Below are 268464 nucleotides of genomic sequence, written 5' to 3' on the forward strand. Positions count from 1 at the left end.
ATAACACCAAATTTAACACATCTGCTCCCCATTCAGACCTGAGTTATTTTTGAAGGGACAGCAAATTTACACTGTTATACAAGCTGTACACTCACTACTTTACATTGTAGCAAAGTGTTATTTCTTCAGTGTTGTCACATGAAAAGATATAATAAAACATTTACAAAAATGTGAGGGGTGTACTAATCCATGTGCCCGGCCCCTAATCTACATGCAGGGCGCTGGACACATGGATTTCAATGTTTTTTTTAAGCACATGATTAGAGCCTGAGACCCGGGGCTGGAAGGAGAAGCAGCGACCGACGGGACACAGAAGTGACGAAGGGGGGAAGCCTCAACCTGGATGGAGTAAGTGTCGATCGGCAAGCCAGCGAATGGGGGGGGGGGGTTATGTGGGGTGCGATGGTGGGCTGGAGCTACTGGGGGGGGGGTAGATGTCTCAGGTTTGTTGGCCGCCCCCCGACCAACTGATGGAGCTACAGTCGCCACTGGCTTTACTGTATTACTACTGAAAACTGTCAGAGGATGCAGGAATGCGAAAGACTGCAGGCAGCTGGAGATTGTCAGACTGTGAACATGGTATAGAAGCTGTTAGAGACTGAGGACATTCCAAGGAACATATTTATTTCCTATGATAGCCAGTACCATCCAGTGGTCATACTTCATTATGGCCACTAGATGGCGATAATCATAAGTGGCCATAATGCAGTATTTTTCACATTCACACATCGGAAATACAGAGAATATAGCCTGAGAACTTTCGGTTTTGCCCTAGAACAAATTTACATGCAGTTTGAGGGGTGAACAGCTATCCAAATTTTCTATAAATACACCTAAGAGTCCAATGCTGAGAACTTGATGCAGGAATCACTTGCTTTGTCCACATCCACAAGGCTGGAAAATGTTTCACTGTTTGCTATTGTTCTCTGCTGACCTGCAGCTGGCACCGTGCGAAACTCCTTGTGGGTAACTCACCTACGCTGAACTGAACTGGCGATCTCCTATAAAAAAACAGACTGCTAATTAGGGAAAAAATTATTTCCCTACCAGCAAAACAGGAGACATACATTAGTAGGTTTCTTTATGAGAACAATGGGAGTAAAATACATGAAAACCCAGTTTACTTGACAGAGGAACCTCAAGTAATATTTATATAGGTCAAAATCATTTGCTCTGTGCAAGAGGAGACAGGAACTATCGCTGGGATTTTCCTTCTTGCCATGATATGCTTCTCTGGTTCTTTGAAGTGCTCATTATATTTAGATAGCTACCCCTAGGTGAGCTGAGCATCATACACGATTTTTGTTTTGCTTTCTTGTAAATCTCCAGCAATGCATAGCCACTCTGAGCCATCGTTCACATTGACTGCTGCTTTGAAATTGTGCAACTTTATCTAAAATCCCACATGAGTGCGACTTCAGGTGCGACTTGGAAGACATCTGTGCGGCTTCATGCACAGATGTCTATGAAAGTCGCACCTAAAAATGACCAAAAGTTGTGCAGGAACTACTTTTTTAAATCTGGTTCCCGCAAAAGCGCTGCGTTTGCAATCTGCATTTAGGGCGCTGTTAACAATGTATTGGCATCTGCAACAGATCGCAAAGTCAGTGCGTTTTGAACACGGTGCTGAAAATGCATTCAAAACGCCCCTTTCTTGCACCACGTTTTGATGAGAACCAGCCCTAACAAACATACACAATATGATCAATTCAGCAAGTGTTTTATGTGTAGGGCTTACTTTCAACATGCCCTGTTAATATATAGGATGTCTATTTTACATTCAGAAATTCTGCACATAAAAATTAAAAAAACTTCCAAAAAAGTCTACAATGATCCCAACTTAAATCTGTGTTTTTCTCATTCTACTGCTACTTTACATGGATGTAATTAATAAAAATGAATATAAACGATGGATCTTGGTACCAGAAGCGTTCAAAAAGATGCAGCTTAAAGGATATCTAAAGGTTAGTTTAATAATAAAAAAAAAATTTCATACTTACCTCCTCTGGTTGGTTTTGCACAGAGTGGCCCCTGATCTTCCTCTTTTGGGGCTCCGCCGCGGCGTCTCCTCCTCTTCTTGAGTGCCTAGTTGGAGAACCACTCTCCCTCGGGGCACTCGTGCGGGTGCACTCCCGTGTCCTGCTGCTGCGTCTATTGACACAGACAGCAGGACTAGGCTCCGCCCCCGGCTCCCACGTCATTAGATTGATTAACAGCAGTGGGAGCCAATGGCTGTGCTGCTATCAATCTATCCAATCAGGACCCAAGACACCGGCTGGAGCTGGCGTGCTTGTCCCCGTCGCTGGAAAGACCGTGTTCAGGTAAGTAAAAGGGGGGCTCTGGGGGGAAGCTGCATCACAGGAGGTTTATCACCTTAATGCATAGAATGCATTAAGTAGAAAAACAACCAGGAGGGTTTACGACCCCTTTAACCGCTTCAATACTGGGCATCTTTACCAATTTTCATCTTTTAGGGCTGTCGCATTTTGAATGACAATTGCGCGGCCATGCAACACTTCACAGAAATTTTAATCATTTGTTTCACACAAAGCTTTCTTTTGGTGGTGTTTAATCACCACTGGGTTTTTTTATTTTTTGCTAAATAAACAAAAATGTGTTTTTCTTCGTTTATGTTATGAAATAATCTTTCTTCATAAGTTTAGGCCAAACTGTATACTGCTACATTTCTTTGGTGAAAAAAAAACAAATCTGTGTTTAGTATTTAGTCTGCAGGAACATTATAGAGCCCTGATGTACTGATGGCCTATCTCATTTCTTAAGGCCCAAAAATCGGTGGGAAAGGTGCACATATCCCCCAAATGACCCATTTCTGGAAAGTAGTCAGTCCAAGGTATTTAGTAAGAGGCATGGCACATTTTTTGAAGTTGTAATTTTTAGTCACAATTTTTTGTAAAAATTAAGAAATTAAAAAAAAATAAGCTTTTTTCACAATTGTGTTACATACTATCACCAGTGCAGTACAGCATCATCATACAACTGGTGTGGCAGTGATCAGAGGCACTGACTGGTGACAGTATGTAAAAAAAAAAGACATTCTCAATATTTTTTTTTCAATTTTGTTATAACATTTTTTTGTTTTTGGGATTTTTTTTTAACGCACTGTGACCAGTACTACTCTGGGGAAGTGATCAGGATTTATTTTTTACAAACTATGATTGCTTATTCCAGTGAAGTTCACTGGTATAAGCAACCATTTTTACTGAATGAAACTGATTTATTCAGTTTGTATTGTTGTGATTAGCTGCGATTGGCCACAGCTAATAACATGGTACAGATGGTCTGTGATTGGCCCTGTCTGTGCCATGTGATCACTGTGACCAATCACAGCTAGCAACATAAATTTACACAACCGGGTTGATTTACTAAAGGCAAATATACTGTGCACTGCAAGTGCACTGGCTCCAGATCTTAGTAAATGAGGTAAAGCTTCACTTTGCAAAGAATACTCATGCAATCACATGCAAGGAAAATACAAAAACAGAATTTTTGCTTGCACATGATTGGATGATAGAAATCAGCAGAGCTTCATCTAATTTTAAAGCATCCCCTCGGATCTAGAGCATCTAAAATTGCAGTGCACAGTATATTTGCCTTTAGTAAATCAACCTTCCCATGTCAATGCATATTGTGGTGTTTAGATCCGTATTCTAAAGCAAAGTCCAAAACCTGTGTATCGCCATGCTCCCATTGAGTAGGTGCTATGTGTTAAATTTTAGTTGCCTGAGCTGTAGTTTTGCTTAGAAGGATTATGCTAAATTGTTGGTTCTGTTTCAGTTCAGCTGAGTTGCACAATTTTCCCCTTGACGGTGGGTGTTACCACAGGTCAAAGTTGGAAAGGCAGCAGGCTGGATGCATTGGGTATCTCTTTCCTAGAAGCAGCTCAGGGGGCGTGGTCTACCTGCTGTGCATTCAGGATAGGGGTACTTCAGGGACAGACGCCGTTTTGGCGGAGTCTTCCGATCCTGACCCGACCCTCCTGACCTCAGGGATGTGTTAGCTGTTTCGTAGCCTCGGGGGGCGGCTGGTCCGAGGCCTCGCAACTGAGAGTAGGCCCAGGGGTTTCTGGGGCCTACTAATCCAGGGATGGTCCTTCGCTACCTTACCTACGGGAGGAAGCTGAACCAGTGGGATTCAATTGAAGGACGTATACTGGCAAATTTACCTCACTGTGCTGCCGGCCTGGCTGAAAGATTCTTGGCACTGTGAGTTGTGTACTTTATTAAAACTGTACAAAGTGTGCGAGTGGTTACACGATCTTTGTGGCAGAAGATCGTGGGACGGCCTGACAACACTTATAAAGTCTGTGGCAGAGACTTTGACGCGCTTCACACCAGCTGCTAGGTCAGTGAGAGTATGCCTATCTGGTGGTTGCTGAAATCCAGCGTGGAACTGAATTAATCCTCTGGATCCAAGTTGTACCTGTGATCCGCAAAGCAAAGGTACCTGAGTCTTTCTCCATCCCTCTACCCCTCTGTTAGAGAACTTTGTTCAATAAAAACCTTGAAAGAGACTTTGGGCCAGATTCACAGCTGAAATACGACGCCGGCGTATTTTCAAATTTGCCGCGTCGTATCTTTAGTTTGAATCCTCAAACCAAAATACGACGGCTTCTGGCTTCGATCCGACAGGCGTACGGCTTCGTACGCCTTCGGATCGTAGGTGTTAGACTTCAGCGCCCGCTGGGTGGAGTTTGCGTCGTTTTCCGCGTCGGGTATGCTAATTAGCTGTTTACAGCAATCCACGAAGGGACACGCGTTCGTCGCACTCTCTTACGTCGTCGCTAGTCGGCTTTTCCCGCCGTATAGTTACGGCTGCTATTTCATGGCTTATATTTAGACTTGCCATGTTAAAGTATGGCCGTCGTTCCCACGTGAAATTTTTTTGCGTAAGTCGTCTGTGAATAGGAAAGGACGTAACGCACGTCGCCGTTCAAAAAATTACGTCGGTGCGATGTCATTTCGCGCAAAGCACGGCGGGAAATTTCAAAACGGAGCATGCGCAGTACGTTCGGCGCGGGAACGCGCCTAATTTAAATGATACACACCCCATTTGAATTAGGCGGGCTTGCGCCGGACGGATTTACGCTACGCCGCCGCAAGTTTACAGGCAAGTGCTTTGTGAATCAAGCACTTGCCCGTAAAACTTGCGGCGGTGTAACGTAAATGTTATACGTTACGCCGCCGCGGATTTACGCAATTCTACCTGAATCTGGCCCTTTGTGTTTGGTGCAGACATTTTTGTGGACAACTCTTCCAGGAGAACCCCTGAAACGAGCGTATGGAACAGTAAGGTAACGGCAGGCCCAAATCTAAACCAGCAGCTGCTTCGGGGGTAGTGCTACGCCTGCTTTCCAGCAGGAGTGTATTGGAGCAAACTTTGCCCATACATGCCTAAGTTCATGGATACATACAGGTGTACACATCAGTGGTGCTCCATTTTTTGGGGGGTGGCTTTGGTGGCTTCCCCCTGCGTCTTCTCCTCCTCTGCGGCTTCCTCTTCAGTGGCCAATACGGTTGCTTCTCCTCTCGGCCAATCGGGACCCGCTTCCTGGTTGACCGAAAGGAGAAGCAGGAAGACAATAGCGAATTAATATGAACACAACTGGGTGGGCTAAGGGCGCAGTGCTCCGCGCCCTAAGCCCACCCTTTTTTGAAGCCAGTTAGAGCATCAGGCTCTAATCATGTGCTTTAAAAAAAAAAACATGAAAGTAAGGGGTGACGGTTTTTAGGCCCCCCCCCCCCCGAACTCATGGGGCTGTGGCAGCAGAGCATTTAGAGGTTCCCCTTCTGCCCTCTAAGTCAGCTAGGCAGGTGGGTGGAGTCAGGATATAATTAGGGCTAATCAGCTGCTAGTAAGGTTAATTAGGTCAGCTGACCATTTTTGGTCAGCTGATTTTTAGGGATCATTCTAGAAGGTCAGTCACATGACCGGATGGAATTTTCTGGAAGGGTCTGAACCCCTATATAAGACAGTTTCAATGGCTCTGTTCTGACAGTCCTCAGAGACCTCCTGCCTGTGAGCTCTCCTCCCTCCCTTCCTGTCGCGGCGTAGAATTATTATGTGGTATGGTCACCTTTCATGATTAGAAAGGGGGACGGTTAATAAAATAGTTTGATATTGTGACAACATGAGCCATGTTGTTTTTTAACTGGTATGTTTGAATGAGTTTTTTGATATTATCTACTATAACACTTAAAGTTATTCATTTACTTGTTATGTATTAAACTTTATACCAATAATAAAGAGGCCGCGTCCATTTTATCTCCACCTTTTTTGTTATTGTTTTATTCTGTGCTACTTTGCTGCCTGCAGTCCCATTGAAATCCACGTGTCCGGCGCCCTGCATGTAGATTAGGGGCTGGGTACATGGATTAAGGGGGCAGCGCCCCTGCATCCCTAATGGAGCCGTCGCCACTGGTACCCATTTATGCGCGTAAATAAATTCTAGCAGCTAGACGAAATAATTATCATGAACTTATGTTCCTATTGTTCTTCTAAACATTGTAGGTGCATAAATATTACACGCAGTTACCTGACCACTTCCCAGCAAGCCTATTGTCAAATGACGGCTGGGTGGGACATTGGTCTTTCAGGTGGACGTCATATGACGTTCTCTGAGAACGCACCTCCTGCGTGCCCCACAGGCGGCGCTGCAGCCCAATCTGTCACTGGCTGTGTCCTCAGGACCATGTGATCGCTGTGACCAATCACAGCAGATCACATGACAATTGTAGACAATAGATGGCTTCCTTTCATGCCATTCAGTCACGATTATTGTTAGTGGCTATAACAGCAAAAATCGCATGTAAAATCTGACAGGCTGGTTGTACCCAAGTTCATTATTCGATCAACTTAGGTGGTTTGAGTCGTCTATGTCCTGCTAAAATGTGATACCATAAGGCCCTTTCACATGGGTTCCCTCAGCAGAGGGTCATAAACTGATCCCACATGCATGTCCATTCAAGTTTTCTTCTCCATCTTGTGGACCCATACAATCCCTATTGGCGGCCAAATGTAAAAACATGTCTGCCCACATCTGGGCAATTAAAGCATACCTGGATACAAACTTCTTGTGTTGGGTCCGACAAACCTGCATGGATCCGAAATTTCGTTAATCTGGTCCATGCCTGTAAGATAGGGGCTTTAAAAACTAAAGGCAAAACTTAGTAGGGGAGGGTTATAACCCCTGTTGGGTCTTTTTTGTCATCTGTGTCCCATTTTGGAGATTTCCCTACACTTCCTGTGCCACAGCCAAAACATGGAGGAAATATCTCCAAAGTGAGGGAAGTCCATGGTTGTCACCCGCATACATACACACCCCTTGCATACATGTAGTTGTGAGAAAGCCCCAGCTGCAGATTATTGTTCTTTAGGCTGGGCGACACCTAGGCGACAAAACGCCCGACGCTCGATACGCTGGAGGGGCGAATTTCCATTGCTGTCTATGAGATGGTTCACATCTCACGCCGAACGCCGAAACGCCGTACGCCTGCCGCCTGAAAACAAGTCCCGGACCCTTTTTTTCAGGCGGCATTGGCGTTCGGCCATAGACAGCAATGGAAATGAATTGTGAAAAAAAAAAAAAAAGTTACACAAATCGCGGCAAAATACGCCGCATACGCGGTGTTACAATGTGAATGCAGCCTTACAGGTGAAAGCTTCCTGGCAGGCTCACACATGTGGGTTTGGATCCTGAACATACTACAGCTCATCATTACTTATCATCATATCTTCTAATTATTGTTTGAAAAAGGGATCAGTTGGAAAAAACTGGGCGTGGCCAACATTGTACGATCAGATTGCATATAATGGGCTGGATTCACGTAGATCGGCGCATTATTACGGTAGCGTTTCGTATTTACGCTACACCGCCGTAAGTCAGAGAGGCAAAGCCTGTATTCACAAAGCACTTGCCTCCTAAGTTACGGCGGCGTAGCGTAAATGGGGCCGGCAGGGGGGGTGTGTTTTATGTAAATAGGTGGTGACCCGACGTGATTGACGTTTTTTACGAACGGCGCATGCGCCGTCCGTGTACATATCCCAGTGTGCATTGCTCCAAAGTACGCCGCAAGGACGTATTGGTTTCGACGTGAACGTAAATTACGTCCAGCCCCATTCACGGACGACTTACGCAAACGACGTAAAATTTTCAAATTTTGACGCGGGAACGACGGCCATACTTAACATTGGCTACACCACCTAGGGGGCAGCTTTATCTTTACGCGGCGTATCTCTTACGGAAATGGCGTATCTTTACTGCGACGGGCAAGCGTACGTTCGTGAATCGGCGTATCTAGTCATTTACATATTCTACGCCAAAATCAACGGAAGCGCCACCTAGCGGCCAGCGGAAAAAATTGCACCCTAAGATTCGATGGCGCAGGCCGTCGTATCTTAGCTAGGTTTAAGTGTATCTCAATTTGAGCATACACTTAAACTTACGACGGGCTTAGATTCCGAGTTACGTTGGCGTATCTACTGATACGCCGGCGTAACTCTATGTGAATCCAGCCCAATCTGTTCAGATCCATCAACAGCAATGTAGTGCAAGAGTCTGCGTGATTGTATAACAGTACTGTTTGGACCCCAAGTGGTCACTACATAATTGGACCTGGTGGAGCCTTGAGCGCCACCTGCCAATTTTGTTTGGGTCACAGTAAATACATTTTTTACACATTTCATATACATGTGTGTCAGACTAGCCAGACTCAGGCTGCATCCACACCTGTGCATTTCCTAAACGTTTGTCAAAACTTGCAATTTCGCATTTCGAAAATGCGCTGCTTGTGGTGGGTCATGCTTGTGGTGGCAATAATTGTTAATGGCACCCCAGAAATGGGTAGTAGACTAGCCAAAACGTGCACTAAAAAAATATGAGGGATAGGGCAGCCCATTCAATTGAACGGGCTGCCTTAGGCGAGATGCACATTAGCGCACAAGAAATGCACAAAAAAAGTGCACGTTCTTGCTATGCCCTGGTGTGAATGGGAGTCTCACCCTAGCAAAGGTCTGCCTGCCCCCTCCAGCGGCGCCTCCATTATTCTGCATGTACAGAGAAGCTTCTGCACATGAGCAAAGACGGGAAAGATTTCAGATTTCGCTGTTGCCAGCCTTTATGCATGCATGTGGGAAAACCCACGCATGCATAAAGGCTGGCAACACGGAAATCTGAAATCTTTCCCGTCTTTGCTCATGTGCAGAAGCTTCTCTGCGCAGATGTGCCACAGATCTCTTTTTGGGACCCGAACCCGGCACATCTGTGCACATGCAGGGAGTGGAAATAACTTCTTGCCTATGCGAAAAAAATGGAAGTGCTGTTTGGCACCATAAATAACTTATATTATAAAATTCAGGTAGAATCGCCCTACGCTGCGGCGGCGTAACGTATTACATTTACGTTACATTTACATTACACCTGCGTCGCAAGTTTTCAGTGTAAGTGCTTGATTCACAAAGCACTTGCCTGTAAACTTGCGGCGGCGTAGCGTAAATACGCCCGGCGCAAGCCCGCCTAATTCAAATGGGGCGGGGACGATTTAAATTAGGCGCGTTCCCGCGCCGAACGTACTGCGCATGCTCCGTCCCTAAAATTTCCTGACGTGCATTGCGCTAAATGACGTCACAAGAACGTCATTGGTTTCGACGTTAACGTAAATGGCATCCAGCGCCATTCACGGACGACTTACGCAAACGACATGAAATTTCAAATTTCGACGCGGGAACGACGGCGATACTTAACATTGGCTAGACCACCTAGAGGGCAGGTTTAGTTTTGCGCCGCGTATCTCTACGGAAACTACGTAAATTTACAGCAACGGGAAAATCGTACGTTCGTGAATCGGCGTAACTAGTCATTTGCATATTCTACGCCGACCGCAAAAGCAGCACAAGAAGTCATTTAGGGCTGCTTCACAACAGAACGCAGTATTGAAAAAAGCGCATTCCATAAAGTGTTTCACTGCGTTCAAAATGCATTGCCTTTGTGATCCGCTGTGGGGGCCAATACATTAGTAATGCCACCCCAAACACATTGCATTTGCAGGCAGCAGATCACAATTGCACCACGTGATTTGGTGTGGTGCGTTTTTCAAAAGTAGTACACGCACTACTTCTTGTGCGTTTTGGTGTGATTCAAGTGAACGGGCTGCAGATTTTCACTGACGGGGAATGCACAGGAATCGGGGAAGGAATGAGGACTGTGTTCCTGTGCAATTCTATTATGATCCGGCCCCTAGGGCTCATTCGCACGCGCAGACAAAAATGCTCCATTTAGATGCGTTCAGCAGATAGACACAGCTGTGTCTGCCTATGAGAATGTGCGCTGCGTTTAGTCGCACACACAAAAAGTAGGACATGGCTGCAGACTTTATGGGCGTAGATCTGCAGATTTTACTCACCTATGTGCAAAACGTGAGTACTTTAGGGGCGTATTTTAGGCCCCATGTGCACCCAGGTGTAGTGGAAATGCACGTTTCTGCAACAAAAAAATAGATTTCTTAACCCCTTAACGACTGTGCTATAGCCGAATGATGACTACAGCGTGGTCGCACATTGCCAGGAGGGCGTCATATGACGCCCTCCCATACTTACACTTCCTGCGTGCATCTGCGGTGAACAATGATCAATGCGTCCTTTGGACACAGCTGGTCACAGATCAGGATAAAGCGCCAATCACTACGGCTCGTTACCATGTGACCAGCTGTGTCCAATCACAGCTGATCACAGTGACAACAGGATTTGCCATTTATCTGCAATCTTCTCCTCATGCTGACAGCGTGTGAAGAGAGGACAGCTGTTAACCGGCAAAGGAGAAATCTATGCTGATAATCAGGGCACTCATTATCTTGATGATCAATGCAGCCCCAACAGTGCTGAAAATCAGTGGCCACCAGTGATGCCTGTCAGTGCTCATCAGTGCCCATCAATGAGGCCTGTCAGTGCCCATCAGTGATGCCTGTCAGTGCCCATCAGTGATGCCTGTCAGTGCCCATCAATGATGCCTGTCAGTGCCCATCAATGATGCCTGTTAGTGCCCATCAATGATGCCTGTTAGTGCTCATCAATGATGCCTGTCAGTGCTCATCAGTGATGCCTGTCAGTGCTCATCAGTGCCCATCAATTATGCCTGTCAGTGCTCATCAGTGCCCATCAATGATGCCTGTCAGTTCTCATCAGTGATGCCTGTCAGTGCTCATCAGTGCCCATCAATGATGCCTGTCAGTGCTCATTAATGATGCCTGGCAGTGCTCATCAGTGCCCATCAGTGATGCATGTCAGTGCTCATCAGTGCCCATCAATGATGCCTGTCAGTCCTCATCAATGATGCCTGTCAGTGCTGCAAATCAGTGACAATCAGTGATGACTGTCAGTGCCCACCAGTGCTGCAAATCAGTGACAGTGATGCCTGTTAGTGTTCATCAGTGCTGATAATCAGTAATACATGTCAGTGCCCACCGGTGCTGCAAATCAGTGCCCATCAGTGCTACAAATCAGTACTCATTAGTGATGCCTGTCAGTACTTATCAGTGTTGCCAATCAGTGATGCATGTCAGTGCCCATTGGTGCTGCCAATCAGTGATGCCTGTCAATGCCCATTAGTGCTGCCAATCAGTGCCCATCAGTGATGCCTGTCAGTGCCCACCAGTGTTGCCTGTCAGTGCTGCAAATTAGTGACAATCAATGATGCCTGTCAGTGCGCATCAGTGCTGCCAATCAGTGATACCTGTCAGTGCTGCAAATCAGTACTCATTCATGATGCCTGTCAGTACTCATCAGTGCTGCCAATCAGTGATGCCTGTCAGTGCTCATTGGTGCTGCAAATCAGTGCCAGTCAGTGATGCATGTCAGTGCCTATTAGTGCTGCCAATCAGTGATGCATGTCAGTGCACATCAGTGCTGCCTGTCAGTTCCCACCAGTGCTGCCAATCAGTGATGCCTGTCAGTGCCCACCAGTGTCCATTAGTGTTGCCAATCAGTGCCCACCAGTGTCCATTAGTGCTGGCAATCAGTGCCCACCAGTGTCCATTAGTGCTGGCAATCAGTGCCCACCAGTGCTGCCTGTCAGTGCTGCAAATCAGTACCCACCAGTGATGCCTGTCAGTGCCCATTAGTGCTGCCAATCAGTGTCCTCCAGTGATGCCTGTTAAGGCCCATTAGTGCTGCCAATCAGTGCCCACCAATGCTGCGTGTCAGTGCCCATTAGTGCTGCCAATCAGTGCTCATCAGTGTTACAAATCAGTGCCCACCAGTAATGCCTGTCAGTGCCCACCAGTGCTGCCAATCAGTAATGCCTGTCAATACCCATTATTGCTGCCAATCAGTTTCCTCCAGTAATGTCTGTCAGTGCCCATCAGTGATGCCTGTCAGTGCCACCTATCAGTGCCATCAGTGCCTCCTTGGTGCAGTCTATCAGTGCCCATCAATGCTGCCTCATCAGCGCACATCAGTGAAGGAGAAAAATTGCTTGTTTACAAAAATGTATAAAAGACAAACTATATTTTTTAATGGTCTTTTTTGTGTTCGTTTAGCAAAAAAAAAAAAAAACTTTAGTGACAAAAGAAAGCTCTCTGTCTCAAGAAATGGGTAGCAATCACCCATCTTGTTCTGAAAATACACGTTGCAAAGCGTACTTGGCTTGATGCCATGATGTTGTTTGGGGCGGAGAGGGGTTCATCTGAATGTATGGTGCCCCAATAAAAGCAATGCGGGGGCGCCACTCACATGTGATCGGGTCGTACACAAGATCTTTCTTTCACGTCTAAACGCAGCATTGTTTTCTGCCCGTGTGAATGGGGCATAGAAAAGTGATGGCACAAAAATGCCAAGTAGTCCATGGAGTCTGCCCATTTTTGTGAATGAAGGCTGCTTTAGAAGATTGTATGGTGTATGTCCTGCCTGGTTGGATGGATTGGGGAGATCTGGTCGATGTAAAGTTGATCGCACATATATGGAGAAGGGGAGAAACTAGAATAAATCGCCCCTCCTCCACCCTCAGGTGCCCTTCTCCCTCCGTGTCCCCGGAGATTGTTGCTTTGATCTTTGTCCTTCCCCCGGTGTCACTCCCATCCCCCGCCCCGCCCCCCCCGTACACATCACATTACAGGACACTTCGCCTGTAACAATCCGGAGAGAAGTTGTTGATCTCCGTCCCTCCCTCTCTTCCCGGCCGGCCCCGCCCCCTGGCTTGGGAGTGGATACAGAGGGGGACACAACGATTGGGTGGGCGGGGTCAGAGCGCTCGTGTGGGCGGGGACAACCCCTTTTGGAAAAAAAATAAAAAAAAAAAGAAGAAGAAGAAGAAGGGAAAAGAGTCACGTGTGTGAGATGAAAGGGATGCCGCCTGGCAGAGCGCAGAGAGAGGAGAGAGCCATGGAAGTGACAATGATCGGGCTGTGAGAGAAGAGCGGGCCGGGCGGGGGAGGGGGGGAGAGCCGTACGTGTCCTGAGATGACGAGCTCCCAGCGGAGGAGATGAACGAGCCGAGGATCCCGGGGAGCCTGGCCCTGGGCTGGCTGGGGCTTCTACTGGCTCTGGCCCCCGGGGGCTCCCTGGCTAAGGAGACCGCCTTTGTGGAAGTGGTTCTCTTCGAGTCCAGTCCCAATGGAGATTATAAGACACACACCACGGAGCTACAGGGGAGGTTCTCCCGGGCCGGGGCCACCATCAGCGCCGAGGGGGAGATCGTGCAGGTAAGAGCTGGAGACAGACAAGTGTGTGTGCTATCCTGTCATGGCCTGCAGGGGGCGCACTACTGGACAGCATGGGGCTCCCGGTCTCTTCATTCATCACCACACATTGTTTACACCACACAATAACCCTTCACCACCCACCACAGGGGCCCTCAGACCTTCACCACACATTGTTTACACCTTACATTCACCACCCACCACAGGGGCCCCCAACCCTTCACCACCCGCCACAGGGGCCCTCAACCCTTCACCACCCGCCACAGGGCCCCTCAACCTTTCACCACACATTGTTTACACCTCACATTAACCCTTCACCACCCACCACAGGGGCCCTCAACCCTTCACCACCCGCCACAGGGGCCCTCAGACCTTCACCACACATTTACACCTCACATTAACCCTTCACCACCCACCACAGGGGCCCTCAACCCTTCACCACCCGCCACAGGGGCCCTCAGACCTTCACCACACATTGTTTACACCACACATTAACCCTTCACCACCCGCCACAGGGGCCCTCAGACCTTCACCACACATTGTTTACACCTCACATTAACCCTTCACCACCCGCCACAGGGGCCCTCAACCCTTCACCACACATTGTTTACACCACACATTTACCCTTCACCACCCGCCACGGGGCCCTCAACCCTTCACCACCTGCCACGGGGGCCCTCAACCCTTCACCACCCGCCACAGGGGCCCTCAACCCTTCACCACACATTGTTTACACCTCACATTAACCCTTCACCACCCACCATGGGGCCCCTCAACCCTTCACCATCCGCCACGGGGGGCCCTCAACCCTTCACCATCCGCCACGGGGGGCCCTCAACCCTTCACCATCCGCCACGGGGGGCCCTCAACCCTTCACCATCCGCCACGGGGGGCCCTCAACCCTTCACCATCCGCCACGGGGGGCCCTCAACCCTTCACCACCCGCCACAGGGGCCCTCAGACCTTCACCACCCGCCACAGGGGCCCTCAGACCTTCACCACACATTGTTTACACCACACATTAACCCTTCACCACCCACCACAGGGGCCCTCAGACCTTCACCACACATTGTTTACACCTCACATTAACCCTTCACCACCCGCCACAGGGGCCCTCAACCCTTCACCACACATTGTTTACACCACACATTAACCCTTCACCACCCGCCACAGGGGCCCTCAACCCTTCACCACACATTGTTTACACCACACATTTACCATTCACCACCCGCCACGGGGCCCTCAACCCTTCACCACCCGCCACGGGGCCCTCAACCCTTCACCACCTGCCACGGGGGCCCTCAACCCTTCACCACCCGCCACAGGGGCCCTCAACCCTTCACCACACATTGTTTACACCTCACATTAACCCTTCACCACCCACCATGGGGCCCCTCAACCCTTCACCATCCGCCACGGGGGGCCCTCAACCCTTCACCATCCGCCACGGGGGGCCCTCAACCCTTCACCATCCGCCACGGGGGGCCCTCAACCCTTCACCATCCGCCACGGGGGGCCCTCAACCCTTCACCATCCGCCACGGGGGGCCCTCAACCCTTCACCATCCGCCACGGGGGGCCCTCAACCCTTCACCATCCGCCACAGGGACCCCCCAACTCACTCCATTCATCCTGCACATTGTTTACTCCTCACATTAACCCTCCACCACCCCCAACCCTTCACTACAGGGACCCCCAACCTCCTTCATCTGACACATTTACACCTCACATTAACCCTTCACCACCCACCACAGAGACCCCAACTCTTCACCACAGGGACCCCCCAACCCTTCACCACCCACCACAGGGACCCCCAACTCCCTCCATCTCACACATTGTTTACAGCTCACATTAACCCTTCACCACCCACAACAGGGACCCCCAACCCTTCACTACAGGGACCCCCCAACCCTTCACCACCCACCACAGGGACCCCCAACTCCCTCCATCTCACACATTGTTTACAGCTCACATTAACCCTTCACCACCCACAACAGGGATCCCCAACCTCCATCTGACACATTGTTTACACCTCACATTAACCCTTTGCCACCCACCACAGGGACCCCCAACCCTTCTGAAATAATAAAGGGTCCCCCACTGTCTAGAAGGTATTGAGGGGTACATGTGTTTTTATGTGACGCATACACTGTGATAAATGGTGTTCCCCACTCCGTTTTATGATTACAGCACAAAAGATAAAATTTGTTATCAATTGCAGATTGGCCATCCTCTGCATTAATTTTACTGTGTTTTAAAACCCAAAAATATTGCAGCACATCGCTCCTTGGATGTGGAGCTAAGGTCACCCTACACTGCCTTTCAGATTTGCCACCAACTATGTAGTGAAAGGGTAAATCTGATTGGTAGGGGGAGTTTAGGCGTGTCCTAGGAAGCTGTCACTGTTCTGAGCCAATCACCTGCAGCCAGGGCATTCCCCGCCCCAAATCTGCATGTGTATAAAGGGCGGGGAAGGCCTGGGCTGCAGTGATTGGTCCAGCACAATGACAGCTTCCTGACATGGTTCAGACTGGGATCCAAACACCCCACTACTGACTGAATGTCCTCCTATGGCATCGGTTTGGTAAGGCTGGGTTCACACTAGTGCAATGCCAGATATCGCATGTGATTTGCACCACAATGCTGTGCACGTCGCATGCGATGTCTGCAATGCAAATTCAGCCATACTGATTGTATGGCTGGAATCCCATTGTATTCACAACAAAATAGAGCAGGACCCCTTTTTTTTTTTTTTTTTTGTCTGGAATCGGATCGCATAGGTGTTCTCAGACCCATGCGTTCCAATTTCTCAGTTCGCACTGCGTTCTGCAAATCAATTTGGGGGTGCCACAAACTTTACAGTAACACCCACATCGGTTTGCAGAGGGCAGTGTGAACTGTCTGCGGGTGAAATGCGGGAACCCGGACAAGAATTGCTCTGGTTCCCGCATCGTACCAGTGAAGGGACAGAAGGACATTGTAGAGTGTATGGCCAGCTTTAGATTTCTTTATTTTTTTCCCAGGCCCCCCCCCCCCCTTTTTTTTTTTTTTTTTTTTTTTATATTATTATTTAATAATAATACTTGTATAGCGCCATCATTTGTGTAAGTGATTCTAGCAGTAATATACTTCTGTCATTGGGTGACAACCGTACTGAGGAGCATTGTCATCCTAGAACTACTCCCTTCTCCATTACCGGGGGAGGTGTTTTATAGTTCATAGAGATAGCAGGGAGCCATGCTAACTGATAACAGTCCAGAGGGGGAAGCGATCAGCTGCAGATTTACACTTGTTGAACAAATATAATAAAACCCTTTCAGTAAATATTTAAACATAAGAAAAGGAAGCAAAGAAGAGCCATGTTATTATTGTTTACATCCACTTTAACGGCCCATTCAGACAATGTGCAGCGACTGGGTGTGAAAAAACCGCCAATCAACACCGGTCACCGTAGGGGCACCCTTGTTTTCTATGTGTTTCGTTCAGACCAACATGCTGCTGTGATGTAAACATGCTGCTGTAAAGTAACATTTCATTCAAGTCATGAAAAATACACAGCATGTGCATCACATGCTGTGTATTTTTCATGACTTGAATGAAATGTTACTTTAAAAAAGCGATGCCTTACAACACGAGGCACCGCTTCCCGCCGCCGGCACACAGCGCCACCGTTTCAACACTCAGGCATGTGAGAGTTGACCCTCAAGCACGCCATAGACGAGTCCAAAAAGCGAAGGTTCGTTCGATCAAAAAATTAAAATGACGCATACGATTGTGCCATCATTTTTTCATTTGTCGAAACAAAATCCAGCATGTTTGATCAGACACTTTCGCTTGCAACACGAAAGTCACATGTCGCACACTAATGATGAAAAATTCTTTGGTCTTTCGTTTTTTTCCATTCGCTTTTCGACCCGTCTATGGCCTGTCTCAGGGTTTTTCCTCTTTTCACCCAGTAATCCTGCCAGCAACACGCTTCCTGTCCTGGAGTGACAACACTTGCTTATTGCACCTATGGAGGAGAATTGTTGTCACCCTAAGCTGCTCTCCTGGTTTGGACTACAAAGTACCCGCCCCTCCTCATTTCCATAAGGTTTGGATGGGAAACATTGCGCCTTCAGTAAAGGATTCTGGATTTTTATCAGAATTAACTGATAGTTTTTCTGTAAATGTTCCTAGCCTGAAGAGTGGAAACGAGTGCGGCCATCACACCTAAGAAATGATAATCTAGCATTTTTAGGCTCCAATCACACTTGTACGACTCCAAAGTTGTGCCGACTTTGGTGCACCTTGGATACAACTTTGGCTTTAACCAAAGATAATGGACAACTGTTGCAGTTGCACACAAGTTGCATTGTATAACATTCAGGTAGAACTTTTAATGCAACTTCTGAGCGTTAACATTGAAGTCTATGGCCCTCAAGTTGCATGAAAGTCGGATCAAAGTAGTACATTAACTTCTTTGAAGTTGCTGCAACTTTAAGTCACACATATATGTATGGTTATCATTGAAAACTTGGGGAATTTACTTTATATGCAATTTTGATGTTCAAAGTTGCATTACTAGTTGCACAAGTGTGAATGGAGCCTTATTGTTGGGTTTTGATATATTTTGGAGGAATTGGTCAAATAAGGAGGATATTTAATCCATGGTTTGTACTCCGATGTTCATCCTGGATAAGAGAAATGCCAATTGAATAGGTTTTGTCTAGACTAGATCTATGGAGGGGTTGCTCCATAGAACACTGGGCCAGTCTGTAGCCTGGGATAAAGAAATCTGGGCTAATCTAGAACCTGGGATAAAGAATGCTGGGCTATTCCAGTGCCTGGGATGAGGAAAGCTGGGCTAGAGCCTGGGATGAGGAAAGCTGGGCTCGTCTAGAGCCTGGGATGAGGAAAGCTGGGCTCGTCTAGAGCCTGGGATGAGGAAAGCTGGGCTCGTCTAGAGCCTGGGATGAGGAAAGCTGGGCTCGTCTAGAGCCTGGGATGAGGAAAGCTGGGCTCGTCTAGAGCCTGGGATGAGGAAAGCTGGGCTCGTCTAGAGCCTGGGATGAGGAAAGCTGGGCTCGTCTAGAGCCTGGGATGGGGAAAGCTGGGCTCGTCTAGAGCCCGGGATGGGGAAAGCTGGGCTCGTCTAGAGCCCGGGATGGGGAAAGCTGGGCTCGTCTAGAGCCCGGGATGGGGAAAGCTGGGCTCGTCTAGAAGAGCCCGGGATGGGGAAAGCTGGGCTCGTCTAGAAGAGCCCGGGATGGGGAAAGCTGGGCTCGTCTAGAAGAGCCCGGGATGGGGAAAGCTGGGCTCGTCTAGAAGAGCCCGGGATGGGGAAAGCTGGGCTCGTCTAGAAGAGCCCGGGATGGGGAAAGCTGGGCTCGTCTAGAAGAGCCCGGGATGGGGAAAGCTGGGCTCGTCTAGAAGAGCCCGGGATGGGGAAAGCTGGGCTCGTCTAGAAGAGCCCGGGATGGGGAAAGCTGGGCTCGTCTAGAAGAGCCCGGGATGGGGAAAGCTGGGCTCGTCTAGAAGAGCCCGGGATGGGGAAAGCTGGGCTCGTCTAGAAGAGCCCGGGATGGGGAAAGCTGGGCTCGTCTAGAAGAGCCCGGGATGGGGAAAGCTGGGCTCGTCTAGAAGAGCCCGGGATGGGGAAAGCTGGGCTCGTCTAGAAGAGCCCGGGATGGGGAAAGCTGGGCTCGTCTAGAAGAGCCCGGGATGGGGAAAGCTGGGCTCGTCTAGAAGAGCCCGGGATGGGGAAAGCTGGGCTCGTCTAGAAGAGCCCGGGATGGGGAAAGCTGGGCTCGTCTAGAAGAGCCCGGGATGGGGAAAGCTGGGCTCGTCTAGAAGAGCCCGGGATGGGGAAAGCTGGGCTCGTCTAGAAGAGCCCGGGATGGGGAAAGCTGGGCTCGTCTAGAAGAGCCCGGGATGGGGAAAGCTGGGCTCGTCTAGAAGAGCCCGGGATGGGGAAAGCTGGGCTCGTCTAGAAGAGCCCGGGATGGGGAAAGCTGGGCTCGTCTAGAAGAGCCCGGGATGGGAAAAGCTGGGCTCGTCTAGAAGAGCCCGGGATGGGGAAAGCTGGGCTCGTCTAGAGCCTGGGATAATCTTTAACAGAGAGGAGTTGGGCTGCTGGTATGCTTTGCCCAGAAGATTGGTTGTAATTAACTCCTTCCTTCCTGCAGGAAAGAGCAGAGTTGAGAATGTTTTCAAGGTCAGCAGTTTAACCTTATATGAAAGCCAGCACACAACTGCTTTCTGATATTTTTTTATGGTGACTTGGGTGATTGACTGCTGTAATATAAAGGCCTGGATTTTTCCTCTGTGTGCTACACATTTTTGTGCCACGTGCTGTGCAGTGTTCAGTAGCCCCGCATGTAAAAATGCTTTGATGTTGCGCGAGTCTTCCATAATTAAAGTGCAAGCTCTGCAGGTCACCGGCACTTGCTCTAGGGGTATGTAAACACAGTTCAAGCACGATGTGTTGCATGTCCACCCGGAGCTAGACTTGACATCCTGTTCCTAATCATTTGCATGAATTTAGATGTTTGTTTTATAAAGTCGAAGGGATGTTTGACTTTAATATTAAGCTTCTCAAGGCTTTGCGTGAGTAACGGCTTCATCGTTTAATGAAAGAATGTTAATAAAAAGTGTTCTCTATGGTCGTGTTTGATGTGCAGTAACTCATAGTAATAATTGGGAGTCATTTATTGTTTTGTAATGCAGTTATTGTTCTGTACCATCATATTGTATGTTACTGTATGGTGATTTTCAGACCCTGTTTACCCCTGCATGATATGAAGTTTCACCAGACGCACTTTAATGGGCAATAGTTGGATTTCCAATATATTCAATGGTGTCTGTTCTCACATCATTGCTGGAAAACATACGTAAACTTCTTTTGGGGCAGACTTGCATATTTTGGCCCAAATACATTTCGGAGTGTGCCAAAAAAACGCGGATAAGATGTGTGTGTGCACATTTTCTTGCCTAAGATCTTACTTTCCATTGACTTAAAATTTAAATGGTGCTCAAGCTTGAAGTATGAGCAAAAACGCCTGTACAAATGCTAAGAAAAAAACGCTGAAAATGATCAAAGATGCTCAGCTCTTGTGTGAATAAGCTTCAGTGTTTTGGTGCAAATTTACTTTACATATTTACTTTATCAACTCAGGAATTGTAGGGTATGTAGACGGGGTGGAAATCCAAGGGCCTAGAGCAGGGGTGTCAAACTCAATTTGGCCGCATCAGCATTATGATTGCCCTCAAAAGGGCCGGCTGTATCTGTAACATTAGAAGTCCAGCACATCCCCTCCCCTTACATCAGATGTTAAGAGCCTTCCCACCATCAGAAGTTGAGTGCCCCACTCTCCCTTACATCACAGTACACCCCCCTTTCCTTATGCTGCTGCTGGGAAGAAGCTGGGTGCATTTCTTAAAAGCAGAAACTAAGGGTCTTGAGGAGGAACAGAGCAGGGCAAGGGCCACATGAAATGACCTGGAGGGCCAGGTTCGGCCCGCGGGCCTTGTGTTTGACACCTGTGGCCTAAAGCATTGGTTGGCCTGTGAGGAAAGACCTAATGGTTTTCAATGTATGTATCAGGTCCCATACCCTCCCAACACCTCCCAAAACACTGAAGGAGAAACAAATTTGATAGATGGAAATCTCTTATTATTTATTATTATTATTATTATTATTATTATTATTATTATTATAATAATAATACACAATTATTCTCTATGAAGATGGTTCACATCTCTTATAAATTGCGTGAAGCCAAATGCCCGAAGCTCAAAGTTATTTTCGAATCGGACAGATTGGTGTGTTTTTTTTTTTTGAAGCGTTTCCTGTTCCATAGAAATGCATTGAAACACTTAATGCGTTTTTTGAGTGTTTTAGTGCATTTTTTTTTTCTTCTCAAATTCAACAATTTAAATAAAAAAAATACATAAAAAAATAAATAAACCCTATGGCCTCTTTCATACGTGAAGACTATTCATTTCATCAGTTCAGTCCAGAAAAATGAATGAAGTTTACATCAGTTACTCATCCATTTTTATTTTTTCACATCCACTACTAATGTAAAAACGAACTGTTTGTCCGTTTTTTTTTTTTTTTTTCATCCATTTTTTCACCCGTTCCGTTCTTTTATAACAGAACAAAAATAGGGGTTTTGATCCATTTGAAAAAAAAAACTGATGTTGACAGATGTATATGTAAATAGATTATCATCTGTTTACATCCATTTTTCCATAGAGATGCATTGATGTCCATTTTTTTTTCATCCGTCAACGGATGGATGACAAACGGACAAAGTCTGCATGTGGGAAAGTAAAATAAACCTAATATTAACCCCTAATCCCAATATTAACTTCTGATAATATTCCCTAACCCTAATATGAACGCCTAACAAAATAAATAACCCCTTCCAAAGTCAGGAGCAAACAAGTAATAGAAATAAAAGTTCATACGAGGCTCATGTAACAGGGCAGTGACTTTTCAGTACAGTAGCAATTGGTACCCATAATATGAATACCATATATTCATGTTGGTTCATTGGGTAGCAAGACTTTGTACGAAGATGCCACTGCTTCATTATAAAATCCTGAAAATGCGCGCATTGGTAAAAGAAACAAATCTGCCATGTAAAAGAACTCTGGTTACATTCCTCTGCCCAGCGTAACATAAACATTTGTGCATCCAGGCGAAGAACATCTGCCCCCTTCACTCAGAACTGGCACAAGGTATATTATTTATATAGGAAGATCTTGGCATTGAAAGGAGGTCTTTAACATAAAAATGGCTGGTGCCTCCAAGGAGACGAATCTACTTGCCCACAGGCTATTCATTCAACGTGTCATTCATTCAGATTGACTGGCTGTTAGCGTTCTAAGACTGAACGTTTGTCATCCATGATCTAGAAAAATAAACATCAAATATGGTCTGGATTGTAATTGATACTCCTTAATGCTTGACACTTTGATTGTTATTATGGCTTTAAAACATGTACTCTAAGTTCAGGAATCTCGTGTTGTGATCCAGGCGCCCTGTTCCATATCAATTAACTGATGAACTATTCGATTACATCCTTCTGGTTTATGTGCTGCATCAAAATGTAATGGTTTTCTATGAAGCGTTCTTCACAAATAGTGCTACTTTAGCTTTTATGTTGTGTCTTTTAAAAGTCGCAGAATAAGCAGCAATATTTCAGATTTGCATACAGCCGATATCATGGCTTGATTTTTTTTTTTTTTTTTGGAGTGCGAGATGACAATAGTGTAAAGACCTGATGTGATTGTGTGAGGAGCTATTGTGTGTGTGTGTACACAGTGGTGGAGTCTGCTTTGTGTTAAAGATTCTTCTTGTAACCTATGCCCATGTACCCTTCCTCATGCTAATCTAGTAGGAACTAAAATATAGCTCTTGGGTTTGGTTCTTGTAATTGATTGTTTCCCAGATCTGCCCTATAAGGGAAAGAAATGGGAACTAATAAAGTACAGTTTTCGCATATGTGGCTGAAGATGATTTGTAATGATGATGTTTTTGGTTTGTATGCTGGTTATTGACCCTTTTCACCCATGTTATTGCAATGGTTGGGAAATATGTATGCTGCCATTACTGAGAAATGCCTTGTAAAATGCTAGTTGCTTGGCTAATTGCATGAAATGCATCTGAATTCCATTTGCTTGCTAAATAATAAAGATAACTTGGCATGCTGACAACCATCATTTGTATGGTCACTGGTGTCAATCCTTTGTGAGTCCCTGACTTGGAACATGTATGCAGATTAGAAAGAGGGGTCTAGAACTCCTGATTTTAACTTTAGCATTTTTGAAAGCATAGATCGGCAATGACAACCTTCATATTGCCATTATTCATTTACTTCCGTGGACCTTTAGTCATTTATTTTATTTTATTTTATTTTTTAACTTTTCATCTATTAAATCTTTTGCTCATGTTTTAACTTTGGATAGTAAAACTTTTTTTTTTCTGAAAGTAAATACCTTATACATCACCCTTCTTTTTTTCTTGTCTGGTCATTAGCCCAGGCTTATGACATCATGCACAGCTCTGTCTCTCACTCTTGTGAGCGTTTGGCCCTCTTATGACTCACCCCCCCCCCCCCCTGCAGAGCTGGAGGTGTGCCTCTGTGTGTCTGTGTAAATCCAGGAAGTGAACAGGCAGCATCCTCAGCTGCCCACAGTTAACATGGATGCAGCCAAACTCAGTGGAGGGAGATTTCTGCAGCTTATTTGCAAGTTCAGAATCACGGTATATATAAAATATGCAAAGTGGTTGGCGGAAGGCTTCAGAATGGCAAATGTGGTTTTATTACAAATTCATGTGAGCAGACTGCAGTTTTGCTTTTAGTTCCAAAACATTCAGTGATGGCAAACGTTTACTACAATGAAATGAATTGGGTAAAGAGAAAAGTGTAGTATTCCACAACGACCAATCAGAATGCACCATTTACTAATCTGACTGAAGTAAAGTGGGGAGTAGCTTGCTCTCCTCCATCCTCTCCCTCCTATTTACAAAAGGCAGTAAAAGGGCTTATGTCCATGTACAGTATAGTATGCACTCAATACTTGGTCGGGGCTCCTTTTGCATGAATTACTACATTAATGCGGCGTTGCATGGAGGCGATCAGCCTGTGGCACTGCTCAGGTGTTATGGAAGCCCAGGTTGCTTTGATAGTGGCCTTCAGCTCTTTTGCATTGTTGGGTCTGGTGTCTCATATTCCTCTTGGCAATACCACACAGATTCTCTATGGCAGGGATATGCAATTAGCGGACCCTCGGATGTTGCAGAACTACATGTCCCATGAGGCATAGTAAGACTCTGACAGCCACAAGCATGACACCCAGAGGCAGAAGCATGATGGGACTTGTAGTTTTGCAACAGCTGGAGGTCCGCTAATTGCATATCTCTGCTCTATGGGGTTTGGGTCAGGTGAGTTTGCTGGCCAGTCAAGCAGTGATACCATGGTCATTAAACCAGGTATTGGTACTTTTGGCAGAGTGGGCAGGTGCCAAGCTCTGCTGGAAAATGAAATCAGTATCTCCATAAAGCTGGTCAGCTGATGGAAGCATGAAGTGCTCTAGATTTTCCTGGTAGATGGCTGTGCTGACTTTGGACTTGATAAAACACAGTGGACCAACACCAGCAGATGACATGGCTCTCCAAATCGGCACTGACTGTGGAAACATCACGCTGGACCTCGTGCAACTTGGATTCTGTGCCTCTCCACTCTTCCTCCAGACTCTGGGACCTCAAATTACAAATAAAACGCAAGACTTACTATCATCGACAAAGAGGCATTTGGACAACTGAGCAACCTTCCAGTCCCTTTTCTCCTTAGCCTAGGTAAGACGCTTCTGACATTGTCTCTGGTTCAGGAGTGGCTTGCCAAAAGGAATGTGACGGTTGTAGCTCATGTCCTGGATACGTGTGTGTGGTGGCTCTTAAAGCACTGACACCAGTGGTAGTCCACTCCTTGTGAATCTCTAACCAAATTCGTGCATGACCTTTTGCTTTCACAATCCTCTGAAGACTGCAGTTATCCCTGTTGCTTGTGCACCTTTTTTCTACGCCACGTTTTTCCTTTCCACTCAACTTCCCATTTAATATGCTTGGATACAGCACTCTGTGAACAACCAGCTTCTTTAGCAATGACCTTTTATGACTTCCCATCCTTGTGAAGGGTGTTAATGACTGTCTTCTGGACAACTGTCAAGCCAGCAGTCTTCCCCATGATTGTTAACTTACTGAATCAGAGAGACATTTTTAAAGGCTCAAGAAACCTTTTACAGTTGTTTTGAGTTAATTAGCTGATTAGTGTGTGTGACACCCATGAGTTTACAATATTGAGCTTTTTCACAGTATTCTATTTTTCTGAGATACAGAATTTGGGGTTTTCGCTAGCTGTTGTCTCTTATCAAAATTAAAGGAAAGGAATGCTTGAAATACAGTAATACCTTGGATTACACGCATAATTTTGTTTCAGAAGAATGCTTGTAATCCAAAGCACTCATATATCAAAGCGAGTTTCCCCATAGGAAATAATGGAAACTTAGATAATCCGTTCCACAGCCACTGCTTGTCTGTGCAGTACCGCATGTGGCCAGAGGTGTGGGTGCACTGGAGACACTCAGGAACCAAGCGTCTAATCTTGTCACTGGCGCCCCTGCACCTCTGACCAAATGTCGGACTGCACACCCCAGCAGCTTGAATTCTGCTATTTGCGAGACAACGTTTGCAAAGCGAGTCAGTATTTTCTTTTAAGAATGGCTTGTATTGTGAAACGCTCGTAAACCACGTTACTCGCACTCCGCGGTTCGCTCTGTGTAATAAATCGATATATGAGTTTTAACTTTTTGAATTATATTACTGAAATAATGTACTTGTATTCCCCAGAAGAGGCTCATGTACTTCTTTGAGCTTCAAGGAACACTCCTCGGATGTGAATGGACATTGAGTATAATGGAAATGCTAGTGTCTAGTGTTGAAGATGGTGAAATGTCAAATTGCTTAGGTGTAAACGGTTGTGTGGGCAGAGATGAGCAGATCCTTCATTTATGCCTTAGGCCCCATGCACAGCGTTCATAACAAAGACATTGTAGACCCTCCCAAAGCTTTGAAACGCAAAAACTTTTGCGTCTGAACCCAAAATTTTGCGTCTGCAAAAAAAGAGCCTAAACCTAACTGCTTTAAAACGCAAAAAAACGTGAATGTGTGCATGGACACATAGGATAACATTAAATGTGTTCAGGGGCAGTTGAAAAAAATGCCCAAATGCCTCTGAACTCGAGTTTACCAGCGTCTCGTGTGCATGGGGCCTTAGTGGCCACAATCCAGAAATGCTGGTTTATAGTACGGATATAGCATTAGAGAGCCACACAATTGTTTTCCTCTTTATTAGCCCTCAGGTAGTAGTAGTGCTTTGGGAGCCACATGATGGGATAACCATTCGGGATATTGGAGTAGGCCTCAGGATGGAACATGTCTTAAAGGAGAATTGTTTGTTGCACTGCTTACCTCAGAAAACTGAAGGGCAATCAATGTGTTCTTCCAGATCCTTTCAGTCATATGACCAGTGGATGATCAGGAGAGGGAATGCTCAGTATAAAAATGATTTCTGTGTTGCGTTCTTTGAGGTGGGGGTTCAGCGCCGTGTACTACAAGGAATGCCAGATCGTTTTGTAGTTGTTCTTATTGCCATTCTACCAAAAGCAAAAACCACCTAAAGCTATTAATAATACAAGAATCTCAGATATTCCGTTTCCCTGAGGATGAAACTTTTCTAAGAAAATGAAATACGCTTTATTGTGTTTAAAGTGTTTCTTCAAGTTATGCACCAGCTTTGTTTATAAAAAAAAGTCAGTTTGCTTCAGTTAGTTATTGGGGGACATACTAATGAGGAAATTCATCTTTAATACTACAAGTTATTGGACTTATAATACCTCCCGAGTCCTCTTTTAGTACACTGTCAATAAGAAAAAAAAAATCTTGGTTTGCTTTTACACTTTTCGCCTTTTTTTTTCAGTTTGACTTTGCCATGTTTGTTTCTCTTAGGCCCCTTTCACACTGGGGCGGGGGCGGCGGTAAAGCTATTTTTAGCGGTGGTTACCGCCAATTTCTGGCGCTATTCGGCCGATAGCGGGGCAGGTTTACCCCCCCCCGCTAGTGGCTGAGACAGGGTTAAATACCACCGCAAAGCGTCTCTGCAGAGGCGCATTGCCGGCGTTATAGCCGCAATGTCCCATTGATTTCAATGGGCAGAAGTGGTATACACACCGCTCTTTCACCGCTCCAAAGATGCGGCTAGCAGGACTTTTTTTTACCGTCCTGCTAGCGCACTGCTGGGCTTTCACACTGGAGACACAGCGGCTGTTTCAGGTCGGGTTGCAGGCACTATTTTTAGCACAATAGCGCCTGCAAAACAACCCAGTGTGAAAGGGATTTGTTTGAGCTTGGAGTAGGGGGAGAAGGCTTGAGATTCTTGGGAGAATTGAGGCTTATCATTCGTCATTATTCTATACAGCTCCTCAATATCTCGACAATATATATTTGTTTATTACAGGTACTTGTATAGCGCTATTGGCACATATTGTACATTCACATCAGTCCCTGCCCTCAAAGTGTTTACAATCTAAGGTCCCTATCTCGCATGCATGGTTGCTCGCATACATATACTATGGCCATTTTAACCTACCAGCATGTCTTTGGAGTGTGGGAGGAAACCGGAGTACCTGGAGGAAACCAACACAGGAACAGGGAGAACATGCAAACTCCAGGCAGGTAGTGCCCTGGTTGGGATTCAAACTGACGACCCTAGTTCTGCTAGGCGGAAGTGCTTACCACTATATCCAGTGAATGTAAAAAATAAACTTTTTTGCTAATGCCTACGATAAAATAAACACGTGAAACCGTCCACTTTTACTTCTTCCGTGTTCTACTTCTGTCAGATTCTAGATACTTGAATCACTTGTACTCCCCCACACCTGTCTCCATATCCTCTCACTTTTTAATTTGACCTGTAAAGAAAATCAGTCAAAATGTGCCTTCCCCTTTAATGGGTCATATGCCACATGGATCTTCCAGATGGTCACAGATCTTGCTTTTCCCCTGATCTCTATTGGCTCCTCCTGATCAGCTTATGGATTGGGGTTCACCTTGCTTTGTGCACTGGTCAAAATCATTTGGTGGAGGGGGGATTATGATATGGGGTTGTTTCTCAGGGGTTGGGCTTGGCCTCTTAGTTCCAGTGAAAGGAACACTTAAAGGGGTTGTAAAGGCACATTTTTTTCCCCTAAATAGCTTCCTTTACCTTAGTGCAGTCCTCCTTCACTTACCTCACCCTTCCATTTTGCTTTTAAATGTCCTTTTTCTTCTGAGAAATCCTCACGTCCTGTTCTTCTGTCTGTAACTCCACACAGTAATGCAAGGCTTTCTCCCTGGTGTGGAGTGTCATGCTCGCCCCCTCCTTTGGACTACCGGAGAGTCAGGACGCTCTCTACGTTGCAGATGGAGAAAGGAGCTGTGTGTTAGTGGGTGTCCTGACTCTCCTGTAGTCCAAGGGAGGGGGCGAGCACGACACTTCACACCAGGGAGAAAGCCTTGCATTACTGTGTGGAGTTACAGACAGAAGAACAGGAAGTGAGGATTTCTCAGAAGAAATAAGGACATTTTAAAGCAAAATGGAAGGATGAGGTAAGTGAAGGAGGACTGCACTAAGGTAAAGGAAGCTATTTAGGAAATCATAAAATTTACCTTTACAACCCCCTTAAGGCATCGGCATACCAAGACATTTTGGACAATTTCATGTTCCCAACTTTGTGGGAAGAGTTTGGAGAAGGTCCCTTCCTGTTCCAACCTGACTGCGCTCCAGTGCACAAAGCAAGGCCCATAAAGACATGGATGAGCGAGTTTGGGGTGGAGGAACTTGACTGCCTGACCTCAACTCGATGAAACGTCTTTGGTATAAATTAGAGAGGAGACTGTGAGCCAGGCCTTCTTGTCCAACATCAGTGCCTGACCTCACAAAAGCACTTCTGGTTGAATGAACAAATCTTTCCCATAGACACACTCCTAAAAGAGTTGAAGCTATTATAGCTACAAAGGATGGACCAACTAAATAATGCTCCCTACAGACTAACACGCCTTTAAAGTTCATGTAAAGGCAGGCGTCCCAATACTTTTGGTAATATAGTGTATGTTTTCTGTTGTCACTGAAATTATTACCTCTGTATTTGCAGCCCAAATATTTTTTTTTTTTTGCAGGGAGGGGTGAGAAACTCCACTGGATTTTTATTGCATTGGGGAAATTTTATCTCACTTCCTGTCTTGATTACCTCTCACTCTCTCAATCCCCAACAAAAAGCCAAGGTCCCAATCCTTGCTTCTCCAATTGATTAAATGTTTTAAGAGAAAAGTATGGCCCGGATTCACAAAGCACTTACGCCAACGTATCTCGAGATACGCCGTGTAAGTGTAACTATGCGCCGTCGTATCTGTGCGCCGTGCCCACAAAACTAGATACGCCTGAAAATAGGCTTCCTACGACCGACGTAACTTGCCTACGCCGTCGTATCGTGGGCGCATATTTACGCCGGGCGCATTTGCCGCTCCCATAGATTTTCTATGCAAATGAGGGAGATACGCCGATTCACAAACGTAGTTGCGCCCGGCACATCATATACGCGGTTTGCGTAAGTCGTACATGCGGCGTAAAGTTATTCCCCATATAGGAGGCGCAACACATGCAAAGGTATGGACCAGGGAACACAAGCCGTCGTATCTTTTGTTGTTTACGTTGTACGTGAATATGACTAGGTGTAGGTTACGTATCTTAGGCAGTTGTTTTGACCTGATTCTGAGCATGCGCACTGGGATGCGGCCATGGGATGGCGCATGCGCCGTTTATTTTAAGTACTTCTATGGCGCTTGACCCATCATTTGCATGGGGTCACGCCTCATTAGCATGGCTCACGCCCACTTCCACCTACACTGGCTTACGCCGAGGAAACCCAGCGTATCTTTAACAGCGAGTGGGAGCAAATGCTTTGTGAATCCAGTGCTTGCCTCTGTGCGCTGCGCCGGCGTAGCGTAAAAGATACGCTACGGCGGCATAAATATGCGCCGATGTCTGTGAATCCGGGCCGTAGTGTTTTCGCCCTTCTTTATAGTTGATTCTTCTGTCCCAACAAGAATGTTGGGGCTGGTTTACACTTGACTCAAAACAAGGCTTCGAACAGGCTTTGTTAAAGCTCTCTGAACACCAGTCAAAGTTCCTGTCACTAAATAAAAGGGTAAGCTTACAGTCCTGTTTACGCGTGCTTTGATGAGGCTTCGGTGGGGCTTCATTCGGTCTTCAAGCAAGCTTTGCCATAGACTTCTATGGAGGCTTTGAAGCATCACTGAAGCTATATAGGGTATCATTTTTGAAGCAAAGCAGGTGTAAACAGGACTGTAAGCTTACCATTTTATTTTGTGACAGGAGCTTTGACTAGAGTTCAGAGAGCTTTAACAAAGCCTGTCTGAAGCCTTGTTGAAGCCGAAGCAAGTGTAAATGAACCCTTAAAGGATATGTCCAGCCTAACACTTAAATCGCTACATCCACGATATAAGGCTAACATTTTTTGAAGCAGGTCCAGTCTCCAGCGGTGGAAGTTTTGCAGAGGGCACAGCTGACAACGGCTGTGAAATGAATGGGGAGTGACATCCCCCATAGACTTACTATGGGTCTTCCATTGTTGGCTGTGTCCTCTGCACTAAGGATGTTTACATGGTACACGTGCAGAGCCCGCCAGGAAGTCTGCACGGCGCTGCGCTAATCACAGCCAGGGAGACATTGTCCTGATGCTCGGCTGCAGAGATCGGGAAATGTCTCCCTGGCTGTGATTAGCACAGCGCCGTGCACACTTCCTGGCGGGCTCTGCACGTGAACCATGCGAACACGCTGGAGCTCATCCTTACTCTGCACCCGTCTCCACAGCGAAGCCGTGGCTGACAGCTCAGCGTAGGATTGGGTTGGATTGTCTCCCAAAAAGGTATGTATAGGGATTTCTAATTTACAGGGTTAGATAGGTTAGTGTTAGATTGGGGGTGTCTGTAGAGATTTTAGTGTTGGGGTGCACTTATCCTTTAACATAACAGTGTTAACATTTGAGTGTAGCTCTGCTTGGAGAGTAAACTACCTTTTAGCCAGTCCCAATGGTGGATAAAAGCATTCAGTAGTTAAAATAACAGTGGTGTATGTTGCTAGTCTAATGAGTAAAAAGATTGATTTTTGGGGGAGGGGCTTAATTCGACTTTAATACAGTATAAGTACCAGACTCCTGAACCTTGGGAAATTTTTATTTTTCTTTTCTGGTTACACCAGACTTGCTCACTGGAGTAATCCTTCACACTGGGATAAGTATTAATGCTTTCCTTAGTTGTAGTTTTGGAGCAGGTAATATGAGCATTGTGATACTTCAAGTAGTCTCTTTCAAGACTAAAATCCCTCTTGGAGTTCTGGTAAGCGTCCATTTTGGATGGTTTATGATGTAGTCGTTGGCACACTCGGAGACCAGTCAACCTTCTCGCTACCCTCCACCACCTCTGGCACCTTTTGCCATGTGTATGCTTTCTGTGCTTTGTGCCAACTGTTTGCTCTCTTAACTCTAATCTTGACTGAGCTCTTATTAATACAAAATTAGCAACTTAAACAAGCCATTTAAAACTGTTTTATCCTGCCGAGCCGAGAGATAGTGTCAGGAGTTGGCAAAATGAAGAAGTATTTTATTCTCTGTGGAGCTTTCCTAACACTTATCTAAACTCCCTTTCAAGTCCTTCAGCAATTTCTTGCTTTTTTTTCAAATTGCCAGGCGTAATGCACAGAAAATTGACTGAGATTATTCTTTAATATATTTGCATTTGGAGAGCCAGTTTGTTTTTCCTGCTTTTCCAGATTTGTGAAGGCAGCCAGTTGACTGTGGACGGTGTAATGCTGGTGGTACGGATTGCTGATGAACACCAGTGGTGTTCATTATTCTGTCATAATTAACATTAGGGTTGTTCAAAATGATACTGCTTGCCAAGTGTGAAGCAGACTGATCCGGATCAAATCCTGACCTGCAATCTGGTTTCCTCATATTTTGCAATTACAATTTATAGATTGCATTTTCATTAATTCCAACTAATCCAGTCCAGGTTTGGCTGCCATACAATGTAGTTCGTTTTTCTGTCACTAAATGTAACAATATAACACCTACTCCCATTTTAGAGAGGAGCTTTTTCTTGTATGTTTGGAGTGTTACTAAACCCACAACAGTAAAATCCTTCTGAATATGCAGTAAAGCATGCTAATCATCTGCATTGTGTAAAAGGGCTTCTTCCACAGTCCCCAATTTAATCTGCTATTACAGAGCCTTGTGGGCACTCTGCCCATGACTAAGCTCTGGGGGGCGGAGCAAAACACTTTGAAGGGGCCTGGCGGAAACCCAGGCAGATGTTGTCTTTCTCATACCACCATAGCACTCTGTGGATGTGCAACACCAGAGATCTTTCCTTTCTTCCTTCCAGGGGCACTCTGCACATGCTCAGTTTGGAGAGTCTTGGGAGGGTGCATGTGATCAGCACAGGGCCAATCTGCAGAGGTTTTGCAGCCTCATAGGACAGTCAGAGGAGAATGAAAACTCCTAGAAGCCGTAACCAGACACTGATAGAAGTCATAAGACTGCTATATACTGCTTCACGTTATTTATGCTATATACTGCTGATGAGAAAAGGTATTTAGCAATTTTATATTTACTAAAATTGTGTCTTGTGGGAGACCAGATATAATGAATGTGGGTTTAGTAACACCTTAAATGATAATATCCATGCAAAAATAATTTAGTTCTATACACCTTGGATTTATGTGTTAGATATTCCAATAGTGTGATAAACTCTATGATATGGTTCAATGAATGAATGAATGAATGAATGAATGACTTGTATGACTTGTATAGCGCTACACATGCGAACTGAATCGCCTCTGGGCGCTTTTTCCAGCCAGTGTCTGCTTGGCTGGTGCGATCATTTTACCCCGTAGGATCGTGACACGCTTGGGACACACAGTCATACACACAGATATACATATATATATCTCTCCTCTGTCCTTTTTACCTGGGTAATTTTGGGTGTATTTGTCCACCTTTTGCATGTGCTGTCAGCTCCTATTGTATACTCTCATTGTGTAGAAAATTCCAAAGGGAGAGAGGGAACCGCTCAACAGACCCAAAAACTGTATCGTGGGTGGACTTGCTCCTTAAATATTCAAGAAGACTTTGCGTCATTGCTTAAGTGCTAGTGGATGTGAAATACAAGTGCTTTTATGTATTTATCTTTTCAATAAAATGTTATATAGCCTTTGTGGTGCTGCGTGCCATAATCTACTGTTCAGTTTATTTTAGTTTAGGCAAGGGAATGATTAGACCCTCTGCCTTGTATTTATTGCTGTCTATGTCCCCCACCAGGGATATTCACTCTCCCCTGTTTTTATCCTGATGACCATTATCCTCAAAGTAAGGGGAAATCCTTTTATTTGGAGTTTTTATAGGAGCTGAAATGAAGGCAAGTCTTTTAAATGGAGACCAGGGATTTTTGGATTTTACTCTGACCCCACGTGAGCTAACCCATTGGGAAGCGGTCTCGGCACAAAGCCAATAACAAAGCGGCCAAGGCATTCCTCACCCCCCAGCTGCATGCATACACGCCCACTGTATAAATGGGAATGCCTTGGCCAATTGTGATTGGCTGTGTGCAGTGACCGCTTCCCGGTAGGACAATTCAAGTGGGTTCAGACTAGGCTCTTAGTATAACAAAGAAAATATTGCGCATACCAAGATAAACAAAATGTGTAACAGCTGCGTCTCAAGATGTCATACAACATCAAACAAATACATGGAAAAAAAGGGGGAGTCACGCTAGAAAAAAATAATAATAAGTTGATAAAATACCAATGTGATATGAAAATAAATTGATAAGAATACCAATGTAATGTGAACAACAATAAATTAATAAGTGAAAACTTATATGGCATATACTGAAATCCTCATAGCAGTGTCAATGCATCAAAGTAGTCCACAGTGTAGTATATGAAAAAAGGAAATGGGCTGAAGACATGAACACAGTCCCAAATAAAGTGATGAAGGAGCAGTGAGTCCCAAAGGTGCTAGACAAATCCACAGCGTAGTGATTGGTAACGGACAGGAGACCTCCACCCACGAGTAACACTGACTCTTACCGCAAATAAATTTTAAAACCGCATGAAAAATAGATATCCACTCTCCACAGCGGGAACAGGTTCAATCATCCGTCCAATAGTGAAACCTCAGTAACGAATAGTCCTCTCTAGTACCAGCCCAATGCAATGCTCCAAAATATATGAAAAAAACAAGGAGAGCACATGGCATAATACTGTATGGAGGTTTATTAAATAAAAACAGATTGTGCACTTATATCAATCCAGATAAAAAACGAGCATAGCCGGCCGGCCTGTAATGGAGCGTGTGCCCGGGATATCCGGGTCCTCACACGTGTAACGTGGTGACGCCAGAGCGCCGCCTCCCGACGTTTCGTCTCAACAGGGACTTGTTCACGGGGGCTCTGAGCTCATACAAGTGTTTTGGTTACAACTGTTGTAAAGATCTCACTTTGGGAAGATTTGCTGTGTCTTCATTTTGTGTCTTTAGAGCTGGTTCGCACAAGATGCAAGTCCAGTGTGTATTTTTTTTTTTTTATTCTGCATCAAAAATGCATGGACAATGTTCCACATGGATTCCAATGGCCATAGGTCACACCCGTGCAGTCAACAAAAGTAGAACATGTTGCATCCAAAATGCACTGGAACGTTTTCATCCTCAATTGAGGGGAAAAATGCACTGGATACAAGAAAAGCTCACCGGAACCCATCAGAAATGCATGTGGAACACATTGTGGGATGAACTGGCCCTCAGGGTGGGGAGTAAAGGGAGTTCTCAGCAGGACGCAGACATCAAAAAATAACCAGATATGTTTTTTAACCCTTTTATGCGCTTTAAAAAAAAATAAAAAATCTTTGGCATTACATACAGTACAATGTTTATAATGTCCAAGCATGGAAGCTATTGTTTATATTGACTCAAAATACTCGCTGAAATGATTGAGAATTGTGATCCATGCATAGTTCTAATCTTTTGTTCAGTCTTTTCCCATTATTTCTTCCCTTAGTTGCCATCACCGGTAAGTTCTGCATGCTGGAGAAACCGTGCTGTAATTTGCAGATCCTCCAAGCAGTGCTGCTATGTTTTTTTTGTTATATCACAAAGCACACGGCCAAAGGGTGCATGGGGCAGCTCAAGGGCCCTTTCACATAGGCTTTCCGATCAGGTCCACCTGTCAGTTTTTCAGGTGGACCTGATCGGACACTCTATTCACCTCTATGGAGCGGTGACATGTCCGCTGGCATGCCCCTTCCCAATCAGTTGTTTGATGTCTAGCATTGCTGGGCAGTATTAAGGTCTCCACCATTGTTATGTGGTTTTCTTCTGAATGACAGAGCCTGCTTTTGTGTCGTAACATGGTTGTGTTGTGTAGTCGATCTTTGCGACCTGAGTGCAACAAATTTGGATTCCCTAGAACAGTTGGTACTTGCTCTCAAAGTGGCGCAGGTCTCCGATTTTATTAGTAGGATCCAACGAGCTTGGTAACTTTATTCTCACAGCTGTTTGCAGGTGCCAAGTGGAGAGACCCCCACCAATTCGCACATGGAGGGTATGTGGAGAGCTTTTAAGCGTTCTGTAATACTGGCTGTTTCATATTTACTTATTCATGAAAACCCAGAGTTGAACTCACTTAAAAGCGGAGATTACGGCATGCTTGGTTTGCTTCCACCATGGCATGGTATAAAGGGCTTCTTTTTTTCTTAGATCTCTTTACTGTCCTGGTTACACTGATGTTTCACTTATCTTTTCTACCATGTGATGTTTTTCATAGATGGAGACACTGCATTTACTAAAGATACTTACGGTAATTTTGTAAGGTCATGGACATTCTGACTGAATCAAAAGTACAGCTTACCAAAAATAAAACGTGCAGTCTAACCATTAGAGGGTAACTGTTGGATATGCAAGCATTCCCAACCAGTCAGGGGTTCCTTGAGCTTTGGCTGATCACCAATCTGATCGAAGCTCTAACAAGCAGAGCCCTCTGATTTCTCCTTTATTGTAACTGTACTGTCTGCCCTCACGTTGTAAAGCGATGCGCAAAGTGTTGGAGCTATATAAATCCTGTATTATAATAATCTGATGGTGTCTGCATAGTTCCAGGGCCAGCATCACTTGGCAGGGCCAGCTGCAGGACACCAGTTACCCTTTTAGATTTCTGTATGGCCGGCCATACACAGAGCAAATTTCTTTCCTGCAACCACAGGTTCCGGCTGAACCGGCCGAGATTCAAACTGTGTTTGGCCTGCCTAAGGGTGGCATTCTGGCCATCACTGGAAGGGGTACATTTTCTCATGGACCCCCCTATGAACTGGTTTTAACAGGGGTTCACTCAGAACTAAATTATTTTAAGGGTTCCTCTGAAGTGAAAGAGGGCGGAGAAAGGCTGTTATAGAGGATCTTGGACATGCATACTATTGATGTCCAATCCCCCAACATCACCTTTGTGTAACTGAATCGTGGGGAATGGCTCAATAATTCCAATTCAGGAGAATTTCTGTTCTGAAAAACAATAGGCAGAAGTAGTACTCATAGGTGTTCTAGGTCTGTGAATACCTTGATATTGATGTCAAGGGTCCCTTTGTGGTGTGTTTTCTAAATGTTCAGTTGTTCTATGCTACTAAAACCGGCATAGATGGTTCGAATCTCAGCCGGTTCAACAGGGACCGGCCGAGATTTGAGCCATCAATGGGTAGGCTGAATGTACCCAAATCGATTCATCAGTTGACTTGGGTACAGCCAGCATGTCCGCTTTTTGGCATGCAATTCTTGCCAGTGGCTATAGCTGCTGGCAGAAATCACTGTGTTCTCCCAGGGGGCGGGCGGGCAGGTGGCCATACATAATGGCTCAGTGGAAGGGATTCCCCCATCAACACAGTGGTTGCAGGAAAGAAAATCGCAGCATCTATGGCTTGTTTACTATCTTCACTTACATTGTTACAGCTCTGCTCAAACGCTGCATGCATCCTTCTGCCTGCGGCCTTCTATTGTGTCTTGTCTTGCTTTGCTGATTACATGGAGCATTATCACAAATAGAACTACTGCCATTAGCAACCTCTCTGATATTTTAGCATTCATCTACTAATTAAAGGGGTTGTAAAGGTAAAATTATTTTTTCCTAAATAGCTTCCTTTACCTTAGTGCAGTCCTCCTTCACTTACCTCATCCTTCAATTTTGCTTTTAAATGTCCTTATTTCTCCTGAGAAATCCTCACTTCCTGTTCTTCTGTCTGTAACTCCACACAGTAATGCAAGGCTTTCTCCCTGGTGTGGAGTGTCGTGCTCGACCCTCTCCCCTGGAATACAGGAGAGTCAGGACACTCACTAACACACAGCTCCTTTCTCTATCTGCAACGTAGAGAGCGTCCTGACTCTCCTGTATTCCAGGGCTGGGGTCAAGCACGACACTCCACACCAGGGAGAAAGCCTTGCATTACTGTGTGGAGTTACAGACAGAAGAACAGGAAGTGAGGATTTCTCAGAAGAAATAAGAACATTTAAAAGCAAAATCAAAGGATGAGGTAAGTGAAGGAGGACTGCACTAAGGTAAAGGAAGCTGTTTAGGATTTTTTTTCTTTTTCCTTTACAACCCCTTTTAAGGTTGGTGTATATGGTTGCTTGGTTTTCGCCCCAGACATGCATCATATAGAGCAGTGTTTCTTGCTGTGTAGGGCTTTTTTTTTGTTTTGTTTACTTGGTATGTCCTAAGCCAGGACATTCTGACGCCAGTCTATCCTAACCTTCAACTGTACAAGGAAAATAAAAATATATATATTTTAATGGACTGTAACTTATTTCTTTGCTCCCATTTTTATAAAAGGGCATTGTAATTAAATAAGAACAGGGAAAAAAAGACCATATTTGTTGTCAGCTGTAAGATATATTACCCAAATGCTCTTCTTGCATCATTCTAAATGGAACCATCCATGCATGCAGTTGTTCCCAGCTGTCTTTAACAGCACAGATTGCAAGCTGACTGTCCCCATTGGAGCCAATTAGCGTTATTTCTTTCCATCATGTCTCTTTGTTCCATACACAAGTAACCAACATAATGAGTCCTTGGGGAGAAATTTAGTGTTGCCTGAATCATTGCAATATAATGTTCCAGGTTTGAGACTTGGAAACGCATTACGAGATCTAAAGCTGCGTCTTTGCTGTGCATCCAGAATTAAGATGATTATTGTTGCAGCAAATAGCCCTGAAATTTCACCACCAATCAAAAGCAATGTGTGACAACAGGCATAGGTGTGATTCTGTACATGATGTACTAGTGGAGATGCTGCTCTTTATTTAGGAGAATTTGGGAAAACTAAATTTATAATACCATTTTTTTTTTTTTTTTATTATCGCTTTATTAAGATTTCTTAAAGCAATCAATTGAGTTGGGTGGTCAAATGTATGGGTTTTGTCATATAAGCTGGCTCTACCCAAAATTTGGACGACATGCCCTTAGACTCGTCTAAAATAAACATTTAGGCTTGATGTACACGAAACGTTTTACAACCCCCCTCCTGAACGATCTAACTGTAACTGACGTTCAAAAAACGTTTTATGCCACGTTTAGCTGTGTTTGCATTTTTAGAAGTGTTTTTTTCACCCAAATGGTCAAATTTAAAACTGCCTGTAAACTAAACGTGAGTTACTGAATTTATACGCAATTACAGGCTTTTGGACATCCATCCTGAATGCTAATTTTTATAATTATTATTATTTTGTTGTTGTTTTTTGCTTTCCAAAAATGCTTTTAATCTCTACTGCCTAGAAACAACTAAAGACCCTGTGTACATGGAGGAGAGTTCAGGAGCAGCTGAAAAAATGGCCAACTGCTCCTAAATGTCCGTTTACCAGCAGCGCTGCAGCAGTGTACATGAGGCCTAATAATGTCTTTTTGAAAGACGCTACTTTTTAACTATACCTGCCAACAAACCAAAAAAAGAGAAATTATGTCCTTCCTTCTTCCCTTTTTTGTGTGAAATTCTCTTGCAGCAGAATATAATCACAAATCCCAGTCATAGCCAGAGAGAAACAAACTTAAACCGGCTATAGATGGATGCTGTGTTCTTTCCTGCAACCGAAAATCGCTCGTGAGAACAGTGATTATTGCTGACCGCTATAGCCGCTGGCAATAATAATAAAAATTCCAAGATGCTGGCTGTACCCAGGTTAATCAAACGGCCTGCCCATACGTGATTTTAATCTCAGCCAGTTCCTGCTGAACCACCTGAGATTCAAACTGTCCGAGTGTATGTTCACACTGAACGCGGATTTGAAATCGTGCGGATTCGGCTGAACTCGCACAATTTCAAACCTGCATTTCAGTGCGCGTTCAGGGACAATTTAAAAGACATCTGTGTGGGTTCATGCCCAGATGTCTATTAAAATTGCATTTGAAGTCACCAAAAGTAGTGCAGGAACTACTTTTGGATATCGGGGCTGTGTTGCAAAGTCAGTGTCTCACTGATTTGGGACAGTGCTTTTGCAATAGGCTGTGATTTGGCATGTCAAATCGCACCTATGTGAACGCGGGCACAGACATAGATCTTTACAATGTGTGTTTTTTGAAGTGTGGTGCTGATGAACCCTTCCTACCATACTGACCTAGACACTAATTTTAATTATTTTTGCATGCTAGTCTCATTTAAAAAATAAAAGGTTACTAAGGTTCCAAAAATCTTGTACCACAGAATACAAATTCGGATGTAATGTATTTGTATCGTAACAAATATATAAATAAAGAGTGCTGCACTGCTGTAATATTGTATTTTGTATGGAATTTCAGACGACAACTGTACCGATTAAAAAAAAAAAAAAAAAAAAAAAAATTGAACAATCTGGTATGAAATGATAACAATTTTCGTGCTTGTCCCATTGGATAATTTTGCATGCATTGTCGTCACATTTCGAAAGCTGATTATCGTACGATCGCTTCGACAGCGGTATTTTTCTTATGATTTTCTGATCGTGTGTACAACCTTTACTCACAAGTGTCATATAGATACACCCCTGCCTAGAAGACAGAGTTGGCATGTCGGATTCATTTTTTCCCATCTTGTACAGACCTCTATAATATAAGAGATCTGTTCAGTTTTCATTATTGTCTATTGGTACATAGCAATTTTCCCTAGATGGAGACCACATTTTGTCAAAGCATATTTTTAAATAAACAGTGTTTTCTATTTACGGAAGTTAAAAATGGGACTTAAGTACAGCTTGTAGTTTTTGTGACTGGATTGGAGGAGATGGGTCGGCATTTGTAGCTCAGACAGTGTTTTCCACCTCTGGGGCGTCTAGTTTCCTTGGATGCCTTCTGGTTCCCCTTTGTGTGAAGCAGTGCCAGCCGCCTACATGGGTCCAAAAGTGTGACTTGTGTTCTTCCTTCATATGTTTTCATAGACTTTTACACTTGAGGAATTCTAGATTTGAAATAACTGTGTGGGTGAATGGTACTACTACCTCACTAGACTTCATGGAAGGCAGTTATATATTATGGATTTGTATTTTTTGGGATTCACAGTATAATGCTAATGCAGCTTTTTTGCTTGTATATGGAATTTTCTGATTATAAAATGCAGAGCTGAATTTAAAAAAATGTAGCGTTTTATTTCTCTAGCAGTATGAAAGAATTGCCCATGCCCTAAAAGAACTTCATGTCTAATGTGCTCAACACCTCACCAAAAAATTAAATGGCTGAACTCGCACAGTTTCTAACCCGCATTCAGTGTGAACCTAGGCTTCATCCTATGAGGAAAACGTGTCAATCTTAAGTAAATGTGTGGGAGCCTTGATTGAAAACCTTTATTAAAAAGATCTCTGAAACAGGACTATGACTAAGGCCCCTTTCACATTGACGTTTTTCAGGCGGAATAGTGCTGCTATACCGCCTGAAAAAATCGTGCCCTGCGGTCTTCAGTGTGAAAGCTCGAAGGCTTTCACACTGAAGCGTTGCGCTAGCAGGACCGCTCCAAAAGTCTTGCTAGCCACATCTGTGGAGCGGTATAGGAGCGGGGTGTTTACCGCTCCTTCCGATTGAAATCGATGGGAAACCGCGGTAATACTGCCAGCAATGCGCCTCTGCAGAGGCGCATTGCGGGCTGTATTAACCCCTTTTCGGCCGCTAGCAGAGGTTAAAACCGTAACGCTAGCGGCCGAATATTTTGGTAAATACGGCGGTATAGTGGTGCTAAATATCGCGCCGCTATACCGCCACTGCCCCGTGTGAAAGGGGCATTAGGATGAGACTACTATGTCATTCACTACGGCTAGGTTCACCTTTTAGAATGCGGTACGGGAAACCCCACCGCGTTTCCTGCACAGTGTTCAGAACGCACTGCAGTTGCAATCTGCAGTGGGTGGCAATATTAATAACACCCCAAACGCAGGTTGCAAGGGCAGTTTGTTTGCCTGCATTGTATCGCATAGTACAAAAGTTCTATGTGATCCGGTTGCAGTGCGTTTCCAAAAGTAGTACATGCACTACTTTTGGTTGCTTAAAGAGGAGTTCCACCCAAATTTGGAACTTCCTCTTATCCCACTCCTCTCCCCCTTACATGCCACATTTGGCATGTAATTTTTTTGGGGGGGGGGAGTGGGGGCTTCAGCACGAGTGGGACTTCCTGTCCCACTTCCTCCTTCCTGTAGGCGACTAAGCTTAGTCGCCTTCAGGAAGTGGCTGCTGTAGGCGATCGCCTAGGACACGTCACAGGTCCTAGGCGATCTCCTGGCCAATTACAGGGCGCGGTGCCGGGCCGCGCCGCTCGCGCATGCGCAGTGCCGCGCCGCTCGCGCATGCGCAGTGGGTGCCCGGCCGTGAAGCCGAAAGCTGTCACGGCCGGGTGCCCACACTGAAGATGAAGACGCCGGCCGGGGAGGGGGGGAGAGGAGCGGAGCGGAGCCCCGGCCGGCGCGTCGCTGGAGCGCTGGAGCAGGTAAGTGCCTGTTTATTAAAAGCCAGCAGCTACACTTTTTGTTGCTGCTGACTTTTAATAAACATACAAATGGCTGGAACTCCCCTTTAAAAGTGATTTAAAGCAGAGATCCGGCTTAAAAAAAAAAAAAAAATTAAAAGTCAGCAGCTCCAAACACTGTAGCTGCTGACTTTTAATAAGGACACTTACCTGTCCAGGGTGCCCGCGATGTTGGCAGCCGAAGCCAAGCAATCGCTCGGGTCTTGGCTACCCCGCCGCCATCCTCGGTGGGGGAATCAGGAAGTCAAGCGTAGCGGCTTCACTGCCTGATTCCCTACTGCGCATGCGCGAGCCACGCAGTGCTATGTGAATGGGCGGATGTCTCCTGGGACACACACAAGGTCCCAGAAGACACCACTCCCCATATCCAGGAGGCGGCACGAGGAGGACAAGAAAGAAGACCCACTGCGGACGAGGAAGTGGCAGATTAGGACGATCTGCCTAGTAACAGACACTTCTGGCAAGTATAAAAAATAAAAAAATAAATTTTTTCAATTTTATTTTTTTTTGTTACCTTTTTGGCGTTTTTTTTTATTTAAGGGTGGACCTCCGCTTTAAGCCCATTCAAAATGAATGGGCTTGAATCACACTGCACGGGATGGCATGTGAATTGCACAGGAATGCGCAATGCATTCCTGTGCAATACATAGTGTGAACGAGGGCTAACAAGGGAGATGAAGAGCACAGACAGTCATGATCTCTTTTTTTATTTTAAAGAGCATTTGAAATTCAAGACGGCAACTCCATGTCTAGTCTCATTATAACTTATTTTGCTTATTACTTCCTTAATGGTGCACCCCCCAGCCCCCTTCAGGGTGTCTCAGGTTGCAATGTTGCCTGTCGGTTCAGGGATCAGAGGTTCTTGCATGTTGAATCTGGCAGTGCCAGAGGCCGCTTTCTATCTTTTGTGACAGCATTTTTAATTTAACAGCGCCGCCTTTGATGTTCTTCAAATATTTATAGGCAGGTTTAGATAACCCCAGCAGGGATTTTATTTATTTCATTATTTTTTATTGTCTGTCGCCTGGCTGCTACGGTTTAACTTTGTCATCTTTGGGTTTCATGGCTACAGACACAGAATGATTCTTTATGTAAGCGGAGGTTCCTGGCGCTTGTAAAGAAATAAACACATGGAAATAAGACGTATGGAAACGGTGACTCTCGCTGTCATTCATCCCTTCATGCTGGGGATCTGTGCAGCCAAACTCTGTGGAGATTGAGGTTTTTCATCAGAGGGGGGGGGGGGGGGGGTCCAACCAGGTGTGCAATGTTTGGTCTGCTTGTTGAATTTGCGGCAATCTACTGGTTGGCAAACTACATACCAATCGATTAGGCTTTTCAACAGCACAAGAAAAAAATGAAAAAAAAAATGCCATATTGATATAGAATGTTGAAAGACGTGGAACCAATTTTTTTTATACAACAGTAAGGCCTCATGCAGTGTGAAATTCGGGTGTATTTCGGCACCCAGGAAGCACATGTATGCATACAGCTCATTGCCAGGAGCCTGTCAAAACCAATGACAGGCTGAAATATGTTGAAGCTACATGCCGTCCTGAGTGGCACTTGTGTACAGTGCCGTATGCAAGTCCGCAGAGAACATCCACATTTGGGGCACACGTCCCTGTAAGCAAATGCTGCTCATAACCGTGTACAGACGCTGTATATTTCAGATAGTCATTAATGTTGACAGGCTGCTGGCAGTGCGCTGTATGCACCACCCGTGCCTCCTGGGCACTGAAATGCAGCTGTGTTATTTTTTTATTTTTTTAAACACTGTACAGGCCAAAGTGCCTATATGCGTGACACATTCTTCTAACTGTGTATCTGCAATATTTTTTTTTTTTTTCACTTGATATTAATTTAGTAAATGTAAAGCCAATCATAATCTCACGTTAACTTGAAAATGTTAATAACAACAAGTTGTTGTTAATAGTAGTAATAATAATATTATTAATAATATTTATACATAGTTGTAAACCACAAAAAAAAAAATCCCTTCAAGACAATGTTGTAATGTTCTAGTATGCATTGCACCATAGCTGCACAATTTAATAATAATAAAAAAAAATATCTAAATTTTGAATACCCGACACGATCCTAATCCAGCATTTCCACGATTCACGTTCCCTGCTCACAGCTGACAAAAAAAAAGCAGCCACAATGTTTATCAACATAGCGCTGAAAGAGAGATAAAAAGAAACAATGGGGTTTATTTACCTAAACTGGAGAGTGCAAAATCAGGCTCACTTCTGCATAGAAAGCGTTCAGCTTCAAACCTCAGCTTGTTTATTTAAGCTTTGGCAAAAAAACCTGGAAGCTGATTGGTTTCTATGCAGAAGTGAGCCTAATTTTGCACTCTTCAGCTTTAGTAAATCCCATTGTATCTATCTGTTCATTTACAGATCAAAGGTATGAACTTGTTGAGTACAAGTTAAAATCAGTATTTTTTTTGCTGGGAAAAAATACACGTCAATTAATAAAAACAACAAAAAAAATAAACGGTAAAGTTAGCCCAATTGTTTTGCATAATGTGAAAGATGATGTTACACCAAGAATTATGAGAAAATTGTGATCTTTATTCTAAGCAAATAAATCGTGATTCTCATTTTATCCAGAATTGTGAAGCTCTACATTGGCTGCTAGCACATTATGAGAATGAAGCCCTCCAGTGCCGCAATGTCACTGCTGAGATGGCTGACATCATCATCTTTTCCCGGTTTTCCTTTCGGTTTCGCAGCCTCTAGGTACATGAGTGGCCGGGGCATGATGATGTCACTCCTGCGTTTGCGCGCACAGGAGACAATGTTTCCAGCACATGCTGTGAAGGCCGGGCACTGTAAGCCGCACCTTTCAGAGAGCATGCGCCGCTGATGGCAAGTTAAAGAGATATACACAGTACCTACAGGTAAGCTTTATTGTAGGCTTGTCCTGTAGGTACAAGTGGTTGTACAGAGTTTACTACCACTTTAAAGAGGAGTTCCACCCAAATTTGGAACTTCCTCTTAACCCACTCCTCTCCCCCTTACATGCCACATTTGGCATGTAATTTTTTTGGGGGGGGGAGTGGGGGCTTCAGCAAGAGTGGAACTTCCTGTCCCACTTCCTCCTTCCTGTAGGCGACTAAGCTTAATCGCCTTCAGGAAGGGGCTGCTGTAGGCGATCGCCTAGGACACGTCACAGGTCCTAGGCGATTTACTGGCCAATTACACGGCGCCGGGCCGTGCCGCTCGTGCATGCGCAGTGGGTGCCCGGCCGTGAAGCCGAAAGCTGTCACGGCCGGGTGCCCACACTGAGAATGAAGACGCCGGCCGGGGAGGGGGGGGGGGGGTAGAGGAGCGGAGCCCCGGCCGGCGCGTCGCTGGAGCAGGTAAGTGTCTGTTTATTAAAAGCCAGCAGCTACACTTTTTGTTGCTGCTGCCTTTTAATAAACATACAAATGGCTGGAACTCCCCTTTTAAAGGGGATGTGCCATGAAAAAAAAATACTGCAGCTGCTGACTTTTAATATTAGGACACTTACCTGTCCTGGAGTCCAGCACCGTCCGCAACAGAGGACGAGCGATCGCTCGTCACTCTGCTGCTCCCCCCGCCATCCTCGGTGAGGGAACCAGGAAGTGAAGCCCTCCGGCTTCACTACCCGGTTCCCTACGGCGCATGCGCGAGTTGCGCTGCGCCGCTGATTGGCTCCCGCTGTGCTCTGGGAGCCGAGTGTTCCCAGAGCACAACGGGGGGGGGGGGGAGGATGGGAGGTGACGTCATGCCTGCAGTTTTCCCGAAACTGTGGCCGGAAATGGGTGCAAATACCTGTCTTTAGACAGGTAACTGCACCCCCCTCCCCCCTGAAAGGTGTCAAATGTGACACTGGAGGGGGGGGAGGGTTCCGATCAGCGTGAGTTCCACTTTAGGGTGGAGCTCCGCTTTAAGGTCTACGACTTTTGTTAGATTGCCCAGTAAACCTGCCATGAAGGTTTTTGTTAATTTCCTGTTATAGGATGTCAAGTGTTTCAACACACATTACACAAGTATAGTCCACCATTGTTGCATCGCTGGAGATCATATACGCAGGAAGTGGCTTTATTGAGGCAGAACTGTGATGCAAAAACACATTAAAAAAAGTGTGTGTTTGTTTTTTTAGATGGATAGATAGAGAGCTATCCTATCTATCTATCTATCATACACGTGTGTGTGTGTGTGTGTGTGTGTGTATATGCATTTGCAGTGTAGCCAAAGTAAGTCGGATGCAGCCTTTGCTACATTTTGCCTTTCTGCTGTCGTGTCTAAATGTGAAAGGCAGCATTTGACAGCATCTTCATGAACCACTAAAGTTGAACTTTAAGCCCTGGTTCACACTGGGTACGATTTGGAACGATTTGAGATGCGATTTGACATGTCAAATCGCATCTCAAATCTGCAGCAATTGTCGGCAATGGCACTGTCCTAATCAGTGCGACGCCGCATCTGCGATTTCAAAAAGTAGTTCCTGTACTACTTTTTGCGATTTTGGGCCGCGATTTGCATTAAATTGCGGCCGAAATCGCGTCAAAATCGCAGCCGCGAAATCTTGAATTCGCAGCAGTGTGAACCTAGGCTTAGATAAACAAATATTACCTACATTCAAGAGGCATGTATATTCTTGCTTGACTCTTAAGACCCAGTTCACACTGGTGCGACATGGGATCTGACTTGTGAGAGCGCAAGTCGCATGACATGTCAATAAATGTTTCCCTATGAGAGCTGTCCTGACTGATCCGACACAAGTCTCTTTGACTTTAGAAAAGGTTCCTGCACTACTTTGGTCTGACTGATAGGACTTTCCGGAGTGTAAAGTCACATTAAGTCAGACTAAAGTTGCATGGCAAAGTTGGATCTGAAGTCACGTGACTTTCATGTCGGAGCAGTGTGAACCCGGCCTAAGCAGCCCATACACAAAGCAAATATATTTCCTGCTACCACTTGATTCCCCCATCAGATGGTGTTGTCAGGGGCATCCCTCCTGCAGAGCCATTGTATTGTCCTGGCAGGCAGGGTGATTTCTGCTAGCTATAACGGCTGCTAACGACGGTCGCAAGCAAAATCTGTCAGGCTGGTTGTATCCAAGTTGATGGTTTTAAACACCTTGGTACATTCAGCCTTGGCCACACATGGTTCGTATCTTGTCCGTTTCCTGCTGAACCGACCGAGATTCCGTCTACAGTATGGCCGGCCTTGGCATGCTTTGTCTATTTCTGATAGATCTGTGTAGTAATCCACCTGAAACTTTGCCTTTTTTATTGAAGGAGCTTCCTGTCAAAGCCCCCTCCCCTGTAGGTTTCTGCAGGCTGCCTGTAGTTGTTGGAGCTGCTAGGTTGCTACCTCCCCTACAGTTGTGCTCTCTTCACAGACTATGTACAACATGGGTCTCAAACTTGTGGCCCTCCAGCTGTTGTGGAATTACAAGTCCCATCATGCCTCTGCCTGAGGGAGTCATGCTTGTAACTGTCAGCCTTGCAATGCCTCATGGGAGTTTCGCAACAGCTGGAGGGCCGCAAGTTTGAGACCCCTGATGTACACAATAATGATGTATTTGCTACTTTTACAAGGCAACAACTGGATTTGCAAAGGCATTTGGTGCACACAAAATAAATATATTAAAGTGTGTCCAGAATTCAATTTTAATTTGCACTGCTGAAAATATTGGGATCGTATTGGGATCTCTATGCTGTAGGTACGTTAGTGTTTCTCATGTCGCTGAGTGCATCTTAATCTAACATAAAGTCAGATTTAGCGATTTTATTATACGACGAGTGCATCATCCTGTACTGTAAACTTGTCTCAGACTGAATCCAGTCATAAATGTGCGCGTGTGGCATCTTCCCACTGAACAGCAAGCCTGGGCTTAAATTCATTAGGTTTTAGTGGAGAGGTAGAGCTTGGGAACCTAGTTTTCGGATAAAAGTAGATTAAATAAAGGCGACTATACAATTACATTGCAGTAGCCCAGCAATAGGGTGAAGCTTGCATTCAGTTTAATACCCAGGAGCCAACAAGGTATAGCGGCTGTACTTGGAATGCTGGCGCCAAACTGTGTTTGAACTTTTTGAACAAGTTGGTGTCTGGCTCCTCTTTGCTATAAAATATATTAAAGGTTTGTAATAATTTATATAGCAGATTATTATTTTTTTTTCTTTGTAGTTCTAAGCACATTATTGAAAATTGTCCTGAATGTCTCCTCACAACCCACAGTCTTTGAAGGGCTTTTCCAGGAATGTCTTTGTATATTTATGTTTCTTGTTAATATATCACAGGATTCATATTTGGATGTAATTTACTGCAATCAAACATAACCTTGAATCTGTCGGTTGTATTCATGCGCAATTTGCCATCTGCACCACCTATACTGCTTGTCCATCCATCAGCAGGTGCAGGCGACCATCTCTTTACTACGGTAGGGTTTAAGGCTCCATTCACACCTAGGCGTTTTAACGCCTGAAGCGTGACGCTACAATACGCCGGAGGGTCGAAATGACATTAGTCTCTATGGAGACTGTTCACATCTCAACGCCGAACGCTGAAACGACGATCGCCTGAAGCTCAAACAAGTCCCGAAACCTCGCGTATCGGGCGGTTTGGGCGTATTTGAGCGTTTCCATTTCCCATAGAAAGTAATGGAAACGCTCGATTCAAGCGACTTGCGCGACAACGGGCGTTTGCTACGGGCGTTTCGTCGCTTTAAACAATAGAACTTGTCGCCCATGCAGAAGATTAAAAAAAAAACCAACATAGCAACAAGTGATGAAAAGATGATCATTTTTCCTATTGGCTAAAATAAAAAACGTCGGACAACGCTGTATGCAAACGCGCAAATAAGCATGAATACGCGCGACAAAAACGCCATAAAAAAACGCCCAAAAAAACGACCGAACGACCGACGCTCAGGTGTGAATGCAGCCTAAAGGTTTCTATGAACACTTGGTCATTTGGTTGGTTGACCACAGTAGCTTCTGTGTGCCTACAGAATTGTGTTCCAGTGCTAGATCTTTAAAGTGAATGTAAACCCCCAAATTTTTTGTTTTGATGTCACAATGTAGAGAATACGATTTCCTATCATCTGTGCCCAGTCTTGCCACACAGTTAATCCAGCTCTGGGCAATCCACTTTTATTGTTCAGTGAAAATGAACAGACTTCCAGATAAAACCCTGTCTAAATAAAAAGTACTTTCCGTCCCCTTGCTTCGAGTTACAGGGTTTTTACATATCTCGTGCACTAGCTTGGACACATGCACATTCCTGGATGTTTATCATAATATGAGGGATGATCCACAGTTCATTGTGAGAGGAAATGTATGTCACTCGAAGCAAGGGGACGGAAAGGACTTTTTATTTAGACATGTTTTTATCTGGAAGTCTGAACAATAAAAGAGGATTGCTCAGAGCTGGATTAACTCCGTGTGGCAAGACTGGGCACAGATGATAGGAAATCTTATTCTCTACATTGTGACATCAATTTAAAGCCCAAATCTGAGATGGGGGGGGGGACCCCTTTTAGTGGGCCCCCAAAGTGCAGGGGTTAAAGGATCATTAACTCTGGGGGTGGGTTGTATTACTTACCATATTCCTCACGCTAGCAGGCTACTTTTACACTCCCCTTCTTCCCAATGTTTTGGGTCATGAGCCGTCTCCCAGAGACCTCACCTACAATGCAGGGATATTCATCTATGACCGCAAAGAACCGCAGAGGGCAGGTTGAAGGAACCTCCAAGAGCAAAATTTAAAGTATAACTAAAAGCAGAACTTTAAGTTTTGGATTGTCGAGAGGATATAGAGAACCTCTGGTTTTTATTGGCACCTCTGCCTCATATCATTAAAATGTTTACCATTTGCATCAAAAGTAAAAGAAAATCCCACATTTTGGGTTGTCCCCAGAACAATGAATTCAAGAAATTTACAGGGATTTCCTCACTTCCTATATCAAAACAGGAAGTGAAGGTAAATTTCGCCCCCGACCCCATGGGATGAATTAAAAATAACTCAAGGATTAAAACCCTGCTTTGTTTTATTCCAAAGAGGAGTTTTGCTATATGGTTTTACTATAAGGCACACCTTATTCCTCAACCCATAGGCACAAATTGGCATTTACCCCTGCAGTTGGGGGGTGGAGTTGAGCTTTAACTAATCGGTACAATGTCAATGTTTAGTCTATTTATGAAATCGTTTTTTTGGTTCTAAAGATGGATTTTTCATCTGGTGATTTTTAAATATTATTTTTGCCCATTGATCAGAAAAAGTTTCCTTGTCCCCAATATGGTTGCCACAATTGGTGCATATCAGGCTAAACCTATACTAAAAAAAAAAAAACTCGCCATGCGGAGGTCACCAACTGGATACCAGAAAAAAACACAGTCCTAGAACCTGAGATATAGACAGGTGAAATTCTTGCAAATCTTGGCTTTCTTCATAAAATATTTTACTTCTGCCCTGATTGTCTGTGTGGTGTGGTAATAATATTATCCTGCATTAGCCAAGTCTACCTTTTACGTAACGTTTTACCAACGTTACCATGTTGGAACTAGGAAATTAGCCATCCTTGTGAGATAGATAGAGATATATATATATATATATATATATATATATATATATATATATATATATATATATATATATATATAATTAAGGGGAAACTGTTTCGGTTTTAGGTCAGTTTTAACATTTTCAATATTGGATTTAATGTATTTTAAGGATTGTATAACTTTTTTAAAATTGGTTTTATATCTTGGTCTTTTATTTTTTTATGTTTGTGTGTGTGTGTGTGATAGATATAGATATATATTAGTTTTTGTTTTACAAATAACCATTTCATATGTGACAAGGATTCCCAGAGCACCATGGGCAATCTGAAGAGACAGGACAGCAGACTTAACTGGGCCTCTGTGTTTGCACACTAATTGAGACCGCATCTAATAGGAAATGAGTCTCGTGACTCATTGACCTCTCTGCACAACAGGCTTTTTTTTCCAGCAATGTTTTTTTGTATCTACTACAGAAATGCCAAAATTATGCCAAAAAAATTCAATGGTGTCCTGTGTCTAGTGCACACTTCCTGTGTGACTGGATGTCTGTATATTGGAACTACAGAATGATGAGCTGTTTTTTGTTGTAGAGATGGAAGAGTATTTTGGGAAGAAAATACTGTGAGGGCTGTGTGTGTGTGTGTGTGTGTGTGTGTGTGTTGTCAGTCCACAACAGGAGCTGAGTGCATTGCTGGCAGATCACCAGGTACATGGGGAAATGTACTGCAAATATATTCTCTGTATTTAGCCCTGACCTACATTTTTAAGGTATTTTGTGTCATGACCATAATGAATAAAAAAATAAAAAAATCTTTTAGAGATCGTGATCTGCTCGGGCTGTCAGAGCCGGCGTTTCTAGGTTATGATTTTCAGTGCTTGTGGGAGGCTCACAACCAGGCTGAGGGACATTTTACTTGAAGTTTCTTGCCAAGGCTATTGGACAGAACAGCTTTTTGATGGGGGGGGGAATACTTTTTCTTGTCTTGTTCTTTCCAATAAATACTTAAAACGGGCCTCGAAATCTTGAAATGTGATAACCATTCTTAAAAGCAGTTGTGTAACTTTAGCCATTCTTCTTGGCAAATGTGTACTTTTATTCTCGTTTTTGGGAGCGAGATACTTCAAGGATCTGCTGCAGTCTTCTTCATCAAAGTTCTCCCAAGAAAAAGTAACGGTCGGCTGCCAACCTTGTTGGAACATGTCTTTAAAAAATTCTGTCGCCAGATATTTCCCATAAGATTATATATGCATTTATTGTATTTTATTTATGCATGGTATTTACCTGTAAAAGCCTCCCTTGTGTAGACATCCGAAAGCCCTGGGCTGATGCTGATCATAACATGCCTCTAGCATTTGGACAGCTGTGCCCATTCAATGTAAACATAGATCTTTCCCCGCCAAGGAAGCCTAGGGGCAGTATATAGCCTCATAGACACAAATGACTGTGCGCTGCTGTACACGAATGGTGCTATAGTAAACACGAATACAGCGCAAGGACATAACAAAAAAAGAGTCCTTTTTTTTTTTTTTTTTTTTTTTTATATATATATATGTTGACATGAATAGTGGTGGTGGCCAGTAGGCTCCCTATGAACGGCTGTGTGCAGCTTTACATGCACAGTGCTATTGTAAACATAAAGGTGTGAAAAAATATATAATGATAATTTTCTGTGTATGCCATTGTTAACACAAGTGGTGGTGGCCAATAGGATCCCTGTATACAGCCAGTTGTGATCCTAAATGTAAACTTTATACAAAGGTTATGTGCATACAACAAGCAAGATCCTTAAAGAGAAAGTAAACCCTGGTGGGTATTTCTTCCTTTCTTCTTCCCTGCAAAGTTAAGGCATAATGTGCTAGCACATTTATATGAAACTTGCCTGCAAACTCCCCCCCTCCCCCCCCCCCCCCCGGGCCACGGATTCCGGCTGTGTGACTGGCCAGAGCCACGTGATGTAATTCCCACGCATTCACGCAGGAGCTGCTAGTCACGGCGCATGGTCCTAAAGAAACGGAACGGGCGACCATTTCTTCAGAGCGCATGCGCCGATGACCTCATCGAAGCAGTATACAGTAAATATCCCCTTAACGGTTTAGGAGATATTTACAGTACCTACCTTATTTTAGGCTTGCCTATAATTGCAACTTGCCTTTTAACTACTTGCTGACTAGCTGTACTGCAGCAGGTTGGCACGGCTGCGCAAATCGATGTCATCGTATGTTGCCGTTTTAAGAAGCTATAGGGGGCCCGCAACGCCGGAGTCGATGCGGGTGGCCGCGATATGTGCCGACCACCCGCGAGCGCTCCTCAGAGCCAGAACGGGATCTGTCAATGTAAACAGACAGATCCCTGTTCTGATGGGAGTAGAGAGATCTGCTGTTCCTAGTGATCAGGAACGGCGATCTCTCTCCCCTCCTCTAGTCCATACACTGCCCCCGCAGTTAGAAACACTACCCTAGGGAACACTTAACCCCTTGATCACCCCCTAGTGTTAACCCCTTCCCTACCAGTGATGTTTATACAGTAATTGGTGGCTATTTTTTAGCTCTGATCACTGTATGAAAGTGTCAAAAGTGTCACATCTGTCCGTCGCAATGACGCAGTTCCCCACAAAATCTCAGATCTCCGCCATTACGCGTAAAACAATTAATAAATAAAAAAAATGACATCTATTCCCCTATTTTGTAGACGCTATAACTTTTACGCAAGTCTATCGATATACGCTTATTGCATTTTTTCTTTACAAAAAATATGTAGAAGAATACATCTGGGCCTTAACTGATGAATTTTAGTTTTCATTTATTTTTGGATATTTATCATAGCAAAAAGTAAATATTGGTTTCTCAAAATTTTCTTTTTGTCATTTTATAGCACAAAAATAGGGAACTGCAGAGGTGATCAAATACCACCACAAGAAAGCGCTATTTGTGAGAAATAAATTGCATAAATTTTGTTTAGGTACAACGTCGCACGACCGCACAATTGCCAGTTAAAGCAAAAAAATGGCCTAAGGGGGCAAATCCTTCTGGCCCTCAAGTGGTTAACCTCCATGTCTATAAACATTGTCAAAGTTCACAACCCAGGCTTTGAAATCTTGGCTTTTTTTCTATTAGAGCAGATTTTGACAGCCTGCCAGCCTTCTGACGTATATGCGCCAAAAATCCAACTTCCGAGTCTTTGTTGTGATCTTTGAGGATTTTGAGCATGAATAACTTCACATTCAAAGCATCTAGAAAAGTCAAGGTTGACTTGTTTTAAAGCAATCTTACTGATTTTATTAAGAATATGTGAATGGTTTAATGTTCATAGTCTGGGTATCTGTGTACTCAAAACGTTGAAGCCTTTTAAACTGTAGGCAACTAGGCGTTTCACTAGATTGGAAGTAGGGATGATTGCAGGAACTTGGTTGCCTGAGGTATGAGTTCTCTCAGTATCTTTTACAATGCTCTTTCCAACATGTCTGACTGCCATGTCCTGCTTTTCATGGCTATCAAAGCACTTGTTCGCTCTCGTAAATGAGTGCCTGGGGCTGCTGCCTGTACACTGCATACTGTGAGAAAGGCAACACCCTGAGCAAAGCCCCCGCTCCAGATTGGATTGCACCAGCCTGGGAAGCCAAAGCATCCTTTCTAGTGGAGTTGAGTTACCCCCCCTTGAAAGCAAAGCTGGGTAAATTGACTCCAGTCACAGACACCATGTGGTTAAAAAAATTGAATGTGTGTGTGTCAGATTATTTTTTATATATTTATGTATATATATATTTTTAAATGTATGTTTGCACAAAGCTGGCAGGCTTCCCAAGATCTGTAATCCTAAAATCGCAAGATTCCCAAACAGCTTCTTTACGTGAGTGTTAGAAACCTTGGCTACAACATCAGACACATCAAGCGTAAAATACCATGCCAGGATTTCAGCTACTAAAAAGAAAACCATAATTCATCAAAACATGTAGAGCTGATTTGTGTGTGTGTGTGTTGTGTTTTTTTTTTTTTTTTCTTTGATTGATTAAGTTTCTCTTGCATGATTCTGGCTAAAATGAGAATCACAATTTTTTATTTTTTTTTGCTTGGAAGATAGATCACATTTCTTGTGGCGTAACATCATAAACATAAACCTAAATTGGGCAAACTTTATGTGAATTTCCCCCCAAAAAAATAGCATTTGAAAGACCGCTGGGCAGATACAGTGTGACATAAAATATTGCAGCAATTGCCGTTTTATTCCCTAGGGCAGTGATGGCGAACCTTGGCATCCCGGATGTTTTATAACTATATTTCCCATGATACTCATCTACACTGCGGAGTTCATGAGCATCATGGGAAATGTAGTTCCAAAACATCTGGGGTGTCAAGGTTCACCATCACTGCCCTAGGGTCTCTGCTAAAATATATATAATGTTTGGGAGTTCCAAGTAATTTTCTAGCAAAAAAATATTGATTTGAACTTAAAGGGGTTGTAAAGGTAAAACATTTTTTCCCTAAATCGCTTCCTTTACCTTTATTGCAGTCCTCCTTCACTTACCTCATCCTTCGATTTTGCTTTTAAATGTTCTTATTTCTTCTGAGAAATGCTCACTTCCTGTTCTTCTGTCTGTAACTCCACACAGTAATGCAAGGCTTTCTCCCTGTTGTGGGGGGAGGGGGCGAGCAGGAGTGTCTACTTTGCAGATAGAGAAAGGAGCTGTGCGTTAGTGGGTGTCCTGACACTCCTGCTCACCCCCTCCCCCCTCAAGAGGCTTTCTCCACACCAGGGAGAAAGGCTTGCATTACTGTGTGTAGTTAAAGACAGAAGAACAGGAAGTGAGGATTTCTCAGAAGAAATAAGGACATTTAAAAGCAAAATGGAAGGATGATGTAAGTGAAGGAGGACTGCACTAAGGTAAAGGAAGCTATTTAGGGATTTTTTTTTTTACCTTTACAACCCCTTTAAGAAACAAGTGTCAGAAAAAGGTTTGGACTTTAAGTGGGTAAACTTGCTGCATTTACTACACACAGGTTTGGTCTAAGAAGGAAGTTGGTTACAATGTTTCATGTTGTTACAAACTTGACAGAATGCCCACTTTTTATTTTTTTTCTTTACACACACACACACACACACACACACACACACACACACACACACACACACACACACACACACTCCTGTTAAAAACTTGGCAGACTGCCAGGATATTTTCATTTGACAGCTGAGTGAGCAGATAAAGTCTCCACTTGTTATATGAAAGAATCGGCAAACTCTGCATTGGAGATCGTCAGGGGGGTTGAATCGAGATCACGATTTTTTAACAATTGTGCAGCTCTAATGCCTTTTATGTATGATGTAATAGCTGTCAAGTGCACCAAAACATATATTTGGATTTTAAATGGTTATGTATAAAAAAGTAAAAAAAAAACTCCTAATGGATTCTTGGAAGCGTATTGTCTCTGTTTTGTCTGAGTTTCTGAGTCGGGTTTGCTTTACTCAAGGTATTGCCCGTGACTGCACTGTTGTAATGTTATTTTTTATATATGTGCTTCTGTTTTTACATCGAAATTCGTTCCATAAATTTTTTTTTTTGGGGGGGGGGGGGGGAATCTCCTCTAATAGATTGTAACCACGTTCGGTTTGTATAAGCTTCCAGAAACTGCACATTCATTTATTAGCTTTGTATTGCACGTTTTTTGTTAGCCATAATTTTATTTAAAATATTACTATTTATTTGACTAATGATTGACCAGGTGGAGCCACTTAACTTCACCTTTTCCATGATTCCATGCTGCTCTGTCTAAGCCACTGCAAAATACCCTTTGCTTCCCATTAGGGGAGGAACATGGGACTTCCTCCTGAGATGCAGTGCTTGGGTGTGGCAGGTAGTGGCCAGGACCAGCACTCTAATGGGAGTTCTACATCAGCCTTGTGTAAGCTATCGTTCCATTTTCTTGGGACTATGCACATTTACTTTTAGGTCAGCCATCAGCAAGAACCTTTTGATCAACTTTGGTACAACCAGGCTGCCAGATTTACGTTATTAGCAATAATCACTGTCTTCTCCCAGTGGGAATGGGTTCTTGGCAGATCATGCAACCTGTGGTTGCAGGAAGTAAATTTTGCACTGTCTTTGGCCTGAGTTAGACTTTAAGTCTACGTTGTGGGCAGAGCCATAACTGGTGGGTTATAGGACTTGGATTAAAGCGGTGTTCCGGTTGAAATTAGAAATTTTGGATAAAAATACCCCTTCATTACTCATGCTAAGACCCCTTTCACATTGAGGAGTTTTTCAGGCGGTACAGCGCTAAAAATAGCGCTGCTATACCGCCTGAAAAACTCCTTCACTGCAGACTCAATGTGAAAGCCCGAGGGCTTTCACACTGAGGCGATGCGCTGGCGGGAGACCAAAAAATCTCCTGTCAGCAGCATCTTTGGAGCGGTGAGAGGAGCGGCATGTATACCGCTCCTTCACCGCTCCTTCCCATTGAAAACAATGGGAAACCGCGGCAATACCGCACCGCTAGCGGCTGATTCCCGGCGGTATAGCGCCGCTATTTTTAGTGGCGTTATACCGCCACCGCGGCTCCCACCCCAGTCTGAAAGGGGCCTTGGTGTTTAGTAAACCTGCAGCATTGATTTCTTACTTTTGGAAGTCCCAGCAGACCGCAGCCATCTTCTGTGGGCTTCTGAAGCCGCACAGTGTCTCTTCCTGTATTCGGTGCATGCTGGATACCTAGAATACACCTGCTGATATTGCGCATGTGCAGTGCGGCACGAGCAGTATAGGTCTGGTTTCCATAGAAAATATTGCAATGCTACGATTCTGCGATGACGATTATTACCTCCTGGGAGTGATGACACACATCCCATGAGACAATGCAAAGCCTGAAATGACATGCAGGGCTGCAGCAGCACAGGAGGAAGTGGGAAAACTAAAAGTCCTAAAACACAGTAAGAGTATGCCCATTCGTTACAAGTGTACAGTTTAATGCTGGATGGTAAGGAGTACAAAATGTGGATGGAACTCCGCTTTTAAACTCCTTTTTAGGTTTCTTGGACTTCAGACTGAGTACTTGCATAAATTTTGAGCATTCTTCTAATTTATATACCTACATTTTCTGCATGTTTCATGATCTGTGAATAGCCAGCAAATTCCTTCACCTTGGATGCACCACATCAAAAATCAGCCGAGGCAGAGCTAAAAGTTGAGGAAAGCTCCAGTGATGTGCCGTCAGAGGGTGACTAGTCCTAGTTCTCATTCTTGTTGAAAGATCTGGCATTGTGTAATGAAGTTCATACATGTACTTCTAGATATGTATCTGTGTGTGTGTGTGTGTGTGTGTGTGTGTGTGTGTGTTATCATTATATTGTTGGCTTAAAGACTTTTCTTGAATATGATTATTGTGATCATAGGGTTCAGTGAGGTTTGGGCGTCCCTGTGGCTCATGTTTCCATTGCACATAATTATTTGTTACAAGTTGCTTGAGTGACATGTTTTGTCTGTGGTCTGGACATGGCCTGCAAACCAAATTTTGTGATGCTGTAACTTTTTTTTTTTGTTAATCTGTGAAATCGTCGTCTTGAGGACAGGATGTGACATTGGATTTTTTTTTTTTTTTTCTTCTGATTTTCCAAATTGACTTTTATTACATTTTTAGACAGTGTAGATGGTGTATCTGGGAATGTCGGTACACTTCAGTGTACTAAAAAAAAACAGCATGCCGCAACCCACAAAGTGTTCACATTAGTGCGAGGTTGACTTGTATGTGTGATTTGGAGTACCATTTAAAATGAATGACCGCACATTACAACATACATCTCTACCCATGTGTTAACGTGCAGTGTTCACTGGTCCAAGAAACACTGTCCGAATTCCACAGTTCGCATTGCGATCTGTGAACCAATATGGGGGTGTCAATAACATTGTATCAATGGCCCCAGCGGTTCGCAGAGGGCAGTGTGAACTGCCTACAGGAGAGATGCGACGTGGGAACCAGCACTGGAATCGTGTGAACCCAGGCTTAGGTTGCAAAATCTAACAGATTCCTCCATCTACACTACACTGTGCATATGGACTGATCTCCCATTGCAGTTTTTTTATTTTAACACAGCTGCATCTGATTGCAGTCACTGTTCAGCTGGCAATTCTTTTTTTTTTTTTTTTTTTTTTCAATCAAGGGATGTTGGGTGGGAGGTGGCGGACAGGGCCACCCGCTGAATGCGTTTTTGGCCAGTTCCTCTAGAACCAGCTGGAATTTGAAGAGTGTATGGTCCACTTTAGGCTTGGGAAATCGCCATGCTCCTTCCACTCGGTAATGCCCCCCGACTTGTAGTGTTGATAATGAAGGAGGTGTAACATTGGCCATGCTCCTTCCACTCGGTAATGCCCCCCGACTTGTAGTGTGGATAATGAAGGAGGTGTAACATTGGCCATGCTCCTTCCACTCGGTAATGCCCCCCGACTTGTAGTGTGGATAATGAAGGAGGTGTGACATTGGCCATGCTCCTTCCACTCGGTAATGCCCCCCGACTTGTAGTGTGGATAATGAAGGAGGTGTAACCTTGGCCATGCTCCTTCCACTCGGTAATGCCCCCCGACTTGTAGTGTGGATAATGAAGGAGGTGTAACCTTGGCCATGATCCTTCCACTCGGTAATGCCCCCCGACTTGTAGTGTGGATAATGAAGGAGGTGTGACATTGGCCACGCTCCTTCCACTCGGTAATGCCCCCCGACTTGTAGTGTGGATAATGAAGGAGGTGTGACATTGGCCACACTGTTTATTTCTGCAGGTGCTTCTGTACAAAGTGGCCTCAGCCTTCTGCAGGGGCTGTATGTAGTGGAGTCTTTTTGTTTTTTCAGGTTAGACAGCAATTTATAATGAGACCTCTGAACTAAAAATAATATTTTTGTAATGACTACAGTTTGGCTTGAACTTGGTCTGTAATCTACACAACTTTTTTTGCAGGCATTGTTGGATATGTTTAGCGGAAGGTCCATTGGAAACCTAGTAGTATTGTTTGCTCACCTCCTTTCCCAGCCTGGTAAATGCAAACATGCCATTTGAAGCACAAGAAAAATCCTGTCTTTACTCGCACTAAATGTGTTCCATACAACCTTTTGTGCTGAAAATGCAAAAAAAAAGGCCTTTTAATACACTTTAGTATTGGCCAATCTATCAAATGTAATAGATGGAACACTGGTAGCATTTAGAAGTGGACTTGCATAATAAGGCAGTACAATCAACATTAACCAGCGGCGTTCCCATTGGATTTCACTTTCATGAAGTCAGATTGGTAAAAGGGAATTTTAATTGTTTGATCATTGCTCTTTACTAATTCATTCAGCCTGTTGTAGTCCGAACCAAGTGTTTCTGTTAAAAAGGTGTTTGGCCTAAACAAACTGTACTTAACACCTGCTGGAAGAAAAATTAAGGGTTTTGCTGCAGCACCTACCATTACAAACTGTATTAAATGGAGCCTTCTTCACGTGGCTGCTCAGGCCTCTAACCTTCCACAATATAATCGGGATATCCACCATAATACCGTATAAAAATCCATAAACAACCATGGTACTGGAAAAAAAATAAGAGCCAACCTGAGCCAAAGACACGAGCGCCTGCTGGTAATTTTATAGACTGACTCCATCGTGAATGAGAACAGGAAGCGCACGTAAGGATCTTCCATGCAGACACGTGGCACAACATTCTTAGGACTTCTCCGGAAGAAGGAAAGAAATGAACAGAAAAGGCACAATGGTGTCACAACACTGTACACAAGAGTAGAGAGCCTCTAGACGCCATCCCTTGCCCGCGTGTAGTGAGGCCCATCCTTCGATCTGTGGGTACCTCCTCGAGGCCTCTCTCTGTAGTCCTCTTCTTATAGAAGATTCTGTTGAAACCAAGCATCACCCGGAAGGTTTCACAACTTTGAGATGAGCCATGGTATTCATGTATCCTCTTCTTACGGCTGGTGCGGAAGAGCCTCTGCTTCTTCTTTTTGCGGTTCATATTGCGTTGGATCCCTTGAGTTGTATCACTGGAATCTTAGGAGGGACCTGTATTGATTGGTACCAAGCTGAGCTAGTTAAACTGCCGGGGGAAGGATCATGAGGGGAGAAAAAAGGGGAGCTCTGTGACGCAGCTCTGCTCACATGCCTGGTCAGGTCAAGCCATGCCCCCACCTACCATTTATTACTGCTATACCCCACATACACGACTTCACCAACTTGCTGCCATTCTTTTTTCAGGTTGAATGATGCCCAGCTTCGTTCAACTACTTTCTGTGAGCACAGGCTTTCAATAACCTACCCCTTAAGGCCTGTACACATGATCTGACTTTTTGACAACAAACCTCCGACAGACCTGTTTTTGCAGACAATCTGACCGTGTGTTCCATCGGACACATTTTTTCACTTTTCGCTGTGAGAACAGACAAACTTTCCGGCAACAAATGTCCGCTGGAGCAAATCCGATAGTGTGTACACAAGTCCATCGGACTTAAGTCCAAAGTACAAACACGCATGCTTAGAACCAATGCTAAAGATCAGACAACAATAGCAGAAGTTGCTCAAAGGGTGGCAATAAAGAGTAGAAAAACCACATGGTATGTCTATTCCACTACATTCGTGTTTGTTGGCTAAAAAAGTCCTACCGTGTATGCATACCAAGTTCATGGACAATGCCCTTCGGATGTAAAATCCATGGAAGTCCGATCGTGTGTATGAGGCTTTAGGGTTGCCTTATTGTGTTGCTGGGTTGGCAGTAGCATGCTACTTGGAATAGAGTATGGATATGTGCACAGTTCTGTCCAGCAGTGATGCCTGCCCAGTGCTAGAGAAGAGGAACCCCACTAACATGATCAGGTATGTGTATTGGAAATTGGGGAACAGTTGGCGGTGTGCAGAGAACCTGAAAGCATGGAGTTTAAACTAACTACATGACATAATACCTCTCTGTAGGCAAAAAAAGCAACACACATTAGGCTTCATTCACAAACCCTAATCATGTGATGGTGCGTTAGCTTTGTGAATTAAGCCTATTGACATATTTATTTTAGAAACGCATGGTGCAGTACAGTAACCCATAGCATGCTTACTTCCATTATAGTGAAATTAGATAAAATTTACTGTCTGTACCATTTATGGGGGTATCCATGCCTCTGACAGACAGGCCATGTAGAATGTCATTTGTGGTAGTCCTCCAGAGTTACTGCTGCAGAAACATATTAGGTTGACTTTTTGGAGCTTCTGTCGGGTGTTTTATTGCTGTGTCCCCAATTGGGAGCTTTCATGTTGCCTCTTTGCCTGGTGTCCTATTGTGCCACAGAGAAATCTCCTTAAAATAAAGCTCTACTGGAGTAAATGTGGGGGCAGCCATTGCTGACGGTTCCCCAAGCTTTCCTGAGGAATTGTTTGAGTCATTGACTCTAAATAATGCAGATCAGGAATGTCAGAGTGACGTCAGAACTCATCTTGTCTCACTTATTCAGATCTACGCTTGGAGAAATATTGAAGCCATTAGATCCTCATGGTGGCTCTTTTTAATGGAGACCTAATTATTGTTCTTAACTAGGACACAGAAGTCCCCTCAAAAAATCTGTGTTCTAACTTTGCCACACTGAGACCCCTTTCACACGGGACATTTTCCATTCCAATCAGTAGAGGATCAGCTTACAGATCGATTGCTGATCTGAGCAGAGCTGGCGGATGACACATCCAAGTCCACTCAGTCTCTGCAGAGCGGACATGGACAGATCCCTCTCCGCTCTGAATGGTCAGAAGTAAATGAACTCTGCCCTCTGTGTACACCTGACTGCCCTCCGATCTACCCTGCCTAAACAGAAGAGGACGATGCCCTTAATAGGGTCCATTCACACCCACCGGACCATAGGGATGAAAGGACCATCTGATCACGTACACTTGAAAAAGGGCCTTGTGAAGTGGGCCTGAGAGTCGGTTCACACAGGGGCGACCTGTCAGGCGACTCAGCCGCCTGACAAGTCGCGGCCCTCTGTATTCAATGGAACCGTTCTAATAGGAGCGACGCAAGCCGCTCCAACTTAGAAAAAGGTTCCTGTACGACTTTTGGGGGCGACTTGCATTGACTTCAATACAGAAGTCATTTTACAAGTTGCCTCTCAAGTCGCCTAGAGATCGCCTTGCCGAGTCGCCCCCCAAAGTCGTACGGCCTGTGTGTGTGAATCGGCTCTAACATGACAGTTAGCTGAAATTCTGCTAAGCTACTCTGTTGCTAGAAGGAAAACTTCAAAATAAGGTCTCTCTGTAAAGAAAAAAAAAAAAAAATTCCCTGTGCACCGCTTGCTCCACTGATGTTCTTGGGGCTGCATAGAACACAGTTGGGTGTTGCGGTATACTCTGGTGTCCCTTACCTTACTCGAGTATATGCCGAGTTTTTCAGCACATTTTTTTTTTGTGTGCTGAAAATGTCCCCCTCGGCTTATACTCGAGTCACCTTTATGCGCCTGGCTTTGAGGACCCGGTATCGGCCGTCCGTAGGTCCCCTGGACCCCAATCTTAACACACATATAACACTACTCTTCCTCTACAAGTGTGTAAAGTTTGTTGTCCAGGGGACTATATATATATATATATATATATATATAAACATTTTTTTTTTTTTTTTTTTTTTTTTTTCAAAGCCGGGCACCCCTTCCATAGACTTCCATGTTAAACGTCAGTCATGGACACAGTGAGGCATGCACATGGACACAGTGAGGCATGCAGATGGACACCCTAGGCTTATACTCGAGTCAATACGTTTTCCCAGTTTTTTGTGGTAAAATTGGGTGCCTCGGCTTATATGCGGGTCGGCTTATACTCGAGTATATACGGTACTCTGTCCGGGGGGGGGGGGCTGAGTGGTTTTGGAAGAAACAAAATAAAGAACTTTAAAACCATATTCTGAGGTTCCATTATACATTCAAACTTTTGAAGTTTTTTATTTTTATTTTGATTGGCTAGCTCTGGAATCTACTTGACTAATCATACTGTCACTGTCCTTCCCTTTTTTGCATGCAATCAGAATTTGACTATGAGGTTCCTAAAGGGTTAACCTATATAAATGGTTAATGGAAGCGGGTGGCGGTGCATAAACCTGCGCAGCCAAAGCCGTAATGATCCTTTGGAAAACCCACACCTTTCCTCCAGGCTGATTGAAATGCTAAGATCAAAGCGCACAGACTCGCACACACATCCTTCAAAGCAATGCACGATTGATACTGAAAACGGAAAAGCTGTTGGTGATGTAATATAGCTTTTTATTTCACCCCCTCTGCCTCCCTCCCTCTTCTTCTTCCTTTTTTTTTTCTTCTCTCTCTCTCTCTCTCTCTCTCTCTCTCTCTCAACAAAGGCCGCCCTTGTTTATTTAGAGAAGCAAAGTGTGCTGAGAGGTGGGGAGGGAAGGAGAAAAGATACCCAGGTATTTTAAACTGCAGCATGATTTTGGGGAACGCTGCCAGATATTGGAAACCGGCTGCCACCCAGGTTGATTTGGTGCTTGTCCCCTCAGATCCTGCTGCTTCTTGCCTTTTTGTACTTCTTAAAAAGTAACCTTTTAGTTGCGGTGGAAAGCGGCAAACGCATTACGGAAGAAGGTGTTCAGACTGATGTGGTTACAGCTCTTTTCATATTTGGCTTTTATGATCTTACTTTTTGTGGATCAGTTACATTGTAATTTGAGAGATGGTTTAAAGCTGGAAAATGTATATGGTTGATGTTGGAAGAATAAAGAAATGTAATACTAATACTTTTACCAGAGGCAATACCATTCAGAGATATGAACTGGATATTTGTTGGGTGTATATGTAACAATATCATCATTTTTCAGGTATTTGAATACCAGTGACTGCCTTGTTGAGCAATTGGAAAAATTGGGGGTTAAATGAGGTCTGTGGCTTCTGATATTGGCATTGGCTTTAACATGACCTGATGGTAAAAGATCATGTTAAGGCCAAAGCATGTGTGTGTGTGTGAGTGTGTGTGTAAAAATATTCACTAACAAAGAAAAAAAAAAAAAGTTTTATTTATCATTTTATAGACGTGCCAAAAAAATGCAGGAAAATAGTTAAATGGAGGAGACTAGGGAGTTAATTGTTAATAAAAGGGATGAAGAAATGTCCCTCTGATCTGCAGATGAAGAAACGGAAAGATACAAAAAGAAACAATTTTTCTTTTTTTTTTGTGTGTGTTTCAGTAGCTGAGCAATGTTGTCAAACGGCTTTTTTTTATGTTATGAAAGCATTTGTAACCCTAAAAAAAGAAAAAAAAATGGAGTTATTTTAGAGTCAAATACGGATCCTGTTACTTTAAAGCATGTTATATAACACAGTGCTTGTGCTATGTAATTCAGCCTCTGTATCGCCTGAAATGCCTGCCTGGTTCTGCACACTCCCCCTTAAACTGACCACGGTTTATCATTATCGTGGTCAGTTTACGTGCCTCCGTCATCAAAACCTCTCCTCTGTCCTCTCTCCCTCATCCCCCTCCTCCCTGGCCTTACCAGTGTACCCCCCCCCCCCCCCCCGCTGCTGAAATAACTTTAGAAAATACACACACAATCCCTTCTCTGTTAGAAAGAATCCTATGCTGTAGTGTATGTTCTTTGTAAAAAATATGCCCATTGCTACCTTATTTCAGAGCGTTGCTCGGCGCTCACGTGACTCCTCAATGCTTTCTCTCCACCCCGGCTGATGTCTCGGCTCTTTCCTCCTCTCCTTTCCTCCTCCCAACTAACATCAGCAGGAGATTCTCGGCCCCTCCCGCTGTAGCTGTCAGATCAGAAGAGGGAGCAGTGAGCAGTGAGGAGTGACGTGAGCGGTGCTCTAAATTAAGTAATGTGCACATTTTTTCAAAGAACATACACTTCAGCATAGAACGTTTTCTAACAGAGGGAATTGTGTGTAGTTTACAAAGTGGCTTTTGTAATTTTCTGTAAATGCAATATGGCCACCTGGAGATGTTCTGTACACAGTGTGTACGAAACGCCCCCATAAGCGTAATTTTCTGCTTGTGTGATTGGCTTACTGTTTTTCCTAGAAGTCTGCATGATATAGGTCAGATTTCTGGCATCCCCTGCAACAATTTTTTTTGGGTGAGATACTCCCAGTAGGAAATCACGTCTAAAGGGATGCAGACCCTGCAATTTTACTCTTTAGAACCCTGTTGGTGCAGCAGCTGATTGATAATTAGGAAACCGCTCCCATTGGATTCACTTACCACATGGACACAGACAACAAACAGGGATTTCCTCAGAATAACAAAAGGTAGGAATCTGCAACAAAGTTTGTTAAAATCCTTGCCATGTACATATATCACCCAAAGGGATTTCTTTTTTTTTTTTTTTTTTAATCCACAATAGTGGAGTTGCTCTAAGATTTCTCTGGCATATATGCTTTTTTGAGTACATTTAAACATTACTAAGCCCTGATAAGGGTATTGAGGGGACGTTGGCCTCTTGGCCACTGAAATGTTTTGGCTGTCCTGTGAATCCTAAAAGCTTTTTTGAGCTCCTATCTTAATTTGGTAGCCCTGGTTGCATGTGAGCCACCTAACCAGACCCACTGAGCGTTACAAATCATTGATTCTCCTTCCCTTTTACTGCTCTGTATCAGTAAGTATTGAAGTCCCAGCTCCTGTTTGGATGCATCCCCTGGGACCTTTATAGTCTGATACTTGACATCTCAAAGGATGGCAGAAGATTAGATAACAGATGAAGTGTGTTCTGTGTGTGGACACATCTCTGAGAGTCATAGATCTCCGGTCACCTGACCTCTCCATACGGATGTGAGGATGTCAGACGATCCATATTGACTAATGTTAATTGTTTTAAATGTGTTGCCATTTTTAACGTGTCACTTTGCAAAAAGTAGGCTAATAAATTAGAACTTGGGTGAGTGTTGTGTTTCGGGAGCCTATGGTAGGCAGAATAGTTGTCCCTTATCACCATTGCAATGGTGGCACAGCTTGGTCAGGAACAAACCACCAGCCTGCTCAGTGGACAGTGAAGGAGAAGCAGTACACTGATAATGTTGGCACTTGTCTGTCAGCATGGGTGCGCTGTTTTACGCGTCTGATTGGCTTCTAGTTCTGCTGGCTCACTAGAATTGACAATTTTTCTATGAATACTGTAGTTACTGTTTTGTTTTTTTCCATCTGCCTGGGATTCACATTTGAACCATTTCCCTAAATGATGCATATTATACCTAAGAGGTAATCTTTTAATTATGATTCAGTAAATTAATATGCAAAATGTGTTCAACTGCTGCAGTTAACATCAGTACTGCATTAGGCCCTGCGTCACTGGGGCATTTTTTGTGTTTTTTTTTTTTTTTTTTTTTGCGTATTTTGGGCGAGTGGCACTATTCATTTGCTAAAAAGCTTATGTACTACATTTTGGACATGAGCCAAGCGCATTTTGCATTGCACAATTTTGTGCATTTTGTCGTGTGAAAAATGTGCGCCTGCTGCTTGCGTTTGAGGTGCCATTGGGAAATAATGTCACTGCAAGCGTGTTTCGCTTTTTAGTGTGCTTCTGCCCACTTTTCTGCTTTGCCCAAGTTTGAATGGGGTCTTTAAGTTGATATTAACAAACCCAAGTTTTCAGTTTCAAGCTTGCAATGTATTTATTACATCTGGAGCATAGTGTTGCTTTTCGTATGGTTAAAAAAAACGAATGGTTCAATATCCTTTAGCCCAGGTTCACACTGAGCTGCGGGAGTGAAGCCCTGCAAGTTCAGCTGAACTCGCACGATTTCACTCCTGCTGGCAGTCCCGATTTTGCCCGCGATTTCAGAGACATCTGTGCAGGTTTCTATAAAATGTAAATATGTAAATCGTGGCCCGAAATCGCATAAAGTAGTACAGGAACTACTTTTTGAAATCGGTGCAGCGCCGCAGATACGGCGTCGCACCAATTAGGACGGTGCCATTGCCGGCAAGTGCCGCCAATTTGAGATGAGATTTGACATCTCAAATCGTACCAGTGTGAACCAGGCCTTAATGTCATTCTTTTGTTTGATTGACTGTTTCTCAATTGTAGTGCATTGATTAGGGTTGTGGGATTATGCTGAACTGTTGCAGGCAAGACTTGCCTATACATGTTGCATTTAATTAACTTGTAATAAGGTGATAATTTTCTGTATTAAACTGTATTTGCTGTCACAACGTTTTTAATTAAGCTGTAACCTGATTTGAGGAAATGATGAAGCAAATAACCAAGTTAAGCTAAGTCAAATATTGACATACTTATTAAATGTTAAAATTGAACCTTTAGCCCCTCATCGTGCTTTGTTGTTCTGCACTCCCTGAAAATCCCAAATTAAAGCATATCAGAACTGCATAATGAAGTTTTCATACTGTGGACATGCATTTTAACATTGATTTAGAGAGCTTGGTCTGCTCTACTCCCCCAGTTGTGGTGTTTTCTTGATCTGAACGAATAACCCCCATGACTCCGCACAACGTTGACATGGCCATTTTGGAAAAGCACATCGTAGGAAAAAATCATTGGGCATAGCTTTGGAGAAAACACCTTCAACTCCAGTCTGTCTTGATTCAAGACTGACTAATGCAGGCTTTAAGTACTATGTGAATGCCCACACACTTCACACATGCATCCTTGGTGGTCAAGGTTTCTAAGCTGTCAGACAACTTCCGGTCCTTGCGATCGGAAGCCATCAAGATGGACTTTGTATCATATTTCCGCTGGCAGCAAAGCACAGTGATCAGGTGTTTGAGAAGTCCGTCCCACTTCCTGGTGTTAAGACCCAGTAAAAGGGTCTCTGGGAGGGGGGGGGGGGCAGGAAGGGGTTGAAGGGAACCTGTATCCAGAGTAGACTATGCACATTAATGAATTTACTCAGAAAAGGCCATAGAGTTGCACTTTAAAACCCTTATTTATCTTTGTATCTATAGTCGTTGTGGAGAAATTCACCTTCACCTTCAGGCTGGGTTCACACTATTACAAATTGGATGTAGGTCTCCCCGCATTCCATTTGCATGACAGGAGACTGTGACCGACTCTCAATGGAGCCGGCTCACACATCTCCGAGGCTTCTGCGAAGTGGATTGCACAGAAGTCCTGTGAATCTTTGGCTCCATTTCAGGTCCGAATTCAGGCATAAATTCAGGCCTGATTCGTCCCTGACACTGAGAACGGGAATGTGCCGGACCCCTGCGCCGCATAAGTATTAAGTGTGAACCCATCAAAGTCTGCAGCAAATCACTAAAACCTCAACCCTTTCCCAAATAATTTCTATATAGGGCAGTATTATGACGGCCAGACAATTTCTCTCGGGTCCCTGAGGGGGAACATACCTTGTGTGTGTGTGTGTGTGTGTGTGTGGCCATCAGGGTGAAAAGGGAGCCAACTTTCTAAAAGTGATAGAGCAATAGAATCACCTTTTCTGTAGTAGAGTAGGGAATTCTTTAAACTGTGTCTGGTTTTTGAAAGGAACATGCAGATTATGATTAAAAGATGAGCAGTTATTTTCAGTAAAAACCAAATGTGAAAAGGATTAGTGGATCTTGGGATACTGGCAGCGGAAGTCGCGGTACATATAAATCTCAAGTTTTCCTGTAAATGTCAATCTTGGCCCCTGACGCCTACCCAAGCCTCCCTAAGAAAAGTTTAGATTTGCAGATAACTTAAGCTGCCTGAAATCCTTGATTTATTGCTCTATTTGTTTTAACTGAATGACCTATAATTCCACTTTTTTTTTCATTTGTGAATTGCCTTTAATTCTATCTGTCCTTTCTTGGATGAAAGAAAGGTTGTCCGGGTTGCCACTTGACCTGTCCCACATATTAAGCTCCGATTAATTTGCAGGGCCTTGGAGTGTCACTGCAAGTGTAGGACACAGCTTCACCTTGAATTACTGGGCTCTTTTGATGTTCCTTCCCAACTTCCTGAGTCGTCTCAATGCCTCTTTGATGGATTATTGCATTTTGCCTTTTCAAAGCTCAGGTATTGTGTGTCTGGTTAACAGTAAAACAAAGACTGCACATTCCTATCCAGTCCTTTGCTTAGTGACCCTGGGAAGAGACCTATAAAATGTTAGGTTCTGAATGGGTTAAAAGGATAGTCTGCCTGCTTGTTCAGTGCATCTCCTTTATGTATATTACAAGCAGTAATGTAAAAATATGTTGCAGATGGTAATTGGACCTGGATTCGCACCGCATGTGGTGTTGTAGGCTGACATGCTTTTAATGCACTTGTGTTAATCTGCGTTTTTTTTTTTTTTTTGTTTTTTTTTCGCATTGTGTTAAGTGTGGTACACACTATGAGAAAATTGGAAGAAAGATTCCATATGATTCACAATCGTTCAATTTTCATATAGTGTGTGTACACACAACTTTTCACAAAATTTCCTCCGAAGGGACAAACCTCAAAATGTACATGAACAGAATGAACGATTTTTGCTTAAGGTGTACTGTTTTTGTATGAGAAAAATCTGAGACTAAAGACTGCGCATGATCAGAAACCATAAACAAGCAGCATTAGGGTCGCTGGTTCAAATCCCAACCACGACAATACCTGCTTTAGTTTGCATGTTCTCCCTGTGTGGGTTTCCTCTGGGTACTCCAGTTTCCTCCCACACTCTAACGAGGTAGGTTTCTTGGATCCTGTCTAAATTGGCCCTAGTATGTGTATGTTTGTTTGAATGTGAGTTCGGCTCCATTCACACATCAAAGTCGCATGACAAGTCCTTTCCAAGGTTTTCCAATTATAACCATTCATATATGTGCGACTTAAAGTTGCAGTGACTTCAGAGTAGTCCATGCACTACTTTGGTCTGACTTTTCAAGCATCTTGGGGGGGGGGGGGGCATAGACTTCAATGTTAACCCTCAAAAGTTGCATGAACGTGGTACATGAATGTTATGCAATGCAACAATTGTCAAAGCCAAAGTCGTATCCAAGTTCTATCCATCCAAAGTTGCACGCCAAAGTCGGTGCAACATTGGAGTTGTACAAGTGTGAATGGAGCCTTAAGCCTAGTACAAGGGCCAAATATTGGGTAACATCAGCTGGTTCAATAGAAACTGGCCAACATTCAGCCCGTATGTATGGCAGCTGGTCTGTCAGAAGATGGCTGTTCGCTTTTTATCTGACAGGGCGGTTAAAGCGGTTGTAAACCCATCGATGTAACACTTAAAAAAACTGTTAACATTCCCGGCATGCCGGGAATGCTAACTGCACATTGGTTGTGCTCTCAACCAAACTGTCAAACCATCCAATGGCTGGTGTCATAACTGATCACATGTGCAGCTTAATGGCAGTTGAAGATTGAACAAAGGCCAAGATGGCAGCTTCCTTGGCTGAAAAAGATAGGAGGGTTTACAACCGCTTTAAGCAAAAGCCGATTTTGTTAGAGTGACTTCTGTTAAACCGTAGACGCCCTACATGGATGTTTTTCGGCCGGTCCCTGCTGAACCAGCCGAATTTTCATGTATGGCAATCTTTACTTTCTACAGCTTTCATAAAATCATGTGTAGGCCAGATGAATACATTCAACCTGAGGTCAAGGGTGGTTTCGTTTTTGAACCTCCTCGGCACAAATTGATTGGCCTTAACATTAAAGAAAATCTATGAAGTGTGGGGGATGTCATTGCAGACGTCTCTGAAAATGTCTTGTCTTGCTGTTATTCTGACCTGCCAGCCTAAGTACTCTTCAATTCGCTGAACTGAAACAAGTGCAGATCGGGAAAGTCAGCATCTCAGGATGGGAGCCAGGCAAATTAGATTTGCACAAGGAGAGGCCAGAAACGGCCTTGGTCTTGTCAAACTTTCTGTTATGAACAAGATTTCTTGGGTTGCACTTTTAGCATTGTCCTTTTTATTTACACATTCTACATCTTTGAGCCCTGTTGATACCCAGAGTATGTCTTAATTACTCGAATTCTTGCTTGTCTGATGCTGTCCACATTAATCGCCATGTTGTTTAATAGTGTTATGCAGTCTGTCTATAGAAGGGTAGATATCTGCCAATAGTTGATCAAATCTCTGATGGTGACAATAGTGCACACCGTACATTGATCCCTTTTTGGCTTCTAATGGAGCAGAAGAAAGGATTGGGGCTAGGAAAGCAATCCTCCTAAGAAGCAGGAACATCTTCCTATGTGATGATGAACCTCCCCACCTGCCCAAGGTGCTAATTGCCCCCCACTCAGTAGGTGAAATATGACCCTGTTGTCTAAAGCAGTGCTTATATTTGGGTTTCTGATGGTTATTAGCTTATTTACCTTAAAATAGACCCTGTCAAGAGATGTACTGGGGCTACAATTGCTGGTCTCTATCAAAAAATGCTTTCTGCCTGATAGTATCTGCCAGCAGTAAAAAACACATTTAAAAAGGCGCTGAGAACTTTGAAGCCTGTATGCGCAGTCAGATGAAGGAAAGTTCCAAACAAGCTCAATTGCTCTGATGAGGTGGTCCAAAGAGCAAGTCTTCTCTCTGTGGACACCAGACAGTTGCTCAAACCACAGAAATACAGAAAAGACTAAACCAAAAAATGGAAGAAAGAGTCCAAGATGATTTTGTAACTGTTAGTAAATAAAATTCCTATAAAAACGGCCAATGCATTTAAACAACACAGCTTCTCCTTAATCAGTGCTCAACACAGGATAAAGCTTGTATGGACCTCACAGCTCTATATCTAGTATCCTATGCCCCTCATGGTGTGACGACATAACAGTTGCTGGACAGCAATGGAGCCACGGACCTTGAACATGCTTGCTATAAATTATTTTATGAAAAGTCTTAATTCCTTATTTCTATACTTTGGTCCAGGTCAGTTATAAAGCATTGAAGCCAATGTATCGCCAAAAAAATTTAATCTATGCCCTACATCATTCTCTCATGACGGGTATGCAAGGTATACTGACACTACTGATTTTACAGTAATTAGAAGAGTGTGTGTGTGTGTATATATATATATATATATATATATATATATATATATATATATATATATATATATATATATATATATATATATATATATATATATATATAACATTTTTTATTTATTTATAAAATAATTCACAAAATTCTTTCTGTTGATAAAAAAGAAAACATTAAGGGGTGCCACATTCTCCTTAAAGCGGGGGTTCACCCTATTAAAAAAAAAAAAAACATTTTTTTTTTATTATACCATTACATTCGACATCGTAGCGCGAGCTACAGTATGCCGGTCTTACATTTTTTATCCCCGTACTCACTGTGCTATGGATCATTGAAGATTCCGGGGAATGGGCGTTCCTATGGTGAGAGAAGGTGATTGACGGCCGGCCCTGGCACGTCACGCTCCTCCGGAAATAGCCGAAATAGGCTTGGCTCTTCACGGCGCCTGCGCATAGCCTGTGCGCAGGCGCCGTGAAGAGCCGAGACCTACTCCGGCTGTCTTCGGGGAGCGTGACGCGCCAGAGCCGGCCGTCAATCATCCTCCCTCTCCATAGGCACGCCCATTCCCCGCGGGAGTCGGAAACTTCAATGATCGATAGCACAGTGAGTACGGGGATTAAAAATTTAAGACCGGCATACCGTAGCTCGCGCTACGATGCCGAATGTAATGGTATAATGATGTTAAGGAGGGTGAACCACCGCTTTAACCTCTTTGCGCTGACTGCCCCCCAGCCCTTTAAGAATTATAAAAACCGTGAGGTTGAGTCTGTCATTTAGGTCATGTGACTACTGCGATTTGTCACATAATTGGAAGGCTCCTCCCGTTGGGGGTGAGTGGGTGTAGGGCCCTCCCAAATGAATTCATTAGGTTCTCTATAGTTTTAGGCTCCTACCTTTGACCCTATGGTACTGTCGCATAGTCTTGAAAGGTGATGTCAGCTAATGTTCATGAAAAGATGAGATTACTAATAGTCGTTATGCTTTTTGTTCAAACTACATTCTACACATCAATGTTGTCCTAATTCTTATGTACGCAATGGATTTATCCGTGTGAATGTTGTTGATGATCCTGTTCTGCATGACTATGTATTGTAAAATCTTCAATAAAGTTTTTGAAAAAAAAAAAAATTGGAAAGCTCTTGATCGTAAGTATGTATTGGGAGCTTAGCGATTCCCCCATCGACTACTGTGCTGGGAGCATGCAGGGAGTGCCTTTTAACGGGGGTCACCACGTAAATGCATACAGCCGGTGTCAACGGGTTAAAGAACTAAGCAAACATCAAGATAAAATATTTTTCATTCTCCCATGAACCACTAGGTCCCTGGTGCCCAACCTTTGGCCCAAGGGCCACGTGCAGCCCTTGGACTTCAGCAGTCTGTAGTGGGAACATTGATAAGGGTAATGGCATTGATCTCCACTAGCTACATGTAGCAAGTTCCCAGCTTAGTGTTGTCTCCTGCAGCAATATCCCCAGCCAAAAATGTAACATGTCCACACATTGACCCTCAATGCTTCCGGGGTGTGCAGTTTCTGACAGTCCTCCTTTACATTTATTGAACATTACGTGGGGCCCTTTGGTTTGCAAGCTGACAATGGCTGAATTAGGGGCTTTGCCTCATGCATCCATGAGGGAGGGCCTCATTCCCAATATCAAGAAATAATAATTTGTATCTGGCTGAGGGGGTAATTACATTTGCCTATTGGCATCCTTCCCCCCATTTCAGAAGTGGTTATTAGATATAAATATTTGTTCTCCTATGCATATTGCATGGTCTTCTGAAGCAGTTGTGTATATGAGATTACAAGATAAGCTATGGAGTGTAGAAGGCTGGGAAATACTTGTGGAGGGCTGTGATTAAATGAACGTTCTTGTGTATTCTGTATATCATACATGATTTAGTCTCACAGCAGGGGAATGTTTGGCAGAAGTAAAGACTGAGGTAGCTGTCAGCAGGCTTTTTACCCCAGAGTCCACCTCACAGGTGGAGAGAATCACATATCCAGGGAAATGGCTTTTCTGTCTCCTGAGTGCAGCGTTTGCTAACAAGTCTGAGTTTGGTGTCTCCTGCCCTGAGTGAGGAGACCTGCCGGCTGCAGCCCCGCTGTCCTTTGAAAGCTGAGATCTTTAAAGTGCAGCCAAATGCTTAGTGAGTGAGGAATGATGTGCAATGGAAAGATTGTGTCTTACTTCCTGCTAACATGCTCTGCATACTATACCTCATCTATTATACCTTCTTCAAAGCAGCGGCTCAGATCCTGCGCTGTGGTGCCATCTCCCCTTTCACTAGGCCCCACAGCGGGTATTAGTGTGCCTCAGAGTCCAGCATCATTTCTGGATTTCTCCTAGAGAAACCTACATTCCTTGCCACCGAACAGTTTGCTGTTTAGAGAGGCACCCGAGCTTTCAAAGTCAGCTTGAGATTAAAATAAGTGTGATGTGGTGCGCTGGAAAAACACGCAGCCGGATAAAGGATGTTCTGGCTGGAGTATAAAGCAGACTGTTTTTATTGCTTGTCTTGGGCTCTGAACACTGCTTTACTGAAAAGAAGAAATCTATGGCTATTTTTCTAAAACACCCTCGCACCAGCATAGAATAGGATTTCTGCTCCAGCTTATGACAGACCTCATTGGTGTACTTTATCTTGGTTGTCAAAATGTCACTGTTCACCTAAAAAAAATAATAATATATATATTATCTCAATCGTCTCTTTAAGCTGGATTCCGCTGTGTCTCGGCTTTAATCATTTCTTTCGCTTTGGATTCTTTAAATAAACTGCTGTATTTGGAAGTGTCTCAGGATGGGCAACCCATGGCTGTCTGGATTCACTTTTTGTAAAGTAGTATTTTACAGTTACTCCCCTCAAGCTGGCCATATAAAGAATACATTTTGCCAATTCCTGCTGAACTGGCAAAAATTCATTCCATCAGTAGCCCAACCAACTTTTGTCAAAGGATTCGAGCAGTGCCTGCATCCATTAAGATGCATCGGTAGCCGGCACTGCGGATTCGTCCACCCACCTGGTTTAGAGTGGAAGAGGGGATCCAAATGATTTCTCTCAGTTCACAGAGCTAAATTGCTGAAAGCTTAACGTGGATGGTCAGCTTTAAAGTAACCCATAGGGCAAAATACTTGAAGCCAACTTTGGGCAGATATAAAAGACACACATTATTGCCTGATTTAAAGCAAAGGTCCCGCCAAAAAAAAAACATTAAAAGCCAGCAGCTACAAATACGGCAGCTGCTGACTTTTAAGAAATGGACACTTGCCTGTCCAGCGCAAATGCGATGTCGGCAGCAGAAGACGAGCAATTGCTTGTCTCTCTGCTGCCCCCGCTGCCATCCTCGGTGAGGGAATCAGGAAGTGAAGCCTTTGCAGCTTCACTGCCCGGTTCTCTACTGCACATGTGCGAGTAGCGCAGCGCCTTCCCAGTGATCCCCGCTGTCTCCTGGGGCCAGTGTGTTTCCCAGAAGGCAGCAGGGGGGGGGGACAAGACAGGAAGTGGAGTGACTCCCGTGGGAGTCTCTCTCGGGAAGTGGGTGCAAATACCTGTTTATACAGGTATCTGCACCCCCCTCCCCCCTGAAAGGTGCCAAATGTGACACCGGAGGGGAGGGGGGGGGGGGTTCCGAAAAGCGGAAGTTCCATTTATGGCTGGAACTCCGCTTTAGCCCAGGTTCACACTGAGTACGATTTGTTACGATTTGAGATGCGATTTCACATGTCAAATCGCATCTCAAATCGGCGGCATTTGCCGGCAACTGTCGGCAATGGCACCGTCCTAATCAGTTCCTGTACTACTTTTTGTGATTTCGGGACATGATTTACATTGAACCCTGCACAGATGTCTCTTAAATCGCGGCAAAACCGCAGCCGCGGTAAAATCGCGATTTTTACCGCGGTTTTTGAATTCGCAGTAATGTGAACCTAGCCTTAAAGCGGGGGTTCACCCTGTTAAAAAAAAAAAAAAAAATGTTTTTTTTTATTAGACTATTTTTTTTCATTACTTTCGGCATCGTAGCGCGAGCTACGGTATGCCGGTCTTAAATTTTTAATCCCCGTACTCACTGTGCTATCGATGATTGAAGAATCCGGGGAATGGGCGTTCCTATGGTGAGAGAAGGTGATTGACGGCCGGCCCTGGCACGTCACGCTTCTCCGGAAATAGCCGAAATAGGCTTGGCTATTCACGGCGCCTGCGCATAGCCCGTGCGCAGGCGCTGTGAATAGCCGAGACCTACTCCGGCTGTCTTCGGGGAGCGTGACGTGCCAGATCCAGCCGTCAATCATCCTCCCTCTCCATAGGCACGCCCATTCCCCGCGGGAGTCAGATTCTTCAATCATCGATAGCACAGTGAGTACGGGGATTAAAAATTTAAGACCGGCATACCGTAGCTCGCGCTACGATGCCGAAAGTAATGGAATAATGAGGTGAAGGAGGGTGAACCACCGCTTTAATTCTATCAAAAAAATATTAAAGCCGTTTTAGTACCATATTTTGACCTCATATCAGCTTCTATACAACAGGGTAGAAGTGGGAGGGTAAGAAGCAGCACAAAGTATCAATAAGTTCATGTGCTGACAAGAAACCTGCTGATAGGAGGAAAAAGGAGATGTGAGCTCATCACAGTGCTGCTTCTCTGATCCCTGTCCAGTTACAAGCTGGGGCGGGTTGAGGATGGCCTGAGCTCCGAGAAAGTGGCTTGAATGATGCTTGCCATCAGACTGAGAACATCTAATGGCAGAAATCTCTAGTTTGAAGGTGAATATTGCAGCAGAAGCTTTTGCTCTCTTTTTAGTGGACTACACATTTTTATCTTGTTTTGGGGGCTGGTGTATTCATAACATACCCTGAATATGGGTGCAACATGTTATAAAAGATGAACCTAACCTTTAAGTCCTATGGCTGGCGCCATACTTTTCTGCCTGTGCCTGCCATAAATACTAACCCGCCATAGGGCTGGATCAGGCTCCAGCACACACATGCATTAGGCACAGGGCTTGTCTGGTACTTTATTCATGTAAAAACTATGTGGTACCAGGTCAGGGCTGCACAGAGAAGATTTCTGAAGCAGGTAAGTATTTTCCTATTTTGGAAAGGGTAATAAGAGTACAGCTTTACTAAAGTTAAAGTTCCTCTTTAAGGCCTTCATCCAGTCCTGCCACTACCCAGAAGCATTGCTGTTTCCCGGACAGGCCTACCTCTGGGTGTGATATGGCAGGAATGGACTTGCACATTGAAGTAGTAGTGTTTCTAAAAGTCTTGCGATTTACCTACTGTAACTGATAATCGCCATTCTTCCAAATTAGCTGTTTACTTTGCTGATGATTTACTGCACAGACCAGTTGTAGGCCTCTGAGGAACCCATTTTCCTAAAAGTGGGGAACAGGTTGGGTAGAAAAGGGATTCATTAGTCTGGTTTCATCTGAAATCTCTGTGGCGAGCCACTCCATCTTGACCCCCTTTTTTCTTTTTCTCCAGTAGGCCCAGTAATCCGCCTTGCTGTGGCTTGTCATGCTTTTCTCCTTGGGGGGTAAAGCATTGCAATAGTAAGTGTCTGGCAGAGACCTCCGCTTATGGAGACCTTGTCAGAACTTCCTCAAGGTCGTGTGTTCATTAAGAGCAACTGGCATACATGCCATTCCAATACACAAACATATACACACGCACGCACATCACAGCCGCCGGCCTGACATTCTTCAACATCAGAGCTCTGGCTGCAGTATAAATGCAGTCTGCTGCTGATTCAGGTTGTACAATCTCTTGGCTCCTCTTTTACCTGTATGGAGCATGTTTACTTCCAAGGCAGAACAGCTTTATTGTTCTTTTTCCACTATGTGTAAGAATAATGCATATGTGCGTCCGTCACCTTTTCTTGCCTCTGTGAATATCAGTCAACTCCCGTTAATTGCGGCGGGAGCACTGGGTTATACCTGTCTGATCTTCCACCACATTCCGTTCAGTTGGGATCACCTGAGGTCTATCAACATACACTTATTATGAATTTTGGAAAACCTTTGTTACTTGTTACCATTTAATTCCCACCTTGGCGGTTGCCGTGCTATAAAAAGGACTTGAGGCTGAATGTACTAATTTGCAGGAGTTATTTTAACTACATTTTATCAATTTTACCCAATACTTTTTTTTTTATTTTTTATATCAAATTATATGCAAGATATCAGTGGAGGAAAAGACTGTGCTGGAGGACCAAACTGGTGACATTTATGAACCTGTGGTCACGGAGACACTCATCCATTTGCCGAATGAGGCTTGTCACCATACAGGTGTTTGCAAGTAAAAAAACAAGCCTAATCGAAATCTTAATTTTTGTTGTGATTTTTAGGATCCCAATTCTGGATTGGGCAGTGGGTTTGTAACGATGAGGAACAGTGAGGTAGGCTGCAGTGACTTCCCATGTCCAGAAAGCTTTGTCTTTTAATGTTTAGATTCTGTCAATTAAAGCGGTTGTAAACCTGTAAATTCGAACAAAGCATATCTCTGTATAGTGTGTACTTGTCTCAATTAAGAGCACTAAGTGTCATTTCTGATTGCTGCTTCATTCCTCCTGTTATCACCATGAATCACTTCTGACAAGTTTTTTCTTGACACCAAGAGAAAAATGGAGACACAGGAGGGATCTCTAGCAGATGTATAGCCTCAGCTCTGATCCTGTGAGACGGGGGCGTGTCTCTTCCCTCCAATCGGCTCTCGGCGCTCTCCACACTGAGATCTGCAGTGTCATTTTAGCTCTCTGCCCACTTTCCTTCTGAATTCACACTTTGGATGTAGAGAAGAATGCAAATAAACAGATACAACTTATGTAGGAGGATTTGCTTTATGTCTTTGCATCCCCTGAGGCTAGTCACTTCATATGCAAGGGTTTACAACCTCTTTTTAATGTGCACCAATCTGCAGCCTAGTGGAAGTTTATGAAATCCCCATGGATTTATTGTATGTTGACAACTAATTTTGGTCGGCAGTGTGTATTCCATGGATGGGGGATGAGTATCTGTGGATTGGTGGCATTGAAGTAAATGTAATGAACAATGCTTTCCTGCCAGTGAAGTAGATCTAATACAGCTTCCCCCGATGGTGTGGCAACAGTGCTGCACTGCTCCTGAACTCAGCAGAACTGCCAGTCTCATGTGAGCCGTGCCTGCTTGGGTGTGAAGGATGAAAAATGTTGCGGCACCCAGACACTGGAAATTGCAGCAACCACTTCCCGCAATGGGAACAAACCTGCACTCGTGGTTCCTGTGCAGGCTGCAATTTAAAAACATGTAGCAATGACTTTTTCCCAGTATTTTCAGGAGGCATGGCAGCCCAGTCAAATGAATGGCTGCGGTGCAAGCACAAAATGCAGATCGCAGAGCAGCTAAAGTGTGACCCTAGCCTTAGACTGTCCTAATAGGAGCTTTAAGCTGTGCTGTAAACTGGAGTGAGAACACTTGTTTGGTGGTAGGAGTAGTTGGACAGCAAGATCGCCCAAGTCCAAGCAAAAATTGTGGTAAGGACATCTTGCTTCCGCACCCCCCACCCTCCCGATGTCTCAGCTCTCAAACATCATTGTAGGCAGCAGAAGATGCTTCATAACTCAGTGATTGGGCTAGATCTTCATTTTAAAGATTCAGGCCTGGATTCACAGACATATTTATGCCGCTGTAGCGTATCTTCTTTACGCTACGCCGACGCAGCGCAGAGAGGCAAGCACTGGATTCACAAATCTAGTGCTGCCAAATCTGCGCTGGGTTTCCAAGTCGTAAGTCGGCGCAAGTGGAAGTGGGCGTGAGCCATGCAAATGATGGGCTGAGCGACAGACAGATACGAATCGCCAACTGCGCATGCGTCGGGACGTGGACGCATCCTTCTGCACATGCTCAGAATCACGTTGGAACAACTGCCTAAGATACGACGGATCACTGCCTACGGCTTGAACGTAACCTACGCCCAGCCATATTCACGTCCAACGTAAACAATGGAAAAATACAACGGCTTGTGTTCCCTGGTCCATACCTTTGCATGGGTTGTGCCTCATATATGGGGAATAACTTTAAGCCGGATGTACGACTTGCGCAAACTGCGTATATTATGCGCCGGGCGCAAGTACGTTCGTGAATCGGCGTATCTCCCTCATTTGCATATGTGCATAGAAAATCAATGGGAGTGGCAAATGCGCCCACGATACGACGGCGTAGGCAAGTTACGTCGGTCGTAGGAAGCCTATTTTTAGGCGTATCTTAGTATGTGGGTCGGCGCATAGATACGACGACGCACATTTGTACTTGCGTCGGCGTATCTTGAGATACGTCGGCGCAAGTGCTTTGTGAATCCGGGCCTTGGTCTTTAAAATTGTCTGTTGATTGATTGAAAATGGATATTAAAGTGGTTGTAAACCCTCAATGTTATTCACCATTAAGGTGAAAAACCTTCTGCGATGCAGCAGCCCCCCAAAGCTCCTCTTTTTTTTTTTTTTTTTTTTTTTTACTTTCCTGAACCCAGTCTTTCCAGCGACGTGGGCGAGCACACCAGCTCCAGGTCCTGATTGGATAGATTGATAGCAGCGCAGCCGTTGGCTTCCGCTGCTGTCAATCAAATCCAATGACGCCAGAAATGGGGGACTGAGTCCTGCTGTCTGTGTCAATGGACACAGCAGCAGGACACGGGAGCGCACCCGCACGAGTGCCCCGAGGAAGTGCGGCTTTCCAATGGGGTACTCGAGAAGAGGAGGATTGGGGCCAATCAGTGCAAAACCAACTGTATGACATGTTTGTTTAAAAACACACAAAAAAAACGAAGCTTTGCATAGTCTTTAAAAGGAGTTCTACACAAAACTATTGGTTATATTTGGTTAGGCATGAGGGGGGGCATCCACATGGCATTACTAGTGTGTGTATATTGATTAAAGTTTCTCTGGCGAACTCCTTCTCCGCTGTTAACTGTGTGCACTGGAAGGGTGGGATTGGGGGTTGGTAGGATCTTCACAATGCTGGATTAAAGTGATAGTAGAGTCACTTTTTTAATTTTTACCTATAGGTAAGCCTAAAATAAGGCATACCTATAGGTACAGTAAATATCTCCTAAACATGCACGGTTTAGAGAATATTTACGTCGCTGGCGCATGTGCATTGGGCTCTGAATGGACCGTGCCATATATTCAGAACTCTGTGCCGAGGCTGCAACTCCCATGCATGTGTGGGATTGACATTGAGGCTCGGCCATTCATACTGCTGAAGCTCGCCAACCCGGAAGGATGACTGGGTGAAGATGGAAGTGCCTACAGTGGTGACAGCGCACCGATGGAGGGTTTCGTTTTCAGGCAAGACTGATATAATGCATGCATACCAGCACATTGTGACTTAAACTGCCCAGGGGCCCATTTTTTTTGGGGGGGGGGGGGGTTACTACTGCTTTAAGCCATCAGACTAGTATAGGTAAATGCATCCCCTGGCTTTCTGGCCCTTTCACCTTCTAACTAAGGCCTCATGCACACTGGACACTTTTACAGTTGCTCTTTTTGGCTTCGGATGTTTTTTTCTGCCACATACTAAATGGCCCAGCATGTTGGTCTGTGTCCATGCACACGTAGGCTGTTGGCAGTTTTTGGCAGGGGCGTTTCCTGGCTGGAATACTGGGTTTTGAGAGGAGCTTTTCACTTTGAAAAACGTGGCTATTCGGCATCTATCTGCATTTTTGAGCCATAAGGTTTTGTGGGAGTATAAATTTGTTAAACGCTGAAAAACGCTTCTGCAAAAACACTGAAAACTCATTCTACAGCCAATACGACGGCCTTTATATAACGTCCAATGTGCATGAGGCCTTAAAATGAAATCCATCGTTTTCAGCAGAGCCTCTAACTGCCGCTTCATCACACTTATGCGCCGTGGCACAAATTTAAAGCGGTACATGGTGCGAATTTACTGCGTATTTGTGAGGAGTGGTCACAGCTGCGATTTTTATTTCTATAAAATCTAGGCAAAAATTTTTTTTGCAGTGATGTGATCACTGGACTGCGATTTTAGTCCAGTCCTATAGAAGGTTATGGAGCTGAAATTCGCACCGCACTAAACTTGCAGAGGACTATATATATATATATATATATATATATATATATATATATATATATATATATATATATATATATATATATATATATATATATATATATATATATATAATTTTTTTTTTTTTTTACTTCTAATTTGCACCACGAATGTGAACAGCTTTCATTGGAAATAATGCTTTTTTACATGAAATGCAAATCTATGCTTTTTGGATCGCATCTGATTCTCGTAGAATTCGCAGAAGTGTGAACCGCCGCTCATTCTGCATTATTTTAAATCAAGGCTTAGCAGTCAAATGAATGCACTTAAGTCTCATTGATGGTTAATTTCATAAAGAAACATAACCCAGTGAGTGTTGTAAAGTAAACCATGCTGGAAAGTCCTGAGCTCTCCGGTTTGGGGTGTGATTGGAGCCATCAGATGTCTCTTGTGTATGGAATGTTGAGTGGAATAGATGAATTTGTCACAGTGCAGTAGATCATTATGAATTAGTGATTTGTACTTGCAAACATGAAAGGAATTGGAATATCCCCCCTCCTCTGTGTTTTACTGACTACATCTCAGAACACAAGCAGTCAATCTTTCAGAAAGGAGGTGGCTGAGCAGTCCCCCAGCCCCCTTCCCTCCTGTGTACCATGGCTCAGCCGTGCCCCAGAGCTGGCCATAGCAGCTGCAGAGCTGGGAGGGCGAGCATGCTTTCTGCCTATGCAACTGCTCCCCTGGCAACCAGCTCTTTGAAGATGACCCCCTTGCGGTTTGCTTGTTGTCTCCCTTGTGTAGAATTATTGATTGTAGTTTGGGGGAAGGGATGTTTGGACTTTCTTCTAAGTTTTCCCAGCTCTCTTTGCATTATTAGAAGTCTGTTGATGTCAAGGTGTGTGTATATTTGTATTCATCCTAAAAATGTCATGTGTCCTTCCGTGTGTTCTACAGCTATGGAAGCTACACACAGATGCAGGTGTCCACCTCGTGTAATGCACTTGCTGGCAAGCAATGGGAAGATCCTTTGACTGACCAAGTGAAGTGTCTCATTTGTGCATATTCAGCGACACAGATGCTCATAATGTATATTTTATATCTTTAATCAGATTGGAAAAATTAGGAATTGGTCGGTTTGTTTTTTGCCATTGCGCTTTTGCGTTGCTAGTTTAATTCTGACTGATCACCAAGAATTTTTGGCGTTGTTTTGCCCAGGAATGGGACACAAGTCTGCCATAGATGGTTCGAATCTCGGCTGGTTCAGCGGGGAGTGGATGAGATTCAAACTATCTTTTGGGCAGGCTGAATGAACCCAAGTCGATCTGTGGCTGCAGGAAAGAAAATCGCATCATCCAAGGTCTGCCTAATGTATCTAAACCCAAAATGTATATTGTTTTGGTTAGGGTACGAAAGGATTAGGACTCTTGTCCAGATGTCTATTGTTGTCTGTGTCCCGGCTAGATTCCCTTTCTCATTTGTTCTGGTGACCATTGTTGTCACAAGAACATGGATTGAGAAGAAACTGTCTGACAGAAGATTTATCTCACTTTTTTTTTTTTTAAGTTTCCTAAATGCACTTGAAAAGCTTCCCAATGGGATACAGATCACAGATAAAAAAAACAAAACAAAAATAAAATGGTTTATTCCTTGATTCATGAAACCTAACCCATTCTCAGAATGGCCATAGAAGGGCTCTCCATCAGAGCTACAAAGATATCTAAAAAGTATGTACAGATAATGGCGATATGATTTTCTTATGAAATAAATACCGCTTTAAAATCGATCGTACTATAATCTGATCGTTACTACACGGCTTTCGAGAGCTAGTCATGAAAGGTTCATGTGAAAATATCCGAAGAGACAAACACCAAAAAAATTCTCGTATGATTTTCATTTATCAGAAAAAAATAGGAAGACCAAAACCACCCATGCTCGGAAACAAAAGGATGCAATACAATACATAACATCACTTCCGAAGTTGTCTTCTTTGGAATTTTTTTTACTTTAATAACCTAATTTTTGATGTGAGGCTAGCATGCAAAATAAAATGGCCGATCATTTGTCTGATGGTCTCATCGCGTGTCCAAGGTTTTATAATGAACTACTTGTTTGCCTTATTTTGGTCTGTTAAATATAGCATTGAAAGTTCCTGCACACATTAAAGTGTTCTCTCTAATGGTATTATCAGTCCTGCAGTGTCCTAGGGCACATGTGTCCAAACACAAACTGCGGGCTGATTTATGTGGCACACTCTGCTTTGCTTCGCCCCCACTCTGCTTTGCTTCGCCCCCACTCTCCTTTGCTTCGCCCCCACTCTCCTTTGCTTCGCCCCCACTCTCCTTTGCTTCCCCCCCAACTCTCCTTTGCTTCGCCCTCACTCTGTAGGCAGCAATGAGGAGAACAAAACTCCTCCTACAGATCCTTCACCTCTGTGCAGTCGCAGCACCCCCTTGTCCCCGCCCCCACCTTGTCTCAGCAGTTGGGAGCAGAGTGGAGAACAGAACTCCTCCTACAGATACTGCGCCTCTGTACAGCCGCAGCACCCCCTTGTCTCTGCCTTCCCTGGTCTCAGCAAACTTTAGCAGCTCTCCAGCTCTCCTCCTTTCCTCCTCCAGACAATGCAGTTTCTGCTTCCCTGCTCCACCTTCAGCTTCTTTCTGTCAACAGCACAAGATAAAGGCGGGTGGAGGACTTGACTTCTGATGGTGGAGAAACTCTTGACATCTGATGTAAAGGAGGTTGTGGTTCTCTGGACATCTAGTTCGGCCTTTTGAGGGTAACTATAATGCTGATGCGGCCCATGATGAAATTGGGTTTGACACTTCTGTCCTAGGGTGACTACTTCCCTTACTGGACTGTATGTATGGAGAAATACATAGTTTTCCCTAGGACAGAAAGTTAGGACCACAGAACACCTTTCCCTTTGTTATGGAGATGAGTAAAGAGACAGGTGTTCTATAGTGCCTTTGGGAGACAATGTCCTTCTCCATTGATAAAGTACAGTGAGTGCATGCGGTCACTCTAGGAAAGGTTGTATGTTGCTGATCACCTGTCAAAATAAAGGAAAAAAATAAAAAAATAAAGTTCCTGTACCCCCCACCTGTAAGGACTGTTATGCCCCGTAGACACTATCGGGCTTTTGCCCGGCCAAACTCACATCGGAATTCCATCAGATTTCCATCGGAGTAAAAGAGAACATGTTCTCTATCTAAACTCCGATGGAATTCCTCGGAATATCCGATGGAAAAACTCCGATGGGGCATACACAAGTCAGTCAGACTTTTTTCCATCGGAAATTCCGATTGTGTGTACGGGGCATTATGCTGCATTATATCTGATTTTTGTTGTTAGATTTAGATATACCTGAATTGCTTGTTTTCAGTTTCAGCTCCTATCATAGTACTTCCTATTTGGTGGATTTGCCCAATTTTTTTCCAACAAACTGCTATGAGTGTTTATGGCCACTAGAGGTACCTGGTATAGCCCCCTCCAGAAATACAGTAACAACTTTATTGGTGCAAGTGATGCTCGAAATTAGGGATGTAGCTTGCTAAAATTTGGGTAAGTTGTATACACCATTAGTAGCAAGTTTTAAACCCAATGAATATGGTGCTTTGTGAGTAGAAAGCAGCCGCATATTGAATAGCATCAGATGCGAGACATGGCAGGTACGCGATATTGAGATGGCCAAACAGTCATCTCCTGTACACACGACTGGTTTTCCTGACACGCCAAAACCCAACGTTTTTCCCGACGCAATTCCTCTCAAGCCTGCCTTGCATACACACGTTCAGTCAAAAAAACGCTCGATCAAAGCGCGGTGACGTGCAACACGTACAACGGCACTATAAAGGGGACGTTCAATTCAAATGGCGCCACCCTTTGGGCTGTTTTTGCTGATCCTCGTGTTAGTAAAAGTTTGGTGAGAGACGATTCGCGCTTTCTTTAGTCTTCGTGCTTTTCAGTCCGTTACAGCGTGACGAATGTGCTATCTCCATTATGAACACTAGTTTTACCAGAACGAGCGCTCCCGTCTCATACTTGATTCTGAGCATGTGCGTTTTTTTCAGCTCGGAAAAGCATACACACGAGCGATTTTCGCGATGACAAAAAGACTGACGGGAAACACGACGGGGAAAAAATAGAGCAGGTTCCAATTTTTTTGCGGACAGTTTTCTCGTCGGGAAAACTTCTATGGAGCATACACACGACCGGTTTTCCCGACCAATCTAAAAAATGGCAGTTTTCTCATCGGGAAAAAACGGTCGTGTGCACGAGCTATAACGGATCTAACTTGGTGGAGCCAAATTTTTACAGATTTGATCAGACTTGGGGCCACACTAAAAAATCCTTGAAGTTTAGCAGCAGGAAAAAGGTCAATAGAATTAATAAATAAATAAATTAGCCCTGCTTTTTTGTTTTCTGGCAAAACCCATATAGGGAGATCGGCATTGAGCTGGGTCTAAAACTGCATACTTGATAACAGTAATTGGCCCGTGTTTGTGCATTTATAGTGGGATTTGTATTGCATTAATTGTGGAACAATATAGTGTATAAGTACAAGAGCTAAAACAACCGAATTCTGTAAATAGCAAGTAGCCATATTGTAGCAGTTTTAATCTACAGTAGTTTTGAAATGAATATTGGCATTAGGTAGTTCTGGGTGTTTCTGCTTTCTTAAAGCTAGAAAAAAACAGCACAATTTGTTGTGTGGGGATGTTCGTTCACACATGCAACAGATTTGTGGCTAAGACATGGAGCCTACATTATCTCTGGTGCATAGCCAAGTGTCGCATAATAAATATAGTACAAAAATGGGTAAGTGCACATCACTTACCGTATATATTATTTACCATATGATTCCATTCAAATAGACATTTCATTCACTCTTACCACGGCCTTTTTAGTATGCAAAGTGTGCAACACGTACAGTAAATGTATTTATTCATACGAGTTATGCAGAATTTATATCCGCAGTGGAACATTTATAACCTAAGCTGATGATAAAAATTAGCAAACTGTTGATGGATTGCACTGGTTAGGGCAAAATGGTAGGCAAACTTTTTTTTTTTATTAAACTCTGTGGTGTTCACAACCAAAAATGTTTACTAATTGTAGGATCGCTGCCCTTTATTTGCTATATACAGTTTAGTTCATGGCAGAGAGTAAAGTGTTTGATCTATCCATTTTATATATATATATATATATATATATATATATATATATATATATATATATATATATATATATATATATATATATATATATATATATATATATATATAAAAAAAATATTATTACTGTATATACACTCCCTGACTGCTATATTGGGTACATCTCCACTTGTACCATGTTGGACCCCCTTTTGCCTTCAGAACTGCCTCTTAATTCTTTGTGGCATAGATTCAACAAGGTGTTGGAAACATTCCTCAGAGATTTTGGTCCATATTGACATAAAAGCATCACGTACCGTATTTATCTACATATAACGCGCCCTGGCGTATAGCGCGCACCCCCAACCTGGAAGGAAGTTCTTGAAAAAAAAAAGGAAATACTTATAGTTTGGATGCCCCTCGTCGGTGTCTTGCCCGGCGTCCATCCGTGGCCTTGTCCGATCCGGCGGCCATCGTGGTGTCCTCCCTGCTGTGTTTTTCAGCCGATCCCCGCTTCCCGCGCTTTGTTTGAACCACTCCGCCGACATATACCAAGCGCAGTACACTCGGGTATACTGGGGCAGGCTCGGCTCCTCTCGCGCAAAGGAAGTACAGGGCGTGACCGCGAGCGGAGCCGAGCCTGCCCGAGTATACCCAAGTGTACTGCGCTCGGTATATGTCGGCGGAGTGGTTCAAACACAGCGCGGGAAGCGAGTATCAGCGTATATCGCGCACCCACGATTTTGCCCTGATTTTAAGGGCAAAAAAGTGCGCGGTATACGCCGATAAATACGGTAGTTGCTGTAGATTTGTCGGCTGCACTTCCCAAAGGTGCTCTATTGGATTGAGATCTGGTGACTGTGGAGGCCATTGGAGTAAAGTGAATGCATTTTCATGTACAAGAACCCAGTGGTGAGATGATTTGAGCTTTGTGACATGGTGCATTATCCTGCTGGAAGGAGCCATCAGAAGATGGGGACACTGTAGTCATGAAGGCATGGACATGGTCAGCAACATTACTCGGGTAGGCCGTTAAATGATGCTCAATTGGTATGAAGGGGCCCAAAGTGTGCCAAGAAAATATCCCCCTCACCATTACACCACCACCAGCCTGAACCGTTGATACAAGGCAGGATGGATCCATCCTTTTATGTTGTTTATGCCATATTCTGACCCTACCATCTGAATGTCGCAGCTGAATTCGAGACTCATCAGAGCAGGCAACATTTTTTCCAATCTTTTGATCAATTTTGGTGAGCCTGTGCGAATTTTGTGGCATCTGGTGTGGTCTTCTGCTGCTGTGGCCCATCTGCTTCAAGGTTCAATGTGTTGTGTTGTGCTTTTATGAGCTGTATTCTGCATACCTTGGGTGTAAGGAGTGGTTATTTGAGTTACTGTTGCCTTTTCTATCATCTCGAACCAGCCTTCCCATTCTCCTCTGACATCAATGCATTTTCGTCCACACAACTGCTGCTCACTGGATATTTTTTCTTTTTCGGACCATTCTCTGTAAATCCTAGAGATGGCTGTGCCCATCCCAGTAGATCAGCAGCTTTTTTTTTTTCTGTGTTTGTTTTTTATTTAATGGATATGTAATAATAAAATTGGATTTTATATAAGGTTGTTTCGAGGATTGTATTTTTCTTGCACCTGAAAAGTCCCAGATTGGAATGTTTTGGAGATTGGTACCACAAGAAACGATTCCTCCACTGTTCTTATATCTTACATTGCCTTCTGGGGAAAGTATAGAATTTAAAAAAAGAAAAATGACCTACACTTTTATGCCTCGTACACACCATCACTTTATGTGATGAAAAAAAACGACATTTTCTTTGAAGTAAAAAACAACGTTTTTGAAACTTCAATTTTCAAAGACGAAGTTGCCTACACACCATCGTTTTCTCACAATGTTCTAGCAAAGCGAGGTTACGTTCACCACGTTTTTCCATTGAAGCTCGCTTCATAACTAGCTTCTGGGCATGCGCGGGTGTAAAAACGTTGTTTTAAACGTCGTTTTTTGCTACACACTGTCAATTTCTGTGAAGTAAAAAAACGACGTTTTGAAAAATGACACATAAAATTGAAGCATGAAATCGACCCAGCGGGACAACGTAAAACTTGCGTTTAGGAGCTCTTGCCGTTTTATTATTTTTTTGCCAAAGCTCCTAAACTCCCACTCCATAAAAGCCTGTGTGTCCATGTACACATAGGCTTATGGCAAAGTTTAGGAGCTGCTGCAGTTGGGTGAAGTTCAACCTCCCTCGACCTTCCTCTCTTTAAAGAGGAAGTAAACCGTCAGAATTTTTTTTTTTTTCTTAAAACACCTGCAAGAGAAAGGCATTATGAGCTAGTATGCACAGCATACTAGCTCATTATGTGGCACTTACCTGAAATCGAAGTCCTCCTCGGTCCCGTCCACCGCCACCGTCCCCCGGAGCTTATTCCTGTTTTCGCCACTCCAGCGATGTGATTGGCCGGAGCGGCGATGACATCACTCCCGCGCAGGACAGCAGATCCCAGTGCATGCGCAGGAATGCGGCATTAACCCTGTTATGCCATTCACAAAGAAATGGCACGCTTAGTGTGCCTGTGCCATTATTCTAGGCTTACCTGTAGGTGCAAGTTGTTATTGCGAAAGAATCTTGTGTTCAGAATAGGAATGATATGACCCTCGGCTGCGGGAAACCGCAAAACGCTGCAATTTCCCATGGTAAATGGCGGCCAAGTGTACATGAAGCTTTCTTTAATCTGCACGATACAAAACTGTTTTTTTTTTTTGGCTAAATCTAAAGTTTGAAGTAAGTTAATCAATGCAGTTCATTCAATTCTGATATTTCTACTCTGATGGATGCTCCATGACATCATATACATGATTTCTATTACACGTTCATCACATTCCTTTTAACTTCGCTCCCTTCCCCATGTAGAGAGCACTGCTGTTGTATTGTACACAATGGTAGTGGCTGTGGCTGGACCTGGGAACTTGTGCTCCATAGTCTTGAAATAAGCATTTAAAGCCTTTCTTTTTTTTTTTTTTAATCCAGTACTTTTTTTTATTGTTTTCCAACCGTATACATGACAGGAAATATAAATTCATATTTTACACACAGTGCATTTTATGTGCATACAAAAAGATCTATAATAAACACTAAAAATCTCCATCCATACCATTTAAAGCCTTTCTAAATGGAATTAAACATGTTATACATACCTGCTCTGTGTAATGGTATTGCACAGAGTGGCCCCATACCACCTCTTCTGGGATTCCTCACCAGCAATCTTTGCTTGTGCTCGTCTGTGTGTGCCTGCTATGGGGGCAGAAGTGCGGGTTCACTCCTGAGCCATGCTGTGTGTGTCTATAGACACACAGTGTGGCTAGGCCCTGCCCCTCGCTCTCTGCTTACAGGATTTGACTGACCGCAGCAGAAGGCAATGGCTCCCGCTGCTGCTCGATCCACCTGTGAGAAGAGAAAAACGGGGAAGAACAACTGCGGATGGGCACAATGCTGGATCAATACAGGACGTATGTAAGTGTTTAGAGGGGGGCACAGTCAGATGCAAAATGGTGTTTTATCTTAATGCATTAAGGTAAAAAATGTTTTAGCTTTAGAACCACTTTAAGGGATGAGTTCACATTTTATAACCTGTTACACCCTGAATACAGGTTGCTGATGCAGCAGCCCTGTCACCCCTGATCCCCCGTTGTGACAGCGGGCCGGGGATTTTCTCCCCACACCCGCTGGCACAAAAAAAAAAAAAAGCGACTGCAGGAAATAAAGTTAAATGACCTAATATATAAGTAAAAAAAATAAAAATGTACTAATGTACCTCAGAGGAGAAAATACGTTTTAACCGCTTGCCGACCAGCCGCCGCACTTTTACGGCGGCAGGTCGGCTTGGCTGCGCAAAATCACGTAATATTACGTGATTTTGCATTTCAGTCACTAGTGGCGCGAGTGCGCCGCCCCTGGTGCAGCACGCGTGCCCGGTGGGCGCGATCGCTCATTACAGAGCGAGAACTGGGAGCTGTGTGTGTAAACACACAGCTTCCGGTCCTGTCAGGAGGGAGAAATGACTGTTCGTCTGTTCATACAATGTATGAACAGCGATCTGTCATTTCCCCTAGTCAGTCCCACCCCCCTTCAGTTGGAACACACCCAGGGAACATAATTAACCCCTTCCTCGCCCCCTAGTGTTAACCCCTTCCCTGCCAGTGACATTTTTACAGTAATCCATGCATTTTTATAGCACTGATCGCTATAAAAATGCCAATGGTCCGAAGTGTCCGCCATAATGTCGCAGTACCGATTTAAAAATCGCTGATCACCGCCATTACTAGTAAAAAAAAAAAAGTATATATATTAATAAAAATGACATAAAACTATCCCCTATTTTGTAGACGCTATAACTTTTGCGCAAACCAATAAACGCTAATTGCAATTTTTGTTTCCGTAAAAAATGTAGAAGAATACGTATCGGCCTAAACTAAGGAAAAATATAGTTTTTTTTTTAAATATATTTTTGGGGGATATTTATTTATAACAAAAAGTAAAAAATATTTTTTTTTTTTTTTCAAAATTGTCGCTCTAATTTTGTTTATAGCGCAAAAAATAAAAACTGCAGAGGTGATCAAATACCACCAAAAGAAAGCTCTATTTGTGGGAATCGAGATTGCGATCTTTTTGCGCTTATTCGTCCAGCTCTAGTATAAAATCTGTATTTACATTTTATGCTGTAGCTTTTATTCTGAAAACTTGCACATTGACCATTTCTAAGGTGTGTTATAAACCAAAATAACTATTTGCCAGCTATTGGTCTGATTTTTTTATTTTTTTTTATAATTTATCATCTTTGATATTTATCCAATGCTTTTAAATCAGGGTGGATTTGCTTTAAATCACAATTTAGATCATTATTTAAATCACTAGAAAAAAAAAGCTTGATTTAAATCAACGCTATTTAAATCATTTTTTTTTTAAAGAGCAACTGTCATCTCTGTCCCACTTTGGCTCTTCCTCTGACCCGCTGTTATTCAGACGGTCCCATTCACTTTAATGAGATGGCTAGTGATGCGTCAGTGACCAACAAGGTGAGGTGATGTGGCAGCAGCAGGTGAGCAGATGCCAGCTAACAGGCACTGCCATGATGGATTTGAAATGACAGGTGCTCTTTAAATGTAAGGACTTATTCTTGCTGGTAGTTAGAACCTGTAATATGTGCAAACAAAATGAAGGGTTCCTATTTAGAATAATAAGCGGTCAGGTTTGTAAAACAGCGATATCAGAACCGATTCAATCATACAGTTTGTAGTGTACATACTACATAGATTTTGTAAAAGAATGGGATAAAGGAATATTCCTGAACTTTGTTTTAGCTCATTGTTACTGTGAAATCGTGTAAATGCATCAATGCAGTACAGTTATCTCAGCTTGCAGAGCTTGGATTTATTGAATGAGTTTACTAAAATGTAAATCTTTCAGAATATACAGCCCCGTGCTACGTAACTAAGCTCCATTTCATGCTGAATAAACTTAATTATTAATGCATCGTAAATAGAAAATTACTGTAGATTTATTTTTACTCAAAGCATTTTATTAAAATGTAATAAAAATCTAAAGAAATCGATTTGAAATAAAAACAAATCATTTTTTTTATTTGCCCGGTTTTAAATACAGATCTACTTGCTAATCAGAGGGATTTTACCTTTGCGTCTGCCATACTTTTATTTTATTTTTTTCACTTACTAGTGCTTTACTTATTCAGTAAAGCAGTGCAGGGAGCGCTAATTCATATCACATGACTATATTTCAGTTTTACAGAGTGGAAGGTAAATTCTGAGTGGTTAGTATTTTGGTTTCTGCACCAACATCGCTCATTGGCTTTTTGATGATCACTGCCATAAAATTAATGCAATGACTTTTTATCTGTTGTACAGGCACTTTAGCTCTAAAAAAGCGACTGTAAAGCGCCTGAAAGAAGCCTCATCTGCAATCCCAATATGAAAGCCTGAGTGCTTTCAGAGCCCTTTCACACTACCAGCGGCATGAAAAACGCTGGTAAAGCTTCGCTGAGACCCCTTTCACACTGGGGCGTTTTTCAGACGCTTTGGCGTTAAACGCACCTCAATGGGAAGAAGCTGCTTGCAAGAATTTTTTTGACGCCGTGCCAGCAAAGCGCCTCAGTGTGAAAGCACTCATGCTTTCACATTGTGATTGCAGATGAGGCGCTTTACAGGTGCTTTTTTTAACGCTAAGACCCCTTTCACACTGGGCCTTTTTTCAGGCGCTTTAGTGTGAAAGCACTCGGGCTTTCATATTGGGATTGCAGATGAGGCTTCTTTCAGGCGCTTTACAGGCGCTTTATTTAACGCTAAAGCACCTGAAAAACGCCCCAGTGTGAAAGGGGTCTAAAATCTACTGTATTTATCGCGGTATAATGCGCTCCCGCGTATACCGCGCACCCCTAAACTTGCCCCGAATCCTGTGGAAAAAGTTTTTTTTGTACTTACAGTTTTGGTGTCTTGCGCGGCCTTGTCGGGTCCGGCGTTCTTCTGCGGCTTCGGGTGTCCTCTCCGTCGGGTCCAGCGTTCTTCTGCGGCTTCGGGTGTCCTCTTCGTCGGGTCCGTCTGCGGCTTCGGGTGTCCTCTTCGTCGGGTCCGGCGTCCTCGCGTCCTCCCCGCTCGTTTCCCGCGCCGAGTTTGAATACTGCGCCGACATATACCGAGCGCAGTACACTCGTGTATCGTCGGGCAGGCTCGGCAACTCTCGCGCTGACGTCCTGTACGCTCAGGACGTCAGCGCGAGAGGCGCCGAGACTGCCCGAAGATACACAAGTGTTCTGCGCTCGGTATATGCCGGCGCAGTATTCAAACTCGTGGCGGGAAAGCGGGTATCGGCGTATACCGCGCACCCACGATTTTGCCCTGATTTTCGGTATGCGCAGATAAATACGGTAGTTCTGAATAGGTGCTAGACTTGCCCCTCTTGTCACCTTTTTGGGTTCCAGGACGAAGAACCCCAAATAAGCGCTACCTCTCCCGACCAGAAAATTCACTCCTTTAGCTGCAGGAGGAATTGCATATCTGCAGCTGTATTTTTCACAATGTAAAATAAATGAAAGGGAGTAAAGCTAGCCACACACAGCTCACATTCCTGTGGAGTTGAGGGTGGTCCTGTTGGGTACCCCCTTGCTCTACCAATATTTCATAACTGAAGGAGCTGGAGCCAGGTGGAAAATGATCCAACCCAGTGCCGTCACTATTCAGCTATTCAGGTGATTGCAGTTGCTGCCCTCAGTGGATAGGGAATCCATTGACTTCTCTTGTGAGCTGAATGAGAGAAATCTAATGGTGTATGGCTAGCCTAAAGCTCATAATGTGGACATCAATCTACAGGTGTGAAGTTCTATAATCTAAACACTGTTTTCTATCGTTTTTGGAATAAAAGAAAAAGTTTGAGTCCACTGATTAATTGCTTGCTTTAACAAGAGAGACGATGTCCTGCGTGTCAATGGAAAGAAAAAATGAAATGACAGGTAAATGGCTATAGTATGATTTAAGGTGAACTTTAATAATGGCTTCTGGAACCCGGGGGCTTCAGGTGGTTGTATTTCAAATTGTTAACTTTATGGAAGAAGGTAGCAAAGCAGAGGCAAGAACAATGGCAAGTTTTGTTCCTTAAGGGAAAGTAGCTTCAGAAATGTGAAGTGGATGCTGGCTGGTAGAACAGCTGATCACTAAGGGCAGCTTAACCAGCTGTGCAAGATGGCAGGGGACTGGCATGGGATCATGGGTCCTAGTGAATGGTGCCATTTTTAGTGCCAGAAGGAGCACGTGCAGTGTTTGGATATGTTTGTAGGGAACCCAACCACAGAAATGATATTGCCGCAGACCCTTGCTGATGAAAAGATAGGCTGCAATGTCAGTTTTGCAAGGACTGATTCATTATTGGTCACTGGTGCAAAATTAACACTTAATCCCAAGACCCTTCTTCTATGCTCCAGCATGAATGATGCATAACATGTTATAGCACAGGTCTTTATTATGTAGACCAAATGAAGAAAAAAGTCCTTTACTGAAAAACTGTAAAACATATGTTTAAAGTGTCACTAAACCCACATCATAAAAAAACTCTCAATCGGTGGTGTATTACATGCTGTTCATACTCACTCAGTATGGGATTTGTTGTCCTGTATTCTGCAAAAAACCTGGTTGATCCTGCTGCTCTCTGTCTCCACCTTCTGTCTACAGGTATGTCCCCAATGCAGCTGTGGTGGCAATTCTGCACATGCTCAGTTTTGAATTTGTTTCTATGCAAGCATTTCCTCCCTATCACATGTGAGCAGCTCATGTGACTATACAGCTGCGACCAAAAGTTTTGAGAATGACACAAATATTAGCTTTCACAAAATCTGCTGCCTCCTTTTTTCTGTTGGCAATTTGCATATACTCCAGAATGTTATGAAGCGTGATCCGCTGAATTGCAATTAATTGCAAAGTCCCTCTTTTGCCATGAAAATTGAATCCCATAAAAAACGTTTCTACTGTATTTGTGAAGAAGGCTTCAGGGCGCCCAAGGAAGTCCAGCAATCGCAAGGACCGTCTCCTACAGTTAATTCAGTTGCGGGATTGGGGCACCACCAGTGCAAAGCTTGCTCAGGAATGACGGCAGGCAGGTGTGAGTGCATCCGCACACATAGTGAGGTGAAATCCTTTGGAGGATGGCCTGGTGTCAAGAAGGGCAGAAAATAAGCCACTTCTCTCCAAGAAAAACATCAGGGATAGACTGATATTCTACAAAAGGTCCAGGGATTGGACTGCTGAGGACTGGGGGTAAAGTAATTTTCTCTGACGAATCCCCTTTCCGAATGTTTTGGGCATCCGTAAAAAACCTTGTCCGGGGAAGAAAATGGGAGCACTACCGTCGGTCCTGTGTCATGTCAACAGTAAAACCTGCAAATATTGACTCTTTGCAAAAATGTAATGTAATTGTCAAAAGTAGTTGACGGTTATAAAATGCTTGTAATTATACTTCAGTATACCATAGTAATATCTGACAAAAAGATCCAAAAACACTGAAGCAGCAGCAGCATTTTTTTTCAAACGTGGGTGTATACACAGTGGTAAATGACGGCTAACTCTCTCCGTCCTCCTCCTCCATGCCCACTAACCCAACTAAAAACAATGTGGGTGGTATACTGTATCTTGATTGATGGAAGCTTCACCTCCCTCTTATTCTAAGACAGTCTGGGAGATTGACTGGTAGAAATCCACCCATACCATGTTATTTCCACAAAATACATCACAGATTTCCTTTCAAATATATGTTTGTATGCCAATTTTAAAAACGTTATCAGTTCCCTTCAGCACAGCCTTATTGTGCCCCACATTGCAGCCTCACTGTTCCCCCCCCCCCCGATTGCGGAGTCATTTGCCCCCCCCCCCCCCCGATTGCAGAGTCGTTGTGCCCCCCCTCCCAGCGGCCAGATCATGCCAGATGAAGAGGAGAGCTGAGGATTGCAGAACGGTATAGCCCGCTGTTAGAACTTACATTTCCACCGCTCTGCTCGCTCACACAGCTCCGCCTCCTCCTGACCCCACACCTGTGATAGACAACACATCCCAGCATTGGACCCGTATTCTGTCTATTACAGGTGTGGGGTCAGGAGGAGGCAGAGCTGTGTGAACGAGCGGAGGAAATGTAAGTTCTAACAGCGGGCTATACCGCTTTGCAATCCGCGGCTCCCCTCTTCAGCCATGTTCTCTGCCATCGGTAGAATCGCTCCCGACCCCACCCGCTGTAGTGCTCGCCCCCCCCCCACTCCCAGGCAGCCCAGCTTCTTGCCAGACCTCATTTTTCACTCGCAAAATGCGAGTAAGCGAGTGCAAAGTGTGTGTGTGTGTGTGTGTGTGTGTGTATGTATGTGTGTGTATATATGTGTGTATGTGTATACTGCCATCACCCACATACAGAAATAAAAGGTATAATAAATATAAATTTTGTTTTTAAAATCACTTTAATTTTACAAGTTTACTTTTGAAGTCGAATATGAGTGGCGATTGCCCCTGTTGCCTAATATTAAGTGTTTGCTTCCCTGAAGAGTCTTGGTAGACCCTTCCCCAGCACACAAACACAACATTCCCCCTCCTTCCCAACAACAAACCTCAGTACATCCTCATTGATTTCATTTCTAAAGCGCAGAGGAATGCATGGAGTGATGTGCAGAGGCTTTTGCCAAGCTGAGAGAGGTTGGGAACATAACTTGGTTTCTGTTGCTTCATGCCCCGTAGCAGTAAGGAATTTGAGCCCGAACAAAAGAAAACTGTAAAATGCTGTGTGTGTGTTTTATTCCATTAACCCTTGCCAGGCCGAATCCCCGGTTGCAGCCGGATTTATGGGGTTATGTCAAAGCACAGATAGATTAAATGATCTCGTTTGATCTGTTGCGCATTAATCAGGCCCTGCATAATTAACAATTTAGTGGCTGCCATCATGCTCTGACCACATCCTGCACTGAAACCGTGCATTTGAACAAGAGGCCGGTGAGGTTTTGAAAGCTATGAATTATCATTTCATTTATGAAGAACTCTCTGTTCTTGACTTGAATGAAAGGCTTTGCACAAACCTGTAATTCTCTAGAAACAGTAGAGATGCTGGAAGTCTGAATTATATAGAATTATGCAAACAGTTATCATGGAAAATACTATAAGAATAAGAGGAATGGAAAAATCTGAAGTGTGCAAGGAATATCCTGCAGCTTTCTTTGTAGACTTGTAAGACTTTTGCCCTTGTGCAAAGAAAATTTTACATTGGGGCACAATTTGCTGGTGACAAACTTTTACACGGAAACTCGAAAACTTGCTGTGGTGCCAGATCTGACTTGTCAAAGGCATTATTGAATCTCCGGATGGATAGCTTGTGTTGCCTATAGCAATGATAATTCTCTTTCATCCTCCCTATGCAGGAAAAAAAATCTTGTTGCTGGGGCCATCAGTCTATTTGTGACACTTGCAGTCATGAGGCAAATTTCGGGTCTGTTTTACAGTCTATTCCTGGCACTTATGGATGTTGTCAGTTTCCAGGGTTTGTGGGTGGCAATACTTTTTTGGACCACCACAGGAGCTTTAGTTATGCACTGTGACCCACTTTATCTGCTTTGGGATAATTGAGAAAGGCAAGATCTCAAATATTCAGGCCGTGACGCATGTTGCTATCTTCGGGCTTATATAAGAAAGGCCACGGTTTTGCTTAGTGGAGTCTGTGTAAGTTGTAAAGATATGATGCTGTCTAAAAATGTGTTTCTATATTAATTTAGGTAACCGCAAATTGGCTCACAGTTGCCAAAACATAAAGCAATTTTTAGGGATGAGTTTCTGCTCGACCTCTATATGTGAGCTCTTCGTGTACTATACTGATTCTGAAAGGACCACAAAGTACTATATACCCCAACATATGTGTGAGCTTGTCCTGTACTATACCAGTTTGAATGGACCACAAAATACTAGGGTTGTCCCGATACCACTTTTTTAAGACCGAGTACAAGTACCGATACTTTTTTTCAAGTACTCGCCGACACCGAATACCGATACTTTTTTTTTTTTTATCTCATGTGACCGCAGCACATGTGTCGGTAGTTTTTTTTTTTTTTTTTTTTTTTTTTTATCTTGAACAATTTTTTTTTTCATTTTTTTTTTTAATGCTTTCTTTTTTTAAGGGGGGGGGGGGGTGGGTCTTTTTTTCAGCTCTGTTGGGGGGCTTTGGTGAGATATCGGGGGTTTTAACAGACCTCTGACATCTCCCCTTTGAGACAGAGAAAGGGACTAGGGACACATGTTCCCCAGTCCCTTTCTCAGCAGCATCAGCTGCGCTGAAAATGAATGGAGTGAAGACGGCGTCTTCTCTTCATTCATAAACTGAAACATTGTAATCGCAGTTTACGATGTTTCAGTTATGTGAATGGACCGAGTCAGTGATCACTGACTCTGTCCATTCGGAGCAGTAAGGAGCTGGATTTACCGGCTCCTACCCTGCTCTCCATCCTGACCGTTCCAGGGGGTGGAGTAGGAGCGCGGAAGGTGAGAGATACACGGCGGGGATACACGCCGGAATACACTATGCCTGTGCCTGTAACTTCCCTATGCACTGATCACCCCTGACAGTACAAGTATCGGGTGAAGCATCGGAAGCATTTGCCCGAGTACAAGTACTCGGGCCAATGCTTGGTATCGGTCCCGATACCGATACTAGTATCGGTATCGGGACAACCCTACAAAATACGATATACCCCCACATGATATGTGAGCTTGTCCTGCTCAAAACCAGTTTGAATGGACCACAATGTACTATATACCCCAACATGATATGTGAGCTTGTCCTGCTCTATACCAGTTTGAATTGACCACTAAATATTCTATACCCAGACAATATATGTGAACTCATGTTTCATACTGGTTTGCATGGACCACAAAATACTATATACTTAAACCGTATGTGTGAGCTGGTCATTCACTATACCAGTTCAAATAGACCACAAATTATTATATACCCCAACATATGTGAGCTCGTCATGCTCTATACTGGTTTGAATGGACCACAAAATTATTATATACCCAAACAATATATGTGAACTTGTCGTGCTTTATACTAGTTTGAATGGACAACAAAATACTGTATTTCCAAACATGTGAGCTCGTCCTTCTCTTTTTTTTCTTTCTTTTTTTTATACCAGTTTAAAAAGGACCACAAAATACTATGGGCCAGATTCACATATAACTGCGGCAGCGTAACATATCGTCTATACGTTACACCGCCGCAAGTTTTCAGTGCAAGTGCCTGATTCACCAAGCACTTGCGTGTAAACTTACGGCGGTGTAACGTAAAGGCGTCCGGCGCAAGCCCGCCTAATTTAAATGGGGCGTGTAACATTTAAATTGGGCGTGCTCCCACGCCGGACGTACTGTGCATGCTCCGTTTTGAAATTCCCGCCGTGCTTTGCGCGAAGTGACGTAATTTTTTTGAACGGCGACGTGCGTAACGCACTTTCATATTCCTGGACGTCTTACGCAAGAAAAAAAAAATTGAAATTCGACGCGGGAACGACGGCCATACTTTAACATGGCTCGTCTAAATTTAAGCCATGTTAAAGCAGCCGTAACTTTGCGACGGGGAAAAAACGACTAGCGACGACGTAACGAACGCGAAAACCTTCGTGGATCGCCGTAAAAGCTCATCTGCATACACGACGCAAACTCCACCCAGCGGCGGCCGAAGTATTGCAGCCTAAGATCCGAAGGCGTATGAAGCCGTAAGCCTGTCGGATCTTAGCCAAAAGCCGTCGTATCTTGTTTGTGAATCACAAATTAAGATACGACGCGGCAAATTTGAAAATACGCCGGAGTATCAGCAGATACTCCGGCGTATTTCTTCTGTGAATCTGGCCCAATATACCCAAACAATACATGTAAGCACGTCATGCTTTATACCGTTTTCAATGGACTGCAAAATACTATATTTCCAAACACATGTGAGCTTGTTGTGCACGATTCCGGCTTGAAAACACTATATACAGAAAGAACTATTTACAAACTTGGTCTTTGATATTTTAAACTCGGTTTGGCTAGGATCACACTATCGCGTGTCAGGAACGCGTGCATAATCGTGCTCATCTGTAGCCGACACACGCGAGGGGTTGCCATTAATTTTTAATGGCACCCCCATGCATTAGCAGTCCGCTGTGAGCTTTTCATGCACTCTTTTAGCTTGAAAAGACCACAAAACACTAAATATCTAAAGAACTATTTCTGAACTTTTGTATTTGATATTTTAAACCCAAAGTTAGGCTAGGGTCACACTATTGTGTGTCAGGACCACGCACATAATCATGCTGCTCTGTAGCCAACACATGTGAGGGCATTGCCAATTATTCCTCAATGACAACCCCACGCATTGGCAAACTGCATTATGTGGTTCTGTGCAATGCGTCTTTTAACATGGGGCTAGGACTTTTTTTTTCTGCGGGTAGGACAGCCCTTTGAAATGAATGGGGCACCCTATACACAGAACATGGGTCACACAGATCTGAAGGGGAACTAAACAAGTAATTGAAGCACGTGCAATATACATCTTAAAGGAAGCTACAATATTTGCATTGACCACATATAGTTTTGAGCCAGTCTGTTTGGCAGTACCAGTATTTTTAAAGATTTACCATCTACCATTGCAAAGAAATGGGTCATTTGTAATTAACCATATGAAGTAGCATTTTTATAATTTAAACATTGTGAGGTTGGTTATGCATGTGTTGTATTTTAATACATAAAGGGAAATTAGAGGATCTATGAATGGCGAAAAAAGTTGTGATACCCATTTCAGAAGTAAAATGTCCACTAAAAGGTTTTTGTAATCTGTCATTTGATTTAAATGGCCTATTTATACCCAGGTGATGTCTTGAAACCTGCTTGGGTTTCTGCTTTTTATTATTATTATTATTATTATTATTATTATTATTATTTCTGTTTGTTGTCTTGGGATTCATTGTCTTGCAGACTTCTTTTTCTGCAGTGGAGGGGGAGGGGGGGGGGGTCTCGTGTGTTAATGAATTTGTTTTGGGTGGACTGACCCTGGAGCAAAACGGTATACTCACTGAGCCTCCCACCACCGTAACCGTGAAGAAATCGATTGCGGTTGTCCCCGTCACCTTTTGTACAAACGTTTTTAAGGCAAATGAATGTTCTATTAAATTTCAGGTCCTAATCTTGTGTTTTGATGGCCTTGGTTTAGTGTGTTTTCTTTTAAATAAGAAACTGTGTTGTAGTGAAGGGCTAACTGGTTCAGATTTGTGTATTTATCCCTTTCCTGCAACTCCAAGTCCAAATGTTAAATGCCTTTTGCCCTAATAACGTGTAGCGCTACCCCCACTGGAGCCGCTGATTTGTTATTGGGATCGGCATAGTAGTTTTTTAGCATAGGTCACCAGTTGACAGCAAAACGTACCTGTCAACATTCCGGTCACCAGATCCCTGATTGGTTTGTTCAGGCTCTGTTGGACAACCTGCCTCCGGGTTCCCCTCAAGCCGACCCCCCCAATCGAACGGCACCCAGCCTGGGATCTTCTCAATAGAACCGGGGACCCAGTAGGTCACTGGAGTCCCCTTTTACCTCCGGATGAGGGTTTGTGTAGCCTGCAATTCTGGCCTGGTGGGCCGCGCTGGCGGGGTCCATGGATGCGCGCACCCTGAAGGTGGATGCCGCACCTGGAACCGGGACCCCGCAAAACTTGCCTAGCACATGACACCTGTCACAGATATACCCCTCCCCAGCATGCCTTGCGAGGGAGAAACTTCTCTAATTGGCTGCTGGGGAAAGTTGCTCTGCCAGAACCCCTCTAGTGCCAACTGCTGGCCAGGGATGGTATTGCATCCCTGGAGCACAGACTGACCCAGTGGACGTTTCTGGAGTGACAGAAGTCCCAATTTAGCAAATTGTGAATGGGAGCAAAATAACTCTCCCATTCCCCACTAACTTTAGCGTAGTGCCCATACTGAAAGTAGTGCCCATACTGATTAAGTCACTGCTCTCCGCTCTGCTCCTCCAGTGTTTTACAGGCTTGCTTAGACTGGCTCTGGTTCTCGGCTGTGTACTGAGACACAGCCAGCTGTGTTTCAGGGAGTTTGATGGGTTCCAACAATATTGTCGGGATTTTTCCATATCCTGGAGTGGGTCTTCCACTCTCCTGGTACCCACAAAAGAAGTATGGCCAAAAAAGCTTTGGCCTGATTCATCTTTTAATACATTTTGGTCCTGGCATCTAAGCTTCAAAAACTCTGGTCACAAGAGGGTTAAAAGACGATTCTGGCCAAAACTCTTTTGGCCATACTTCTCATGTGGGTCACGAAAGTGCATATAATTGTGCATTCCTGTGACCCAGAGTCAGCCGACAATGATGACTGACAGAGCGGACCTGAGAACTGAGCGCTTCGTGGTCATGTGATCGCTCGGTTCTCATGGCGGGGACAGCTTGCAGCATCAGATACACGATGGTCCTTAATATCATGGCTATATAATACAATACTGTACACTGATGGTATAGCAGGAAAATATGGAAAGAATGTAGAAGGGGAAAAATCTTTTTTTCCGCTTACATTTATTTTTTTAACAAATAGTTTAATTATATTGTTTAACTAAAAACATGAATCTTTTTTCCCATAAATCATCATGGGAAATAAAGCTGAAATTTTTTTTTTTTTAACCTTGTGGTGGTTTTAAACCTTTAGACGTGAAATATGAACAAAGCCTATCCTTCTATATAGGGTGTTGTCTCAAAGAGCGCAATGTGTCATTTCTGTCTGCTGCTTCATACCTCTTCCATCAGCATGAATCGCTTCTAACAACTTTTCCTGACACCAAGAGAAAAAAGGTGACGGGATGGATCTCCAGCTGATTGACAGCCTCGGCTCTGTTCCTGTGTGCTGTGTAAAGGGGGTGTGTCCCTTCCCTCCAATCAGCTCCTCACTGAGCTCTGCAGATTGTAACTTCAGCTCTCCGTTCCCTTTTTTCTGACAGCTCAGACAAGCTTTATAAATTCTAGACTTTGAATGGATTCAGGGAAGAGAAGACTGTAGATAAAAAGGTACCGCTTATGTAGTAGGATTATTGTTATCTCTGGATCTCTTGAGGCACGTCACTGGGTATATGTGAAGGTTTACAACCACTTTAATGCATTCCCTGAATTTGGGTAAAACTGTTTTACCACTTGCTGTGCCCCATCCTCCTCTGTGGTAACTGCCATTTGTAAAATCAGGAGTAGCTGTAAGGGCTCTTTCACACGTCAGCTCAGTTTTTTAGATCAGTTTTTTTTTCATCAGTTGATCCGTTTTTCCATCAGTTTTTCCATCAGTTTTTCGTCTGTTTTTCGTCCGTTTTTCCATCAGTTTTTCCATCAGTATTTTGATGAAAAACGGATGTTAGCGGATCGGATGGTAAACGGATCATCCGCTAACGTCCGTTTTTCGTCCGTTCCGTTTTTTTGACGGAAGAAAAATAGGGGTTTCTTCCGTCCAAAAAAACGGAACTTAACGCAGACGGATGCTAATGGACGTTAGCGGATGCTCATCCGCTAACGGACGTTAACCCATAGGGAAGCATTGCCGTCCGTTAACGGACGTCCAAAAAACGGACGAACGGAACGGACGTGTGAAAGAGCCCTAAGCGTTTGACCCTATCCCTGGTTGTTTCCTACATAAAACAGAACTATGCTCACCTTCCCTCCAGCATTGCAATGTCTTTCTGGATACTGTATATCCTAATGATCACACAGGGTAGATCAAAGCTGATCTATAAAGCGTTAACACCATTACGTTACATACTTTATCATAACCCTATAGAATCCTTCTAGTGAAATGAATTGCATGACCAGTTATGGGCTCTCAGGTGCAACTTCCTTTTGTCTTCTTTCTCCACACTTGGTTCTGGGTGCCTGCTGAGTCCTGGAACACACCACTAGCAGTCTCTGGGGGTTCCTGGGCGATGGACTTCTCCACAACTTGGAAGTCTGAAGTACTTCCAACAGCTTCCGGAGTGGTCGTGGGGTCCCCTCCCTGATGGGATAGCCGCATGGCCTTGATTGCACTCTGCACAGTATATTCCAGGAAACCACGGGTGTACATAATCTGGCTTCCTCGGGTCCTGCACGCAATGTTTGTCAGGCTGTCCGCTTTCCTGCATCTAGGGGTTAACTCCATCATGGCCAGTGGTGGTGCAGGATTTCATTATTTACCTACACAGATACTTTTCTAGTGAATCCAGCATTTGGGTAAAAATCCAAACAAAACAAAAGAGAACAGTGACTTGAAAAGATATGATTTTAGGATTCTCAGCTCTTCACTGTGGTAGAGACGGGTCATTAACATGGTATGTCAACAATGACTTTGAAGATCCAGTTGTAAGTTTGCAGCATTGCCTTTGCAGGTGCAATCTAACAACTATAAACCATAACGTTTTTTTTTTGTATTATTTATTTTTTCTGGCACTTATTGTTTACATGTAACAATCATTATTTTTTAATAGAAAATTACTTTGAACCCCCATAAATGATACAAAAAAAAAATGAATTATTATAATTTTTTTTTTTTTTTTTTTTAAACTGAGGCTCTAGAGCAGGGATATGCAATTAGCGGACCTCCAGCTGTTGCAGAACTACAAGTCCCATGAGGCATAGCAAGACTCTGACAGCCACAAGCATGACACCCAGAGGCATGATGGGACTTGTAGTTTTGCAACAGCTGGAGGTTCGCTAATTGCATATCCCTGCTCTAGAGAATAAGTTGGTGGGCGTTACAATTTTTTATGTCGCATGGTAATTGTTCAGCGGTTATTCAAATGCAATTTAATTTCTTTTTTTGGGAAAAAATACACTTTTGGTATTGAAAAAAGACAATACCAAACCCATTTTTTTTTTTTGTAAAATATCAACGATGATGTTGGCTTGCGTGCGTGTGTAACCAATGCTTATGATCTCCTTTGTGCACGAGGGGATGGGGACACTTTTTTTTTTTTTAAACACTTGCTTTTTTTTGTGTTGTTGTTGTTTTTTTTTTTTTTTTTATTTACTTTGTAAACATCCTTGTGACAGCAATAGGCAAGTGACAGGTACTCTTTATGGAGAGACCTGAGGACTATAAGATCCCAAATCCCTCCTCTGCACCTAAAAGCATTGAAAACAAGATTTAAAAGAAATGGCGCAGTTGAGAGAGGGAGCTGACCGCTGGCTCTCAAGGTACTGGGATGATGCCTGTAGCAACCACTGGAAGTCCAGCGACGTCTGGAAATGGATTTTCTATGAAGGACAATGAAATATATGATGTATATGGACTAAATAATGACATGTGACTGTTGAATTTGACATTTGCAATGTTGCCAGCTTGGATAATCCCATCTACTCTAGTTGGTAATTGTGCTAAATTGGGGGACCATTGTCTGGTAACCTCCATGACGATTTTTAGTCCCCATTCATACCTCAGCGTTTTGCAATGCTGGTGGAGGAAAAAAGAGTTGTTTCACATCTCCACTCCATGTTGCCTGAAGCTCAAAGTTCTGTATTTTTTATTTATTTTTTGTAGCTCAGTTTTGCGCATTCTTCCTGTGTTTTTATTTATTTTCCAATGGAAACGTATGATTTGTGCGTGTTCTTGCGAGATTTTCTGCTCAAATGAAAAAATAGAGCGAAAAAAAAAGGTAATATAATACACAAATAACAAAAAAATCATCATAAATAATATGTAATAATAAATATTGATCCCCTAATTTAAAAAAAGTATAATAATAAACCAAAAAAAAAATTACTATTAAAAATCATAATAATAATTATTTAACAACTCGGGTGTAAAATACAGCCTTATTTCTTTTGTACTATTACTTTACCGAACAGTTCTGTTTTCTTTCTGTGCTTCCACCTAAAGCTTCAAAGCAAGGTATTTTATGGCATACTATGTTGTTTATATTGTAGTCAATTATTCATAGGTTTATTGAGAGTTTCTTGAAAATTGATCCAGGAGATTTTGTCAATGAAGCTTTATCTTTATGAAACCCAGCAGTTGTCAGATTGCCAGTACAGATCAGACAAGCGACCCGAAAATTTCCATAGTTTATTACATAAACTCATCTAGCAGAGTTTCAATGGACCTCGAAATATAATTACTTTGTTGGGTTCAAAAGCTTAGGCTCCTTCCTGTCTCATGGTATCCAATGACCTTTATTCTGCTTTAGTTGTAATAGCCCACGGTAGAGTAAGTGATGGTGGAATGGCTGGTGGGGGGGGGGGGCACATTCTGTTTTGTAACGATCAGATCTCGCAATGCATTCCAATTCTAAAAACGTCACACTTCCAAGTATATTTTAATGTAAAAAGAGAACATATTGTTGCCACTGATGTGTGCAGCTGTTGGGCATATGGGAAAAGTGCTTTTGAAAAATATTATCAGTAAGGGACAGGAAGAGCAGCTGTTCCTTCTGTTTAACCCTTCCAGCATGCAGTGGGGGTGGTTTGGGGGGTTGAACAGAATGATACTAGTACAACTGAGACCTCTTCAAACTTTGGTAAAGGTTTAGAATGAAATCCCCCAGATATTGTAATAGCATAATAGTGGATTTTCAGTTCTAGTCGTTGATAAGTCCTCTTTTTTTCTCTGGCGTGCGGTTGATACTCCAGCTTGCCAAGAGATTGCAAATCTGCTTCTGTTGATTGCCAGATCAGCCATGATTGATCACTTACTGCAGGGCTCGACAAATCCCGGGCGCCAGGTCGCCATGGCGACTAGAAATAGGCGACTTGGCTTGGAAGGGGGGCAAAAAAAAAAAAAAAATAATAATTTTTTTTTTTTTTTGTGAGCTGGGGCCATCTGGTGGTGAGCCGTTGGTATTACAAGTTATTACCACCAGATGTGAGCTGGCGCCATCTGGTGGTGCCCGTTGGTATTACAAGTTAAGCATTACAAGTTAAACAGCAATTCTAATGTTGTTTTTCACTATTTTCACTGCCATCTTCTTCCCTCTAATTAGAACCCCCAAACATTATATATATTTTTTATCCTAACACCCTAGAGAATAAAATGGCGATCGTTGCAATACTTTCTGTCACGCGGTATTTGCGCAGCGGTCTTACAAGCGCACTTTTTTGGTGAAAAAATGACACTTTTTTTTTAATTAAAAAATAAGACAACAGTAAAGTTATCCCCATTTTTTTTTTTTTATATTATGAAAGATAATGTTACGCCGAGTAAATTCATACCCAACATGTCACGCTTCAAAATTGCGTCCGCTCGTGGAATGCCGACAAACTTTTACCCTTTATAATCTTCATAGGCGACGTTTAAAAAAAAATCTACAGGTTGCATGTTTTGAGTTAGAGGAGGTCTAGGGCTAGAATTATTGCTCTCGCTCTACCAATTGCAGCGATACCTCACGTGTGGTTTGAACACCGTTTACATATGCGGGCGCTGCTCACGTATGTGTTCGCTTCTGCGCGCAAGCTCGTCGGTACGGGGCGCGTTTTCTGGCTCCTAACTTTTTTACCTGGCTCCTAGATTCCAAGCAAATTTGTCAACCCCTGACGTACTGTAATAAAGCAAGTGGCAGACTAAGTTAAAGAGGAGCTCCAGGCTCCCCCCAAATAAGTTGGCAGCCACAATTATTGTAGCTGCTGACTTTTAATGCAGGGACACTTACCTGCCCAGGTATCCAGTGATGTCCTTACCCAAGCCAGTTCTTCAATCGGCTTCGGGTGCAGGCGCCGGTGACTTGTCCTCAATGTTCCCCTAACGGGGAAGTTCCTTCACTGACTGCGCAGGCGCAAACTTCCCGACTGAAATCTCCGAACCTCGCTCGGCATCCAGGCTCGTTCTTTAACATCCCCGTGGATTGGAGGATGTTAAAAAAAAAAAAAAAAAAGAGCCAGGAGGCCGAGCGAGCGAGGACGTGAGGCCGACTGGCCACTTACCTCGAAATCCACGTCGCCCTGGATGCCGGCCGTGGTTCGGGGATTTCGGTCAGCAAGTTTGCGCCTGCGCAGGCCTTGAAGGAACTTTCCCGATAGCTGGAACCGTCTCAGCACATCAGTTTGCGCATGCGCTGGAACTTCCACGATAGCTGAAACCAGCACGGCAGATCACCAGCATCTCAAGTAAGGGAGACCGGCAGTGAAGCCTTGCATCTGGTTTCCTACTGCGCATGTGCGAGCTATGGTGCGTCCTGTGAATGGTCCTGTAGACCTATGATGTGTCCCAGAAGACTACAGGGGAAGGAGGGGGGGGGGGGGTCTAACTTCCCACTCAGAACACCGCGGCGCATCTGACCGACAGTGGGAGCAGGTACCTGTAAAAAACACATTTTGGCATGTGTGAATAGATAAGAAATTATCTAGATAAATAATATTTTTAAAAATGATGGAAATATAAGAAATTATATAAATCAAATCATATTTACTTGTTTTAGACTTTTTTTTTTGTTTACATTTCTTCAGTTACTTCCTGGTTTCCAGGCCTAGGCAAATGTCGTCGCACATCCCAGGAGTCTTCAGGAGGGGATTCTCTCTCTCTGCATGTCTGAGCTAAGGGCAGGAAGATTCCAGGAAGTAAATGTTGCATGAATCATCTGCCCTTACTTAAAGCGGTGGTTCACCCTGCTGAACAACATTTCAGCATACAATTCGGCATCGTAGCGCGAGCTACAGTATGCCGGTCTTACATTTTTTATCCCCGTACTCACTGTTTAATCGTACCTAGACGATTCCGTCTGCCGCGGGGAATGGGCGTTCCTAGCAAGAGGGAGGGTGATTGACGGCCGACTCTGGCACGTCACGCTCCCCAAAGACAGCCGGAGTAGGTCTCGGCTCTTCACGGCGCCTGCGCACAGGCTATGCGCAGGCGCCGTGAAGAGCCAAGCCTATTTCGGCTATTTCCGGAGAAGCGTGGCGCGCCAGAGCCGGCCGCCAATCACTTTCCGTCTGGATTGGAACGCCCATTCCCCGTGGGCAGTCGGAATCGTCTAGGTAGGATTAAACAGTGAGTACGGGGATAAAAAATGTAAGACCGGCATACTGTAGCTCGCGCTACGATGCCGAATGTTATGCTAGAATAAAATTTTTTTTTTTTTTTTTTTTTTAATAGGGTGAACCCCCGCTTTAAGCAGGCCATACATGGTCGAATTTCAAAGAAATTTTCTTTTCAAAATCAGAAAGTTTGTTTATTTTGTGATCCGATGATGCCACCATTGATTTTCGAAATTTGGCCGACCAAGTCTTTATGTTGCTACAGAAAATTTTCATGGCCGGGAATATTCTTTCCTCTCTGTGAATTTTTCTTTTCTTGCACATGCACATTTTTTTTCTATTACATTTCTCACACGATTCACCCATCATTGATTAGAAAATCGTTTGTTTTTTTAAAAATTTCCAACATGTCCGATTTCTTAAATTTGATTGCCGCACGAAAATCGGCTGTTGCTGCAGCCCACTAATGGCCCGTACACACGATCCAAATATCGTCCGAAAAATGTCATCCGAGGAAGAATCGTACGATATTCGGATCGTTAGTACAGGACTTCCGTGAGCCGATCATGACCGTTCATCCAATATTTTTTTGGACATGCACAAAAGATACCTAATCGTTTGATTTTCGTTTGGTCAGTACAGTTGTCGTCCGAAAATTCAACACAAATACATTACAACACATGACATCACTTCCGATTTATTTTAATTTTTTTCCTGTCGTACAGAAAAAAAAAATTCTTTCAAAATTACGAACGTGACATTTTTTCTTTCAACTTTCCATCTATTAGAGCGGAGTTCCAACGACATGGCAACAATTTATTTTCAATTAATATAATTACATCATAAGATACAACAATGGCAAGCATTATTCCAAGCATTGAGCCACTCCATTTACTTTTTTATAAAAAAAAAAAATTGCCTTATATTTTTCGTTCTTGGCATTTGCCATCTTGCTTGTGGGTATGTGAAGCCCACAAGCATAATCTTCCAGGATTCGGTGCTGCTGAATATCCGGAATGCACCGCCCAATAATGAGCGTCGGAGAGATTTCTGCAGCATATTTGGCAAGTACAGAATCGCAGTGTATATATATAAAATAATATGCAAAGTGGTTGGAGGGAAGCTTCAGAATGGCAAAGATGTTTTTATTACAATCTATGTGAGCAGACCACAGTTCCTCTTTAAGATGGCCATGACCAAAAAATGCTTGGGGGTGGTTTGCAAAGTAATTATTTTGCTAAAAAAAAAAGTATGAAGACATGGATGGATGGATGGGGATTGAGGCTAGGTTCACACTGCTGCGAATTCAAAATCGCGGTAAAATCGCGATTTCGCGGCTGCGATTTTGCCGCGATTTCGGACGCGATTTAAGAGACATCTGTGCAGGGTTCAATGTAAATCGTGGCCCGAAATCGTAAAAAGTAGTACAGGAACTACTTTTTGAAATCGGTGCAGCGCCGCAGATACGGCATCGCACCGATTAGGACAGTGCCATTGCCGGCAAATGCCGCCGATTTGAGATGCGATTTGACATGTCAAATCGCATCTCAAATCGTACCCAGTGTGAACCAGGGCTGAATATTAAAAATGAATGAAAGCGTTTTTGGCGGAGTAGTTGTGCTTTAAGCACATGCATGCAAAGTAAAGTATAAGTGGAATGATGACATATTTACTACGTCTCCCAGGGATTATGGTATTGTGGCTGATAATGTCTTCATTAGCCTTTCCCTCCAGTGGGATGGTGCCATCTTTTCTTTCAGGCAATAACCAAGGTCGGCATTTACTCCCTGACCTGACTCGGGGATAACACAACTATGTCTGTCCTGATGCCTGTGCAGGTCTGGGTTGTGTTCACAAACGCCTAACACAGGTCGTCGCAGCCTCTTTCCTTGGGACTACAAAATGACAGTGCTGCAGTCTGGTCACTACTTCATCCGTCTGCAACAAGCTTGTAACATCATCTCATGCAGACGTGTAAAGTTACTAAAAGGTCCACTTTAAAGGAGGGTGTGCTGTATGTTCCTCCATGCTTTCACTACCATTCTGGATGCATATTTTATATTGAGATAAATTGCAAGCAAGAACTTTGCAGGCCTGGTTATACAAAGCGCGCTGCTTTCAGGGAATCCGTTATTGTGAAGAGATGATCCTCCTGTATGTAGCACTGATTTAGCACTATTTAGTGCCTCTGAGCCTAGCTGAGACCTGCACAGACTTCCTGTTGCTCTTGGTCACACTCCTGGCAGACAGCATTCTGTTTCCAAAGGGCAACAACACTTCCAAGGCTGTGTTATTGTTCAGCATACAGAGGCTGTGAGCAGAGCTTGGCCTTGCTGCCTCCTCTGTGTGCTGAAGCCAGGAATACCAGTATACTGTACACAAGTCTCTGTAGTCGGCCATCTGTTACTTTCTTTCTTTATCGTACATCACGGGACACAGAGCGGCATATTCATTACTATATGGGTTATATGGAGTACCTTCAGGTGTTGACACTGGCAATCTCAAACAGGAAATGCCCCTCCCTATATAACCCCCTCCCATAGGAGGAGTACCTCAGTTTTTACGCCAGTGTCTTAGGTGTTAGTCATGGTTTAGCTTGCCTCCGCATCCTTGGGATTAGGTGAGCTAACCGGTTCTGTCCAAAAAAGCCTCAGCGCTAAAGTGGTCAGTAACCGGACCCCAAACCCTTGGGGTATAGCCCATAATGCTTTTCTTTTTAGAGAGCTGGACCCTGGGCCCAGAACTTAGAAACCTTTGGGTGCCTAATGTTTTTCTGTTGCCAGAGTGCTATATGGGCCCAGGACAGTGGATCCTTCATAGGAACCCAGGGCCTGAAGGTCTAGACATCCCCACCGAGATGGGGGAAGATTGGGCCTCTTGCTTGGCAAAGTCCTGCGGCATGGAGCAGGTAAGTGAGGGGAAAACTTGCGGAACTTGGTTCTTAGCAGGTTTTTTCTGGGGGGTCACAGGGGACATGCCTAAAGTTATGCACTGCATCTGGCAAACTAGTCACATATCATAAAGATAGGATGGCTCTATATGTATTATTCCCCATAAGATGTGACCTCCCTTGTAGTGTTGGAAAAGCATTGAGTGGGGCCTGTGTGATATAAAAGTATATGTGTGTGTCAGAGAGCTGTGCTTACCTGCAAGCCTCCAGGCGATGCTCCATTCAGTCTTCCTCCTCAGAGCCTGCAAAGCAGGCAAAACGCTGACCTCCTCGTGGTTCCAGGCTGCAGGCTGCAGTTTGCTGGAGCAGAGAGGTCCCTTCCTCCCAACCCCCCCCCCCCCGGTCGGGAGGGGCATTTCCTGTTTGAGATTGCTGGGGGGGGAAGGGCGGGTCAGTGGCTTAAGGAAGGGGCGGCCCTTCCTTGTTTGTTCCACATTCAATACTTTGGAACTGGGGAGGAAAGACCAGAGCGGCAGCACGGGGCGCCGAGGACACACAGGGGCCAGAAAGAATATTGCAGTCTTCAGAAGACTGTTTTCAAGCCTAGGAATAGGCTGTTTCTTTTCCATCTCATAGCATTTCTTGCAATACTACTCAGGGGGACAGAATGTTTTTTCTTTCCTAGATTTGAAAAAAAAAAGAAAAAAGATTTTTTTTTGAAAAAAAAAAAAAAAAAAAAAAAAAAAAAAGTGTCATCTAGGGGAGAGGAAGCATTTTTTTATCCCCCAAACAGGTGTTTGGGCATTTAACTATTTATAGTCCCAGGTACCAATAAGCTAGCAGGTGTACCTCGGTATTGTACCATGGCATCCGGGTCAGAGGGTACAAGAGGTGGGGATTCCCCCAGAGAGTCTGAGGTCTCGGACAAAGCTATGCCGCTGCTTTCCCCACAGGGAGCCTTGGGGCCATCGGGATCTGGGGCTGGAGCTGGCGCGGGTCAGTCCAACCCTAAGATGGTCACGGAGGAGGTATTACTCACCTCTTTAAAAGAGATGCAGAAAAGCATGGGAAAAATGATAGCCGCAGCTATGCGGGGCAGTAAGCGGAATAGATCTCCGTCGCCCGAGCGCGGACCCTCAGAAGAGGAGGTCCTTTCCTCAGGGGAATTGGACGACCTCTTGGACAAGGACCAAGTAGGTTCAGGGATCGAAGATCCGGATACAGAGGAGTCTGGAGCAGTCTCCCAAGGGGAGAGCTGGTGGATTCAAGCCTTAACGGACTTGGTCCATAATGCATTCAACTTGCCAGTACCAGATCTCCAGGTATCTACGGTTTCAGCTTTGGGCTCACTGAGGGCGCCTCAAAGCAATGCAGTATTTCCGATCCACCCTCTATTAGAGGGAGTTTTGTTCCAAGATTGGAACAAGCCAGATAAAATCTTCTTACCACCTAAAAGATTCTCTGCCCTATATCCTATGGAAGATAAATTTTCCAAGAAATGGGCTACTCCGGCAGTGGACGCAGCCATCTCATGTATTAACAAATCATTAACATGCCCTGTAGAAAACATACAGGTATTCAAGGATCCAGTTGATAAACGCTTGGAAGCACTACTTAAGAACTCCTTCACTACTGCAGGGGCAGTAGTACAGCCAGCTGTGGCTGCGATTGGGGTTGCTCAAGCATTATCGGATCAAGTTAAGCAGATGCTTAAACTTATTCCTGCCCAGCAGGCAGAAGAATTTTCGGATGTCCCTAGGGCCATATGTTTTACAGTAGACGCAATTAAGGATTCTATCCAGCAAGCGGCACGTTTATCGTTATCCCTTATCCATATGAGAAGACTCTTATGGTTAAAAAGCTGGGAGGCCGAGCCCCCATGCAAGAAGCTCCTGGTAGGGTTCCCCTTCCATGGAGGACGACTCTTCGGAGAAGACCTAGATAAATACATTCAAACCATTTCAAATGGCAAAAGTACTCTCTTGCCAACTAAGAGGAAGTTTCAGGGGCCTGCGTTTAAACGACAGTACTCCCCTGGGCAGGGGCCCTCTAATGCCAAACAGTATCGACGGCCTCCTGCGAAAGCAAACTTTGGCTTCAACAGCAAATCACAAGGACAGGCTGCTAGAGGCAGAAAGCAGTGGGTTCGCAAACCAGCAAAACCAGCCCCCAAGCCGACCTTATGAAGGGGCGCCCCCACCCACGAAGGTGGGGGGAAGGCTGCGACTCTTTTCAGAGGTTTGGGAAGCCAGCATTCTCGACGAGTGGGTACGGTCTTCCGTGGCCACGGGCTACAAATTAGATTTCCTAAGGTTTCCTCCTCTTCATTTCCAGGAGTCGAGGATTCCAAACGATCCGGAGAAAGGAGCCGCATTAATGTCGGCATTAAATCATCTACTTTCCCAGGAAGTAATAGTAGAGGTACCAGTCCTGGAACAGGGGCTAGGTTTCTACTCCAACCTATTCATCATCCCGAAGTCCAATGGAGATGTCAGGCCAATTTTGGACCTAAAGATGGTAAATACATACCTAAAGATCCGCTCATTTCGGATGGAATCCGTGCGGTCAGCAGCTACCACACTCCAAAAGGACGACTTCATGGCGTCCATAGACATAAAGGATGCCTACCTTCATCTTCTAATTTATCAGCCACATCAAAAATATCTACGCTTCATGGTGGCTTCGCGTCACTTCCAATTCGTGGCGCTTCCCTTCGGGTTGGCTACGGCCCCCCGGGTGTTCACGAAGGTCCTAGCTCCAATCCTAGCCAAACTAAGGATCCAAAGGGTCACGATCCTAGCATACCTGGACGACCTCCTAGTCATAGATCACTCGTCTCCTGGCTTGGAGCGAGCAGTGGCCCTCACGGTCCAATACCTCGAGAGGTTCGGCTGGGTCCTAAATCGAGAAAAGTCAGCTTTCCTGCCCACAAGGCAGTTGGAATATCTCGGCATGAGATTAGACACAGAACAACAAAGAGTGTTTCTACCTCTGAGAAAGGTCAAAGCCATCAAGGAATTAATCCTACTGGTTCTAAGCAAGAAGGAACCGACTATTCGCCTATGTATGAGGTTACTAGGCAAGATGGTGGCCACATTCGAGGCGGTACCATACGCCCAGAGCCACACTCGCATCCTGCAGGCAGCCATCCTGTCAGCATGGAGCAGAAGGCCACAGGCCTTGGATATCCCGTTGCCGCTCTCATCAAGAGTCCGACAAAGTCTGTGTTGGTGGTTAGACCCTCAGAATCTAGTGAAGGGGAAGTCTTTCAGCCCAGTGGCTTGGAAGATAGTGACCACAGACGCCAGCCTGACGGGCTGGGGAGCAATTTTGGATGGTGGCACTCGCCAAGGTATTTGGGCAACGCCAGAGAAGCAGTTGCCCATCAACATCTTGGAGCTCAGAGCTGCTCGACTAGCCCTCAGGGCTTGGACGTCAAAATTGCAGGGGTTCCCGGTGAGAATTCTATCAGACAATGCCACGGCATACATAAATCACCAAGGGGGAACCAGGAGTCAAGCCGCTCAGAGAGGTGAGCTTGGTTCTCCTATGGGCAGAGGCTCATGTGCCCTGCATATCGGCAATATTCATTCCAGGAGTGGACAACTTTCAGGCGGACTTCTTAAGCCGCCAGACTCTATTGCCGGGGGAATGGTCTCTGCATCCACAAACCTTTCAAGCACTCTGCCAAAGATGGGGAGTGCCGGACGTGGATATCATGGCATCGAGACTCAACAAGAAGCTAGACAGGTTCATGTCCCGCTCAAGGGATCCGATGGCCTGCGGAACCGATGCGTTGGTTTGCCCTTGGCATCAGTTCAAACTTCTTTATGCGTTTCCCCCGCTCCAGTTACTACCCCGCCTGCTGCGCAGGATCCGGGTGGAGCACATACCAGTCATCCTGGTAGCTCCAGCATGGCCCAGAAGGGCATGGTACTCACTAATCTTAAAGATGGTAGTGGGAGACCCTTGGACTCTTCCCCTATGGCCAGACCTGCTATCGCAAGGTCCGATCCTCCACCCTGCCTTACGGCATCTAAATTTGACGGCCTGGAAGCTGAATCCCTGATTCTCAGGGGTAGAGGTCTGTCTCAGAAAGTAATCTCTACCCTAATCAGAGCCAGGAAACCGGTCTCTAGGGTGATTTATTACAGGGTCTGGAAGGCCTATGTAGGCTGGTGTTAGTCCAAGCGATGGCTTTCTCGCAAATTCACCATTGATAGAGTTTTAAGTTTTCTCCAGCTAGGAGTGGATAAAGGATTGGCATTAAGCACAATCAAAGGACAGATTTCTGCTCTGTCAGTGTGGTTTCAGCGGCCGCTGGCCACCCACTCGCTGGTTAAGACCTTCCTTCAAGGGGTCTTACGTATTAAACCTCCAGTTAAATCCCCGCTTTGCCCGTGGGATTTAAACCTTGTTCTGTCAAGTTTACAGAAACAACCGTTTGAGCCGTTGGCTGAAATTCCTTTGGTTTTACTGACAAAGAAGTTAGTATTTTTGGTCGCCATAGTTTCCGCAAGAAGAGTATCGGAACTGGCGGCCTTATCCTGTAAGGAACCATATCTTATTTTTCACAAGGACAGGGTCGTTCTCCGCCCTCATCCTTCCTTCCTACCGAAGGTTGTATCCAGTTTTCATTTGAACCAGGATTTGGTATTACCATCCTTCTTCCCTAAACCTACTTCCAGAAAGGAAGGGTTGCTGCATACCTTGGATATCGTCAGGGCCATGAAGGCCTATCTTAAAGCTACAAAGAAGATCCGGAAAACAGATGTGCTGTTCATATTACCGGATGGGCCCAAGAAGGGGCAGGCAGCTGCAAAGTCCACCATTTCTAGGTGGATTAAGCAATTAATCACTCAGGCCTACGGCTTGAAAGGGTTGCCTCCTCCAGTATCATTAAAGGCTCATTCTACTAGGGCCATGGGCGCCTCCTGGGCAGCACACCACCAGATCTCTATGGCTCAAGTTTGCAAGGCGGCAACCTGGTCTTCTGTCCACACGTTTACAAAATTCTACCAGTTGGACGTAAGAAGGAGGTCTGATACAGCCTTTGGGCAGGCAGTGCTGCAGGCTGCAGTTTGAGACCCTCGGATTCCGGGGGCTCCTCTTTTTTGAGTTAAATTTAAAATTTAAGATTATTTTTCTCAACTAAGTTGGATTTATTATGATTTGAGTATTTCTCTAAATTAAATCCTTTTGTCTTGGAGATGTTCTCCCTCCCCTCATTGTGAGCATTGCTTTGGGACATCCCATATAGTAATGAATATGCCGCTCTGTGTCCCGTGATGTACGATAAAGAAAAAGGGATTTTTAATACAGCTTACCTGTAAAATCCTTTTCTTGGAGTACATCACGGGACACAGAGCTCCCACCCCTCTTTTTGGGGACCATTTTGGGAGGCATACTGCTTGCTACAAAACTGAGGTACTCCTCCTATGGGAGGGGGTTATATAGGGAGGGGCATTTCCTGTTTGAGATTGCCAGTGTCAACACCTGAAGGTACTCCATATAACCCATATAGTAATGAATATGCCGCTCTGTGTCCCGTGATGTACTCCAAGAAAAGGATTTTACAGGTAAGCTGTATTAAAAATCCCTTTTTCTGCAACAGACCCCCAATTCTGCTGCGTTCCACCCCCAATTCTGCTGCGTTCCACCCCCCAATTCTTTCCACACCCAATTCTGCTGCGTTCCACCCCCCAATTCTTTCCACCCCCAATTCTGCTGCGTTCCACCCCCAATACTGCTGCGTTCCACCCCCAATACTGCTGCGTTCCACCCCCAATTCTTTCCACCCCCATTTCTGCTGCTTCCCACCCCCATTTCTGCTGCTTCCCACCCCCATTTCTGCTGCTTCCCACCCCCATTTCTGCTGCTTCCCACCCCCATTTCTGCTGCTTCCCACCCCCAATTCTGCTGCGTTCCACCCCCAATTCTGCTGCGTTCCACCCCCAATTCTGCTGCGTTCCACCCCCAATACTGCTGCGTTCCACCCCCAATACTGCTGCGTTCCACCCCCAATTCTGCTGCTTTCCATGCATTTCAAGATGCCTTCAGCTACGTGGTGACTTTAGCCAGATCCAGCTTGGGGAAACAATCCTATAGCTAGTTTAAAAGCCGGTTATGTTTTTCTTAAGTCTGGTCAGGTAAATCTGCAGCTTACCAACCAATAGGTGGTGCGATTGTCTGTAATTCACTAAAATTGATTGTTTCTATAGGTTCCTTGTACTAAGTGGATCACGCTGTATCAAGATGGGGCTCTGGTAAGTATTAGGGGGCTGCTGCACACAGAAGGCTTTTTATCTTGATGCATAATGTCTTATGATAAAAAAAAACTTCTGACTTTAGAACCACTTTCAGCTCTGACTTGGGTTTCTGTTAATTTAAACCTGCCCACTTCATGATCCATCCTGGTCCAGAAGTAAAAAAAATAAAAAAAATTAGAAAAATACTTTTTTTTTGTTGTTTTTTTGGACATTTTATGTGATGGATCGGTGGTAGCTTAATGTAAACGGACACGAGTCCGTTTACATTTGGCTGCCAATAGAACTATCACAGGTCCACCTGTGTTCACTGGACACAAACTGATTGGGCACAGATGTGAAAAAAAACATTCATCCCATTCAGCAGGAGATCTGATCATGGATCCCCAGCTGAGTGAAGCAACTCTGTCTGAAAGAAACCTTTGCAAACAATGCATATGTGTGTGAATGTAGCCCATGTTTTCAAGCATTTTTTAAGTGTTTTTGAGTTGTTTTTTTTTTGTGGCAGAATTGCACATTTTTGCAGCCTTTGTCAGCTGCTAAAAAATGGGCCATAGAGCGGCTGTTTGAGCAGAAAACTTGTGACAAAAAGCTTGAAGAAATGCCCACAAATGCTTGCATCTCCTTTTTCAGGAGTTTCTATAGTGACAAAAATGCTAAATTGGTGTTGGTACTGAAAAACCTGGTTGATCCTGCCTATACCCTCCTGACGTCAGCGGGGATCCTCGGCCCGACCGCTGCAGCTATCATGCGATGGAGGCAGCGGGTCACATGAGTGCCGATCTGTGCTCTGTAAACGGGTATATAGCTGCATTATTTTTATAAGGCACAGTCCCAGTGCACACTACATGAATACACAGAGGATGGTGTCATTTTTAACTTGATGGGTTAAGTGTCCATTCACACTTGTATGACTTGTCCTGCAACTTTGGACATCAAAGTCGGATAACAAGTCGTATCCTATGTTTTCCAATGATAACCATTCATATATGTGCAAATTAAAGTTGCAGCAACTTCAGAGTAGATCATGCACTACTTTGGTCTGACTTTCTTTCTTGAGGGCAATAGACTTTGGTGTTAACCCTTTTTAAAAAGTTGCATGAAAGTCACATTTTAAATGTTTACATGCAACAGTTGCCCATTATCTTTTTTTAGTCAAAGCCCAAATCACATCCAAGTCATACCCACCCAAAGTTGTGTTAGAGTTGCATCAAAGTTGCACTCCAAAGTGCGAGTATGAATGCAGCCTAAGGGAGAGCAACTTAGTAAGTGGTGAAGTATTTTTCAGTTGAGGTTTAGCTTTTATCTTCTATTAATGTAAAAAATGCATTTGTATTTGCAGAGTCGTCTTGAGGTGCAGGAGATAAGTAATGTTTTAACATTTATCTGTAAAGTGAAGAGATTATCAACCTCTGATCATTTTATGGCTTTTACCTTTGAAGTTGGAGAGGGTATAATATGCCTTTTGTATAGTTGAGCAATAACTTTTTATTACCTGTACTTTTTGTGAGTCTGTTAACCACAGTAGGGAAATTAGGGCAGCTAATTTCTTTAAATGCTTGCGCTCACACTCTCAGATCTGTGCATTCTTAGGCCCCGTACACACGGTCGGTTTGGTCCGATGAGAATGAACCGAAGTTCATTTTCATCAGACCAAACCGACCGTGTGTATAGGCTATCGGTCTGGTTTCCTTCGGTCCAAAATTTCTAAACATGCTTCAAAACCGAACCGATGGACCGCTGCCCGATCGGACCAAACTGATGGTTAGTACAGAAAAGCATCGGTTCAAAACCCGCGCATGCTCAGAATCAAGTTGACGCATGCTTGGAAGCATTGAACTTCGTTTTATTCAGCACGTCGTGTGTTTGACGTCACCGCGTTCTAACCCGATCGGATTTTGGACTGATGGTGTGTACACATATCAGGCCGTACGGCCACTTCAGAGGTTTGGTCCGACCGTGTGTACGGGGCCTAATTCTATTTTTTTTTGTTGTGGTTAAAAAAATAAAGGCTATGTAGACTTGCTAATGCTATCCAGGGCTCAAGAGAAAGCGTTTTCTACCTTTCCTGCCCTGGTGACAATGATCCCACCAAGCAGGAAGTGAGGGGAACGTCATATCACACTACCAACAGATAGAAAATTGGAAACGAAGACCCCTTTCACACTAGGTCGCTTTGCAGGCGCTACAACGCCAAAAATAGCGCCTGCAAAGCGACCTGAAACAGCCGCTGCTGTCTCTCCAGTGTGAAAGGGCTTTCACACTGGAGTGGTGCGCTGGCAGGACGGTAAAAAAAATCCTGCTAGCAGCATCTTTGGAGTGGTGAAGGAGCAGGGTGTATACGGGGGGTAAAAGCGCCCAAATAGCGCCACAAAGTTGGCGGTAAGGTGCTTTACCGCCGACTCCGCCCCAGTGTGAAAGGGGCCTAAGGGAGGGCTAGAACCCCTGTGGGCTTTATGTTATACAAAGGTTATACAAAGCCCGCTGCTTTCAGGTAATCCGTTATTATGAAAAGATGATCCTCCTGTATGTAGCACTGATTTGGCACTATTTAGTGCATCTGAGCCTAGCTGGGGCCTGCTAGGCTTTAATAATAATAATTTTAATCATTTTTTTTTTTTACCTAACCCTAAGGATGTATTAAAAAAAAAAAAGTGATATTTTATAAAAAAAAAAAAAAAAAAAAGTTTGATTCACATTCCTTTAGCAAACGAATCGTTCCGTTAGGGTTACATCTACTGTATCTAGAGATATGGGTGATCCAAGTGTGTGTATTTTCTTTTTCTTGTTCAGAGATGCTGTAGGAACCTTTTAAGGGTAACAATCACCATATTCATCTAGCTGGTACTTATCGGTAAAGGGAATGGGGATCACCTAATGCTTGTTATTTTTGGGTACCCCAAAAGGGGCCTAACATTCCATGCTTCTTTGCTCAGCACATTCCAGAGCGGAGGTCATTCCTCTGAGTACATTCCACAAAACTTCTTCCTTTTGGAGAAGCACAGAATGGGGGAGGAGGGACACTTCAAAGACTTTGTCCAGCATCTGATTGCCGACTGCTTTAACTCCTTGCTGGCATCAGGGCTAACGATGATCTGCATTTCCAACCACAAGAAAACTCAAGTGACATTTCAGAATCCTTTCGTGTTTTGCAGGGTGGATTTGATTTAAATAAAGTCCTATTTAAATCACTAGTGAAAAGGCTTGATTTGAATCAACTTGATTTTAAATCATCATTTTTACAGAGAAACTGTTATCTCTGTCCTGCAGCAGCTCCTCCTCTGACCCGCTGTTGTCTCACTACAGTCCCATTCACTTTAATGGGACAGCTGGTGATGCGGCAGTAACACAACAAGGTGAGGGACGTGGCGGCATCAGGTGAGTGGATGCCCGCTAACAGGCGCCATCATGATGGATCTGAAATGACAGGTGCTCTTTAAATGTAAGGACTTATTCTTGCTGGCAGTTAAAATCTTTAATATTGAAGGGTTGCTATTTAGAATAAGCTGTCAGGTTAGTTGAAAGCGATATCGGAACTGATTCATACAGTTTGTAGTGTTCATAGATTTGCAAAACCAAGGGATAAAGAAATATTCCTGAACTTTGTTTTATCTCTTGCTACTGTGAAATGGTGTTAATGCATCAATGCAATGCATGTTATCTCAGCTTGCAGAGCTTGGAGTCATTGAATGAGTTTACCCAAAATGTAAATATTGCAGAATATACAGCCTCGTGCTACATAACTAAGCTCCATTTCATGCTGAATAAACTCAATTATTAATGTATCTTAAATAGAAAACCATCTTTTAGATTTTTTTTACACCAAAAGCATTTCATTAAAATAAATTTTATAAAAAAAAAAAAAAAAAAAATCAAAATTAATTCTTTCTTTTTCTACATGGTGTTAGAACCATGTAGAAAGGTATATTTTCATATAATTTGTTACTTTCATAATAGTCTTGTGTTTGACATAGCAGTGTGTTGAAGTGGGTCTGTCCATGGTGCGTGCCCTCATCCTGCTTTTATTTAGCAAGTCTGTTAAACCCCAATAATCTGATATAGAGCTGCACGATTAACCATTAAAGAATCGATCACAATTCTCCCCCTCACGCTCTTAATGCAGCATTTCCTCAATTCAGTGCAGAGCATTCTCTGCTCACTGCTGACAGCTGTCAAAAAAACAAAACAACAAAAAAAACCGGCAGCTTGCCAAGTTTATCACAACATCGCTTGGGCAGAGATGACTATAAAAATGTAACATTTTAGTTCTTTTAGATCTGAAGGGATAAACTTCAGTCTGTAAATGAGTTCAGTTTAACCACTTAAAGATTAAACCTTTTTCTGACACTTGTTGCTTTTAAGTTAAAGCCTGTATTTTTTGCTAGAAAATTACTTGGAACCCCCAAACATATATTTATTTAGCAGAGACCCTAGAGAATAAAATGGCGGTTGTTGCAATATTTTATTTCACACTGTATATGCGCATCGGTCTTTTTCCTCTGCTTTTGTGTTTAAAAAAAAAATTGCAAGACCATGAAATCCTATGGAACTCCTCACACTGATCAGTTGCGGGTCTGCTGCGTTGTGCACCAAAGATGCAGCAAGCAGGATTTTACAAGTTTGGTAAAAAAAAAAAAAAAAGCACCTCCCCATTGACATGAATGGAAACTGCATAAAAACATTTTTTTTTTGCAGTTTTTGAATTGCATGTCTTTTCTTTCTCTTTCTTTTTCTCTTGCAAAATGCACTGGATACATGGCAGTGTGAAAGTAGCCTATGAAGACTTTACAGTTTAGATTTTTTGGGGGATTTAAAGCTGAACATATATATATATATATATATATATATATATATATATATATATATATATATATATATATATATATATATATATATATTTTTTTTTTTCAGGGCCGATACCGATTTTTCGGCCACCTTTCAGGCCAATAGCCGATATCAGGTGCAGATATTCCGTACATCACTGTCACCTGCCACCCAGATGCAGCATGTCACTTGCCACTGTCACCTGCCACCCAGATGCAGCATGTCACTTGCCACTGTCACCTGCCACCCGGATGCAGCATGTCACTTGCCACTGTCACCTGCCACCCAGATGCAGCATGTCACTTGCCACTGTCACCTGCCACCCGGATGCAGCATGTCACTTGCCACTGTCACCTGCCACCCAGATGCAGCTTGTCACTACTTGCACTACTTCTGGCAGCCTCTCCCCAGCTGCGTCCAAGTGGGTAAACTTTCACATGTGGGTGGGCAGTGAGACATGACGTAACTATCTCTTTCCGGTCGCCCGCGGCTGCAGCTCTGTCAAGAACAGCCTTCGCATCCCCAGTGTAGGGGTGGAACAGCGGTCACGTGAGGGGTGATGTCCTCTCTGCTGCCAACCGCACTGCTGACAGAGGTTGGCAAAGACTGCAGCGAGCGCTGCATGGAGACGGGGGAGGTGATCTGACCAATATTGGTAATATTGGTAACATCGGTATCCGATAATCTGTCGACCTCTAATTGACAATACACCATTAAATGTATTTTTAAATGCATGCAGTGTAAGTATCTGAATATGACCTGGTATTGGCCTTGTGCAGTCCCTGTACAGCAGACCTGGAGTGTGGGAGGAAGGAGCAGCACAAAGAGCCCACCAGTTCATGTGCTGACCAGAATCGTGCTCATAGGAGGCGAGTGCAGAGTGACAAAGATGAGTTGATCTTTGGGCTGATTCTCGTTTTACTGTCCAGTCACAGGCTGAGGCAGGCCCAGAATAACCTGGGCTCAGAGGAAGTGGTATGTGAATAATGCTGGTCATGCGACTGAGGATATCTAGAGGCAGGAAAGCTCTTGACTGAAGGTGGATATTGCAGTAAAATCTGGTTGGTAATGGGAAAGATAGATATTTTTGCTGGAGTTCTGTTTTATTTAAAGGGGTTGTAAAGGGAAAAAAATGTTTTCCCTAAATGGCTTCCTTTACCTTAGTGCAGTCCTCCTTCACTTACCTCATCCTTCCATTTTGCTTTTAAATGTCCTTATTTCCTCTGAGAAATCCTCACTTCCTGTTCTTCTGTCTGTAACTCCACACAGTAATGCAAGGCTTTCTCCCTGGTGTGGAGAATGCCTCTTGAGGGGGGAGGGGGTGAGCAGGAGTGTCAGGACACCCACTAACACACAGCTCCTTTCTCTATGTGCAAAATAGAGTGTCCTGACCCTCCTGCTCGCCCCCTCAAGAGGCTTTCTCCACACCAGGGAGGAAGCCTCGCATTACGGTGTGTGATAACTTGATAAATGTTATTTTGAAAATACGCTTGCTTTTTAAATATTTTGGAAATGGCGCATTTTCCAAAATGAAAACCACATTTGCTATTAGATGTTCAATCAAATTTTTTTTTTTCCCCATCCTGCTCCTTTTTGAATTTTCTTGTCATTGTGGTTAAAAGCAAACTTGTATTTGACCGCACTAACGATGAGAGAATTTAATTTATGTTCTTCAAATAAAAATTTTCGAAAATAATTCTGCTGGTGCGCAGTCATGTTAGGGCAGGAAGGGGCCTCCCCCAAACTGTTCCCACAAAGTCGGGCGCATGAAATTGTCCAAAATGTCTTGGTATGCTGACGCCTTAGGACAGGGGTGCCCAACCTGTTGAAGAGCGAGGGCCACATAAGCAACTTGGTAACCAGTCGCGGGCCATAATGAGCGGAGCGGGCGGATGACAGGTCACGGCTACTCTATAGGCCCTCCGATCCGCCCAGATGGAAGGGGACGAATTCCCTTCTGTTTTTCAGATTGGAGGTAGGCGGGGTAAACGGACATCTGTCGCTCTGTAGAGGTGAATTGAGGGTCCCATTTGGTCGGGCTGATTGTGTGAAAAAGGGCCTAAGGCTGCTTTCACACTCATGTGCTGCGGTTTACCCACACCGCGAGTGCAACGTAGTGCACCTGTGTCTATCCTGCGGGTTAGCTGAACTTTGCCATAGACTCCGCCTGTGGCAAAAGCCGACGCTGTAGAGGAAGCATCGGCTTATGGGGCTCTACTCCGCAAGCCGCTTTCTTCCTCTACCACCAGCTTCATTTACAACACTGATGCTGTGGTATGGCGGGTCGCAACCTGCGATCTGGGCTTGCCAACCCACCATTCCAGAGCAGGAGGTCGAGGGCCACATCAGAGGGCTCCACTGGTTGGCCACCCCTGCCTTAGGAATTCCCTTCACTGGAACTATAAGGGGCTGAGCCCAACCCCTGAAAAACAACCCCACACCATAATCCAGCAAATGATTTGGACCAGTGCACAAAGCAAGGTCAATAAAGACACGAATGAGTGAATTTGACGTGGAGGAACTTGACTGGCCTGCACAGAGTCCTGACCTTGACCCGCTAGAACACCTTTTGGGATGAATCGGAGTGGACACTGTGAGCCAAGCCTTCTTATCCACATCAGTGCCTGACATCACAAATGCGCTTCTGGAAGAATGGTCAAACCTTCCCATAGACACACTTAAGGACAGCCCTCGCAGAAGAGTTGAAGCTGTTAGAGCTGCAAAGGGTGGGCCAACTCAATATTGAATCCGACCGACTAAGACTGGGATGCCATTAAAGTTCATGTAAAGGCAGGTGTCCCAATACTTTTGGTAATATAGTGTAGATGTATTTTTTTGCTAGTACAGCTATAAATGGATGGTACATATTGGATACCTGCAAGGCTTGCTGCATCTCTGGGATCGCTGTCATTTGTCTTGTAGCCCATGTCCCCGGGGTCACCCAGCCCACATTCATGGCTCACTGCTTTTGCTGCTTTTCTAATTAGGACAAAAGGCAGGAAGTGATTTCTCTCACTCTTTTAGGGAATGTTCCTCTCCAGGCGGATCCTGTTACACGCTTTAGGATTCAGATGCTGCAAATAGGATGTGGAACTGTACTTTAATACTTTGCTTTGCTGCTTTTCAAGTTCTTTTAAAGCCCTCTCTCCGGCACTGCCAGTCCCGTACTTTCACCTCCTGATCATTGATTAAAGTCAGGTTCGTTCATCTTGGTGTTTACGACATTTTCCTTTAGTGTGACATGTTGCTGAAGTTTTGGAAAGTCATCAGGATGGACAACCGTCACTAACAAAACAGGATATTCATAAGGAATGCCATTGGCAGACCTGTGAAGCCAAAACTGCCAAGTGTCCCTGATTTCCAAGGACACTTTGTCCCTCCGTTGGTGTCCCTGGAATCATTCCTGGTTTTCTACTTACCAGCTGAATAATAACATAGTACACCTTTTATGTGTAATACATTCAGTTCCTATGTTTTATTTCTGGGATCTTAAAGTATAACTAAGGCCCCTTTCACACTGAGGTGGTTTAGCGCTAAAAATAGCGCCTGAAAAACTCATGCAGTCTTGGTGTGAAAGCCCTAAGGGCGTTTACACTGAAGCGGTGCACGAGCAGGACCGCTCCAAAAGTCCTGCTAGCCACATCTTTGGAGCGGTGTGTTTACCGCTCCTTCCCATTGAAAACAATGGGACACCGCGGCTATACTGCCGGAAATGCGCCTCTTGCAGGCAGTTGTAACGGAATGGCCCATGACACCCAGAGACCTTTGAAGGATGTGGGGTAATCCTGTGCCAGCGTCACTAATGACTCTTGGGTCACCCTGTGCCCCTTTTGGGCATAGGGTGACTGATAAATGATAATTCATGTTTTGCAGGATATCTTGGAATATTACAGTTTGGTTAATGCTGTCCACAACAGGTCAATAGGATGTCTCCTTCAATGCTTAACCTAGGCTGTTGAGATGCTAACTAAGTCTGCTACTGTGGTGATGTGGATTGAAACAGAGTCAGCCTGGCTGGCTATTATGGGATGTTGAAGTATCTTGCTGTGATTACATTCTGTGTCCATTGTACTAATGAAGTCTGAAAGGTCAGATGTCTCCTTTCAGGGGTAGGGAATTAGCATGTCAATTATGTTTAGTAAAGGAATGTGTTTTGTGTAACAGGTGAGGGGAACTTGTCGCAGAGACAGACCGTCTGGGTAATGAGTAGTAATTAACTCACCTGAATGTCATCTAAAAGAATGTGATTGAAGCCCCATTGTGTGGTGTGTGTGGGTGGAGTGTGTCGTTCCTTTGATTACTGTAACATGCCTGTAACTGCAAAAAAAGCTAAGAGTGTACCATTAAAGATTCATTCATACATTTTGGAACCAGAGAACAGAGCTTGTGAGTCTCGTTTATTCTGGCAAATGGGATGGATCCCGTCTGATGTCTGTCGGACTGTCGGATAAGCTGTCGTGGGGCGATGGAATGGAATATCGTAAATGGTGGTGACCGTTACAGCAGTGTTAACCCTTTTTCGGCCGCTAGCAGGGGTTAAAACCGCACAGATAGCGGCCGAATACCGCTGCAATTCAAACGGTAAAGCCCTGCTAAAAATAGTGCCGCTATACCGTTTTTTTTAGTATTGGACAGAGTGGAGATGGATTAGAAACACCTGTCAGTTTTTATTGCTGTCTGTACCCCGTTAATAAGGTTCACCCCCTCAATTTGTCCTGTTTACCATTATCATTGAAAGTAAAAGTAAAAAAATCCCAAATATTGGGTTGTCCCTGGAAAAATAATGGAGAGGAAATCTTTCAATGGTGGGCTGGGGGTTCCCAAGGAATTCCCTGCAAATTAAGGGACTTCCTCTCACTTCCTGTTGGGTTATGGGACAGGAAGCAAAGGGAAAAAATCAAAATCTGACATTTTGACCCTCCCCTTACTCGATCCAAAAAAAAAAAAAACTCCTCTGGAAACCTTTTGCTCTTGTCAGGAAAAAGCAGCTTAAAAAATGCACCTAAAGCCACATATTGCACATGCGTTTAGGTGTATCAAGCGTTTGCGCATTTATGGGTTCCAGTGATCAGAATAATCATTTAACCCTGGCAATTGGCATGAATGAACACCCAACTGCTAAATGTGTGTAAAAACATCTTTTAATATGCTTATAGATGCCTGAGTGCATGGACACATAGGCTAACATAGATGTGCTTTTACAGGCTGAAACAAAAATCGCAGAACGCCTGTAAAAGCAGTTTTTTTTTTTTTTTTTTTTTTTTTTAAGCTCAATGTGCCTGGACCCTTGGGCTCCATTTACACTTTGGACATTTAAAATCGCATGAAAAATCGCAGCCCATTCTCCTCTTCAATGGCACACACTCAAATTGGTGTGACCTTAAGTCGCAGGGATGTTAAACTACTTCAGCCCCGTGGGATTTGGCTGCCCAATGACCGGTCCATTTTTTGTGATTTGGTACTGCATCCCTTTAACTGACAATTGCGCGCTCCTGCGACGTGGCGCCCAAACAAAATTTACGTCCTTTTTCCCCCCCACAACTAGAGCTTTATTTTGGTGGTATTTGATCACCTCCTGCGGTTTTAAATTTTTCGTGCTATAAACAAAAAAGAGCGTAAATTTTGAAAAATTTGTCTTACTTTACTGTTGTCTTATTTTTTTTTATAAAAAAAAAAGTGTATTTTTTCCAAAAAAAAGTGCGCTTGTAAGACCGCTGCGCAAATACGGTGTAACAGTATTGCAATGACCGCCATTTTATTCTCTAGGGTGTTATAATAAAAAATATATATAATGTTTGGGGGTTCCAATTAGAGGGAAGGAGATGGCAGTGAAAACAGTGAAAGAACACATTAGAACTGCTAGAACTGTTTTTTACTTGTAATGCCAAACGGCCACCACAAGATGGCGCCAGATCACAGAAGGCCTGCACGCCTGCAGAAGACCGCAAAGCCGCGGCCTCAATTACCGATCGCGCGGCGGGGGCGCACGGAGGCACATGATACTGTGTCTTCGTGCTCCCCCACCTCCTCCGCCAGCCGGTAATTGAGGCCGCGGCTTTGCGGCCTAAGCTTCCTTCTGTGAAGGCCGCAAAGCCGCAGCCTCAATTACTGGCGGGCACGGGCGCCAGGTCACAATTTTCTTGTCGCAATTGCGACCGGGTGACTGGATTTTGTCGAGCCCTGATATATATATATTTCTATAGATGTGTTACACAAAGAGTGATATATATATTTCAAGCATTTATTTCGTTTTTATTTTGATGATCATGACTTACACCTAGTGAAAACCCAAAATTCGGTATCTCAGAAAATGTTTATATTTTATGAGACTAACAAAAGAATTTTTAATACAGAAATATTGGCTTAGTGAAAAGTATGTCCATGTACAGTATCGTATACTTGGTCGGGGCTCCGTTTGCATGAATTAGTGTCAATGCGGCATGGCATGGAGGCGATCAGCCTGTGGCACTGCTCAGGTGTTATGGAAGCCCAGGTTGCTTTGATAGCGGCCTTCAGCTCTTCTGCATTGTTGGGTCTGGTGTTTCTCATCTTCCCTATGACAATACACCACAGATTCTCTATGGGGTTTAGGTTAGGTTAGTTTGCTGGCCAATCAAGCAGTGATACCATGATCATTAAACCTGTTATTGGTACTTTTGGCAGAGTGGGAAGGTGCCAAGTCCTGCTGGAAAATGAAATCAGTATCTCCATAAAGCTGGTCAGCAGAGGGAAGCATGAAGTGCTCTAGATTATCCTGGTAGACGGCTGTGCTCACTTTAGACTTGATAAAACACAGTGGACCAACACCAGCAGATGACATGGCTCTCCAAATCGGCACTGACTGTATTATCAAGAGGAAGATGAGACACCTGACCCAACAATGCAGATTAGCTGAAGGCCGCTACCAAAGAAACCTGGGCTTCCATAACACCTCAACCGTGCCACAGGCTGATCGTCTCAATGCCACACCACATTAATGTAGTAATTCATGCAAAAAGAGCCCAACCAAGTATTGAGTGCATACTATACTGTACATGGTCATACTTTTCCATAAGCCAACATTTCTGTATTAAAAATCTTCTTTTTTTTCTGTCTAGTATTCTAATTTTCTTTTTCACTCGTAACTAGAGATTGACCGATATGGGTTTTTCTCTGGCCGATGCCGATATTTGGTATTTGGGATGGCCGATGTGTTGCCGATTTTTGCGGCCGATATTTTAGGCCGATTTTTTTTTTTTTTTTCTCATCAAAAAAACCTAGGGTGGAGAGGTGGGGAGGAGATAATTGTTTAGGGTGGAGAGGTAGGGTGCAGCCCGTCAGTGCCCACCAGTGCAGCCCATCAGTGCCCACCAGTGCATCCCATCATTGCCCACCAGCGCATATCACATTAGTGCCAACCAGTGCGTCACCACATTAGTGCCAACCAGTGCGTCACCACATTGGTACCAACTAGTGCGTCACCACATCAGTGCCCACCAGTACAGCCCAATGTCAGTCATTTGTCAATGCCCACCAGCCTAGCACAAGACTCCATTCGTCCCTGACGTGCTGCCCCGCCTCTGCCTACAATCCCCAGAATGCAGAGCGGGCCGGTAACAGCCAATCAGCGGCCGCCGCTGCCGACATCCTCCACTCTGGGGAAAAAAAACGTCCCCTGACTGCCCACCCTGCCTCTGTCTACAAGCCCCGGAATGCAGCACGGGCCGGTAACTGCCTGCCCTCGCTGCATTCTGGGGTTTGTAGGCAGGGCGCGCAGCAGTCAGGGGACGTTTTTTTTCCAGAGTGGAGGATGTCGGCAGCGGTTACAGGCCCACTGCCGACTTCCTAAAACTAAAAAAAAAAAAAAAGTCAGCAGATGGCAGCGAGCGGGCCCCTCCTCCTCTGGGTGTAAACAGAGGGGAGGGCCGCCGCGCTTGGTGTACCAAGATGGCCGCGGCTCTGGAGCTAGGCCGCGGCCTTTCCTGATGCTGTGACCGCGGCCGCAATCCGCGACTCCGCGGATTGCCGCCGCGGACACAGCATCAGGAAAGGCCGCAGCCTCGGCCTAGCTCCGGAGCCGAGGCACTGCTAACGGCCATGTTAAATATCGGCCTAATTTGGATGAAAATCGGCCGATGCCGATTTCTCCAAAACGGCCAAATATCGGCCGATATATCGGCCTGCCGATATATCGGTCGACCTCCTAGTTTTGTAACCCATAATCATCAAAATTAAAAGAAAGATGGGAATGCTTGAAATATTTCACTGTGTGTGTGTGTGTGTGTGTGTGTGTGTGTGTGTGTGTGTGTGTGTGTGTAATGCATCTATATAAAATATAGGAGTTTCACTTTTTTAATTGAATTACTGAAATAAATTAAAAGAAGTATGGGATTTTTTATTTATTTTAGATTCATACTTACCTAGGTGGATGGAGCATCAGACCGATGCTGCAGCTGTCCCCAGGTGTCTGCACTGAGAACCAAGCCACCGAACACCGCCGATGGCTCGGTTCTCGCTCCTCCCTAAGCAGAGCGATGCCGCCTGTCAGTCAGCATCGCTTCTGCTCTGCTCCTCCGCACTCATTGGAGTGCTGAGCTGTGGAAGGGGGCGGGGAGCGGCTGTCTCAGCAACTCACTGAGACTGCCATCAATCAAGGCAGCTGGTGGCGCCAGACTTGTAAGTCGGGATGACGCGGTGCTTTGACTGATTTGCAGTGACGGCAGCAGAGAGTGGACTTCAGACCGCTCGCCGCTGAAAACGGGTCACGGAAGTGCAAAACGAGTTGCACTCCTAGTACCCTGAGGAGAAGCCCAGCCTAAAAAGCTCAGGCTGGACTTCTCCTTTTTTAACTTTTTGATGATTTTTAAAATTTATGAGATGCACCTGTATATTTGTAATATACACAATGCAATTATATTTGGGTAGTTTTGAAGGTATTTAGTAAATGGTTCAGTAAATGTATTTTTGGTTATTTGGGTGCTCCTTGGGGATGGCAATATCTAGCAATATCTAGCTGTTTCAGTAGCGAATGTCCTGGAAAACATGTTGGCAGCTTTGTCAGAACCTGTAACCTACAATGGTAAGTTCAGCAATGAATGTCTAATTATCACGTAATGTTTCATTTTACAAGCGTATAAAAATATTTATAGCTTAAATTGCATTGCTGCTGTGAGTGTGTTCCAGAAAGCTGTGGCATCTTATGCAGTGTCATTATTGGTGGGTACCGGGAGTCGGAAAGCCTAAGGACAGGGCTGGGCCAACCCATTGGGCCATAGTTACCATATAAATCATTGAATACATAGTTGTGCACAGAATATTCTAAGAGACAAAAAGTGCTTACCTGCCAGAATATTTAAAGAAAAATGTAACTTTTTATGGACAAAAAAATTGACAAAACCTATTCTGTATGATGTAATCATTTTCCCATTGTGTAAATAAGAGTTTATATGCACTTGTCTGTTTCGATGCAGCAAACCTTGTACGTTTTGCTGCATGAACGGTATCACTTTTAACTCTAAACCGTTTGCATTCTGCTGCATGAAAGTGCATGTCGAGAAGAAATCTTATGCCGCGTACACACAACCGTTTTTCATATCATGGAGAAAAACGTTGTCGGGACAAGCTCGTCGAGACGGGGTGCGTTTTCTGGCTCCTAGATTCCAAGCAAATTTGTCAAACCCTGCCTTAGGGTCCTTTCACACGTGCGGACCGTTTTTTAGATCAGTTTTTTATCATCAGTTGATCAGTTTTTTTATCATCAGTTGATCAGTTTTTTTATCATCAGTTGATCGTTTTTTCATCCGTTTTTTCATCCGTTTTTTTTCATCCGTTTTTTCATCCGTTTTTTTTTTTTTTGTTATAACTTTATTTTTATTACATATTTTGATGAAAAACGGATGTTAGCGGATCGGATGTTAAACAGATCGTCCGCTAACATCCGTTTTTCGTCCGTTCCGTCTTTTTGACGGAAGAAAAATAGGGTTTTCTTCCGTTCAAAAAAACTGAGCTTAACGGAGACGGATGTTAACGGACATTAGCGGATGCTCATCCGCTAACGTACGCTATCCCATTGGAAAGCATTGCAGTCCGTAAACGGACGTATGAAAAAACGGACGAACGGTCCGCACGTGTGAAAGGACCCTTACTGCATATACAGACTTTAGTGTTGTGGGTTTAGTAACACTTGACGGTGCGGTGGGATAGGTAGCATGAAAGCCGGCGAAGAGCACTGTCATTGAGAAGCACAGTCATAGACACCAAAGGGGTCAAGTTTTTTTTTTTTTTTTTTTTTTATTTAAGAGGAGGGGGTGGTCAACTGTATCAAAGGCAGCTGAAAGGTCCAGAAGTAGAAGTACAGAATAGTGTCCATTGGTTTTTGCGGTTAGTAAGTGAGTTTTATAATGAGGAAAGTATCGTGGTCTGAATCCTTAGACTTTTTTTTTTCCCCTTTGAGCGTATCTCACAAAAAAAATGTTTTTTTGTTTTTGTTTCAGGAAATGCCTTAAATCTGACTTGTAGCTTTGTGCAGACTTCTAGGAAAATGAGTAAGCCAATCACACAAGCATTACAACTTTTAGGGGGCTCTCTGTACATGGGTGGTGTACAGAACCACATGAGCAGCCCAAGACAAACTGACCCTTAGAGGGCAGGGCTATTGCATCAACAGAGTTGCTCTCTTGAGCCAAACGCGAGAAATGTACACACATTATTGAAGGCACGTCTAATAATGAAATAATCTATGATTAAAATTGTGTTTTTAATGATAAAAATATTGCCACGGTCTTTCCCACGACCTCATATCTTATGTCTAAGAAATCAGCAAAATTAAACTTGGGTGGTTATGTGGTTCAGATCTTAGCAAATTTTACGGTGAGCTGACGCTGGACGTCCCTAACTTGGATGATGAAGTATGGCAATGTGCCTTTCTACTGCTGGTTTCTGCAACGGACAGGTTGATTCAGTACAAACTTCTACATAGGATCTACCTCACGCCTGCACATTTACACAGAATATATCCCTCCATTCCTGGAGAGTGTTGGCGGCTTGCAACAGACTCTGCAGACTTTCACGTATTTTGGTAATGCCAAATTATTAACATTTTCTGGGAAGCGGTGGTTTCGGTCATACACTCTGTGACCACTACTCATGTGCCCCGGACAGTAGAAGGCTGTTTGCTGGGTTTGGCAGACACCCTGGCTCATCTTTGGGCCTCCAGGACACTGATGGGATTACTATTCTACGCAAGGAAAATGTATTCTTCTCCATTGGAAATCCTCATCTGCCCCAACCCCTACCTTGTAGTAAAAATTAATCAGTGTAAATTTACCACTGTACAAGGCCCACTATTTAATGAGGATGCCCTGAAAAATTCCACAAGGTTTAGGACATTTGGGAAGAGGTCTACTAATACTGACCCCCAAATCTCCTAATTAGTAGATTATAGGGTTGTACACATACTAGTATCGGTACCGATACGGAGCATTTGCCTGAGTACTTGTACACGGGCAAATGCTCTGATGCTTCATCCGATACTTGTACAGGGTGATCAGTGTGGTGGGGGAGTTACAAGCACCGATCACCACTGTATAGATTTAAAATTCTGACAGAGGTTTCTCCGCTTCTCTCTCTAACCTACCCCCCCACGCGGCTTTCAGCTGCTTTAGTGAAATCGGCGGTGATTGGTGCTTGTAACTCTCCCACACACGATCACTGCTGACTGTCCCTGCATCCTCCTCCAGCCCCATCTCCATTCTGCTGCTGTCTTCCTTTGTGTCTCCTTCCCTCAGTGTCCCCCTCCATGCTGCAGTCTCCCTCGTGTCCCCCTCCATGCTGCGGTCTCCCTCCCTCCCTCAGTGTCCCCCTCCATGCTGCAGTCTCCCTCATGTCCCCCTCCATGCTGCGGTCTCCCTCCCTCCCTCAGTGTCCCCCTCCATGCTGCAGTCTCCCTCGTGTCCCCCTCCATGCTGCAGTCTCCCTCGTGTCCCCCTCCATGCTGCGATCTCCCTCCCTCCATGTCCCCCTCCATGCTGCGATCTCCCTCCCTCCATGTCCCCCTCCATGCTGCGGTCTCTCTCCCTCCGTGTCCCCCTCCATGCTGTGGTCTCCCTCTGTGTTCCTCCTCCACCCCCTCGATCTGTAAGGATGGAGAGCGGAGGTAGGAGCCAGTAAATCCTGCTCCTTACTGTTCAGAATGTACAGAGTCAGTGATCGCTGACTCTGTCCATTCATATAACTGAAACATAAACTGTGTTTACAACGTAACAGTTTATGAATGGAGAGCCGCTGTATTCTCTCCATTCATTTTCAGCGCAGCCGAGGCTGCTGAGAAAGGGACTGGGGAATCTGTGTCCCTAGTCCCTTTCCCTGTCTCAAAGGGGAGATGTCAAAGGTATGTTAAGACCCCTGATATCTCACCAAAGCCCCCCAACAGTGCTGATAAATAATAATAAAAAAAATTATTGCAAAAAATAATAAAAGAAAAACACACTGACACTGTCCACCCCCTTAAAAAAAAAATAAGAAAGCACTGTAAAAAAAAAAAAAAGAAATACATAAAACAAATTGCAAAAAAATAAAAAATAACATTTAAAAAAAAAATAAAAAAATTGTAAAAAATAAAAATTGTAAAAAAAAAAAAAAAAAACTGACACGTGCCACTGTCACATGCGATTAAAAAAAACGTATTGGTAATCTGTATCAGGACAACCCTAGTAGATTACCTTGCAAACTACCAGGTGGACATCACAGAGTTGGTCCAGGCTCTGCATTATCATGACCATGGAGTCGAGATTTGCCTAGGTCCCTGGACCGACACCTATCTCAGCCTCTAAGCGAGCCGCTGAGAGCCTGAGCCAGCCGCTCCCACCCCCTCCACAGCTCCGTGCTCCAGTGAGCGAGGAGGGGGCAGAGCAGAGAGCTGCGTTTGACAGTCGGCAGCTCTCTGCTCGGGGAGCTGTGTGAACCAAGCGATCGGCAGTGTTTCGATCGCTCGATCCTCAGTGTATAGAGGTGCCGGGGGACAGATGCAGCATCCACCTAGGTAAGTCTAAATCTACAATAACCCAGATTCCCCAAGTTTTTTAGCCCCGAACATGGGCCAAATAATCGGGAGACACGTGTTTGCTTTGCTTCAAACTATTTTCCCCATGATGCTTTCTTGGTGCTTCAAAGCCTCCATAGAAGTCAATGAAAAGCTCACTTACAGCACCTGAAGCTTTTGAGGAGCTTTCATTCAGCATTAGCTTTGTTTTGTTTAGGAGGTATTGAAGGTATGAAATATCCCAGGATACACTGGGAAACCAACAAGCGAACTGGAAAGAAGTCATCCGCATTCACTTCCGGTTCATGTGTATACTTTATATTTTGAAAGTGTCTGGTGCAGACATAACATCTGGTGTGCAGCATGGGTCAGCAGGAAAGTGAGCGAGGTCCAAAATGGAGTGGAGCAAACGGCAGATGGCACACATGGTGTGCAACATGGGAACTCTATAGCAGAAGGTGAGCGGGAACCAGAGAGAGAGGACTGAGTGGCAGAGGATCAGCAGAGCTGGGGGACGGAGCAGGAGAAGATGTGGGACTGGAGCAGAGGTTGCATTTTGGTAAGGAGCGTGGGAGCAATATAGTGGGTGCTGAGCGGGGAACGGAGAGAGAGGGGAGGATTAGCAAACCAAAGGATCAACAGAGCTGGGGGTTACTACTACTAAGTGGGGCATCAGCAGAGCTGGGGGTACTACTGAGCAGGGGAACTGCTGAATATATGGTACTAATAAGATGGGGATCTGCTGGAGATGTGCTGAGCAGGGAGTACTAACAAGCTGGGGGATCTGCTGAGTTGGGGGTACTACCGAGGAAAAGGCTTCATTAAAGCTTCAAAAACACATCAAAAAAGCATGTTAAAGCGGTAGGTGTTTTTAAGTTGAAGCAAGTGTAAATGAGCCCATACATTTCTTTTGGTCAAAGCAAAAAAAAAAAACTTTTAAAAGGGAAAATTTAATTTTTACTCCTTTCTTTTTTTTTTGTAAGTACATCTGTCTGGTATATACAGCCACTAGAGGGAAAGTCTTCAAATCTGTATATGTGATCCAGTAATAGAAATATGGTACAGCAAGCATCTAAAAATTAGAAACGCTTGTAAAGAATAATTGTAAAGTACACCTGTCATGCCTTCTACTCTTGCCACAGCATTACACTTCCGGCATCTGGAAGGGGCTGTGTATATCTTTAAATATTTGAGCTTGTGATAAATCTTGGAATCCTTTTAACATGTGAACCCCCCCTTGTCTTTCGCACATTCTTACAGGTCTATCCATTTAAGGGATATCCTTACTGACCAATAGAAAGGGCAAGATGCTGCATGGAAGCTGTTGGCAGTATTTTCAGAGGGGGCTTATTTCAGGCAGACCTTCAGAAGCTGTTTCTAGGAATAGTTACCTAGAGCTCATTATTTAATTATAAAAGGTACAGGCTTATTCTTAACTATACTATTTTTCCCCACACTATATGAGAACTGCAAAAAGGCGGTAATGAACCCAAAACTAAAAATGTAATATATTACAGCGTGCCAATCATTAGATTAGTAGAACCTTTGCGTGGTCATATTCTCCTAAAAAAAAACAGACTTGCTGGCAAGATCACCGGATTAAATTGGAAGAAAGAAGGAGTCCTGCCCCTCCGCGCCACCCCCTGTTGTGTTCCGGGAAACACACGGCTCCCAGAACACAGCTGGGACAGCGCAGCGGGACTCGCGCATGCGCAGTAGGGAACCGGACAGTGAAGCCACAGCGCTTCACTTCCCGATTCCCTCACAGAGGATGGTGGCGGGGGAAGCCGAGCTGGGCGGCCTGGACAGGTAAGTGTCCATTTTTTAAAAGTCAGCACCTGCAGTATTTGTAGCTGCTGGCTTTTTAAAAAAAAATTAAAATTCAGGTGAACCAATGCTTTAAAAAAGGAGAGGAATGCCCCCAACACATCTAAGAATTGGTAAGCTGCAATATAATTGCTTTTGGGTTTATTTCTTCCTTTAATAGAAAAAGAAAAATAACAAATAAAAGTGTGTGTTAGGCTGTCTATAAATCCGTGTGTTTAGAGTATTGGTGCTTTGTGTTTTAGACTTTTACGTCTAATCATGTAGTCAGGAGTCTCGGGAATAAATTGACGCTGGAACGAATAGTTGAATGTGTGGCAGGTCAATGTCACCTGCTCTTTGATCTTCCTATTTAATTTCAAAGTATCTTTGTGTTTCCCATAGATCTGTAATGCTGCTGTCTGCTTTATCCTTCAGCAGTGCCACAGCCAGGAAATACTCAATGAACTCGCTTTCCTTTCTGTAAGGAAAGACATTTCTTTTTTTTTCTTTTTTTTCTTTTTTTTATGTTGTTTTGATCTCGCTGTTCTTCAAAGCTTTGTTTTTTTCCCTCCTCTTTAGAAACTGTATTTCAGTGAAAAAAGTATATGTAAAAAAAATGATTGGGAGCGTACCACCAGGAACGCCCACCTTCAATGTATTTCTGTCCATGTGAACCTTTCTTGTTGGGTATACCAGCTCCTAATCGGGCATCAAGTGGTATGGTTGCCTTCTCTTGGAGTTGGCAGGTAGATGTTCTTGGTTACACATTTCGCATTTTTTGTCTGTAAACATAATTGGCTTCTTTCATACCAGATTTGTTTGTTTCTAGGTTGTATAAAAATGGCGCTCTAAGGCCCCTTTCACACGGAGCGGATCAGTAATGATCCTCCTCCGTATGCTCCGTTTGCTCAGCCGGGATCGCTCCGTTGATCCCCGCTGAGCTGGCGGATGACAGGGCGGTCCCCGTACACTGTGCAGGAACCGCCCTGTCTTTTCTCCGCTCTCCCCTATGGGGGGATCGGATGAACACGGACCGTATGTCCATGTTCATCCGATCCAATCCGCAGACGGAAGAAAAATAGGGTTTTCTTCCGTCTGCAAAATCGGATCTTTGCAGAGGCGGGCGAGATCTGGTGTCAGTGGATGTTCATCTACTGACACCCGCAATCACATAGGGACCAATGTATGTCCCTTTTTCATCCGCACACGGTTGGATGAAAAAGCGGACATACGGTCCGCACGTGTGAAAGGGGCCTAAGTGCGCTTATCAACTCCACCACAGAAATTTTATTTTGTTAAAACTCAACAGAGAAGATATAGTGGGCATTAAAGTAGAACAATGGCCTCCTGTTATACAATGTACATACATACATACATACATACATACATACATACATACATACACATATATACATATACATATACATTTTTTTAAATAACAATCATGTTATACTTGCCTCCACTGTGCAGCTCGTTTTGCACAGAGTGACCTCGAACTTGGTCTTCTGGGGTCCCTCGGTGGCTGTCTCTGTTCCTCCCGCAAGAACTAACCACCTTCATGCGAGCATGGTGGTTAGCTCTTGCGGGCGCGCTACAGCCGCTCACTGTATCACTTGGCCCCACCCACGGTGTGCCACCTCATTGGATGTGATTGACAGCAGCGTGAGCCAATGGCTGCGCTGCTTTCAATCAACCAATGAATGAGACGAGAAGCCTGCGTGTTCACGGCGCGGGACTTTCGAGGAGTCAGGTAAGTAAAGGGGGGAGAGGGGCGCTAATCCACAGATGTTTTTTTCACCTTAATGCATACCTTTACAACCCCTTTAACCACTTGACCACTGGGCACGTAAACCCCCTTAATAACCAGACCAATTTTCAGCTTTCGGTGCTCTCACAATTTGAATGACAATTACTCAGTCATACAACATTGTACCCAAATGAAATTTCCGTCCTTTTTTTCACACAAATAGAGCTTTCTTTTGGTGGTATTTAATCACCGTTGGGTTTTTTTACCGTGATCCGTGATCAGCCGGGTCCGGAGGACCCGGCGGTCACGGAGACTCCCGTGTGCGCGCCCCATAGGGCGCGCGGGAGCGCGATTCTGGGAGGACGTACATTGACGCCCTCCTGGGGTTAAGCAACCGCCTTGTAGACGTATTTCGTCTATAGGGCGGTTGTTAAGTGGTTAAGCTTGGTACACACGGGTCGAAAATCAGCCGGTTCACCAGAAACTGGCCGACGTTCAGCCCATGTGTACACCAGCCTGTCTGACAAAAGCCGGCTGACCTGGCATGCTGGAAAACTGTCACAATATCCCAGTGGGGCTACTAACATCGTATAGTCGGTACAGTGAATGCCTCCCAATCGCCCAATTTTTCATTCAGCCCGCTGGGTTGAATCAAAAACAAAACCTGATAGTGTGTACTAGGCATTTAAATTTCCTCTTGGCCTCCCTGCAAGGTCGAAGAAATGCCTGAAGCCACCTAACACAACTTTTTGTGATGGTGTGGCATTGATGCTGCACTGCTTCTGAATTCAGAGCAGAGTTGCCACCCTCCTGTAGGCTGCGCCTGCTTGTACTACAGTGGGATGAAAAAATGTTGCTGGGAGATGCCAAAGTATGGGCAAGGTGGGGATGCCAAAGTATACCCTCCAGCTCTTTAATTCTGCATTACAAAAACCAATACAAATTGTGGACTTTTTGCAAACCAGCAAAAAAACGACTGAAGGAATTTAATAAAAAAAAAAAAAAGTAGAGTAAACTACAGCTTTGTAAAAACAAAAATCAAGCATTTTATTTTTGTTGACTGCAATAAAGAAAAATAATGGCGTAAACTCCAACTTTTATTTTGAGATTTTTTTTATAAAGACACGGAAAGTAAGCATTTTTCCCATTTGTTGCTGCAAATACCAGCAAATGCAAATTCTAAAAAGTTTACAAATGTGTATGTGTGTGTGTGTGTGTGTGTGTATATGTATGTGTGTGTGTGTGTGTATGTGTGTGTGTGTATATATATATATATATATATATATATATATATATATATATATATACTGTGTGTGTATGTATATATGTGTGTGTGTGTATGTGTGTATATATATATATATATATATATATATATATATATACTGTGTGTGTGTGTGTGTGTGTGTGTGTGTGTGTATATGTAATTATACACAATCATTCGTTTTGGAATTTATTTACACAATAATTTATGAATGAAAGCTACCGCTTGGAGTAGGTTATCTGTGCAGCAACCATATGTAAAGCGGAGATGACAATGACTTCCTCTCTGGAGACCACTTAAATTGCTTATTATTTCAGGTATCGGCTGCTTTTGTATGATGCATTGTACTCTTTGCCAGTTTTGTTGATAATCATGCTTGCTTGTCCATTAAAGTTACCTTGTGTTGTGTTGACCTTTAAAAAAACCAGTGTGGTGACATTTTCACCTAATTTAGCCGCTGCATTTATTTCCAGGCAAAATGTTTTACCTTAAAGGGGTTGTAAAGGCTTTCCCCACACCAGTAATGTGAGACTTTCTCCCTGGTGTGGAGAAAGCCTTTTGAGGGGGGAGGGGGCGAGCAGGAGTGTCAGGACGCCCACTAACACACAGCTCCTTTCTCTATCTGCAAAGTAGAGAGCATTCTGACACTCCTGCTCGCCCCCTCCCCCCTCAAGAGGCTTTCTCCACACCAGGGAGAAAACCTTGCATTACTGTGTGGAGTTACAGACAGAAGAACAGGAAGTGAGGATTTCTCAGAAGAAATAAGGACATTTAAAAGCAAAATGGAAGGATGAGGTAAGTGAAGGAGGACTGCACTAAGGTAAAGGAAGCTGTTTAGGGAAACAAATGTTTTCCTTTACAACCCCTTTAACAATGAAATATTGGGTCAGTTTTATGAAACTACCAAATTTTAGTTTTCATGGCTTTTTCCATATTTTACACACAAAAAAAAGCATATACAGTGAAGATGTGCTTAAAAAAGGTAAGGAGCAGACAAAGGACTAGCCACCAGTATTGCCTGAAAGCCCCCAGCAAAGGATCCTCTTTCTCTGTGTGGAGGCGGTTTTATTACAGCACTCGGTCTTTTTGGGTATGAGTCGATCAGCGTGGCACATCTTGATGTGGCAATATTTTCCCACTCTTCTTTGCAAAAACACTCCAAAGCTGTCAGATTGCGAGGGCATCTCCTGTGCACAGCCCTCTTCAGATCACCCCACAGATTTTCAATGGGATTCAGGTCTGGGCTCTGGCTGAGTCATTCCAAAACTTTAATCTTCTTCTTTAGAGGCCATTTCTTGATTTGGATGTATGCTTTGGGTCGTTGTCATGCTGAAAGATGAAGTTTATCTTCATGTTCAGCTTTCTAGCAGGAGCCTGAAGGTGTTGTGCCAATATTGACTGGTATTTGGAACTTTTCATAATTCCCTCTACCTTGACTAAGGCCCCTGTTCCAGCTCAAGACAAATGGCTGTGCATGGTAGCCAATTGGCGTCTAACCGCAGCTTGTTCAATTAAAGTGAACGTGCATTCACTATATCTGGTCTCCCACAGTACACAGAACATGGAAATGCAACCATTTTAGTAAATATGAACTGCTAAATACCTTTTCTCATCAGCAGTCTTGTGACTTCTATCAGTGTCTGGTTAAAGCTTGTAGGAGGAGTTTTCATACTGCACTGGCTGTCCTATCAGGATGCAGGACCTCTGAACATTACTGGATGGCCCTGTGCAGAAAAACTCTCTAGCAATACACACCAAAGTGAGCATGTGCAGCCTGACTCCAGTAACTGTCTTATCCGGACATGCTATGGGGAAAGTGCAAGAAGAGGAGGATCTGCGCACTTTTATACAATGTGGATGATTAACCCCTTTAGGTTCCACACTAAGGGGTATAACAAGCATGCTTTTCTGCATATACAGAGTGATTTTTAGACAGGTATGCTTACTGGAAATCAGCATGGAGTGATACAAGACCAGGGTCACCAGAACAGAAGGCAGCCTGTCGTACGTCATTTGAAATGTTGGTGACACTGCTGGTGTTTTATGTATTCATGAAGGGTCATGTTTATTAAGCAGTCATGTCTACCCATCGGAATGGTACCGTTGTCTGTGCCTAATGTTTATGGTGCTAAAAAAATGCAGATTTCAGTGAGCACATAATAGCCTTTGCTGTGGTGTTTCTTCATGCTGTAAGTTATTTGATGTCGTTTCCATTCTACTGTCACCGTCACTCCCAACAGCTTTGCCTTACTCGCTGTGCCCGGAGTGACACTTGTTAGCTGCAGCTGGCAGCACCTCATTCCATTCATTTCTTTTGTTTTGGTATTATGCCATTCAAAACAGTAGAGCTGACAACTGCGTGTTCTAACCACTCCTTAATCCAGGGCTCCTCACTCCAGCAAAATAATGGACATGCAAAGCAAATGTGAAAAGCTGCTCTAATGTATCATGTGCATTTTTCCATGCGTTTTTGTGGAAGGATGGTATTGAAATGACTGCTTCAAGTCACTCTCTAACTCTGTGTTTCTCAAGTCCAGTCCTCAAGGCGCCCCAACAGGTCATGTTTTCAGGATTTCCCTCAGATGAAACGGCTGTGGTAATTACTAAGGCAGTGAAACTGATCAAATCACCAGTGGAAAACCTGAAAACATGACCTGTTGGGGCGCCTTGAGGATTGGAGTTTAGAAACACTGCTCTAGCTACAGGTTGAAAAGGGGCAAAAAGGCATACCTGTAAAAAGAGGAGGGGCAAGTATGGTGACACTCATTTTTATAGGTATATCTATTTTGCTGTTTTTAGCTTGTAGCCACAGGGTCCCTTAAAGATAATTGTCAGACATGTATGAAAATAAGGCTCAAGACCGGTACATTGCATCAGTTTTTCATCCAGGTGATTGGTGTACTACATAGGTCTGTGGGTAATATGGTAATCCTGGGGCACACCTTTTGGGTGATGGCGCACACTTTTTGCAGCCTATTACTGTACATGCAGAAAAACTTAAAAAAAAAAAAAAATTTTTTGAAGCCTGCCATCCAAGATTTCTCTACGGAAATTCCGATAGAGCGTACATAACGGTCAGATTATCTGCCAACAGCCTGTCATCACACAATTCCCGTTGGAAAATTTGATCATGTGTACAAGGCTTTAGAGGTTTGCTTGTTGGCACCTAGCCTTGAAGGAGTTGTAAAGGCAGAAGGTTTTTCATCTTCTTGCATTCTATGTATGAAGATAAAAAGCTGTCTGTGTGTAGTGGCCCCCCTAATACTTACCTGAGCCCCATCTCTAGCCAGCGATGTCACCGACTACTTCGGCCATCTGGGACTCCCCTCCTCATTAGCTGAGACACAGCAGCAGTGCTATTGGCTCCCGCTGCTGTCAAACTCTGTTAACCAATGAGGAAAGAGAGGAGGCAAGGCCGAACCACAGCTCCGTGTCTGAATGGACACGCTGGGCCTCGGCACGGGTGCCCTCATAGCAAGCTGCTTTCTGTGGGAGCACTCCAAGGAAGGGAGGGGGCAGGAGTGCCAAAGAGGGACCTGAGAAGAGTAGGATATGGGCTGCTCTGTGCAAAACCAACTGTACAGAGGATGTTTGTTTTTATTGAAAAAAACAAAAAAAAGACTATACAATCACTTTGAAGCGGTATTAAACCTAAAAACAAACCTTTTTATATATTGCAGCTTACCAGTCCCTAAATGTTGTGGCTGCACAAATTTTTCTTCTTTTTTGGGGCTATTTTTACTTATTTTTTTTTATAGAGGAGTTACGATTTAGGATTATGTCAGGTGCAAAACAGGTTTCTGTAATTGAAGGTAATAAAAAAAAAAAAATTTGAAAGGACAGTTAAAAAAAAAAAAAAAATTATGTAAGTGCCCCCATCCGTCAGTGCACAGAAACCAACGCATACTTAAGTCTCGCACGCATATATAAACGGTTTTCGCACCACACATATGAGGTATCACCGCAAAATTAGAGCGACAACAATAGTTCTAATTCTCTGTAACTCTAAACAGGCACTCCGTATAGGTGTTTAAAGCATCGCCTATGAAGATTTTTAAGTGCCGTAGTTTGACGCCATTCCATGAGCGTGCACAATTTTAAAGCGTGACATGTTGGGTATCTATTTACTCAGCATAACATCATCCTTTCATATGTTGCAAAAAAAAAATAAAAAATTGGGGTTGTGTGTTTTTTTTTATATTTATTAATGTGTACTTTTTCCAAAAAAAATAAATGCGTTTGAAAAACCATTACACAAATCCCATGTAATTGCCATTTTATTCCCTAGGGTCTCTGCTAAAAAATATATCAAATTTTTGAAGGTTATAAGTAATTTTCTAGCAAAATAAATAAATACGGATTTAAACTTGTAAACAAAAAGTGCTAGGAAAGGCTTGGTCTTCAAGTGGATAGAAAAGCCTGTCCTACGCCAGCAGCTGCGAGTCAGACTCGTTGCAGCTGATTTCATTGCTGAAGTCTGACACTAACCCGAGTCTTGCGCAGTCAAATTTCTGCATCCTCTATGCCCATTCCACCTGCGTCATTTCATATACAGTTACTCCTCGGATTGTGAGTAACGCGGTTCACGAGCATTTCACAATACAAGCTGTTTTGTTTTTTAAATCCTGACTTCGGTTTGCGAGCGCTGTCTCGCAAGACGAGCAGGATTCAAGCCTCTGGGGTGTGCAGTACCGCATTTGTGCAGGGGCGCTGGTGGCACTCAGAAAGACTCCGTTCCCGAGCGTCTCTGAGCAAAGTGTTTCCGAGTGTCTCTGGCGCCCCCCCTACCTCTGGCCACATGTGGTACTGCTTACAATAGAAGTAACTGTGGAACAAATGATGAGTCTCCATTGACTCCTATGGGGAAACTTGCTTTGATATACGAGTGCTTTGGATTACAAGCATTCTGGAACGAATTATACTTGTAATCCAAGGCACCACTGTATGGTTGTGTCAAAGCACTGGCTGCAGTGAAAGTCCTCAAACATTGCACTTTCATATATCTTCCTCCTTATGTTGATTGTTACGTGATCCTCTTATGACATTCTCATAGTGCTAGATACATTGGTACTTGCATAAAAGGGCAACTGCTGTAAAGATTGCCGTTGGCCCTACCAGGAATAACAATATTTCAGTGTAAAATTACTCCTATTTAGAAATCTTATACAGATAGCTGAGAAGAACTTTACGAAGTACTGTTTATAATTAAACTAACCACATACCAGAACTCTTACATAATTCTAGAAAAACAAATGCTCTCACGGTTTATGGACCTCCTCTGAACATCATGGCTAAGAGGAGAAGAAAAAGCTTCCAGAACTAAATAGGAGTTTCCCCAGTTCTGCTCGGCAACATGCTGGTAGTGGGGTGCGTGGGTACCCAATCCTGTACTGCAATTTCATTGTGGTCCGCATCTGCATTTTGGTTGCCCTCAATGGGCTGGTTGTATCCGTAAGACTAGATGTCCACAGCACCTTACCATCAGAAGTCAAGTCCCCCACCCTCTGTTTTTTCACAGCGCACCCCCTTTATCTTGTTCTGCTTCAGGAGGGGACTGGAAAGCAGAAAGTGCAGGGTCTGGAGGAGAAGCAGAGGAGGGCTGGAGTCTGCTGAACACTGAGACCAAGGGAGGCAGAGAGGAAAAGTGCGGTGGCTGCACAGAGAGGCGCAGGGTCCGTAGGAGGAGTTCTGTCCTCTCTGTTGCCAACTGCTGTGACAAGGTGTGGGCGAAGATTACGGGGGTGCCATAGCTGCAGAAGTGGTGTGAGTGCCACATGAAATGGCCTGGCGGGATGGATTCTGCCCCTGGGCCTTGTGTTTGACACGTGCTGTACTGGATTGTAGATTCTCTGCCATTGGAAGACAAGTCGGTGTAAGTGTTACATGGTGATAGTTAAAAGAAACCTGTAGCATGGAGCTGCACGATTCTGGCTAAAATGAGAATCCTGATTTTAAAAAAAAAATAATCTTTTGCTTAGAATAAAGATCACAATTCTTGCAACGCAACATCTTTCACGTTCTATAAAAAAATTCGGCTAACTACTGTTTATTTTTTTTATTTTTTTTTTATGCATTGACGTATATTTTTTCCTCAAACATTACATTTAAAAACAAGGGTCAGAAAAAGGCTTGGTCTTTAAGTGGTTAAACTCGCCTCATTTACAGACTGAAGTTCATCCCTTTGATCTAAAAGAACCAAATGATACAATGTTTTATAGTTCTCCCAGCACTAAGGAATGTTGATAAACATTGCGTTTTTTTTTTTTCTTTTTTTCTTTTTCTTTCTTTTTGACCGCTGTGAGCAGAGAATAGCACTTGTTACATAGAATCGCGGAAATGCCGGATTAAGATCGTAAAGGGGGTTCATTCGAGATCGCAATTTTTTTTTAACAATTTACCGTGCAGACTGCCCTACATATCCAGCTTTTTTCCCGCTAATCTGTTCTGCACTGCAGCCTAGTGCAAGTTCCAGATGCAGGTTACATGCACGCTCGTATAATGCGGAGCCTGGTGCCTTATCGGTCGGTTGTTGGACTCAAGTGGTGACAAATGGGAGATGTGCCTAGCAAAGTATACATTCCAGACTTTTTTTTTTTTTTTATATATATATATAGTATTATTTTTCTTACGGTTTCATTTTAATAGCTTAACACTTTTTTTTTTTTTTTTTTTTTTTTTATGGACATTTGTGCTTATACATTATACTGGAGTAGTTGTTGTCTTGTAATATTAAGGATGCTAATTTTCTGCAAGGATCACTTTCTGTTTGCTGAGGATGTATTTGTCGGATGTGAAAAGATGGCCGCAGCAGTTTTCTACAAATGTGTGATATTTTGACGGGGGTGATCTAACCTAAATATTTGCGTTCTAGAGCCAGTGATATGGACTTTAAGTTGGTGTGAAATATTTGAAGAATTATGTGCTGTTCAGTAAATGCGTAGATGCCGGCAGCTTACCTCTGATATCTGAAATATATTACATCTTTATTAAAGTGGAACTACACTTCATCTGAGCACCACAAACCAACAATTCTATTGAATTCATTTTTAATATAAAGCGTATCTGGATAAATTGTGTTGTATGTATACAATGGCTCTCTATCTATCTATCTATCTATCTATCTATCTATCTATCTATCTATCATTCAAAGCAAACGCACTCATCAATCTATGTCTCTATGATTTATTTTGTTGAGAAATCACTTTAAAAAACACCTGCTATAATTTCTGGCCATGGCCAACTTGAGTAAGGGTAGATTATTATTTGTAGCATTTACTTCCTGGAATCCACCTGCCTTTAGCTCAGGCATGCAAGCAGGAGAGTGTGTGCTTGGCTGAGAAAGCCCCTAAAGACTCCTTGGATGTATGACATCATTTGCCTAGGCATGGACTTCCCTGTGATGTGGATATTAAAGCCCACCATTTTGCCACAGCACACAATTGCTGGGTAGTCATAATGGGCTTAATCTGTTTGCCTTCTGTGGTTGCTCCATTCCACCTCTTAAACATGCCAATAAAATAAAACCTTAAAGGAGTTGTACAGAATTTTTTTTTTCAAAAACATCTGATGACGCCGCCCCCAGCCCCCGTTTTACTTACCTGACCCCTCGAAAGTCCTGCGCTCGGTCCCGAGATCCTCGTCGCCGCTCAGCCTGGCCGCGGATGGATTGAGAGCAGCGCAGCCATTGACTGGCGCTGCTGTCAATCACATCCAGTGACACAGCGCGTCGAGGGGCGGGGCCAAATGATACAGCGAGCGGCTATGGCCGCTCTCTGTATCACGGGAGCGCGCCCACAAGGACTCATCACCATGCAAGCTCTCTCGCATTACTGTGGTGAGTTCTTGCGGGGAGGACCAGAGACAGCCGCCGAGGGACCCCAGAAGACGTGGATCGGGGGGGTCACTGTGCAAAACGAACTGCACAGTAGGAGGTAAGTATAACATGTTTGTTATTTTAAAGAACATTTTTTTTTCCTATAGTAACCCTTTAAGATTTTCATTACACACCTTATTTTAGACCCAGTGATGTCATCACTAGCTCTATGCTTCTCTATGCAATGCAGGCAGATCATGTCCAGCTGGGTGCTATACATAGCTTCCCAAAAACATCATAGCATCCTGCCTCATTCCTTCTCTTCAACTCCGAAGAAAGTAGTAGGCTGGCTTTTGGGAGAAGTTGGATAAACTTTAAAATTCCTTCATGTGTGGGTGCCTGGAGGAGTGGGTATAGGAGTCATCTACATTTGCATCCGTACCAGCCTTGGAAGTGCCCACATGTGATGCTGATCCTCCTAACAATGAAAGAAAGTGGTAGGCACGAGACAGGAAGCCTGCTTATACATGGATCGAATCTCGCTAGGTTTTGTCAAATCTTCTAGAAATGTTTCCTCCTATGGAATTCCTAATACAATACCCTGCATGGGGGGGGGGGTTAAATCCCCCTTTTATGATAACTAACCAGTTTTCTTATGAGGATTGGTCATTTCCTGCACCTGACCGGTATTTGGAATCCAGCTGGTGGATTGGACAAAGCCAAACCCCAGAAAAGGCGCTTGTAACGTAATGCCCGGGCAAACCATTTTTAGATGAATTCCACGTACTTAAGATGAATTGCATTTGTTAAAACCGTGGATACATAAAAAAATATATATATATATATATATATGTGTATATATATATATATATATGTATGTATGTATATATATATATATATATATATATATATATATATATATATATATATATATATATATATATATATATATATTCTACGTGTACAGCAATGTAATCCACTCACAGTTGCAATTTTGAAGTTTGCGTGGCACTCGTATTGGGGTACTGGTGAGAAAATGTTTGGATCAATATCCGAGCTGCCTGGGCTGATCAATGGAGCATAAAGGAGATTTGGAATGAAAGTGGAACTTGTCATAAGAATTTGTGACCCATGAGAAAGATTTGAGGACAATAATTTGCCTCCGTTTCTGCTCCTCACCCTGTGCACCCCTCCCTCCGCATACACAAAACCCCCTTTTTCCCCCCTTCTTTGTTTTGTCTTTAATAAGTTAATCGGATTAAAGGCTCACACATTTCAAAGAAACCTTTAGGCCCCTTTAAGACAGGCCGTCCTCTCCCATTTTTCCAATCGTACACATCCCCCCCAAATATTACTGAAGAGGCAAGTCCTCCCTTTATCTGGATCTCATAGTAAGAAATCTGCATCCACACAGCATGGGGAGAACATCTCCCTTCTAAGAAAGTGGAGCAGGTCTCAGGGATATGCAAACCACTGCTTGTGTGCGTCCACTTCTGGCCATTGTGATGGCGTAAGTCTGTCACGCGGAGGAGTCATCTGTGGCCATCATTAAAAGTATGACTAGCTTTGAGCGGGGTACACACGAATATTTGTCGTCGTTTCACAGCAATATTCATCGTCGTTTCACAGAAAATCAGAACTGATGAAGGAAAATTGGTACGAAAATAATCGTAGGGCATAGACTTTGTTTCTGATCATGCACATTCTTTTCTTTTCTGATTTGTTCTTGTACGAAAATCATCCGAAACCGGTAAACATTAAGCGAAAATCGTTAAGTCTGTTCCTGTACAAGAAGAATTTTGGAGTTTGTCCCTTTGGGAATTTCTATACGAAAAGTTGTCAACACACTATTCCAAAATTGTACGAAAATGTTCGCCCGATTTTCTTATAGTGTGTACAAGGAATTACTGGGAGAGGAAGGCTTTGAGGACTGTGTGTTGCTGCTTCTTTGTTGCCCAATCAGCAGGCTGCGGGTGGGGAGGTGACGCCCCACTTTTTTCTGTAATCTACCATCACCCATCTGGTTTTCTACTAGTTGTCTGTGAAGAACTAGTTGGTGGACTAGTTTCTTTTGAAAGATGAGGATTTGTGCAGTTGTATATTTAGCGGTTTGCATGCAGATTTAGCTTTGATGTGCGTATAGAATGATTGTATTTTACCTGTATTAGGCGATGTTTACCATACTGTTTATGGTAACTGTAAAGCATGCTTAATTTATGTACAGAATAATGGCCCGTACACACGATCCGAATATCAGATGAAAGCAATCGTCCGAGGAAGTATCATACGATTTTTGGATTGTGTGTATACTACTTTTGAGAGCCAACAATTCACCCAATTTTATTATTCTATCGGACAAGCACGAAAATCTTTCTCGTACGATGCTAGATTGTACAATTTTTGTTTGGTCAGTATTGGAGGTCAACCGATATGGGTTTTTCTCTGGCCGATGCCAATGCCGATTTTTAGAAATCGGGGCGGCCCAAAGCACACCCTGCCTCAAATCCGAACAATCGGCCTTTTTTTTAGATAATAAACGGTCGATGGCGATTTCTTGAAAAAAGCTAAATATTGGCAGATATATCGGTCGACCTCTAGTCAGTATAGTTGTCGTCCAAAAATACAATACAAATAAATTACAACCCATGACATCACTTCCGATTTTTTTTTTTTTTTTTTTTTCTGTCCTACGAACATTTTCGTGACTTTAACCTATTCAATTTCTACTTGCGACTATTAAGCGGAAAAAGTTGTAAGATATTCGGATCGTGTGTACGGGCCATAAAGCTTTGTACATATGATTGTCTATAATTTGTTCCCAAATAGTCATCCCTTGGAAGAGGTTCAGGTACCCAGATTATATATCTGCTGTTTATTAGATGCCAACAATGTGTCCACCATACACAGAACATCATAGTGGTAGTTTATCAGTAGGGAATATTAGTCGTAGGAAATGTTCACCCTGGCGCATTACTTGACACAGCACCGTCGGTCCTCCAGGAAGTATTTCTAATTCCACATACACCGTTGACGGTCTGTCTTCTGTTAATGAATGCTAAGCACAAGAGCTCTGCAGACACTAATGTTGTTATGCAAATGTAGATTTTAAAATGTGAATTCGAATGTGCCGTGCCGCCCACAGTCGCCAGTGTGCATCTCCGTAGAAGCATCATCTTTGCAAGGGTTCCTGGCCATTTGTTTGCGTGGTCATATGATGGCAATGACCGATGATTGTCTGTTCTTCCTCCCGAGAAAAACCATACTGGCACTCCGGTGTGGGAAATTTGTGAATAAGGGAGCTTGTGAGGGGGGGTGGATTTGTGTTGATTTTGGGGGGGTGCACGCAATCGGCATATCTATAAGGAACTTCCCCATATAACAGGTTTTTATTATCATTCTTTCCAGCCTTCCTATAACCCTTACATCAGGGTTATTGGCTGGCTGCTCAAGCAAGTCAGGGGGTACAGTTACTTGCCTTGTGCTGGTTGCTAACAAAAACTTTTTTAGCTGGCTCCTAGATTCAAAGCAAATTTGTCAAGCCCCTGTGTGTGTGTGTGTGTGTGTGTGTGTGTGTGTGTGTGTGTGTGTGTGTGTGTGTGTGTGTGATCTTTCTCTTTCTCTTTCTCTTACTCTTACTCTTACTCTTTCTCTCACACTCACACTAGGTTTAGGACACTAGTTTTACCTATAGTTTTCTGACTACGCCAAGCATGGATGCAGATCCCCGTTAGTGTAGTCGGTGTTCATCCTTTCCATCTTATGATCAGACTTAAAGGACGTGCACTAGCATGCAGCATGCCTGTAGTTCCATAGTTCGCTTGTGCCATCACAGGCTGACACATCTCAATATATCCCCCTGCCACTCCTTAGTTGATTGACAGCCGCACTGAGCACTGTCACATGAGCATGGATTCCACAGGAAGAAATAAATAAAATGCCCAGATTTTCCATTCTCCTCATACATCCCTATTTGTCATCCAGCAGCAGATACCTGGATGTCTCTTATGTAACCACGTCCCCACCTTGCAGAAGAGGCATCAGGACAGAGGCCTGCGGTCACGTGACCGCTGGATTCAAATCCATTTGAGGTACTTTGCAGCACTTTGTAATACCTTTTTTTTAAAGGAGTGTTTCGTGTATACAAAAATGAATACCATCTAATAGGAATTTTTACATGATCTTTAACAGCTTTCTCCTTTAAGCACAAGCACACATATGAAGTGGTCAGGAGCGTGTTTTCTTTGGTCACTGCTTTGAGCAGGAGAGAGGGGAATTCATGAATAAAGGTGTGAAATCCATAGTAAATCTGTCTTTATCACTTGTCTCCCTGCTACTGATGTGCACTGCCTTGCCGTGTCTGAGAATTTCTAAATGGTTTTCAGAATCTTATGGTAATGTGCCGTTTTATGTATGTTTTTTTAATGTTTGGTTGTCTAATAACTCTTACAGATGCACCCACTGGGACTTTGCAACAACAACGATGAGGAAGATTTGTACGAGTATGGCTGGGTTGGGGTGGTGAAGCTGGAACAACCTGAAATGGATCCAAAGCCTTGTCTAACTGTCCTGGGGAAGGTAAGCCTTTCATGACTCTTCAGATGCTACTGCTGACTTCTGCATTCAGGTAATTCAGGCACTCAAGTTCTGCTCCTAGACCTTGATAGAATTGTTACTTGAACTTTGTACTTTTGAGTGAGTTTGCCTTTTTCTGCCAACGTAACGCATATGTGTTGCAGCAAAGAGGGTGGGCTTTAATGCCCACATGCTGCACATGCGTCTATGGATTGCAGAGCTTTCTGTGCTCCCAGCACAATGACTGAGGTCAAAGACCATTCTCAGTTTCTATTATGGATTGGAAGCCGGCAGGGCCGACTCCTGATCATGTGATCACTGTGACATCAGTGGTCACCTGATCAGCCGATCCTCCTTGCCTCTGGGTGTAAAGAATCTGTCAAAGGAATGCTGACGTTGGGCTGGAAGGGGTTAAATAAAGCCCAACTCTAATCCCTTTATTAGGTGTTGTATTTTATTTATTTATTTTTTCAGGGAGAAGTGGTTTAAATCTGTCAGATTATGTCCCCATTTGGGAGATTTGCCCTCACTTAGAGTTGAGGGGGGGGGGGGGGGGTTTAAAACATTTTTGTCTATTTTTTGTTTTTTTTGGTTTGTTTTTTTCGGGAAGATTTCTCTTTGCTTCTTGTTTGAGTCACATCAGAAAGCAAGAATAAATCTTCTCTCTTGCACTGTGAAACCTTTCCCCTAACTTTTTCATTTGACAACTCAAACATTTTGGATTTCCCACCACATTATGTACATTATGAAAATGGTCATCAGGACAGATAGAGGATAAATCTTCTTCTCATGGAGCGATCGGCCATAACATTATGACCACTTACAGGTAAAGCGAATAGCATTGAATATCTCATGACAATGGCACCTGTAAGTGGGTGGGATATACAAGGTAGCAAGTGAACATGATGTCCCTAAAGTTGATGCGCTAAAAGCAGAAAAAATGGGCTGGCATAAGGCCTTGAGCAACTTTAACAAGGGACAATTTTCAATGGCTAGACAACGGGCTCAGAGCAACTCCAACGGGATGTTCTTGGCCAAGGCCTACCAAAGGTGGTCTAAGGAAGGAAAACAAACAAACCAGCAACAGGGTCATGGGCAACCAAGACTTCTTGGTGTACATGAGGAGTGAAGGCTGCCTGTGTAGTCCAATCCAATAAAAGAGCCTTTGTAGCTCAAATTGTTAAGAAATATGGCCAAAGCTCTTTTGGCCGTACTTCTCATGTGGCTCACGGAAGTGCACTTGGTTGTGCTCTCCTGTGACCCAGAATCCGCAAGCTAAAGTGCGAGTCTGGCAATATAATGTTGGGATCCACCCAGATGCATTTCAGGCAGCTGGCTCAGCCTCTGTGTGCCGATATCGCCCCCTCTTCTGTCTGACACTCCAGTGAATGCTGAAGGGGCAAAGCATAGAGTTGACTAATAGTTACTGCTCTTTGCTCAATGAAGACTGAGAAATGAGCAATAAGCAGTCATGTGATCAGGTGTCTGACTTAGAGCTGGCAGGGGACAGCTTGCAACTGTGGACTGATGCTGCAGAAGATCGGCAGTATGTATGTTTGTTTTTTTATAATCCTACAGTTCTTTTATAATCCTACAGTTCTTTTAAAGCTGGTTCTAATTGGAAAGGTTCTAGAACACCAAGTTCATTGCAGTTTTTTGTATGGTGCTAAAGACCGGTCAGGGTGCCCATGCCGACCCACGTTCACAGCCAAAAGCATCTGTGTGAGCATTAGAACAAGACCATGGAGCAATGGAAAGGTGTTGACTTTGCCTCAAAATTCTTAAAATCTCAACCTAGTCGAGCATCTGTAGGATGCTGGAAAAACAAGCCCAGTCCACCTCACAATTTACAGGACTTTAAAGAATCTGCTTACAGCTTGGTGCTAGATACCGCAGCATACCTTCAGATGTCTATTGGAGTCCATGCCTTAATGGTTCAGGCCTATTTGGAGGCAAAAGGGGGACCTACGCAATATTTGGTGGATGATCCATTGTACCGTGTATGGCAATAAAATCAAACAGGGGTTCTTATGCTCTCCCAATACATCCAAGACTGGAAAAAAGTTTTTGCTGCACATACTTTAAATTTGTCAGACATTTGTCAAGGCTCTCTAAGTTGGTTGCCAGCATAGGTTTCCTATACCAGTCGCATAGCCGGATACCTTTGTTAAAAAAAACAAAAAAAAACAAAACATGCTGTGAAGAGAAACTGCAATTGCTGAGCTTTGCTTCCTAAAATGCCAGCTGTATGTCTGTCATACTTCAGTATTCTGAATCAGTGAGCCAAACAAGTATGCCTAGAAGGACCCTTGCATTTCCTTCTCCTTTCTCCATCTACTTGCTTGTTTTGGTTCTGTGACTCTGAACCGGTTACAGCTAAGGGATTGGAACCCAGCATGGTCAGGAGGTCAGTACTGGCATGCTCCATATTTCTCTCTCTAAGGAATTTTAATTAAACCTAAAGTTTTTAATGTGGAGAGGGGATAAGGTAAGAATCTGCATGCCCTAGTCCCGGGGTGTCAAACTCCATTTCTTTGGAGGCCCCATCAGCAGTATGGTTACCCTCAAAGGGCCTGTTGTATTTCGGTGTGCCATGTATAGAGTGTAGGGTTCAGGATTACGCTACGCTACGTACAGAGCACAGGGTTTAGGAGTGCACTGTGTATAGAGTGTAGGATTTATGGGTGTGCTGTGTATAGGGTGCAAGGAGATTGTTCTCTCTGTGTCTCTCGAGATCTGCCTCCGCCGTGAGCGGTGGGGCAGACACATGTTAGATCTGGGAGCTGCTAAGCAAAGCTGTCCTTTTCAGGTATAACTGAACTGTATTAGCGTGACACATATTCTCTTGTTTTAAAAATGTTTTACGTGTCATGTCCTTTTAAAGTAATTCTGAATTTTTTCCCAAAAAAGCATTTTTATTGTTTTTTCACAGACCTCTGAGCAAGATAATATGTGCAGCACAGCTTTAAAAGACTCATAGAATGCCCATTAGGCCCACAAACATACTTAAGTGATCTTGTTTATGATCTTGTTTTATATTAAATCCTGGCTTTATGGTCTGGGTTTTCCTGCTATGACAACTATTCACTTAATCATTCAGCTGGTGATAAGGGAAAGGGGGCCACCCAGCTGCCAAGCCACAATTTGGATGGTTATCAGTATCTATTAGGATGGTTCTGTGTGGCCTAATATGGGAGCCAGTGTAGACTTTAACACCAAAATAAGTACCAACAATTGCCCATTGTTGTAAAGTGTTGTCCTATCAATGTGGACTCATTGTGACCTTTTGGTTAGAAATCCTGCTCTACAATATGGTTGTCAGTCAGGCAGCTAAAAGAATGGTATGCAAAGCATCTATAGCTGTCGTCATCTTATTAATCCATTGCATCACTGCTTTTTCCATTTTTGCATTGGCCTGCATCTTTGTCAAGGCATGATGTCTCTCTTCAAATACCGTGTCCATAGTACAAAAGTTGAAGTCTTTTAACTTGAAAGGCTTAGGATGGATCACCTCCAATATTGAACTTTATTCTTCAGGTGTCTATGGGGTAAGTAGGGCTATATCCAAGTACTGCAAGATTGTGTCTAGTGCTTCATAGCCATTTTGCAATTCTTTTTGGCTGCTTAATGTGTTGTTTTGGTCCAGGCAAGCTGGAGTCTTCTGCTATGCCTTCTTTTTCCATCAAGTATGAAAGCATTGATTGTATCAGTGCCCATGATCTTTGTCGTCTTTTTAAGTTAACACAATTTTGAGATGAAATAATTGTATCTTGACAGGCAGATGTAGCCACTAAGATATTTTCCAACATCTTTGCCATGTCTTTCTAAATCAGTTAAGTTGCAGAGAGGGCTATGGCAGGTCTGAAAGATGCTCCTGTCTAAAAAAAAGTATTTGAAAACCTGTGATATTTGTAATTTTCAGTGGAGATCTGCCTGTGTTTGCAATTAAATGGACAATGTTTGAGATAATTGCATTCACAATGTCTCAGTTGACTGTTTAAAGAAAGTCAGAGGCATAACTAGAACCTTTAGGACCCCGGTGCAAGAAACCATAAAGGGACCCCCGTCCTGGTGCCCCCAACGAAGGTGGAATGCCAAGGCCCAGTCGCAAGTGCTTGGTAGTGCTGCCACTGGTGTCAGTTTTTTTTTATTTTTTTGTTATTTTTTACCATTTTATTTAAAGTGGAGGTTCGCCCGCAAAAAAAATTCTGACATCACATGGAGTCGAGCCATCCTACCGACAGAATGCCGGTGTTTTTTTTTCTCAGCACATACCTCGTTATCACGATTTTCACCCCCCGGCAATCCCGCGGGACTGGGCGTTCCCAAGCACTGCCTGTGATTGACAGGCTTCCGAACGGCACATACTGCGCGTCACAGGTTGCCGACAAAACCCGAACGTCGGTGCGCAGGCGCCATATAGAGCCGCACCGACGGTCGTTTTTTTTGGCAACCTGTGACGCGCAATATGAGTCTGCCCCAACCCACTGTATGGAACCATCTTCATCAATGTAATGGAAGTCTCCAGACAGATGAGGCAGCCAATGTCCTGGATTATTCAGGTATATTAATCATGTACATGGTATACCGTATTTTCCGGCATATAAGACGACTCGGCGTATAAGACGATCCCCTAATTTTCCAGCCAAAATGTTGGTTTTGGGATATCCTCACCGTATAAGACTACCCCCTTCCTACTAGTCATGCCTCGCGGTGCCACCATTACATGCCAGACTATGCCACTACATGCCAGACTGTGCCCCACTACATGCCAGACTGTGCCCCACTACATGCCTTATCCCATGCGAATCGCGGCCGTGTAACCTAACATCTTACCTTACCAGAATCGCGGCCGTACGATTTTTCAAAAGCCGCGCCTCCGACGTCTTCTGTTCCGTGATAGGCGGAACATTCAGCTTCCCAGGAGGCACTGTGTTCAGTGTTCGCCTATCACAAAGGCCCTCTCGTTCGAGGACGAGAGGGCCTCCGTGATAGGTGGACACTAAACACAGGACGAGAGGCCCTCCGTGATAGGCGAACACTGAACACAGTGCCTCCTGGGAAGCTGATTGTTTCCGCCTATCACGGAACAGAAGACATCGGAGGCGCGGCTTTTGAAAAATCGTACGGACGCGATTCTGGTAAGGTAAGATGTTAGGTTACCGGCGTATAAGACGACCCCCGACTTTTAAGAAGATTTTAAGGGGTTAGAAAGTCGTCTTATACGCCGGAAAATACGGTATATAAAATCTTTTTCTTCTATAGCCTAAAGTGAATATCACTCTAGTTTTCTGTCTCTAGTAAAGAAATGACTGCGACATCTGCTTCTATGTTGTGGCACCCGCACTGGCTAGACCAGCAAGTTGGTGCTCCGGGGCTGCGCCCTCACTGCGAGCAAGATTCTGCAGCGTGTTAAGGGAATTTTAAAAGCCGGTAATGTATCTGTAGTGCTTCATGTATGGTGATCAAAAATAAAGGTCCTTTTTTAATGCATTCTTACAGCATAAAAACTATATGAAATACACTTGGGCCATGTTCACAACGTCTTTGGATGCGGCTCACAGCAGGGGTCCAGTGCGATCCCGTTCTCTGTTTCAGGGGCAAATCGGGCCTGAATTAGGACCTAAAATGGAGCCAAAGATGCACAGGACCCTTGTGCAATTGCTCCGCAGCAGTCAAAGCTGTGTGAACCAGCTCCATTGAGAGCCGGTCAGTCTCCTGTCATGCAAATTGGATGTGGGGAAACCTGCATCCAATTCACGTCCATGAATTTACTGCCCTATAGGTAACATTTTACCTAATTGTGCACTTTCATTCCAAAAAGTCTTATGTACAAGGGTTAATCATATGTATCTCCACACATCACCCTTTTGGAAATAAAACAACATACACGTACTCTGGTTTCTATGTGTGTAATTACATTGGTGTTAGTTTTTTTGGCAGTGAGCAGCATATTTATTTTTGGCGTCCGCACTCCTTTAATCAATTAACTCTGATTTTCAGGCCTTTTCCTGTGGGTTTTTACAGGAATTTTGCCAAGAAAAAGCTATTGGACTGGTTCCTTGTTCAGTGCTTGTATATTGTCTGTGTGTCCAGACACATAAGTTTGGGATAGATTGTTTAACCCATGGCATGATTTTTTTAATGAGATATATATATATATTGTACAAACATATGTGCTACCCATTCAGATGGGCTTAAAGGAGAAGTACAGCCTGAGCTCATTCAGATGGGCTTCTACCATTGGTTACAGGAGTGCAATTTGTTTTGCACTCCTGTGACCCGTTTTCAGCAGAGAGTGGTCTGAAGTCCCCTCTCTGCTGACGTCACACAGATCCGTCCAGGCACAGCATCATCCCGACTCTGGAAGTCTGGATCCACCAGGTGCCTGGATTAATGGCAGTTTCAGCCTCTCAGCGAGCCTCTGAAAAGGCCGCTCCCCGCCCCTTGCACAGCTCCGTGCTCCAGTGAGTGTGGAGAAGCAGAGCAGGAGAGTTGCTGATTGAAAGTCAGCAGTTCTCCGCTCAGAGAGGTGAGAAAACCGAGCCATCAGCGATGTTTGGTGGCTTGGCTCTCGGTGAAGAGGCGCCAGGAGACAGATGCAGCATCGGACCAAATCTGCAAAAAACAGGATTGCCATGCTTTTCCTTTTAAAGCAACAATTAACATACAACACGACTCACCTCGAAGTGTGAAGAAAGCATCCATTGCAGAGACATGAGAGCTATGAATAAGTACTACTGCATGCACAATTAAGGGAGGCAGTTCACAGAACATGGATGGGGCACATTTTAAAAATGAATTTTAAAGTAGGAAAGCAAACTTGCACATGAAAAAGAATACTGATGCAATAATCAGTACAATCCCAGGTAAAATATAGGAGTTTAGGTACTCTTTAATGAGCCCTAGTGGTATATATACAGTGATAATTGCGACTTACGAAGCGGCTCCCAGCTGAGTTGAGTTTTGTGTACAGCCGTGGCCAAAAGTTTTGAGCATTACACAATCAATTTCTGGGCCACATCTTGACTGATGGCAGCCTATTCTTGCATAATCGATGCTTGGAGTTTGTCAGAATTTGTGGGATGTTTTTTTTTTGTTCACCCGCCTCTTGATTGACCACAAGTTCTCAATGGGATTAAGGTCTGGGAAGTTTCCTGGCCATGGGCCCAACACTTCTATGTTTTGTTCCCCAAGTCACTTGGTTATCACTTTTGCCTTATGACAAGGTGCTCCATCATGCTGGAAAAGTCATTGTTCCTCACCAAATTGTTCTTGGATGGTTGGGAGAAGTTGCTCTGAGGATGTTTTTTTTTTTTTTTTTTTTTTTTTTTTAACCATTCTTTATTCATGGCCGTGTTCTTGGACACAATTGGAAGTGAGCACACTCCCTAGGTTGAGAAGCAACCCCACACATGAATGGTCTTTGGATGCTTTACTGTTTGCATGACACAGGACTGATGGTAGCGCTCACCTTTTCTTCCCTGGACAATGTTTTTTCTGGATGCCCCAAACAATCGCAAAAAGGATTGTTTAGAGAAACTACTTTACCCCAGTCCTCGGTAATCCAATCCCTGTACCTTTTGCAGAATATCAGTCTGTCCATGTTGTTTTTCCTGGAAAAAAAGTGGCTTCTTTGCTGCCCTTCTTGCCCCCGGTCATCCTCCAAAAGTCTTCACCTCACTGTGCGTGCGGATGCACTCACACCTGTCTGCTGCCATTCCTGAACAAGCTTTGCACTGGTGGTGCCCCAATCCTGCAACTGAATCGGCTGTAGGAGACGGTCCTGGGGCTTGCTGGACTTTCTTGAACGTCCTGAAGCCTTCTTTACAAATGCAGTGGAAATGTTTTTTATGGGAGTAAGTTCATTTTTTTGGCAAAGAGGAACTTTGCAGTTAATTGCAATTCATCTGATCACTCTTCATAACATTCTGGAGTATATACAAATTGCCATCATAAAAACGGTGGCAGTAGACTTTGTAAAAATTTATATTTGTCATTCCCAAAACTTTTGGCCACGGCTGTATATGCTAGTTAGTTGTGTGAAATCGTCAGAACAGAAAGCTGCATAAGACACTCCAAAAAGCTTGATAACAATATAGAATGTCAACTCTTCTTTCAGAATGAAATAAAAAAAAATAAAAAGAGGAAAATAGACATTATTACTGGTTATTGTTGGTGCCAAATTTTGGGCACTAGTAGTGTGGAAAAGTTTAGGCATCAGAGGGGGCCTAGCTTACAGCAAGGGTGGGTGAGTTGGGTTTTTCATTTAGTGGCAGGTTTTCTTATGATTCCTAAACAAGTTTGTTATTTTTATACAATTTTTGGTCTTGTTTAGCTATATTTGTTATGGGCCTTTCTGTGAAGGTAGATAACTGGACTTGTAGTAGCAACAACAGGAATTGTTCGGGACTTTTTAGGAGCTACAATGACAACATGGGGATTGATTTGCTAGAACTGGAGATTGCAAAATCTAGTGCAAGTGTGTGTGTGTGCGTGTTAGGCTGGGTTCACACTACGATTTTCCCGTCCGTCAGCCGCATACGATTTATATGAAAAAACGTATGCGGCTGAAACAGACGTAAACTTATGGAACCGCACATATGTGCGTTTTCCATTGACTTTAATGTTAAAAAAAAACGTATGCGTTTGCCATACGGTTTCAAAAACGGCCGCAAAACCGTGGTTGAACACGGTTTTGCGTACTGTTAAAAAACGTTTTGCCAGCAAATCGTACGCACCCGGATGCATCTGAGTGCATACGATTTGCAATGCATTGTCTATATATACGTTTTCCCGTACGGGCCCGTACGTTTTCAATACTGAAATCGTATGCGGCTGACGGACGGGAAAATCGTAGTGTGAACCCAGCCTTAGCCAGTCAGCTTCTAACTTCAGCTTTTTCAATTAAGCTTTGACAAAAAAAAATCTGGCAACTGATTGGTTTATATGGGAAAAAGGAGGGTAAAAACTGTGCTAATGGTGTGTAAAATGATAAATAAATATTGAGAAAAAGATAAGCTGCGACACAAAAACATGTGATAATCATGTGACAAAATGTAGGAATAATATAGTTGCGCTAAAAGATATGTCTAAATATATAAACCAAATGATTGGGGTGCAAAAATTAATGCCAATAGTGAAAGAGTTCACTATTCAATGGTGTACAAAAACCAAAAATAAGTGCACAAAAGACAGTGATGTATAATATATCAAAACATCTACTGACATAACAAATGGCCATGTGTTGATCAAACACCCGTAATATGAATAAATGTGGAAAATCACAAGTGAGAAAACAAAATCCACAGTGTCCAAAGAAGAATAATCAAGTCCCACAAGGAAAATAGGATAAGGGTGAAGAATGCAGGGGATTGAGCAGCTGTCCACCACCACCACAAAGGATTCTTCTTCGTGCGGCACACACGGGTAAAAGAGGGACCCTTACCAGATATGTTGGACCTCAGGTGGCAAGGTAATGGGAGTTTTACAGGTATACCTCTGCAGGGTTTGAGTGGTCAGCCAAGATGTCAAGATCGTTGGACTCCTCCTGATCTCCGATCCCAGAGTTACCCGTGAAAGTATAAAGGTAACTCTCTCTCCAGGGTAGGCGAATCCGTGAGCGGTATAAAATTAATAAATAAGGAACAGCAATAGTGCATTATCTCTTAAAAAGGACTGGATCGTTTTATTGCGAGAAACAGGAAAATTGATACAGCAGACAAAAAAAAAAAATATTATTTAAAAAAAGCCGACAAAGCTAAAAGAAAAAACGTATGCCCGTGCTTCCGGGGTCACGTGGTGACGTTGGTACGTAGCACCGCCCTGACCAGTTTTGTCACAAATGACGTTGCACCATATTTTTCACACTCCAGTTGTAAATCAACTCCATTGCATTGTGTATAATGAAAAAAACAAAAAGTTAATCAGCCAATGTCCAATTATAAAAATGTTATGTAGTATTATATGTTCCAATTCACCAAACTATACAGCTAATATTTAGACTATTTTAGAATGTTGGCCAGTGTGTATGGCAGCCGGTACGACAGAAGCTGGGTGTTCTTCCTGCTTTTGTCGAAGGCTCGTAAATTAAAAAGGTCTGCCGACTTGCTCCCGGTCGGGCTCAGAGCGCTGGCCAGAGTGTTCTGGCGGGGAGTTTGGAGGGTTCTGGCAGGATAAATTGCTGTACTAACATCGGATTGTTGGCACATCAGCTCCGACCTGAAAACAAAATAGTTTTGAATAGCAGTAGGAGGTTACTTTGTCAAGTCTGTTGGAAAGCTTTCTTTTTCATTCCTGTTATGTTACTGAGACAGGAGTTGAAGGGAATCTCTCCAGCAGAAAGTGGATGCAGCTATCTCCAACGCTGTGTTGTATTCTAACAGCGGGGAATACCGGCCGATCAAATTCAGGTTTTCCAGCAGAAACCAATGTAATAATCTGCTTCTGTCGAACCGAGAAGGCTGCATACAGATCTAAATACAGCCAGCCCCTGCTGAACCAGTCAATTTTCGATCTGGATGTACCCAATTTAAGACTTTATCCCCTGTGTCCTGTTGTGTCACCAGAACTGGAAGAAGTAGGAAAACCTGCAGAACGGACGTCCATAAAACAATCTGACCGATGTTATAACTTTTAATATATCTACTCTTGTGTTGTAATGTTCATTTGTCAAGAGACTCCTATGAGACTTTAGAGTAATAATACAGTACAGCTGTGTCTTGTCTGCTAGCTGATATTGAAGAGTAGGCTGCTCCTAACGCAGGAGCTAGCAGGGTAGTGTCTGTGTAAGTCCGCCATTTGGTGCCATAAGGATGAGCTATATCCGTTGTGTGTTTCCTATATCCTAACATGAAAGTGTAGCTGCTATTATGGGTCAGAGCGGACAGAGCTGTCACTTTCCTCTGGGTGTGGAGCCAGCCAGGAATAGCACAGGTGCCATGAGGTTCCAGTAGAAACATTACAAAATTCACCTTTGAAAATGTTCCAGTTACAGACAAATTTCTTTGCCAGTTCTGACACTCTGCTGAATGTCATTGCCTTGAGAGACAACTATTTCTTGTTTACTTATGTTATTTTGGCAGTATGAGGTGAAACTTCATTTAACAGTGAGTATTTATTTTATATTTATATGGCATAGTAAATTAAAGAGCAGATTTCACAAGTTCATTTGGCATTCATTTATTTTTAAAACTTTGCTGCTTGGTAGCCAAACAGTGTATCAGTTTTCCGAAATCAAACTTCCAGATTCCAACAGTCATATTTCATTGTAGGTTTCAATGGCACAAAGGATCAATGTATTGCTAGTGTCCCACACTTCTTTGGTTGCAAGCCACCAGATTTGGCTAATGTTCACAGTTCCATGGTTCTCTTTGAGGCTCAAAAATGTATCTTGACCTCCTTCTATCCCATCTGCTGGATATGGGGGTGGCTATCGGTGGCTTTTAACATCCTACACAAACCAGTTATTGGTGCAAAAAAAGCTATCTTTCCCAGAAAATGTTCTCCATGGGGGGAGTAACTCTTAAAAAAAATTTGCGAGGATGCACCAGCAGGCATACAATCTTACGGTACCCGTGGTCAAAGGTTTAGACATTACGGGTGATGTTCTCATGTCAGCAAGCTACCCGCCCACAATGATGGCCTAGGTTTCTGTGGAAGAATAGTGACTGGAGGTCCCTGCACCACTTCACTTCCACTCTCATGACCAATCCTCTGAGGAAACCTTTCATGTTTAGGCTCCTACCAGGTGACTCAGATGCTGAAGGTTGATTTTTATATGACTAATACATGAGTTTATACTTGGGCTAATCTGATTCTTATCTGCATTTTTTATATCTCATCCTCGAATTTCCAGGCATGGCATTTTTTAAGTAGTTACCTTGTAGTTACCTGTGGGATCCCTCTAGGATTTGGAAATCATTGTAGTAGTCCAGTGATCTGCATCAGCTTCCGGATCCCGTGCTAAGTGGCTTCCCTGCTGCATTCTGAACACAAAAGGTCAGGCGCTTGGCATGGCCGCCTTTCAGGAGGTCGGGCGTTTGGCATGGGCGCCTTTCAGGAGGTCGGGCGCTTGGCATGGGCGCATTTCAGGAGGTCGGGCGCTTGGCATGGGCGCATTTCAGGAGGTCGGGCGCTTGGCATGGGCGCATTTCAGGAGGTCGGGCGCTTGGCATGGGCGCATTTCAGGAGGTCGGGCGCTTGGCATGGGCGCATTTCAGGAGGTCGGGCGCTTGGCATGGGCGCATTTCAGGAGGTCGGGCGCTTGGCACCCGGAACCTGTAAAATGGTGTGGAGATCTGGAGTAGCAGGGATCCCACAGGTATGGTATATGCATAGTTACATTGGTCCAAGCTGGACCAATGTAGCTGTGTAAAAAAGACATACTTGGGAGTTCTTCTTTAATATACTTGTTTCATTATAATTCTTGTTTGCATTGCCTGTAAGGGGCAAATTGGGGCATAGTAACTAGCTGATAAAGCATGCACTTGTATAGAGAAAAATAAGAATTAAGCCAAAAAGTGTGCAAATGCAGGATATTACTCCTAACTTGGCATACTGGACTAAAAGATGGCCATTAAACATTGTTTGGTTTAATGAAACTGCTAATATTTATCTCACCCATCTCTAAAAAACCTGGTCATCACACTTCAGCTGGGAAGACCTAGTAAGAAGTCTTGCAAAACTGAGTTAGGAGTTACATTGCAGTTTCAGGCTACGGCGTTTGATTTGCCTTTTGTGATTAGTGACCATTTTTAATTGTCTGCAGTTATATCAGGTACAGTTGTAATTAGCAGTCAGTCCCATGTGCTTCTTTTGCGTGATCACCCTGGAGGGGACACACCTGCCTCTGAAGAGCTATCGGGCTTTCTTTGATGTTCAGCAGGCAGCGGTGGGTGGGAAAAAGAGAAAGGGGGGGCTGGGAGGCCCTCCATGATCTTTCTGCCTAGACTAAAAGACAAGCAATGTCCAGACTTGTCAAAGAGGAATTGAATGTTTATGTATGTAACCGCAGCCTTCCCAAGCATTCTCTCAGGTGTGTGTGTGAGACGGCGGGAATCTGAGAAATACGCACACACTGCACTTGGGTAGCAAATAGAAGGGTCTCCTCTGGGAAACAGTTGGATTTGTTCACTGTGAATATACCTTTAGTCAAATTTGGATTATTTCATAGTTAACCTCTCTGGACACTTTTATCATAGAAAACCCTTCACCTACCCTCATTTGTGGCCCCTGAGGGCCATGTGTGAAAGTGGTGGCTGTGAGTTCATTCATTTACGTGGGGGTTCCCTGAGACCTGGAAGCTATTACAAAGGTTTCTCCATGGTAAAAAGGTTGTGAGAGACCAAGTATTAGAGTACAAGTTCTTTACTGTGACTCTGGCAGCTAGCTTAAGCATGAACATTGCAATGATCATAAGTTTCCACTGTGGGAAGGATAAATAAAATACATAATGCCCAATCCAAATATTTTCGTAGTATGTGCCATATAACATGACATTTGCCTAAGCAGTTATTTAAAAATTCCCTTTGGTTTCCTTGAATGATTTAGCCAAAAAGTACAATATACATTTGTGGTGCTGTACAGTAAATACAGTATAGTGTCAAAAGTATTAGGACACCAGCCTTTACACGTACATTAACTTTAATGAGTGTGCCAACGCAATATTGAACCCTACAGACTAAGACTCTGATGCCATTAAGTTCATGTGCGTGTAAGGGCTGGTGTCCCAATACATTTGACAATAAAGTGCATGTTCAAATATACTAACCAATTTTTTTTTTCTACTGAATCTGCAAATGAGCTATCTAGCGACTCAAATAATTTGCTGTCCGTATACGGCTTAGATCTTTTCCCTGGTAAAGTAAAAAATACAATGCTTTGGTGCTATTAAGCATGTACAGTACTTGCTATATGCACAACTTCCTATAACAAGCATAGGAAGGGTGGCTAGGGATGGCAAATACTTTTCTAAATTTATAATACAAATCTGGGACAATATAGGCATGTGGTCGTTATGTCAAAGTGTCTGTGTTGGTCTTAAGTGGGATGTAGATTTGGGGTTCGTTCCTGCTAGAAGCTCATGAAACAAGCACGCCTTACTGTAAAACGCAACAATGTACATGTTCATGTATTGTTTTACTTCTACCATGCGTTTCCTAATCTTTTTCATGCTCCCTGCTCTGAACCCGAAAACACACTGCATGTGCTCGGATAGTGGACATGCAGTGGATTGGCAGGAATACCCCCTGTAAACATCATTGAACTTTGGATATGTACTGTATTTTGAAAACGGCGGAATATGCATCATAATCTATGACCGTGCATGTGATGGGAGGAGTCCCTAGTGATCACTGACAGACTTTTTCTCATGATCAGATCTCGATATACTTATCTTTTTTTTTTTTTCACACTGATATAGACAGTCCTGTCCCATAGATCACAAACTGGTGCTGAATGGTTTGTCATGGTTTCCTTACAGGTATGTAGACATTGATTTTACCAATGTATGCATGTTCATGCTGGCACATAATCTTGAAATCAACCCCATCTCAACATAAGTATTACAAACAGATAGACCTTATCCTTTCATAATCTATTGGTCCAAAGACATCTGAAGGTCTTTAAGCTGGCTGTAGACCTTAGGTTGTCATTGCACGATTCAGCTAATTTGAACAGATTTGTCTAAAACTCTTATATAACAGCACGCACCCCTGGCCAGCCTAGGATAGGACTACAGAACAACTCCTCTTCTCTTCACTTTGTTTTGGGTGGGGGTAGTAGTCCATAGAGAGATAGCTGGGCCTGGGAACCATGCTAACTGATGGCTCCCTATTCTCTGCCTTTGTTATCGGTTTAAAAGAGAATTTTTGGGATCGTAAGGTATTTTTCACACTTTTATATATTAAACAGAGATAAGCTGTTCAAGTGTAAACCATGCCACTGGCTTTAAAAAAGGAGCAATGACAGATGGGAACTTTTGTATGATTTACTTGCCCCACTCAGCTACCCATACCTTTCTGCTCCTGTTTTCCATCTCTTGCCCCCTCCTTCCCCCACACTGCTCTGGTGCCGGCCCCCTCCCTCCCCCAGACTGCTGTGGTTCTGGACCCCTCCCCAAATTGCTCTGGTGCCATCTCATCTGACCGTAACACATTTTTCTATGTGGGCCTCAGAATCTTAAAGGTGCATTTTTAAGGGGGTTAGATGAGAGACACTGCAAAAATGGCCACAGTGGTTGAAGGAGAAAAAGGTGACTGTCCTTGCCCAGACTTAAAGTGGTTGTATAGTCAAAAATGTCACTTTCTATTTATAAGTCCATGTCATTTTTTCAAACAGTTTGCAAGTAGCCTTTTTTTTTTAACCTGTATACTTCTTGACTTATTGCTGCATTCTCGAGTGGGGACGTGTACCGCGCATGCGCCGGATCCGGCAAGCTGAGTCTCAGGCCGGACAAATTCTTTGCTTATGTCGGGGGGTGCGTCATTTCCTCATGCAGACGTCAGCCCCGACATCCCGCGATGCTTCGGCCCGATTCTCACCTAGAGCATGATGGTCATCACGTGACCTAGGCTTGCATATTGTGATCGCAGTGCACACGCGCAGGATTTATGAATCGGGAAGGAACTGTGGGCGGAAATTTTGCATGTGAAAGACGCGGAAGACCACATTAGAGATGGCGCAGGCTTACTACAGAAATGACATGTCACAAAATCGGTGATTAATACAGTAAGACTAGTAATGTGATATATTATATAGGGATCAATCGATGTAGAAATACAAGGTCTTTAAGAATATGTAAAGAGTTTGGATGTTTCCAGAGGGTTTACAACAGCTTTAAAGTAGTTGTTAACCCACAGGGTTAAATTTACATTATCCTCTTGGTTGATTCAGGTAATGTCCCCCTGTGACTCGGCGCTCACATGAATCGCTGGCTCTCTCCTCTCTCGACCTGACAGCGGCAGCTGATGGGGCAGAGGATTCCCTGCTGACGTCAGTCAGGAGGGGAGGAGAGACGGCCTCGCCCGCTGCAGCTGTCATGCGCGAGAGGAGAGAGGTGGCGGAGAAAGGATACTGTAAATTCAACCCTAATTTGAGCAGAAGGAGGGGAGGGGAGGGGAGTGGGCATGGACACAGAGCTGACAGGGGGGGAGGGGAAAGAGGACGGGGGAGTCAGAGGTATATAAACTGACCACAGTGTCGGGGCTCAGCAGCCATAATGGTCAGTTTACAAAGGAGAAGGCAGAAACGGTCAGTATCAGCCAGGTATTTCTGGTGATAGAAGGGGCCAAATTACACAGCACAAGCACTGTGCTGTATTGCATTCTTTAAAGGAACAGGATCTTTTTTTTTTTCTTTCTATTTTTTTTTATAACAAACGCTTTAAACCCCATTGAAAATTTGTGGAATGAATTGAAGACTGCAGTCCACAAACAGTCATTATCAAATTAAACTGAACTTGAGCAGTTCTGCAAAGAAGAGTGGGCAAATCTAGATGTGCAAAGTTAGTAGAGACACATCCCAACAGACTAAAGGCTGGAATTAATGCTCAAGGTGGTTCAACAATATACTAACACAAGGGGGGATCCTTTTTCCAACTCAGTGATTATGTTGTTGTTTTTTTCTGACACGTTTGTTATATCTTTCACTTGGATGTTAAAAGCTGCACTAGTAAATACAGATGGTTAACACAAAAACGATGTCTGTCTTCATTTCAGGCTGCCAAGCAACAAAATGTGATTATTTTAAAGGGGGTGATTTTTTTCTATACTCACTGTATATATATATTGCACCTGAAAATGCACATACATATTGAAGGTACCAGTAAATGTGTATTCTAGACAGCATTCTTTTAACATGCATCCCATTTTTTTTTTTTCATTAAGGTTTTCATTGAATGCTGTTATCACTTGTGTTTGTATTTTGAATAAGGGAGGCTCCTTTCCTTTATGTAGTACAAAGGGTCAGGCCATGAAGGATAGAACAAGATAATAAATGTACTAAAGAAAGAAGGGAATAGGCTCTCTGTCTTGTGCCTGTTTTGCACAGAAATAGTTATCGAGCAACATGAGAAACCTAAAGCCTAAAGGCTCTGTGAAATCTTATATGTCCTGGGCCTCAAATAACCTCAAAGCCGGCAACACATCACAGGCTCTTTTAATGTTTCAGAGACTTTCTTTTCTTCAACCATATAGATGCTGGCAGTCTGTTTCTTACCTTGTTTAATCAGAGGTTTCCCCCAGTTCATTATTTATTTATTTTTTATTACATTTTTTTTCTTCTAAAGCCTGACTAATTATGCTTCGATCATATGGCGTATATAATTGGGTTACTGCACTTCTTTACTGACTAAAAAAACCTGTGGGAAACATTTTAGCTGCTCTTACTGGGTGACCTCTCACTCCTTCTGTAAATGGTTGTTGCCTGGTTATCAGGCTGATCCTCTTTCTTTTGTATTGGAGTCAGAGAGTCAAAAATAATTATAACCAATGACTGCCCCAAGGCAACAATGTTCGCAAGGAAAATCTGCATCTTTAGATGTACTGTTCAGATTTACGTTCAGCTATTTATTTTTTTAAACAAAGTTTTAATTTTGTGGCTTAGTAGTACTACAATACAGAAAACCTCATTATGCATTTCAAAAAATGAGCAAATGACAATCTTCCACAGATATAATGTTACAGAAATTATAATTTACAAAAAACACAGCCATGAATATGATAAGGCTTATGCAGGTGTCTGGCCCAGGTTACCCCCTGGCTATCCCTGTTATGGCGTAAAGCCAAAACTGGTTAGGAGGGCATTCGGGCCAGCGCTGACCCATCTGCTAAGGTGGCACAAAGGTCTGGGCATAGCCCATACTGTTTAGTATATGTGGATGATAAGTGAAAGACCAATGTGGGGGCCACTTGTATAAAGGCGAGCCAAAGAAGAGGGTCGAAGAAAAGGGGGAGTACCCAACGGGGAGTTAGACCAGACTGATCAGAAGGTTGAGTAGAAGGCGTTGGTGCTATCAGACAAAAAGGTAAGAGTTGAGTTAGAAAAGTCGATCCAGGTGTACCACAGTTCCAGGGACTTTGGGAAACTCTAATGAATGCCAGCAATTGGCCCTTCCATCCTCATGATACTGTTAAGTTCTGACACCCATTACCTAATTGGAAGGATGGTGTTAGTTTTCCTGTATCTAGGGATCATAACACGACCTGCTAGAATTGGAAAATGTAATGGGCCCTTCCTTTTTCTTTTCTTAACTTACCCTGGTATAATGGACAGAAGACCTACTTCTCTTGTTTCAGGTCAGGTTCTACCTGTGATCAAGCCTCATAGCTGAGATACAGATTTCCAAAAAGATCTGAACCGGGGCAGGACCACCATAAGTGTGTATGTGTGTCCCCTAGCTCTCCGCATTTCCAGCTTCATTGGGCAAGAATGGGAGGAGTCACAATTTCTGTTTGTGGAATCCCAGACGTGCGGGAATGTGAAAGAGGTGGGCAGAAAACTGGGTGAAACCAAGGAATGGACGATGACCGTAGTGGAGTTCTATCTTCTTTACTAACCCATAGTTTATAGAGTCTTAGATTTGTTCCACCATGGTCAATCTAGAGTACCGCTGCTGTGTGGTATAATTTAAGATGGGGCAAGCCTGCATCTTTCAGCTTTACATTTAACTAATGCCTGTTGCACATAATGAGATTATTGGACAAATGGTCTTTTTTTTTTTTCATGCTAATCTCGCATCAAAAATGAAGAGGTACTAAAGTTATGAAAATTCTTGTATGACATCATAAAAATTTGGAAGTGATATAATGTATTCTATGTGTATTGCATTTTTGGACGAAAACTGTACTGATGAAAAAACGTTTTCATGTTTGTCGCACCGGATGAATTGTCTTTATTGACTCTCGAAAGCTGTGTACCAACGATCAGATTAGTATTTTTTGTATGATTTTCAGAAAGTGTTTATGGACCTTAAAGTGGTTAAAGCGGGAGTTCACCCAAAATTTTTTTTTTAAGATTAGATTAATGCTCATGTTGTCAAGGGGAATTGGGTGGTTTTTTTTTAAATCGAACCAGTACTTACCGTTTTAGAGATAGATCTTCGCCGCCGCTTCCGGGTATGGTCTTCGGGACTGGGCGTTCCTATTTGATTGACAGGCTTCCGACGGTCGCATACATCGCGTCACGAGTAGCCAAAAGAAGCCGAACGTCGGTGCGGCTCTATATGGCGCCTGCGCATCGACGTTCGGCTACTTTCGGAAAATCGTGACGCGATGTATGCAACCGTCGGAAGCCTGTCAATCAAATAGGAACGCCCAGTCCCGCAGCCCAAACCAGGAAGCGGTGGAGAAGATCGCTCTCTAAAACGGTAAGTACTGCAAGTACTGCTTCGATTTAAAAAAAAAAACACCCGATTCCCCTTAACAAAATGAGCATTAATCTAATCTTAAAAAATTACTTTTTGGATGAACCTCCACTTTAAGCCACTGTATTGTTTTCATGCAATCCTCTGTGTCTGATAATGTTGGGGGTCCCAGTGAATGTGAGTTATAAAAAAAAATGCCGTTCTATACCTTTATTCTATAGCACCGCTCGGCACTCGTGACCGGCCACCTGACGGCTAAAGCAGGAGGGCAGAGAATCACCCGCTGATGTCAGTTGAGAGGAGGAGATAGGCGACCATTCACGTGAGCACCGATCGGCGCTCTGAAATAAGATATAGAACAGCATTTTATTTTATTTTTATAAGGAGCACACATACTGAGAAACCTAACCTTATCAAACACAGGATTGTTTGAAAAGTAGTTTCAGCAGCAGAAGGGGAGGGGTGGGCACTGTCACTAACTGATAGGCAGGGGGGGGGGGGGGGGGGTGCAGAGAAGAGCTGCGGCTCAGCAGCCATGATAAACTGTGGTAAACATATAAACATGATAAACATATAAACATATAGAGTAACAAACGCTTTAAGATGTCATAATGTAGTTGAGCCTGGCAGCGGTGGCAGAGATGTTTGAGTAGAGTGGCACAAAAGGAAAGGCGGGGGACACGAATCAGTAAGGTTTGAAAGATGTATTGAAACCGTGGGCGGATGTCCATCTTAGAGAGGAACATCCTGCCCAGCCAAGAACTCTTTAGGGGTGACAAGTTTTGAAGTTGCCTGCTAAAATTGGCAAATAGTTAGAATTTGTGATATAAAAATAGATCAAAGCATACCATTTTGTGATGTAATATACGCTTTTTGTGATGATGATCAGGATTTCTGCAGGACAGCCAACCCCTTTATCGAGCTCCTGTGAATGTGTTTGTGACAATGTATTGCATGGAAAGGCAGTTCGATGTCCAGCTTTATGTGCATGGTCTAGGACCTTGTACAAATTTCAGCAAACCAGATTTGAAAGAATCTTGCCTGTTGGCTGTGCTGACCATAGCCTGACCATCCGAATGTTTCCCTCTCAGGTGCCCCTTTTTTTTTTTTTTTGATCATTTATGCTCACTTTTTATAGCTTGGCTTTTCCCTAAAGTATTAGGTCAAGATCTGAGAAAGGCGGCTAATCCCATGCAGCCATTGCCTGTATGTGAGAAGATTAAGAGACTTTTTTGTCCTGATAAGATCCTTTGATGTTGATTTGAAAAAAAAATGGTCGCCTTGTGGAGAGAGGTCATTTGAGATAAAAAGCATGAGTCTCAATAAGAACATATTGCTTAAGCTAAACTAGAAAACATTTTAACTTTTGTAAAAGCGACTTATGGATCATTTTACATTACTCTCACATACCCCCCCCCCCTTTTTTGTAATATAGAGGGTGTTCCATGCTAGAAAATGTGTATGTATGTGTGTGTGGTTGACTTAAATGACCGTGTCAGGCAATGAAGCCAGATAAAAATTAGAAAGTAACTTCATACAATTTTTGTAGGATGCCATGGATCCCAAAAGACAAACTGAAAGCTAGCATCATAACAGAATAAAGTTCCAGTTTGGGTAGTGTATATTTTATAACCTATGAGGAGCCCCTGTGAAAAGTTTTGCACATCCACATCCACTGTTCATGTCAGGTTAAGAAAAGCATTTGTGTTTTTTCTATTTTTAGGTGGAAAAATAGCATGGCGTGGGCAAGAAAAGCCAGCACCACTAACCTCGGTGGAGTAATGGCAATTGGAATACGTTTTCTAACATGTCATATCATCTCATGTCTATGAGAAAGAAGCTTAAGCAATGTTGCTCACTGTGGGAAAATATCTTCTCCACTGTTCCGTCAGTGTTTGCCCTCAACTAAGAGTGTTTACTGTTCAAATAACATTGACCGATATTATGAAAAGTCCCAGGTTCTCATTAGGGAAAAAAAAATCCCACGTTTGCAGAGTTGCAGTGGCATTGCAGAGGTCAAATGAGGGGTGCTGGTTTCAGACTCACTGGGAGTAAATGGACCAGTTTGCTAAATCATTTTGTTTTTTTTATCACTTTACTTCCCAAAACAAAGGCCTATACTTCTTCCTTTCATGGGAAGTTGGGAGGTGGATGTTGAGTTAGATCAGAAAGGCAATTTGAAGCATAAATTGTGTTTTCAAGTTGATTAGTTTTTCAACATTATTCTAACAAAAAATGGTGTAGATGAGTACGGTTTTAGAAAATCTCAGTCAAAAATTCACATGGTGTAAACTGCAACCTTTGTTGATAAAGAGACCTGTCACAGAAAACAAATGTTGTCCTCTGTGGTCCTAGAAGTTTAGAAAGCTGTGTATATTTGGTGCTTATTTTTGCTATTAGAGACCATGTACGTGGGCTATGCCACATAGACAGGTGTCTCAATGATAGAGGCAGGCTATAAAGCAGTTCTCATCTGCAATACCCGAGTTCCAGGACCTGTTAGTATTGCATGTGACAGCAATTTTCATCTTATCATACAGGTTTTTGCATGCTCTTATTAGCTCTCTATAGCGAATAGTCTGATCACTTTATGTAATGTGACTTTAAAAAACGACTACTTGGAGACTATGTACTGTGGCTTTTTTAGGACCTACCTCCACATCCCTCATATTTTCTTTAAATGGCCATCATTCACCCTCTTAATGGCCATCAGTCATTCTCCAAGCCCTGTTCTGTTTTCAGTGATCCTCCCTACATGTCCCATTTGTTCTTTTGTCAAACCACCAACCAACTGGCAAACTGTCCAATGGCTGGTGTCATAGCTGATGACATATGCAACAGCATGGCAAGTGTTAAGTGAAGCACACTATATTGACGTGGCACCACATCCAATTAGATATAGATTGAACAGATATTGGTTCAAAAAACAAGAAGAAAAGAAAAAACTTTTATAGGTTGCCATCAACAACCACTACTTAATGGAAGGGAGATCTAAAACTTTTTTAGGAAAATACAAAATGTATTTATCATCCTAAAAAGGTCATTGTAAAATCGGTTTAAAAGAATGTATTCCTCCTACATAAATGTCATCCTTTTTCCCAGGTTAAATGGCAAGCATATAGTTTACATCAAACCTGCCCATAAGTACATATAAATTATTACATGTAAACAATCATTTTCAAGCACATATATAATGCTGGGCCAAATGATGTAAGGAGTCTAAAGTTCAGTCTTGATCTCTACATGTTTCGCTAAAGGCTTCCTCAGGAGATCCTACTTATGTTGGGGACATTCAGCTGGTTTCTCCTGAACCAGCTGAGGTTCAAACTGTCTTTGGCCAGCTTAAGATGGCAGCTTCCTTGATTGTAAAGGATAGGTGGGTGTAATTTGTTTTAGGACTTGTGCTCACTGCTGCTCAAAGAAGCTCAAAAGCCTGCAGCTTAGTTTTTCTGCCTGGAAACTCCCCGCATCTTTCCGCCGGGCGCAGCTTATCTAAGATGCACTACTTGTTTTTTTTCTTCGAATCCTCAAAGAATTCGCGCCGTAAGTTACGGCGGCGTAGTTCATCTTTGGCGGCGTAAGGGCGCTGAATACAAATGGATGTAATGGGGGCGTGTTTTATGTTAATACGTCGTGACCTGACGTAAACGACTTTTTTTTTTTTAACAGCGCATGCGTCGTCCGTGGGGGTATCCCAGTGCGCATGCTCGAAATTAAACCAGAACAAGCCAATGCTTACGACGGTGACGTACGCCTGTCGGATCGATGACGCCTAAGACGTACGCCTGTCGGATCGATCCCAGATGCCGTCGTATCTTGTTTTGTAGATACAAAACAAAGATACGACGCGGGAACTTTAAAATTATGCGGCGTATCACTAGATACGCCGGCGTAATTCTTTTGTGGATCTGCCCCTATGGCTTTTTCAGGCATTTACAGGCATATGCTCTTACAGGCAGAAAAGACGCCCAAAAAACGCCTGAAAGAGCATGAAAAAGCTCAAAGCTTGAAAACGCACACAAAAATAGGAAATATTAGCTGAGAGAAGGGTTTGTGAAAAAAAAACGCTTATGCTCAAATGAGCTCACAAAAAAAAAAACGTGCAAAAGAGCCCAAAAAATATAAGCTCCTTCAAGCTGAAATAAGAGCTTGTATGCCTGTAAAATAATTTTTCTTTCTTCTTTTTTTTTTTTTTTAAGCTGCAGTGTGCATGAGCCCTTAAATTGTCTGTAACTGACTTTTTATTGATTATTTCACTTTTTATCTATTTTTATTCATCCTTCTCCTCATTAATCTTTAACCCCTACTCTTTTTACTAGCATCCTCTTAATTCTGTCATCTGGTTATGTAAAGAAAGAATTGTTATATATTCGTTATGATTACATTATGCTGTTCTTCAACATGGATATACACATTTTTTTCCTTTTTTAGAATTCTTTGTTCCGCCTTCGACTATTTATCAACTGATCCAGTGTGTACCTGGTTATGTATTTGTACTGCAAGTCTTTACTGTTAAACAGAGCTATACTCCTCTTTCCCTCCAGCAGTGTGCTGCCCGCAAGCTCCCTCGCTGCCACCAACGTCTTCTGCCAGTTTACACCAAGACCCACACGATGAGAAGTTAAATAACCCTTCCAATATGTACTGGCAGTAACGCATACAAACGCCATGCCGATGATGTCCAAAGTTAGAGGCTGCTGACCACCTAGACAACATGCTATCCATTCTTCTTTTTTTTTTTTTTATTGTGCTCAATTCAATTACCAGTTCAGACATGAGTTTGCCATAATATCTCCTCCATTAAGCTTATTTAACCATGATCCATGCTGTTTGAAAAGTTACTAAAAACTGTGCGGCTTTCATGCCTTCACAAAAGATCTTTTTTTTCTATCCCATGCATGGGTTACCTCCTATCACCTAAACACATTCCTTTGACTTTATGATTTTCTATTGTGGTCTAATCAAACAAGTCCCGGTGTTCTCTGAGGATTCCAGTGAGAGAGCTGAGCTTCTCTTACTAGTAAACCATTTTTAAGTGCTGAGTCCAGGTGTAACAGGGAGAGCCTGTGCTTTAAACACTGGCAAATAATCTGTCAAGACAACACGGCCCAAAGAAAAGAATAAAGAGGCTTCAGTTACATGTCTTTACAGTAGCTCTGAGGAGCCTTCAGTGTGTGAACACTTGGCGGTTGCCACCTGCACACACAAACTGTGAATGTGTGAAAGAAAGGGAGATTAATACGGGAGTGACCCAAAAAAACATATAAAGCAAAAGAGACTAGCATTCACAGTCAGCCGTATGAAGGAAATACATGAATTGATTCTTTGGCAAAGCATTAACCAATGTATCTTTTTTTCGTCACATCTTCTCATATAGTTTATTCTTTCTCTGCCATTCATAAATAGTGCATTCTTAGCCTCCCCCGTCCTTTTTATTGCACGGACTGCTCAGCAAGTGGGCACAAGTAAAGATTAAACTTACTGATATTTTTGACAATTTACAAGGCAAACAAGTTTTTAAGTAAATACAATCAAGGAAGAAAAAGGATAGCAAGGAATAATCCAAAGACAGGTACATAAGCATAAACGATGAAACACAAGGTTCCAACAACCAGTGGAAGTTACAGTACAAAAATTACATCAATACGGAAACCTCAGGTTTCAAAATAGCCAATAGGTGGCTGTCTCCTCTAGCAATAAGTGTGTACGTGAAGGAGTCTCGGACACCATGATTGAATTGTCTGCTAAATTGGAAAATATATATAGGTGGAGAGAAACCCTTCACTCCAAAGTCAGTGGGGTAAGTGATGGTAACTCTAGACTAGAGTTTGGTTTAGAACAGTGGTCTCCAGTCCAAACTGTCAGATGCGGCCCTTTGCCTCTACCTGGCCCATTCCTCCCATTGACGCCAATGATGAGGGACTATTCCTCTTATTCATGCAAATGATGGCGGACTATTCCTTCCACTGACACCCTTGATGGTGAACTATTTCTTCCATTGACAGTGACACCAATGATGGGGAACTTTTCCTTCCATTGACGCCAGTGATGGGGAACTTTTCCTTCCATTGAAGCCAATGATGGGGAACTTCTCCTTCCATTGACGCCAATGATGAACTATTCCTTCCATTGACGCCAATGATGAACTATTCTTTCCACTGACGCCAATGATGGGGAACTATTTCTTCCATTGACACCAATGATGGGGAACTTTTCCTTCCACTGATGCCAAGGAATGGAGATCTTTCACTGAGGCACAATTCCTCCCACTGGCACCAATGCTGAGGCGTTGTTGCAGATCCCAGGGCATTTTCTAATCCCACTGGCCACAGTCTTGCCCCTCTAAAGTCTGAAGGATAGTAAACTGGTTCTTTGTTTATAAAGTTTGGAGACCCTTGGTCTAGATTCTAGTCCACCAAATAGTGTTAGTTGAGACGCTGAATAATGTTTCATTAATCATAAAGCTATGTAGGTGGATTTTGACCTTGTGAGAGGGAATAGATTGTATCTTCCAAGCTGTTCCTATGATTTGTTTTGCTGCCAAGATGGTACATGTAACCAGTTTGTGCTGGTGTTTGTGTGTCCTCTGTCCCCTGCACCCCCCTCCACTATAGTGTCCCCTGCACCCCACCCCACAATCTGTGTAGGTAGAACGCTCCTACCTTACACAGGTGTACAGCAAGCAGAGCAGTCGGGTCAGCAACCCACGGGCCGCACCTGCTGAATGTCCGGGCCATCGGTGTCCGTGATTAATTCATTTTTGCCGCTGTCCTTTTCATTGGACAGCAGAGATCGGCATCGCAGGTCTGAATGGGTTAATGTGAAAAGTGAACAGGCTGGTGATTGGTTGCTAGGATTGCCCGGCAGCCAATCACTTGCTGTTTAATGAAAAAGTTAACTCCAGCAGTTCCCATCCCCATCCAGCCCTGTCCAATGAAGAGAGCAGCGGCAAAAATGTCTGCGGGCCGGGTGCCTGTGAATTAATTATGGACACTGATGACCTGGACATTCAGCGGTGGCTGGCCAGGTGTGGCCCGCAGGTTGTTGACCCCTGACTTGGGTGATAAGGAGTGTTTCGGTTAAAGTGATTGTAAAAGTAATTTCTTTTTTTTTTTTAATAACAAACATGTCATGCTTACCTGTTCTGTGCAAGAGTTTTGCACAGAGCGGTCCCAATCCTCCCTCATTTTCTGGGGTCCCCCGGCAGTGCTCCCTGCTCCTCCTCTTCGAGTGCCCCCACGGAGAGCCGCATTCTATGGGGGGCAATCGTGCGGACACGTTTCCGAGTCCATTGACACAGAGAGCAGAACTCGGCCTGCCCCCAACTCCCGTGTCACTGGATTTGATTCACAGCAGTGGAAGCTAATGGCTCCTGCTACTATCAATCTATCCAGCTCGTCGCTGGAAATATCAGGTTCAGGTAAGAAAAAGGGGGGCACTGGGGGGCAGCTGCTGCACAGACAGTTTTTTACCTTAATGCATAGAATGTATTAAGGCGAAAAACCATGAGACTTTCAGACCACCTAACATGGTTGGAAATATCAATAGGAATGTACTCTGTGAAGCCTGCACTGTGCAACTTCTAGCTTCCTGCATTACCAATCATTTTCAAACTACTATAAAGGGTATGAAATAGATTTCTGGAACCCTTTAACTGTGTAAAACTCAGAACTTTTGGAGGTTGACTCAAGGGAGAGTTTTACATGATAAAATTTAACGGACATGCCTAAATAATGTCAGATGTACATATGTTTTAAGAAGATTGTTGAAATGAAGAGTCTGACAGGGTCTCTTTAAATTGAACTTGGATAAAAATATGGTGGCTATCAATGCTGATTTATTTGTAAAGGTGCAACATCCAGGGCTGTTGTCATGATCCTGGCTTCACTACCTAGTGGGTACCTTGCCTAGACTGGGTATGTAGCCAGTGAGGTTCGGAAAGGCTGGATCCTTATCTTGCATACTTGTCAGCACTTGACTAGGAAGGGAGGCTACTCACTAGAAAGTCCAAAGAAGGATGAGAGTCCTAGTACTGGAACATTTTAAAGCGAGTCGGTAATAGCAACTCCCCCTTGTTGCTGTCCGGCCAGGGTCAATTTAAAGTGAACATAGATATAAAGATCACGTGATCCAGCCAATTTCATCTTAATTTGAAGATAAACTTCATGTCATGGCCACCAGCATTTGACCACTGCTTAATGGCAGTGGATTTTGGAGGAATGAGCCATCAGCTTGGCTATGTTTTTGTAAGGCCCCTTTTACACAGATTGGGTGCAGTTTCACCACACCATGGGTGCAGCAGTGTAGCTGTGCTTTCATAAAATTCCCCAAAACCGAAGGACATAATGGAAGTCAGTGTGGAAAAGTGCAGCTAACCCAGACGGGGACACTGCACCAACAGTGCTGTCAAACTGCACCACATCAGTGTCAATGGGCCCCACCGATTGCCATTGTATTCCCCTGGGACAAGCCAGTGCAAGGGGGTATCTAACTGCCCTCATTCTTTCCCCCATTGACAGGGATGCATAACTGGTGATTATTAGCGAAAATCTGGACGGAAAAAAACATTGTGTGGTTGTGGTTTTCTTTAATTTTAGACACATATTGTAGAAATTATTTGGAAGAGCAAAAAAAAAGTGTCTTGAGCCTAGTAATGTTACTTCGCCTGCGATCAGTACCATGTATTTTGGCTTTTCTTGTTTAGATTTTCTATTTCTTTCCAAAATGCAGACAGTGCACATTTTCATATCACTTGAGAGCATTATGTTCCAAGACAGCTTGGGGATTTCATAGAATGTCTTTGATTTGGATGAAAGGGACAAAGTACAGTAATTTAAAAGAAGCATTTGAGAGGCGTCTCAGTGGGAGAACAGCGGGTGATCACACAGCCCTGTTCCGTCTCCTGACTCTTCTGACATTCCATCGACTGTCTAGTCTGTGCAGAGACTGTAACCATGGTCCCTGGGAAGCTGTTCTTGCCATGTGCTAAAACCCACATTTAATTTCCATCGCTGGAGGAGTTCTGCTAGATATTTTTGAGGTTTCTTCTTTGGATATGCAAAAAGGTGTCTAAATATCACTGGAAAATTTGAAACCCAATCCTAATTATAATTGGTTTGCGCATGGACTAAAAGTGCCTTGGTCAGTATCTTTCAGATCTGCAAGAGATTAAATCAAAACCCCCATTCATTTGGGAATGTACTCTTCTGTTTCTTGCACAGTGTGAATCAAAAATCATTCACAGAACCTAGAATTATGTAGGGTGACTTTTAATATCTTTTGCAGAACATGTTAAACTTAAAGTAGGTTTAAATCCAAATAAATTCAAAGTAAGCTTTATCATGTTAATGTAATGTTTCAAATTTTCAGTAAAAGGATACCCAATGATGCAGTAATGAAGGTCCTTGTTCAGGCAATTCCTCATATGGGGTAACAAGTTGGTTGTCCTTTTTGTTACATGCGCACAGAAGTCCCTGCTTTACTTGTAAATTTTAGCTTGAGCTCCATGATGTTTTCTTGTTTATAAAAAAAAAGAAGAAAAAGTAATGTTACCTGGAAAATCTGAAAATCTGCCTACAGCACCACCTGCTGACTGATGATTAGAAATCAACAAAATATTCATATGCAAAATGTTTATATTTAAAGGAGTTGTAATGGCAGATGTTTTTAATCTTAATGCATTTTATGCATTAAGAAAAAAAAACCTTCTGTGAGTATCACCCTCTTAATTACTTACCTGAATCCCCTCTCTCTCCAGCAATGTGCACAAGTGTCTTAACTGTCCCAGATACTCCTAATTTGGTTGAGACACAGCAGTGGCACCATTGGCTCCTGCAGCTGCCAATTTAAATCGGTCAGCCAAATCGAGAGAGAGAGAGGGGTGGGCAGGGTCGGGGGTCCATGTCTGAATGGATACATGGAGCTCTGCTTTGGCTTGTGTGCCCCTGTAGCAAGCTACTGGCTGAGGGGGGCACTCAGCAGAGGGAGGGGGTATGCGAGCAGAAGAGGGACCATAAGAAGATGTACACCTCTATACATTTAATTTAACCACTTAAGCCCCGGACCTTTAGGCAGCTAAATGCCCAGGCCAGGTTTTGCGATTCGGCACTGCGTCGCTTTAACAAACAATTGCGCGGTCGTGCGACATGGCTCCCAAACAAAATTGGCGTCCTTTTTTTCCCCACAAATAGAGCTTTCTTTTGGTGGTATTTGATCACCTCTGCGGTTTTTATTTTTTGCGCTATAAACAAAAATAGAGCAGCAATTTTGAAAAAAATGCAATATTTTTTACTTTTTGCTATAATAAATATCCCCCAAAAACATATATATAATTTTTTTTTCCCTCAGTTTAGGCCGATACATATTCTTCTACCTATTTTTGGTAAAAAAAAATCGCAATAAGTGTTTATCGATTGGTTTGCGCAAAATGTATAGCGTTTACAAAATAGGGGATAGTTTTATTGCATTTTTATTAATTTTTTTTTTTTTACTACAATTGGGCGGTGATCAGCGATTTTTTCCGTGACTGCGACATTATGGCGGACACATTTTTGGGACCATTGTCATTTTCACAGCAAAAAATGCATTTGTTTATTGTGAAAATGACAGTTGCAGTTTGGGAGTTAACCACAGGGGGCGCTGTAGGAGTTAGGGTTCACCTAGTGTGTGTTTACAACTGTAGGGGGGTGTGGCTGTAGGACTGACGTCATCGATCGAGTCTCCCTATAAAAGGGATCACTCGATCGATGCAGCCGCCGCAGTGAAGCACGGGGAAGCCGTGTTTACATACGGCTCTCCCCGTTCTTCAGCTCCGGGGAGCGATCGCGACGGAGCGGCTTAAAACGAATAGCCGCGCCGTTGTCCCGGATCGCTCCCCGAGGTAAGCCGCACGCAGCAGGGGGGGGCCCGATCGGACCCCCCACCTGCTAGAAGGCAAGGACGTATACAGGTCATTCTCCAAAAATTAGCATATTGTGATAAAGTTCATTATTTTCTGTAATGTACTGATAAACATTAGACTTTCATATATTTTAGATTCATTACACACAACTGAAGTAGTTCAAGCCTTTTATTGTTTTAATATTGATGATTTTGGCATACAGCTCATGAAAACTCAAAATTCATATCTCAAAAAATTAGCATATCATGAAAAGGTTCTCTAAACAAGCTCTTAACCTAATCATCTGAATCAACTAATTAACTCTAAACACCTGCAAAAGATTCCTGAGGCTTTTAAAAACTCCCAGCCTGGTTCATTACTCCAAACCGCAATCATGGGTAAGACTGCCGACCTGACTGCTGTCCAGAAGGTCATCATTGACACCCTCAAGCAAGAGGGTAAGACACAGAAAGAAATTTCTGAACGAATAGGCTGTTCCCAGACTGCTGTATCAAGGCACCTCAGTGGGAAGTCTGTGGGAAGGAAAAAGTGTGGCAGAAAATGCTGCACAACGAGAAGAGGTGACCGGACCCTGAGGAAGATTGTGGAGAAGGACCGATTCCAGACCTTGGGGGATCTGCGGAAGCAGTGGACTGAGTCTGGAGTAGAAACATCCAGAGCCACCGTGTACAGGCGTGTGCAGGAAATGGGCTACAGGTGCCGCATTCCCCAGGTCAAGCCACTTTTGAACCAGAAGCAGCGGCAGAAGCGCCTGACCTGGGCTACAGAGAAGCAACACTGGACTGTTGCTCAGTGGTCCAAAGTACTTTTTTCGGATGAAAGCAAATTTTGCATGTCATTCGGTAATCAAGGTGCCAGAGTCTGGAGGAAGACTGGGGAGAGGGAAATGCCAAAATGCCTGAAGTCCAGTGTCAAGTACCCACAGTCAGTGATGGTCTGGGGTGCCATGTCAGCTGCTGGTGTTGGTCCACTGTGTTTTATCAAGGGCAGGGTGAATGCAGCTAGCTATCAGGAGATTTTGGAGCACTTCATGCTTCCATCTGCTGAAAAGCTTTATGGAGATGAAGATTTCATTTTTCAGCACGACCTGGCACCTGCTCACAGTGCCAAAACCACTGGTAAATGGTTTACTGACCATGGTATTACTGTGCTCAATTGGCCTGCCAACTCTCCTGACCTGAACCCCGTAGAGAATCTGTGGGATATTGGGAAGAGAAAGTTGAGAGACGCAAGACCCAACCCTCTGGATGAGCTTAAGGCCGCTACCAAAGCATCCTGGGCCTCCATAACACCTCAGCAGTGCCACAGGCTGATTGCCTCCATGCCACGCCGCATTGAAGCAGTCATTTCTGCAAAAGGATTCCCGACCAAGTATTGAGTGCATAACTGAACATAATTATTTGAAGGTTGACTTTTTTTTTATTAAAAACACTTTTCTTTTATTGGTCGGATGAAATATGCTAATTTTTTGAGATGGGAATTTGGGGTTTTCATGAGCTGTATGCCAAAATCATCAATATTAAAACAATAAAAGGCTTGAACTACTTCAGTTGTGTGTAATGAATCTAAAATATATGAAAGTCTAATGTTTATCAGTACATTACAGAAAATAATGATCTTTATCACAATATGCTAATTTTTTGAGAATGACCTGTATATACGCCCATCTGCCTGTACGTGCCATTCTGTGGACGTAAATAGGCGTGCGACGGGCGTTAAGTGGTTAAGACTGCTCTACTTGGTGGCCTAATAACTTGACTTTTTCTGAATTCACACAAAGTGTAGTTTTACTGGCTTAGGTTATACCAGTAAAAGTCTAGTTGCTGTCTTCCTTTCGCTGTCTTGTGTATCTTCCCTTGGAAGATCCTCCTATAAGCAGTCTTCACAATTACCATATCAATGTTTTATTTGCATCTCACGGACGGTCTCGGATCAACTGCAGCTTGCATATGTATTTGGCGTATTCTATACTTCGTTGTGGGCACAGAGGCCTCTTCATGTAATGGATGGTGGATCATAAATGAGAGAAAGTAGGACATGCTCTATTTTCTCCATTCCATTTTCTGCCATCACATTATTTTAGAAATAGGCCAGTTGAATGCTTTCTTGTGCAGTTTCTCAAAGCATAAGAGTCAGTAAGCACAACGCTGCATATGGTGCTTGGCACAAAAACGTACATGCATTCTATAGTACATAGACAAACAACAGGTCATAAATGGATTATATTTTAGTGCACCGTCGGTTCACTACAGGAAGTTTGGAGCCCACTGGATTTCTGTCAGGATCAACAGTTTGTTTTGTTACATCAGTTAAAGGGGTTGTAAAGGTAAAAAAAAAAAAAAAATCCCTAAATAGCTTCCTTTACCTTAGTGCAGTCCTTCACTTACCTCATCCTTCAATTTTGCTTTTTTTTTTTTAAATCGGAAAAGTTTTTATTTTGGAGAAAAAGCAATACAGAATACAAGACATGTACAGCGCACATAAGTGACCCAAAGGAAAAAAGGGCCACACAGGATACATATTCAGTTGAACAAAAAGCCAAGGAGCAATACATAAACTCAATAACAGTACTGAAGCAATCATCTCGTACAACTGTTACATCACCTCTCGGTACAACAAGGAGAGGAATAATAAAAGAACAAATAACAGAGAAAGAAAAAAAAAGGGGGGGGGGCCAGCCTAGCCTGATGCCATAGGTACATTGTTTGTCAAACCACCCGTCCCATTAACCTCTCGACCCCATCCTACCGTTCTACTTAGCCAGGACCTCATCCGAGCAACAGCCTATCAAGAACCAATTGTGGAGGGGCCACTTCTGGGGATCCCAGCCAACCCTGCCATATGTTATCAAATGTTTGTGGTGCCTTCCTATGTGAGTATGTATTCTTTTCCCTTATAAGAATCCTATTAACCTCCTGGATCCACTGCCGGCTCAACGGAACCCGGGTAGACAGCCAATATCTCGCTATGAGCTTTCTTTCAATTTTGCTTTTTAAATGTACTTATTTCTTCTGAGAAATCCTCACTTTCTGTTCTTCTGTCTGTAACTACACACAGTAATGCGAGGCTTTCTCCCTGGTGTGGAGAATGCCTCTTGAGGGGGGAGGGGGCGAGCAGGAGAGTCAGGGTGCTCTCTACTTTGCAGATAGAGAAAGGAGCTGTGTGTTAGTGGCCCTGACACTCCTGCTCGCCCCCTCAAGAAGCTTTTTCCACATCAGTGAGAAATCCTCCCATTACTGCATGGAGTTACAGACAGAAGAACAGGAAGTGAGGATTTCTCAGAAGAAATAAGGACATTTAAAAGCAAAATGGAAGGATGAGGTAAGTGAAGGAGGACTGCACTAAGGTAAAGGAAGCTATTTAGCAAAACATTTTTTTTTACCTTTACAACCCCTTTAAAGTAAAACAAAAAAACGCTCTTAATAGGATGAGAAGACACATGCTGGCTGTCAGCCTAATCATCATGTGTAAGCAATCGGCTTCAGCTCGTCTCCTCCAAAGCCAATTTCATTTGACGCGTTTCACCCTCCCGCGGGCTTAGTCATAGCCTCTATGACTACCTGGGTGAATCCTACCAAGTGTGGTCATATAGAAAATTGCATTTTTGACAAATATATAAAAAATATATATAAACATGCATCAAACTAATTTTGGACTAATAGATGTTAGAGTTGGGCAGGTCCGACCCCTTTTCAAACTTCCAGGTGGAAGCACAGAATGTGTCCAGCTTGTACCCTTTTTAAAGAAGCACACCAGTTCTTTTATTCATGATAAATTGACAAAATATGTGATAAACAAGTCTGAAGGGGAAGTACCTGCCCTCTTCAATTAACCCCTTCTCAACCCTGCCCCAGGCTGAGTCCCCACTATATATATATATATATATATATATATATATATATATATATATATATATATATAAAATGTGTGTAAAAGCGCTTCATAAATTGATGCTGCTATAAGTACCTGTAATAAATAAATAAAATCGTGAATTCTTTTGATCAATTGGCAATTGCTTAATCTTGGGATGACCTCTACTTTAACCTAAGGCTGTAACTGTGGGTCTCTGCGTTAAGTTAAAAAAAAACTTTTGTGTGCAGCAGCCACCCCTAATACGTCTATCTGGATCCAGAAATGTTGCACGTGAGACTCGGGACTCCCTCCTCATTGGCGGAGACAACAACATGGCACCATTGGCTCTTGTTTCTGTGAATCAAAGTCAGTGAGCCAATGAGGAGAGAAAGGGGCTGGGCCAGGCCGCAGCTCCTTGTCTTAATGGACACAGAAAGCTGCGGCTCGGGTCAGGTGCCCCCATGGCAAGCTGCTTGCTGTGGGGGCACTCAACAGGAGGGAGGGGCCGGGTGCTCTGAAGAGGGACTCGAGAAGAATAGGATCTGGGCTACTCTGTGCAAAACCATTGCACAGAGCAGGCAAGTATAACATGTTTGTTATTTTTTATTAAAACAAAAAAAAAGAGAATTTTAGTATCACTTGACTGTTTCACTGGTGGTCATAGAGAAGTTTGGGAAGCAGAGACACACTGACTTCATTATTATAGTACACACAGCACATGGTCTGTATCCAGTAGAGGATGGCCTCTGCTCCTGTCCCCCTCCTTCCTTTATTTCTCCTTTATGTTTTGCAACAGAAGATGTTGGGAGTGTTGCCTGCTTCCTTCCCTTTCATCAGTGCCGCTGAAATGACCTGTGAATTGTACATTAACCACCCACTGCCTCTGATCTGTTAATCATTAATCTCATCCGTTAGTGCTGCAAGAGCCAACAGGGATCTCTTGTCTCCTGCTCTGTGTTCTCACCGCTCCCATCTCACCCCTAACACTGGGGTCGCTTAAGGAACTTGAGAAAGTACCCATCGGGTGAACTCTGTGACAAAGTCACCCATAGGAAAGTTGAAGGGTGCTTATGTCTATTTTGCGAACGACACTAAAGCACCGTAACAAAAAAAAAAGGTCTCTGTTCTGCTGTTTGCAAGGCAGTCCTGTGCCCCCAGATCCTGGGTACAGTAAATCTGTCTGCACCTCCTGTGTATCTGTTAGACACAGCATTTGATATGGCAGGATACAGCTTGTCCAATAATCTACCTGTGTGTGTGTGTGTGTGTGTGTGTGTGTGGTCATCATTAGTGTTTGTGAGTTTTATGTTAAAATTCCAAAGACCTTTTGGTGGCTCATTATTTGCAATTGCAGTGCTGAAAATATTTACTAACATGTTCACATCACCTATGGAATTATTGAATAAGGCAGATGACAATGAGTAAAGTGTAATAAAACAATGTAGATAATCGTATTCATTCATCTTGCACTGACATGACTTTAGTTGGCATTGGAATAACTGTATTTTGTACCACTAATAGAACAAATAGTTGTATTTAAATGAAAAGGGCCCTTTCACACTTGGCAATTCTTGCGTATTGCATGTATGTGCCTTGTGTTATGCGTCGGCGTGCATTGCGTTAACAGACAGGAAAAATGCAAATAGAACATTTTTTCTCGGACACCACATCACACAGTAGCATGCGTTAAATGTTACTGCAACTCACTAACACGGGTAACTATGGCCATTAATATGCTGCACAATGCATAGCAGTGCATTGTGTGCTGCAACGCGCATACAACGGAGCTGCGTTGCCTCAGTATGTTGTGGTGCCATTAAAAATGAAAGTATAAGTTCACCTGTACAAAAATAATAATAAATGCACATTTTTTTGCAGGTAAAAAAAATATGCATTTATTATTTTTTTGTTAGGAACCTGTAAAGTATTGCACCCACGATCAGCAGGTCAACATGTAGTTAAAATCCCCCATTATTATCACCGTCCCAGCCCTTGCAGCCCTTTCCATCTGTGCAAGGAGCTGAGTCTCCACCTCCTCATTAACATTGGGTGGTTTATAACAAACTCCAATGATTAATTTTGAACTACGCACATCTGTATGCAGTTCCACCCATAATGCTTCAGCCTCATCACACTCTCCATCAACCAGGTTCTCTTTCACGCTTGCTTTGAGGTCACTTCTCACATAGAGACAGACCCCTCCACCTTTCCTTTTTACCCTGTCTTTCCGAAAGAGAGCATAGCCAGAAATATTAATAGCCCAGTCATGTGAGGATTGAAGCCAAGTTTCAGCAATACCGATTACATCATAGCTCTCCTCATGCACCAGAGCTTCCAGCTCACCTGTTTTGCTTGGCAGACTTCTGGCATTGGTGAACAAACACTTAAATGTATTGTTACATTTTTCTCTGGTGTTTTTCATATAATTTATAGTAGTACAAATGGCACTATTATTTCCAATGGCTGTTTGCAACATGGGAACTTTCTTGTCACCTGCCATAACCCTCCCCCCATCTATCCCCATTCCACTCTCCATTAATGTCTGACCACTAACTGACCTGTCTGCTCGATGTAATTCTAATTCACCCTCCCCCTCAATCCTAGTTTAAATACTCCTCCAGCATTCCCATAAACCTCTCCCCCCACACTGACTATGACTATGGGTGTAATGCCATGGTCTTGCAGACTCTCTGTGTAGCTGTGTGCCAGTACCTCCGATACGAGCAGGCAGTTACACACTGCCAGGAAGACTCAACGAACTACTAGAGCGCTTAACCGCGCCTTGGTACGTCATTGAGAACTACAAGCCGACAGCTGCAAAGGCTGTCTGTACTTTTTAGTCTTCACATTCTTGGAACAATGTGAAAAAATGACGCAGTAGAGCCCCACACGGCCGTCTGCTCTTAAAATTGCGACAGCAAGCAGGGGGAGAAGATCCCCCACCTTTGCTGTCAAAATGGGGGATCAGAGGGGTGCAGGGGCTGTTGCATCTGTTAACAACATGTTATGTCCAGAATATGTTCGTAACGTGTGACCAAAGGTGAACTTCTCCTTTTACTAGCACTGCAAGGCACTGACACGAGTAACCATGGCCATCAATTTGCAACTGTCCCCTTTTTCCTTTGCATCTATAATAGACTCCCTTTCCACAAGAGTTTGGAGTGGGTCTATGGTCATTTGGACCCATTCAGTCAAAAGAGCATTTGTAAGGACAGATACTGAAGTTGGGTGGGAATGTGGAACTCAGTGGAGAAGTAGAGTCAAGAGGTGAGGCTGACACATTGCTTGGTTAGCTCACATGGTAAGTATATACTAATGAGGAAGTCTAGCGTTTAAAGTTAACTTTTTTTAAATATTTAAATCCTTAAATTTTATATTACAAATGCAGGGTAGAAGCAAATTCTCTGTGTAGGGTTTGTTGTTGTTCTCTGTGTAATGTAAGCTGGATGTTGGGATTTATGGTTTACGTCTTCCATCCCCCTTTGATCTAGATCAGCCATTTTTATCAAAGGTTCCATGGAATCTTAGGGTTCCTCCCAGAATTTTCTAGGGGTTCCTTGAGCAATTCATACATTTTGCCTCTTTAGTCTTTTAGACACTAATGATCATTTTAACTGTTTGGAAGAGAGGCACTCTTCACACTCACTTCAAGGAGCATTCAACTAATTAGACCATTCTTCACCAGTGTAATGGGGCCATTCTCCCACTGACCACCATCGTAGGGTGGTCCTTCTCCGACTGACCACCAAAGGGAGCATTTCGCTGACCACTAATCAAAGGGAACAAAATTTTCACGCTCTGATCTTTTTTTTTTGGGGGGAGTATTAATATTTTTCTTCTTATTACTGAATTATTTTTCCTCGTATAGAGCAGCCACGTGCTTAAACAAAATTTATACCATTTGTTATTTTATTTATTCTTATATCTACAGCTTACTGTTTACTCCAATGTACCCTGCGCTGTATAGTATCAGAGGTTTCAATGGTTTCTCCATTATAAAAGGGTATTTTATTTGAACCCCCAAAGGTAGTCAAGAAAGCCTGCAGCATATCTTTATCAAATGCTTTATTATGAATTTACATTTAGAGCTTAAGGTCAAATTAAAACTACTACTGACTGATTAAAGGTGAATTTTTATATATATATATATATATATATATATATATATATATATATATATATATATATATATATATATATATATATATATACCCACACCCCTTTTCCAAGGGTCTTCTGGCTGGTCTAGTGGTGTCACAAGGAGTTGGTCCCTGACAGTCAGGGCTTAGAGCAGGGGTCTCCAAACTGTGGCCCCTTTCTTGCCTTTCTCCGGCACTTGGGGCACTATTCATCCCCCTCATATGTATACTATTATGCCCACCTTGTCCTCCCCCTAAGGTGGGCACCGTTTACTGCCACTGCCAGAAACAAGTTTATATTCCTGCTGGCCTTCATAAAATGTGGAGACCCCTGGCTTGGAGGAAGCAACCTGGAAGACTGACGGGGTCTATTAATGGAATAGTACTGGGGGGCTGCTCTGGATTAAAGGGGAGCATTAGCAAAATTCTTATTTATGTATAGCTTTTAATGGTCTATTAATTTTTAATATACTTAAGAATTGGGAAAGCAAAGAAAAAATATAAAAAATGTGCTAAATATTTATTTTAAGCAACAGAAGCAATAATGTACAGTCACCTAACAACTCGTCAGTTATTGGCCTTGTAACGGATGTATAGCAATAAATGGTGATTGCTGCTTGAATTTAATGACTTGCTGCACTTCTTGACCTATTTAAATAAATTCCATGTTGCGGAAGCCAATATGCGTGTGTAGTTAGAGGTAATACTGAAATGGTTAATGTCCCTTTTATGCCCCGTGCTTGCAGCATTAATATTGTATATATCTTTTCAGAAATTGGGTCAAACGTCTGTATTTCCGCACCCATGAGTTGCCCAATTTAGACTTTTTATATAGTTATAGTATTCGATTTTGGGAGGGGGTGGGGGCTGTAGCTTGTATCAGTATTTTGTTTGAGCTAAGTGGATATACCGTATACTGTTATGTACATGGATGTATGTCTGGGATGAAAATATGCTTGTAGTAAGGTCTATTGAAATATGTATGCCATAACAGACCGTGTTTTGTGTCCTTTTGGCTATGGTATTTATTGTAGTGGCACAATTGTGAAATATCTCCAATAAGGGAGCACTGTTCAAACTTGCAGAGTAGGTGTTACATACCTGAGTCCTTTCATTCTGTGACTTCACCGTATGATTTAAATATCCAATGGAAAGGACAAAGGATGGTATTGACAGGCCTGATGACTCCACTTCTGTGCTTGTGAAGGTCACTTTGCACCATCCCCTCAAATACTTCCAGGGCTGATACCTTAAGAAATGCAGTGTTCAATAGGCAGCTGCAGACAGAATGCAGTCTGCGGGAACATGTGTGCACATACACAACAGAAATGTTTCTAGATTTTTTTATTTTTCTCAAACTGAAAGGGATATTGATATACTGTCATCCATAGCAACAACAAGGATATACACTTAAAGTGGTTGTAACTGCTTCTATACTGTGTACTTTTTTTGCACCATTGGGTGCTGATGAGGCTGCACCGCATGGGCACTGATGAGGCTGCACTGATAGGCTCTGCACTGATGATCAGTGCTCCCCCCCCCCCCCCCGTCACAGACGTCAATAGAAGCCCTCCCAGAATTGAACGTCTGCGCTGTAGCTGTCTTTCGGCTATTGCGCGGTCTGCAAGTGGGATGTGGATGGCTGACAAAAGCCCAGGTGCCAGGACTCAATTTCTAGGCGCCTGGGATTTGTCGATCCCTGATCTAAGGGCTTGGCTGTAAAATATTACTTTTATATACCACTGATGTTGGAATTTAGAATTTGGATTTTACAGGCAGTTTGAAATTTGTGGCGTTCCTCCCAAAACTGCTGTCACTCGAATTTTCTCATATGTGGATCAGAAGTGAAGCATTGGCCAAAAGCTGCACACATGTTCAGTATATTTTATTTCTTTTTTTCTGTCCTCTTATAAGGCAGCTCAGTGGCTTATGGAGTGCTCAGAGCTGCTTATTCTTATTGGGTCTTTAGTGAATGTTTCCAATTTACTGGTGAAAATCATGGAAAAAAACAGGGCTTTTTTTCAGCTGGAGCGTGGGGGAACACAGTGCTGACACCTCCAGCACTGAATGTACAGTATGTAATAGCAAGGGGTGTGCTGGAGGTTCTATTATTGCTGGCTGCTGGATTTCTTTTGTCACTGGTGGGGATCTGTTTTTCTGTGAGGGTTTATTGTTTTTGCTGGGTCTTATGTTGCTGGTAGGAATCTACTATTGAGGGATAGTTTTTTTTTTTTTTTTTAATGCTGGAGGGTCTATTGATGCTGGCTGCTGGGCTATCTGTTGTTGCCGCTGCCCCCAGCAGCTGGGGTGGATCCTTTGTTGCTGGTAGTGGTATTTTGTTGGGGGTGGTTCATTGTCACTGTGTGTGTGTGTGTGTGTGGGGGGGTCTATTGTTGTGTGGGGGAACTATTGTTTCTGGGGTGGGGTCCATTGTTGCAGAGGGAGTCTTGTGTGAGGGATCTATTGTTGCTGGCGTGGGGTCTGTTGCTGTGGGGACCTAATGTTTCTGGGGGATCTATTGTTGCTGGGGTGGGGTCTATTGTTGCTGGCTTCAGGAGATCTAGTTTACTGCATTTCTTGTTAGAGAAGAACAAATTCAATACAAATTATTTAGCACCACAAAATGTTATACTTGGGGCAGTACTGGCAGGTGGGTAGGGGATGAAACCAAGGGGCCATGCTCAGAGGAGCGTAGGGCACATGGACAAGAGGGGACTCGGAAGAGGGGAGTTCCTACATCTATTCTCTGAGAAAAAAAACCCTAATGTACAATCCACATAGCCCTTGTGAGTATACTTGTCAGTATTCATGAAGTTATGTAAAAGAATATCTATAGCTAAAACCGTTATTTTTCCTTTTAAATAGAGTAGAGAGGGGTTAAAACATCTGTCAGGCTTTTTTGCCATCTTTTGTCCCATGGAGTTTTTTCCTTCTGCTTCCTCTGCTGAACACAATACACGAAGTAAGAAATCTTTCATTAAAGTGAAGGAAATGCCTTGTTCGTTGCTATTGGCACAATATTTCCCTTCTGTTCCAGTTCTGGTGACAACTCAAATTGATGAATAAATCCTTATGCCGCGTACACACGGTCGTTTTTTGGGATGAAATAAAACAACGTTTTAAAAAACGTCATTTAAAATGATCATGTGTGGGCTTTACGTCATTTTTTTTGTCTCCTAAAAAACGACCAAAAAAAAATTCGAAGATGCTTCAATTTTTTATGTCGTTTTTCAAAATGTAGTTTTTTGTGTCATAAAAAATGATCGTGTGTGGGCTAAAACGACGTTTAAAACAACGTTTTTAAACCCTTGCATGCTCAGAAGCAAGTTATGACGCAAGCTTGAATGGAACAGAGTGCCGTCGTACGTGTTGAGCGTAATCGCGCTTTGCTAGAGCATTTTGAAAAAAACGATGGTGTGTAGGCAATGTCGTCTTTTTAAAATGACGTTTGAAAAACGTCGTGTTTTTTTTTCATGAGAAAAAAAACGACGTTTTTTTACAAGACAAAAAACGACCGTGTGTACGCAGCATTACTTTCTGCCCTGGTGACTGGTAGACTTTATGGTGAATGTGTATAGAGCTAAGGACCATAGAAGGATTGGAGTCCCAAAGCACTTAAAGGCAGCTGGTGGCTGATCAATCTAAAGGTGCCGCCTTTTGCATGCATCTGTAAATGAAAAAATAAATACATGGGTAGTTGGATTTATCTGCATGTCTATCTGCTTTTACCTTTTAGTATTTATGGTTTTACTGAAGAGCAATGCAAAGGTGAACATTGGGACAAGTGATGCAACAGCACAGAGGCCCAAGATCATGAACTTTGAGTGTCCTTGAGGTTCTGTTGGTGTCCTGCACATGAAATGTATATTTGGCACGCAGCGTGTATGTTTTATGCAATAATAAAAGGAAGTTGGCTTGTTTGGCGTATTAGTTTCTCCTTTTTTTTTTTTTTCTTTGTTTGTTTTATAACACATAAATTGTATATGTAAATGAACAGTTTTGGATCAGATTTGTTTGTTTTTTGCTTAGTGAACTAAAAGGCATCTGCCTCATCATTCGAGGTTTGTATTCCTTATTTTGGTGTTACTATTTGGAGCAGCAGAGCAAACAAAAAAAAGTTTGTCCTTTTTCACTGGTTCCCCAAAAAAGTGTAAAAAATTTCAGTTGGGTGTCTGATCTGTCCGCCGCAATGTCAAAGTCCTGCTAAAAATCTGCCATTACTAGTAAGAAAAAAAGAAAAATTATAAAAATGCCATAAATCCTATCCTCTAGTTTGTAGATGCTATAACTTTTGCACAAAGCATTCAATATACACTTATTGATTTTTTATTTTATTTATTACCAAAAATATATAGCAGAATACAAATGGGCCTAAATTGATGAAGAAATACGATTTTAAAATGTATTATTTTTTTAGTGTGTTTTATAACAGAAAATAAATATTGATTTCCGAAACCACAGAGGTGATCAAATGCCACCAAAAAGCTCTATTTGTGGTGGAAAAAAGGACATAAATGTTGTTTGGGTACAACATTGCACGCCCACACAATTGTCATTAAAAGCGTCACGGAAAAAATTGGCCTGGTCAGGAAGTGGGTAAATCCTTTTCGAGGCTGACGTGATTAATATGGTTTTTAAAATTGTGCCTGTATTCTGGAAAATACAGATGTAACTTCAACTATGGGTCTTATATTTTATTAGGTCTAAGCTCAACACGGTGATGTTGTTAGTATGCAATTATTTTTTCTCTAACCTTATTTAAAGCGGAGCTCCACCCTAAAGTGGAACTCACGCTGATCGGAACCCTCCCCCCTCCGGTGTCACATTTGACACCTTTCAGGGGGGAGGGGGGTGCAGATACCGGTCTAAAGACAGGTATTTGCACCCACTTCCGGCCACAGCAGACTGCGTGCATGACGTCACCTCCCGCCGCCCCCCCGTTGTGTGCTGGGAACACTCGGCTCCCAGTACACAGCGGGAGCCAATCGGCAGGCGCGGCGTGACTCGCGAATGCGCCGTAGGGAACCGGGCAGTGAGGCCGGAGCGCTTCACTTCCTGGTTCCCTCACCGAGGATGGCGGGGGGAGCAGCAGAGTGACGAGCGATCGCTCGTCCTCTCCTGCGGACGGCGCTGGACTCCAAGACAGGTAAGTGTCCTAATATTAAAAGTCAGCAGCTGCAGTATTTGTAGCTGCTGGCTTTAATTTTTTTTTTTTCATGGCACATCCGCTTTAAATTGTTTTTCCATCATTATCTGTTTTTAATATATATATATTTATTGTTGCATTAGTAATTCGGGTTGAATGAGTGGTCAACTATGTTGTTTTGAAATAAGTGGAATATAGTTATTGAGGTTGCATGTATCTGTATTATTGCTATGTATCTTTATAGTTGGTCTAAGAAATTAAAAAACATACTACTTTTTACTAACTTGCAACAAGTTTAAAACTTGTACAAGTTCAGAACTGCGGATGCTTGACACTGCAGAAGTATGCATTACCTATTATTCCCTGTAAGCAGTTTCAGGCTAACATAGGCAAATTTTGGTGAAAGCTTAAAAAAACTATTTGCAATATCAGGGTTATACCTTTGTCTCGAATAGGTTAACTGTTTTGTGAAGCCACCATGGCAGCCAGGCAGCGTGATACTAGTGGGCCAGCAATGGTAACCTGTGCGTTTTTCTTTCAGTACATGTTTTTTGTTTTGTTTTTTAGGTACCCATAGACCTATGATCGTAGTATCTTGATCTGATTTCAGATACATATTTTAAAAAATTGTATACAGTGAATCACTGAGCTGTTTTTCTTTAGTAGATAGCCTCTGGTGCAATCCAGTTTAGGCCTCCATCTGCACACAGGTCAGAGGTGTACTTACAGGGGTCATAATTGTGACCTGGCCCCGTGGTGCAGGTGCAGCCGCTGAATGCCCGCTTCTCTTCCTTTCATTTTAGTGGCTGCATGAGGAAAATGGAGAGATCAGTTCCTCTATATGCAGTCGCTCCCCGCCGCTCCTCCTATTCAGCTTCTTTCTGCTGCCCCCCCCCCCCCCGTGTTCCCTCCAGACGCTCCGTGTTCCCTCCAGACGCTCCGTGTTCCCTCCAGACGCTCCGTGTTCCCTCCAGACGCTCCGTGTTCCCTCCAGACGCTCCGTGTTCCCTCCAGACGCTCCGTGTTCCCTCCAGACCCCCCGTGTTCCCTCCAGACCCCCCGCCCCCCTGTGTTCCCTCCAGACCCCCTGTGCTCCCTCCCACCTCCCTTGTCCCCTCTCCCACTGGCTGCTGTAAGGTATGCTGTCAGTATGGAGAGCTGGGAAGGGACCAGTAAATGTGTACTTTACAGGCCCATTCCTTGGCTGAATGAATAGTCAGTGTACTGATCACTGACTCTGTACATTCATGACCGAAACATAGTAAACCGTGGTTGCTATGCTTCAGTTTGTAAAAGAAAGTGAAGCTCCGTACAGCACTATTCCTGTCCATTCAGTGCAGCTGAGGCTGCAGAGGAGAAGATTGAGGGCTGTGTCTGCAATCTCCTTTCTCTGTTTCTGTTTAGACCCCGATATCTCACCAAAGCCAATGGGGCTCCTAAAAAAAAAAAAAAAAAAAAAATTAAAATGTAAAAATAAATTTTTAATAATGGTAAAAATGTGTTTAATTTTTTTTTTTTTAATGGTAAAAAATGTAATTAAAATGACCAAAGCCACTGACATCAGTGGCGGCACTGCCAGGGTCACCAAATTCACACAACCGTGCCATGGTGTTCTGCCACTTGGCTCAGGGGTAAGGGGGGCCTTCATGTTTTCTTGCACCAGGGCCCTGAAGGTTCTAGTTACACCATTGACACAGGTTCTGCCTCTCACTTCCCGAGTTTACATGTGATACATGTTGAAAGACTCCCATTCATACATGTATGATTCATACCTTCTCAATATTTGTAGGTAACCCTTACTTCACATCTGGGAGCCGACAATTCCTGGAATAACTCTAACTTCCCATAATTCCTAAACGTGTGACCTCCTTTTTTTAATCTTCTGCTCTCCTTTGTTATCAGCCATAGCTTACTGACTCACCAATAGTAGACTTCTACTCCAGTCCGTATTGCACTACATCTAATATGATTCAGTTCCAAAACATTGTCAGGGTCAAAGTTTCCCCATAGTAGACTTCCACCCCTGGCCATACTCTCCTTCTCAGACTCGCCCTGTACTTGTTTGTGCCTGTTATAACCTCATTCATAATTAAGAAGCAAAGCGTCTTGTATGGAAAATTAGTTCAAAAGATTTTTTTTTTGTCTTTGCTCCACCTTTCTTCCCTGGGGCTCCCCTAAAGCCTTACAACATGGGCGGATTACTACTGAAAGAACATTGCATTAACTGCCTCACCGCCAGAAGACCCGGGTGGCAATTATCAATGTCCTAGGAGACACTTTCTGTACACTGACACTTGATCTAATTTGTACTCCACCCTTTGATGGAAGTTTTAATAGTTTCTTATCCAGTTGCCTATCCTTGATGAGAAGTTGGGGGGTGTCGATGTATAGCAGAAGAGCTTAGTTGACATAAGGCCAGTAATAACATAAAGTATAGAATAGCAGAAAGAGAGGTTGATAGCAGAGGGAGGGAGGGAGAATAGGAGAACACAGTGAGAGATTGCACTCTGTGCTGTTTGTGACTTGGCCGCTTTGATCTCCTGCCAAGAGAACCTGCAAGGTCAGAGCCAGCAGCCCTAAAGTTCCGGATATGTGAGGCTTGTGGAATGCTGGAGTGCATGTATGAAGTGTGTGTAATGTATTTGATAGGTGCTTTCACCAGTAGCACTGCTCAACCAAGAGTAAGCCATTCCCTTTCACTGCACAATGTTAATGTTTGAGAACGCAACCTTCAAAGGCTTTTCAAAGAACACATTTCACGATTGAGTATAACATGTAGATTATTAAACTCTTGTACACGGAGGTACTAACTTGTAAGATCATGTTAACCTTAAACTGAACTCCATGCAAATACATATATGGGAGCTGTTTTACCTGCCAAAGGATCTAGATTTCTTCTCATCCAGTCCCGATATTTGCACAGCTCTGTCACACAGCACAGTTCTGGCTTGGCAGTGCAGATGACCACATTTTTCTCTGCTGCTATTGAGCAATGCTTGCAGTATTTAGTTTATCCCTCAACCTGGAGCTGAACAACAAAGGGGGAATGAGCACACTGGTGATCTCATTGCTGTCACTCTGCTTTCTTTTCTGTCTGCATGCCACTTGTTAGCTCATAAGAACTGCAACTTATTGGTGCCTTGTGCTGCTCCTCCCATTTTCAATTTTAGCTCTGCTGTACAGAGGATTGCAAGAAGCTGATGCTAAGGAAAATGCAGGAACTTGCACGGCTTCCATCTAAGCACTAATACATTTAAAGAGGAGCTCATCGGATTTCCCCCTCCGGTGCCACACCTTTCAGGGGGGGGGGGGGAGATACCAGGTATCCTTATCCACTTCTGGGAGTCCGGCCTTGGCCGTGACATCACAGCGGGGCTCCCTCCTCCTCCTCTCCTTGCCGCTGGGCTGATAGGAGAGAGGAGCGGGCCTCCCGCATGCGCAGTAGGGTTCCTGACGTGAAGCCGAAAGGCTACACTGCCAGGTTCCCTTACCCGCAATGGCGACGGCAGCACCCGAGAGCTGATGGGAAACATCAGCTGCGGTGCCAATATCGAGGGACAGCAGGACAGGTCTCCATTTATTAAAAGCCAGCAGCTGCAGTATGTGTATGGCTTTTTATTTTTCCCAGAACACCCCTTTTAAAGTGATACTAAACAGAGAAGTGTTAATTGCCATAATTCATTCACATAAATCGTATACTGTATATCATGCTACCATATATTTTTTTTTTAATTCTCCAAGTACAGTGGAACCTTGGATTATGAGCATAATCCGTTCCAGGAGAATGCTTGTACATGTACAAGCACTCGCATATGAAAACGAGCAGGATTTAAGCCTCTGCAGTTTTCCAGAACCGCATGTGGCCAGAGGTAGGGGGGCGCCGGAGAGACTTGGAAATACTTGGAGACAGCTCAGCTGAACTCGGAAAGGTTCCGGAGTATTTCTAAAAGGCTCCAAACCGTTCATAGTGTCACCGGCACCTCTGGCCAAATACGGCACTGCACACCGCAGAGGCTTGAATCCTGCCCTTCTTCTTGTAAGAAGACACTCGCAAACCTAAAAAAAAGTTGCTCAACTTTGAAAACGCTCATAAACTGCGTTACTCGTAAACCAAGGTTCCACTGTACCTTATTCCTGCACCGCTGTTGTGTGTGGTCACATGATTTTTCCCTATTCTTTAGCATCTGCAGGGAAAGATATTTGGGAGGGGCTGATTTATGCTCTCTACAGTGTGAATCTGTGTCTGCACAGTCCTGATTGGAGCTGTGCCAGTCACATGACTAAGACCCCATACACACTATTAGATTTTCTGCAGATTTTTGTGTTCAGATTTACCAAAACCATATAATGTGAGGTCAAACTTTAAAGGAACACTAAGGCCCCGTACACACGACCGGATCTATCAGCTGGGATTTATCCGCGGATCAGTTCCAGCGGATAGATCCGGTCGTGTGTAGGCCCGAGCGGACAATTTTCGGCGGATAAAAATCCAGCCGACGGATTCCCAGCGGATACAAATTTTGTAGCATGCTACAAAATCTATCCGCTGGAATCCAGTCCAGCGGACTGATCCGGTCGTCTGTACAGACTCACCGGATCAGTCCGTCCGCTCCCATCCCTCGCATGATTCGTAATGAGTCGTAATGATTCGACGCATGCGTGGAAGTATTTACCTTCCTGCGTCGCGCACGTCGCCGCGACACGTGACCGCGGATGTTTTCCGCGCGGATTTTGATCTGATGGTGTGTACAAGCCATCGGATCAAAATCCGGAGGAGGAATGTCCGCTGGAAACGGTCCGGCGGACCGTGTCTCGGCTCCTCCTCGCAAAAGCTTTCCACCTTCATGCGACCTTGCATGGTGGAAAGCTTTTGCGGGCACGCTCCCGTGATACAGCAGCGGGCATAGCCGCCAAATGTATCACTCGGGCCCGGCGCACCGCGTCATCGGATGTGATTAACAGCAGCGCCAGCCAATGGCTGCGCTGCTATCAATCCGTCCAGCCTAGCCAATGAACGGCCAGGTTGGGAACCGAAGAGGATCACGAGAACGCGTGCGGGACTTTCGAGGGGTCAGGTAAGTAAAACGGGGGTTCGAGGGGGGGACAGTACAGTCGGATGTTTTTTCACCTTAATGCATAGGATGCATTAAGGTGAAAAAACGTTTACCTTTACAACCCCTTTAGGGCCTCGTACAGACGACCGGATCTATCCGCTGGGATTGATCCGCGGTTCAGTTCCAGCAGATAGATCCGGTCGTCTGTACGTCCGAGCGGACATTTCCCAGCGGATAAAATTTTTGTAGCTTGCTACAAAATCTATCCGCTGGGATCCAGTCCAGCGGACTGATCCGGTCGTCTGTACAGACTCACCGGATCAGTCCGTCCGCTCCCATCCCTCGCATGCGTTGTAATGATTCGACGCATGCATGGAAGTATTTACCTTCCGTCGCCGCGTCATCGTCGCGACACGTCACCGCGGATGTATTCCGCCCGGATTTCGATCTGATGGTGTGTACAGCCATCAGATCCAAATCCGCCAGAGGATTTATCCGCTGGAAACGGTCCGGCGGACCGTTTCCAGCGGATATCCTCTCGTGTGTACGGGGCCTAAGAGTTTCAATTTGTATGCAATCAGGCAGGCCCTTGCACTATATGGTTTTGGTAAATCTGAAGACAAAAATCTGCAGAAAATCTAATAGCGTGTATGGGGCTTAAAAATTGTTTCAGGTTAAATTTATCATTTTAATTCAGATTAAATTTATAAATATCAAATGACTGTTTTACAGGTCCCAATAAATATTTACTGAACATCAGATGTGTATTTTTTTGTGCATTTATTATGATGTGGGTGGAGTCGGAGAAGATCGACACTGCCTTTCATTTTGTTCAGGTGGCATCTGCATCCAAGGTTTTTTTTTTTTTTCGCTATACAGTTATTCGCAATTGTATTTGATACATTTAATACTTATTTATATTAAAATTAATATTTTTTGTGATTCTTAGGAGGGTTGTCCAGATACCGATACCAGTATCGGTATCGGGACCGATACCGAGTATTTGCGCTAGTACTCGTACTCGCGCAAATACTCCCGATACCGAAATAGAATACTTTTTTTTTTTTTTTTGTGACATCGAACACAAATTGGATGGCACCATTGGATGGCACTGATAGGTGGCACTGGCATTGATTGAATTGCACTCATAAATGGATGGCACTGATAGGTGGCACTGGCATTGATTGGGTGGCACTTATGAGATGCACTAATAAACTGCCTCCCTGCACTGATGCACTAATGGGCACTGATCTGCACTGATAGGTGGCACTGGCTAGCTGCACTTTTGGGCACTGGCACCGTTGAGCTGCACTGACAGTGATCACTCCTTCAATGATATGTAGTTTTCCAGTACCGTATGCTAAAAAACCGCCCCACACCATGATGTACCAGTTCTTCATAATTCTAAAGAAAATATCTTTGGTCTGTATTGTGGTTTGAAAACGGTCACATGACATTAAAAAAAAGTATCGGTATTCGGTATCGGCGACTACTTGAAAAAAAGTATCGGTACTTGTATTCGGTCCTAAAAAAGTGGTATCGGGACAACCCTAATTCTTAGTGAATGCAATCAATCGGCATACTATATCTCGGCCCCATAGTGTTTAGCAATAGGGGGACATGGAGGAAGAGGAGGAGGAGGGAAGTGTCATTTACCACTGTGTATATGCCCATATGTGTGACTCTATAGTAATGTGGGCTGCACAGATGAGAAAAGAGGAGATGACCTTAAAAGGGAGCTGAAATTGAGCATGTTCTGTAGAGGACACCAGCTGGTTTACACAATCTCAGCCTGCAAAATAAGATGGGAGGGACAGATGAAGGCAGGATCAACCAGGTCTATTTCACTCTACACAAAACAAATGCTTTAGTGTCTTTTGTATATATATATATATGTGTGTGTGTGTGTGTGTGTGTGTGTGTGTAATATATATATAATAGCATGTAACAAGGGTTTTGCATAATCTGGGTTTAATGATGTATTCATGAATACTGTGCTGACTTTTTTTGTGTTCTCTATCTGCCTAGAGATCAGCTTTAAAAGTTGAATTTACAGCCCTTTTTATCCCGGTCAGTTGTAGACAAATGTCTGTTACTCACTCCAGAGAAACCTGTCCATGCATATGAACATCCAGGTAGTCGGTGTATTTGATGCTATGAGATGGGAGGGAACAGCTATTTGGAAGGGTAATTGTTTACCAGGGAAAAGTTTTTGTGTCCTGGTTTCTCAAGGCAATGCTGCAATTAACAATTTCCGGTTTTCCAACTCAATCATATGATAACGTGTCAGGGCTGTTCTGTAGTAGTTATTATGTTGCATAGCTGGTAGAAAGTGAAAACTCTGGAATGGTGCATCTTAAAGGCAGAACCCAGGGAAGCACTGTTTATAACTAAACAGGCACTGTAAAGTATAGCCAATGACCTATTTTGGTTAGTGTAGGGAATATTTAGAACCCCTGCCAGGCGTTTATTGCTGTCCTGAGGTGATAGCCCCCTCCATGTTTCCTGAGGACTTTTGTAAAAAAAAGTGATGGCAAATCATGAACCTTGGCTTCCCCAGAATCTCTGAATTGGCTGTGCTTGTCTTTTTCAGTCACTAGATGGCGACGTGTGTATAGCAAGTGTTTGGTTTACATCGTCACGGGAAGACTTGCAAGAAAGAGATGCCAGGGGAGCCACAGATTACAGAAGTCCTTTCCACTGGGAGCTGCTGTGACATTCATGCTTAGAACACATTTATGTGGGGGCTGGGAGTGCCTATACTGAGGTGCACGGCTCTCAACACGCCTTTACAATCTGCAATTTTAAGCAAGTTTTCACAGCATAAATCTGGAGTTACTTTTTAAGACCTAATCTGTGTACCAGCAATGGCACCCTGGGATGAATAGGCTTAATCTGCAGCGATCAGCCATACCTTTTTATGACAACCAACCTAATATTGAGTAGGTCCCCCCTTTGCCACCTTAACAGCCCTTACCCATCCAGGCATGGGCTTTAACCACTTCCATACAGGGCACGTATACACCTTCCCGCCCAAGCCAATTTTCAGCTTTCAGCACTGTCGCACTTTGAATGGCAATTGCGCGGTCATGCTACACTGTACCCAAACAAAATTGGCGTCCTTTTTTTCCCCACAAATAGAGCTTTCTTTTGGTGGTATTTGATCACCTCTGCGATTTTTTTTTTTTTTTGCGCAACAACTAAAAAAAGATTGAAAATTTAGAAAAAAAATTACGTTTTTTATTTTTTTCTGTAAATTTTTTTGTAAATAAGTACGTTTTCTCTTTCAATTACGGGCACTGATATGGCGGCACTGATGAGATGGCACTGATGGACATCGATGAGGTAGCACTGACCGGCACAGATAAGGTGGCACTGATTGGCGGCGCTGGTATGCGGCACTGATGGGCACACATAGGCGGCACTGATGGGCACACATAGGCGGCACTGATGGGCACATGGGCGGCACTGATGGGCACATGGGCGGCACTGATGGGCACATGGGCGGCACTGATGGGCACTCATGGGCGGCACTGATGGGCACACATAGGCGGCACTGATGGGCACACATGGGTGGCACTTATGGGTGGCACTGATGGATACTTATGTTGGCACAGATGGGCACTGATAGGTGGGCACTGGGCATGGATGGGCACTGTGGGGTGGCACTGATGGACACTGTGGGGTGGCACTGATGGACACTGTGGGGCGGCACTTATTTTTCCTATGTTGCCAGTCAGTGCCCATTTGTGGGCACTGATTGGCATCTTTTTTTAATTTTTAATGGTTTTTTTTTTTTAACTTTTTTTTTAGACTTTTTTTTTTTTTTTTTTTTTTAGACTTTTTTTTTGTTTGTTGCCCTTCCCTGGTGGTCCAGGGTGGGCTTCCCTGGTGGTCCATGTGGCGATCTGAGGGGGGGCTGCGCTGATAAACAATCAGCGCGAACCCCCCCCTGTCAGGAGAGCCGCCGATCGGCTCTCCTCTACTCGCCGTCGACGGCTCTTCCTGTTTACATCGTGATCAGCCGTGGTTGGACACGGCTGATCACGTGGTAAAGAGTCTCCGTGAGAGACTCTTTACTGAGATCGGTGTTGCGGGGTGTCAGACTGACACCCCGCAACAACGATCGCCGCGATGCGCGCCCCCGGGGGCGCGCAGCGGCTTAGAATACTGAGGACGTCATATGACGTCCAGTCAGGATTCTACAACCACTTTGCCGACTTCAATTTGTCATTGGCGGGCGGCAAGTGGTTAATAGACCACTGAATGTATGCTGTGGTATCTGGCACCAAGCTGTCCCTTTTAAGTCCTGTAAGTTGAAAGGTGAGAACTGCATTGATCAGACTTGTTTTTCCAGCACATCCCACAGATGCTCAATTGAATTGAGACCAGGAGAACTTGGAGGCAAAGTCAACACCTCAAACTTGTTCCTCAAACCATTCTTGAACCATGTTTTCAATGTGGCAGGGTGCATTCTCCTGCTCAAATAGACCACTGTCCTCAAGAAGTACCATTTCCATGAAGAGGTTTACTCAGGAACAATATTTAGGTAGTTGGTATGTGTCAAATGATCCCCGGTTTCACAGCAGATCATTGCACTGCCTCCACTGGCTTTTCTTCTTCCCATGCAGCATCCTGGTGCCATCTCTTTCCTGGGTAGGCAATGCATGCGCACTCGGCCATTCACATAATGTAAAAGAAAATGTGATTCGTCAGGCAAGGCCACCTTCTTCCATTGCTCTGTGGTCCAGTTCTGATGCTCACATGCCCATTGTAGGCACTTTGTGCTCATGGGTCAGCGTGGGCACCCTGACCAGTCTGCAGTTACACTGCCCCATACACAACAAACAGCGATGCCAATTTTTCTGCTGTCAACACATCAACTTCAGGGACAATATGTTCACTTGCTGCTGAATATATCCCACCGTGATAGGTGTAAAAGATGCCATTGTAACAAGATAATCAATGTTCTCTAGTAACATTCAAGGCGATGCAAAATCAAGTTTATTTTTTATTTTATAGATCTGTCAAGACTAAAGGTAATTAAAATCCATAGTTCTGTCATAATTGGAATCTATCCAGAAGATAAAGGTTACTTGGCCAGAGGCCTTGTTTTCCATCCCAGTCTTTCTATAGCCAACCCGGGCCAAATCTCCTTGTGGCTGTAACCTGGGAACACTATTTCCTGAGCCTCTTTATTGTGTTGGTTGGGTTTTCTTTATCCAGGCCCCTCATTTTTTAAGCCAGAGATATTGTTCCACAAGATTCATGTGACCAGAGGTTGTAGGGGTGTACTTTTTATTATCAGAAATGGTTTTACCTACTTATAAAGCTGCTCTACAATGTGTATTTTTTACATAAATTGGAAATAACCCAGTGACACCTGTATGCTTAAAATTATTTTTCAATCTTCCTTTGGTTTATCTGCAAACTTTTCAGAAAAAAGGTAAATGCACTGCTCTTGGGGAAGGAAAGATGTAGAATCTGTACTTTGCCCTGGTTTGCTAAAAAAAGAAAGACAGATGGAGGTGGAATTGTTGCTTATATGGACTAATCCAGGCTCAGAGCAGAATTCTGAGTGGTTGGCAATTCTCGTATTTTTAGATGTCCATTGTCCTATTGTGTAGGTTGGCACAACTTCATTTCAGACTTGAAAATACGTTAGTATCGGTGGGACAATATGAGAAACTATTATTTGTTGGTTCTAAATATTCACAAAGAAAAGAGCTTTTGTGAGATTTGCTTGCTATTGGTCCTGCTGTTTATTAAAAAGACTGAAGTGAAAATACGAATAGCAGAAAAATAGGTGACATGAACAGTCAGAAAATTAAAAGCAGCACTTATTGGCAGCTTTTTTCCCCTTAGTTTACTACAATTTGTATTTGCATGACCTCTAGTGGTGAGAAGATAAAATAACACCTGGTTATTTTGTACAGCACGTCCCTACCTGTTTTATAGTAATCAACAGCAAAACGTGTGTGTGTGTGTGTGTGTCAATATTTTATTATAATTATGTAGAATATAATTAATATATAGTGCCTTGAGAAAGTTTTCACACCGCTTGAAATTTTCCATATTATGTCATGTCATTTTATGTGATTGACCAACACAAAGTGGCACATAATTGTGAAGTGGAAATAAAATGATAAATGCTTTTCAATTTGTTTTCCAAATATGTGAAAAATGCGGCGTGCCTTTGTATTAGGGGTCAACCGATTATCGGCGGCTGATAATCCACTTTTTTTGAAGCATCGGTATCCGTCACAAAACTTACTGATTATTGCTTCAAGGGGTTGTACCAGGGTGATGCAGCTGCAGGCATCGCTCCGGTACCGTCAGTATTGTATATCAGCCCTGATAAAACAATATTGGTCGATCCCTAATTTGTATTCATATTATATTCAATACTGTATAGAACCACCTTTCACTGCAATTACAGCTGCAAGTCTTTTTGGGGGATGTCTCTACCAGCTTTGCACATCTAGAGAGTGACATTTTTGCCCATTCTAATTTGCAAAATAGCTCAAGCTCTGTCAGATTGGATGGAGAGCGTCTGTGAACAGCATGAATTTTCAAGTCTTGTCACAGATTCTCAATTGGATTTAGGTCTGGACTTTGACTGGGCCATTCTAACATAAATATGCTTTGATCTAAACCATTCCATTGTAGCTCTGGCTGTATGTTTAGGGTCATTGTCCTGTTGGAAGGTTAACCTCTGGCCCAGTCTCAAGTCTTTTGCAGACTCTAACAGGTTTTCTTCTAAGATTCCCCTGTATTTGGCTCCATCCATCTTTCCATCAACACTGACCAGCCTCCCTGTCCCCGCTGAAAAAAGAATCCACACAACATGATGCTGCCACCACCATGTTTCACGGTGGGGATGGTGTGTTTAGGGTGGTGTGCTGTGTTAGTTTTCCGCCACACATTGAATTTTTTGGCTTAAAAGCAAAACACTATTTCAGAGCACCTTCTTCCACATGTTTGCTGTGTCTCCCACATGGCCTCTAACAAACTGCAAACTGGACTTCCTATGGATTTCTTGGGATATTCTTTATATAACCTAACGCTGCTTTAAACTTTTCCACAACTTTATCCCTGACCTGTCTGATGTGTTCCTTGGAGTTGACAAGCTTCAACCTCCAAACTCAAATTGAAGCTTAATTTTTGCCATACAGCAAGTAAAGCGTTGGAAACGCTACATGTTTTTCAAATGTGACCAGCTCTGTCTGCTGTCCATATTATTCATTGCAAGCTACCTTACTTCAAGGAGTGGCAAAAATGGTCCTCAAATGCATGTTTCTAATGCCAGTGTGAACAGGACCTTTATGTGCCTACCTTAAAGAACAGGTTTGTTAAAGTTGAAAAACTGTGCAAACTATTGGGGCAATACCTTTGGTCAGGACTATTTAACACACAGCATAGTTTATGGAGTGCAGGGGTCAGGTCCATGTAACTTGCTATACAGCATATAGTGTGTAGCGACACGCAATATACCACAATAATGTACAGAGTGCAGTGGTTAGGAAATGTCCTTGGCATCAGTGGGGTGAAAAAGTTTCTCGGTTCCAATAGCCATTGTTTGGGAAAGGGGAGGGGGCAATAACTTGTGGTGATGGGAAGAAAGAATGCCCCTGGTGGTGGTCAGTGGGATAGTCCTGCAGGATTCTGGACAATTAAGGGCTTTGTACAATAGAGGTTTAGGCAGATAAAGTGTTTGTAAACACTTGTAAAACAATCCACTCAGTTCTAAATGGAAATGAAAGTCAAAACATTTGTGTATAGATTTAAAAAAATCTATATATTTTTTTCCTCCTTTTTTATAAGTGATCACATTCCCCGTGTTCTCAGCTGCATGGGAGCTGGTGGGAGGGGGGAAGCAGCAGCACATTGATCTTCCCAGTGAAAGGCCATGCATGAGAGGGCGTCAGGACAAGTCTGATTATTGGAGAAGAGTACATTGAGTTCCCAGCATACCTAGAGAACTGACCACAGTGTGCTCTCCTGCTTAGTGTGGTCGTTTTTTTTTTTTATATGAAAGCAGGGGTTTCACACAAAGGAAGAAATACAAAGAGAACGGGATACTTTCTCATACAAGTACGGTACATGGTACAGCAGACGGATCAGGAATATGGAATGTTGGGGTAACAAACACTTTATAACTTGTTTATGATGGCAGCTGTATCTGATTTAATTTAGGTTTCTTTTTTAGCTGCCTTGAATGGGATGAAAATAGGTACTTTTGTACTCAAAATAATAATAATGTGATTTTGTAATATTGACATGGGAGCCCTGTTGATTTACATGAAATGTATGTTTTCTCTGGTGAAGAAACTGATGGGAAATACAAAACCTGAGTTGTCACATGATAAAGAGGGGGAAATCTTTACATAGGGACACCTGTTCTGAGGATGGATATCTAAGGCCTCATTCATGTGGGCAATGATGCCCACTATTGTACAAACAGGACCTATTTTGCTGTGTTCCTTCTTCCAGATGTTGCATGCAGGCAGCCCATTGAAGTCCATTAAGATTTAGCAGCTGCACAGACCCAGCCACTAGCCCTAATCTGACAGGGGTGTGGGTGAGCGGCCCTAAACATAGCCAATGTACAGTCAGGGCCACTCACCTACACATGCATGCCTGTCACATTAGGACGAGTGCATCCACTTCATTCTAATAGACTTCAATGTGCTGCCTGCAAAGCAGCACTTGGAATTTTAAACACTGCAAGAAATGGTCAGTTTGTACTGAATGTACCAAGTGGATCGATTTTATTAACTTGGGTACAACCAGCCTGATGGATTCTCTTGCAATTATCGCAGGCGGCTGCTATAGCAGCTAGGAAAATCCACTGTCTTCTCCCGGCGGGGACGGCTTCCCCTACCTGCTCCCACCTGGAGCAGACAATTGCTCGGCAGGAGGGATTCCCCTGCCAGCACTTTCTGTGTTGATGGGGGGGAATAGTGCAAATTTCCTTCCTGCAACCAAAATTCGCAGTGTATGGCCTGCCTACACAGATGTTTTGGATCAGAACGGTGCTGTGGACATCTCGATTTCAGAAAAACATCTGAGACCAATTTACACAATCTCAATAAAAAAAAAAGAAATCGTTTTACAAACTAGGACTTATGCCACATACACACGACCATTTTTAATGGTTTAGAAAAAACAATGTTTTTTTCAACCCGATTATTGCTAAGCCGGCCTTGCCTACACACGATCCTGAAAAAAAAAATGCTCTAGCAAAGCGCGGTGATGTACAACACGTACAACGGCACTATTAAGGGGAAGTTCCATTTGGATGGCGCCACCCTTGGGGCTGCTTTCGTTTTAGTAAAACTTTGGTGAGTGACGATTCTCGCTTTCCAGTCTGTTACAGCGTGATAAATGTGCCATCTCCATTACGAACACTATTTTTACCAGAACGAGCGCTCCCATCTCATAACTTGCTTCTGAGCATGCGTGTTATTTTCACGTCGTTAAAGCCCACACACGACCATTTTTTACGATGTTAAAAACAACGTGAAAATTTAGAGCATGTTCTAAATTTTTAATGCCCATTTTTAACGTGGCGAAAAATGCTCTGGAGCCCACACACGATCGTTTTTATGACATTAAAAAAATAATATTTTTCACATCGCAAAAAATGGCCGTGTGTACGCGGCATAAGTCTTGGTCGTAAATGGGGTTAATTCAAAACAGAGCCCAGTCACTGATGATGGACTACAAGGCTCTGTACTAGATTCTGTTCTATTTATCCTGTTTGTAAGTGATATTGAAATACTAATTCAATTTAAAATGAAATAATTCATTCATCGGATATATTTACCTTTATTTGTATTCTATAATCTTTCTATCTCTATTACAGGCAAAGCGCGCCGTTCAGAGAGGTGCTACAGCTGTTATATTTGATGTCTCAGATAATCCTGATGCTGTGGAACAGGTATGATGTACTGCTGCTATACAAACGCTTTTTTGGTTTGTTTTTGAGTAGTGATCCTATTGTTGTCTGGATATGCCTTGCCTGTGTGTTTAGGTTTATTTCTATTTCTTGTCCTACAAATTCTCTGGGAAAGAAAAGGGAAAATTAGTTAGTTTTCTGGTCTGCCCCTTCACCTCACCCCTGGCAACAGTAGGTATTCCTGTGTCGAAGCGACAGGTTCACCCTTTACGATATTGTTTCAAAAAGTCAATGGAGCCAGGTGGAACCTGACCACTTGTACCAGACCTAGTCAAGATTCTGGCTGCGGAATTTTGAACATATTGAAGTTGATTAATAGTTAATTTGGGTACACCAGCGAGTAGAACATTGCAGTAGTCAAGTTGGGAGAACACAATTGTGTGGATTGCTTTTCAGCTACAGTGTATGATAGCATTGGATGCAGCCAAGCAATGTTTCTCAAGTGGAAAAAAATGTTTTAACATTTTGTACATGTGGATCAAAGGCTAAACTTGCATTAAATATCACCCCTTTTCAATTTTGAATGAAGCTCAGGTACAGTGCCATCTATAGATAAACTGTTAGGACCCGCCTTGCATAATTGATGGGGGTGCCATAAAGGGGTATTTGTCCTTTTAGAAGCTGTTTAGCGTAAAAAGAGCAACATTAAAATCCTTAGGCATTTTTCTGAACCATGTATTAAAACTTTTCTTTTTTTTTTTAAATTTTTTTCTTACTTCCTTTCTATTCTAAGAGCCGGTTCACACTCCCGCAGCACGACTTCGGGGGCGACTCTGCAAGTCGTCCTGAGGACGACTTCAGAGGCGACCTGCAAAACGACTTCTGTATAGAAGTCAATGCAGGTCGCCCCGAGCCGCCCCCGAAGTCGTGCAGGAACCTTTTTCTAAGTCAGAGCGATTTGCGTCGCTCCTATTAGAACGGTTCCATTGCATTGAATGGGACTCGACTCGTCAGGTGGCTGAGCTGCCTGACGAGTCGCCCCAGTGTGAACCGGGTCTTAGCCAGTTAGTAAGTATGTTTTAAAGAATGTCTTTACTTAATTGACCTTTTAAGGTCAGAGTCTAACATTTTTTCATTTTGCAGTTGAATCAAGGCTTGGAGGACCCGTTGAAAAGGCCAGTTGTGTACATGAAAGGCATGGATGCTATTAAACTTATGAACATCGTCAACAAGCAGAAAGGTGCCAGAGCGAGGATTCAGCACCGGCCTCCTCGGGTGAGGGCTCTAGCATGGATTTGTTTATAGTCAGTTCTCCCCAAATCAATGCTTTACTTTTTTTTTTTATAAGTGATTGGGAAATAATTCCAATAATCTTTGGGTGCTCTGATTTTTTTTATTGTTTTTATTTTACATTGAATGTAGTTAGATCACGGAGATCATGGCATGTATGGGGTGGGTAGTCTTGGCAGGGATGCTAGGAACTAGCAGAAACCTTGAGGAAGACCGAGCTCCAGGGCCATCAGTGGAGCACCAATACATTTGACAATTAAGCAGCATGACAATCGTGCTATCACATATACTGGTGTGGCGAAAGTCATTTTAAAGACCTATCGCATCAGATTTTTTAAATCTGTAGGTTTTGCAATTCGCAAAGCCATTTGTAGTACATACTCCATACCACCTCCCAACAGGACATTCATAATGACCCCAGTACAGTTTCATAGCTCCTGAGATGTCCAGCAGGCAGGACTTTTACACATCAGCTTGAGCACATTTCATTCTGGTGTGATCTTTTTTAGTTTGTCTTGGTACCGAGGCTGAAGCATATTGTTCAAAAAATGGAGAATGGAATTTCTGATAGGTGGACGTTTTCTTGTATGTCCACAGTTGCAGGCTCCTACAGCTGCCATTTTGGAATCTGCTTAGTCTAATCTACAGTATATCTGATAAATGCTAGTTTACATTTATTTATTTTTTTAATACAGAGCTATAACCACCTGCCAGTAAGACCATTCTCTAACCATATAAAACAGAACACATAGAAGAATTGGAGGTTCTTGATGAATACAAACCTGCTTCAGAGGCTGAGCCCTGAATCTGGCTTCCTCTGCCCCTCCCTGTCAACTGGCCTAAATATTGGAACATTGGAAGAGCAGATTGTTTTGAGTTGACCATCTTTTTATTTTTTTGTATTCTTTATTTATAGTTTTGTTACAATACAAAAATTAAAAGCATTGGCCAGCTCTTTAATTTGTATTCTTAAACAGAACATAAAGCCTCAGAGCACTCCCACAAAATAGGGGGCTCTGGGTTTCAAAGTATTTTGTACTGATTGTCTTTTTGTTTTTTCAGCAACCTACTGAATATTTCGACATGGGTATATTTCTGGCCTTTTTTGTTGTGGTATCCCTGGTCTGCCTTATTCTTCTTATCAAGATCAAATTAAAGCAGAGAAGAAGTCAGGTATGAATTAGGAACAACAATTTTATATATTACCAAACCTCAGATGAGATGTCTACATTCATTTAGCTCACTCACCTTATGGTATCTACCAGAGAGCAGCATTATCACCCTAGGATAACAGCGGAGCCAGAGCACAAGAAGTTTTCAAGATTTTCTTGGAGGATCAGCACATGTTTGATCTTTCCTGATAGCATGAGAAATGCACACTTATGACTTTCAGACATTTATCATATACTTAAGCTCTATCAACCTTCCAACACCAAATGACCAAAGTTTCTTCGTAAGGAGTGGAGCAATCTGGTCTTTATTTTTCACTTTTATTCAAAGGTTTTGCGTCCTGATTCTTTTTTTGTCATTTGATGAAGTAGTTTCCAACTAATGCTCCTGCTGCCATAATGGTCTTGAAGAGTCTGCTGCTATCATAGCATTTTCTAGGTACAGTGCATGCTTCATACCAGGTATCTCCTCCAGTTATTGTATAATGCAGTGACATGGAATAGTGAACTGCACTTATTATTGCTGCTGCCTGATGTACTTTGCATAAAAAAGAAAAACTGCTTGGTGTCTACTGTAGCTAATAAAATGTTGGAAGATCCAGTACAAAGAGCAGTGGTTGTAGATCAGACCTGTGGCTTTTATAAAATTCCAGTCTAGCTTAAAAAACATTGTTTTACTAAGGGCCATTTGAAACCAATAACTATGATCAAAGAGACAAATTGTTAATAGATATTTTAGATAAAATCACTCCATTGCAGTGGGAAATAAGAGGATTATTATTATTTTCTTTTTTTTGGGGTAATATTTCTCTATTTCATTTGTGTGATCCTAATGTTTTTCTCTTTCAGAACTCTATGAACAGGATGGCTGTTCAGGCACTGGAAAAAATGGAGACCAGAAAATTCAAAGCAAAGGGCAAAGTGTCCCGAGAGGGTAGCTGCGGTGGCCTTGACACACTTAGTAGCAGTTCCACCTCTGACTGTGCCATTTGCTTGGAAAAATACATAGATGGAGAGGTAATATAGATATTTTTTATGAAAGTTCAAGTCAGGGCTGTTTGGCTAAAGCTGCAATATGTTTTTATTCCAGGCCCACCAAGACAAAGGGACTTTCATCACTTTGTTGTCATTGAGTCTGACATGTAGGGTGTTGACTGTTTGCATTCCATGGGGGGTACCAGATTGATACATGATCTTTTGTGGTAAAGAGAGAGGAATTAAAATTACATTACACATTTTAGTCTTATTTTAGCCTTCACATTGCTCAAAGATTAAAGCCCTGTACACATGAGCCGAATGACGGCCGTCATCAGCCGGTACAATAAAAACCGGCCGACATTTGGCCCGTGTGTATGCCATCTGGTCCGACAGAAGCCGGCCGTTCGGACGGGTTCTATCAGGCAAGCATGCTGGAGAACCAGCAGCGGACCTGCTCCCAATCGGCACTCTCTTAGCCAATGGCTGAGAGCACTGACCGGAGTGTTCTGGCAAGGGGATAGGGGGTCGTCCCCCTGTCAGAACACAACAGTTTGGGGATCGTTAGTACAGTGGCTCCGACTGGAGCTGACAGTTTTTTTTCGTTCTTCCCGCTGGGGTTGTACCAGAATTAAGATTAGGGTCACATCTGTGCTGGTGGTTCCCGCAGCCGCAACCACCCACACAGAAAAACACGCTGGATGCATGCGGTGCCGTTAATCTTGCACGCATTGGATATTGCAACCGCACTGCACTTGCGTTTCCAGTGTGAGCTGCAATTACAGAAATGGTGCAGGGACCTTTTCCCTGCATTTCTGGAAGACCGTGCAAAACACACAGGTGTAAACCTAGGCTTATTTTCCTTCCCTCATTCAAGATATAAATGTTATAGGTAACCAATAAATTTTAATAGAAGAGTTTATTAATGCTATCCTTGCCATGGCCCACAAATCTCTTGAATGAACTCTCGCACATAGGTTATTTTTGTTACCAGCCAATAAACAAAATGATTATCTCCATCAACTAAGGCATGTCTTGGACACTCAGGTTCAAACCCAGAAGTTTTCATGGTCAATGGTTAAAACTTTCCAGTTTTTTTTGCCATCTGTGTCTTATTTCAGAGATTCCTTTCACTTCCTGTCCTGTATACTCATCAGGAAGTGAGAGGGAATACCTCCAAAGTGAGGGAACTACCCTTTCAGATCTCCCTTCCATTCCTGTTTCGGAGAAAACTCAACAGTGGTCTCTAGGACAACTATAGAAGGTGAATCTCTCCAACAGGAACACAAACAGAATAACTAAGACTGGGGTTGATGATCTTTCCTTACTTTATCCAAAACTATAAATTAATTAATTTGCTTAAGTTACACTTAAGCAAATGCCTATATACAAAGATGAAATGAATATATTGGAGATGTTTTACCTACCAATGATATTTAATTCTGTTTGGCTACTATTGTGATCCAGCCACTTTTATCAGCTACCTAAGCCTGGTTCTGACTTTCTGCAAAATACACAGAGATGAGCAGTGGAGCCTTTTCTTGGACTCACCCCAGCCTTTGATTGGGCAATAATGGAAGATCAGCATTAAGATAAGGTCATGGCGGTGCTTTCCACCCCTGTACACACAATCATAATCTTAGAATGATGTCAGTGTAACGTGACTGAGAAGTTTATGCCTCCTTCTCCCAGTCTAAATGAGAGACATTCACGTTATACTAATCATTTTATAAAAAAAAAAAAGTTTAATTTAATATTAGATAGAATAGCTTTTTCGTCTTGTATTTGCCTGGGCTTTAGATTTAGGTTGGTAGTGTGTAATTGTGCTGATATGGTTGGCTTAGTAGTAGATACTGTGACATGAAGTTGATTTTAATGCTCATACCACCTACTGACCCTTGTGTGTCAGAAACAAAATAATTCTTAATGCATGTTTATGCTTTCCTATGTCTGCTGCAGGAGCTGAGAGTCATTCCTTGCACACATCGGTTTCACAAGAGGTGTGTGGACCCCTGGCTTTTACAGAACCACACCTGTCCTCATTGTAGGCACAACATTATAGGTGAGTGGGTTGCAGGATTATTTTACTGTAGAAACTTTAATAGCCACCCTTATATTTTAGTTGTTATCTTTCTTTTGCATGGTCATATTGCTAATAGGCTGTCCAGGCTGTGACCTGACACTCCATAAAAATGTCCTCACCCCATACTAAAAACACTGGTAAAGTTGTGGTTTGGGTGAAACTGGTTACAGTGACGCACACTGTGTAACTTACGTTATCCCTTCTATTTCTGTATGTGGATGATGGAACTGTAATTATTTTAATTAAAAAAAATGTAAGTACCTTTTTTTCTAATCGATATACAGCTGCCACATGATCCAGTTCTTTCCCAGTTTCCCAGCCTGTCTGCAGGAAAATATACACAGGAGGAGCTTCTACTCCTCTGCTGCTGGTCGCACGTTCAAAAAAAAAAAAACAGCCTTTGGAATACAGAGTAATAATAAACAATTAATGTCAATAACCTGTTTAAAATTTGGCATACAAATATATATTTGAAATTAAATCTTTATTGTTTTGTAGAAATAACATGGTGTGGGTGGATTTCTATCAGTCACAGGCTGTGTCATGTCCCTCCAGCCTGTGTCTTAGAATAAGAGGCAGATGAAGCCTCTATTAATCTACATGTAATATACCGCCCCCCCAATTGTGTTTAGCGTGTTGGTGGGCATGGAGGAGGGGGTAGGGTGTGGGTTGTCATGAATTGCGGACATAGAGAGAAGGTGGAGATAGAGAACATGTGAATTGCGCTCCCCTGGTGGTTAGTCTATCGCCACCTATTTTTGGGCAATATTTTCAATTATTAACCCCAATACACCGAATCTATATAAATGTGTACAAATGTGTGCCAAAAATGCTTATATACAGCTATTCTTCTCAGAAAAAAAGTAAAAAACATATATATATGTGCTGTACACGTATTAAATAGTGCTCTTATGAAGCATACATTCCCCTATGTCAGATTCAAAGAATCCCTACCACAGAAACAAACAACCATTGTGATAACCAAAAAGAAATTTGAAATCTATATATATATATATATATATATATATATATATATATATATATATATATATATATATATATATATATATATATACATATATATATATATATGAAAAATATACACATGTGACAATTGGAGGATTTTTAGATTGGGATCTTAATGAGAAGAGGACCAATGTGCTAGCCAAGTGCTTATAAAACGATCAATGCTTCTCCCGTGAGATGTTAAAACATAACGTAATTTCACCATTTCAGTGATATTCCCGTCACCGTTAAGAATGGCCACTCACCAGATCTCATTTAATAAATGCCTTTGGTTCATTCCCAGGATAACCACTCCTTTTATACGTATTTCCACCAACTGCCAGGTGTCTTGAATATGCTAGTGGGGTCTCTATTTTCCTACAAAGGCTCACAAGAAAAGAGGAGTGCCCCTCATGGTGTAGTACGTAAAAAATGTATTGATTTCTTAAATAAAAGTAGGTATTGCACTCACATTTAGTTGTGCCCATATGCCGGGACCAAGCTTCTCCAGCCGTGTATGCAAAAACAGGTGAAGGATAAAAGCCGTTCCTCTCATGTTCCCCCTCCGCCTATCTCACGATCAGTGCGTGGTTCTGTAGGTGTTAGCAGCTTCTACGTGTTTCGCAAGATATATTTCGTCCTCAGGAAGCAAAAATAAATTTTATCCTTCACCTGTTTTTGCATACACGGCTGGAGAAGCTTGGTGCCGGCATACGGGCACAATTAAATGTGAGTGCAATACCTACTTTTATTTAAGAAATCAATAATTTTTTTTACGTACTACACCATGAGGGGCACTCCTCTTTTCTTGTGAGCCTTTGTAGGAAAATAGAGACCCCACTAGCACATTCAAGACACCTGGCAGTTGGTGGAAATACGTTAAAAGGAGTGGTTATCCTGGGAATGAACAAAGGCATTTATTAAATGAGATCTGGTGAGTGGCCATTCTTAACGGTGACGGGAATATCACTGAAGTGGTGAAATTACGTTGTGTTTTAACATCTCACAGGAGAAGCATTGATCGTTTTATAAGCACTTGGCTAGCACATTGGTCCTCTTCTCATTAAAATCCCAATCTAAAAATCCTCTAATTGTCACATGTGTATATTTTTCTTGTGTATATATATTTCAAATTTCTTTTTGGTTATCACAATGGTTGTTTGTTTCTGTGGTAGTGATTCTTTGAATCTGACATAGGGTAATGTATGCTTCATAAGAGCACCATTTAATACGTGTACAGCACATATATATATTTTTTTTACTTTTATTTCTGAGAAGAATAGCTGTATATAAGCATTTTTGGCACACATTTGTACACATTTATACATTTACGGTGTATTGTCAACGGAGATGATATGTATTGGGGTTAATAATTAAAAATATTGCCCAGAAGTAGGTGGCGATAGACGAGCCACCAGGGGAGCGCAATTCACATATCACATTCATTTTTTAAGGACAATACACAATTGGGTGTCTTGCCCCCTTTCTTTCTGATTGCAGCACACCCACTATTATAAAATAATTTTGGTTTCCACTTGCGCCAGCAACACTCGTATCGGAGATAGAGAACAGCAGGATCAACCAGGTATTTTGTAGAATACAGTAAACGAATCTCATAGTGTCTCAATGAGTATGAACAGCATGTTATACAGTATTTATTGATATTTTTTTCATGATGTGGATTTAGTGACACTTAGGGAAATCTTTACTGAGACATGGAGCTTTACATGAGAACTGAGATTTTTTCTTTAAAGATCGAGACTCGCTAAATTATGACATGCTGAATGTAAAGTGTGCACAAACATAAGTGCAGTTTTTTTTTTTACCCCATCTCTTTGAAAATTTGAGAAATTAAGATTTAACAGTAATTTTTTTCTTAAATGTTTTTTTCTAAAATATTACATTATACTAAAATAGCATATTTGTGATTTTCGTTGTGATTTGGGTTTCCTGTTCCTTCCATATTACTTTCATGACTACATGTACGTTTTCTGTAGTCATTGAACAGGCTTTTAGAAACGTATAAAATTAATGTAAATAAAGCTTTTAATGAGCTTTAAACATTGATGTAGCGATATAACTAATTTTTATACAGTTATGTATCATGTTGTGTTAGCTGAACCTGTAGAAGCCTCCACTTCTACCAAGTGCCCTATAATTTTACAGGTGTTGTGCAAGTGACATATGGTAACGTATTTGTTTTTCCTCTATAGAACAAAAGAAAGGAGGTCATGGTGCCATATGTGTGGAGAGTACAAGCAATCATAGCCGGCATCAACAGCAGCAGAGAGTCATTCTACCAGTTCATTATCCAGGGCGCGTGCAGAGGACTGGACCCATTTCTGCATACCCAACTCGCACCAGCATGGGCCCACATGGCAATCCCATCACGGTACTTACTGTGGAACGCCCAATGGAGCCCGAACTATGCCCTGCCCGGACACCTACTTTTCTGGCAGGATACAGACCTGTATCACTGGATCAGTCACCTACAGGACATCATTGTGACCTGGAGCACCCTCCTTTTCCAGACCCACAGGCTAGCCATGGCTTCCGCCGTTCTAAATATAGTGGGAGAGGTTTTAATACTGCCACTTGTTATTCTCAATATGAGACCATGTATCAGCACTACTACTTTCAGGGTCTGAGCTACCCACACCACCAGGAATCCATAGGGGGTAGCCAGAACTCTAGAGGAGTAGAAAAGGGCATAAACCATCCCTTTCAGACCGGTACCAACTTGTTATACCAGCCTGCACCTGCCATGATCCACATGGCACCACATTCGGCTGGTGGGAGCTGCTACCTACACAGCCAGCATCAACATCGTTCTGTATGCAGTGGCTATTTGGCTGATGTCCCATGCAGTGACAGTAGCTCCAATTCCAGTGCAAGCTCTGCGCAGGGGCATGCATCATCTAGTGACTCCATGCTAGACTGCACAGAAGCTAGCAACCAAGGAGTGTATGGTAGTTGCTCCACCTTTCGAAGCTCTCTTAGTAGTGACTTTGACCCTTATGTATACAGGAGTCACAGCCCTGCAAGGACTGGAGGAGGGGAGGCTGCAGGTTTTGGGGGGGAAGCTGGAACAGGACCTGGAAGAGGTAGAGTGGACTGCAAACCTCCTCAAACCTTTCCAAATTCTTCCTCCCGGGATCGCCTGTCCAGCTGCAGCTTGGAGATGAATTACAGCAGCAATTCTTCACTGGAAAGGCGAGGGGCAGCCTTGGTTTCTGGGGTAGTCCCAGATACTTCTTGCTTCATCTCACAAGGAGGTGGAAGAGACTGGCGGGGGCCTGACAAGGGCTGCCCTTGTTGCTATCAGAGGCCGACTGGGGATCCCAGTCCAGAATGCACAAACTTGTACGTGGGTCCAGAAACTCAGCAGGCAGCTGCCACACCCTCCAGTGGAGGCTTGTACAGTGTTACCTCCAGCCTTTTACATCGGACAGATCCAGGGACAGTACTAGGTCACTCTGCCCGGCCCTGCTGCCTCTATGAGGAGAATCATGGAAGCTGCTACACTGAGGACTATGCAGTCAGCATTCAGTACGCACTGGCAGAGGCTGCAGCGGCAGCTGCTGCTGCTGCAGTAGCTGGATGTGAGCCTGGTCAACCTATCCCCATCATTCCCGAGGACCCAGGCTGTGAGGGTGGCCTGGACTGTGTGGGACATGTCATCTGGGAGATGGAGGGTGATGATGAAAATGAAGAGGAGGTACTGTACTGCCAAGAAGGACCTAGCTGTACGTTGGTAGAGGAGACCCGTGCGCTCTGTCGAAGCGCAGGAACAGAGGGAGCTGGAAATCTCACAGGTGATTAGAGTTTTATGAATTAAGTGTCTTCTATTACCTATGTTTTAAACTGAGAAAGAGACATATTTTTTTTTTTTTACAACAATATTTACGAGAGCCCCATCACGATCCAGCAATGTGCATGAGAGTGTTAGCTCTCCGGGGACTGTCGCTCATTGGCTAAGACGGCAGCAGGAGCCAATGAGGATAGTGAGGGGCGGGGCCAGGCCATGGTTCTGTGTGTGAATGGGAGTGGGCCTGCGTGGGTGCCCCCACAGCAAGCTGCTTGCTGTGGGGGCAATTCGCAGGAGGGCAGGGCCAGGAGAGAAGAGGATCAGCGAGCGCTGCATATATATATATATATATATGTATGTATGTATATGTGTGTGTGTGTGTGTGTGTGTATATGTGTATATATATATATATATATATATATATATATATTTATAATTTTTTTTATTTGCTTTTAATATCACTTTAAATCAGAAAAAAACTCTACAGTGCCTACACTGCAAAGGGCAAGTGCTCAGTAAATCTAGTGGTAAACTGTAATACTTAATACCTTGTTGGCCCAGCTGCCGGTGGTTTTCTCTCCTGTCTCAAACTCCAGGTTGTGGATGACTTCACAGTCCTCACGTACAGTGCAGGACTAGTGTCCCTGCATTGAATGTGATGACATTGTTATACGACCCTTGGCCAAAGCCTTATGCCCTGTACACACGATCACTTTTTCTCATGAAAGAAAACAATGTTTTTCATCATGAAAAAAAACGACGTTTTTCCAACTTCATCATAAACAACGATGTTGCCCACACACCATCGTTTTGGAAAAATGATGAACAAAGCGCGGTGACTTACAACACGTATGACGGAACTCGAAAGGGGAAGTTCTATTCGCCTTTGGGCTGCTTTTAGCTGATTCCTTGTTGGCAAATAACGATTCGCACTTTTTTGTCTGTTACAGCGTGATGAATGTGCTTACTCCATTCTGAACGGTAGTTTACCAGAACGAGCGCTCCCATCTCATAACTTGCTTCTGGGCATGCACAGGTTTAAAACGTCGTTTTAGCCCACACACGATCATTTTTTACAACACAAAAAACGACATTTTCAAAAACAACATAAAAAATTGAAGCATGTTCGAATTTTTTTTAGTCGTTTTTCAGAAGACGTAAAACGACGTGAAGCCCACACACACACGATCATTTTAAATTACGTTTTTAAAAATGACATTTTATGTCATGCCAAAAAACGACCGTGTGTACGCGGCATTAGAGAAGAGACTATGGAGAACCGGTCACCCAGTATGGAATAAGGCTACTGGTGCGAGGACTAAGATAAGTATTACAGCTTATTTCTCTACTGGAGAATATAACCATTGCAGTGCACGGTGGTCCCATTGCAAGTTTTTTGCAAGTTTTTTTTTATTTTTTTCTCTGGTGGATTTTGGCTTTAATGTGAACCCACACTAAGGCCCCTTTCACACTACTGTGACTTCAGTCACACGATATCGCACGATTTTGCAGCCGTGATTTTGCTGCGATTTCAGGGAATGTCTGTGTAACTGGCATCAAAGTCGGACCAAAGTAGTACAGGGACTACTTTGAATTCGGAACTACTTTAAGGACCAGATTCTCGTACAGCGGCGTATCTATAGTCGGGCGTAACGTATCCGATTTACGTTACGCCTCCGCAACTTAGACGGGCAAGTGCAGTATTCTCAAAGCACTTGCTCCGTAAGTTGCGGCGGCGTAGCGTAAATCGGCTGGCATAAGCCCGCCTAATTCAAATGTGGAACAGGGGGGGGGGGGGTGTTTTATGTAAATAACTTGTGACCCGACGTGATTGACGTTTTTCACGAACGGCGCATGCGCCGTACGTGGACATATCCCAGTGTGCATTTCTCCAAATACGCCGCAAGGACGTATTGGTTTCGACGTGAACGTAAATTACATCCAGCCCCATTCACGGACGACTTACGCAAACGACGTAAAATTTTCAAATTTCGTTGCGGGAACGACGGCCATACTTAACATTGGTACGCCGCATATACGCCTCATATAGCAGGGGTAACTTTACGCTGGGAAAAGCCTAACGTAAACGGCGTATCTGTACTGCGTCGGCCGGGCGTACGTTTGTTTGTGAATTTGCGTATCTAGCTGATTTACATATTTTGACGCGTAAATCAGCGTACACGCCTCTAGCGGCCAGCGTAAATATGCAGTTAAGATCCGACGGCGTAAGAGACTTACGCCGGTCGGATCTAACACAAATCTATGCGTAACTGATTCTAAGAATCAGGCGCATATATACGACGGCACAACTCGGAGATACACCGTCATATCTCCTTTGTGAATCTGGGCCTAAGTCTACTAATATGATTGGTTGACATTGGAAATCATGGGGAACAACTTGTCATGCTACTTTGCAGTCACAAATCGTGGGACAACTTGTACAAGTGTGAAAGGAGCCTAAAGTATTTTCATGTCTAGTAAAAGCACTTTAGAATAAGGCCTTATAAACCTCCTGTATCTATAAGCATTAAGTTTTTTGTTTTTTTTGTGATTAATGAGGATTTTGAGAATGAATAACTTCACATAAAAAGCAGCTTGAGTTTTAAAAGCCATTTTACAGTTCATTACCATTAATTAAATAGTTTAATGTCTATAGTCTGGGCTTAGGTACACTTTAAAGGGGTTGTAAAGGTAAAAAATGTTTTCCCTAAATAGCTTCCTTTACCTTAGTGCAGTCCTCCTTCTTCACATACCTCATCCTTCCATTTTGCTTTTAAATGTCCTTATTTCTTCTGAGAAATCCTCACTTCCTGTTCTTCTGTCTGTAACTACACACCGTAATGCAAGGCTTTCTCCCTGGTGTGGAGAAAGCCTCTTGAGTGGGGAGGGGGCGAGCAGGAGTGTCAGGACACCCACTAACACACAGCTCCTTTCTCTATCTGCAAAGTAGAGAGTGTCCTGACCCTCCTGCTCGCCCCCTCAAGAGGCTTTCTACACACCAGGGAGAAAGCCTTGCATTACGGTGTGTAGTTACAGACAGAAGAACAGGAAGTGAGGATTTCTCAGAAGAAATAAGGACATTTAAAAGCAAAATGGAAGGATTTGGTAAGTGAAGGAGGACTGCACTAAGGTAAAGGAAGCTATTTAGGGAACATTTTTTTTTACCTTTACAACCCCTTTAACCACTTCGAGTCCGGGTCAATTCTGGCATTCCTTTCCTACATGTAAAAAAATAATAATTGTTTAGCTAGAAAACAACTTGGAACCCCCAAACATTATATTTTTTTTAGCAGATGCCCTAAGGAATAAAACAGTGGGCATTGCATATTTTTATATCGCACTATATTTGGGCAGCAGTTTTTCAAACACACTTTTTGAGGGGGAAATGGATTTTAATGCACAAAAACACAATACAATACCAAATTGTTTTGTAGAATATAAAATATATTATGCTGAGTAAATGGATACCAAACCTGTCCTGCTTTAAAATTGTGTCCGCCCGTGTAATGACGCCAAATTACGGTACCTAAAAATCTCCATAGGCACCGTTTTAAAAGCCTTTACAAGTTACCAGTCTAGAGTTACACAGGAGGTCTGTTGCTAAAATGATTGCTTTCGCTCTGATGTTGGCAGCGATGCCTCGCATGCGTGGTGCAACCACCATTTACATATGCATGCAGGACCTATTTTTTTTTCATCAACCTTTTTGCTATTAAAAGGGATAAACAAATAGCGTGAGCTGCAACAGGCCCTCTTTATGGAGAGATGTGATGTCTATCAGACCCCACACCTCTACTCTGCCCTCCAAATCGGCCGATTAGACACAGATCGGCCTAATCGGCTGCTTTCCTGGCCGCTAACAGCCAGATAAACAAAGGACCCAAACAGGAAGTGACAAAATCCTTGTCACTTCCCATTTGTGATGTCACACAGTGGGAGAAACAAGACCCGTTCCTTTTACTGTGTGCTTAGACCTGGATGCCACCGGTAGCATCCTTACTGGGCTCTCCGAGTGAGCCTGGTTAAGGTGGCGGCAGGAGGAGAGTGGGACCCCCTTCTGCCATCTGTAATAGTAATCCAGCGGCTTATTAGCCGCTCCGATTACCTTTATTTTGTGCAGAAACGCAGGCCATAAAAGAGGATATCTCAATCATTGCTGACACGATGACTGAGATATCACCCTTCCCATATGAGGACATTTATAAACGGAAAGTGGTTAAACTCTATAAAAATAATTGGCCTTGAATAATGTAATTAAATGTAACATTCTTTTATTGTGCTGCTAAGGGCATCATCTAACAATGCTCTTTGTCACCATTTTGGTGGAACCAAACTGGCTGACATGTTAATGTTAAATGTTGACTACATGTATTACAAACCATTTTTGACCCATTTGTTTTTTATTTTAACAGGCCAAGACTGCCACCCAAAAGAAAAAGACTAAGGATTATGGGTACAGACCTCTAGGACTAGAATGGAACTTATGGGATCTTTAATAAACGTTATTTATAAGAAGAAATAAATCACAATTGTTTCGGTTTTACCAACAATTGGTCGTAAAACTCACAACCTTCTGGAATTCACCACATCATACAACCACTTTTACTTGCTTTATTCCTTGGACTCAAAAGTCTGAGCATCTGTGTTATTGTTTATTTTTTTTTATTTTTTTTTATCATTTATTTTATAAATATATATAAATATATATAAATTTATATATATATATTATTTTTGGTTGCTGTTTAGAACTTTTTCCTTGTGAGTTTGTACATGCACAAGATCTGTTTTCCTGATGAAAAAGAGATATATATATTTTTTCAATAAAATAAACAAGAAAATATTAATATTATTTTTATTTGTTGGCTTTGTAGCCAGGAAAAAAAACAAAAAAAAGCGATCAGGGTTAACTTTTTTTTTTTTTTTATCTGCCTCTTTAAAATGACATGTTTATTTTAAACTAGGGTTGTCCAGATACCGATACCAGTATCGGGACCGATACCGAGTATTTGCGGGAGTACTCGTACTCGCGCAAATACCCCCGATACCTAAATAGAATACTTTCCCCCCCCCCCCCCCCGCCGCTGCCGCCGCATCGAGGGACATGGCTAGAGGGACATTGCTGCATATGTGAGGGACATGGCTAGAGGGACATTGCTGCATATGTGAGGGACATGGCTAGAGGGACATTGCTGCATATGTGAGGGACATGGCTAGAGGGACATTGCTGCATATGTGAGGGACATGGCTGCATATGTGAGGGACATGGCTAGAGGGACATGGCTGCATATGTGAGGGACATGGCTAGAGGGACATTGCTGCATATGTGGGGGACATGGCTAGAGGGACATTGCTGCATATGTGAGGGACATGGCTAGAGGGACATTGCTGCATATGTGAGGGACATGGCTAGAGGGACATTGCTGCATATGTGAGGGACATGGCTGCATATGTGAGGGACATGGCTGCATATGTGAGGGACATGGCTAGAGGGACATGGCTGCATATGTGAGGGACATGGCTAGAGGGACATGGCTGCATATGGGGGGGACATGGCTGCATATGGGGGGGACATGGCTGCATTTGTGGGGGGACATGGCTGCATTTGGGGACACATTTAAAAAAAGTATCGGTATTCGGTATCGGCGACTACTTGAAAAAAAGTATCGGTACTTGTACTCGGTCCTAAAAAAGTGGTATCGGGACAACCCTATTTTAAACCTTTTGCAATGTCCTGATTTTGTTTTATAAAGCTGCAGTTTGTATCGATGGTGCATTCAAAGTAGTGATAATAAGCTAAAACCACTCTTATGTTACAGGATTTTGTTCGATGAATGTATTTGTATACTAAGTAGATATATATATATATATATATTTTTAAAATATATAATTGATAGTTCATGCCATATTTTCTAGAAAAAAAGGTATCTGTAAATGTGTAGTTATGGGCAACTTAAAACTGGAAGGCTGACGCTGCGCTTTTTTTTCTGCCATGGTAGCAGCAGTGCTTTATGCATCAGGTGTGATCTAATAGAACCTATGGGTGTTGCTTGTATCAACCAATCCAATATTATGCTCTTCTAGCTTGTGTTAAAAAGAAAAAAAAAAGACAGTTGAAATTTGATTGGCTGCTGTAAGCATCATTCTAAGCTCACATTACATTCAGTTAAAAGATCTGCAATCATAAGCTTGTTAGGTTGTTGGGTTCTTTAAGAGACACCATTTGTCCATTCAGGAGAGACCGTGACCGTGTCTGCTCGTATCCCACCCCTCACCAGGGTATATTCGCCAATGAACACACTCCCTTAACAACTCCTTATTGCTGGAGGCCATCCTGACATCACTTTCCCTTACATGTGATGGTAATCCATCCACACTGCAGGACGCCATCCTGAGTAAGCTCTAGTGTCAGAGCTGACTGAGTGGATGACATCACTACCTTTTTCCCCCCATGTCACAGCATTCGTTGCTAAAAGTGCTTGGGGCTTAGCACCCAATTATCACATGGGTAGGGTCACATGCTCCCTCATAACCACAAACCATTAAGTCAACAACAGAGCAGAGAGATAATGTGAGAGTATACCTTGAATGGGGGTAGGCTTTGTCACATTGCTGTAAATAGACAGGTAAAAGTGTCTCTTAAGGACAACAACGCAGACACCTTTTGAAACTATTAAAACAAAAAAAAAATGTTTAACTGCGTAGCAGGTTAATAAGCTTACAGTGATCCAAATTAAACTTGCAGTTGCGCTCCAAGCTGAGACAGATATCTCCCCATCGTTTGCAGCGAAGGGAACTGGCATGCATCAGTGCGCCATTGAGAGGTGTAAGAATGTTATCAAAGAGGAGAAAAGGTGCCACTCAGCAACCCAATGTATCAGTATGGTAGATTATTGTGGCCTTAGCCAGCTCCGACCCTCCCCCACACCCTTTATGGTTGTGACCTCTTTGACTAAGCTTCGGTGATCGGGGCGAAACATGTCTGGGAGCACAGCTAGAGCAGCGCTGGCTAAGGCCACATTAATCTACATATTAATGCACTGAGTTAGTGAGTGGCGCCTTTTCTCCTTTTTTGATAAAGTTAATAAGCTGCCACATAAATATTGGTTCAGCACTCATGTATACAGTATGTATTTGGTAGCTCATATATTCTTTCAGTCCATAAGGTAGCTTTGTTTACTAGATTAGGCTGAATGAAAGATTTAGATGGAGAACAATGTCTTATGCCAGATATATGAACATCTCTATCAGATTTTGCTTTGTGCTGTTGATGGTGTTTGGTGATGGACATTTTTGCTTTAGGGCTCATTTACATATTTTAAACATGCATCCTAAAGCCCTGTACACATGGGCAGAATGTCGGGAGACATTTGCCGGTACAAAAAATACTGCCCAAATGTGTTGGTCTGTCCAACAACCCTTCCCCCCAGCTTCTATTGGGCATGCATGCTGGAAAACTATAGTACTGATTCCTTCCTGCACTTTAGCATCACCTATATGGAAGGTTTTAGACCCCTTTCACATAAAGGCAGTTTTCATGCGTTTTAGCGCTAAAAATAGCACCTGAAAAGTGCCCCTCAAGCCATCCCAGTGTGAAAGCCCGAGTGCTTTCACACTGGGGCGGTGTGCACGCAGGATGGGGGAAAAACGCGGTGTACACTGCTCCTGCCAATTGGAATGAATGGGCACCGCTTCTGAAGCACCTGAAAAGCCCTTAAGAAGCACTGCATCACGGGTGCTTTTAACCCTTTTTTGGGGGTTAATTGTGCCCCGCTACCACCCTATAAAACGGCCCCAAGGCGCCACTAAAACGAGCGGCACTTTACCGCTAACGACCGCACCACCCCAGTTTGAAAGTAGCCTAAGTGTACATTGGCCCTCATTCATAACTATGCATCTGGTAAAGTGGCCCTTACTCAGATGGTAATGTAAAGCAAACATTTGACTATTTAACATGATTAAAGTAATGTCTGCAGCAGCTTCCTGATGGCATAACCTGGAGTCCCTATTATTTCTGCACCTAAAGATTGTGGAGACTGAAGCCAGACATAGATGGTTTGATTTTCTTTTCTGCAACCACAGGTTGCTGGAAAGAAAATCACTTTATTCCCCCATAACACAGTGTCAAAGGGGAAATCCCTCCCTTAAAGCTATTCACCCCGGCAGTGGGGCGCAGGGAGCTTTTCCTGCTAGGAGAATACAGTGATTATTGCTAGCAGCTAGCTATGGAGACATACTTTTTTCAGACTGAGACAAAATTGGCAAGAACAAGAGTAAAGCCTGGTACACACTGAGTTTGTTTCCGGTCAGGGTCGCCGTACTAACGATCCAACGTTTGTACAGCGATCTCCCCCGCTGACCTGTTGTGTTCTGACTGGGGACCCTGATCAGTGATATCTCCGGCTGAGTGCGCTGATCGGGAGCTGGTCAGCTCTGATTTTCCAGCATGCTCTTCTGACAGAAGCCAGCCATACATTAAAAAGGCTGATGTTGCCTGGCATTCGGCCCGTGTGTACAGGGCTTAAAGGTGACCATACAATATGTAGTCTGATTTGTACAATATCCTTTAGATCTACAATTGGCTATATAGCGCAAGAACTTGTCTGATTTTATGCTAATTGAATGGATTGTTTAGGTTTGATCTCCTATCACATACTTTTTGGTAATTCTAAATGAGATTGTACAAAGATTTTATATCCAGGTTGTATAGTGTAGTGTTTCTCAACCTTTTTTTCAGTCAAGGCACCATTTAAAAATGATGGACGATCTCAAGACACTTTTTAAAAATTATAGACAGTCTCAAGGCACCTCATTCTAAAATGTAAAAACTATTCTAACAGTTTTACATAATGCAGCAACATCAAAAAGTCAAAGTAGGACACTCAGCGTTAGAGAGGATTTATTCTTCCAAAGCAAATACACTTTTTTGCAAACTGGTACTGACTAGTATTCCAGTGTCCCCCCCCCTTTACTTTTTCTCCATCTCTCAGCTAATATGACCCAGCTGCTGATGGAGAGATGCAGGGTAGTGTCAAACAAGGATAATATGCAGGCAACTTGCATCCTTCCCATCAACTGATGATGTCATTGGTCGTTGGACACTGGCAGCTAGAAGGTTGTAATGGGGCACAACGAAAACCTGTGGCTTTGTGTAATTAGAAGTCCGGTTTCAGCCACCTACCGGCTTGTATATCATTTTTAGGCAATTTGCCAAGACACCCCTGAAGAAACCTCAAGGCACCCTGGTTGAAAAAGGCTGGTATAATATATGGCCAATTTATGGATTCACTCCTATACAACTTACAGATGAACCTTATTTAGTAGATGATTGAGTCAAGAACTGTATGTGAAGCCTATATCAGCCAATCTTAGTCTCTTCCATACTACACTTCGAGATTGGAAGATACAACCTAATTGGTTGCTTTGGGCCAAGGAGGGTACGTCCTTCAGACACTTGGATATTAAGAGCTGATGCAACAGGTTCCTAATTAAATTATACATCAAATATTGATGCAGCCCACAAAGTCCATTTTAAATAAAGCATTAGAAGTATAATCCAGTTTCCACTAGAATAATGCAGAATTTTGGCACTTAATTGGTCTATTGTAAAGTAATTACAATATAAGAGAATAATTGGGTGGCTTTTTACCTCACTGGGTGGCTGTTTTTATTTATAGTAAATGGCTCAAAGAAATGATGTAATTGGGTAAAAAGTCCTTTTAGTTCTCATATTGAGAACTATCATTTTCTAATGCGTACTTACAAGTTAATATGCTGCTGAATTATTATTTATATGAAAAACTATTATGTTAAGGGTTATGTTAAATAAAAAAAGTATACGCTGGGACCCATTGTCATTGAAGCTTAGATTTTACCAACATAATACTTTATTTCCACGTTTAAATTCTGCTCAAGATGAATTCTAGGTGCAAAAATGTAGAACTGTATGGCACTATCGCCAATTATGCCCAACGGGGGAATTTATCAGAATTGGAGCAAACAGAATCTGGAGCAGCTGTGCCTGGCAACCAATCAGCTTCTATTTTCAGCTTGTTCAGTTAAACTTTGAATTAGAAGGCTGGAAGCTGATTGGTTGTCATGCACAGTTGCTCCAGGTGGTCATCTCCAGTTTTAATAAACTGCCCTCACTGTATGTACCACTAAATATATACAGATTTTTTTTTTATTTTTTTTTATCTGCTTCAATTTACCAGCTAAACACACATTGTAGGTAGATATAGATTTACTTGTTTTGCCTACCAAACTATTGTAACTCTGTACAATACAGTCTTGTGATTTACACACTTATGCTACACTGGACAGCCAAGCACTTTGTTTCTTTCCTGTTCAGCTTTACTGCTCCCTGAATCACCCTCACTGCTAATTGGACAGAGGCGATAAGTCATTGCCCACTTTACAGGCAGGAGAAAGATGGAGAGCAGCAACGGCAGTGTAAATCACAAGACTACCCATAGTTACAATAGTTTGGTAAATGGGAAAACCTATATGTACCTACAATGTGTGTTTAGCTGGTAAATTGAAACAGAGGTAATGTATAGTATATTGGATATAGCAATAGAAATTAAAGCGGAAGTAAGCCCATCGATTTGATAGTTTACAAAACAGTTAAAGCGGTTGTATACCCCCTTTTTTTTTTTTTACCTACAGGTAAGCCTTATAATAAGGCTTACCTGTAGGCAAAAAGAATATCTTCTAAACCTGTAGGGTTTAGGAGATATTCCCCTTGCAATGAGCTGCTGACTTCAGCGGCGCATGCGCTCCAGAGATTCTCGGCTGACGCCAGACCTTGCCAGAAAGAAGTCTCCCATGCGCAGGTGTAACGACATTGCGGTTCCGGCCACTCACGGCGCCAAAGCCGCGATACCTGGAAGACACGCTCCCTCGGCGTGGACCGGGATCACCTGCGATGCCTCGTTCTAAGGTAAGTATTTCATAATGAGCTAGTATGCGGTGCCTACTAGCTCATTATGGCTTTTGCCTTACAGGTTTAAAAACAATAAAAAATTGGCGGGTATACAACCGCTTTAACATTCCCGGCATGCCGAAATTGTTAGCTGTCACATTGGTTGTGCTCTCAACCAAACTTTCACACCATCCAATGATTGGTGTCATAACTGATCACATGTGCAGCATCATGGCAGGTGAAGGTTAAACAAAGGCCAAGATGGCAGCTTTCTTGGCTGAAAACTATAGGAGGGTTTACTTCCACTTTAAATCCGGAATTTGGTTTGTCTCCCTAATGCTAGTGGAAATATTTCAGTTGTGAGTAGATGACTGGTTAAATCACGCACCTCAGTCTTGCATCTGGCAAGCGTATTAATTTAGGGTATATATTTAGGCAATCTGACATAAAGGTCTCACAAGTGTAAACTATAGATGAGACCAGCAAGTAATTCCATCACTTATAACAAACATTGGTTTTGCCTGCTGTGACCCACAATAGGAGACTGCCACTGTGTCACCTTTTTTAATGCACGAGTGATTTTGTTTGCCTTCCCGCTGATATTAATCCAATCCATTAATGTATACTTTTGTAGATGCACAAAACCAGTCTGTCCATGGTACCTGAAGCATCAGCAGATTTTTGTGCGATGCCTAAACTTGCAGACCTTTTCATTTCAGTAGCATGCGGACTGGTTTGCTGCAGTGTTTCCTTTTCTAAGTATTCATTCTATAGAAGCTTTGTTGTACTGATCGTGTTCTAGTTTTTCACTTGCAGTTTGCAATGTAGACAGATGGTGTCACTGTAGAGCTTGCAGGAAATGTCTGGTTAAAGAGGCAGAAAAAAATGTGAAAAGTTAACTCAGTTCATGGTTGCTAATACTACTGTAGGAAAAAGACTTCTGTCAGACAGCTGTTAGTGAGGAAACTGGTCTGTTCTGAGCTCAGGGTAACACCTGCCTTAGGTAAAGATATGTGATGATTTGGGGGAATTTTAATGCTATGCTGAATTGGGTACTTGTTTGTCTTTGTGTGTGTTGAAATGTCTTGCAGAAATGTAAAAACCGCAGTACTAAATAGAGTGGGATTTGCTTATGAAAACGTGCTGTACTAACTTGAAGTCTACAGATTAATGAACCTAGTATTTAGCATTGTTTAGTTAATTCCATAGATTTGTCAGTGCTTCTGGAGACCTGCGTTATGCGTCTGGTTTGCACTGAAATATGTAATGCTGCTAACGTGCCTAGCTTGCCAGGAACAGTCAGCCTTATTTATAGGAAATGGAGGCATTGTTTATAGCAACCAATCAGATTACAGCTGATTTTTGATTTGTTGCTGTGTTGGTGCTTCCATATTTTTTTCTCTTCAGATTCCTATCAGACATATAGGGGTTCATTTATTATTCACCTGAGACTGTTCACTTAGCCAAGTGCATATTTAGCTTAGTGAATGAAGAAAAGCTGTGTTCACTATAAATCCATTCACTTTTTTTTTTTAACCGCTTCCGCCCCAGAAGGTTTTACCCCCTTCGTGACCAGAGCACTTTTTACAATTTGGCACTGTGTCGCTTTAACTGACAATTGTGTGGTCATGCGGCGCTGTACCCAAACAAATTTTTTCCCACGAGTAGAGCTTTCTTTTGGTGGTATTTGATCACCTCTGCGGTTTTTATTTTATGCGCTATGAACAAAAAAAGAGCGACAATTTGGGGAAATTTTTTTTTTCATTGTTGCTATAATAAATATCCCCAAACGTTTTTTTTAAAAACTATTTTTTTCTCAGTTTAAGCCAATATATATTCTACATATCTTTGGTAAAAAAAAAATGTCAGTAAGCGTATATTGATTGGTTTGCGCAATAGTTTGGGAAATATTTTTGGCATTTTTATTAATTTTTTTACTAGTAATCGCGGTGATCTGTGATTTTTAGCGGTACTGCGACAATGCAACAGACAGATCGGAGACTTTTGACACTTTCTTTTGTTACCATTGGCATTTAGGCAGCGATCAGTGCTATAAAAATGCACTGATTTATTGTGTAAATGTCACTGGCAGGGAGTGAGTTAACACTAGGGGGCGATCAAGGGGTTAAATATGTGTGTTCCCCCTGAATGTTCTAACTGTGTGGGGATGTGAGTGACTAGGAGAGAAGCCCTACTTTTGTAGGAAGAAATGATAGGGCTCCTCTCCTCTGACAGCACAGGGATTTGTGTGTTTACACACACACAAATCCCCATGCTGGTGCACGTGATTGCGCATGGCTGGCGGCGATCGTGCCCATCGGCCACACCATCGGGTCCAACGCCGTGCAGTGGACGTGTGCGCCCTCTGGTGGCCGAAACCGGGTAGGACATACCTGTACAGGATTTTGCCCACCAGTGCCATCGTGCCGCAGTATATCTGCGTGACGTGGTCGGCAACTGGTTAATTTAACTTATGAATGATTTGGTTAGCGTTGTACCAATATCGGTTTTGATATGAAGCATTTGCATGAGTACTTGTAGCCGTGCAAATGTGCCAATACTAAAACTGATACCCTTAAGTCGCAGCAACTGAAAGGTTCCTGCACTACTTTTTTTTGCAATTTCATTGTGACTTGCTTTGACTTCTGTTAAATGAAGTTGCAAGCTGCAATGAAATCGGAAGTCCAAACCGCATTGATCTTCAACTTTGAAGTAGCGCAATTTCAAAGCCGCACGGGTGTCAACCAGGGATTACAGTTCTTCATAATTATGAAAACCAAGTAATAATTTTTCAGTAGTCTAAAAAAAACTGTCGCGTGGCACTAAAAATAGGTGTTGGTACTTTGTATCTGCGAGTACTTGAGGAAAAGTATCAGTACTCAGTCTTAAAAAAACTGGTATTGGTGCATCCCTAGATTTGGTTATTAAAGTGCACACAGCTTTCTTATATTTAATAAACTAAGCAAATATTTACTTTGCTAAGTAAACGGTCTCTGTCTCTCTTTAATAAATACACCTCCGTCTGCATTACCCCTTACAAACAGCCACAGTCTACCTTTCCTTTCCCATCTACGGCATGGGAGAGAATAAGGCTCCATGCACACTGAAGCTAATAAAAGCTATAAAAAACGCCAGTAGCTTTGCAGGGAGCCTTTCAACGTTTTTTAGCATTTTTGCAATAGCTTTAATTAGCGTTTTTGAGTGTAGCTTTTTTCTTTTCTTTTTTTTTTTTCAATGGATAAAATGCGTTTTTTTTTCCGCCGAAAAACAGCACTTTGAACGCAAATTTCGGGCGTTCAGAAAAAAGCCAATAAACGCCCAAACTCATTAACACTAAAAAACGCCCAGGTGTGCATGGACACATAGGCTACCATAGAGTTCAGTTTATGGGCTTTAAAAAAAAAAAAGCCAAAACGCCAATAAACTGCAGTTTATCAGCTTCAGTGTGCATGGAGCCTAAAGGAGACCCTCCATTGAAAAGTGTATTTGCTGTTTATTTAAAGGTGCAGGCCATGGATGCGCTCTTGGCTTCACTACCTGGTGAGTCTTTGCCCTGGAACAAGTATGCAGGATGGATGATTCCCTAGGTAGCGAACCCAGTTCCAGATGACTGCCTGCAAGCCAGTGGGTTTGATTTACTAAAGGTGCAGAGCATGTTCACTTTGCTATGTGGATTTTTAGCTTTGTGAATGAGGTGAAGCCAATTGAAAATGTACTTGCATTTTTAACTTTAACAAATCCTAAAGGAAAAGTTCTAAAATCAGCACAGCTTCACCTAGCTCACTAGTAAAAATTCACTTTGGAGAGAAAACATGCACTACTCCTTTACTAAATGAACCCCAGTATCTTTAAATACAAGACTGTAATGATCTTTTATTTCCATCCCTGCAATTTTCCAAAAAGAAACATTTCTTCTTTTATTAACCAGCCTGTCTAATACAGTAACGTGGTTCTTGTACAGTAATGTGGTTTCTTTACTAGTAAATTAGAATGCGCTAGTAAGTAAATGGCAAAAGACCGCTACAAAATCGAATTTATACTCACTGTTGTCGTCATTTTTGTGTGAAGCTTCGGGCCCATAATGGAGGTTTTGTTCTAATCTTTGATAACTTCCAATCAGATTGTCAGAATTTTTTTACGGAAAATATTTAATCCTTTTTGGACTGTTTTATGGTATACAGATCCACAAAAATTCTAAACTGGTCAATCCAGTTTTCACTTTTAGTTCCTATGTATCCAGCTGTGATTTGTAAGGGCTCATGGGTGCTAAGAACCAATCTGAAAGTATCATTCCAATAGCCACCATCTCTTTCCTTGCCACCACAAGTGCCTTGTGTACACTATGGAGCTTTCTGATTGGTTCACTGTGTTGCCATCTAATCAAGCACAGATATGGTATGTCAGTCCTAAAGAGATATATTTTCTGCCCTGTTGCGTAACAATAACACTTACTAATAAAGCTTGAACCCTTTTTTAGAATAAAAAAAAAAATGTTTGGCCCTAGGGAGAAATGGTTAAAATTTTCAAATTACTGACTTTTAAACTTGTTTAATGTAATATTTTGTCTTGCCTTTTGGTACTGCAGCTTTAACAGATATGGTGTAGCACTTATACTAGTAAGAAGAAACAAATTTTGGGATAAACCTTTTGAGCTGTAACAATGTATCATTTTTGAATCAAAGTTTCTACAGATTTTTTTTTTTTAAAGCCGTTTGTAAAGAGCTGAAAAAACCCAGTGTGTATGTTGTGTATAAGTGTGCCCTTTTTCATTTATGGAAATGTTCTCAGAATATTTATTTACTAATATATTTATCTTAAAGCAAGTCTTATGTTGAGTGTTATCGGGGTAATCAATGAATATTTCTAACACAAGAATATAAACCTTTTTGTAACTGTCCAGAGAATGCACATGGTTGTAAAGTTTTTTTATTTTATTTTTCCTCTTCTTTTTTTTTTTTTTCCTGACCAAATTAAAAATTAAATAATTTTAGTACTATACAGTTTTGTAACAAAGTGTACAAATGTCAAAAATACAATTTTACCAAGAAACGTTTGAAATTGTCCATCTTTATTTGTTTTTTATTTATATGTGATAGAGTTGCAAGTCTTAAAGTTCTGAGATTTAAGCTTGTATATGAATCAAAAGTTAATGCAGAACCCATTCAGAAAAGTTTGGATAAGCAATCACAAATAAATTCTGGATCGGGTCTGGATTTATATATCAGAGCCTCTAGGCACGGGTCTTTGTTCATCTTCTATTCTGGCTGACAAACCGTACCATATACCCAGCTGCGTTAGGGTGCTTGCATGTTACGAGGATTGATGTGTTACTAGAGTTTTGACATGCTATTGGGGTGTCAACCTGTTACTAGAGTGCTGATATTTCATAGGAGAGATGTGTTGAAGGACCATATGCAACTCCCATTTTGGCAGCCTCACAAGTCCACCGTATGTCCTCTTGGTACCCTCACCTGTTATCTGGTGCATCTTAGCATTGCAGTAGTTAATTTTCATAAGCAGGAAATCTAACCTGTCTTCCCACCCTGGCTTATACTACAACAGGCATCTTGACGGGACATAGAAGTTACTTAAAAACTAACTTGTAAGGACTTATGTCGCGTACACACGATCATTTTTCGGCATGAAAAAAACTGTTTTTCGTCATGTAGAAAAAACTTTGTTTTTTCCAACTTCATCATTAAAACGACGTTGCCCACACACTATTGTTTTAAAAAAATGCTCCATCAAAGCGCGGTGACTTACAACACGTACGACGGCACTATAAAGGAGAAGTTCCATGCGGATGACGCCACCCTTGGGGCTGCTTTAGCTGATTTCCTGTTAGTAAAAGACGATTCCTGCTTTTCTGTCTTTTACAGCATGATCAATGTGCTTACTCCATTACGAATGGTAGTTTTACCAGAACGAGCGCTCCCGTCTCATAACTTGCTTCTGAGCATGCGTGGGTTTTTAACGTCGTTTTAGCCCACACACGATCATTTTTTACACCCCGAAAAACAACAACGTCGTTAAAAAATGCAGCATGTTCGGAAAAAAAATTGTTTTTCAGAACCCGAAAAATGATGTGAAGCCCACACATGATCATTTTTTAAAAACGTATTTTTTGATTCCAAAAAATTATCAGGTGTAGGCGGCATTACTGTTTCGGTGCAGAACTGCAAATAGAGGATTTTTAGACACGCAGTACCTCTGGAGTAAAGTGGTAAGGTTTGACTCCTTTCCACCTGCAATCAGTTCTGGTTTCCCACCAGGATGCCCAATGCTAGGGAATGCGTTAATAAAAGCACTTTTCCCTCCTGCTAGCTTTTATTTTCCAATTGTCATTGACTGCTCTGGTCCTCACTGAGTATTTGGAGCTAATCAGCGTGGCTCCTGATCACTGTCAGATGACATAGGGATCAGTCTGGAGGCTTTATTAAGTAATTCAGCATTTAGCATGCAGATGCCACCTTGAAGCTGCAGCGCCAATGTTCATTAGTTTAATACTGTTATTAACAGATACAATTACAGTATTAATATATTTGTGTATGTCAGCTTTTAATAAAAAAAACAGCAGGTTTTATTAAAAGGATTTTTATGTCCTTAAAATAATGTAAAAATATTTAGGTATGTAAATTAGTGCCTTCCCTGGCAAGAGATCCTGATAGTCCATCTACATGCACCCCAGTACCTAATAGTTTATGTGCTGGAATACTGCACAAAATGAATACCGTATATTTTATATTTGCCTGACTAAAAATAATGTACAATATAACCTATAATTCCTTGCGGCATGCAATACATATATTAACCAGCCCCGGACCATTTGGCTGCCCAAAGACCAGAGCACTTTTTGCGAATTCAGCACTGCGTCGCTTTAACTGACAATTGTGCATTCGTGTGACGTGGCTCTCAAACAAAAATGACGTCCTTTTTTTACCCACAAATAGAGCTTTCTTTTGGTGGTATTTGATCATCTCTGCGATTTTTTTTCTGCTATAAACAAAAATGTTTTTTACTTTTTGCTATAATATTATAATATATAAAAAAAAACTTTTTTTTTTCTCAGTTTAGGCAAATATGTATTCTACATATTTTTGGTAAAAAAAATCGCAATAAGCGTTTATTAATTTGTTTGCGCAAATGTCTATGTTCTGGACCGGACCAAACTGTCTGGCTTTTGGTATCTGCTTCCTGGCCAAATCTGATTAGAAGTGAATAATTGCGTGCACACATACAACGTAAGCTCACTGACAAACTGCAGTGTGGAATTACTTCTTTTTATTTCATGCTCCTTGATTTATATATGGTTGTGAAATGAATATTCAAACATGATCATGAATATGTAATATTAATCTTGTGACGTTCCGATTTCTAAGCTTTTAACTATTTCATGTCAGGATGGTGCGAGGCGTGAAGCAACAATTAGCAATTTATACATCTAATTCATCTGATTGAAGCAATATTGTCTTCTTCCAGACATTTGGCAGATGTGACTTGTTGGTACTATGCTGATAGTCTGTCTGGCTTTTTGCGGTTTCCTGAAGGAACTTTTTCTCCGATCTAATTCCAGCTCGGTTGCAGACCGATTTCCCGTTTTTTTGCAGAACACGATACACATCTGATAGCACATATATGAGCAAGGGGTTTGTATAGTAATTATGATTATGTATAATTATTCCTATAGCAATCAATAACATATATGCATATAGGATATATATATAAGGTATATATGATATATAGAGCACGTGTTTGCGCATTGAAATAGGCATTATCTTACTTTGACCATTTTTATCATATCCACTACAGTTATAGCGTCTACAAAATAGGGGATAGTTTTATGGCATTTTCATTAATATTTTTTTTACTAGTAATGGCAGCGATCAACGATTTTTATCTTGACTGCGACATTATGGCGGACACATCGGACACTTTTGGCGTTTTTTTGGGATCATTCACATTTACACAGCTATCAGTGCTATAAAAATGCACTGATTACTGTGTAAATGTGATTGGCAGTGAAGGGGTTAACCGCTAGGGGGTAGGAAGGGGTTAAGTGTGTCCTAGGGAGTGATTCCCACATTTAGGGGACGTGGCTTACTGTGACACGACACTGATCACTCCTCCCGATGAGAGCTGTACTGTATCCAATGCTTTTGCAAAATCCAAGTATACCACGTCCACTGCCACCCCTCTGTCCAAGGTTTTACTGACCTCATAAAAATAAATCAGATTTGTTTGACAACTTCTGTCTTTCACAAATCCATGCTGTCTGTTGCTTAAAATATTTTTTCCAGCAAGAACTGGTCTATGTGGTCTTTTATTAAACTCTCCAGTGTCTTCCTGACTATAGCAGTTAAACTAACAGGTCTATAGTTCTTGGTAAAGACTTTGATCCCTTTTTAAATATGGGCACCACATTGGCCCTATGGCCTAAGCCAATCCAGTGGTAATATCCCAGTCAATAGAGTCCCTAAAAATACTGGCTTTGAAATGAGAGCTAAAATTTTTTAGGATCCGTGGGTGGATGCCATCTGGTCCAGGTGCTTTATCCACCTTTTATTCCGTCTAAATATTTCTGGACCATATCACATTTGAGCCATTGTGGATGATTTGGTGCTGTGTCAATACCATCTCCATTATGTACATGATGCTCCTTTGTATACACAGAGCTGAAGAAAGTTTTTAATACATTTGCCTTCTCTTTGTCCCCAGTCACCCACTAGATTATTTAGTAAAGGGCCTACATGCTCAGACTTGACATTTTTACTATTAATATATTTGAAGATTTTTTGGGGGGTTTGTCCTACTTTATTTTGCAATCCTGTCGTTCATTTAGAATTTTCTGGCATTGGTGAACAAGCACTTTAATACGTTGTCACTTTTTGCACACTTATTTTTTATTTCAGTGAAATGCAAGAATTTAAAATCAAGCCAGAATTAACTTGGTTTGGATGGCCATGTGACTATCTATAGCAGTGTTTCTCAAACTTTTTTGTCTCGCGGCACACCAAAAAGATCTAAAAAATTTCAAGACACTCCTGAAAAGATTTACCATTTTTTGTGTTAAAGAAATTATTTAAATTTGAATTTTAAATTGAATGTGAAGGATGTGCCTGCTTTAGAGAGAAAATCAGATTAAAGTGAGGCTCCAAACGGAACAAACAAATGGCACGGTCTCTATTATCATAATTTAATTGGAGCAATTGAGTTCTTCCGAGATCTCGTGCAAGTCTCATGTTCGGAAAGGAACCAATGAATGAATGACTGACCGACAGAGATTGCGTTTTTATACATGTTACTTTTTAACTTTTGAGAATCGCTGATCTATAGGTTGCTAGTGTGGACATAGACTGCCAAGGACCATTGTTTTTTATAACTGTCCAGTTCCCCCTTGATGAGAGCACAGGGTGCACGCATTCTACATATAGCTTTTTTAAGCCTCGTACACACACACAGTTCGATTTTTGGAAGGGGATTATCTGTTGACAGACTGTTGTCCGAAATTCTTACCGTTGGTATGCTCCTTTTGACAATTGTTGTCCAATTTTTCGACAACAAATGTTGGATGGCGGGCTAATAAATTTTTGTCAAATGATAGCTCCACGTCAGATTTTCAGATGGTCAGTACACAAATCCATCACACAAGTCGAAAGTACAAACAATATACTGTGCATTTTCTCTAGATCTGAGTGCTGATTTCTATCATCCAATCAAGTACAAGAAAAATGCTGTTTATTTTCCTTCCACGTGATTGGGTATTTGCAAAGTGAAGCTTTACCTAATTTACTAAGCTCTGGAGCAAGTACATAGTCAGGGCCGGATTCCAGACAAGGCCAACAAGGCCAGGCCTCGGGGCGGCAGTGGGTGCAGGGGCGGCACTGTGGCTGAGAGGACACTTTCATTTCGGGAGTTCCCCACTGTCATGTCACGGATGGTGAGAGGAGAGAAAACAGAGGGAAGAGGAGGTGAGATGGTTCTCAATGTAATTTCCCCCGGCAGATAATTTCCCCCCTGCACTACGCAGGCGGGGGGCGGCATTGAATGACCTGGCCTTGGGGCGGCAAAGGGAGTAAATCTGGGCCTGTACACAGTATATTTTCCTTTTAGTAAATCAACCTCTAAAGGACTTCTCTGCCAAAAGTAAAACAAAACTCAAATCTCCTAGCAATTGTATTTTAATTGCAGCTTCAATTTAGGTCCACAAGGTTGTATCTAAAAAACAATGTTGCACATCTTTTATGTGCAAACATTTTTTTTCTTTATTTAAAGTGACCTTATCCTTTTGTTTGGCTTTGTGCTAACATGGTTGTTGTGTGTTTTCTATGAGTATTGTAGGAACCGTGAACTCTAAGGCAGTGTGACTAAAACCTATAGTTATATGTGCAGAATATTAAAAGAATGCTTTCAATTGAATCTTTTTTCTAGAAACCTTTTAATGACTTGAAGCTAGCAAGTATTAGGCTTCATGTACTCAGGACGTTGTTCAACCTCTCCAACGATTTAACTTGACGGCTAGAAACCAGCGTCTAAAAACGACCGTTGGCTGCATTTGCGTCTAGAAGCATTTGAAAAAAAAAAAAATTTGTTTCAAATAAAAAACGTATGTAAACGAATAGTTGCCAAATGCGAGTTGTCGCGTTTGACGCTTCAACTGCCTCTAAACACAGCTTCCGAACGATTTTTTTGGGATTCAAGAAAAAGCCTCTAAACGCAACTGCTTAGAAACTACTATAAACGACCCTGTGTACGTGTACTTATAAGATAACAGAGTAGAGTTCAGGGGCAGTTGAAAAAAAACACCCAACTGCTCCTAAACATCCGTTTACCAGCAGAAGTGTGCATGGGGCCGTAGTTACTAATCCAGTGTTATAAAAGACTATTATAATAATCTATTTGTAAATCATTTTGCTTTATACTCTAGTTACTTAGCACTTTTTTTCTGGGGCTCAAAAGAATACACTGACTTTTGCTTGTATAAAGATTTTTTTCGCCATTATATACTTGCTGACCAGGATCACCACCACTTTATAATGTATTGGCAGGAACCGAGGAAGGAAATCTAAGCAAAAACAATTATTCTTGCACAATAAGAATGTTGAAAAACCCTTTGTAGCAATTTCATTTCTGCAGCAAAATTCTTGATTTAGGCCAACAATGTTATTTCACAAGCACAGATCCAGTTTAAAAATAGCCGAAGTGTAAATAAATAGCATGTAACAAATCTAATTCAGATGGAAAATTAGGACAGTGTACTAGTAAGCATATATTGCTACAAGAAATTATACTGTTGATACTTATGCATTTATACAGTAGGAAAAAACATAAAGTGACTAGTTGTAAATGAGACTTTGTTTTATTATTAATCTTTGTAGAAAGTTTAACTCACAGGATCCCCTATATCAGGGATATGCAATTAGCGGGCCTCCAGCTGTTGCAGAACTACAAGTCCAATGAGGCAAAGCAAGACTCTGACAGCCACAAGCATGACACCCAGAGGCAGACACATGTTGGGACTTGTAGTTTTGCAACAGCTGGAGGGCCGCTAATTGCATATTCCTGCCCTATATTGTGCATTCGGCTATTTGGGTACTAAAATTGCCATGTCTTGCCGTGGAGCAACCTGACCGGAATGTCGATTTTCTATCAGGAACTTGCAAAGTCTATATATTTTGCCTTCCAGTAAAGCTGCCTGCTTTGCTTCACTTCACAAACTAAGTCCAACTACAATCTAAGGTCTCTAACTCACATTCATACATACACATACTAGGGCAAATTTAGACAGGAGCCAATAACCTACCAGCATGTCTTTGGAATGTGGGGTGAAACCTACGCAGGCACAGGGAGAACATGCAAACTCCAGGCAGGTAGTGTCGTGGTTGGGATTTGAGCTAACAACACTAGTGCTGCTAGGCGTAGGTGCTAACCACTTGGGCACTATGCATTTTTACCATCACTAGCCTCCCTTTTATTTCCAATGTTACTTGTCATTCTTCAAGCCCTTAACATTTCTGTTTCCTTGTTGGGGTCTGGTTCCCCTTAAGGCTGAGTTCACACTTGCAAATTGGACACTGGTTCTCCACATCCAATTCGCAATAGCAGGAGATTTTGACCAACTCTCTATGGAGCTGGTTCACATATCTCCACTGCTGCTGCAGTGCAAATTTGCACAGGAGCCCTGTGTGTCTTTTGATTCGTTTTAGGCCCAAATTCAGCCAGGCATTTGGGCTGAAATCGGACCTGAAACAGTGAATGGGGACACACCTGACCCCTGCTGTGAGTCACTTGCAAAGATAGTGTTAACCCAGGTTCACAATGAGCTGCGGGAAAGAAGCCTGAACTTTCACAATTTCACTCCTGCATGTCAGTCCCGATTTCGGCCACGATTTCAGAGACATCTGTGCAGATGTCAATGTAAATCGCAAAAAGTAGTACAGAAACTACTTTTTTTAAATCTTTGTGGTGCCGCAAATGCAGCATCGCACCAATTTAGGATACAAAGAAAACTGGGGTTGGGACTTTAAATGAGGCGTATGAAAAACACACACCTCCATCCCTATTGGATACGAAAAAAAAGGGGTTTTAGGATGGGTGCCATTGCCGCCGATTTGACAAATCGCACCAATGTGAACCAGGGCTTAGAAAAACTCTTGGCAGTGCTCAGTTGTCCTTGAACCTACCTAATGGTGCTCTTCATCCGACAGCAACTAAAGCAATCAGTCTATGAGATAAAACGTTGAAGTCCTGTACACACGACTGAGATTCCCCGCTGTATAAAGTCCGCTGGGAATCCCGACGGGAAACCCTAGAACCTGCTCGGTAAGTTTCCCTGTGTACACACGAGTGGTTTTCCCGTCGAAAAACTGCGGGTAGAGCTTTGGCCGGCAATCCCGGCCATGTGTATGCTCCCTCGCAGTGTTTCCCCATAGGAAAACTGACAGGTTTAAAACCGCTGGGAATCCTGGTGGGAAAATAGAGAGCAGGTTCTCTATTTTCCCGCCAGGATTCCCGGCAGTTTTCCTGTTGGGAAAACTGTGAGGAAGCATACACACGGCCGGTTTTCCCGGCCAAAAGCTCTCCCCGCAGTTTTCCTGGCAGTAAAAACGGTCGTGTGTGAGGCTAAACAAAGGTTTTATGTATTGCACAATGTTTCTGCTAGTCAGTGTAGTGAAGGGAAGCTTTGATTGGCTAGAGTTCATGGGCGTCCGCACCATAGGGATGGGAGGGCAATTGCCCACCTGGAATCGTAAGAGTGCTGAAGTCAGAGTGAAGACACTTGTCCCCTGTGTTGCAATGGCTGCTGCGACAGCCTTGGACTCTTTTCTAAGTCTGCTGCTGGGCTGGGGCTGCTCTCTTCCGACTACACATCCGTCCCTCCCTCCTCACCCCCGGCCCGAGCATCGGATTGGCTCTGCCGTTTGGGCCTCTGCTTTAACATCACCGTGATCCGGCTGTTCTGTGATTGGCTGCTGCCTCAGCCTGCCTCTGTGTAAATGTATGTTGTGCCTATGCCGATCCGGCTGGCGCAGCATCGGCTCCTCCCACAGGTGCGTGGCGTGCAGTGGCCGAGATGAGAGAGAGAATACGCTTCCAGTGCCAGCCCTGGGCCTATTGCTGAAGAAGAACCACAGGTAACAGCAGTGCCTGGCTGTGCCACACCACTGTATACATCTTTTTGTATTGCAATACATCTGTGTTGTGGGCGGCCATATTTTGAACTTGATGAAAACAACCTATACAGTATAGGCTGTTTTCATGAAGATCAAAATTTAGCCACAACAGATGTATTGCAATACATGTACATTCTCTAGGCTATATTTATATGGACATGGAGTGAAGCTGAATTATCCTCAAGAGCTGTTTCACACTGCCAGCTGGCCGCGTTATCGGTAAAGCGCCTCTAGTTTTAGCCGTGCGTTAGCATAGTTTTAGTGGGGAGCTTTTAACCCCAGCTAGCGGTCGAAGACAGGTTAAATTCGACTGTGTATCGCCGGTGCCGAACCGCTTTGCAGGCGCTTCGGCAGCGGTGCCCATGATGCCCCCCCCCCTTAAACAAATTTACCGGACGCCCATGCTAGAACTAGTGGATATAGGTTTCCAATCCATGACCTGAAGAGAAATCACTGTACCTTTTGACTTAGTATTTCACGCTGTTTGTAGTGAGATACATATAGCAATAAGGCTAATATTACACGTGTGATCCTACTGCTCAGGGCCGATCCTAGGGTCACAGGTGCCTGGGTGCAGAAATATTTCTGGTGCCCCCACATGGGCGTAGTCATTTTACTAACTCCTCCCCTTTACAAATGTTTCTATGGCAATGACTCAACCACAGAGATACTCCCCCACAAAGTCTTCATTACCCTGGGATCCTTACATGATCTCTTAACAATAAAAAAAATACAGGAAGAGAAGCAGAGAACATTATTGGGACCTGGAGGGGGGCCTCTGTGATGGACACAGAGAGGGCTTCTGTTAGAGAGTCTGGTAGATGTTCGGCGCCGCACCTCTGCAGGCGCCTGGGTGCAATGCACCCTGTGCACCCTGCCTAGGATCGGCCCTGCTACTGCTGGCGACAGTGGCAAGATGGTTATGGAGGACAAAGCACTTACCTACTTGCATGTATCTCTCCTGTGCTTGCTGAATAAGCAAGGCATCGCCCTTGATGGGTGGTAAGTGACATTCTGCAGCATTTTGTTAGCAACAAGGGAGTGACACTAAATAGGTTGGGATCTCCCTGCTCATTACAGTAAAATTTTTGCTGGGGAGTCTGAAACATAGCCCTGCATCTGAATTATATAGCACTCAACAACCCTTTTGATAGTTCTTTGTGTGAATTTGAGTTTGAGCTGTTGGTCTCTATAAATAGACATTTAGCAGCAAAGCACCTAAAAATAGACAGACAAACACATGTACAAAGGATACTGAAGATCCTTCAGCTGGCTAATTTCATTAAAAAGTATAGATATGTAATATATTTTAGTTTTTTTTTACTAAACTATATTGTAGAAACATTATAAGATATATAACATGATTTTAGGAACAGAAAATAAAACTGACCTAAAGGGCAGTTTCACATAAAGTACCATGCAGCTCCTAACCTAAAGGTAGTGTTGATTGCCATTTTAAAGCGGTTGTATTGCCCGCTTGGTGATTTATTTTTATTGTTTTACCTACAGGTAAGCCTATAATAAGGCTTACCTGTAGGTAAAAAGAATATCTCCTAAACCAGCAAGCTGTAGGAGATATTGACCCTGCTTGCAGGTCTGCTGTATCCTGCTGGAATGCAGGGCTCCCGCGGGCATGCATGGGAGTGATGTCATTGCGGCTCCGGCCACTCAGTTGCAGGGCCAGTAATCCCAGAATAAAAGCTGAGGGAACATGTCGGCGCCCTCATCTGTGACCCGGTGTATTACTTCTAAGGTAAGCGATGCATACTAGCACATTATGCTATATTGCAGATTTATTTATTTTCAGCTGCTTACTACCGCTTTAAGCAAGCTGCTTGCAGGCTTTAAATAAGTTCTGAAGCCTTCTATAAGCTTGTTTAGTGCAACAATCAACACTCCCATTAGGATCTGTGTTCAACATTTACAAACTGGAACTGAATGGTACTTTAAAAACTTTAACAAAGCTTGCTGTAAGCTCTGCAAATGCTTTGTTACAGCTTGCTGCTCTGATACTGTCGCTGTAGCCCACGTGAAATAGGCCTAAGAGCCGGTTCACACTGGGGCGACCTGGGATCCGACTTCAAGTCGCCCCAAGTTGCCCCAAGTCGTGCGGTCGAGAAAATGAATGGGAGCCGTCTTAATGTACACTACTGAAGTCGCTCCGATTTCAGAAAAGTTTCCTGTACTACTTCAATCTGACTTCTAGGCAACTTGTAACCATTGATTTTAATTGAAGTTGCTCAGAAGTCGGATCACTGTCTTAACTGAAGCAACAATACAGGAAGATAACATACATTTCTCAGGCAAACCCCTCCCTCCCCCTCCCTCCCACAGAGCTGATTGTTGTTTGATTGGCCACTGGAAAGACTCCTGTCCTTGTACTGTCCTGGAGGCAACTTAAAGTTGCCTTGTAAGTTGCCTGTTGATTCATACTCGTGTCGTGTCCAAGTTGCCTCCCAAAGTCGTGCTGGAAGTCATGTGTGAATGGGCTCTAAAACAGTATCGGTTTCCACCGGAGCCGGGGTGCTGCATGTTTTCGTAGGTCCAAAGATGACATCCTTTTCTTTTGGGCGACAACTTGGCGAGTCACCGACCTAAAACAAGAATGTGCGTCTTGTTTTGAAAACACTTTATTTGCTAATGATTAATACAGGTACAGGCCAAGTAGTAAAACATGACCAGAATAACCATCCTGGTGCACACAACCTACATAAAGTACACCTGAAATAAATCTGGACCATGATGTGCAAGTAAACTCTGCTAGTAAATTAGGGTGACCAGACATCCCCAGTTTCAGGGGACAGTCCCCTGATTGAGGACACTGTCCCCGGACCAAGTCTGTCCCTGGTTTTGTCCCCAGATTGGATTTAATGAGGGGCAGGGGCAATTTCAAAGACAATCAGTGCAGAATTAAAATAAAAAAATTAGAATTACACATCCCCGCTCCATCGTGCCTACTAGCATAGGGGGGTTGTATTTTTCCCATTATCTGTGCCCCTTTGATGATCATGTGCTGGTCGGAGCGGAGGGAATATTTCTTCAGTTTCGGGCGCATGCCCATTCCTCTTCGCTCGCATGTTCTTCTGCCTTGGCTCAAATCCTGGCCAGCCACATGCCTATCTTCTTGCCTTCCCTGGCGGAGTGATCTTCCTCCGCTCCCCATCCAGTAGTAGCCGGGGCCCGAAGAGTAAGACTTGAGAGGCTGTGAGGCGGGCGGCGGCGGGCAGAGAGTCGCTGATTGTTGTCATTACTAGTAAAGAAAAAATATGTCCCCGGATTTCAATTTAAAAATCTGGTCACCTTATAGTAAATGGACTTTTCTGAAGCAGTCAAATTTACTAACATATACAGAGGCACATTGCAAGTCAATAGAAATTGTTGTGGAAAGGAAAATACTGCAATAGGCATTCAAAATACATGCTTCTTGCAGTGCTTTTACTTTCTTTTTTTTTTTTTTTTTTTTTTAGGTTTGTGACAGGGTTTTGTTATTCTTTCTGACGAACCATCTTCATGTATTCCTGCAGTGGGGCCAGAGGCATTAGAAATCTAGGTTTACATGGAGAATGTGCTCCAGAAATGGAGAAGATCTTATTGTATCTGTAAGAATACAATAAAGAATCAAATTCTTCTACACGTACAAAAAAAATAAAAAATAAAGTTTAGGCTGGAGCAAGCAGCACTTTAGCTATGCCAAAGTTCCTGTAATTATACTGTAGTCTGCAAGGAAGATGTGTTGCTTCCTTTTTTAAAGGTTTTTCAAATCTACTGTATTTCCTCTGGATGTCTGGTAGTGTATTCTACATAGAAGTGTATGGCTCTTAGCCAGGCTCTGAATAAACTACTATCCCTAGTGTACTGTATATCCATCCCATCACTAGAGCAGCCGGTGGTGAATGTTCCATTGTCGTTGGTTCCCTCCTCTGTAGAAGGGTGTTATTTGACACCCTGCTTTGGTTCCTTTCTTATCCATGGTATAAAAACTGTGCTTGTAAGAGAGGAATGTGTCCTTTTCTCTCTTGTCTACTTACAAAACATGGGTTGGTGCAGAGAAATCTCACAGTTCTCAACTTTACAGGCCTTTAACCCTTAAGCCGCTGCATGTATCAAATGGAATGCAAGCTGTCATGGGAAACCCCTTTAGTCACAGACGTAAAAAGGTCAGATTGATTGTAGGGTGGAATAAACTGGCTTTCTTAATAAAAAAGAAATATAGAAAGGGCAATGAGCCATAATACTAAATAATCAGTAATCCCCTCACTGTTCTTTAATTCACTTGGCTGATAACTGAAAAGCCAAAGATGATTAATGTAAGAAGCCATTCATGTTTGTGGTCTAGTTTGATCCTTACCAATGCAGAGATTGGACTAGAACAAAAGGTATTGACAGAGACTTTGAGCCAGCCTATCCTCACCAACCCACACTGCTTGTGCACCATTGTTTCTTGCTGACCCTTTCAAACACCATTACCAAAACCTGCCCAATTTGCCGCTATTGGAGGCCCCTTTTTTTTATTCAGTAATGACAGCCCAACTAAATCACTGCACCTGTGGTCATGGGGTCTAGCTGAGGGGTTGCACCTGAGCCATAAGTAGTTCTAACACCACTTAGTATAAGATAACGTCTAAAAAAAATTGGACCTGATTTGTCCCTGAAACAGAACAGGGACGCATCAGACCCCCTGTTTCAACCGGTTAAACGGGTGTTCCAGACTTTTTTTAAGTTTATTAAAAGTCAGCAGCTACAAAAAGTGTAGCTGCTGGCTTTTAATAAACAGACACTTACCTGCTCCACGGCTCCAGCGATGCGTCTTCATTCCTAGTGTGGGCACCCGGCAGTGACCGCTTTCGGCTTCACGGCTGGGCACCCACTGCGCATGCACGAGCGGCACAGGGCCGTCCGATTGGACAGGCGCTCGCCTACAGGGAGGGGCTGCAATAAGGAGATTAAGCTAATCGCCTTACCAGCCCCTCGGCGGAAGGAGGAAGTGGGACAGGAAGTCCTCTTCTCCTGAAGCCCCCACTCCCCCCCAAAAAAATTACATGCCAAACGTGGCATGTAAGGGGGCGAGGAGTGGGTTAAGCGGAAGTTCCATTTTTAGGTGGAACTCCGCTTTAAGGACCGCCGCACGACTATTTACATCGGCAGAATGGCACGGCTGGGCACATGGACATACAGGTACGTCCCCTTTAAGATGCCCAGCCGTGGGTCACGAGCGCGCCGGTATCCCGCGATCAGGTCACAGAGAGGAAGAACGGGGAGAGGTGAGTGTAAACAAATGTTCCCCGTTCTTCCTAGTTTGGCTGTCAGTGATCATCTGTTCCCTGTGTTAGAGAACAACGATCAGTGATGTCACACGCACAGCCCCCCCCCCCCCCCCCACAGTCAGAACACTCCCTTAGAACACACTTAACCCCTACAGCGGCCCCTCTTGGTTAACCCCTTCACTGCCAGTGTAATTTTCACAGTAATCAGTGCATTTTTATAGCAATTTTCGCTGTAAAAATGTCAATGGTCCCAAAAATGTGTCAAAAGTGTCCGAAGTGTCCGCCATAATGTCGCAGTCACGAAAAAAATCGCTGATCGCCGCCATTACTAGTAAAAAAAAATTATTAATAAAAATACCATAAAACTATGCCCTATTTTGTAAACGCTATAAATTTTGCGCAAACCAATCAATAAACGCTTATTGCGATTTTTTTTTTTACCAAAAATATGTAGAAGAATACGTTTCGGCCTAAACTGAGGAAAAAAATAGTTTTTTTATATATTTTTGGCGAATATTTATTATAATAAAAATTAAAAAATATTGAATTTTTTTTTTAATTTTTCGCACTATTTTTGTTTATTGCCCAAAAAATTAAAACCACAGAGGTGATCAAATACCACCAAAAGAAAGCTATATTTGTGGGGAAAAAAAGGAAGCCAATTTTGTTTGGGAGCCACGTCGCACAACCGCGCAATTGGCAGTTAAAGCGACGCAGTGCCGAATCGCAAAAAGAGGCCAGGTCCTTTACCTGCATATTGGTCCGAGTCTTAAGTGGTTAAAGTCGATGTAAACCCATCGTGAACGTTTCAAAAAACAGTTAATATTCCCTGCATGCCGGAAATGCTAGCTGTCACATTTGCTTCTGCTCACAACCAAACTGTCAAACCATCCAATGGCTGGTTTCATAACTGGTCACAAGTGCAGCATCATGGCAGATGCAGATTAAAGAGAGGCCAAGATGGCAGCTTCCTTGGCTGAAAACGATAGGAGGGTTTACTTCCACTTTAAGTGTGAACCCAGCCTAATGGTGAATTACCACTTGCTGACCAGATGCCGCATTTGTACTGCAGCATGTGAGCTCAGCTGTGCAAAACAACGTAGCTGTACGTCGGTCCCTTTTAATAGATATAGCAGGCGCCTGCTGGGGGTCGCCAATGAGCATGTACGGCCACCCACAATCGCTCCACATAAATCCAGAACGAGGATCTATCAATGTAAACAGATCCCCGTTCTAATAGGGAAGTAGAGAGAGATTGTCTGTTCCTAGTAATCAGGAATAGCGATATCTCTCTCTCTCTCTCTCTCTACTCCCAGTCAGTACACCCCCACAGTTAAAAATACCTCTCTAAGGGAACACTTAACCCCTTGATCGCCCCTAGTGTAAACCCCTTCCCTACTAGTGCCATTTGTACAGTGATCAGTGCCTATTTTTAGCTCTGATCACTGTAATAATGTCACTGGTCCCAAAAAGTGTCAAGTGTCTGATCTGTCCGTCGCAATTTGCACCGGAGACGGTCAGGAGATGTGTGAACCGGCTCCATAAAGAGTCGGTCAAAATCTCATGACATGTGAATTGGATGCAGGGAGTACCGCTTTCCGAATTGGAATAGTGTGAACACAGCCTGAAGGTTTAAAAAGTAAGCAAACATAATATAAAACAAATGTAATATTCCTGCAGGGAACCTGTCGGTAACTAGAATAAAGTGATCAATGTGACGGCCTAGGAGAGGGGGTAGGAAAGAAAAAAAGGGGGGGTGGCAGGGGTATGAGGGAGGTGTGGTGGACAGATCCGCTTGAGGTAGAGATACTCTTAGGGTGAGTTTGATAATAGGATTAGTAGTAAAGCATCTGTCTGAGGGGAGGATCTAGAATAAATTATCAACCGTACAAGGTCACAGCTCAACGCCTCCAGGGAGACCCAAATGGGAGTCTCAGAGTGAGCGTGGAATTTCGGTATGTAGGCCAATATATTTGTTTATATTTTATATAGATGCCTTGTAGTTGGCGACTGGGTTTCTCCAATTTAGGGGAGTACAGTTTTGTTCAAAATTATTCAACCCCCCAATGCTGTAAAGGGTTTTAGGGAATTTAGTGTATATTTGTAATTGTATTCAGAATGAAATCCTACAAGGACTTCTTAAAGAACCATATGCAACTAAAATGACATCAATTGGTTTTGTAATACAGTAGTAAATGTTTATTTTGTGAATTCTTCATTTACACAATTATTCAACCCCTTAAAGACTACCACTCTGAAGAACAGAGGTTCATTGAAGTGTTTTCAATCAGGTATTAAAAACACCTGTGGATGTCAGGGAGCAGCAATAAAGCCTAATAAGCACCAATCAGGCAGCTTTAAAATGACTGTGATACTCAGCTCCTTCTAGACATTTACTGGTGTGGTTACAAACATGGTGAAGTCAAGAGAATGGTCCGGGAAGACCAGAGAAGAGGTGATTACTCTTCACAGGAAGGGCAATGGCTATAAGAAGATTGCAAAGATGTTGAACATACCAAGAGACACCATAGGAAGCATTATTCGCAAATTCAAGGCAAAGGGCACTGTTGAAACGCTACCTGGTCGTGGCAGAAAGAAGATGCTGACTTTGACTGCTGTGCGCTACCTGAAGCGTAGAGTGGAGAAAAGTCCCTGTGTGACTGCTGAGGAACTGAGAAAAGATTTGTCAGATGTGGGTACTGAAGTTTCTGCTCAGACAATACGGCGCACACTGCATAATGAAGGCATCCATGCCAGAACTCCCAGGCGCACCCCCTTGCTGTCTCCAAAGAATAAGAAGAGTTGACTGCAGTATGCCAAAAGTCATGTGGGCAAACCACACAAGTTTTGGGATTGTGTTCTGTGGACTGATGAAACAAAATTAGAAGTGTTTGGGCCCATGGATCAACGCTATGTTTGGAGGAGGAAGAACAAGGCCTATGATGAAAAGAACACCTTGCCTACTGTGAAGCATGGCGGGGGGTCAATCATGCTTTGGGGCTGTTTTGCTTCTGCAGGTACAGGGAAGCTTCAGCGTGTGCAAGGTACCATGAATTCTCTTCAGTACCAGGAGATATTGGATGACAATGTGATGCAGTCCGTCACAAACCTGAGGCTTGGGAGACATTGGACCTTTCAACAGGACAATGATCCCAAGCATACCTCCAAGTCCACTAGAGCATGGTTGCAGATTAAAGGCTGGAACATTTTGGAGTGGCCATCGCAGTCACCAGACTTAAATCCGATTGAGAACCTCTGGTGGGACTTAAAGAAAGCAGTTGCAGTGCGCAAGCCTAAGAATGTGACTGAACTGGAGGCTTTTGCCCATGACGAATGGGCGAAGATACCCGTAGATCGCTGCAAGACACTTGTGTCAAGCTATGCTTCACGTTTAAAAGCTGTTATAGCTGTAAAAGGATGTTGTACTAAGTACTAAGATTGAATGTCACTTGGGGGTTGAATAAAACTGATAATGATGTGAGCACAGAAAAGACATTTGTGGTTATTTCATTATAAATGTTATGTTATATTTGTCTGACCAACACGTGCCGCTTTGATTTAATTGTAAGCAGGATGACTAAATGATCAAAATCAATGTCAAACTGGCCAAAACAATCAATTTCAGTGGGGGTTGAATAATTTTGAATACAACTGTATGACATTGGGCTGTGCACCCTCAGTGGTTGTCAAACATTCCTCTTTTGTGGAATCAAGATCAGAAAGAAGAGTTATTGGTCCTCTGTTCAAAGTAACTTTCCAGTAATGAAAAAGTTCAACAGTTAAATTAGGTTGTGAGGACATTGAAAAATAATTCCAGGTCTGAATGTAATAGGAATACTTTATAAGGGGAAGAGAAATGACACTGGATACACATAAAGAATACTTTATTAATTCCAAAGGGAAAATAAGACATGAGTGCAGAAATAGCCAGCTCCACAAAGAAGCAATTAGTTGAGGAAAGAAGGATGGACAGCCGCACTCCAAAAAAACATAAGGTTGTCTTTAATATAAAAATGGAAAAATGAACTACAAAAACAAGCAGAAAACGGGAATAACAGCCTACGCGTTTTACACTACAAATCAGTGCTTAATCATGGCTAGCATAAAGAAAAACACACTTCAAATATATGTGATTCTAACCCGGGACATGTGATTGACACTGACCATCCGCAGGTGAGAACCAATTGGTTCTCACCTGCGAATGGTCAGTGTCAATCACATGTCCCGGGTTAGAATCATATACATTTGAAGTGTGTTTTTCTTTATGCTAGCCATGATTAAGCACTGATTTGTAGTATGAAACGCGTAGGCTGTGGACCTGCTTCTTTGTGGACCTGGCTTTTTCTGCACTCATGTCTTATTTTTCATTTGGAATTAATAAAGAATTCTGTATGTGTATCCAGTGTCATTTCTCTTCCCCTTATAAAGTATTCCTATTACCTTCAGACCTGGAATTATTTTCCATCCATCATGCTCCACCTATAGGGAAAACCTGCAGTGGAGCATACACATGGCCAGGTTTCCCGACCAAAGCTCTCATGGCAGTTTTCCTGCCAGGAAAACCGGTCGTGTGTACAAGGCATTAGGCCACATTCTTTGTCCGGAAACCCGGCCATGTGTAGGGGGAAAAAGCTACCGAGCAGGTTCTCGGTTTTCCCGGCAGACTTTTCACCGCCGGGAAAACCGATTGTGTATAAGAGTTGTAAAAACTGTTATGAGGAACTGCAGTGAGAGTTGCAGAAAATCACCTACAAAATAATCTCTACCACAATAGAAGACTTTTCTTCTGCTGTATGACCACCACCTTGAGGACCACAAGTTACACATAACCCAACCCTGCAGTTATGCCAATATTACCCGCTATTCATCTTTTGTTATCAGTCTCTTTGTATAAAAATACAACAGGCTGGTGGGCGGTTACCCCCAATGTAAACAAAACCTGCATCTATACTGTATATATTACTAATGACGAATCTTTTGTTTAATTTTCTGTGTTCAAATAATGAATGACCCCCAAAGGAAGTTCAAAGGATAACTAAACATATTGGGAGACTGTGTTCCACAGAAGAGCTTAGAGTCTGTTTGTATTGTAAACACAGTGAATAAGCATCTCCTATAACAAATTCTGATCATGTGGCGCAGTAACCGTATAAGCAGGTCCCGACCTGTCCGAGGATGAGCAAACATCCATTACTAGTTAGATTGCATTGATTCATATTACACAACCACACTAAGCAATGTTACTTATGCACAAGCACACAGTCACTAAGCACAAACATGTTAAGAGGCGAGTTATAGACTTGTCTGTGCGTCTGCCTATGGCTCATTCCTATATTATTCTTATGTGCTCTCGCTTCTTGGAGACCGGCACATAGAACGTCTCGCAAAATGAATTCATGTAGTTATTAATAATAGTAATTTGTGAAAGAGTAGGACCATTGCAAACGGGATTGTTTACATTTTAAAATTTGCCAGCTGGAACACAGTGTGATATATAATTATTTGCCATTATGATGTAATTATTTAGTCATGTAGAGTAAAATATTCATACGTCTATTTATCTCTAAACCACTGGAGTTCGTAACCTCATTTACCAACAGGCACATGAACACAAAGAGGCTGCAATGTCTGCTGGTAAACTCCTGACAAAAGAATTAGGTGTGTGCTTATAAACAGGTTAAGCGGAAATTTTATATATTGCAGTTTACCAACCCAGATGTATTGGTTTTGTTTTTTACCTGTTGATCCAGCCATTAACACACTTCCTGTCTGTGTATTTCTACCTTGGATGGAGGAGCGATGAAGACACATTTGAACTGTAGCGTAGTCAAGGAAGGGTCGTTTTAGACTAGCAGATGGACTTGGCTAACAAATTAAAGCCAAACTCCAACTTTTTAAGTGGTTACAACAGAGCCCTTTTGGAATTAAAGTTTTGCATAAAATGAATAAAAACGGATCATTGTAAGCACCCCTGTGAGGCCCCGTACACACAGTCGGACAAAACCGATGAGAATGGACCGAGGTTCAGTTTCATCGGTCCAAACCGACCGTGTGTTTAACCCATCGGTCTGTTTTCCTTCGGTCCAAAATTTTAAAACCTGCTTCAAAACCGAACCGATGGACCGCTGCCCGATCGGTCCAAACCGATGGTTAGTTCAGAAAGCATTGGTTCAAAACCCGCGCATGCTCAGAATCAAGTCGACACATGCTTGGAAGCATTGAACTTTGTTTTATTCAGCACGTCGTGTGTTTGACGTCACCGCGTTCTGACCCGATCGGTTTTTGGAACGATGGTGTGTACACACATCAGACCATCAGGCCACTTCAGCGGTGAACCGATGAAAACGGTCCGTCGGACCATTCTCATCGGTTTGGTCCGACCGTGTGTACGCGGCCTAAGTGGTTAATGGTTTGTCCCAACCCTGGAAGTATGGGCTAATATAAGATGGGTTAAAAATGCTGCCTCCCCCTCCTCCTATCTACGCTGCATACTGTTTGTAAAAGGGATCTATGTAAGTTTTTTTTTATCAGCCCCAGTGTGGTCACGAGATCCAGTTGCTTCTGCTCACCAGTGTTGGAAAGCGCTCAACAACTGGTCTAAATGTATGGTGCCGTGATGTCACCCAACGGCTTCCATTGCCCCTTATGTGGTAAACACTCCCTCCCATCCCCTGTGACAGCCTGCAACATTATACCGTTAACCCAAAGTGAAAGTCAGGAATAAGAAGAAAGGTCCTAGAGCCAGTACACTGTTGTAGAAGTAAAACAATCTGTACACATACTTATAGGAATTAACAAAGAGTGCTGCAAGCACAAGCTTGCAGCATGCTTTTAACCATAATAAAAAGTGGAGCAGATGCTGCTTCCAAGTGAGAATCCAGAAGATCCAGTTTGTGAGCAGAGAACACTATGTTCTAAGTTTTCTCTGGATTTGGTAGTTCCGGATCGGAAACTTGAAGCTTGAAGGTTCCAAAGAGTCTTGCCTTCATTCCTGTGTCTGGGCTTTGCTAGTTGCCTGTAGCCTGTGTGAGGGCACTGGTCTGCAGGATCATTATAAGCCAAAACTGAGCAAAGCTCTTGGCAGTTGATGTCGTTTGGAGACAGAAACCTGTTAGGAGATCTTGTTCTTCCTATCAGAGACTTCATCCCTTTTGTGGGGGACTTCTGCCCAAAGGTCAGGACAGCTACCTGGACCTTGGAGACCAAGAGAGGGTCTGGGAGGCTGAATAAAGCAAGGTGGTTATCAGTACCGGGGGGGCTTTTAGGAAGTCTGAAGTTCTCTAAAAGAGTGGGTAAACCCAGGGGGGGGGGGGGGACTGTAGAACCTTATTCGTCCATGCAGCGAGGTACTACACCTGAGGTAATCCCAAGAGCCAGGTTGTTTAGTATTTTTTCATTATTTGTGTCTGTTTGAGAAGAACCCCTGCATGGGTAATCCCTTTGTTTAAGGACTTTCTTTTTGCTTTTTAATAAAAGTAAGCTGCCGAGCCCTAACTATAGTTCCTGTCTGATGTGAACTCACTTTACAAATGCATATACCACGAGAGCTAACATCCCCCATATCACAAGATGCAAGCCCCTGTTGAGGAGATCAGTTCTCTGTGACTAAGCTGATCGAAAACGTAGTGCTGAGAGTGAGATGCACACCTCAATAGGTAGATTCAGGTAGAGTTAGGCCGACTTATCAGTAGATAAGTCGACCTAACTCAGAATCTACGCCGACTTATGTTTAAGCGTATGCTCAAACAGAGATACGCTTAAACATATCTAAGATAAGACGGCTTACGCCGTCCTATCTTAGATTGCAATATTTTGGATGGCCGCTAGGTGGCGCTTCCATTGCGGTCGGCATAGAATATGTAAATGAGGAGATACGCCGATTCACGAACGTACGCCCGGCCGACGCAGTACTTTTACGCTGTTTGCGTTAGAGATAGGCCGCGTAAAGTTAGAGCTAGGCCCTAGTGGAATAGTAATGTAAGTATGGCCGCCGTTCCCGCCGCGAAATTTGAAATTTTTACGTCGTTTGCGTAAGTCGTCCGCGAATCGGGATTTACGTTGTTTACGTCCACGTCGAAATCAATAGGCCCGTGCGGCGTACTTAGCCGCAATGCACACTGGGAACTGTAGGCGCCCGGCGCATGCGCAGTAACGAAAAAACTTCAAAAACGTAAGGTCAAGCCTCATTGCCATTAAACACGCCCCCCTAACACACATTTGAATTTGGCGTCCTTACGCCCGCCCGCTTTAGGCTACGCCGCCGTATATTAGCAGGCAAGTACATTGAGAATCATTACTTGCCTAGCTAACTTACGGCGGCGTAGCCTAAACACGCTAAGCTACGCCGCCGTAACTTTATTCCATTGTACCTGAATCTAGCTACAAGTGTCTACCTGGGATGTGTAAACCCCTATAGAAATATCTGGAACAAATCAATGCTCACAGAGCATTGAAACCTTGCAGAACACAAATGTGTGTTTTTAAAAGGGTCATTTTACCTCCTTTTTTTTTAAAAGAAATTGGTGGTGCAATATGCCTGGGCTGTAATCAATTGCTGCCCGTATACAATGTTTGTGGCTACTGTTGATAAAATGAGGTGTTCCCCATCACGTAAAAAGAAACACCACAAAGGAAACAGCATCTACTAAGGCTACCAGTTAAAAAAATATGTTTATTGCACATAATAATATATAGAAAAATGTGTGGCATCAGCAAAGACCCCCCACACTCCACTTGAGGAATCCCCCAGCCACCCCTATTATGTCCAATGAACATATTATTTTTTTAACGGGTAGCCTTATGCCCTGCACACACGAGCGGAATTTCCGTTGGAAAAAAGTTGGATGGTTGGATGGTTTTTCCAACGGAATTCCGCTCAAGCTTGACTTGCATACACACGGTCACACCAAATTCCGACCGTCAAAGAAGCAGTGACGTACAACACTACGACGAGCCGAGAAAAATGAAGTTCAATGCTTTCGAACATGTTTCGAATTGTTTCCGACCATGCATGTTTTTTTTCCGTCTGAAAAATTGGGAACCTGCTCTCTATCTAAGTCTGTCGGAAATTCCGACGTATAAAGTCCGATGGGGCATACACGCGGTCTGAATATCTGATGAAAAGCTCCCATTGGACTTTTTCCATCGGAAATTCTGACTGAGTGTACGTGGCATTAGTAGGTGCTGTTTCCTTTGTGGTGTTTCTTTTTGTATGTGGTTTATTGGAAGCATCTCCCCTTACAATATTACTTGGATATAGGCACCAGTTGGAACACCATTACCAGGTTTCAACCATTAGTGGGGGTTTTGTTGTTCTCCATCATGTAAGCCTGAAATGGTGATTGGCACTGAGAATTTTTTTTTTGTAAAAAGTTCATGTTGTTGAAACTGCTGGAAATGCAAAGGCAGACTCCATTTATGGAACAGGTTGCTCCACAAATTCATTATCTCACATAGGTGGAAGATGATCCACTGATCAAGCTGTGGAAGTTCCTGGTGTCCCTACCTGGATGTTAGACACATCCTCCACAAATAATGTGCCAGTGGGGAGTCACTCCTGGAAGGGTCAGGTGCGCATTGAATTCAGTGATGTGTCCTCCTATGTTTCAATTTGGGGTCCCCTAAAACTAAGCCTAGTGCCTTGAACATGCTGTTGCCAGTATAAGATATTGCTGCCTGCATGAAAGGTAAGATTATCTCTTTCACAGTTGTCAATGTCTTCAAAAAGCATGCTCACCCTGTCTGGGGTGCCTTCTGTGGGCCTAATTATATGCATAACTAAGCCTACAACAACACTTATATAAATGACACAGGTCCGTGCTACTAATCCCCAAGCCAGAAGGGACTATTATGCAAGTATTTCTATGATCTAGTAGTTTAACTGCAGCTGCTGAAGGTATATTCCTAAATCCTTGTAACAGACAGAGTATCTGCCCTGTCCTTGTTATTATTTTACATGCACTGTGCCAGATAGCTAGGTCTGTGCTACTGTATGTGTAGTGGTCACCTTCCAGTATTTTGGTAGGTGAACCTGTTCATTGCAGCCCCTGTTATTCTAGTTAACCCTGTCCCTTTTGGTCTTGGATTCTATAACCAGTTTTAGCATAGGGCTCGATAACTAGCATAGGCTAAAGCCAGGTTAGGAATCTGGATAATTAGCTTAGAGGTTTGGTTAAATGTCAGATTAGAATCTATTAGGGAGGGCCTAAAGCGCAGACTATATAGGCTTGTAGGCAGGTGCAGTCTACTTTCTCCACTGCAGGAGGCTCTCAACTGCAACAACATAGCAGTGGGAGAGTGCGGTTCAAGAGGAAAATGGTTCCTCTATGGTTTCCAGGGTCACTGGGGATGCTAGCTGATTAGATGCTGCCACCCTATGTGACTCTAGCAGCCATTCTGGGTCAGGCAGAGCCTATTTAAGGCCCTGCCTGCCAGGTTTGGTGTGCAGGTAGTGTAGAGACGGTACTGGTGGCAGGAAAAGGTTCCAGATGAAAAAGAAAAGCCTTGGAAACACAATCTTCTTGGACATCTTCCTATTTGGGTACGAGACAGCCAGGTCGCATTCTACTTCACTAAACAGGTGCTGTCATTTCGGCTAATACCTGCTCCGCTACACACTGTTGGCATTCGTGAGTGTTCCCGATTGGGCCTTCTCCCTCTGGGTTTGTTTTGAACGATTTTGCCTTCACTACAATACAAGTTATACTAATTGCACGTGGACTGTGTGTGAGTTACCACCACACTGCACCCACCTACAGGCTGACCCTGAGTTTCAGTGCTACATCGCTGGTTCCTGCTGGTGAAAATCTCTGTTCCAGGCTGGGTGGACAACAGTTGGAGGATCTTCCCATGGCCATAGAACTTGTCTTCGGGTCTCTGACATTAAAGCCCTGTACACACGATCGGGTTGTCTGATGAAAACGAACCATTTTTCCATCGGTGAAAAAAAATAGAACATGTTTTAAAATTTTCCTATGGATAAAAAACGATGGAAAAAAACGATCGTCTGTGTGGAAGTCCATCGGTAAAAATCCACGCATGCTCAGAATCAAGTCGATGCATGCTCGGAAGCATTGAACTTCATTTTTCTCAGCACGTCGTAGTGTTTTACATCACCGCGTTTGGACACGGTCGGATTTTTGACCGATGGTGTGTAGGCAAGACTGATGAAAGTCAGCTTCATGGGATACCTCACGAAAAAATCCATCGGATTAGATTCCATCAGATATCCAATCGTGTGTACAGGGCTCAGGGCCGGCGCTAGCGCAAGGCAACTTTGGCACTTGCCTTATGGCGCCAGCGATGGCCAGGGCGGAATTTCAGTGGCGGCCGCCCGATCGAGACCTCAGACCAGCAGCGCTGTGCGGGGTGCAGTTCACCCAGGTGCCATGGAGGTGGAGACGCTCAAGCGCCAGAGTGCTCCGCTCCCTCCTTCTCCTTGTCTGAGTCCGCGGTATTTACTTTTTCAAATCCTCCTCCACGATCCACCCGGGCAGCGGGTACTAATGGGGGATGGCTTGTGGGGGCTCTGTACTAATGGGGGATGGCTTGTGGGGGGGTCTCAGTCTGTAATAATGGGGGACTCTGTACTAATGGGGGATGGCTTGTGGGGGGTCTGTAATAATGGGGGATGGCTTGTGGGGGGCTATGTACTAATAGGGGATGGCTTGTGGGGGGCTCTGTACTAATGGGGGATGGCTTGTGGGGGGTCTGTAATAATGGGGGATGGCTTGTGGGGGGGGTCTGTAATAATGGGGGATGGCTTGTGGGGGCTCTGTACTAATGGGGGATGGCTTGTGGGGGGCTCTGTAATAATGGGGGGTGGTTAATTGGGGGGGGGGGGTCTGTACTAATGAAGGCGGGAGGTTTGCTCACCACACAGGCCGGACACACGCCCGCAGAGCCGCCACCGCGACTTACAAGGCTTCAGAAACAGGTAAGGGGGACCTGTTTCAAAGTTTCCTGTTTTAAAAAAACACCAAATCCCTGCAATAATATATTAAGCAGCCTGTATAATGTATTATTGCTGGGATTTGTAGTCCTCTGTAACTGCTGGTATTCTGTATTGTGTTTTATATAATGTATTGCTGGGATTTGTAGTCCTCCTGTAACTGCTGGTATTCTGCATTGCATTTTATATAATGTATTGCTGGGATTTGTTGTTTCTCTGTAACTGCTGGTATTCTCCATTGCGCTGTATGGGTCTGTACTAATGAAGGCGGGAGGTTTGCTCACCACACAGGCCGGACACACGCCCGCAGAGCCGCCACCGCGACTTACAAGGCTTCAGAAACAGGTAAGGGGGACCTGTTTCAAAGTTTCCTGTTTTAAAAAAACACCAAATCCCTGCAATAATATATTAAGCAGCCTGTATAATGTATTATTGCTGGGATTTGTAGTCCTCTGTAACTGCTGGTATTCTGTATTGTGTTTTATATAATGTATTGCTGGGATTTGTAGTCCTCCTGTAACTGCTGGTATTCTGCATTGCATTTTATATAATGTATTGCTGGGATTTGTTGTTTCTCTGTAACTGCTGGTATTCTCCATTGCGCTGTATAATGTATTATTGCTGGAGTTTGTAGTTCCTCTATAACTGGTCAGTGGTAATCTGCATTGCACAGTATAATCATTATACAGCGCAATGGAGAATACCACCAGCTATAGAGGACTACAAATCCCAGCAATAGTACATTATACAGCGCAATGCAGAATAACGCCATCTATGCTATCTTTCTCTGTAAAAGATAAATAAGTTAAACGATCACTTTAAGCATCATAACCATTAAAGCTTAATGGAGCACAGATATAATGTATGGTGTGTGTGTGTGTGTCCGTGCGTGCGCCGGGGGCGTGAAAATGCACCTTCGCCTTAGTTGACAAAAATCCTTGACAGGGCTTCAGACAGATGCCTCATCATCCTCAGGGCCCCTGCAACTAGACTTTGATGTAACATTCATCTGGAAGTATCTCTATTAATAACTACTTTATATATACCCAGATATATGTGCACAATTCCACAAGGACTGGGGCTTTTTACTGATAATACTTGTTTGTACACTGGATCTATGTACTGATATTAATCTCTTCTTGTACAAAGCTTGTATTATTTCTAAACTGGTGTGCATTTACACTCTCCGACCACTTTATTATGTACACCTTGCTAGTATCGGGTTGGACCCCCCTTTTGCCTTCAGAACTGCATTAATTCTTCATGGTATAGATTCAACCAGGTGTCAGAAACATTCTTCAGAGATTTTGGTCCATATTGATATGATAGCATCACATAGTTTCTGCATATTTGTTGGCTGCAGATCCATGATGTAAATCTTCCATTCCACCACATCCCAATGGTGCTCTATTGGATTGTGTTCTGGTGGCTGTGGAGGCCATTGGAGTACAGTGAACTCATTGTCATGTTCAAGAACCCAGTGGTGAGATGATTTGAGCTTTGTGACATGGTGTATTATCCTGCTGGAAGGAGCCATAAGAAGATGGGTACACTGTAGTCATAAAGGGATGGACATAGTCAGCAACAGTACTCAGGTAGGCCATGGTGTTTAAACAATGCTCAATTGGTACTAAGGGGCCCAAAGTGTGCCAAGGATATATCCCCCTCACCATTACACCACCAGCATGAACCGTTGATACAAGACAGGATGGGTCCATGCTTTCATGTTGTTAATGCTATGGGGCAGCTAAAATCGAGACTCATCAGACCAAGCAATATTTTTCCAATCTTCTATTGTCCAATTTTGGTGAGCCTGTGCGAATTGTAGCCTCAGTTTCCTGTTCTGGCAGGAGTGGCACCCGGTATGATCTTCTGCTGCTCTAGCCCATCTGCTTCAAGAATTAATGTGTTGTGCATTCAGAGATGTTATTCTGCATATCTTGGTTGTAATGAGTGGTTATTTGAGTTACTGTTGCCTTTCTGTCATCTGGAACCAGTTTGCCCATTCTCCTCTGACATCAACAAGGCATTTTGCTCCACACAAACGCCGCTCACTGGATGTTTTTTCTTTTTCGGACCATAAGGTGCCTAATTGCATTGAGTTGCTGCCATGTGATTGACTGATTAGCAATTTGTGTTACTAAGCAATTGAACAGGTGTACCTAATAAAGTGACCAGTGAGTGTATTTACATATGAGTTTTGTTAAATGCTGGTTGCAGTAGTTCCTCTTCTCCATATTACTTTGGTTAGATTACTGGCTAATTAACCAGGAAGGGAACCCTCGTTGTTTACAGAGGCCCTGTCCTGGGGGGAGGCACTGCCCCCCCCCCCCCCCCAAAGAGGGCTACAGAAGCAATGTTAGGATTTGGTGTTATACGTACCATTACCATGTTTTTATTATGAATAATCTGTGTGCAGGATACTCTGGTACAAACTAGTGACACAATGAAGAGAATAGAAAACATAATAATGAATCTCTGTTTGTTTATAAACAATAGATATGTTTTAAAGCTGTTAAAATGTTCTCTTACAGGTGGAGCAATGCTGGCAGAAGATCTGAGGTTCCTTCACCACAGCTGTTTTGGAAAACCATAAAATAAAGCATAATGTACTGTTGTTCATTAATTAAATAGCAAGCTCAAGTACGGGCATATTGTTTATTATGCCAAAAATGCTTGTGTGATGTTAATGTCATATTGTGACAAATGTTATTTCTCTGCTTTTCTATTTTCCTATGGTTCCCTGTTCTACCAAGCCTATGCCAAGTTGCCTTAAGCTGTCCATAAACCAGTAGAACCTCATTCCAAAAATGTTATTTTCAGAACATTTGTTCAATTTGCTAATGGTTACTGGGGTCAAATAAATGTTCGTTTTTGACCACAGTGATGAGAAAATTTGAAAGAGCAGGATGGAAAAATTTTCTTGAAGGAACAAAATGGAATGTGGTTTTCATTTGAGAAAAATTATACATACTGTAATGAAACCTGTTAAATACATCTGGGATTACATTCAAATGGAAGGCCTGGAATACATTTTAAGGGCTTTTGAACAAAATTAGTTTACTCAATGATGGCAAGAAATAATTATCTGATGAACGGATTTTCTGTTTCTATACATTTTTACTAAAGGTCCTGCAATATTTTAGCAATGTAAGATCTCCTAATGATAAAATTAGTTTGGAAAGTGTATCACCAGATAAACCGGTTCCCGCCTGGCGGATTACA

At 43.2% G+C, this 268464-nt stretch overlaps 1 protein-coding gene across 2 annotated transcripts; it reads left to right on the top strand.

The window, feature by feature from the left end:
* Nucleotides 1-13305: 13305 nt before the first annotated feature.
* ZNRF3 (zinc and ring finger 3) lies at nt 13306-228278 on the top strand. 2 transcript variants are annotated; one of them, XM_040345470.1, is made up of 9 exons: nt 13306-13709; nt 154627-154752; nt 213072-213146; nt 214248-214379; nt 215457-215567; nt 216413-216580; nt 218498-218600; nt 221840-223441; nt 227847-228278. In XM_040345470.1, the coding sequence occupies exons 1-9, from the start codon at nt 13491-13493 to the stop codon at nt 227876-227878; spliced, it is 2568 nt and encodes an 855-aa protein (XP_040201404.1). In that variant the 5' UTR covers nt 13306-13490; the 3' UTR covers nt 227879-228278. The 2 variants fall into 2 exon arrangements, with proteins under 2 accessions (XP_040201404.1, XP_040201415.1); XM_040345481.1 differs by lacking the exon at nt 13306-13709 and adding an exon at nt 153850-154265.
* Nucleotides 228279-268464: the final 40186 nt, after the last annotated feature.

The sequence above is a fragment of the Rana temporaria genome, chromosome 1 (assembly GCF_905171775.1).
Source record: "Rana temporaria chromosome 1, aRanTem1.1, whole genome shotgun sequence".
NCBI lineage: Eukaryota > Metazoa > Chordata > Amphibia > Anura > Ranidae > Rana > Rana temporaria.

What these genes read in the sequence shown, in the direction of transcription:
- ZNRF3 (XM_040345470.1), top strand. Translation starts at nt 13,491, where the DNA reads ATGAACGAGCCGAGGATCCCGGGGAGCCTGGCCCTGGGCTGGCTGGGG. An exon ending in CCGAGGGGGAGATCGTGCAG is followed by an intron (nt 13,710 to 154,626) that starts GTAAGAGCTGGA and finishes TAACTCTTACAG; the next exon opens with ATGCACCCACTGGGACTTTG. An exon ending in TTGTAGGCACAACATTATAG is followed by an intron (nt 218,601 to 221,839) that starts GTGAGTGGGTTG and finishes TTTCCTCTATAG; the next exon opens with AACAAAAGAAAGGAGGTCAT.